Source organism: Lissotriton vulgaris, chromosome 5 (genome assembly GCF_964263255.1).
Source record: "Lissotriton vulgaris chromosome 5, aLisVul1.2, whole genome shotgun sequence".
Taxonomy (NCBI): Eukaryota; Metazoa; Chordata; class Amphibia; order Caudata; family Salamandridae; genus Lissotriton; species Lissotriton vulgaris.
In genome coordinates, this window is record NC_141693.1 from 1,973,060,855 (window position 1) to 1,973,349,212 (window position 288,358).

The window sequence follows — 288,358 nt, forward strand, 5'->3', positions numbered from 1 at the left end:
TCCGCTCATCCTGTATTAGAAAGAAATTAGAAATGATGTGCAGACAGGTCTGTCTACACACCAAGGCCAGCTACAAACGTGGCGGGAGTAAGAGCCCATTGTGTAGATCTGAGCATATCATGGCTACACAACCAATACGTACACAGGCATGCAATACGTCATGAGGGGGAGTTGTGACAGTGATGGAATCTGATTTATGATGGCACGCATATTCATGTATGTACCAAGTCCAGGTTGTTGATGGTGAAGTGTCAAAGTCACAGAAAGAGTCTGTGTACCTCATAAGTGATGCATGTATGGCCCCTGATAGGTTCTTAATGATAGGATGAGGTTGGGGGTTGTGAGTTCACAGATGTCTCGCAGTTGGTGGCTGGCCTTTCTGATACAGCGCAGTGAAGTGGAAAGATGCCAAGGCATGTATAAGACAACACACAACAGAGCAAAGACATCAAGGCATGTAGTAGAAAGAACACAACCAACAGCGCAGTGTGGTTGGAAGAAACCAACACGTAGTGGGCAGCAAACAAAATAGAAGATTACTTGGAATGCATCAAGGTATGCAGTGGACAGCACACTAAATACAACGCACAGAAAGACAGTCCCACCATCCCAGTGAATGGCGCTGTGTAGTAGCATGGAATATAGGAATGCTGCATGGAAGAAGGTGCCATATTTAAGGCATGGACTGGGTCTGTGGTGGGGACGCCCTGTTGCTGGGGCAGCCATGCGTGATACAAATCACCATAACATAACATAACATAACATAACAATGATGTACGTAGCTGGGGGACATAGAAAAATGAAACCCAGGTCAGCATTCCACGCTCAGAGGGTACGATTAGGATGAGATGGGCAGTTGGTTAACAAGGTGGCCTGGATTTTCTTGCACGTGATGCAGAATTCTTGGACCTGGACCGGGGCCGAGAGGTGGGTGTGGGAATACAGCTTCCGTAGAGAGGGCGAGAGGGGTTCACTTTTCCAATGGTCTATGATCGAACAGGCAGGTGAGGAGAAGCCATCCAGTACTTGGGCTACAGTATCCGTCAGGCTGCTATTTGAGAAATGGTTGCATTCGGAAGGCTTTTCAGTCAAAGCATTGTTTTTATTGAAGGATCTGGGAACCCTTTAAAGATGTGGGTTTCTCTACAACACAATGCAGACCCTCTTTCAATAGAAGAATTTCCTGCGGGATGTACAGCTTTTATGACGGGAGTACTCTTCTGACTTTCTCTGATCTTGTATTTTAAGCTTAATTTTTTTCAGTATAGTGTGTCTGGAAGCGTTTGTATTATCGCACAATACATCCCACCTAGCAACGCTACCATGTCCATCTTAGGTTTACTAGTCTGAGCAAATCTATTGCCAGTGTCCACCTTCCACTGACTGTTTCTCTGTGTGTTTATTCGGGTATGCTTTTATCAAGGAGGAATCAAGACAGGCAAGAAGCTGTCCTCAAAAGTCATTATGAAGGTTTGATATTGATATTTAGAATTATATAGCATGGCTAATCCCCTGTGAGGGTCTAGAGGCACTATTTCTAGGCACCGGGCAATTAAGTGATTTGCCCTGAATCACGGGATGTTGAGCCGACACAGAGACTCAAACCCGGATCCCCAGCTCCAAAGTTGGAGAGAAGGATGCTTAAGAGAGTAGATATTTTAAGCATGACCTTACATCTTAGCACTGATATGTCAATAAGTTCAGAATATCCAGTATAGAACCACAGAGGTAGGAGTCCAAAGAAACATGAGGTTGGTGGGCATGGGCACCTACAGGATAGAGGCATGCTCCTGACAGAGGACACGTGTATATCACATGTGATCAAGATAGTTAACAGAAGATGGCAGAGGACTTATTGACGAATCTCATTATTGATGTTCAAACTTTGCCTTGAAGCGGACGACAGCCAACCGCAGGTGTGGTAATTGAGATATATATGTTGCTTTTCTATCACCTATCTAGATTGCTGGATGTGTACTCAGTGCCTCTTCCCTCACACTGTGAACTTTCAGGTAGGTCTTGCTTCTGTGTAGTTGAGATTGTTTGAAAAGATAGATGCTTAGCTAGACAGACAGATAGAGAGACATTCAGGCAGAACAGTTCTGCAGGGCACAGTCGTTCTAACAGTTGTCTCAAGGTTCCTCAGTGCACACATATTCTGTTCTAACAATCTAAACTCCAAAACTCAACAGCAAGAATGTTAACCCCTTCGCTGCGGGGGTTATTCCCCCGCTGTGCTGGGGGGGAGGGGGGCGCGCACAGCGCCCGCATGCTCATGACGAGCTGAGCTCGTCATGAGCTACGGCGCTCCTGTGTTCATGACGAGCTCAGCTCGTCACAGGTGCATTGGCTCGGTGGAACGTTCAGCACAGCGAGGGAATTCTCCCCGCACCTGAGCGTCCACGGGCCATGACGAGCTGAGCTCGTCATGAGCACCGGAGCACCGTGGCTCATGACGAGCTCAGCTCGTCATGAGCATGCTAGAGGTTAAGCTCAGGTCTCAGCCTAAATTCAGATGCCATTTCACGTAACAATATGCTGTGATCATTACGTCCTAACCTGGATAGTGATCATGCGCCCTGAGCAATGCGTAGTATTGAACATTTACCTTTCATGTTTCGGGTTCTTTCAGTTCAATCAATAAATGTTACATTAAAGTTAACATCAGATCTTCCTCTGCATCAGGGCCCACTGACTCAGCACATTGTCCACATGCCCAATGGATACAACTATGTTCAAGGAAAACTTTGCGGATTTCACAGGTGAATTTCACAATTATAGGTTTAGGGGAAGACTGAGATGCAGTTCTAGGTTCAGAGGGAGATTACGATTGAATTATAGCTTTAGGGGGGGGGGGTTGAGACTGAATTCTAGGTTTAAGGGGAGATTGAAACTCAATTATAGATTTAGGGTGATCTTGAGAGTCAACTCTAGCCTTATGGGGAGATTGAGACTCAGTTCTAGGTTTAGAGAGACATTAAGACTGAATTCTAGTTATAGGGAGGGATTGAGACTCAATTCTAGGTTTAAGGTGAGATTGAAACTCAATTATAGGTTTAGTGTGATCTTGAGAGTCAATTCTAGCTTTAGTGTCATCTTGAGAGTCAATTCTAGCTTTATATGGGAAATTGAGACTCAATTCTAGGTTTAATGTGAGATTGAAACTCAATTATAGGTTTAGGGTGAAAATGAGAGTCAATTCTAACTTTAGGGGGAGATCTGACTCAATTCTAGGTTTAGGGGGAGACTGAGACTCAATTCTAGGTTTAACGGGAGATTGAAACTCAATTATAGGTTTTGGGTGAACGTGGGAGTCAATTCTAACTTTAGGGAGAGATTCGACTCAATTGTAGGTTTAGGGGGAGACTGAGACTCAATTTTAGGTCTAGGCGGGGAGTAGAACTCAATTCTAGGTTTAGAGGAAGATTGAGACTTTGCCCTGTTGCCGGCCAGCGTGCTGGATCAGCAGAGGCCTTCACTTATGCAACCCCAGCAGAGGAGCACCTGCCATCTTCAGAGATCCTTCAACTAAGGGGATGAGGGGGGTCAATGACTTCATGCAGCAAATCTAACTGAGGCTCCATCATTGGAAATCTTGCAGGTCCACTACCTCTAGGTGAAGTGGGGTGAGGAAGGGGTGAGGGGGGCAAGCGTGATATCAGAGAGGAGGCAGCAATGGCAACTCACTGCTTTGCCCTCACTCTGCCAAACTCTAATTCATCCACTTAATCTTTATATCCACGCATATTAAAATATCCTTATAATAACAGATTTGGTTTACTGGGCATACCAATTGCATAAAGCTAGGACAATATAAGCTTTAGTGGCTGCAAGAATGATGACATCATCTGAAGGCAAGTTAAGAAGTTCTCTCTTTCATGCCATGCTTTGTCCAGGGACCTCAAACAGTTCCTTTTAAGATTTTCTTAAAAACTAAATATGATGCCATACTTGCCAAGTCCTACATTTTGGGACCTCTTATCAAAAAGGGGAGGCATTTTAAGTGCCTGTGTATAAGACCCTTCCCAGTTAGATGTGCAGTATAGAACATTGTCAAAATATTAATATTCCTGAATATTTTTGCCAATTAATTAACTAATTTAACAACATTTGTTAAGCGCATAGCTACCCGAAGGCATCCCAGCCCAAGCAGCAAGACAGAGAGCAGCTAGGTAATTTATGAAGAGGCATTTTGGAATAGCCATGTTTTAAGGAGCTTTCGGAAAGGAAGGTGACGAGACTCTGATCGAAGAGGAATAGGAAGAGTGTTCCAGAGTCTGGCTAAGTTGTACGTCAAGGACTTCTTCTCCACATCTCACCCTTTTGACTTTGGGGATAACGGCCGAATTTAGATTAGCTGGACATAGACATTTCGTGGGGTGACCGAAGGTGATGAGGCAATCATTGATTGATAGGCCCTTCCCCCATAAGGTTTTATGGGCTATGCAAAGAGACTTGAACTTTATTCTATCTGAGACTGGAAGCCAATGTAAGGTCTTTAACGCTGGCTTAGCCAACTGAGTTTTAGGGGTACCGAGCAATAGTCGAGCTGCACAGTTCTGAACAACTTGGAGTTTCCTTATCGTTGAATTGGGAGCTCCTAAATAAAGGGAGTTCCCATAGTCTAGACGAGAGAGGACCAAGGTCTGGACCATGATTGTTGCTCCATTGGGAAGGAGGGGTAGGACTTTCCCCAGGAGTCTGAGAGTGCCATAGCAGGCTCCAGCCAGCATCACTGCTTGGTGATCGAATTTAAAGTATTTGTCCAGCCAAATACCTATGCTTTTGATTTTAGTACTGGGAGTGTGGGCAGGGCCAAGACAAGTTGGCCAAGCTAATTCAGGATCCATAGTCATGGAATTGCCCAGGGGCATTAGCTCTGTTTTTTCTCCATTAAGTTTGAGACAGGAGTGGTCCATCCAAGACACCACTTTCTCTAAGCAAGCTTCCAGGTCAGATGAGGTACTTTGGTGGTAGTTAAGTGCAACCACCAGCTTTGTGTCGTCAGTCCAGCCTACCTAAACAGACGAATCCTCTTCTACGTCCATAACCGCCAGCTCCGCTCCACCGACCTCTCCCTCGCCACCGTACCGTGCATCCGAAGAACAACCACTGGCGGCAGATCCTTCTCCCACCTCTCCGCCAAGACATGGAACACCCTCCCACTGAGCCTACGACAGACCCGAGACCTGCTGACCTTCAGGAAGCTACTCAAGACCTGGCTGTTCGACCAGTAGCGGCACGCCCCCTTTTTTCCTCAGCACCTGGAGACCCTCGCGGGCAAGTTGTGCGCTCTTCAAATTCTGTGATTGGTTGTAATTATGTACTCTGGCGTTTCTGTACGAACCCCCTTTGTGATCCTACATACATTAGCATGTATACCCTAACAGCTTAGTCTGCAAATAAAGGTGATCAGCACTGCCCAACATTACAGTGATCAAGTTAGAAAGTGCCTTTGATTGTGGTGGGTATCACATGACTTCTTACAGCATGGATTGGATAATATTGACCGTCGCGTGCTGTCTCCCAGAGAACCAACTCATGCTAGAGAGGAGCAAAGGCAGCAGCTCTGGGTACCATTTTTCATCTGTCAATCAATGGTAGAGGAGGACTTTTGTTTTGGATACAGGACTTCAATTAATCTGGTGATGTGCTATAGATGCTGCATTTTGTTGCTTGTAAGAAAACAGTATTTATCTGTGACAGTATATGGCGAGTGAGTAGAATCCCGGATTAGTGAAATAGTTTTAAAAAGAAGAAAATTGTTGAAATTTAAGTTAATAATTACACTTTTTTAGTACTAAAAACTATGGGCTGTATCTACAAGAAAGTGACTCAGCGTGGCACCGCAAGCCATTTGGCCTGCGTGGCATTGAGTCTGTTTCAAAGCACAGGGATGCCTCATATTTACCATGATATGATGGATCCCTAAGCTCTCCCCTGAGCTGGGGCACAATTGGCTGCCATGTGCCAATGCAGGCATCCTCTGTGTTTTAGGGGAGATTGTTTTCGTGCAGGAAGGGACACCAACAGCAACACCCATGGCACGCCCCTTTCATGCAAAGTGCTGCGTGAAAAGGGGCTGTATTCACAAGAACAAGAAAAGCTATGCAGGGTGTCTTTACGTCTCCTTGTAAATATGGGACAGCAAAATGCGCCGCTGGTGCATTACAAAAAGCGACGTACCTGCGGCGCAGGGGGCTTGTAAATAAGCCCCAATGTGAGACGGGTCAATGTATAAGGCTCCAGTATTATTGATCATGGCCTTTGATGATTAGGTATGATCGAACAATGACATTCAATAAATAGGGGGGTAAAATATTTAGATTTTGAGTCTAGCCAGTATTCTGAAACAACAGTCTAGATTTTATATCGATTTAGGCAGCTCAAATTTGCAAACGTAAGAAATACTGTGCCACATAGTGGGGAGTTTATGTCAACAGTTTGGAGTCTTCATTGACTGCAGCCTGCCAGGTTCAGAGTTAAATCGTGGTCTGGCGGGCGGGCGGCATGGCAGACCTGTGGTGGTACATTAGTAAGGCTCTTATGTGAGCATTAAACTGCACCACCGCAGGACCACCAGTACACGTTCTTGCACAGCATGGACCGTGCAGGCCATGCCGTGCAGGAATGGGGTGCATGCACAAGATGTGCCCCCCTGCATGCACCCCCATGCACAGGCCAAGAGGAGGCCCTGTAGGGCCCCCTTTCTTTCCTCACCACCAGCAGTTTCATGGAGTGAGAACCTCCATGAGGCCCCTGACAGTGAAGAAAGTTGTAATATGCTTGGTGGTGCCGCATGGCACCACCAAGCATATTGAGGTCTCAGCAGTGCGAGGGATGTGCGACCGCCGTACTTGTAATACGGCAGTCGGACTGCTGGTGCGGTGGTCCCCAACCACCACCGCACCTCCACTGCGAGTTTAACGGTCCCATGGACCGCCAAACTCATTTTCAAACCCTCATACTTACCAGTCTCAGACTATCACAGCTGGACGAAGAGTGCAAGCCCTTCCATCTAGTGAACACCAATTTACAATTCAGTTTATTGGATTTGTATAGTGGTTTCATCAATCACTGTACAAAACACCAACGCATTTGATACTGCTTTTTACCATCATGGAAATAAAGTAATGACAGGAAAATGACTTTGTGGAGAATTGTGGCTCAATGGTTAGAGCAGCAGATCTTGATGCAGAACTCTGGCCCGGGGCCAGGGTTCAATTCCCGCCTTGATGGGTCTTGGGCTCAAAATTACCTCAGACCTGATAATTCTCGCCTCGGTGCCTATTCTAATCATGGGTCCCACGCTGCAACTCTGGGCAATAGCTTGCTTAATCTCCACAACGGCCCCAACAGCGCTGGGATGTCTGGTTTCACCATGGGGGTGCCCAGGAGCGGACACTTCACAGGGAAAAACCAGGAAGGGTTCCTACAGCGGTATAAGTACAGCGCAGAGAAACCTCTGGGTAGTTGTGCACTATATAAGTACAAAGTTTACGTTTACGTTTTTTTACAGGAAAATGACTAGAGCGGAGCAGGCGACAGGAGGGTATTTTTGAGTAAATGACGAAAGATGTGCAGGCTATGTGTAGCCGGGATTAAGCAGGAACTGCCTTCAGTGGTAGAGGACGCTACCAGTGCTAGAGGCCGCTAGACAGCTGGATTATGCCCACGGGGGATGAGGGATAACAAATAAAAACTGGGATGCACAGTAGGTTACAACTGGAAATACAGAGCGAGAAGTCGAGAGAGTTGGGATGGTACCCTACAAAACAGCAAAACAGTAACTGAGACAAGAAGGTGCCTTTCTAGGACTCTCTGTATCCTCTCGTGCCCTCAAGCAAGCTGGCTGTGCATTATACTGTATTGTAACTGCATTTATATAGCGCTTACTACCCCTGATGAGGCTTTGAAGTGCTTTATGCCAAGCAGCACGCTGCTCTGGAACCCAAGATTAGTGGTTAATCTAGTGTTTATTGTTAGTTTTTGAGATGAAACTTGTGCTCTGAAGTAGACCAGTCCATGCATTTACCCCAGTATCTTTGCGGTGGTTGCCCTGGTAGGAGTAGTGTGGTCATTCGTGGGGGGATGTGTGTTCCTGCAGATGGGTTCATGTGATGCTTAGGTGAGCTGGTCTCAGCCTTTAATATCTAACTCCTTTTGAAACCTGGATTTATCCTGGCAGGGTTAACATTTCGAAAGTGTTCCAAGGACGCAGAAGCCCTGGTCCTCTAAAAGCAATAAGGCTGGAGGCTAACACAATTCCAGGCCGGCCACTGACCCTGGGCCCCCCGTCCTGTGATTCCCATCTGATAGCTGTGTCTTTTAAAGGTTAAGAGGCGGGCGCTTTAACCTGTCACCAGCCCTCTCCGCCACAATCTTCGAGGCAGACATTATGAAGCAAAGTGCGCCCATTCCAGCAAAGCGCCTGAAATTCATTCGCTCTCTGTGTTTTCCAGCTCTCCTCGCCTCCAAATTGATTGGCATTTTCTATTTGAGGCAAAAAGCGTCTTTAAAATTGAAAGAGTGGCTTTTGTTATTGTAATTCTTCAAAGGCCAGCCACGACGGCTCTTCAGATATAAAAAGGTTATTTCAAATCAGAGACTGGATAGCAGGACCCTCACAGTTTACTTAGGGCTAATAGCTTCACAGCTCTATGGAGGCCGCGGGGCGCTGCCCGCTTGCCGCGGAGCCCTGGCGGTGGATGCCCAGTTTCACCCTCTATCCGCAGCATCATTACTGCATTATTACCTATGGTTTAGAAAATATTCAACCCCTATTTAGAATGTCAACATTTATCAAACATTCTCTTCATGGAAGAAGCTACTTTCCGCATAAACTGCTTTGCAGCAAATTTATCCCCAATGAAAAGTCATCTCTCCATCCGCCTCCCTATTGACCAATCAGGGGAGAGAATCAAGTGTCTGAGGAGCCAGTCTCCTAGAGTCATCCTTTCTCCTAGAGCTGTGATCTCTCCTGTATTTACTGCCAATACTAATTGCTACCTACATATTTGCTTGTCTTATGGTTTCCAGAGTGTGAGTTTAACACCGAAACATCCTAGAGCAGTGGTTCTTAACCTGCAGTCCGGGGACCCCTTGGGATCCACTGGGATCCACAAAGACTAACTAATAGATTAATTATGAGTATATAAATAAAATAGCTAAATGTACAATTAAAAATTTGAAAACAATCTGCAAATGTGAAGGGATTTGATATTGAAGGCTAAAAATTAAGTTAGTATCCCTAGATTGATTCATGGGAGCAGTGGACGTGCATCAAACAGAATATAGTATGGACAATGAGTGGCGTCAAATGAATTAAAGAAAGATCCAACCTTTCTAATAAAATCAACATTTAGATTTTTTTATTTGCTTGTGAATTAAATAATATTTAATCTTTTGTGTATTTATTTGATGAATGTTTGCTTCTGTACTTTTTGTGTGTTGTTTTGTGGTTCAACTCATCGAATGTGCTTGGACAGGGTTCCCCGGCTTCCAGTAATGACTCAGTAGAGGTCCCCAGATTCCAATAATGATTCAGAAGGGGTTCCTAATTTCCAATAATGATTAAGTGGGGATCCACAGAAGTCAAAAGGTTAGGAACCACTTTGATTGGTTCTCGGATCTTATGCCTTGGTGTTCACATTTGGACTGGGATCTGTCTGTGGTAATGCTGGAATTGCTTCAGCTCGTGGGAACATGCTAGTGCTGCCCAGAGCCTTAAGGAATGTTGGGGCTGGAGCCAATCAGAGGGAGGTGGGGCTGAGCTTAAGCCTGGGAGGACGGAATACACCATATTATTAACAGAAAATGTAATCCCCAGATAGGGACAGATAAGTGAGCGGGAAGCGTTGGATGTATAGATTGTACCACCCCCGCCGAATCTTACTGAGACTCCAGCCAAAACTACCACACTCATCAATCTCTTGGTCTATCCCCGGGAGAGGCCCCGTCTCAGCACTCTATGTTCCTCACCCTACACTGCTGGAGATAGCTTGTGGAAGAACTTGTGTGCACCCATTTTTAGCTGCAGACCACAATCCAACATCAAGTGTTTCGTGAGCACTGTATGTCTCACAGGACCAGCAGCCATCCTGTGTGTGGACACGCACAGGGAGGTATAAAGAGCTGGGGTTGGCCACAGCCTGCCTGCCTTTGAGACCTCCTACACAACAGCTCTTGTTCCACTCAGGGGCTCGCACTTCATGGCTGACACTCAGGACTGATATATCCTCGCAACCTTCAGCAACACTAGGAACCACCACTGCCTGGTCGCACCTGAGTATGGGATCTGCAAAAAAGTCCAAGCATACGGTTAGCTTAGTTAGAGAGGGATCATGCATGCGCTGCTCTCCCTGATTTGCTTAGCGGTTCTTCAGCAGCACCTCTTGCACACAGGTTCCATGTAGACGGCATGAAAGCAATGTAGCTTGTAGGGTAAGAACACAGGGACTTTAATTCATCTATTCTGGCATGCCTAGACACTAAAACATGTGCACCTCTAATGAATGTTATGTTATATCGATTTGTATAATGCACTTATCACCGAGAGGGCATCCAGGCGCTTGGGCAGGTGTGTAGGTTAGTGGACCCCAAGGTGCTTATACAAAGAGTTAGGTCTTCTGCTTCTTGCGGAACTCAAGAAGAGAGAAAGAGGCTCAGATGTGATGAGGGTCGGTCGGTCCATGTCTTGTGTGCGATGTAGCAGAACCTCCAATTTTGATTTTGGCGATGCGGGAATGTGTGAGAGTGAGGCAGAGGATAGGTGTCTGGTGGGTTGGTGAAAATATGTGAGTCTGTTCAGGTATTCTGGTCCTGTGTTGTGTAGGGCTTTGTATGTGTGCGTGAGAAGTTTGAATTGGCTGCACTTGCGAATGGGGAGCCAGTGAAGCTTCTTGAGGTGCGGGGTGATGTGAGTGCAGTGTGGGAGGTTGAGTATGAGAATGAATGCAAATACACCCTCTCTTGATTACTCTAAGGAACCAAAGAGATTGTCACTACTAACTGACACCCTTAGTGATAAGGAGAAGGTTTGCACGGTGCAAATGTTGCCTGGTGTCAAACTTTTCACTGAGAAGAGTTAGAGAAGGTCAGGGGTCATGCAGTAGAATGATCACATTCTGAAGTCAGTTCTTATTGGTTAGCAGAGTTGTCATGGAGTAGTAATGGATGCTATCTCTTTTTTACAACAAGATGCCCAGAGTGGAGTGTCTTCATAGGGTAACCTTAGTAGAATACACAATCCCAGCCTTAAGAGCACAGATAAATCACCGCGCCAGGATACTTTGTAGTAACAGAGCGCGATACAAAATACTTAATAACATAACATAACATAAATGTTCAAGGCAGTAGTTTGAGGTTCATATTTATTATTTAAATGATTATCAGGATAGTTCTCTGTAATCTAATTGACCATCAAAGCTTTAGGAAGCAATGAGTCGTGGAAAGGAAATCTGGAATCCACTTAGTGAGGTCTGGCTGCAACAATATTGTAGCACAATTGCCTACCAAAGGACACGGTGAACCACAACATAACTTATACCTTATGATCCATGATAGCTGCCATCTCTCTAGAATAATCAAGTGTTCATGGCCTACTGGGCATTGTGATGGACTGCCACCCTGTGTATCCTCCGTGCACGTGAGGTCTCAATCCAGAAATCACCAGCACTCCTTGATGGCTGCCAGCATTTTCTGAGCTGAAAGGAACATAGCGGCTTTTAAAGTACCCACACTGCGCTGTGCCTCCAGCCGTGATTTCTGACAGATGTTGAAAGACCTATTGTGTACAGTACCAGTACGTAAAATGGGCTTTGGGTCACTCCATTGCTTATTATTGATTGATTGGCTTTTTCATTAACTTGCTTTTTATTTGATGTAGTGTGAGATCTATAGAGACGTGTCCTCATCAGACCGCACAAGTATACACACAATGGGGAAACATCCTTTACGACGCAACTTTTACCACGCAGTACCTTTAACAACGCAGGTTTTTCAACGCAAGTCATTACAACGACTTGCGCTGCGGGGTGCTCTAGGATAGGTAATAGTTTAATTTACTATCCAACACCTTCGTACTATCCACAGGGACTGGAGTTGGAATAGTAAATTGAACTATTCACTATCCAGCATCCCCCAACGCAAGTCGTTGAAAAACATGCGTTGTAAAGGCATGCGTGGTAAAAGCATGCGTTGTAACAACGTACATCCCACATAATGTGGACCGCCCACCTTCGACCCTTTCCCTTGACAGACTGACACTATAGACACTAAAAATCTACTTTTTATTTCTTCAGAAAGCCCCAAGTGTATAATTGCACAGAGGGTGAAACGTGTCAGCCAATCACTTTAAGAAATACCACATCACTCCAATGATGAAAGAAGTTACTCTGTGTAGCCAATCTTCATGATGGAGTTAATTAAACCAACCTGCACAGCAATCTTCAGCCTGATTGAATCCGTCTTTGATGAATAATTGACAAGCCAGCGACACCTTGGTGAGGACCTAAAATGTTTACCCACACTATGGGGCAGATTGACAAGCCCCTTGCGCCACCTGTACGTCACTTTTCCCATGTTAAAAATGGTGCATAAGTGGTGCAGGGTCTTGAAAATAGGTCCCAATGTTTATCCTGGACTCTTGATACAGCTAATCTTGTCCTGTTTCATTTAATTTGTGACTCTGCATCTTATAACTGCATTAGCTACGAAATGTGGTTATCGGATACGCTGTTTTAAGTTCTTACTAGGATAAGGACACACCTAGTTGGATATTCCCAGCACCTCTACAATGTTGTATATATTCCTAAGGATAATTTTGTGGAAGGTTTCACACTAGGACCCTCTTTGTTGTACCACACATCAAATGTCAATTTCTCTAGTGGAATTTTAAGAATAGAATGAGCTCAATTATTTTACATGCTGCCCTAGAAAAGTGTCAAAGCCCTTTGTCATTATCACTTGAAAGCTAAAAGCAAACACAGGCTGCTTATCATTCTAGACACATTATTGGTCTCTGGATTGGTTTAATACCAGACAAGTCAACCTGGAATTCGTGAAAGCCACTCCTTCATGCTCTGCTTGGACCTCGCTGTCAAACCCAGCTGGGTGCAGAAGCACACATCTCTAATTGTTGATGCTTTGCAACATCACAGTCTTGCAATAGTTAACACACAGAGTGGATGTCACACTCAATAGGGTGCTGCCACAGTTGGATAACTTGGGAGCCTCAAAAAGAACTACAGTATTCAGGTCCACGTTAGAAGACTCTGTGTGGATCTCTGAAAAACAGAACACCCACCCTGGAAGCTCTCTATTCAATACTCGTGTAGAAGTAATCACATTCAAACTTCTGCAAAAATCTAACAGGACTCATGCTTAAAAATACCTTCCAACCAGGCACAATTGTATAGGATCTCTAATTAAGAAAAGCTAAAGTAATCAAGTTGGTTAAATACTAGCTGGCCAAGTACAATTTTTCTAATTTATTTATTTAATTTATTTATTTTTATTGTTTTAAAAAGCGCGAACTTGACCCGTTAGGGCATCAGAGCGCTTTACATGTGATCACATTAGGCATGGAACCACATTAAGGGTAGAGGACAAGTATATACAGTTTACATTTAAATAGCTCCAGATAAGGACAAGATTTCCTGATGAGGTAGCGTGGTATTCTGAAGGGAGTCGCTAGTCAGTAGTTAGTCAAAGTCTATGTGTCTTCACCTCTGGTTAGAGTGGACCCTCAACCCACATGTAAGCACTCTTAACAACTTCTGGTTTTTATGGAAGTTCTGTCTGGAGATAGTCCTTTCCAAGGAAGCCTTGCACTCATAAGTACTGCTACATTTGGACCATCATCAACAGATCATCCGTACGAAGCAATGAATTCAGCACCAGACATTAAATAGAGGCTAGGGGCCCCCTTTTAAGTTTGGTGACCAGTCTGCAGCTCCCAATGCCAGTGGAGGCCATGGCCTCTATTCTCTTGGCAGAGGGCCGCCTTCCATAGAGCCCGCTTGCTTGGTGGTGGTTTCCATGCTTCATTGCACCTGCTGGTGCAGCGAAGGAACGCAAGGCAGAATGCCACGCAGGTGTAATCTTTTTTTGGCCTTCCTCAACATTCTTTTTTTTAACACAAACTCGAAATGCGGTGGGTTGCTTCCCCAAAAAATTACAATAGCCCATACGCGCAGGAACCCTTATCCCTGCTCCCCAGGGGCATTGGCACTTGTCCCTGCTCAAAACTGCCTTTTCTAACATGGTGGTTCCAGACAGAGAAATCCAGTAATGGACACCTCCACCTAGTGGGGTGGAAAAACCTTCACTGTGACAGCCCAGTGGACAATGGGCTGACGGGTCAGGGTTTTTGGGTGGTTGAAGCACCTGCTCGGGATGAAACCCCATAGTTCCGCCACCTCGACATTGGACATAGCAACCGCAAGGTTGACGGCCATGCACCTTTTTTGCCATTTGCTTGATATGATGTCCTAAATGCCAAATAGGTGGTAATACATGTGCATTACACGAGAGGCCAGTGGGTTTTACACCAGATTCTGATATTTGCCGCTTTGGTTTTATAGAGTGGAAAAATTGCACTTATTTCCTCCTTCCACTTCGTTCACAATGCACAAATGTCTCCATATAGCAAATGAACGAACTTTCACATGAAAAACAATGCTCAATTTATGCACTAATCAGAAGGTGAAATAGCGTGCAAACACTTCTTGCACTTAGGGGTCTATTAGGATGGCTGGCGGATCGCCACTGCCCATATGGCGGTGGCGATCCGCCCGCCAAACAATTCCCCATGGCATATTACGATGGCGGTGGGGACCCAGGCGGACGGAATGACTGTCCGCCAGTTTTCCGCCGGTAGGCATTCTGCCCAATTGCCTACTGGGCGGAAAAGACCTGGAATATTACGATGATGGCGGTCTCATGCCTTTCATTGGCGGAGACTCCGCCATAGAAATACATGCGGAGAATGCCTTTGGGGGCCCGTTGTGGGCCCCCAGGGGCTTTGGGGGTTGGGTGGCTGCACTTGGGGGATACCCATGGTACCCCCCCAACATTTGCAGGCACAAGGTGGCAGGCACCACGCGGTGCCTGTCACATTGTGCATGCAAATGCACAACATGCCCTTTTAACATTGTGGCAGGTGCTGAATACAGCACCGCCTGCCACAATGTTAAATATGCAGGATGCGACCGCCATGGTGGCGTTTGCATCCTAATAGGCACAGCTGGACCGTCGCACCACTGGTGGCCGGTCCTAGCACCGCTAGGGTGGCGGGCGGACTCGAGTCCACCCGCCATCCTAATAGACCCCCTAATGTTAGTTTTATGATGGGCCCAGAATGGGGTGTCAGCACTCTTTATATTGAGGAAAACATGTCATTTAGGCCCTCATTTACGGATTTTGGCATAGGGCAGGGCAGCAAGTCACCTACCTGCGTTGACCTACCCTAAGGTGAAAGTGCAGGAATGCACCGTAGTTATGCAATACGGTGCATTCCTCTCCTTTCTCCCAGCAGTGGTGCAGTTTCGGCTGCTTAGCGCCAAAGTAGGCATCCTTGCACTACGGTGTAAGTGTGCCTCCATTTCATGCAGGATTGAATTGGTGCCTTAAAGGGCACCTTCCTACACAGAAACAATCCTGAGAGCCGTTATCCTCTTTCTATGTGTGCTGCAGAATGCAGAGTGAAGAAAAGGAGGAGAAATAAAAATATTTCTCCTCGTTACGCCTTACCTTGGGCGGCGTAAGGATTGGGTGCTTCCCCAGGTGTGCATGATTTTGTGAATCTGGGGCACCGTCAAAATACATGGGTGTTGTGTGGAAACACCCAACGCAAAGCCCATGGGAGGCCTCCCAAGCACAGAGTAAGACGACACAGTGATCCATACAGGGTGGCTTTATAAATGTGATTGGCATGTACCACTGTACTTGACGCAAGACTCTAATAAATAACCCCCTTAGCATGTAAGTTGTCTACACTGAGTCCAGGTGGGAAGTTGTCCACTGTGAATCCACCCAGAGCCATTTACAGCTGACCGAACGTGTCATCCTCAGGAAATTCTCCAGGGCCTGCTACAATTTGGATCACTTAACCCCTTCACTGCGGCGGCTATTCCGCCGCAGTGCTAAGGGGGCGGGGCGGCCGCGCGGCGGGCGCATGCTGGTGACGGAAGCGCTCCATCACCAGCCGCGGTTGCGCTGTGCTCATGACGGAGCGGTTCCGTCACGGCCCCGCCATCTCAATAGAACGTTCAGCGCAGGCGCGGAGTCCGAGCCGCGCAGGCATTCCGAGCGGGCCGTGACGGAACCGCTCCGTCATCAGCACAGCGCGACCGCGGCTGATGACGGAGTGGTTCCGTCACCAGCAGGGGAGGGGTTAAGAAGAGGCTTGATGACAGCATTAAGAATGACATTAAAACAGAGCATTTACTTTCATATTAGAGCTGACCTTCAAAATCCTGTTCAGCTGCACAGAAGCTCGAGGGATTCATTTTATACGAAAAGCATATTACATTGTTTTGCAATTCTACCTAAAATTAGTGAAATTATCCAGAAACGGCTGCTTTGCTAAAAACAACTACTAGGAGAAACTGAATTATGAAACTTTAATATGCTACCAGTGAAATGAAAAATGAGAGGTTATGATATCTTCTTACTCTTTCAAATGTGTTTATTAATTCATGTTTTAAATCATAAGTCCCATTCTGCCAGCGCCATGCACAGCAATAAGCAAGTTTTAAAATATTAATGAATAAACAATATTTCTCTGCTGAAATATAGCATGCTTCTTTGAACAATGTACCACCAGTCATAAATCAAAAACAGGAGAAAATTGCATTTCACATTTAATACAACTTGAACTCTGCCTTTTTGTAAATGATATCTTTTTTTTGTTTAATTGGCGTCAGTTCGGATTTAGCAGATTGCTAATAAAATTCTGCATTTCCATATTTAATGATGCATGCGCTTTTATGCTGAATTTTGCTAGAAAAATATCTCATTTTATTAACCTAATAGATAGCACTAATAGGTGATCTTTTTTAATGAAACACGGTCCCTTTACATTTTTCTGAAGGCTAAATTGGATTCTAAAATAACAAGGCCAGAGGAAAGAAATGGCCACACATTCTTCTGCCTGCTTTCCAATTTCTGATATTGCATGTTAGGCTGCAATCGGTTATTCCTTAAACGGGTTCGAATAACATTACCATGTTCATCCGTTAGGCAATAGGACACAAGAGCGGGCGGAGCACGAGCCTCCCAGAGCTCCTTTCTCCTGTTTTGCATAACATATGCCTCACTCAGAGCTTTCAAGCAGCTTGATCGTGTCTGAACTAAGAGGTCCATTACGATGGCGGGCGGACAACGCAACGGCAAATTGGACCGCCCGCAAGAGGTGCGGTGGTCTCGCCATGGCAATCAGGAAGCGAACGCGACCCTGGTGGTCGCATCCCGCATTATTAACGTTGAGGTGGGCGGTGCTGTAAGCAGCATCCGCCGCTATGTCAATAATGCATGTTGTGCATTGGCATGCACAATGTGACAGGCACCGTGGGGTGCCTGTCACCTTGTGCATGCCAATGTTGGGGGGTACCATAGGTACCCCCCAAATGCAACCCCCCACACCCCTGGGCGCCTCCAACGGGTCCCTGATGCAAAATCCGCATACCTTTCCATGGCGGAGTCTCCGCCATTGAAAAAGCCACATGCTAATATGGATGGAGGTGCCTGCAAGGCACTGCCACCATGTGAAGGGCCTTTTCCACCCGGTCGGGAATCCAACCAGTGGAAAAGTGGCGGACAGTCTTTCCATTCTATGGCGGGGGTGATACGGGCCCATCTGGCAGGCAGATCTCCACCGCCGGGTCGGCGGGGACCACCGCTTGCCCGGAGGTGCCGATCCACCCTTCATGCTAATGACCCCTAAGGGCCGTATTTGGAGTTAGCAGATGGGATACTACATCATAGGTGCAGCGGATGTCCTGTTCGACAGTCCGCCATACCACAAGCGTCATAGGCTGTAATAGTCTTGCAATATGGCGGACAACGGAGTATCTCATCCTTGAATGACAGTGAACCCCAAGTCAAGAGCTGCTTTTAAGTGGGCATGGGTGCATGCTTTTCTGATCCACATCGTGCATTGCTTTAATTGAAATGCTAAATGCATGTGCATCTTTTGCAGTGGTGGGTGGTATGGAACAGTGGTGGGGAGACGGGGAGGTGGAAGGGTAGAGGTAGAAAATGAAAAATAAATAAATAAAGAAAACCAACCTACTGGTCGCGTCACCAGCCACGCCTCTCCGCCACTTCTCCACCTCGCAGGAAGCACCTGGGCTCCGTAAGCCAATCACAATGCTGCATTGCAGCGGTGTGATTGGTTCAAGCTCTGTGGATCGGCACTCAGATAGGGGAGCCTGTGTATATTCCCCACCAGTCTGTGTAATGGAGCCTGTTGGGTAACATGCATAGTGCGTATGAATGTTTGGCCGGCCCAAGACGGCCGGTCAACCATATTCATGTGCACTTTGAGTGTGCTGACCACTCCTCCTCCTGGCCCCTGCTCTGGCAAGCCCCGCCCCTCCCAACACATTGTGAGGGAAAAATAAAACGATAATAATGTTTTGTTATTATCATTTTTTTTCCTCTGCACTGCTCTTAAAGCAGTGGGGCGGCGCTCCTCCGCCTTAGCGGAGAAGCCGTCCCTGATCTTTTGTCTCAGAGTGGGTCACATTTCACCACTCCAAGGCTCAAAGAGATGGCAGAAAATACATTCGAGAAGACATAGCAGGATGCCACCGGTGAAGCAATGTGCTTCACTTTGTAAAGCTCACCACATAACCTAGGTGTGTGCCCAGCACTCTTTTTGTTTTATTTATTTTATGTGTTACTCTAAGCTTTAAGGTTGTTTGGCCCGAGGGAGTGGAATGTTATGTCCTGGCAGTGCCGCCACCAACCACTGTGGAGTACTGATCCAGGCCTGGGCCATGCTCTGTATGCCATGTGTGCTCTGTATGCCAATATAAGGACATGCTGCTCGCCTGGTACATGGCCTACCTAAATACCATCACTCTTCACCCCTTCTCATTGCCCTTCACTGGCTCCCCATTAAACAACGTGCTCTTTTCAAACTTGGCTGTCTTACTTTTCAAGCTCGGGCAGGCACTGCCCCTGCTTTTATCAACTCCACGATCATTAATTACTGCCCCTCTAGAACGTTACGCTCCTCTTCTAAATCTCTACTAGCTATCCCCCGATTTAAGAAAAAAAGATCGGGAGGCCAGAAATTTTCGGTTCTTGCACCCACCTTCTGGAACTCTCTGCCACCCCAGGTCAGGCTTTCTCCCTCCTACCTTGAGTTTCGCAAAGCTCTCAAGACTTTCCTGTTCCAACAAGCTTTCAGCCTATAGCCCCCTGTGTCCGCCCTAGCTCAAGATTCCTCTAGCGCCAAGAAACTGCACAGTGAACGCGCGCTTTATAAATCTTTTAAAATTCAAATTCAAAATTCAAATTCATGCCAAGGTGTGATGTATGGGGTGGCGCCGGCAGAAGTGCCCTCGGAGGAAGCTGAGCTGCTGTCGCTGTCGGCATTCAAGCCACCAAACTGTGGCAGGACTCGCAGGAGCGGCCCGTACAGGTAAGAGCGGTGGGGCAGGTTTGGGCGTGATTCAACAGAAAACCGCGAGGAAAAATTAAATAAATAAATAATTTTCCCTCGGTGAAGTCTGTCATAATAGCTAAAGGGGGGAAAGGCACCCCCCTCAGAGAGGCTCCAGGGTCGGTGTTAGCTGTTGTTTCAATGTGTGATTCATTCAGAAGGTTGTGGGCACCCAGACCACCATTTCAGTTTGCCGAATCGCCCATTGGCTTTCCACCAATTACCAGACCCCAGCCAATGGTCTCTCATTTGAGACAGAGCAGTGGCCATCCTTTTCCTTTCATTGTTGCTAGACCCTCAACTTTCCAGGCTACAAACACCCTCTGGGTGGCATTTCACTTATCTATCATTTGCACCTAGAACAAGCATGGACAAAGCCATAATGTATAAACTATTACTCTCAACTTTTGCCAATGCAAGTGGTTGTTGCCAATCGCATATGAGCGCATGGGTCAAGACTCATACACACTCATGATTGCAAATCTTGAAATAGGTTGTCTGTTAAAGGAAGTCCCTTCCAATAGCCACCAAGGCTCACACATGTGTTGCATTGTGTGTGCACACTTGTGACGAGATGTGTGTGTGCGGTCATGGGTCAAGATGGTGTAAGACCAAAATGGTCCTGGGCAGGACAAGCAGAAGAATAGAGAGGAAAGCCATTGAATCAGGAGTAGAAAACTGAGACAGCAACATAGGCATCCAAGCATGAGCAGGGGCTCAACCACAACCCACTCTAAGTATATGTTATGTATTGAAAATATTAGGTCTGCCCATAGACAGCTATAGCTGCCTGTATCCAGGATTTAAAAAATGGATCTATCTTTGTAGTGAAAGGACAAGGCAGGAGAAAGAGATGAGAGATTGAAGGAGAGTGGATACGTGTGAGATCCGCGTGCCCGGCACCAAGCGATGTCGAAGAGGGAAGATGCTGAAAGATGTCAGCACGCGGGAGACACGGCATTAGCAGCAGTGCTTCCTAGGTAATTAATCATTTAGTATATACAACATTATATAGTAATAACTCAATCTCTTGCTTCTTCTGATGAAACCTCTTGCAGATTGATGGTGACATGGCTGCGAGTGGCGGCGAGGCCTCCAATGTTTAAGTATGCATGTTTAAGTATGCATGCAAGACTGATTTGCATTGTTACAGCGGGGAAGAGGCACATCAATCACCCAAACACAGTGTAATCCACCCACACTTGTCTTCACTGGAAATCAAAATCCTGCCTCTCATTAGCACTGCTGGTTGAGCAAACCAATGATGGGTGTCCGGCCGTGACCAGCTTGGACCACTATGGCCTTCGTTAGCTTAAGATTCATGATCAAAGATATGTTCTTGCATCTGAATGAAGTCTGATGAGCGACTGCGCAGGACCCTGAAGAACATGTCGAGTCCAATTCACAAAGATTTTGTCTGTGAGCAGTTGTGTCTTACATTGACAAGGGGTGGCTTACTTATTATTTACTCTTGAATTTCCCCGACCAAAGGTCTTATTTAGAGTTTGGCAAATGCAGGACATCGGCCGAAAAGTGGTGGGTGTTGCATCCGCCAAACTTGCAACTCTCTCACTCTAGTTAGAGTTGGGAAAGCTCCTTGTTTCTGATGGTAAAGTCTTCACTTCCCATGTCAGTGGAAACCTCAGGCATGGCCGGTACAGGTAAGAGGGGGTGGGGTAGGGGGGAAGTCAACAGATGGCAGGATAGGGACAATAAAATTAAAAAATAAATAAAATCCCTTATCTTGCACTCACCCCATCGCTGAGCCGGTGATGCAGCAAGTGCAATGTAAGTGGTTTTATTTATTTACTTTATTTTCCCTATCCTGTTGTCTGTCGACTCGCCCCCGCACTGCTTCACCGCCCGCTGCACTTACCTGTACCGGCCGCACCAAGGAAACCTTTGACTGATAACCTGTACGCCAATGGTCAGTACGCATTGACCATCTGCTCTATTTCGGGCATACATAAATTTTTACTGTTCGGGATCAACAGAAAACGAAACGCCTGGCACGCCCAATCAGGAAACCACAGAAATGACTCCCACATGATGGGGGAAAACTCCAAGCGTGTCAAGGCCATTCATCTTTTGTTTTTCCGTAACATCCTGCCGCTATGCGAGTTGTGTTTGGAAAACAAAGAATGGTGTCTGCTCAGCAAAGACTCAGGGTCAAATTTATGACGGACTTCCTTCGCCCTTGAGCCACGCAATGGGGCACAAGAGAGACACAGTTCTTAACTTAGATTAGATAAATGTAGAGTAATGCAACGCAGCACAAATCACTGAGTTCATTTACCCTGCCCCAGGGAGGCGTTCCATGGGTGGAACGTGGGTGTTCACTCGCATCCACCCATGGATTTTAGAGCATTCACAGATTTGCTGTTACTGGTAGACCTAGGGATGCATCAAAATGCTAAGCCTTCCCAAGTGAGGTGTAACCAGGAGTAATATCTTAATTTGTCCTCGTTACTTCCTCTTTCTGGGTTATGCATTCTGCAGCACGCGCAGAAAGATAAAAATACCTCTCAGGGTTGTATTTGTGTAGGAAGTTGTCCCTTCCTGCACAAAAACAATCCTGCTTACAATGTAGGCACCCTTGCACCAGGGTGCAAGCATGCCTGTGTTGGCGCTAGGCAGAACATTGTGTGCCAGCACAGGGAAAAGACATCAATGTGCCATACCATGTTAGATACGGCGCATTCCTAGCCTTTCCTTATCACTAAGTACAGCACGGTGACTTGCTTCACTGCGCTGTGTGATTTCTTTGTAAATATGCTCCTCTGTGTCTTCAGAAGAGCTTGAGCTGGAGCTGCGGCGGCTCTACAGAAGGCACACAGATTCCTGATTGCCTTTCGGGGATCTCTAAGTGCTGTGAGTGATCTTCATCAGAGGAGTGGAGGACATCCCTCAGCAGAACTGGTATGCCTGCAGTCTGCCTGCCAAATTTTGACTAAACCCCCTTGATACAAGGGAAACACTTTGCAATTAAGTTACTCCATCATTACTAACACAGTCTAAAATAATCAGTACACAAATAATTGTGGAGGATATTAGAGAAGCACTAGGGATACATCCATAAAAGAGAGCAAGTCAGATATCCAATACATAACGTGGGGCAGATCTACATGGAAGTGCTGCAGCCCGGCAACGCAAGCCCTTAGGCTGCGACACACGGTGGAACTTCCAAAGCACAGGGATGCGACATATGTACAATAATATGTCGCATTCCTGTGCTTCCCCCTGCGCTGGCGCACAAACTGCAGCCATGCGCCGGCGCAGGCACCCTTGCACCATGGTGCACGGATGCCTGCATCATGGGGAGATTGTTTTTGTGCAGGAAGGGGCACCTTCCTGCACATAAACAATCACTGCAGGCATTTTACTCTTTCAATGCTTGCTGTAGAATGCAGCACGCTTTGAATGAGGAAATATCTAGGAGAAATTAAAACATTTCTCCTCATTGCACCTCGCTATGCCTCCCCTGGGGAGGCATAGCATTGACACGCATGTCCAGATATACGATTCCTCGTATATCTGAAATGTGTCTCGTTCCATGGGTGTTGCGTGGGAACACCCACAGCAACACCCATGGAATGCCCCTTCCACGCAAGTGCTGCCATATTTACAAGGAGAGGAAAAGTCACGCAGAGTGGCTTTTCCTCTCCTTGTAAATATGGAGGAGTGAAATGCGCCTCCAGTATGTCACAAAAAGTGACGTACTCGTGGCCCAGGGGGCTGGTAAATCTGCCCCCCAGTGTTTGAGGGACTGTGAGCATTATCTGATGGTGGTATTTAAACGCAATGCTCAAGCTCTGCAGGCTGCTGGGGGCAGGAAGTAGAGAGAGATGCCACATCTGATAAATGTGCATGCTGCACATATCTGGCTGCAGTCTGTGATTGAATCCCAGGAAAATGACTCATCTTCTTCAGGGGAAGGGAGAGCATGGGACTACACTGTTGGTCGGAGGGTCTTGGTCTCTGTGATGCATGGAGGGTATGGAATCCTGTGGTCTAGGCTTACACCCACCAATCCACTGCACATAACTCCCTGTCCCTCATAGACCATATCATACTTCCTGCATCGGATCTGCCCAGTACCTCTGGGTCGCATATTTTACCCAGGGAGATCTCAGATCAAGCTCTGGTGACTCTTGTTTAGTATGCAAACGAGTTGGCCCCTCCCGGTGTGGAGACTTACTATATGGTTCCTACAGTAGGGAGGGTTCCAGGATTTCTGAGCCCTATAGATGGGGAGGTATTTCGACCTTAACCGGGACACTGTGGATTCACCGGGTCCCCTGAGGCTTACCAGTAAGGCGGTTTTGAAAGGAGTGGCTCCGTTGCACTTGAAGGGGCAGGAGAGGGCTCGGAGGCAGAAGATCGCAGAGCTAGAAGCAACATTTCTAGGACTGGAATGTAGAGGCTATGAGAATATGGATGGTTCATATTTTCATCGCCTGGCTCGGCAGCGGAGGTTGCTCCACCAGCTGGCATTTGAGCAGACCCACCAGTGATGGATGGTTTCAACCTGTAGGGTGCACAAATGGAGGGACAAGTCAGGCAAACTCCTGTCCTGGCTGGCGATGAGGGAGATGGCCTCTAGGATCGTTCCCTCTCTCCAACCCACAGTGGGTGTAGCTGTAGAAATGTTGGAGGACATAGCAGTGGCATTTGCAACATCCTATGCACCTAGGGAGCATCCTCCAAGAGAGGCCACTCGTCCGTGGGTATTTGACATACCCATGCCCACAATCTCTGTGAGTGAGAGAGGGCAGCTGGATTGCCCCCGGGAACCTGAGAAATAGCTCCGGTCCTGTGTCATATGAATTTGATGAAAACTCCAGGCCCAGACAGCTTCCCCATGGAGCCTATAAGTGCCTTCAGGCCCAATTGATGCAGCACCTTCTGGACTCTACAAGGAGGCAGTTGATAAAGCCTTTGAAGGGGCGGCAGATAAAGGCAGAATAGACCACATAGCCAGCAATATGTAGGCAGGCTGGGCTTCCGAAACGTAGGTATCTATCTTAAAAGTATATGGAAGTAAGGGGCTCCTTATTCTCTGAAACACAAGAAGGATGTGGCCCTGGACCCACAAACAAACAGAGAACGGTTGGACTAAGAGAAAGGACCCAGAGAATCTCCTAACTTTAACCTGTTGCGTAATGAGGACTTAAAAAAAAAAAAAAAACAACGTAGGTATCTATGTGGCTCTGGAACAAGCCTTACATGGAGCCTGAATGTTCGCCTTATGTTGTCTCACTTGATGTTGGATGTTAAACGCTGGGTGAAACTGCCACTTAATATTTTGGTCTGTACCGCACTATTTGAAAATGCTTGACCTCCCCTGTCTCCTTTACGTCTTCCAGAATTATCCTTTGAGCTTACCACAGCCCTGGTGGCGTACATACTGCTAGTCAAAATCCAAGCCAGATCAACCACCCCAAATGTACCCAATCCACATGGAATGAGGGTCTGGGCATGCTGGATGTGTGTTTATACTACTGGGCAGCCCAGCTGTTACTGGGCGACTTGGTGGTGGAAGGGGGGACCTATAGTTTGGGTTTGAGGTGGCCGGGATGGGGCTACACAAGATCAAGCGGCTACTTTACGGTGCTCCCATTCCACTTTCCTTCTGTGAGCCCACCAGTGTGGTGCTTGAAACTTGGCGTACAGTGCTCCGATGGATGGGATGGGAATGAAAGATCACGCAGGCGACCCCCCCATCTTCCCACCTATTGGTGGGTAGATGGCTGCAACAGAACTCCTCCTTGGAGGGCCTTGAAGGGTGGACAAGATTGGGATCTCTAAAGTGGAAGATCTCCGGCACGGAGATATACTTAAACCATATCAGCCACTGCAGGTAGAGTTTGGTCTTTAAAGGGCTCAATTTTATAAGTACCTGCAGTGCAGTGGTTGTCAACCTGGTCCAAGTCGGACGCAATACACACACAAACAGTGATCACCGACTGCCTAACACTTTCATGGGCCCATAAAATGAAACAGGTCTCCCAATTCAAAGATTATCTGCAAGTGATTGGTAGGTTGGATCTGCTCGATAACTCACAGAGTATCAATCCGTCGACTATATTGCTGAAAAGAGACTGGAATTAGAACTGAAGAAGAAGGCAGTTGAGGCATACCTTCCGCTAAGCACATCTTCTAGCATAGAACCATACCTAGTAAACGTTCCACGCCAGCAGAGGTTCTATTTGATAAGATTTAGCCTTGATATGGCTTAGCTTTTGGTATCCTACCCTGCAAATGTGTTCAGTACTAGAGATTTGATACCATGTCCATGCAATTCAAAGTCGTCGCAATACCAACCAGGAGCGGCTCATGAGAGGGAAAAGAGGCGGGCAGGTAGTGGCTGGGAGGGTGGATGGGGGACAGAGGGAAACAACGTGAAAAAAGAAAACAAAAACACGTACTTGCCACCCTCCAGCATCGTGCTCTTCTGCTCCTCTCCACTGCAGGCACATACTGCCAGACTGCCCTGCGGCCACTCCCGAAGCTGCTCTCATGCATGAGATCAGCTTCATGATTGGCCTGAGCCCTGTGAATTTGTGCTCCCAGACAAATTGGCCGTCTGTCTCCAACTCAGCAACACAGCTCGGGTTGAGGAGAGCTTCAGTTCGCATGGCGGGTTTGGCCCTCCTCAGACGGCTGCCCAAACCGTATTGCACATTGATAACAGTGTCCACCACTCCCTCTCCAGTCACTTAGAAGAATAAAGAAACAATAATAATCTAGGTTTTAAACCTGTTTGATTGTCGTTTTATTTTTCAGGTTTTTGAGGGTCCCGGGAGGGAGGGGTCGGAGGGGGGGGGAAGGGGGGTGTAGTACATTGCTAGTTCTTGTGGGTTGTCCTTCTAGTCTTCTTGGGAATGTCATTACCTCTCCTATTCTATATTCCATGTTCTACCCTTCCTTCTCTCTGTGTATTCCACTCAGTGGCAGTTTACCCGCTGCTGCTGCTGTGGGTGGTCTGCTCTTACGTTGTCTCCTACCTTGAATAAAGAAACCTGCAGAAATCATCTCCTGTCTGTGGACATCATTTACTACAGTATTTTGGCGACGCTTCTTGAACCCCTGCAGTTTTTCATCACCTCGTTACATCAGAGACTTTAAGAGCAGACCGATTTGAGTTGAATCCACTCTACACTTTCATACCCTGCTTCAGAAGATCCGACAGCTTCATATTGGACATCGCAACGGAATCGGCAAGTTTTTACCTCCTTCTGCCTCCGTTCTCTTCATTTTGTCCTCCTGTCGTTTTCCTTCTGGCTGCCTCCTACTCCTGCGGTGTCTCTTCAATTCTGATGACGCATTAGAATCCTCCGCGGGAGTCAGCGATTCTCCCTGTGACGTCTGCTTGCGCTCCTCTCCCTATGCGTGACTCATTCTAACGCGCTGCGCCTCTCAGAAACTGGCGCGTTTGCGTGTCTACGTCATCACGCTGGGAGCCATTTTGTGTTTCCATGGTCACGGATTCGACTCCAGCAGAGCAACGACGATGCGCTTGTCTTGTGCGCATTCAATTTGACAAGTAAACCTTCAATTTCATTCCTGTTTGTAGCGCTTTTGCCTGGAATACGTTAACTATTTATTTATTAGTGAAACAGTACCGTTTATTTTTGTTTTGTGTCATTTTCGCAATTGGCAATATTTATAACATTCTCTGCCTCTCACCACAACTTAAAGTATGTCTGAGCAGCCATCCTTTCAGTCTGGCTCTGTTGTTTTACCGCCCAGTTTTCTTTCTTCGCCTGGCCAGCCCAGAATATCATGGGAAGACTGGTTTCCCATGTTTGAGAACTACCTTGATGCGTTGGATGCCCAAGAGTTTTCTGCCAAACGCAAGAAAGCACTCCTTTTGGGTTCCCTTGGCAAGGAGGGACAATGTGTCTTCAGGTTCTTGCCGCAAATTCTTTTAGCTGGTGCACAAGCCCCATTGGATGAGTATAAGGAGGCTGTGTCTCGTCTTGAGGTCAGGTATGCCAAAGAGGAAAACCTTGTCATGAACAGGTATAAATTTTACACCAAAAGTCAAAAAGCTGGTGAGAGCATAGATGACTTTGTTTCTAGACTGCGCGAAATGTCAGTGAAATGCAAATTTGGCAACATGACTGATGAGCTGATCAGGGATCAGCTTATCGTACAATGCAATAACAAAAAAATCCAGGAACGTCTTTGGGCAGCGAAGAATCCCAATCTGCAAACGGCAATTGATTTGGCTAAGGTTGTTGAACAGTCCCAGGGGTGTATGAAAGAATTGGAAAAAAGAGCTACTTTGAGTGACGTTGGTGAGGTGTCTTGTCATTCGTATACATTTCCAAATCAGGAAGAGGATGACCAAGACGAAGTTGTTCTTCTCAAGCAGAGGAAGTTCTTCAACAAGAAAACTGTTAATGTTAAGAGTAATAACACTGTTAAACCCCTTTCTTCTAGGCAATGTCTTAAATGTGGTAGTCTTGCACATGCTTCCGATTCAAAGTTTTGTTTTGCAGCTAAGCAGGAATGCATGAAATGTGGTAAATTGGGGCATTATGCTCGTGTTTGCAGAAGTAGAGCTCGTCCTTCTGTTTCGTGTGTTAGTGACATCTCAGTGGGTAAGGATGACACTGACAAGATTTTGGTGGTTGGTAATGACTGTGACCTTCAACGTGAAGATCACAAACGGAGAAATAGACCTAAGGCTCTTTTCATTATCAATGAAAAGAATGTTTACTTGATGGTGGACACTGGTTCGCGTTACACCATTATTCCCAACTCCCTTTTTGTTGATTTGTGGGGTATGGGTCCTCTTTTTCCTACAGATATTTCTCCTGGTGGGTATCAGGGTGAACCACTAAGCATTCTTGGGTATTTTGAGGCTAACATTGTGTTCTAAACGAGACAAATTTTTGGGAAGGTATATGTCTCAGAATCTGGTCCTGCTATCCTCGGGTGGATACACCAGGGTGACCTTTGCATTGTTGTGAATCCCCGAGCCGATCCTCAGGTCATGGTTGTGGAGGACTCTGAGTTATACTCTTTGCTCTCTAAATTCAAAAACGGTTTTGGTGAGAGTTTGGGTCGGCTCAAGGGCTATTCACATAAAATAATAATCAAACCTAACTCTGTCCCCGTTCAACACAAGGTAAGACGCATTCCTATCATCATTAGGGATGAGGTCAAGGGTCTCCTTGATGACATGTTGAGTTCTGGGGTCATTGAACCTGTTGAGGCCTCCCCTTGGGTTTCGCCCATTGTCGTCACCAAGAAGTCTGACGGCAAGCTCCGTTTCTGTGTCGACCTCAGGTCCCTCAACCACTGTGTTGTTGCTGACACCTTCCCGCTACCCAATATATCAGAATTAGTTGCCACTCTCAATGGGGCAAAGTTTTTCTCGAAATTGGACCTCAGGAGTGCATACCATCAAATTGACCTACATAAGGACTCCAAATCCCTAACAACTTTCATCACTCCGTGGGGTACCTTTCAGTTTACTCGTCTGCCGTTTGGCCTCAAGTCAGCAGCTAGCGTTTTTCAACGCATGGTGTCAGGTATCTTCGAAGGTGTGCCTAAGGTAGTCTACTTTCAGGATGACATCCTGATTTATGGTCTTACTGAATCCCAGCACAATTCCACTCTGAGTGTTGTTCTTGAGAAGTTATCTGATGCTGGTCTAACTTTACGCAAGGACAAATGTTTGTTTGGTGTGTGTGAAGTAGACTATCTGGGCTACACCATCACTTTCTCTGGTATAAAACCCAAAAGAAACTTGTGTGAGGCTATTCGTTCTGCACCCTCACCTTCTGACAAAGATCAGCTTCGTTCCTTTATGAGATTGATAGAGTATTACTCTAAGTTTGTACAGAATTTTTCTGATAAGACTGTCTCTATAAGATCTTTGCTTAAACGGGGTGTAGGTTTTACTTGGGGACCTGAGCAAGAAAAATGTTTTGTAAACATCAAAAATGAAATTTGTGATGCCAAAATGTTATCTCCCTTTGATGTACATAATAGGTCTATTGTCACTGTTGATGCTAGTGCACATGGTCTGGGGGCTATGCTATCTCAATTGTGTGGGGGATCAGAAGTCACCATCGCCTTTGCCTCCAGGACCCTTACTGATACGGAGAAGACCTATTCCGTTATCGAAAGGGAGGCATTGGCTGCCTCTTGGGCTGTTGAATATTTCCGTACTTATTTGTGGGGCATCTGCGATCTGACCACAAGCCTCTTATCAAAGTCCTGTCTCCTGGCGGGGCAGGAAAGGGTTCTGCTCGCCTTATGAAGCTGGCGGCTAGATTACAAGAGTTTCAGTATTTTGTGGAATACATCCCAGGTTGGAGGAATGTCCAAGCCGATTGTCTTTCTAGACTATCTATGGATTGGCGTTCTCCTCACAATTCAGTTGTTTCACTAGACTTGGATGATGTAGCTGTGGCCTCGGTGGAAGATGCTGTTTTTGTAAGTGAAGGTGTTTTCTCTTCCAGTGACTGGTCTAAAGAAATGTCTGTTGATGCCACTCTCCAAGAGGTCATCAAACTTATAAGGTTGGGGCCTAGACGAGAGAGTTCTGTCCCTGTTGCTGTTCGGCCTTACATTAAGGTCTTAGATGATCTTTCTATTGTTGGGAATATTCTCTTTAAAGGTGAGAAATTCGTACCCCCCTTTGGGTTAAGGACCAAATTGTTGGCTTTGGCACATGAGGGACACATGGGCCAGACCCTCACCCAAAGACGTCTGAAGGATCACTTCTGGTGGCCTGGTGTTGACTCCGAAGTTGTGGTTTGGGTTTAGAATTGTTCTCTCTGCAGGGAAGGGGAGAAGCGGTTGAAAACTGGTCCTAAGCTGGCTGAGGATGCACACATTCTTTCTCCAAATTTGCCCTGGCACACTATTGCCCTTGACTTCATTGGTCCTATGGGTGAGTTAGGGGAAAATGACAGATTTGCTATCGTTGTTGTGGATGTCTTCACCAAGTGGTTAGTTGTTCATTTTACCAATGATATCACTGCCTCTAACTCTATCAGGTTTTTGGGAAATCTCTTCAAGGATGAATGTTTGCCTTCTGTCTTAATTACAGATAATGGTCCACAACTCATCTCCAAGGACATGCAGACCTTCCTGAAGGAGTGTGGTGTTTCTCATCGCCGCACTTCTTTGTATAACCCCCAGGGAAATGCTGTTTGCGAAAGGGCCAACAAAGTTGTCAAGGGTATCATACAGATGGCGTCCAGTAGTGGTCATATTGTCAGGAAGATGGTAAATGAAATGCTTTGGGCATATCGTACCACCCCTTTGGCCGGTGCAGATTTGTCTCCATTTCCGTTGATGAGAGGACGTGATCCTGGTTTGAAATTATTTCCTTCCTGGATGAGAGATGTTGTTACTCTGCAGGCTCAGGGTAATTTTCCAGATGATCTTCGTACTGATGTTGCTGAACCTTCTAGGAATGTCATTTCTTCTTCTCCTTTTCTCGTGGGAGATTTGGTCAAGATCAAATTGGGAAGGTTACAAAAAGGTTTGTCCAAGTTCAAGGGTCCGTTTAAAGTCAAGAAGGTGCTCAACCATTGCGTCATCCTTAATAATGGCGAATGCTGGAACTTCAGGAGAGCTGCCCTTTATAAGAGACAAAGGAGCTCTTCCCCTTTGGTTTCCTTGCACCCTGATGCTTCTGATGCTTCTGTTTCTTCCACTCCTTGTTCCGATGACTCTGCTACTAGTGGTTACTTGTTGGCCAATGACACTGATGGTCACCTAGCTTCAAATGGTGTGTCCCTTGATTCTCTTGCACAAGATGGTGCCAATGTTTCTGGTGGGGGTGATGCTCCTGCTCCGTTGCAGGGTCCTGTCCCTGTTCAAAGTTCTTCTCTTTCTGCACGTCCTTTTAGGCCTCGGCGGCCTCCTACTTACTTGCAGGATTTTATTTGTTAAGTTTCATTTATTCATTTGTTTTTTTTTGTTTCTCAAACAACAGAAAGGAAGAAGATGTGTAGTACATTGCTAGTTCTTGTGGGTTGTCCTTCTAGTCTTCTTGGGAATGTCATTACCTCTCCTATTCTATATTCCATGTTCTACCCTTCCTTCTCTCTGTGTATTCCACTCAGTGGCAGTTTACCCGCTGCTGCTGCTGTGGGTGGTCTGCTCTTACGTTGTCTCCTACCTTGAATAAAGAAACCTGCAGAAATCATCTCCTGTCTGTGGACATCATTTACTACAGGGGGCTTGTATGTCCCTCCGCCATAGTACTGAACTGCATCTGTTTTTCTGCTGCGAGCAGTACGAAGAACAGTGAATACGTATCTTAAAACCTCTTTTGAGGAATCTTAACATTCGCAGACATTATGAGGCATTGGAGCCCCTGCAGTTGCTTCAAACTGATGAGGTTGGTCCAACTATTCACAGATACAGGCCTCTGAAGTAAAACAATGTAAAGTAATTGGGAAATTGACTGAGTCAATGCCTAAGCCCCACTTGCACTTTAGGTGGAGGATGCCAGATGGGCGGACCATTCTTTTACGTACTGTCCCAGGATGCCACCTTTATGTTTATCTATATTTATTGTATGATTTAAAAATTTTAGGCACCAAATCACTTTATACAATGAAATGTATGTTATTTTGCAATAATATTATTTTATGTATTTTTATGTATGTGTTTTTATGGCTTGTTTCAAGACGAATAAAGGTTGGTTGAATTGAATTGACCTAATTATAAAATCAATTCTAAGGTGTCACAAAGGAGAAAGACTTTGGTTCCAAGTGACATATAAAAAAGGTATTTCTTGTCTTGATAGACTCAATTTATCTCTGTAGACTTTGGTCTTTACAATAGCAGGTCCCAGCGCTAGGAATTAATGCATATGGTGCATGAACGATGGTGCACTGCGTTTTCTCAGTGCCTTAAAATTAGGTGCTAATTTGAAGATAGGTAGGTGGAAGCATACAAGCACTACTTCCAGCATTCATGTTGCTGGTAGCTTCCGGGTTAAAGGTGATAAAGTATTCTTCTCCAGATGCCTAAGATGACAAGAAATTGGATAACCGCCTGCTGATAGAGGTTATGACAGGCTATTCCCACAGCCACGCATGGCATTTTGGGAAGTGATGTGCTATCCTAAGGGTTGAACCAGAAGCTGTCCTGATCCCTCGAGATCCTTCCTTACTTGTTTCCTGGTCAGTTGAGGGACCCTTCCTTGTAAGACATGGATACCATTACCCGGGTGGTGGGTTTCTTCCCTTCTCACCTTTGCTGCCAACAACATGGTCTGTTGTCCAAAGAGAAAATAGGCATATATCAAGCACCCTCACAAGATATGTAATGATCCAAATAATTGTCACTAGTTTATAGAATACAGTTCATTGATAGGAAATCGACTTCCAAAATACGGATCCAGAGCCAAGTGTTAGACTTCAAATCTTTTATTTCATAATCATTAAAATTGTTTCCAGCTTGTCCTGCCGACATGTGTTTCGTCTCTTTGGAGACTTTCTCAAGGCCAAGAAGACGGAAATAATGCACTGATATTGAACACCACGAGTCTTGTTATCAAATGCAGATGGAGCCGAATTCTATGGTCACACCAGTAATATGTGTCCTAAAAAAGATATATCTCAGGGTCACAATCTTTATAGTCAGGTTCACTGGTGTATAATCTTGAAGAGCATGGAGTAACATCCAGAGCAATAGTTCAGAGTAAGAGAGGAAAGACTTAGTCAATTACAAACACATGCTTCGTGACGGTGGAATCAACTTCTCTTAAATTTGGATGATGACCATGAAAAGTCACTCATAAGTCGCAGCGTCACCCTGACACCTCCACTGCTGTCAGCCTGGTCTGTTGTCCAACAACACAAGATCTGCCAGTAGACCTGAATCAAATAGAGGGACGGAGACTCTGGAAGAAAACTTTATGCTGTTTCAAAGGCACAACCAGCCAACTGGCAGCAGAAATACTATTTAGAAACCCACTTATTAATGCATTTTATTGTATTGTATATTATTGCAGCATTTCTGTGCATTTTTCCACCTCTTGTCAAAGACTTAAAACATTTTCTGATGATGGTGCGAGTAGAATACCCCTTAGCTGGTCATGGATGAGAAAAAGTTATTAGTTGAAGTGTCATTTATTAGAGTTGAGCTTTGGTGTTGATTGTGAGGCTCGGAGGATGTGCTACGGACCTAGTGCGACAGCATGTATGCATATCTCATACATGTGTTATGAGGAAATAAGTGTGACTATAGAATCACGGGCTGAAAATTGCAAAAAACACAGTTGATGGACAGAATGCTAAACAATGTCTTACATTCACCCAGTACAAAGATCTGAGCCTAAATCCATCGTTTTTTGCACTCCACACCACCCTAGGTCAGACAATGGCTATATGCAAATCAGCCTTGACCCTGTGCCTCATGGGAACAGGCCAGCCCGAACTACCAAGCCATGTCTTTCCTAGACCGTAATCAAGCATCCAAGGACCGGTTTCTGGCTATCAGCCTTCTTCAGCCTGGATAGCTTGACTCCAGTGATGTGGAGAGCCTGGGACTCACGTCTGAGCATACCCAGCCCACCGGGGGGAAAATTGCAAAAAACACAGTTGATGGGCAGAATGCTGAACAATGTCTTACATTCACCCCAGTACAAAGATCTGGGCCTAAATCCATCGTTTTTTTGCACTCCACACCACCCTAGGTCAGACAATGGCTATATGCAAATCAGCCTTGACCCTGTGCCTCATGGGAACAGTCCAGCCCGAACTACCAAGCCATGTCTTTCCTAGACCGGAATCAAGCATCCAAGGACCGGTTTCTGGCTATCAGCCTTCTTCAGCCTGGATAGCTTGACTCCAGTGATGTGGAGAGCCTGGGACTCACGTCTGAGCATACCCAGCCCACTCGGGGTGAAAATTGCAAAAAACACAGTTGATGGACAGAATGCTAAACAATGTCTTACATTCACCCAGTACAAAGATCTGGGCCTAAATCCATCGTTTTTTTGCACTCCACACCACCCTAGGTCAGACAATGGCTATATGCAAATCAGCCTTGACCCTGTGCCTCATGGGAACAGTCCAGCCCAAACTAACAAGCCATGTCTTTCCTAGACCGGAATCAAGTATCCAAGGACCGGTTTCTGGCTATCAGCCTTCTTCAGCCTGGATAGCTTGACTCCAGTGATGTGGAGAGCCTGGGACTCACGTCTGAGCATACCCAGCCCACTCGGGGTGAAAATTGCAAAAAACACAGTTGATGGACAGAATGCTGAACATTGTCTTACATTCACCCCAGTACAAAGATCTGGGCCTAAATCCATCGTTTTTGTGCACTCCACACCACCCTAGGTCAGGCAATGGCTATATGCAAATCAGCCTTGACCCTGTGCCTCATGGGAACAGTCCAGCCCGAACTACCAAGCCATGTCTTTCCAAGACCGGAATCAAGCATCCAAGGACCGGTTTCTGGCTATCAGCCTTCTCCAGCCTGGATAGCTTGACTCCAGTGATGTGGAGAGCCTGGGACTCACGTCTGAGCATACCCAGCCCACTCGGGGTGAAAATTGCAAAAAACACAGTTGATGGACAGAATGCTGAACAATGTCTTACATTCACCCCAGTACAAAGATCTGAGCCTAAATCCATCGTTTTTTTGCACTCCACACCACCCTAGGTCAGACAATGGCTATATGCAAATCAGCCTTGACCCTGTGCCTCATGGGAACAGTCCAGCCCGAACTACCAAGCCATGTCTTTCCTAGACCGGAATCAAGCATCCAAGGACCGGTTTCTGGCTATCAGCCTTCTTCAGCCTGGATAACTTGACTCCAGTGATGTGGAGAGCCTGTGACTCACGTCTGAGCATACCCAGCCCACTCGGGGTGATAATTGCAAAAAAACACAATTGATGGACAGAATGCTGAACAATGTTTTACATTCACCCCAGTACAAAGATCTGGGCCTAAATCCATTGTTTTTTTGCACTCCACACCACCCTAGGTCAGACAATGGCTATATGCAAATCAGCCTTGACCCTGTGCCTCATGGGAACAGTCAAGCCCGAACTACCAAGCCAGGTCTTTCCTAGACCGGAATCAAGCATCCAAGGACCGGTTTCTGGCTATCAGCCTTCTTCAGCCTGGATAGCTTGACTCCAGTGATGTGGAGAGCCTGGGACTCACTTCTGAGCATACCCAGCCCACCGGGGGGAAAATTGCAAAAAACACAGTTGATGGACAGAATGCTGAACAATGTCTTACATTCACCCCAGTACAAAGATCTGGGCCTAAGTCCATCGTTTTTGTGCACTCCACACCACCCTAGGTCAGACAATGGCTATATGCAAATCAGCCTTGACCCTGTGCCTCATGGGAACAGTCCAGCCCGAACTACCAAGCCATGTCTTTCCTAGACCGGAATCAAGCATCCAAGGACCGGTTTCTGGCTATCAGCCTTCTCCAGCCTGGATAGCTTGACTCCAGTGATGTGGAGAGCCTGGGACTCACGTCTGAGCATACCCAGCCCACTCGGGGTGAAAATTGCAAAAAACACAGTTGATGTACAGAATGCTGAACAATGTCTTACATTCACCCCAGTACAAAGATCTGAGCCTGAATCCATCGTTTTTTTGCACTCCACACCACCCTAGGTCAGACAATGGCTATATGCAAATCAGCCTTGACCCTGTGCCTTATGGGAACAGTCCAGCCCGAACTACCAAGCCATGTCTTTCCTAGACTGGAATCAAGCATCCAAGGACCGGTTTCTGGCTATCAGCCTTCTTCAGCCTGGATAGCTTGACTCCAGTGATGTGGAGAGCCTGGGACACACGTCTGAGCATACCCAGCCCACTCGGGGTGAAAATTGCAAAAAACACAGTTGATGGACAGAATGCTGAACAATGTCTTACATTCACCCCAGTACAAAGATCTGGGCCTAAATCCATCGTTTTTTTGCACTCCACACCACCCTAGGTCAGACAATGGCTATATGCAAATCAGCCTTGACCCTGTGCCTCATGGGAACAGTCCAGCCCGAACTACCAAGCCATGTCTTTCCTAGACCGGAATCAAGCATTCAAGGACCGGTTTCTGGTTATCAGCCTTCTTCAGCCTGGATAGCTTGACTCCAGTGATGTGGAGAGCCTGGGACTCACGTCTGAACATACCCAGCCCACTCGGGGGGAAAATTGCAAAAAACACAGTTGATGGACAGAATGCTGAACAATGTTTTACATTCACCCCAGTACAAAGATCTGGGCCTAAATCCATCGTTTTTTTGCACTCCACACCACCCTAGGTCAGACAATGGCTATATGCAAATCAGCCTTGACCCTGTGCCTCATGGGAACAGTTCAGCCTGAACTACCAAGCCATGTCTTTCCTAGACCGGAATCAAGCATCCAAGGACCGGTTTCTGGCTATCAGCCTTCTTCAGCCTGGATAGCTTGACTCCAGTGATGTGGAGAGCCTGGGAGTCACGTCTGAGCATATCCAGCCCACTCGGGGTGAAAATTGCAAAAAACACAGTTGATGGACACAATGCTGAACAATGTCTTACATTGACCCCAGTACAAAGATCTGGGCCTAAATCCATCGTTTTTTTGCACTCCACACCACCCTAGGTCAGACAATGGCTATATGCAAATCAGCCTTGACCCTGTGCCTCATGGGAACAGTCCAGCCCGAACTACCAAGCCATGTCTTTCCTAGACCGGAATCAAGCATCCAAGGACCGGTTTCTGGCTATCAGCCTTCTTCAGCCTGGATAGCTTGACTCCAGTGATGTGGAGAGCCTGGGACTCACTTCTGAGCATACCCAGCCCACCGGGGGGAAAATTGCAAAAAACACAGTTGATGGAGAGAATGCTGAACAATGTCTTACATTTACCCCAGTACAAAGATCTGGGCCTAAATCCATCGTTTTTTTGCACTCCACACCACCCTAGGTCAGACAATGGCTATATGCAAATCAGCCTTGACCCTGTGCCTCATGGGAACAGTCCAGCCCGAACTACCAAGCCATGTCTTTCCTAGACCGGAATCAAGCATCCAAGGACCGGTTTCTGGCTATCAGCTTCTTCAGCCTGGATAGCTTGACTCTAGTGATGTGGAGAGCCTGGGACTCACTTCTGAGCCTACCCAGCCCAATCGGGGTGAAAATTGCCGAAAACACAGTTGATGGACAGAATGCTGAACAATGTCTTACATTCATGCCCAGTACAAAGATCTGGGCCTAAATCCATCGTTTTTTTGCACCCCACACCACCCTAGGTCAGACAATGGCTACATGCAAATCAGCCTTGACCCTGTGCCTCATGGGAACAGTCCAGCCCGAACTACCAAGCCATGTCTTTCCTAGACCGGAATCAAGCATCCAAGGACCGGTTTCTGGCTATCAGCCTTCTTCAGCCTGGATAGCTTGACTCCAGTGATGTGGAGAGCCTGGGACTCACTTCTGAGCATACCCAGCCCACCGGGGGGGAAAATTGCAAAAAACACAGTTGATGGACAGAATGCTGAACAATGTCTTACATTCACCCCAGTACAAAGATCTGGGCCTGAATCCATCGTTTTTTTGCACTCCACACCACCCTAGGTCAGACAATGGCTATATGCAAATCAGCCTTGACCCTGTGCCTCATGGGAACAGTCCAGCCCGAACTACCAAGCCATGTCTTTCCTAGACTGGAATCAAGCATCCAAGGACCGGTTTCTGGCTATCAGCCTTCTTCAGCCTGGATAGCTTGACTCCAGTGATGTGGAGAGCCTGGGACACACGTCTGAGCATACCCAGCCCACTCGGGGTGATAATTGCAAAAAACACAGTTGATGGACAGAATGCTGAACAATGTCTTACATTCACCCCAGTACAAAGATCTGGGCCTAAATCCATCGTTTTTTTGCACTCCACACCACCCTAGGTCAGACAATGGCTATATGCAAATCAGCCTTGACCCTGTGCCTCATGGGAACAGTCCAGCCCGAACTACCAAGCCAAGTCTTTCCTAGACCGGAATCAAGCATTCAAGGACCGGTTTCTGGCTATCAGCCTTCTTCAGCCTGGATAGCTTGACTCCAGTGATGTGGAGAGCCTGGGACTCACGTCTGAACATACCCAGCCCACTCGGGGTGAAAATTGCAAAAAACACAGTTGATGGACAGAATGCTGAACAATGTCTTACATTCACCCCAGTACAAAGATCTGGGCCTAAATCCATCGTTTTTTTGCACTCCACACCACCCTAGGTCAGACAATGGCTATATGCAAATCAGCCTTGACCCTGTGCCTCATGGGAACAGTTCAGCCTGAACTACCAAGCCATGTCTTTCCTAGACCGGAATCAAGCATCCAAGGACCGGTTTCTGGCTATCAGCCTTCTTCAGCCTGGATAGCTTGACTCCAGTGATGTGGAGAGCCTGGGACTCACGTCTGAGCATATCCAGCCCACTCGGGGTGAAAATTGCAAAAAACACAGTTGATGGACACAATGCTGAACAATGTCTTACATTGACCCCAGTACAAAGATCTGGGCCTAAATCCATCGTTTTTTTGCACTCCACACCACCCTAGGTCAGACAATGGCTATATGCAAATCAGCCTTGACCCTGTGCCTCATGGGAACAGTCCAGCCCGAACTACCAAGCCATGTCTTTCCTAGACCGGAATCAAGCATCCAAGGACCGGTTTCTGGCTATCAGCCTTCTTCAGCCTGGATAGCTTGACTCCAGTGATGTGGAGAGCCTGGGACTCACTTCTGAGCATACCCAGCCCACCGGGGGGAAAATTGCAAAAAACACAGTTGATGGAGAGAATGCTGAACAATGTCTTACATTCGCCCCAGTACAAAGATCTGGGCCTAATTCCATCGTTTTTTTGCACTCCACACCACCCTAGATCAGACAATGGCTATATGCAAATCAGCCTTAACCCTGTGCCTCATGGGAACAGTCCAGCCCGAACTACCATGCCATGTCTTTCCTAGACCGGAATCAAGCATCCAAGGACTGGAAGCTTGTTTCCTTCCCAGTGAAAGAATTGGCTTGGTAGTTTGGTCTGCCCTGTTTCCATGATGCACTGGGCCAGGGACAGACTAATTTGCATATAGCCAGGTTCTGAGCTGGGATGGTGCAGTGAGCTAAAAAACGGTGTTGGATCAAGCCCTGATCTCTTGACTGGGTGAGAGTATTCTGCTTAATTCAGAAACTCTGTCCATCACCACCCCCTTTTGCTTAATTGTTTAGTCCACCATAAGCGTGGAAGGGTATACTCAGACGTGAGTCCCTTGCTCATTGCACCATCAGGATTCAAGCAAGCCGGGCCGAAGACGGCTGTAATGCCAGAAACCGGTCCCCGGAAGCTTGTTTCCTTCCCAGTGAAAGAATTGGCTTGGTAGTTTGGTCTGCCCTGTTCCCATGATGCACTGGGCCAGGGACAGACTAATTTGCATATAGCCAGGTTCTGAGCTGGGATGGTGCAGTGAGCTAAAAAACGGTGTTGGATCAAGCCCTGATCTCTTGACTGGGTGAGAGTATTCTGCTTAATTCAGAAACTCTGTCCATCACCACCCCCTTTTGCTTAATTGTTTTGTCCACCACAAGCGTGGAAGGGTATACTCAGACGTGAGTCCCTTGCTCATTGCACCATCAGGATTCTAGCAAGCCGGGCTGAAGACGGCTGTAATGCCAGAAACCGGTCCCCGGAAGCTTGTTTCCTTCCCAGTGAAAGAATTGGCTTGGTAGTTTGGTCTGCCCTGTTCCCATGATGCACTGGGTCAGGGACAGACTAATTTGCATATAGCCAGGTTCTGAGCTGGGATGGTGCAGTGAGCTAAAAAACGGTGTTGGACCAAGCCCTGATCTCTTGACAGGGTGAGAGTATTCTGCTTAATTCAGAAACTCTGTCCATCACCACCCCCTTTTGCTTAAATGTTTTGTCCACCATAAGCGTGGAAGGGTATACTCAGACGTGAGTCCCTTGCTCATTGCACCATCAGGATTCAAGCAAGCCGGGCCGAAGACGGCTGTAATGCCAGAAACCGGTCCCCGGAAGCTTGTTTCCTTCCCAGTGAAAGAATTGGCTTGGTAGTTTGGTCTGCCCTGTTCCCATGATGCACTGGGCCAGGGACAGACTAATTTGCATATAGCCAGGTTCTGAGCTGGGATGGTGCAGTGAGCTAAAAAACGGTGTTGGATCAAGCCCTGATCTCTTGACTGGGTGAGAGTATTCTGCTTAATTCAGAAACTCTGTCCATCACCACCCCCTTTTGCTTAATTATAGATTCACGGGCAGCATGTACAAACCTTTCATGCATTGAAGAATGAGTGTCATTTAGGTCCTATATTTGGAAAATCCCAGGTCTTTATTCCTCTTTTGGATACTTGATGTTCCTTATTCTCATTGACAATATATTCCAATCTTGAATGTGTGTACTGAGGAGAAACTTCTATCTTGTTGGATTTATTGACAAAGGGGGATTATTGATTGTGGGGTCATCCTTGGTCTGAGGTTTCTATTTGGTGTATAATCTGAAAATGGGTTGTAAGAAGGATGGCCCCTTCCCATGGGTCACCTGGTGTGCAATGCAAAGGGCTTTAAGGATAGTCTTTTTTCTATTGGTAACCTGTGAAGAGAATTGAAAGCCGGGGTGATGTCTATATCTAAACTATATCTATGGTTACATCAGTTTTAATTAAGGACTTGTCTAGATGCTGCATTCTGGATTTGTTGTAGTTTGTCGGTTAATTTTCCAGAGTCCAATGTAGAGACTATTTACATAGTCTAGACTGGCTATCACTAGGACAGTGACACCTCTATATCTATCCTATGTGAGCAGCCTTGGAATGGGAAGCGATGTGAAAGCATAGTCACCATTTAGACCAAGTCACTTGTCACATTCTGGATTTGGGATTGCAGCGAGAGTTTTAAGTCCATGATCAGGCCAAGGTGTTTCATTTCATTCTACATCATCATAGTCTGTCCTAATTTCATTGGCCATGAGGATATAGGATTATAATTTTGATGGGACCCTCAGGTGAGGATGACAGATTTTGAGGAGCTACATTTGAAATGAATCTTTTACACGCAAAGATCCACAATCATCAGGCATTCTTCAAGTCCAGACAACATGACTTTTGAAGGTTGTTTCAGTTTTAGGATGATCTGAGTATTGTCCACATGCTTGTAGCAATTGGGGTTGAGAGAGTTAATGATCATAGGAAGAGGACAATAGACAGTGAAAAGTAAGGGTGTGATTGTTGATCGCTCTGGGATGCCTACACAACAGGTATAGGTCTAGTGAGACAATTGGGGAATCTAGTCTTATGGTAGGATGTTTACATTTCAGCAAAGTGCACTGGATATCATTATCATGAAGGCTTTCGGCTAATATTTTGGGGTATACTGTTGGAAATGCTGATGATTTGTCTAGAAGAATAGCAACACCAGTGAACACCATGTGTCTCTATGGAGTCCCAGATGGAGTTTTGTGCCAATTAAGAACTTCTTCCATGCTGAAAACTGTTTCGTCTATCCAATAGTAGTCTCTAATGTTTGATAAAGATGACACCTGCAGAAGGCTCCTGTTTCTATACGTTTACCCAGAAATGGACCTATTAATATTGATGGGTATTTTGCTGAGAAAAAACTGGTCAAGTCCCTGCTTCTTTTATATTGGTTCCATGAAGGGTATTTCTACCTTGAATGCAACTTCACAAGCTGACATTCAGGAGTAATGATCTATCTCACTGGTTTGGTTGTAGGTGATTATAGGATAATGGTTTTGAAGATGTTTGGAATGCAAGGATCTGCTGAGTAGTAGTTGTCATGTTTATTCCTTTCATTAGATCCTTACTTTCCTTTTCAGGTAGAAGGTTGAACTTATGTTTGATGCCTTCATTGCTTGCCTTTGAATAAATGCAAGATTCAAGGCTAGCAAATTCTTCAATTAAGTGATCTTTGACTTCTTGAGAGTATTTTAATTTGCTGAAGTACAAGCACTGTTTTGAAGAGGGCTTCCACTAGGCAAATGCCACCACTGATACATTATGGGGCATATTAGCAAGAACCTCTTTAAAATTATCGTCGTTTTAGCGGCAGGAAACTGCCGCTAAAACGGTAATAATGAGCTTGATAATATGTGTTATAGGATTCCAATAGAAGCCCAGGTTATATGTCCTGCACATCTATCCTGGGCTACTTTTGGAATTCTAGAACGCATATTAGTAAGCCCATTATCGCGTTTTAGCTGCAGTTTCCTGCCGCTAAAACTATGATCATTTTAACAAGCTTCTTGCTAATATGCCCCTATTTGTAGTAGGACCTCTTGACCTTTTTTATGGTGGGTCTGTAAATACGGTGCTACTTTTGCAACTACTTTTTGCCATTGAGATTGTATGTTTTCCTCCATAATCTTTTGCGGGATCTGGTTTCTGTTTCTTTATTTTTCCAGGTTTTACTTGGGAATTGAACCATCCAGCCTACATAAGTGAGGTCCAAATTGTGTTTTTTTTATTTTTTATTTTTTAGTCCTCATTTATACAATCTTTATGCAATTGGCAACAGGGTCACCTCTGAGTCGTGCACGGGGAATACCCAGAGAGGCGAAAGTTAGCCATGTCATAAATACCAGCAAGTTCCGACTAATTTAGGCGAACAAGGTGCCACCATAAAACGAACTTGCTTGATCGTGTTTGTTTAAATCATTGGACTTCCCTCCGTGCCCTACCACCTAACCTTGTCCCATAATTCCCAATAGTTCGTACGTTTACCATTCCCTCTCATTTCATCCAGCTTTCTGAATTTGTTCATTGCCCTAACCCAATCGTCTACTTGAGGAGGTGATGGAAGAATCCAGTTTTTACACACCTCTCTTCTAGCCAATAACATAGATATAAATAGCAAGTGGTTCTGTTTTTTACCTAAATTAATATTACATTTCGGAGTGTCTAAAATGCCAAAAATGATAGTTAAAGAGCTTACCTTGACGTTGAAATCTCGAGCTTTATCAACAATCTTACCGACTGCATGCCAGTAAACGTCAAGGTGAGTGCATGTAAAAATCATGTGTATATCGTTGGCCTTCATTTCTCTGCATTTAGAAAATTTTTTCATCATCTGTGTGTTCAGTTTGGACAATTTTCTGGGTGTCCAATACAACCTGTGCAAAGTAAAAGATAGTTTCTCCTGAGAGCTGCAGAAACAATAATGTACCATAAAAAGGTGCAAGATACGTGCCAAAAATGTTGCACGTCTTTATCCGGAAAGATTTTCTTCCAAATGTCTTCCGGTGTATCAAAATCGGCCTTGTTTCCCTCGATCAAGTGCCAGTACCAGAATGAAACTCCCTTTCGAATTGTTCTTTTTTGTAGGTTCTCCTCTAGCATACTGCCCAAGTCCGGTATTATCACTTGTCCTTTGGTCCGACAGGCCATTTGGTAATATTTGAATCTATTATTGGTTCTTTCCGCTAAGACGTCCCAGTGTTTAAGGATCCCGTTTTCCAGAAGGTCCCCCCACCTCTCTAGTCCTGCTGTTTTCAAAGGACATGCTAGGGCATGTTTCAGGCATTCTGGAGTACCCAGCGAGTTCCATATTGGGGCCAGAGGACTATAACACGAAAACCTCCACATTTTCCTTATCTCTGACCACATTTTATATGCTGATGTTAATACCTTCAGTCTGATCTTTTTAAAGTATTTGGGATGGCCAAATTTATAAAGACAATGATCTTGATCGGTTACGGCTTTCCAATAGGCGGGATAGAACTCTCGGGCAAGAAGTAAAATCCTAATGTTTTTAAAATGAAAGGTTTTATAATACATGGCTAAGTCTGGACTTGCGATCACTCCCCATACTTTTCTTTTGGCAAAGCTTTCCACAGGCTATTCTTACCCCTTTAGATTCCCAAATAAAGGATTTTATTTCACTCTGTGGGCCTCATTTATGAGGCTGTGCGTCACTTTTACGCCGCTGGTGCGTCACTTTTTGTGACGCACCAGTGGCGTAAAAAATGCGCCGTGTTGCGCTATATTTACAAAGTGACGCATCTAGGTAGATGCGTCACTTTGCAACCCCCTGCGCCACATTATACCTGCACCAAGTATAATGTATGCAAGGGGGGCGTATTGACGCAAGGAAGGGACGTAGAAGTGACGCAGTGAAATCTATGAGATTTCACTGCGTCACTTTTAGGACGCCGTTGCGTCAAAATCTTGCGCCTGCCTCACAGCAGGCGTAAGACTGACGCAGGCCCTTTCACATGGGGCTTGCCCCATGTGAAAGGACGCATTGCTGGAGTTGCGTCACTTTTGTGACACACTCCAGCAATGCGTCACTTTTGCACACAGATACGTCAGAAAGACTGACGTATCTGTAACTCCTTGCGACATGATGCGTCATATTATAAATATGACGCATCAGGAATGTCGCAAGGAGTGCGCACTGAGAAGTGACGCATTGCTGCTTTCACGCAGCGATGCGTCATTTCTCATAAATGAGGCCCTGTATCTTTTGTATCCCCACAGAATTAAACTCCAAGGGGATTGCATTGAATAGGAATGAGAACTTTGGTAGGATAGCCATTTTGATAATGTTTGATCTCCCCAAGAATGTGAGTTGTAAACAACTCCATGATTTTAACAGTTTCCTCATTTCTTTGGTTTTAAGATCAAGATTGTTTTGTGCCACCTCTTCAATGCTTCTTGGAACTAAAATCCCCAAATATTTGATTCTATTTTTAGACTCAGTCAGGGGTAGCGTTATATTCCAATGCATGATTTTGTTTTTTTGGTGGTTAATTTGATAGCCAGATAATCTACCAAAATCGGATAATAAGCAATTTATGCTAGCCAGCGAATTGTTCAAATTACTCGGGTAGATCATTAAATCATCAGCGTATAACGCCACTTTCAGAACCCAGCCCTTAAAACGAAAAGGAACTATTTCGTCAGTAAATCTTATCGTATTAGCTAAGGGTTCGATGTAAAGGTGTAGCGAAAGTGGACAACCCTGCCTTGTACCTATTCTGATCTGAAAGGTTTTTGAGACTCTTCCATTTATGAGTATTTTCCCTATTGGGGCTGAATATATGTTTGTAATTACCCTTGAAAAATTCCCCCCTAGGTCCAAATGGTGGATAACCTTCTGGAGGTATGACCAATTTACATGATCGAAGTTTTTTGCTGCGTCAAATGTAAAAACCGCAAGGAGGACTTTTTTCCTGAGCTGCAAAATATATGGCACAAATCAGTTGGTGAGTCAGATCACTTAGCTGTCTCCCCCTCATAAAACCCGTCTGGTCTTAATGGATTAAGTTATTGGAAATAGACCCAAGTCTTTGTGTCAAAATTTGGGTGAATATTTTATATTCATTATTGAGGAGTGAGATGGGCCTATATGACTCACATTTATAGGGATCTTTCCCGGGTTTTAATATCAAGCAAATAGTTGCTTCATTCCAAGTATTGGGTATCTGAGAAGCATCGAGATTGAACCATCAGGCCTACATAAGTGCGGTCCAAATTGTGTTGTTTTGAGAGGGATCTTCAAATCAAATGCTCAGGTTGACCACTGGTGGAACTATTTTACTTATGTTTCCAAGATTGAAAGAGAGGAAGCAGAGAGTTTTCCCCGTAATAAGTTTGGATGTAAGTACTTTGAATAAGTGGTATCAATCACTGTATCCAGGGAGCTTAGATTGGCAAAAAGAGCTTAAAATCGGTAATGGTGATGCCTGTGATGGGTATCTGGTTTCAAGGGATGAATATAGCATTTTTAAACCTAATAGGGCCTCCATTACAGGTCAGCAGGTCGGTTGTATAATAAAATATCGACCACAATAACTTCACTGTGCAAAATGATCTTGGTAACAACAGCAATGAAAAAATGTCAACTTAACCTACTTCTAATTCAAAGTAGAAGCAAATTGTGATCAAAATAATCATGGTCCAAAATACCGACAATTTAACATTAGGTCTACACATTCTATTGTTATTAATTAGTTACATTATATTTTCTAAATGTATTATATTCAAAAATATATGTATATAACAATAATATATAAACATTCATGTATTAACTTTAAAATGTTTGAAAAATTCATGTGAATTTATAAAGCCACTTATAATTAATGAAACAATACATTTTAATATTAAATTATACATTACAATAAATGTATTGAACACACAAAAATAAGAATAAATAAAACATATAGACATTGTAATTTACAGTAAAGAATACAACACTACATAAACACATATTTTTCTAAAAGAAAGGCAGAATTTAAATGTATTCAAGAAATATACATATTTTAAAACAAAAATACATCATTTGAAATGATAAACACATAAACAACATACTAAATAAGAAGGAACAGAGGTGGGAGCACACCGCTTCACCTCCCAGCAAGGTTCGCCGCTGGCATTATGGTAAATGCGCCTGCACACCAGGGAGAGGTACCGGACCTGATATAATGTTTGGCAGCCTACTCAGCAAACCCTAAAATACAAGACTGTATTCGCTACTGATGAGGGTTAATAAACCAGAAACATGTGTCTAGAGATCACCACTATCTGTGCCAACCTTGGCAAAACACTCAAAAATATCGAGCGAGCTACAAGAGACTTCATTTCCCAGAATGCCTGGGGCGAACCTTGCCTGAGAGGTCAGCGGTGTACTCCCATATCCTGTTGTCTATTTAAAGTACTCCCGTGAGTCATTGAGCTGACGAGCTCGTGGATGAAGCCCCTGCGTGCTAGTGAGAGGTACCGGAGCTGATATAATATTTGGCTGCCTACTCAGCAGACCCCAAAATACAAGACTGTATTCTCTACTGATTACGGTTAATAAACCAGAAGCACGTGTCTAGAGATCAGGACTATCTGTGCCAACCTTGGCAAAACACTCAAAAATATTGTCGACAGCTACAAGAGACTGCATTTCCCAGAATGCCAGGGGCGAACCTTGCCTGAGAGGTCAGCGGTGTGCTCCCACATCCTGTTGTCAACATACTAAATAATTCGGAAAACCAAAGCATAATAGAATTTCAATTTAAAACTAAAATATTTTTTAAAATATATAATTTTACATTAAAGAAGTTTCAAATGTCTTAAAAATTTTAAGCATAATATAATATGCGGTAACATAACACTAATCTATATTTATTAAAATAGTAAATAAAAACAATTCAAATATACTAAAGGTACAATATACTGTTATCACATATATGTCAACCCACGATCTGAGCTGTTAGCCCAGCCCATTCATTTTGTCCTTAAGCCTATGGTCATTCTATGTGTGTTGTTTGCCCTCATACATTTGAGAGGAAATATTTACCCCACAGATAGTCATCAGAATGGGATTCTCATAGTCAATATTGGGGAAGGAATAACCGGCTTACGTAAGTGATAGAACTCATGTTTGGCATATAATCCAAGAAAAACAGGTCTTAATCTACATATCCATTTGGCTTCTGTCTGCCATAATATTTGTTCCCTGCCTCCACCCCTTTCGTTAACATTTATTTGTTCAATTCCATGGAATCAAATCTGAGAATTAGTTGGATGATTCTGATGTATCTGTATGGCCTTTGGGTATTTTTCATCTCGATGTTTGATCGCCCTGATGTACTTTTACATTCGGATTTTGAGTTGTCTGGTACTTCTCCCAATATAGATCTTCCCACAAGCACATCCATGATGTAAATTGTAAACATTGTGTTAAAATTTAAAAAGGATCTTAATGTATATCCTGTTTGTGTGTTAAAACAGAATCTGGTGGTTCTATTTTGTCCCAAATGACATACCGAACAGTTCCCACAAGTGAAAAAACGTTCAGTTTGGCCGGCAACCAGTTGGCCCTTGTTCTTCCAACCTCATTGGAATTCACATAGCTGGAGACTCTGAGGGGGTCATTAGGATCCTCGTGGTAATAGGGACCGCCCGCCATAATGGCGGGGGTCCCGATGGTGGAGTTAGGATGCGCCCGCCACAGTGGCAGGTGCATCCCTCAGTTTTAACATTGTGGCGGGCGGTGCTCTCTGCACCGCCCGCCACAATGTCAAAAATGAATGTATGCATTTGCATACAAGAAGCAGCAGGCACCGCGCGAAAGAAAGGCATCTCCTTTGGCCCATCATAATATGACTGGCGATGTCTATTTGACAACGCCACCATATTATTCCTTTTCCGCCCCGGCCGCAAGGCGACATGGGCTGAAAAGCGGCGGACGGTCTTTCCGTCCGCCTCAGTCCCCCCCTCCATCCTAATATGGCAGGGGGAATTCTGGTGATGATGTCGGGTGGATTGCCTCCGCCAGGCCGGCGGTGGCTACCGCCGGCCTGGCGGGGCCAATCCGCCCGACATCATAATGGGCCCCTATGTCTCTTTCATTATGGTACTCCTCCAATAAACCAATCGTGGTTTGTGGGGTACAATGCCCTTTGGTAACACAGTAGAGCTCAAAATATGGCAATTTCTAGGTAGGATATCATAGATGGGATTACTATTCATGTTGTGTTGTGTGATAAAAACAAATTTGCAGACCTAAAGAAGTCTCTTGTGAAGAGACGAAATGCATTGGCTACATGAAAAAACTGATTTCAAGAAGATTTGAATAAAGAAATTATTTTTAAAACAAAAAACATGCAAATGAAGTTTGTGCATCCCATGTAGTAATAAGATGCATATTATAAGTTCATAAATGAAAAATATTTTCATCTACATTGGACTTGTGTGAAATGTTAAATATTATTTCAGTATTATTGTTGGGATCGGAATGCTGCTTGCATATCACTGACGCAAATATGGAAAACAACAAAACCATGATGAAACCTCTCTTGTTTTTCGTGGTGACATTTTGCCTGATTTGATATCAGGCAATCATATTGACACTTATCACAAATACATAATGATTTGTTTATTTTCTGTAGTAATTTGTCCGGCCTCAAAATAGCCGCATTTGGTGCCTAGCAGCATTTTACTCACAGTCCAATCTTTGCCAGCAGCATAATGCAAGTTGCAGTATTGAGCACCCAGCAACATTGTGCACACAGCAGCAATTGGCGCCCAGCAGCATTCTACTCTGAGTCCAATCTTTGCCAGCAGCATAATGCAATATGCAGCATTGAGCACCTAGCAGCATTGATCAACCAGCAGCATTTGGCATGGAGCAGCATTTGCTGTCCAGCAGCATTCAGCGCCCAGCAGCATTTGGCGAACAGCAGCATTCTACTCTGAGTTCAATCTTTGTCAGCAGCATAATGCACTATGCAGCATTGAGAACCCAGCAGCCTGAAACACTGAGCACCATTTGGCACCGAGCAGCATTTGGTGCCCAGCAGTATTTTACTCCGAGTCCAATCTCTGCAAGTAGCAAATGCACTATGCAGCATTCAGCACCCAGCAGCAATGAGCGCCCAGCAGCATTTGTCGCTCAGCAGCATTCTACACCAAGTCCAATCTTTGACAGCAGCATTATGCAACATGCAGCATTTGGCACCAGCAGCATTCTGCCCCAGTACCATTCTTCAACAGCAGCAGTATAATGCGCTATGTATCATCCTCACACATCAGCATTCTACAAAAAAAGCTGCACATTTTATGGAGTTGCAAGATGTGTATCTGATTTCGAAAACCAAAGTGAGAAACATATCACATCAAATTAGTACAGTATCATAGCAAAATAGTTACAATTCCAATTTGCGAAAAGAATTGTTAAAGTCATGAAATAAAAGTAAAAATATTGCAACATATTTTCAATACTATCTCTGTAAGATAAACTTTTAGATTCAGCGATAGATTTACAATATAGATATATTAATGTAAATGTAGTAATACAATGTAAGTGTGTAAGCCATGAACGAGTCTAACTAATTCGACGAATAATGCAATATAAAAAGAAGGAATAAAAAAAGGGGCGAAAGAGTAAAAACAAAATAAAAATGCATATATGTAGGTGGAATATTGCCACCATTATGTAAATAGACATTTGGAGAGAAATCTGTGAAGGAGTCAAAACAAGACTTCTTCAATCTGATCGTTTGTACAAGCAGTACAGGCTGTGTCCACCCTATGATTGAAACAGACAGTTCTACCTTTCACAAAAATATAGTATTGTGTACCTTTTGAAGAGGAAGTAGCTCGTTTAAGAGCAATTGAAATTACTGGATCATGAATTATTATATTTTCTACAACTGAAATCAGGAGTGAAACTCAATGCTCCCAAATAGATGATTGTGGCAGAAAAAGATACATTTAAATTAAGAATTTAATTACTATTATTGTATATTAATTTCCAAAAATGATAAACTGTTGAAAAAACGTACGTGTATAAATGTACCTGTTTCAGATCGACATGGCCAATATTTTTCTTCAGTTATAGAATGCATTTTATGCTGTTTAAACCTACTCAGCATTACTCCAAACATATACTTCCAAAAATTCAATTATGTACTTTCTACATTATATTCATGTTGCAGCTGATAAGAATGTGGTACCTTTTCCTTACCTCAAAAACACACTCTTGAAGAATATTCTCCCAAAGCTGCAAGACTTTAAGTAAGATGTATGAGCCAGCATGTTGCTTGGATATGATTTTACCTTAAATAAATGAAAAAACAAGAAGCGTTTGGCAAAACAGTACCAAATTGAATTAATTGAATGCAGTGGCCGGAAAAGGCTCGACAGAGGGCCTGATTCTGATGAGGTTAGGATGGCCTCCTAACGGCATTTGCTCCTTCCAAAATCAGATTGGGAATGTGACTTTCCGACTGACTCGGAAACGTTTCCGACCGACCTAGTATGATGCGAGTTAGGTGTTAGGAATATCCCAATCCCAACCCGACGGCATTTGGAATGACTGAGCTGTATGCAGCAGAATCGTATGTCTCTACGGGCCGCGTTTCCGAACGACTGAGTACGATGCTAGATTTGAACAGACTTTCTGTATTGTGCCGTCCGACTCAAATTGGCAGTCGGAATCAGAATTTGGGAGCCCACAGTGGATCCCCCTGCACCCAGTGCCTTCCCAATTGGGCCCTTGGGTACCTGCTTACCAGCCATGCAGTGTGGCAGGCATCAGGGGTGCCCACCACAGGGTGCCCGATTTTCCTCAGCCACCCCTTTCTTCAATGGGACCCTATGCATTCGGTTGGAACAAAGGCTTCCATCGAAGTCAATGGGAGTCCAACCAAATCGTATCTGGAAGCATCCAGATGCATCATACTCGGTCTGTTGGACTCTCCCAAACGGATTCGGTCAGAAACCATTCCCAAACCCATTCGGTCGGGAAGCTTTCCAAACCGCATCAGAATCGGGCCCAGAGTGGGTCTGAGGAAAGTCTTACTTTGCACAAGTTTCGGCTGTAATTATATATATCTAGTGAGGTACAATAAAACAAGTCTGCATTCTTGAAAACTCTGTGCTAAATTAACAAGTTTGGGCATCTGATAAGGACAGAGATGGCTCTCGACCTCGGGGAGGGCTAGTGTGGGACAGTGTGCATGTGTCTCGATGTCTGGTGTGGCAAGTGGGTGATCAGTATGTGGGGTTTGCATGTTGTGTCCTGATTGGCTCAGTGTTCCTACCAAATTAACAAAACAAAAGAAAGGAGTATCCCCAGGAACCAGATTCCTAGTGATCTAGCATGGAGATAGAGAAAAGTGGAAAGAAAGAAATATTTCTTTCTTTAGAAACCCCTCACTCACCGACCTGGTCAGTGGCATGCGTCATCATCGGGGTCCACCCGAGTGACCGAGTGCCACTCAGGTGTGCTTCGACGCCTGCAACTGCAGCGGAGCTGGATTTTTTTGTTGGTGTGTGAAGAAGTTGTGAGTTTTAAAAAGTGTACTACGTGTACTCCCTATAGACTTTATTCTGGAGTCAGTATGACACTAATAAAAACAAGTGGGATACATCTATTGGTATAATTTGACCAGGGAGTATCAAATTGTGTGTGAAAATATGGTCAACATGTTTCAACCGTGTATGACTTTTAGGTTTTCTTCAGGACCAAGAGGGGTGAGCCAGGAGGACTGCACTCTCTAGTGTGCACCCGTCCCTGACCCACCTGTGTGCTAGACCGCTTACTTACGGTTTAGCTTGCTTACAGCCTTCTGGTTAAGGGAAATCTGAAACAATGGAACAGAGCATGGTAATGGTGTAAGGGTATACATTTCTGGTATATTTTGCTCCAAGCAAAAGGGTTCCTGTCTCCGTGAGATAAAGTTTGTGCATGCAAGATCCATTTAAAAATACATGCTATATCACACCGTCAGTTGATGGTGCCCATATAGTGTGACCCAACTAGGTATCTGCTGAGTTCCATACATACCCACTATACATTCGTCTTTATTAAGTGGGTGTCAAGCGTGCCTCATAATAATATTACGGGCGCTGAGTGACTAAATCTAGTCAGTGTGTGTATATAGTCCCAGAATCTGAGATAACTTAGACATATATACACATTAATTAATTAATTAATTAATTGCAAGTTTATATAGCGCTAGGATCGACTCCCGGAGGAGTATCTCCGCGCTTCGACCGCTGCGAAACCCTTCCTGGCTTCCCTGAGAGATGGTCCCTTAATGGGTATCTCCAGGGTGAGACCAGGCATCCCCGGCGGTCTGGTGGGGCCGTTAGTGCAGATGAGGCAAGCTTATGCCCAGAGTTGCCGAGTGTGATCGCTGATCAGAGTGGGCACAGAGGCGAGAGAATTATCGAGTCCGCTGACCCTGGTCCAGAAACCTGCCGCGTTGGGAATCGAACCCTGGTCCCGGGCCGTCCTCTGCTCTCGGGTCTGCCGCCCCTAACCAGTGAGCCACACTACTGCACATTGTCAAACAAAATAGGACGAGATGGCCAAGGTATCTTTCATTAGTGAACTAAGTATAAAAACTATATTCGAGCGACATAGAGGGGAAACACTCGATAAACAGACTTACTAGTAATAACTGTTAGTAGAGCCCCATGGATGCCGTGAGGGGCCGCCTTTGGGCATAAAAAGGCAGGCATGAGTATTATAATCAGCAGGACGTCGTGGTTAGAGGCGCCCGGTTTAGCAAGTCAAGGCTGCATCAAAGACATAGCCTACCCATCCTCAACCCAGGAAACTCACTTGTCATCAGGCGTCAGCCCGCTGGAAACCTATCCTTACCGCACCGCGTCCCGAGGATAATGCGGGATGCACTTCCGTGTATTTTAAACTTGTGCCATGCGATTGGATAGTCGTAGGTCAATCGGAGCACACGTCACCCGATCACATGACCGCGGCTCTTAGTTAGGTGGTTCAGTGTGCACTGGGATTAAGGGACTGTACTGAGAGATGCTGCTTTTGTAACTTCAAGGGGATCTGTAAAAAGTGCTAATGATGTAACAATTAAACTTTATTGATCCCACGGCAGTTTCACAGAACATGTATTGGCTAGAGGCTGACCAGAATGTGGTGAATGTAAACTTTATCACATTGGTTAGTCCTGTGCATAGCTGTAAAAACGGACTGCTCTCTAAATAAAATATTTTAAAGTGTACCTGGGTGTTTTGTTATTCGAGTCAGGTCGATATTTATTGTGTGGCACTAAAAGAAGGGCATTAAAGGAAAGGTGTTCGAAGATGTTCCACTTCGAACTGTATATTTAGCATTTTTCACAGGCATTATTCATAAGTCATGGAGCCCATAACCCTCAGCCAGAATAGCTAAAATCTAACGGTAGTTATTCTCAATATTGTCGTGGTAAACTCCTGAGGGGATGGATCATCTCTGTTTTACAGTGGACTAGGGTATATTGTCATTCAGTCCAGATACATTCGTGGATAGTCTATATATCCAAAGTTGTTCTTTTTCGATCAAGCGTTGTGCCGTGTTGCCACCGGGTTGTACTAGCTCAATTATAGTCCACCTTATGTCATTAGTGGTGTGGTTCATTGCCAGGAAATGTTCGGTTAGTTTTGTGGTTACCTTTTTGCACCTGATTGTGCTTCTGTGTTCACAGATGCGTTGCTTGACCTTCCTCCCAGTCATGCCCACGTATTGCAAACCGCATGGGCATGTTACTAGGTATACCATGATCAGGCTATTACAATTTGTGTTGGTGCGCTGTGTCCAAATTTTTCCTCTTTTCAGTTGTAGGGTTTTTGTTGCAGTAGTCAAGTGGCACACACTGCAATTTCCACACGGGTAGTGACCAGTAACTTTGGGGAAACCCCATGCACTGAGCACTGTGGTTTGTTCACCTGTATTGCCCTGTTTGAGACGGGTATATACAAGTGTGTCTCTTATGCTTATGGCTCTTTTAAACGAGAAGAGTGGTTTTTCCCAGTGAAGATTACCCGTATTCAGTATGTTCCAATATTTATTGATGGATTTTGTCATTTTGTTAGACAGTGTATTGTATGTGGTGACGCAAGTTAAAGGTAGTTTATTATCCTCTTTAACTCTGTCTTCAAGGAGCGCCTCTCTGGGCTGATTCCAGGCTCTTTTTTGGCCTTTTTTCAGGATATGGTTGGGGTAGCCCCTGTCTGAGATTTTTCAGTCAGATCTTTTGCCTGGCTTTGGTAATCTTCTAATTTGCTGCAAATCCTTCTCAAACGGAGATATTGGCCATAAGGAAGGTTTTCCTTGAGGGCCCTCGAATGGAAGCTCTCGTATCTTAGGGCATTGTTTTTTTATGTAGGCTTATGGTGGATTCTGGCTTGTAGACCCCCGTCTTCTTTGGTTATTACCAAATCCAGGAAGATCATGGTTTTTCTGTCAACTGAGTGTGTGAATCTCAGATTGTTATCACAAGTGTTAATCCACGTGAGGAATTCACTCAGGATGTGCTCCGGTCCTTGCCAAATGGCAAGGACGACGTCAATGTATCTCTTCCAAAATACTATGTGTTGTCCAAAGGGGTTCACTGCGCCCAGAATGAATTTTTTCTCTAAATCAAAGACGTAAAGCCCTGCAACGCTCGGAGCGAAAGTGCTCCCCATGGAAGTTCCTCCAATCTGTAAAAAGAGGGCGCCCTCAAACTCAAAGAAGTTTCTTTTTAGCGCTAGGGTGGCACATTCCAGGACAAAGTGTTTCGGGACACGGTAAGGCCTTGTAGTTTCATCTAGCACTCTGCCCAAGACCTCCAGAGTTTCATCTTGGGGGAGGCTAGTGTAAAGGCTTTCAATGCCAAAGCTCACAAGAATAGTTGTGTCAGCTACTTGGAATTTCTTTAGAAGTTGTAAGAGGCTTTTGGTGTGCTGAAGGTAGGTTTCGGTTTTTGTACCATCTTCTTAAAGAAGCAGTCACAGTACCTAGATAGTGGCTCCAGGAGGGATCCAATGCCAGACACAATTGGTCTACCGGGTGGTGGTGTTTTGTTTTTGTGCATTTGGGCAGTACGTAAAAGTACGGGATCTTTTCTTCACTGGTGTTCAGAAAATCAGCCTCATGTTTCGTGATGTAACTACAGGATTCTGCCAGATATACTAGAGATTTTATTTCCTGCTTCAGATCCTGTGTGGGGTCAAACTATACCTCCTCCCTTGTCTGCTGGTTTTATAACAATCTCCCCACAGTTTCTGAGATTCTCTAGGGCTTATTTTACATTTCTATTCATGTTGCAGAAAGGTCTCTCTTCTTCCATTTTCTCAATGTCATTAAATACTGCCTGTTCGAAGGTTGATATTTCAACAGGAGTTGTGTGTGGGGGTGGTAAGAAAGTTGATGTATTTCACAATGCTGTGTCAGGTTGAATCTGTGTGTCTGGGGTCTCGTTGCCTTTCTCAAAGTATGCTTTTAGCTTTAGTTTTCTAAAGAAACCGGCCAGTTCACAGTGTAGGGCAAATTTGTCTACTCTGGCTGTAGGGACAAAACTTGGGGCCAGATGTAGGAGACTAAATACCGGTCGGTAATGGACGATTTCGGCCGTTACCGACCGGTATTTGGGTATTGAAATGTAGGGGGCCTTTATTTTACAGAATCGGTAAATTTACTGATTCGGTAAAGTTACCGATTCGGTAAAATACAGAATCGGTAGATTTACCAATTCTGTAAATCCAGATGTAGGTGGCACTGCAAACAGTGCCACAGGCCCCTAAGAATTAGTTATTTACATGTAATACTATTGCATGGTAAATAACAAATTCCTGTGCACATGCACATCTGTGCATGTACACCTGTGCAATGTTACACCCATGTGACACACATACATGCCCATAGGGCATAGGGCATGTATGTGTGTCACATGGCACACAAGCCAGAAACAGGGGTGCAACAGGGTGTCAAAGTGACACCCTGTCCCCCTTGGCAATTCAGTATTTTTACCGATTCGGTAATTACCGAATCGGTATTTGCCATTGATTCCTATGGGCTTCAAGGCCCATCGGAATCAATGGCAAATACCGATTCAGTAATTGACGAATCGGTAAATACAGAATCCTACCGATTCGGTATTTGTTACCGAATAATTACCTACATCAGATTTACCGATTCATGAATACCGAATCGGTAACATTCGGTATTTATGAATCAGTAAATCTGATTTACCTACATCTAGCCCCTAGTCCTTTGTTAATTGTACGCATCTCTGTCTCAGTTAGAACTCTAGAGGATAAATTAGTCACTAGGTCTTGGTGTTGCTTGTCCCTGGCTGTGGTGTCTGTGTCTTGCTTCTTGTGTGATTGCCCACATTGTCCTGTTCCTCCCAGTGTACGGTTTCCCTTGCGTCGTCCTCTTTCTCTCCGACCCATCCCTAAAAAAGACGGGCGAAAAGCCATGTGGGGGAACATTGGTTGCGGAAAAGGGGATTGACAGCCATAACCCTGGGAACTGAGTGTGGGCATTAAATGTGCCTGGGTAATTTCCCATCATGGGTGTGTTGAAGTGTTGCCATGGGGGTCGTCCTCTGCCTCATCCCCTCTGTCTATTCCTTCCACTCCCTGTGCTTGACCCGTTGCTAATCGAGGAGTCAATACTCGATGCTTCTGAATTCCTATCTCCCCTTTGTGGTGGTTGGAAATCAGGGTCAGAATACGGATATTTTTTAACATATGAGAATCTTTTGAGATCCTTCTGTAGTTTTTGGGCTTTCTGCTGTGTTAGATTGTCTTTATATTCAGTGAGTTCTTTGTTTATCTCGCCAAGTCTTTTTTGAAGCCAGTGATTGTAGCTCTTATGTGGCTCTTTGTCTGTTGGATCTCTATCAGGATCGCCTCTGACAATCTAACTGCTGTCTTTATAATCAGTACCATCCAATGCCGTGTGCAATGCCACGCGATCTGGGCCCAGTCTCTTCTAAATGTAGGGTCATTCAAAAAATTCTTGGTGCATTGGTTACTAAAAGCCCTTTAGGAGCGGTATTGTTTGTCAGATACTCCCTTAGATTAGTACTGTGTAGTATGGTTCTGATCCTATCCCTTTTCATCTCTGACAGCTTTTCCCAGTCAGTAGTTTGTGCAATTGTTTGAGCTATGCTGGTGTCTGCAAACATTGAGGTTTCGGCTAAAAAAGCCTCTACCTCTTCAGTAGTGAAAGATAAACCTTGGTTTCTACCTACATGTGGCATCTAGCTTTGTGGCATTTTGGGGGAATGCACACCTTTGACAAAATGTGTTTTATTGGGGCCAATTTGCTTGGACCTGTTAGTGAAGCAACTATCTATCTGTGGGATCGATCAGGGTTTTCCCTGGGTGTGCGCTTGTCTCTGGGCTAAGAGAGACCCCACCTGTGACCTGTCACTCTATAGGCATCAGTTGGGGTTATGAGCCATGTCTGACTACGTATCTCTGACTCAGGGTTGATGGGGAGGTCAAATTGGGTGTATCCGACAGCAATGATTCGAGTTTGTTAGAACTTCTGAAAATAATATGGCAGTCATCGTTTTTACTGACATGCTCAACATCGTGCATGCAGTTGTCACAGAGTACATCGACATTGTCTACACTGATGTTGACATTGTTATGCATGCCTACTTCATGGCATACATCGATATTGTTTCCACTGGTAACAACATTATTATGTGACTGGATTATGGCATACATTAACATTGTTTCTGCCGGAATTAACACTGTTGTGCCAGCATAGCTCATGGCATACATTGATATTCCATTTATAGGTATTGACGTTGTTAAGCGAGCACAGGCTATGGCATACGTTGACATTGCTGTTATTGGTGTTGCCGTTGTCGGACTTGCACATATCATTGTATTCACCCATTCCAACAAGCTTTCTACAGAAAAAAGACCACTGTGGCATTACAATGGGAACCAGACTTGAAAACATGCTGGCTTACATTGTAGTGGGATCAAATTGTCTTAGAATATATAAAGTCTCTAAGATTGCTTCTGTAACCCAGGCTTGCATACAACTTGGGGCCATATTATCAAGAACGGCAATAACATTATCACTGCTTTAGCGGCAGGAAACCGCCGCTAAAGCGGCGATAAGGGGCTTGATAATATGCCCTTGAAAATTCCCATAGAAGCCCAGGTTCACACCATAACCTGGGCTTCTATGGGAATTCACAAGGGCATATTATCAAGCCCCTTGTCGCCGCTTTAGCAGGAGTTTCCTGCCGCTAAAGCAGTGATAATGTTATCGCCGTTCTTGATAATATGGCCCAGAGTGTCTTGACCCTCACTATGCAGCTTTGTCCATGCAGCAGCATTTTGCACCATTGTATCTTGATTTATGTGCCTTGCCAGAGGAAGGCTGCTAAATAAGTTTAAAATGCTGTTCACTGCTACTAGTGCTTATGACATGATTGGGGCCCTTCTAGCTGACATACTATACCATTAGATACCATACCCTACCTTCCCCTGCCATACCAGCGTGATGGTTCAAAGAGTTAACTCTTGCGGTGACCATCTACTGTGATCTGTGGTGGCAGCGCGCTGGAGGTACGTTGGGGGAAACTGGTCTGAGGCTTAAGGCTCGGCATACTTTTGCACAGCAGTCTCCCAGTGAGCTCCCCTGAGACCCATCCCTTCACTTTTTAACTGTGTGCTTCCTGACGAATATTTTTAAAAAATTGTACTTTACCTGCCTCACTGCTACTCGCACTTTGCCTTCCTATGGACACCCCACAGTCTCCTGCGCATTCCGCCTGCACCCCGGTCCACCACTGGGCTAGCCCGATTGTTGTGGACGGTGCAGGCTCACGCAGGACGACAGTCTCTCTTCCACTTTAGTTGGGGGCGGAGCACCGCGATCAGGCCGTGCTACTACCCCTAAATAGCAATGTGTTTCCCGTCGCGCAGAGGGCGCGCTGCTGGCGCGCTTCAAAGGCGCACCAAAGGCAAGCCCGTCTGTGCCCGTCCGCAGCCAGCCGGGGCCTAAGGCCATACCCCCTGCCCAATCTGCCCTCGCCTACCCCTCAGCAGAGCTCAGAACCTGAAATGGCAACTGGCCCATTAGCACTGAACTCCGCAACAGGCTAGGCAACACTGGGATCTATTCCCTACCCCCTGATGTTCTGCCCGCACCCCCGGTCGATCCATCCTCTCCCACCCCTTGGCACTTTCCAGTGCTCTCCAGACCCCTATCCCCCCTCACTCACCCCAAACCAACTCCCACCAAACTTTCCATCTGGTATCTAAACACCCGCTTGTTAGCCAGGCACCAGGTAGAGATCTTCCACCTGCTCGACACCATCAGACCTGACATCCTGTTTCTTTCCGAAACATGCCTCTCGTCTGAGTCCAAGCCAGACATTCTGGCTGCTCTCCCTGATAATTACTATATCCTCCAGGCAAACCAGCCAGATGGGAAGATCGGGGGGGAGTTGCCACCATCATTGCCCACCCGCACATCTTCACTTCCTAATACCCCTTTGTCTGACATCTTAGCAGTCACACTGCACTCTAAACATTTTCCGCTGACATGTGTACTCTGTTACCGGCCACCTAACCCTTCATCGAACTTTATCCAATTTTTCAGCAACTTGGCTGCAGAGCTGGTGGTCAACCATGCCAAGCTCCTCATTATAGGAGATTTCAATTACTGGCCACATGACCCATTTGAGAATCCCTGCTCCAAACAATTCACGGACTTACTAACTGGGCTCAACTTCTCAGAACAGATCAAAGTGGCCACCCACATTAAAGGGCATATTTTGGACCAGGCCTGGAGTCTAAACCTGGACATTCTTGACCTCCAAGTCTCCCCCTGTGCCTGGTCCGGCCACTATTTTGTTTCCCTCTCTATCAGTCTGCCGATCGCCACTGTAACCCACGCACACAAAGCCCTACACGACCAAGGCCCGAGCTACCTCAACAGCCGAGTCAACTTCTACGCTCCCAAACGCCACCTCCGATCAGCCAACCACGCCCTCGCCGCCGTCCCCCGCATCCGAAGAGCGACTACAGGAGGAAGGTCCTTCTCCTACCTGGCCGCCAAGACCTGGAACTCCCTCCCGTCCGACCTGCGCCTGACCCAAGACCACCTCTCCTTCAGGAAGAAGCTGAAGACCTGGCTGTTCGAGCAGTAGCGGCACCCCCCCCCCCCCCCCCCCAGCGCCTTGAGACCCTACGGGTATGTAGCGCGCTTTATAAGTGTCACTGATTGATTGATTGATTAACACACACAGCTGCTCCCACTATGGTCAGAAATTGGAAACGTGTAGACATCCCCTACCTCTGGACGAGCCTCACCTCCACCCTCCCCGCCTTTCCTGACCTCACGGATCCTCAATGCTCATCCCATGCGCAGGCTGAAGCCCTCGCCTCTTGGCTGGCCCAGGCGAGAGACAATTTTGCCCCCTTGAAGGCCCTTAAAATGAAGAGACCCCACGACGCCCAACTTTGGTTCACAAAAGACCTTAGGGACAGGAAGCTTGCTTTACGCCAACTGGAGCGCAAGTGGAGGCTTCATTACTGCCCCCTCAAAAAAACTTCGTTCCTAATGGCCCCACAGGACTGCAAAGTAGCCATCGTTGCGGCTAAATCCACATACTTTTCTACGCAAATACTTAGCTCCAGCTGTAAATCAAAAACCATCTTTTCCATTGTGGATGAGCTGGTAAAACCTGATCGTGTCACCGCTAAATCCCCTCCATCGCAACCCCTTTGCGACTCCCTTAATAGCTATTTTATTGAAAAAATCATCACAATCAAAACTAGTATCCCCACTGCTGCTCCCACATCGCATTACACAGTGGCCTCCCCCAACCCCGTCCACTATCTCACGTTCCCCAAGCTCACCGAAGAAACCTTCTTTTCTCTTCTCAGGAAAATTAAGTCTGGCTCTCCCCAGGATAGCTGCCCCCTCACATTAGTCATGAGATTTACCTCAATATTCCCATGCACCCTCTCTCTCTTTTAAATAACTTCCTCTCTTCAGGGGTTGTCCCCCTCTCTTTCAAAACAGCTGTGGTCTCACCCATCCTTAAAAACCTGGAGCAGAGCCCGGCACTCTCTCCAACTTCCGCCCAATCTCCCTCCTCTCCTATTTGGGTAAAGTCCTGTAAGCCTTTGTGGTTAACTGTCTGAGCACCTTCATCGAATCTACCCACTTTCTTGACCCCCACCAAGCTGGCTTCAGGCCTCAGCACTCTACTGAATCAATCGCCCTGGCCGTTCATGAGGAGCTAAGAAAGGGGGCGGACCAGAACATCTCTCAGGCTTTGGTGCTCCTGGATCTGTCGGCGGCGCTCGACACCGTCGACCATACCATCCTACTCGAACGTGTCGAGCACGCCGGCATCCGGGGGCTACCACTGAGATGGATTACCTCCTTTCTCCAAGATCGTGTTCAGGCAGTTTCCCTCCCACCCTTCTCCTCAGTGGGAAAGCGTCTCACCTGTGGAGTCCCGCAGGGCTCCTCGCTCTCACCACTCCTCTTCAATCTTTACATTCGTCCCCTCATTTCGGAGCTTCAACAAAAATCTGTTACTATCTTCAACTATGCTGACGACCGTCAGCTTATCTTTAACATCGACGCCTCCCCATCCTCCATCCAAACGTCCACTCTGTCATGAATTCCATCAGCTCCTGGATGAACCTAAATCAGCTCAAAGTCAACCCTGACAAGACTGAGTTAGTTCTCACTGGTCCGCTTGGCAACCTCTGGAATTCTTCTTTTTTGCTACTCTCACTTGGCCCTTCCCCTTCCCCTGTTGACTCTGTCAAGAGCCTAGGCATCACCATTTGCAAGGACCTTTCCATGAGGGCGCAAATTAACTCAGTTGTTTCCGTCTGCTTCTACCATCTGCGCCGCATCCGCAAAATCAGCAGACTTCTCTCCCGAGAAGCTCTTGTGCAGGTCACCCTGGGACTAGTCATGTCTCGCATCGACTATGCGAGCTCCCTACATGTGGGCATACCAGCATATCAATCCCAACACCTCCAACTCATCCAGAATCAGGCAGCCAGGTTGATCCATGGCCAAGCAAGATCCAGCCACACCAATCCACTCCTTAAGAACCTTCATTGGCTTCCAGTTGCCCAGTGCAGCCTCTTCAAACTTGGCTGCCTGATCCACAAAGCCCTCTCCTCTCAGGGGCCCTCTTTCATTTCCTCCCTCTTACACCGATATGTGCCCCAACGTGCTCTTCGCTCCTCCAACTCCAATCTTCTTACCCCCTGCTCCTTCAGGCGTAGGAAACATGGAGGCCTGAGATTCTCCACCCAGGCTCCCCTCTGGAACTCCCTCCCCCCTGCACTCCGCCTTCTCCCTTCCTACACTCACTTCAGAAAATCACTTAAAACTTGGCTCTTCTCGTTGGCTCACAACTAGTTCGCCCCTACGTACCGCACAGCCCTCCCACTTCAGCGCCAAGAAACCGTAGGTGAACATGCGCTTTACAAGTCCCATTTATCATATCATATCATATCATATCACATCTGCAGATCGAGAGTTTCCTGCATTCCAACCGTATGAGGTTAGTAAACTGAGAACAAGATAGTTGGTATTTTATTTAAAGCACTTGGAAAACCCAGAAGTGTGGTATAAAGCGATATTTGAAAAAAAGTTATTGTTATTACTATACCATAGCATGCGCAGAAGGGCACTTCACAGAGAACATTACGGAAGTAAGGGCATCTCGATTCTGAGGATCTGTCCTCAGCAGTGCGCTATGATGAGGAAAGTAGGAAAATATAACCGGTACTCAACACTGTACAGTTGTTTTTACATATGAATATTCCACCTATTCACCTTAGGAACATGACACCATATAACGTAACTGCCCTTCTGGGTATAGCCTAGTATTATGCCAGTTTCTCCCTCCTACTCTGACATATACAGATGTTTACAGTCTGTGATCACGAGTGGCCTGGGTGGGACTTAGGCATTGATTGGACCAGCGTTCTGATTGTTTTCCCTAGAAAAGTGGCCTAGCATGTGGAATACAGACCCGACCTCCCTGAATTCTGCTCCACCAATGGAGTTCGCAGAGTTTTGGCCACTAGGCATTAACAGCTAGATTCATGAAAGGAAATTGCGCTCGCAAAGGGCCAGATTCTGAGAATCTGGCCCTTTGCGAGCGCAATTTTTGCATTTGGGATTCATCATCCCAAATGCAAAAATCGCTATTTGCGAAATCGCATATTTGCGAGGAATTGCATTTAAGGAATCTCTATTAGAGATTCCTTAAATGCAATTCATTAACCAATTTTAAATTGCGAATTCGCAATATTTGGCCGCTATTTACCACAAAGTCTGACTTCATGGTAAATAGCTTTGGACATGTGTGTGCGCAACACCTGTGTAAATGTGCATTTAAGGGGTGCTACAGGGTGTCCTTTGGACACCCCTGGCACCCTTGAAATTGCTATCTTATTTGCGATTAGCAAATTGCTAATCGCAAATAAGGAATACTCCCCATAGGAATGAATGGGGAGTATTCCTTATTTGCGATTAGCAATTTGCTAATCGCAAATAAGGAATGTGTAGGAATCGCAATTTATTTAGCGATTCCTACATGAATCCCGTTTTGCAAGTCCTTAATAGCGATTCCTTAATAATCGCTATTAAGGACTCGCAAAACGGCTCTTTGATGAATCTAGCTGTAAGATTGTAACGAAAAGTTACCGCCAAACTCCGCCAACCGGCATATGGCGGAATTTTTGCTCATGCGTGGCTCGCCATTGGCGAGTACGAGCGAAAATGTGCGTCCCCTAGCTCATTTTTCAGGCACTTGTCGGGCACACAGCAAAATTTTCTTAAAGTGGGCGGTCGCGACCATTCACGGTGTGAAAGTTGTCGCTTGAGTAGAAACTCTACTTGAGCTGCAGCAAAGAAGCATTGCCCTCTGCACGCTGCATGGTGCTGTTCGCGCTGATTTTGCAGCTGGGAACAAGCTCCTGGCACTAAAAATCTCCGCAAGCAGCGCAACGTGCCCATTTCCACCTGTTGCGGAACTCCACAGAGTTTTCATGTAATCTTGCGGAATTCCGCAAAGTGAAACTCTAATATGTACAAGAAATGGAACTGTGTGTTCGCAAAGTGCACACAAACGGTGGCTACATGGTGCCATGAACTCATCAAACTGTCACCAACATTGTTGTAAGTTTTGATTACCGGAAGCAAGAGGCAGAGTTTTGGTCACTGACTGTCACTAGAAATCTTGTATCTTTTGTGCGGAATCTTGGGAAGCACGAGCGGAGGGTTCGCAATGTGCGCCTGGAGATTCGCAAGTGTGAGCTGCGCCTCTTTAGCCTGTCAGAGCTGCCTGTTTTGGAACAGATAAAGAAACAGGTTCGAATCGCGGCGTCTGCTCAGCATCCTGTGATTCCGGACATGTGATGTCACTTATTCTTCCCGTGCCTTAAAAAGGAATCATCCCGTTTGCAATGAATTCTTGCGCTCACGTAAAGCGCTGTATTGCCTTTGGGCCGTGCTCGCGCTGTGTATCACTACAAAAGCGAATGCACGAGTGTGCACACCCAGCTGATACTTATTTACATTGACTGACCCCTCTGGGCCCAGGCAGTGGACTTGCTCCTCGGATTCTTCTGCAACAACCCCTTCAAGGGCTGCTTTATCGGTGAGACCCTCTTTTCATGGGTACCGGGTTCTGGTTCTGTTCCGTGCACGCTGCTGGCGCGGCAGACGTGCACGACAAGGCCTGAGAGCACGCGGATAGATACACTGTGAGGAGACAAAGGCTGCGGAAAGAGAAAAGGATGCCGCATTAGAAGCAGGGCAGGAGGAAGCGAACAATGGCACGGAGGTCTCCAGGGTAAGGTACACCTACCTCGGCGGCTCCATCCGGCCTTATCTGCACGCGCAGGTTCCTCGGTTACCGGATCCGTTTCCTCGGCAGCCATTGTCTTGGGGATGTGTTTCCCCTAATTAATCTTATTAAAAGGAGATAAACTGCACTGCGCGGAATGCAATAGTTCTTTCTTGTCAGACTGCACAAATGTCTAATCTGTTCAATCATTAGACTTTCATGAGAGCGGCGGAAGGTTCTGGAACATTGCTCCGTGCGGCTCTTTAAAATAGACCTGGTAGCGTGCAACGGGGGTCTGCGGGCTGCACAGATGGGGTCGGTGCTCACTGCTGCTTCAGTTCATATTTTGATCGAATAGTTTTTTAACACCTTCTGTTGATGTCTATTGAAAGAATGAGGCATCTATTTTGAAGACCTCCGCCCCATCCAATCAGTTCGACCTGTTGCAGCAAATGCACAAAGAGTTCACACAACGTAGTACAAGTAAAGTTGCTGTGCTTCGTTGCATGAATGGTAGGGATAAAACTGCGCCGTCTCTACTAAGCAGCGGTGCAGGTCTGTTCCCGCCCTGTGCGGACGCGCTTGTGGCTGCCATGCGCCAACGCAGGCACTGCTGCGCAATAATGCAAGGGTGTCCGTGCTGCCGTCAGCACAGATTTTGTGGCGGAAGGTGTTCCTTACAGTACACAGATGCTGCTTTAAGGCATTTCCCTCTTTGCATGTGTGCTACCAAAGAAGCATGCATGCAAAGAGGAAAGAACAAGAAGAAATGAAAACTGTTCTGCCTGTGTCGTGGAGGTCCAAGATTTTGACTCAAATTCCTGTCTACAATTCTATGTAGATCGAGATTTGCGTCAAAACCTATCGGGCGTTGCGTGGGAACGTCCAGGCACCATCCATGGAACACCCCTTGATAAAGAGTAAAATAAGATAGCGCATTGCACTGTTGCGCTACTTTGGATTACAAACCAACGCAAATCATGATTTGCGCATGTTTTTACATGTCAGCAGAAGACTGTGCGTCGACTTGCATTAACCCCTCCCCTGCTGATGACGCAACCGCTCCGTCATCAGCTACAGTTGAGCTGTGCTGATGACGGAGCGGTTCCATCATGGCCCGGCCGCCGCGCCTGCGCGGCGCTGATTTCGCGCCTGCGCGGCAGGTTTAATGAGCGGGGCGGGTCATGACGGAACCGCTCCGTCACCAGCACAGCTCAACTGTAGCTGGTGACGGAGCAGTTCTGTCACCAGCATGCGGCGGCCGCGCGGCCGCCCCGCCCCTTTAGCGCTGCGGCGGAATAGCCGCCGCAGCGAAAGGGTTAAAAAGTAACACAAACTGACACAAGGTTTTTCTAAATCTGGCCATAGTTTTTAGATGTTTTTAAGAACTGGAAGAGTTGCTTAATGATCCACGTTTGCGTAGATGGCAGTCTTGGGTGTAGTAGCAACAAGCCAATAGGTCTGTCTTTACTGTGCCAGGACGTGTAGACCCAGGCATCCACAAAGCATGTTTACGTGGAGAAGTGTGGCTCAATGATTAGAGCGATTCAGAAAAGGGGGTGGTGATGGGACTCACATCTGAGTATACCCTTCCACGCTTATGATGGACAAAATGATTCAGAAAAGGGGGTGGTGATGAACAGAGTGTCTGAATTAAGCAGACCACTCTTACCCAGTCCAAAGATCAGGGCTTGATCCATCACCGTTTTTTAGCTCACTGCACCATCCCAGCTCAGAACCTGGCTACATGCAAATTAGTCTGTTCCTGTCCCAGTGCATGATGGGAACAGGGCAAACCAAACTACCAAGCCAATTCTTATACTGGGAAGGAAACAAGTTACCGGGACCGGTTTCTGCCATTTCAGCCGTCGTTGAATCGTTTTTGGCCACTATAGGTGTGGCAGGGTATACTCAGACATGAGTCCCTTGCTCACTGCACCATCAGGATTCAAGCAAGCCGGGCCCACGACGGCTGAAATGCCAGAAACCGGTCCCCGGAAGCTTGTCTCCTTTCTGGTGAAGAATTGGCTTGGTAGTTTGGTCTGCCCTGTTCCCATGATGCACTGGGCCAGGGACAGACTAATTTGCATATAGCCAGGTTCTGAGCTGGGATGGTGCAGTGAGCTAAATAACGGTGATGGATCAAGCCCTGATCTTTGGACTGGGTAAGAGTGGTCTGCTTAATTCAGACACTCTGTTCATCACCACCCCCTTTTCTGAATCATTTTGTCCACCATAAGCGTGGAAGGGTATACTCAGATGTGAGTCCCTTGCTCATTGCACCATCAGGATTCAAGCAAGCCGGGCCGACGACGGCTGAAATGCCAGAAACCGGTCCCCGGTAGCTTGTTTCCTTCCCAGTATAAGAATTGGCTCGGTAGTTTGGTTTGCCCTGTTTCCATCATGCACTGGGACAGGAACAGACTAATTTGCATGTAGCCAGGTTCTGAGCTGGGATGGTGCAGTGAGCTAAAAAACGGTGATGGATCAAGCCCTGATCTTTGGACTGGGTAAGAGTGGTCTGCTTAATTCAGACACTCTGTTCATCACCACCCCCTTTTCTGAATTATTTTGTCCACCATAAGCGTGGAAGGGTATACTCAGATGTGAGTCCCTTGCTCATTGCACCATCAGGATTCAAGCAATCCGGGCCGACGACGGCTGAAATGCCAGAAACCGGTCCCCGGTAGCTTGTTTCCTTCCCAGTATAAGAATTGGCTTGGTAGTTTGGTTTGCCCTGTTCCCATCATGCACTAGGACAGGAACAGACTAATTTGCATGTAGCCAGGTTCTGAGCTGGGATGGTGCAGTGAGCTAAAAAACGGTGATGGATCAAGCCCTGATCTTTGGACTGGGTAAGAGTGGTCTGCTTAATTCAGACACTCTGTTCATCACCACCCCCTTTTCTGAATCATTTTGTCCACCATAAGCGTGGAAGGGTATACTCAGATGTGAGTCCCTTGCTCATTGCACCATCAGGATTCAAGCAAGCTGGGCCGACAACGGCTGAAATGCCAGAAACCGGTCCCCGGTAGCTTGTTTCCTTCCCAGTATAAGAATTGGCTTGGTAGTTTGGTTTGCCCTGTTCCCATCATGCACTGGGACAGGAACAGACTAATTTGCATGTAGCCAGGTTCTGAGCTGGGATGGTGCAGTGAGCTAAAAAACGGTGAGGGATCAAGCCCTGATCTTTGGACTGGGTAAGAGTGGTCTGCTTAATTCAGACACTCTGTTCCTCATCACCCCCTTTTCTGAATCATTTTGTCCACCATAAGCGTGGAAGGGTATACTCAGATGTGAGTCCCTTGCTCATTGCACCATCAGGATTCAAGCAAGCCGGGCCGACGACGGCTGAAATGCCAGAAACCGGTCCCCGGTAGCTTCTTTCCTTCCCAGTATAAGAATTGGCTTGGTAGTTTGGTTTGCCCTGTTCCCATCATGCACTGGGACAGGAACAGACTAATTTGCATGTAGCCAGGTTCTGAGCTGGGATGGTGCAGTGAGCTAAAAAAACGGTGATGGATCAAGCCCTGATCTTTGGACTGGGTAAGAGTGGTCTGCTTAATTCAGACACTCTGTTCATCACCACCCCCTTTTCTGAATCATTTTGTCCACCATAAGCGTGGAAGGGTATACTCAGATGTGAGTCCCTTGTTCATTGCACCATCAGGATTCAAGGAAGCCGGGCCGACGACGGCTGAAATGCCAGAAACCGGTCCCCGGTAGCTTGTTTCCTTCCCAGTATAAGAATAGGCTTGGTAGTTTGGTTTGCCCTGTTCCCATCATGCACTGGGACAGGAACAGACTAATTTGCATGTAGCCAGGTTCTGAGCTGAGATGGTGCAGTGAGCTACAAACGGTGATGGATCAAGCCCTGATCTTTGGACTGGGTAAGAGTGGTCTGCTTAATTCAGACACTCTGTTCATCACCACCCCCTTTTCTGAATCAATGATTAGAGCGGCAGACCCTGATGCAGAGGTCTAGCCCGGGACCAGGGTTCAATACCTGCCGCGGCGGCTCTTGGACTCAATTTCCTCGGACCTGATAATTCTCGCCTCGGTGCCTATTCCAATCATGGGTGCAACTCTGGGCAATAGCTTGCTTAATCTCCACAAAGGCCCCCACAACGCTAAGGATGCCTGGCCTCCACCTTGGGGGTGCCCAGGAGTGGACGCCTCACAGGGAAAGCCAGCATGGGTTCCACAGCGGTATTTGTACAAGCGCCTTGAGACCCTTGTGGGTGAGTAGTGCGCTATACAAGTATCAATTTACAATTTACATGCGTTGCATGCATAAATGTTGTTTATCAGTATAATGCCTGCCCTTTTGGCTTTGTCAATACTGGAGAAAAGTAGAAGCAAAGGATTGTATTCGGAATAACTGAGTGTAGTTTCAGCTCTAACATATGCCTTTCAATGGAAGCACACCCTGGATGGCAGAATCATATAGCCATTTGCATGAGGGGAAAGAGGGGAGAGGAGTTGGCCTAGAAGCTAGGATGGTCGACCTCTAATCTGGGGACTGGGTTTGAGTCTCTGCAATGAACCTGAACAACCTGTTATTCTGGGCAAATCACTTAATCTTCCCGTGCATAACAAAAAGAAATGTGCCCTCATGTAACGCAACTGGTGCTATGTAAAGCGTTCTGATACCCGATACCTCCGGGTCAAGTTCGCGCTATATAAAACTCTGTAAAGTTCTACTCTTCTGGGTGGAGCCAAAACCCACTCTATGTACACTTTCAAGAATTGGTAGCAACCTATCCCAAAGACAGTAGCACTGTCAAGCCAGACCTAAAATGGGCTCTCCCTCCACCCAACCAAGATTGTTTTTTGCCTAGCTTTGGTTATGAAAGAATACAAAACTGGACTTTGATGTAAATACTTAGGGCCTGATTACGATGTTGGGCGGACTCACATTTCCGTGATCTCGGGACCGACCGACCACCGGAAGACGGTTCCGACACCGCCATTACAATGCGACGGCACATGGTGTAGTCGCATACTCCTATTTCTCTATGGGAGCTTGTTCTGTGGCCGTCGGATTCCAGCCGGAATGACCAGCCGGTTTCAGTTCCGACTGCCTACATTGTTATTAAGCGGTTGGAATTGATTGCGGAGATGTCGGTCTGAAAGCCTCCAACCTGCAGTCTAAGACTTTGCGACCACCATCATAGTCCGCCCCGTAGACTCTTTAGTCGATAGCCAAAGGCAGAGAAAGAAAAGAAAATATTACTTCTGTGCAGCATATAATTCTTTTATAGTTTCTACAGTGAACTGAATCAACTCCAGTTGTCGTTGTGAGTTTGGGTTGGGGGTGGAGGTTTATTGCGGACCATAGTTGAGAGCTCTGGAACTGAGGCTGAAGGCAGTGAAAGTTTCTCACAGTGACTGTCAGTGGGTCGTAAAGGTGGTCAGCCTACATGCACATCCAATACTTGGCCTCTCTGCAGAGCATATGGAGAGATGGTCACATATGTGCCAATTGTAATTGTAAGAATGTACGTGAAGGATGTCCAACCCAGTCAAAATACGGATAGCACGAAGGAAGAGGAAAATGCAATGAATGCGTATCGGCGAGTGAGTGGGTTGGGTGTGTTGGGATGCTGAAGCGGAAGAGATGAAAGAAGTTAGGCGCAGAAGGAGCGAGTGAAAAGATGTGCTGAAGAGGAAAGAGATGAGGTCAGAAATATGCATGTGGAAGATTTCAGAAAACAGGACCTTATTGTCTAGTAGAGAGAGAGGGTGGAAAGGAAAGTGGTGCGAGGGGAAGTTGAGACATAAATGAGACACCCAGAAGACCTCTAAGCCCTCCACAGATCTGAGTAATGTTTAATTCACAGTCTCAAATATTCAGGTGTAACATTTTCACTTCTGATCATTCACAAAAAAATCATTGTTGTTACTAAATTATTTGATACTTCTAGCAAGCATTGACAATGCCAATAGGTCTGACTTGTTTAAAGAATATTTCTGTTGTGTTATATATCTGGATGCAACAATAGACATTCACAGAGAGACACAAACATTACTGCTCAGGTGACATGCTGTGTAAAGTGAATGTATGATGTTACAACGCATACATTTACAACGCATGCACTTACAAAGCAGTTTTTACATCGCAATATCCACTACAACGCATCCCATTACATCGCATGACACTACATCGCATATTAAAAACTACCTTTTCAACGCATTCCATTACATCGCATACTACCTTTACAACGTACCATTACAACACATACCATTACATTGCTTTCAAGGTTAGTATTCGATAGTATAGGGGTAAAAATTACTATTCTAACTCCAGGGGGTGCAACAGTAGGGTAAGTGTTGGATAGTGTAGGGGTTAAAATTACAATTCTAACTCCAGAGGGTGCAACAGTAGGGTAAGTGTTGGATAGTGTAGGGGTACTATACGTTGTAATGGTATGCGTTGTAATGGTATGCGTTGTAATGCCTGCGTTGTAGTGACATGCGATGTAGTGTCATGTGTTGCAATGGTATGAGTTGTAAGGCCTGCGTTGTAGTGACATGCAATGTAGTGTCATGTGTTGTAATGGTATGCGTTGCAATGCCTGTGTTGTAGTGACATGCGATGTGGTGTCATGTGTTGTAATGGTATGAGTTGTAATGCCTGCGTTGTAGTGACATGCATTGTAAAGTATGTTGTGATGTAATGACTGCGTTGTAAGTGTAGTGAGATGTAATGACTGCGTTTTAAAGGTTGTTTCCTGTGTAAAGCACTGGATTTCAACTAACATTTTTTTTCCTTCTTTTGTTAGAGTTTTATACAGCGCGAACTAGACCAGAGACATCGGGCATCAGAGTGCTTTACATGAGCACCAGTTTTGTTACAGATGGACACATACATTTAACTTTTTTTGCTAGGCATAGGGAGTTTAAGTGATTTGCCCAGAATCACAGGATGTTGAGCGTCGTTACAGAGACTCAAACCCGGTTTTACAGCTTCGAGGTCGACCGCTCTAGCCATAAGGCTGCATCCTCTCCCCTCTATTTAAAGCCACACCCTTAATGACATAGGCCACGCCTCTTGAAAACAATTACAATCTATGCTTCTTTAGCCATTCTACCTTCAGAAAACGTCATCCTTTTCGTCCTGCTTTTCAGCACTGTAGGGCCGCAAGGGAAACGTATTTTAGTCCCTCAGGTTTCTGAGCATCCACAGCTCAACAATAGGTGTACCACTTTCTTGGTTTTAATGACAGCAGGTTGACAGTGACCTGGTATCAGGTTCATTTAAGGGTGGGTGTAAAATCCGTTTAGAGGGCGAATTTGCGGATTTTGCACGATTTCGCGATCCGCGAATCTCGCGAAATCGCGGTAAAATCCGCGAATCAGCGGGGACGAATTTTCAGCCAAGCAAGGGTTACAGCAGCAGGTGCAAAAGTTGAACCTAATTTCTTTGTAACCTTTTACAAAAGGGTTACAAACAAATTAACTTCAACTTGGACACCTACTGCTAATTGCTTCCTGGCGCCTCGTTGCCTACTTGCAACTATTCTCTGACCCTGCTCTGACCCTTGAAGCAGGGTCAGAGAATAGTTACAAGTAGGCAACGAGGCACCTGTCCAAGGAATTAAACCTCATCAGGAAGCACTTACAGATATAAAAAACAGGAAGAAGGGAGAGGATGGCTTATACACCCATTTTGAGATGTCAGGAGGGGTTAAACTAAAAGAGACCTTTACAGCACAATTTTCATATGCATTTTGCTAAAAATAAAAAGCTGTATGTTCTGTAGGGGCAACTCAGGAATCTGGCCCTTCAGAGATCCGCCCTCTCTTTCTTTCTCTCGTTCTCTCTCTCCCTCTCTCTTTCCCTCCCTCTCTTTATCTATCTATCTATCTATCTATCTATCTATCTATCTATCTATCTATCTATCTATCTATCTATCTATCTATCTATCTATCTATCTATCTATCTATCTATCTCTCTCTCCCTCTCCCATAAACGACTGCATGGGTAACTTCGCTATGCAAGCGGCTCGCGAAGACGCAAAAAGCCCTGTGAACACGCAAAAAACCCTGCGAACACGCAAAAAACCCAGCGAACACGCAAAAAAACAAAAATCCGCACAAATTCGCGAATTTTGCGGATCGCGAATTCGCAAATCCGCAAATTCGCGGATCGCGAATTCGCAAAATTTGCCCATGCTTAGGTTCATTGGCCTGCTATTGTAATATCAGTGTGGTTCTAGGTTGCCACCAGCTTTGGAGACCTTCAGTTACATTAACAGCGGTTATGGCTGGCTGTTAGAGCAGGGCCTGTCCGTGGTGATGTCAATGTGGTTCTTGCCTGCAGCTGGTGCCTGGCTCTGACACTGTGGTTCTGGCATACTGCAAGAGCATGGGACTGTTTGTCGTAATACAAGTGGGGTTTGACTTGCTGCCAGTGTCGTGAGCTGTTAGTTTTTATAACAGAAGTGTTCTGGTCTGCTACCAGTATCTGGGGCTCTTGCATTTAATGACAGTTAAAGTGGTCCCTCAGTGTTAATGACAGCGAGGTTCTGGTTTGCTGCCAATGCCCGGACCCTTGGCTGTAGTGGCAGTGTGGCTCTCACCTTCTGCCAGTCTTTTGTGACTGCTCTGTTATTAGGCCCTCTGCACAGTAGGTGGTACTTGAGAGTCCTGCATGCCCCTGCCAGAAGGGAAGCCATATCAGTGGATAGTTTTTATAATGTGGAAGAGCTAAACTAACTTCACATCAACCCACCCATCATATCCCTAATATCCCTAATAAAACCCCATGCTGGACTGGCTTTAGCTAAGGTAGCACAGAACTGATTTTTCTGAACATTACTTAGCACATAGCAGTACATATTATAACATAACATGACATAGCATGTATAATAAATACATGACACAAAACAAGAAGACATAACACTATGCATGATCAAATGTATGGCCTGATTTAGATGTGGGTGGTAAAGAGACAACCACCCAAAAACCTGGGGAAAGAAAAGAAACAGTTAAAACTGAATGACAAAGAAATAAAAAACAAACAGGAGACAACAGATAGATAAAAAAAGACTTCTGTTTTTCCCCTTCAAGACTTAAAGCCAGAAGAGTAAGAAATGGATAGAATGGAAGGAAAACAGAGTCAGAACAAATATCCCAATGGGCGAAGAACGCTCTGGAGGAAGGAACCTCTTCCCTTGAAACCAAATGGAAAGACCAAGACTCGATGTATCCAGGGTCGCTTAAATGGAGGTAGAGCTCCTGATTGGAGGGACAACATACAGGCGAGTGGAGGAAGAGCTTTTGATTCTAGAGTTGGTGTACAGGATAACGTGGGCTCTACTAGTGGCTGCAACGCCTCCTAGAACCCAAATTGACTACAGACGAGACCGGCCTCAGCCATGCTCCAGTAGGGGCATGACGAACTCAGGTGCGTGCTCGATTAAGAGAATGGAAACGCAGGGCGTCTAGGGTTAAACCGAATCCATGAGTATATTTCTCACTGGCCAAGATAAAAGTAAAGAGAAACACTTGGGCTACAAGCTAATGTTTTTATAATTCCCGAACGGTCTCCTTTATTTCGACCACCCTTCATTCTCCTTGGAGAAAACCAGGGATGTAAAAAAGAAAATTGTCAAATGTTTTTATTTTTATTTGATGGCTTATGTACCTGGCAAATCCCTACAAAGAGGTTAATAGGGTGAAAGGAAGACAAACAGGAAGACAAGACAAGCAGTCCTGTATGTATGAGAAAATAAATATTACCAAAGAAAGAAAGAGATAAAAGAGACAAAAAACATTACCCTGTTTTCTTTTGAGCAACACTTACCTGTGTTTTTCAATTCTCCCGGGACTCTCCAGTCTGCAGTGAAATGTAAAGGAAAAAGCAAGAAATAGACTGGTGAAGACACTTCTGAAAGGGATTGAAGCACAGACTCTCATGGGTTACAGCCTCAATCGGATAACATACAAAGAGGACAGAAATGCTGTTTTATTTATCTTTAGCATACCAAATACCTATATCCCAGTAAACCATCTAAAATGGCTGAAGAAATTGACTGTTATGCCACCAGCAGAGAACCAAGTCTCCCACATGTGGTGTCAGAAGTGGGAGCTCTTCCTTCTGTTATAAGATGAGGCGATTATGAATCAGCTAATCAAAGGCCAACAAAAACTAGAGTGAGCCCTTGATAGATACATAAGGGCTGCTGACCAGGAAATAACTGTTTTTCAAGAAACTCTACAAAACCAAGGAAATCAGTTACAGAAGATTACAGAAAGTAAGCTCAGGCCTTGCCCAGAGTAAAGGTCTGCTACTCCCATCGGGCCTGCGATTATCCTACAGAAATTTACCTAAGGTGAGGATCTTACAGACTTTTTCATAAACTCTGAGAGGGTAACACAAGCTAGCCACTGGCCCAGAGAAAGATGACCTTCAATACATGACACCCTTATTAGTCAAAGACTCTCAGGCTGCTTTCCAGGCACCGCCCATCTGGAAACACTCTAAACAAGCAATTTTGGGAAGACTTGTTGTGGATGAGGAGATTTCTTGCCTCAGATTGTAACAAGAGGGGAACTCTACAGATACAGCCCTATTCTTCAAATTAAAATATGCCTGATGGCTGAGGTCACAGGAATCTTCAAAGGCTGATATTATGAAAAAAATGCATTTTTGGAGGCCCTAACACTATTGATTAAGGTCCATATGTACGAAAGGATATAGCATTCATTAGCAGATCGAATCGCAATGTCGGTCTGTTAAGAAATACTACATTGCTTTTCCAGATGTACAAAGTCAGATAGGGTATCGCAAAATGCAATTTCTACTAAGAGGCCGATTCCGATCTTGGTTGGAAAGCTCTCCGACCGAACCGGATCCGGCGTTATTTCCGACCGATTCGGACTCCTGCAGTCCGACCGAGCGAGTACGATGCGGCCGTATGCTTTTGGACTCGGTTCGGTCAGACTCCCTTAGATGTCAATATGAGCCGATCGTACGATGCCTACATGAGCTCCCATTGACTGAATGGGTATGTTGCGGACAAGTGCGCACCCTACTGTTGGTACGCGTTGGTGCCATCCGCACCGTACAAGCCTGTATTAGGGAGACCCATGGGTCTCCCCCTGTGTCCGAGTCGTAAGGCTATGGGTAACAGGGGGTCCGATGCAGACCCCCAAAGCCCAACTCCGGGAGCTATTGTGACCCGGAAGCTCCGACTCGATCCGGCTGTCCGAATCGAGCATCGTACTGGCTCGGTCGGAATTCACCTCCATTGCGCACCACAGTTAGCTTACGGCCGAGACGTACGGAGCGGTTCGGACCCAGAAACGATTCGGACGGAGATTTCGCGCTTGTTCGCATCGTACTTCGACGTCCGGACCCGTGTACGAACCGGACTGAAATTCAGCATCCGATCCGCTAATGCTGGACCCGATTCGGTGCCCTTCCAACCAAGATCGGAATCGGCCCCTATGTAGAAATCAAAGTTGGCAATTCCTTTAATAGAAATATATATATATATATATATATATATATATATATATATATATATATATATATATATATATATATATATATATATATATATATATATATATATTTATATATATATATATATATTCACTTAAAAAAATAGGTTTCAGGCCTTATATAGTTAGGAATTAGCATTTAAAAAACCATTGAAATTGCTCCTATATAGTTAGTTGTCCTAACTATATTTCGCGCACCTGCAATCCACTGCTGAGGATGTCACATATTACATCATTCATGACATGGTCAGTGATATCACTGATGACATCACTGATGACATTTAAAATGCTAATTCCTAACTATATAAGGCCTGAAACCTATGTTTTTTTAAAGTGAATTTGCAAGGTTTTTTAAATGCTAATTCCTAACTATATAAGGCCTGAAACCTATGGTTTTTTAAGTGAATTTGTAAGGTTTTTTAAATGCTAATTCCTAACTATATAAGGTTTGAAACCTATGGTTTTTTCAGGGAATTAGCAAGGTTTTTTAAATGCTAATTCCTAATTATATCAGGCGTGAAACCTATATTTTTTTTCAATAAATTTCAAAGGTTTTGTAAATGCGAATTCTATTAGCTGATAACGTTTATATATGTTATTATCCTTCTGGGACCACCTGAGCAGCCATCTTGTTTCTCAGGAGAAGTGAGGCACAAGAGAGCACAAAACAAGAGTGTAAATCGTGAAAAGGGGGCATGGTTGAGACCCCCTGACCCACTAGCACTTCTCAGGGGGTCCCAGAAGGACCACCAAGTGCAAAAAATGTTTATTTTTTTTTTTAAATCGCGGGGCACGCGCATGGTACACGTATCGTACGCGTACGGTGTGCGTACCCCACGATTTATTTGATTTTGATTTTATTTTTTTGCCCTTGCGGGTCCAAGATGGTGGCCAACACTTCCTGGTTTGGACAGTTTGGAATGTTGACAGTCAACTGCCAGCCAATCAGAAACTCGCTCGCGCATGTAAGGGTACGCGCACGTACGCATACGGTACGCGTACGGTGAGCGCAACAACTACTGGAGGGATTTTCACCAAATATAGAAAAGGCACATCTGCATACCAGGCCCTACCATTTTGCCAAGTTTGGTGTAATTCCATTCAGCCATTCGGGCTGTAGCGGTGCCTAAAGGTCCCTATGGAAATTAACATGGGGAAAACATGTTTTGGGACCCCCCTTTCGGCCCCCGCTTGACGAATCCCCCCGAAACTTGCAGGGAAGGAGCGGAGCGGAGCTGGGCAAAATTCTGGAAAATTACACACAGATTCCTCAATCAGCGCCAAAGTTATTCCCAATAGAATATTGAGCGCATATAGATATACATAATTTGCTCAAATCAATTTTGTCAACAACTACTGGAGGGATTTTCAGCAAATATAGAAAAGGCACTACTGCATACCTGTCCCTACCATTTTGCCAAGTTTGGTGTAATTCCGTTCAGCCGTTCGGGCTGTAGCCGTGTCTAAAGGTCCCATAGAAAATGCCATTTGAAAAATTTCAAATTCAATTTTCTCAAGAACTACTGGAGGGATTTACAACAATCATACAAAAGGCACTGCTGCATACCGGTCCCTACCATTTTGCCAAATCTGGTGTAATTCCGTTCAGCCGTTCGAGCTGTAGCCTTGTCAGAATGTTCCTATGGAAATTAACATGAGGAATACACGTTTTGGGACCCTCCTTTTTTCTCGCCCCCGCTTGACAAATCTCCCCGAAACTTTCAGGGAAGGAGCGGAGCGCAGCAAGGCAAATTTAAGGAAAATTACAGGCAGATCCCTCAATCGGCACCAAAGTTAGTCCCAATAGAATGTTCGGAATGTCCTATGGTAACTAGGTCCTACCTATATATACCTACTGGCGACTGCCAGTAGGTAATATATATATATATATATATATATTGAAGCTCGTTAGTCTCCTTCGCCACTCGGAAAGAAGACTTAAAGCACTCCGGGTATGCCACTAGATTTTATTCACGGCACACAACAAAAAGATGACAAACGTGTTTCGGACAGCAGTCCTTCCTCAGTGTCGCCGACATACAATTTTTCGCGACATTTATGTACAGGCCCCCATAAAGACTGAGAGCGCACAACTTAACAGAAGCATTTAGACGTGATGTCAAACAGATATTAAACGTGGTGGCCATATTTGAACACATTTCATGAAGAAAAAACGTTAATGTTAAATCATATTAAAACGTTTTTACATTTCTCTAAATATAATTGTACATCATGAACTTTGTGCAGACTATTTGCCACTGCCAGTAGGTAAAGACCATAATGCCGTGAATCGGCGTTGAACTGGCAAATAAACAGAGGAAATATTCCTCGTGCATTTAATGACCATCTCGCTGTACCTAAAGTACCGATGACAGAAAAAGATCTAGCCGTGTATCGGCATTGCTCCGGTAACATAAAAGTATATGTCATCCGGAGAAATGACCTGTCCATAAAGTACAATCAATTATACTATAATGTGTAACATTCGAAGAAATTCTAGTGACTAGAAAAATTATTAAATATATACACATCAAAGATCACATTTCGCATACTTCATTTGCGTAAGATGAATAACCAGTTCTCTCAATTCATATCGGTTTTCGAACTGTCTTGGCAAAGAATATATGTAACTGTTTTGTGTAAGATTAGACAGGTGAAAAAACTTGTTCAAAGTAAACGGAGGGCATGAGAGAATAAATACAGAATTACAGGTGATGTTGCTAAATCTGGATTCAACAAAGAGAATTTCATAATGTGCACTAGAATTAATATTGACTAAAGAAAGAAACACAGACAACGTCTCAACCATAGTCGTGGTGGGGTTAAAAGGATTCTTAATCATCTACCCAAGTGCACTGTTAATTCTTCCCCTATATTTAACCCCAATGGGTTCTTGGTTTGAAGATCTATTATAAATCTAGACTCCAGTCTCCGGAGACTTAACAGCCTATCTCCTCCTCTGGGGTGTAGGGGCACATGATCGATGCCAAAATAATGTAGCAATTCCCTATTGCTACCATGTATTTTGGCAAAGTGTTGGGCAACTGGGTAGGCTGCATCTTTATTTGAAATTGCCCTTTGGTGTTCCAGTATATGGAGTTTTACGTTATTGATGGTACTACCGATATACTGTAACTCGCAGGGACAAACCAAACAGTACACTACGAATGGGGTTGTACAGGTGATGAATTTATTATTTGTTCTTGGATTGCTGAGACCAGGTACCGTGTAGGTTAGAGTTCTTCTACTGTTCTCGCAGGCTCTACACTTCCCACAAGGGAAAAACCCCTTCATGTCTTTTAAGGTATTCACAGATCTCGGAGGAGGTGGCATGAGGTGACTCTGTACAAGGTTATCTTTAATTGACTTGGATTTTCTGAAAGTTATGAGTGGTTTATCTGGGACATCACTTCCTATGATAGGATCTGTTCGGAGGATGTGCCAGTTCCTTGTAAGGATCTGCCTAAGTTGACTGACTTCATCCGAGTATGTGGTGATCAGACGGAATTTTGTCTTGGAATCTGATTCACCAATAGTTGGAGGTGTCTGAGCTAGTAAATGTTTCCTAGGGATTCTCAGAACTCTCCTAAGTGTATTATCCAGGAGAGCTTGATCGTAGACTCTAACTAGGAATCTAGCTATACATTCGTCTGTGGCTCTGATATATATATATATATATGCCAGGAACTTCGTCTATTCACCATGAAGCTGGATAAGAACGAATCGGACCCAATTAGGTAAATTTGCTTAGTTATTTATTTTCAGTGCATCCTCTAGTCCGCCATGACGCGTTTCTGGCCCTCAAGCCCTTGATCACATGACATGGTCAGTTTCACCTCGTGACTTTAAGTGCAAACAGGGGTCATCTGACCCTGGGCCTCTAGACATAAACAGCATACTTCCGCCTTATCCACATTTTTATGTATTCGTCACCAGTATACTCAGCATCGTTAATTCATAAACTGTATATACTTCATCATATTTACACTTTCAACCTCCTTAAATGTGACTACCCAGAATAAATAAATACTGTGCAATTTCCGCAATAAATAAATAGATAGATAAATACATAAATATATACATGTACAAACATTAAATAACATCTGTTACAATATCATTTTATATATATACACACCACCATCAGAAGGTAAAAAATAATGTTAATATCATAAAATTCATTATTTTGCTCTGATAAAAGCATTTGTGCAAAATCTGCAATTTAATGTGCAAAAAATGCGCCATAAATAATATTTCGTACTGTGTTTAACATTTAATCTAGGAAGGAGGATTGGTCAAATAAAGGCCCCAGTGGGCTTTTTGAATTGTGGATAACTGCATCTATACTGCCCATAAATCGTGTCACATCCTGTGCACCTGTACAAGTGTGGTTACCCATAGTGAGAAACAATAAAAAATAAAATTAAAATGATTTCCAGACAGCAGCTTTCCGTTTGTTTTGAATGATATTATACATCACTTTCTCTTGCAACTGATACTTTCTGGACTAAATAGTACAATCAAGTGCACAAGCCTTCTTGCTGGTATCATCTACAGGCATGTGCACAAGTCTTCCGTCGCATTGAGGCCATTTGGGGTCTTGGTATCGAGCTCCAGAATGTACCTGGTCTCGAGTAATCTCAGTGGTGCTTCTCTATTACCTCCTCTACGGAGTGGCAGCACCATATCCACAGCATAATAGCAGAGGCAATTCAGATCCCCTTTGTGACATGAGTTGATGTGTCTTGCCACAGGGTAGGTTTCATCTTTGTTGTTAATTGCTCTCATGTGTTGGAGAATGCGCTTGTGGACCTGTAGCTTAGTGCTACCCATGTAGCGTAGCCCACAAACGCACTCCAACACATAGATGACAAAATCTGATTTGCATGTTATCCTTTTTGAGATAACATTCGGTGCCTCACTGAATGGGGACATATAGAATGTTTTATTTTTCCCCAAAGTGCATGCCTTGCACACTGCGCATTTTATAAAGCCTTTGCTCTGCACAAGCCAATTGTTTTTGTTCTCTACTTCTGGGCTGCTTTTGACCAACATGTCGCTCATCGACCTGGCCCGACTATAGGTAATGGCTGGGTGGTTGGACAATGTTTTACCCATCACGGGAACCCCCATGACAATCGGCCAGTTCTGACGAACAATTTTTTGTATTGAACTATGTTGGAGGCTGCACCCAGTAATCATTCTGGGTTGCCCGCCTCCACCATTTGTCACTTTGTTCCTTTCTACCCCCTTATTTTCAGAACCATGCAGAGTACTAGTTTTATTGGCTCTCATCATTGCTTTATCGACCAGGACCTCTGAATAGCCTTGTTCCAGAAATCTGTGTTTGCTGTTTAATTGTGAACTCAGGCATGCCTCGTCTGTACTGCATATCCTTCTGATCCTAAGCATCTCCCCATAGGGGATGCTTCGGATCAGATGCCCTGGGTGCTGGCTAGAAGCATGGAGAACCATGTTCCCCGCGGTTTCCTTGCGGTGCAGCTTGGTTTGAAGTTTGCCACCTTCCACATAGACTTCCACATCCAAGAAATTGACCCTGTTCTCACTGATCATACCAGTAAATTGTAGATTCAACTCATTGATGTTAATATCTGAGATAAATTGTTCAGCTTCTCTGTATGACCCTCTCCAGATTACAAAGAGGTCGTATATGAATCTATACCATGACACCACTTTATTTGACATGACCTCTGCAAACGCGACCCCCAAGACCTGCTCCTCCCACAGCCCCATGTGTAAACATGAGTAACTGGGGGAGAAGCAGGCCCCCATCGCGACTCCCCTCAATTGTTGGAACACCTGCTTTTGAAATAAAAAGTAGTTGTTAGTTAGACATATTTCAAACATTTCCTTGATCATATTATTGTGTTCCAACATGCACACAGGTCTCTTGTTTAGAAAATGTGTCACTGCTTTCATGCCATCAGCATGATTAATACTGGTATATAGTGCAGTCACGTCTAGTGTGATCAACAAATACTGACTGTCCCACACTATAGTACTGTTTTTTTGTAAGAAGTCCATGGTGTCCCTTATATAGGATGGCAATGCTTTTACAAAGTCTTGGAGAAAGTGATCAATATAACGGGACACATTCTCAAAGGTTCCTCCCCTAGCCGTGATAATAGGCCTCCCTGGTGGCTTGATCTGATCTTTATGGATTTTCGGGATCAAATAGAACACCGGGATTATTGGGTGATTAGTCTTAAGAAATTTGAGTTCATCTCCACTGAGTAGTCCCTGCCCTCTCCAAGCATGTAATTTGGTATTGAATTTTTCCCAAGCACTTCTTGTTGTTTGCCAGTCACTCCTACTGTAGCATTGCCTGTCATTGAGTTGTTTCAACGCTTCCTCCAAATAAAGATGCATTGGCCACAGGACGATATTACCTCCTTTATCTGATTGTCTAATCACCACATTATTGTTATTTTGAAGTTTCTTCATTAGGCTTCCAAATGCATCATTATGTTTAGTTTTATTGTACTTATTCTTGTTCATTGTTTGTCTGTGCAGTTTCTTAAGTTCTGCTGATACCAAATCACTGAAGACATCAATATTGTCATGTGTCCTCACCGGGTTTTATGTTGATTTAGGCCTGAATGGAGCATTACCCGGGGTGTTAGTCTTTATTACAATGTCTTCCACATGGGTACCATCCAGATCACCTTCTCTTAGTAAATCTGCCAGGTCACACTGCAGCTCATACTCATTAACCAGCATCAAGGTCGGTTCAGCCCCATCTGCTATGCTGGTACTAGGAGGTTTGCGCATTTTATGTTTGTTCAACAGGAACATCTTTCTTAGGTTTAGCTTCCTGGCAAATTTGAATAAATCCATCCTAGTCCGTGCATAATTAAACTTACTTGGTGGACAATAGGATAACCCAAGTGATAATGTTCTTATTTCTCCAGGACTCAGCTGCATGTCAGTTAGGTTAACAATAGTCATATTTTCACTTACTTGTGTCTTCATCTGCGATTCCACCTTTTGTAGGTTTTCTTCTTTGTTTGCGCTTGGTTTGTTGTTTTGTTTTGCTGCCCTGCATTGCCTCCGTCGTTTACGTTTGATGTTTCGACTTTAGTTGTTCCGGAGTTCGAAGCATGGGATCGCAGAGACTGTTTGCGGTCGTGTCGCAGGCAATCCACTTCCTGACCTAACGACCGTTTTGTAAACCCCAACTGACCTGTTGCCAAATGCTGTTCTGCCTCCGAGTCACTGCTGGGGACCGAACTGATATCAGTTGAGGATGCTGAGATTTGTCCAGGGTTGGTAGTCACACTCGATGTTTGTGGGACTTGACTTGTTGAAGGGGGATCATACTTCCTTGAGAACGTATAAATGCGCCCGTTCTGATAATCTAATTTGTCCCGTTGAAATTTAAAGGTTTTTCTCTTTTTAATCACATCTTCTTCTTTAGCCAACCTTGATAACATATCATCTCTCATTTTCTTCTCCAGTGCACCCTCATTTAGTGATTTGATTTGTTCATTCAGTTCTTTTATTTTTATTTGGAGTTTCGCGCCGTTACTCTCAGCATACTGAATGAGAATTCTTATTAACCGACTGGAATTGTCCAAGTTGCATTGCGCCCAGTCTTGAAGCATCTTAGGGTCCGGGTTCTCATAGCTGGGGGCCAGCATGATGCGCAAGCCGCACGGAACACGTCCTACCTCCAAATATCGGGAAAGGGACTTCTGTTCCCACCATTTCGATTGTTCTATGCGCATGGCTTTTTCCAATTGTTTACATAGATCTCTTATGCGACTGCCCCCCGCCTCAGTTAACGTTGTTTGACCCACCTGCTGAATGTCAGATATTGGAGCGTCATCAAACATACTCCCTGCTGCCTCTTCTCTGTTCTTGACCACGTCCGCGGCGTCCATTGTGATGCACTGAATTTCTTCTCCACGTTAGTTAAGCACCCACGCAGTCATGCGTTTTTCCTTCTCTTATGAATAATTGATGCTCCTCGGCGTGGCCATACTCCCGTACCGGCTTTGCCAAATACTCAGGTATATCCTCCGTGCCTCTCGGTGCAGACTCAATCACAGCCGTGAGAGTCCGTCGCCTCCGGTCACTGGTTCCGAGTCGATAGAGTTAGCCGGCGGTTTGGGCGGTTGCTCCTACTGCAGACGCTTCCGGGTTCACCGTTGGCCTGCTTCCTTCCGCTTAACCCGTCATACAGGAGGGGTCCGTTTTACACCAAGAAGCACACCGGTGTAGATACATGCCAGGAACTTCGTCTATTCACCATGAAGCTGGACAAGAACGAATCGGACCCAATTAGGTAAATTTGCTTAGTTATTTATTTTCAGTGCATCCTCTAGTCCGCCATGACGCGTTTCGGGCCCTCAAGCCCTTGATCACATGACATGGTCAGTTTCACCTCGTGACTTTAAAGTGCAAACAGGGGTCATCTGACCCTGGGCCTATAGACATAAACAGCATACTTCCGCCTTATACACATTTTTATGTATTCGTCACCAGTATACTCAGCATCATTAATTCATAAACTGTATATACTTCATCGTATTTACACTTTCAACCTTCTTAAATGTGACTACCCAGAATAAATAAATACTGTGCAATTTCCGCAATCAATAAAAAGAATGATAAATACACAAATATATACATGTACAAACATTAAAAAACATCTGTTACAATATCATTTTATATATATATACACACCACCATCAGAAGGTAAAAAATAATGTTAATATCATAAAATTCATTATTTTGCTCTGATAAAAGCATTTGTGCAAAATCTGCAATTTAATGTGCAAAAAATGCGCCATAAATATTATTTCCTACTGTGTTTAACATTTAATCTAGGAAGGAGGATTGGTCAAATATATATATATATATATACATATATATATTACCTACTGGCGGTCGCCAGTAGGTATATATAGGTAGGATTTTTTCTCTATGGGATTTTTGAAAATTCTATGTCTAATAACTTTGGCGTTTGTGGACGGAATTGGCTGAAATTTTCAGGAAAATGGAACATTTTGTTTCTGAGCAGCCCCTGACAATTTGGGGGGGTTTCATCAAGGGGGGGGGGCCATAAAAAAGGGGGGGTCCCAAAACGCGTTTTTCCAATGTTAATTTCCATAGGGCGGTTGGCCTCACTTTTAGCTCGAACGGCTGAATGGATTTGCACGAAACTTGGCAAAATTGTAGGGACTGTTAGCCCGATGTGCCTTTGCTAGGTCTCAATATATGTGCTCCAGTGGATTTTGAGTAATTTAGGTTCAAATAAAGATATATATCTGGGCGGAGCCTAACCACACATCTGATCTGATTGGCTGTCAGCACTTCATCCAAGAAGTGTTGGCAGCCATCTTGGGACCAATATACATGATAGCACCTCATTAAAAAGCATTGTAGTTAATAGAGGGTTTTAGGACTTTAGTTACATTATAAATCATTTGTTGATCAAAACACCTTAAGGACCTTCACTGGCTTAGGGTTGAGAACCGTGTCCGGTTCAAAGCATTGACCTACATGTTTAGGATCAAGGCAGGGACCGCCCCAAAGTACCTTCAGAATCTGGTTAGGCCCTATGTTCCTGAACGAAACCTCCGCTCCTCAAATGGAGCCAACTTTGTGGTTCCCAGATTTAAACTGGCCCGTATGGGGGGAAAGTCTTTCTCCCATCTGGGACCAGTTCTTTGGAACTCTTTGCCTTTAGCCCTGCGTAAGGAGGTAAACCTCGCCAGTTTTAAGAAAGGTGTAAAAACTTGGCTCTTTGATAAATAATTGCAGGCTTCAAACTGGTTGTTTTCTGCGCTGTCGGTGTTTCTTTCAGCTCTCACCTCCTTTGCGCCGGGAAACCCTTTGTGGGTATCTGTGCGCATTATAAGTGCAAAAAATAAATAAAAATAATAAATAAATTGATGGTACCATACTCGTTTTAGGAATTGTGGTGGGTTCTGAGGTGATTTTACCATGTGAAAAAACCTTCTGCTGTGATATCATGAATATTGTTTGAAAGAAAACTAATATCTCATGATTTTCCCACAGTGGTTTGGAAGGGGATCTATAAGCTAAACTGAAAGCATATTTTCTGTAAATTCACATTATCTTTCTCAGTCATGTGAAAATGAAGTCTGACATTCTCAGTAAAACATGTACATCCAACAAGGACAGAGACTGTCAGTTGATTCCTTTGTGTTCTACTGCAGCCTCCTAGAGTGTTCTAAAGAACAACTAGAGCGCTAACAGTCCTACTTATTACAAAGGTATGGCACACCTGAAGCCATCTTGATTGGAATAAAGTGGTAACTCTTAAAACATTTAATTTAAAAAGAAACAACATGAGGGGGTATATTTTGCCATAGAAAGTATGATTAGTGCTGCAGAATGAAAAATTAGGGCACATTTTGAGTGACTTCTCAAATCCTTTTCTATTTCATTAAAACATTCTGACATGCAGTCTCCCAAAATGGCCACCAGAGACAAAAGAGCCCAAATGTAGCCCAAATATCACCCAGATGTAGCCCAAGTATAGCCCAATGACAGAATGTCCCAGAGTGTTCTAAAGAACAACTAGAGCGCTAACAGTCCTACTTATTACAAAGGTATGGCACACCTGAAGCCATCTTGATTGGAATAAAGTGGTAACTCTTAAAACATTTAATTTAAAAAGAAACAACATGAGGTGGTATATTTTGGCACCTGAAGCCATCTTGATTGGAATAAAGTGGTAACTCTTAAAACATTTAATTTAAAAAGGAACAAAATAAGGGGGTATATTTTGCCATATGAATTATGATTAGTGCTGCAGAAAGAAAAATTAGGGCACATTTTGAGTGACTTCTCAAACCCTCTTCAATTTCATTAAAACATTCTGACATACAGTCTCCCAAGATGGCCACCAGAGACAAAAGAGCCTAAATGTAGCCCAAATATCACCCAGATGTACCCCAAGTATAGCCCAATGACAGAATGTCCCAGAGTGTTCTAAAGAACAACTAGAGCGCTAACAGTCTTACTTATGACAAAAGTATGGCACACCAGAAGCCATCTTGATTGGAATGAAGTGGTAAGTCTGAAAACACTCAATTTAAAAAGGAACAACATGAGGGGGTTAATTTTGCCATAGGAAGTATGATTAGTGCTTCAGAAAGAAAAATTAGGGATCATTTTGAGTGACTTCTCAAATCCTCTATTTCATTAAAAAAATTCTGACATGCAGACTGAAACATGCACTTTGAATACCAGCAGCAGACGTCCCTGGTGAGCAGTAGCTTTACTACAGTGATCTAATGTGCAACTAGAGTGCTAACATTCAGAATTTATGGCAAATGTGTGACACATCTGAATGCCTTCTTGATGGAACCAAAGTAAACAAGCATTGAAAATGCAATAGATCTCGCCCTCGTTTAAGTTAAAGCCATTCTGTTTGTAATGAGGTGGCTTTTTAGCTTTGCTTTTATTAGTGTTTTTTCAACTTTCATGTAAATAACATGCATCTGTATGCATATAAGTATATGTATGCATGCATTTATGTTTGTATTTATATAGATATACAGATGATATATGTTTATATATGTATGTATATATATATATTCACTGAAAAAACCATAGGCTATAGGCCATATATAGTTAGGAATTAGCATTTACAAAACCTTGAAAATTCACTGAAAAAACCATAGGTTATAGACCATATATAGTTAGGAATTAGCATTTACAAAACCTTGAAAATTCACTGAAAAAACCATAGGTTATAGACCATATATAGTTAGGAATTCGCATTTACAAAACCTTATTTTACTCACACAAAACCATTGGAATTCCATATATAGTTAGTTGCACTAACTATATATCGCGCACCCGCAATCCACTGCTGATGATGTCACATATTACATCATTCATGACATGGTCAGTGACATCACTGATGACATCACTGATGACATCTCAAATGACATCACTGATGACATCACTGATGACAACATCCAGTGACTGTATGTTTCTGTAAAGTTAAAATATGTCTTACATATTGAAGAATGAGTGGATGTATAAGTGTCTGGATGAAGGATTTAGTAGGTGCATGACTGACTGTATGAGTGAGTGATTAAATGTGTCTCACTGAGTGCATGGGTTAGTGACTAAACTGTCTTAATTTGTGCATCATTATGTCTGTTGTTCTGTAAACTGTTGCATGTGTTGATAAGTAGCTATATGAGTAACTATATGGGTTATTGATTGGTTGCCCAAGTATTTGTATGGGAGACTGAGTGTGTGTGTGGGTGGCTGGGAGGTGTATGACTCTGTGCATAGATGTGTGAGCAGTTAATTCACCAGATGTATGGTTTCAAAAGTGCATGTGGAAACAGCTGTATGGGCGGTTGACTGTGTGCATGAGTGTATTGGTGAGTGAATGGATATCTCAGTGCTACATGTCAAAGTAAGTACATATGTAAAATACAGTACATGTGAGAGTTGACATATATAAATAACTGTGCATAAGAGCCAGTGAATGTGTGAGTGGCTGTATGGATCATTGTGAACTTGTATCAGGGATTGTATAAGAGAGTAAATATGTGTTAGTATATTTTTGAATAAGTAAAGTTTGTATAACTGTATAGTTGAGGAAATGGAGGTGTGATTGATTCTTTGCATGACTGACTAGGTGTGTGAGTAACTCCATGGATGAGTGAAAGTCTGTGAGTGTCTGTTTACACTGATTGTATCTAAGGTTATATTAGAGTCTGAAGAGGTTCATCGTATTATCACATGAATTATATCATCAGTGATGTGATCAGTAATGTCAAATGAGATGTCATCAGTGATGTCATCAGTGATGTCATTTGAGATGTCATCAGTGATGTCACTGACCATGTCATGAATGATGTAATATGTGACATCATCAGCAGTGGATTGCGGGTGCGCGATATATAGTTAGTGCAACTAACTATATATGGAATTTCAATGGTTTTGTGTGAGTAAAATAAGGTTTTGTAAATGCGAATTCCTAACTATATATGGTCTATAACCTATGGTTTTTTCAGTGAATATATATATATATATATATATATATACATATATATATATATATATATATATATATATATATATATATATATATATATATATATATACATATATATATCAGTCATCAAGCCACTGAGGAGGTGAAACGCGTAATGGCCGACTGAAAATAAACTTGAAAGTACTTGCACTGAATTTCGGTCCGTGTCTGCTTGCTGCAAAGTGGATTCGAGGTGGCATTAAAGCAGCGGTTTGGATATATATATATATATATTCACTGAAAAAACCATAGGTTATAGACCATATATAGTTAGGGATTAGCATTTAAAAAACCTTATTTTATTTGCACAAAACCATTGAAATTCCATATATAGTTAGTTTCACTAACTATATATCGCGGACCCGCAATCCACTGCTAATGATGTCACATATTACATCATTCATGACATGGTCAGTGACATCACTGATGACATCACTGATGACATCTCAAATGACATCACTGATGACATCACTGATGACATCACTGATGACAACACCCAGTGACTGTATGTTTCTGTAAAGTTAAAATATGTCTTACATATTGAAGAATGAGTGGATGTATAAGTGTCTGGATGAAGGATTTAGTAGGTGCATGACTGACTGTATGAGAGAATGATTAAATGTGTCTCACTGAGTGTATGGGTTAGTGATTAAAGTGTCTTAATTTGGCAATCATTATTTATGTTGTTCTGTAAACTGCTGCATGTTTAAATCAGTAGCTATATCAGTAACTATATGGGTTATTGAATGGTTGCCCAAGTATTTGTATGGGAGACTGAGTATGTGTGTGGGTGGCTGGGAGGTGTATAACTGTGCATAGATGTGTGAGCAGTTGATTCCCTAGGTGTATGGGTTCAAAAGTGCATGTAGAAACAGCTGTATGGACAGTTGACTGTGTGCATGAGTATATTGGTGAGTGAATGGATATCTCAGTGCTACATGTCAAAGTAAGTACATATGTAAAACACACTCCATGTGAGAGTTGACATATATAAATAACTGAACATAAGAGCCAGTGAATGTGTGAGTGGCTGTATGAATCATTGTGAACTTGTATCAAGGATTTTATAAGAGAGTAAATATGTGTTACTATATGTTTGAATAAGTAAGGTGTGTATAACTGTATAGTTGAGGAAATGGAAATGTGATTGATTCTTTGCATGACTGACTAGGTGTGCGAGTAACTCCATGGATGTGTGACAGTCTGTGAGTGCCTGTTTACACTGAGTGTATCTAAGGTTATATTAGAGTCTGAAGATGTATTATCACATAAATGATATCATCAGTGATGTAATCAGTAATGTCAAATGAGATGTCAGTGATGTCATCAGTGATGTCATTTGAGATGTCATCAGTGATGTCATCAGTGATGTCATTTGAGATGTGATCAGTGATGTCATCAGTGATGTCACTGACCATGTCATGAATGATGTAATATGTGACATCATTAGCAGTGGATTGCGGGTCCGCGATATATAGTTAGTGCAACTAACTATATATGGAATTTCAATGGTTTTGTGCAAATAAAATAAGGTTTTTTAAATGCTAATCCCTAACTATATATGGTCTATAACCTATGGTTTTTTCAGTGAATTTTCAAGGTTTTGTAAATGCAAATTCCTAACTATATATGGTCTATAACCTATGTTTTTTTCTGTGAATTTCATTGGTTTTTTAAAAGCTAATATCTATAGCTGTAAAATATATTCTTTATTAAGTGACGTATCAAGTAGCCTGTGAGACGCCTCATGATGCATCGCATAACCGTGACGTATCTTCTCTGCAGCGCAAACCAAACCGAAAACGTAAGCGCGCCAGAACACGCTTAAAGATATATATATTTTTTTAACCTTAATTAGACAAAATCCACACGTGCACATATCACAAACGTTCAAAAAACACAATATGTCGGACTCCCGTTACGCTGCCGGTTAGCTGCCCGGTTAACGTACCAGGAAGCACCTTTACCGCGAAAAATCGCAATTTTTTTTTCTTATGCCCCGCAGGGAACTTTAATAGCCCCCTCATCAATCCTAGGTGTTCAGGAGGGGTCTGCCTTACCCCTTTCATTCATTTACACCTTTTTTTTTTCCACCTCTTGTCTCTCGATCCTACCGAGAGACAAGATGGCGGCCGCTCCGGACTGTTTACAATGTTGACAGCCAATCAGCTACTCCTCAGACTCCCGTTACACTGCCGGTTAGCTTCCTGGTTAGCTGCCCGGTTCGCGTACCAAGACGCGTCTCTACGGCGAAAAAATTAGTTTTTTTTTTTTTTGGCCCCGCGTGGCTTTATAATATCCCCCTCATCAATCCTATGGGGTCAGAAGGGGTCTACCTTGCCCTCTTTCCTTCATTTCCCCCTTTGTTTTGGTCTCCTCTTGTCTCTCGATCCTACCGAGAGACAAGATGGCGGCCGCTCCGGACTGTTTACAATGTTGACAGCCAATCAGCTACTCCTCAGACTCCCGTTACACTGCCGGTTAGCTTCCCGGTTAGCTGCCCGGTTAGCTGCCCGGTTCGCGTACCAAGACGCGTCTCTACGGCGAAAAAAATCGGATTTTTTTTTTTGGGGGCCTCGCGTGGCTCTATAATATCCCCCTCATCAATCCTAGGGGGTCAGAAGGGGTCTACCTTGCCCCCTTTCCTTCATTTCCCCCTTTGTTTTGGCCTCCTCTTGTCTCTCGATCCTACCGAGAGACAAGATGGCGGCCGCTCCGGACTGTTTAGAATGTTGACAGACACCGGAGAGCCAATCAGCTTCGCTTCGCAAAGTTCAGATACGCGAAAAGTACGCGAACCGGAGCGCAGCCCGGAGCGCTGTTACAGATATATATCTTGTTTTAAACGTTAATTTCTCAAAATCCACTGAAGCACATATATTGAGACCTAGCAAAGGCACATCGGGCTAACAGTCCCTACAATTTTGCCAAGTTTCGTGGAAATCCATTCAGCCGTTCGGGCTAAAAGTGAGGCCAACCGCCCTATGGAAATTAACATGGGAAAAACGCGTTTTGGGACCCCCCTTTTTTCTCGGCCCCCCCTTGACGAACCCCCCCAAATTTCCAGGAGCTGCTCAGAAACAAAATGTGCCATTTTCCTGAAAATTTCAGCCAATTCCGTCCACAAACGCCAAAGTTATTAGGCATAGAATTTTCAAAAGTTCCATAGAGAAAAAATCCTAACTATATATACCTACTGGCTATCGCCAGTAGGTAATATATATATATATATATATACATATATATACACATATATATATACATATATACATATATATATATATATATATATATATATATATATATATATATATATATGCATATACACATATATATATAACGTGAACAAGCCGTGAGGTGAAACGCGTTGTTTGCTTTCCTTTGCTGTCAATAAACTTCCACTTCACAGCAAACTCCTGGAGTGTCGTCTACGTACTTTTGTAAGAGGAGAACGTGGTGAGAAATATTTGGGTTTCCGGGACCCCAGAGGCGACCCACTCGCGAGCGGGTACTGGCATGTACCGGATCTCTGTGCCTGTAAATATATATATATAGATATATATATATATATATTGAAAGTGAAGTAGGACAATTGTTTATGCCGCCGTGAAAAGGAACCAGTGGGTTCGAAACGCGTAGGCTTGTACCTTTGCAGTGAATAAATCAAATCTTCATAACTAACGGAGTGCTGGAATATTTCATTTGTGAGGAATATATATATATATATATATATATTCCAACTTATTCGTCCACAGGTCAGAAAGAACGATGTCCAAGCCTCAGTTGTATGCAAAAATGGATTTAATTCACATCCCACTCGACGCGTTTCGGGAAAGCCTTCCCTTTGTCACGAGTACATTGGTCAGTTACATCCATACTTTTAAAGAAAATCACATGACTTAATTGCATGATAAACATAGCCAACAGACTACCAACACATCCTATGTCTGGAGCTATGCATTGCGCCTTGTGTTTCCATTATTTGGGCTAAAGTATGCTTATAACATGTTAATACAATTGAATGCTTCAATCCATCATTATTACCCATATTCTGTAACGGATGATTATTATTCAGGCAGCATGTGAAAAGCATTATATCTCGAGTCATAATTGTATCCTGTATTGCGCTCTTCATAATTACTGCATTGAGCATTATGCGGAACTTATAATTAAAACTGCTCTGTTTAAATAAAACATCCTACTTAAACAAACGTCATTCAAAAAAATTCGTAAAATGAGAAAATCAAATTGACGCGGCAGCTTAGCAGCCTCGAACCCGTGGTCAGGCATACGCTACTGGTTGCCGAGTGCTCGCGCTATAGGTTGAGCTACCGTTGCTCTCAGCTTTCTGCCACATATTATACGTTACAGTTGCATTTGGGTTCCCACATTAGGCTGTTTGTATTGAATGCTTTCACTATTTGCATGCGAGATTTCGCCCCAGTGGGCATACCTATTTTGTCACCCTTTCGTCAATATCATGCTTGGATCTTGACTCTTTCGTGAGATTCATCAATCAAGTGATTTACTAGTTCATTTTGGGCATCTTGAAGCATACTAGCACACATAATTAGGACCGGCGCCTTCTCACACTCTCCCACATTGTTTGGTACCTGTGACAAAAATAAATATAAAACAGTGTTACATAAATTTCAAACATGTCACATCTTTCATACTTTCATATTTAAAATTTCCAAGGAATTAAGAGCAGTTTTGACAGAATTTTGTACGCACAGACTCATCCCAGGTGCACACCTAAGCCTTCATCACAGTTATGTCCTTGTGGTTGCATCAGTTGGTATTTAATTATGAATCTCGACTCTAGGCGTCTAAGTTCCTGTAGTCGATTCCCGCCTCTTTCTCTTGTTGGCACTTGGTCTAGTGCCACATAAGAGAGAAGGCTATTGTTGCTGTTATGGTGGGACATAAAGTGCCTAGCCATTGGGTACTGCTTGTCCTGATTTTTAATGGCTCTTAAATGTTGCAAGATTCTTTCTTTGACGGGTTTAATCGTGCTGCCCACGTAGTATTTGTTGCACGGGCATTTAAGTGCGTACACCACATGATCTGTATGACAGTTCAAATGTTTGTTGATTTTGAACGGCTCACACATTCCAGACAACCTCACTTCCTTAGTATTGTGGCTGAATTTGCACGCCTTGCACTTCCCACATACATAAAATCCTACCACCGGGTTCGATCTCTTTTTGGTCGCAATGAGTGTTTGACAGACTTTGTCTTTGAGGCATGTAGGTTTTCTATACGTGATTTGGGGATGGTCTCTAATGCTACAAGAGATATCCTTGTCAGTCTTAAGGGTGCCCCAAAATTTGTTGAGTGCCCCTCTTACTTTTTGGGTTTGGGAGTGATAATCGGTAATGAATCTCACTCCGTCCTTTTCTTCATTGGTATTGGTTTCAGAGGGTTTGGTGTTCTCTCTCTCTTGCACCTTCGGAAGGTGCAAGAGAGAGAGAACACCAAACCCTCTGAAACCAATACCAATGAAGAAAAGGACGGAGTGAGATTCATTACCGATTATCACTCCCAAACCCAAAAAGTAAGAGGGGCACTCAACAAATTTTGGGGCACCCTTAAGACTGACAAGGATATCTCTTGTAGCATTAGAGACCATCCCCAAATCACGTATAGAAAACCTACATGCCTCAAAGACAAAGTCTGTCAAACACTCATTGCGACCAAAAAGAGATCGAACCCGGTGGTAGGATTTTATGTATGTGGGAAGTGCAAGGCGTGCAAATTCAGCCACAATACTAAGGAAGTGAGGTTGTCTGGAATGTGTGAGCCGTTCAAAATCAACAAACATTTGAACTGTCATACAGATCATGTGGTGTACGCACTTAAATGCCCGTGCAACAAATACTACGTGGGCAGCACGATTAAACCCGTCAAAGAAAGAATCTTGCAACATTTAAGAGCCATTAAAAATCAGGACAAGCAGTACCCAATGGCTAGGCACTTTATGTCCCACCATAACAGCAACAATAGCCTTCTCTCTTATGTGGCACTAGACCAAGTGCCAACAAGAGAAAGAGGCGGGAATCGACTACAGGAACTTAGACGCCTAGAGTCGAGATTCATAATTAAATACCAACTGATGCAACCACAAGGACATAACTGTGATGAAGGCTTAGGTGTGCACCTGGGATGAGTCTGTGCGTACAAAATTCTGTCAAAACTGCTCTTAATTCCTTGGAAATTTTAAATATGAAAGTATGAAAGATGTGACATGTTTGAAATTTATGTAACACTGTTTTATATTTATTTTTGTCACAGGTACCAAACAATGTGGGAGAGTGTGAGAAGGCGCCGGTCCTAATTATGTGTGCTAGTATGCTTCAAGATGCCCAAAATGAACTAGTAAATCACTTGATTGATGAATCTCACGAAAGAGTCAAGATCCAAGCATGATATTGACGAAAGGGTGACAAAATAGGTATGCCCACTGGGGCGAAATCTCGCATGCAAATAGTGAAAGCATTCAATACAAACAGCCTAATGTGGGAACCCAAATGCAACTGTAACGTATAATATGTGGCAGAAAGCTGAGAGCAACGGTAGCTCAACCTATAGCGCGAGCACTCGGCAACCAGTAGCGTATGCCTGACCACGGGTTCGAGGCTGCTAAGCTGCCGCGTCAATTTGATTTTCTCATTTTACGAATTTTTTTGAATGACGTTTGTTTAAGTAGGATGTTTTATTTAAACAGAGCAGTTTTAATTATAAGTTCCGCATAATGCTCAATGCAGTAATTATGAAGAGCGCAATACAGGATACAATTATGACTCGAGATATAATGCTTTTCACATGCTGCCTGAATAATAATCATCCGTTACAGAATATGGGTAATAATGATGGATTGAAGCATTCAATTGTATTAACATGTTATAAGCATACTTTAGCCCAAATAATGGAAACACAAGGCGCAATGCATAGCTCCAGACATAGGATGTGTTGGTAGTCTGTTGGCTATGTTTATCATGCAATTAAGTCATGTGATTTTCTTTAAAAGTATGGATGTAACTGACCAATGTACTCGTGACAAAGGGAAGGCTTTCCCGAAACGCGTCGAGTGGGATGTGAATTAAATCCATTTTTGCATACAACTGAGGCTTGGACATCGTTCTTTCTGACCTGTGGACGAATAAGTTGGAGTATTGTGGGATTGGCGATCCCGTCCGAAGCCCGCCGCTGCAAGGGGCCAGATCAGCTTAGCGCCAAAGAACTTCCTTGGAATTATATATATATATATATTCACAGAAAAAACCATAGGTTATAGTCGATATATAGTTAGGAATTTGCATTTACAAAACCTTGAAAATTCAATGAAAAAACCATTGGTTTTAGGCCATATATAGTTAGGGATTTGCATTTACAAAACCTTATTTTACTCGCATAAAACCATTGAAATTCCATATATAGTTAGATGCGCTAACTATATATCGCGCACCCGCAATCCACTGCTGATGATGTCACATATTACATCATTCATGACATGGTTAGTGACATCACTGATGACATCACTGATGACAACATCCAGTGACTGTATGTTTCTGTAAAGTTAAAATATCTTTTACATATTGAAGAATGAGTGGATATATAAGTGTCTGGATGAAGGATTTACTAGGTGCATGACTAACTGATTGAGTGAGTGATTAAATGTGTCTCACTGAGTGCATGGGTTAGTGACTAAACTGTTTTAATTTGTGCATCATTATATCTGTTGTTCTACAAACTGCTGCATATGTTGATCAGTAGCTATATGAGTAACTGTATGGGTTATTGATTGGTTGTCCAAGTATTTGTATGGGAAACTGAGTGTGTGTGTATGGGTGGCTGGGAGGTGTGTGACTCTGTACATAGATGTGTGAGTAGTTGATTCACTATATGTATGGATTCAAAAGTGCATGTGGAAACAGCTGTATGGGCGGTTGACTGTGCATGAGTGTATTAGTGAGTGAATGGATATCTCAGTGCTACATGTCAAAGTAAGTACATATGTAAAACACAGTACATGTGAGAGTTGACATCTATAAATAACTGTGCATAAGAGCCAGTGAATGTGTGAGTGGCTGTATGGATCATTGTGAACATGTATCAGAGATTGTATAAGACAGTAAAGTAAATATGTGTTAGTATATGTTTGAATAAGTAAGGTGTGTATAACTGTATAGTTGAGAAAATGGAGGTGTGATTGATTTTTGGCATAACTGACTAGGTGTGTGAGTAACTCCATGGATGAGTGACAGTCTGTGACTGTCTGTTTACACTGATTGTATCTAAGGTTATATTAGAGTCTGAAGAGGTTCATGGTATTATCACATGAATGATATCATCAGTGATGTGATCAGTCATGTCAAATGAGATGTTATCAGTGATTTTATCAGTGATGTCATTTGAGATGTCATCAGTGATGTCATCAGTGATGTCACTAACCATGTCATGAATGATGTAATATGTGACATCATCAGCAGTGGATTGCGGGTGCGCGATATATAGTTAGCGCATCTAACTATATATGGAATTTCAATGGTTTTATGCGAGTAAAATAAGGTTTTGTAAATGCAAATCCCTAACTATATATGGCCTAAAACCAATGGTTTTTTCATTGAATTTTCAAGGTTTTGTAAATGCAAATTCCTAACTATATATCGACTATAACCTATGGTTTTTTCTGTGAATTTCAATGGTTTTTTAATAGCAAATATCAAAAGCTGTCAAATGTCAAGTACGTGATAGGTAAAAACGTTTTCGTGTTTATGCACGCTGATGTGCTTTGAACGCTGCCCCCCCCCACTCCCCTCTTTTCTCTTAGTAGTACTCTCTCTTTGCAGATAGTGAACGGTAGTTAACGCAGACCTTTACCCCTGTTGTAATCCGTCGTACCTGCTTGTCTCTCCATTTGATTGATTATTATCCAAGCATTTACTGTTTTAGAATTGGTTCTCTTTGGATCATTCTCTATTTACAAACAAGCACAAAGTCGCAATACTCTGTTTAGTCTTTGCAGATAGTGAAAAATCGTGTAAAAAAATAAAAGTAATCGAGCAAAATCAGTAGACCACTAATTCGATCTCTTTTTGACCTCGGTAAAATACAAACATTAGGAACAACCCTTCATGAGAAATACGAAAATAGTGAAATGAACTGAGCTCCACACCATGAGGGCTGCAAGACAGCTCGACTCCGCCACCCACCCCGCCCAAAATAACGACAAACCCTATGCAAATATTATAAATATAGACAACACACCAGCAAAGAAACAGGGTAAAACATTTTATTAAATAACTATTTACATAACTATTTTATACTTTTTATTGCCCGATCCGGCTAGCTCAATCGATCGAGCATGAAACTCATGCACTGATAGCAAGCGTTGAGAGTTTGTAGAACGATGGCTTCAGATTTTCCACATACGGTGTAGTGGCGCGAACTGGGAGGGGGCGTTTGGATTCTACCCCTTCCCCAAATAAGATTTTCATACGTGAATGTTCGTTCATGCTTTTTGTCCCTGAGTTGCTTCCATGTCACTGCCTTACACAAATGGCATACGTCCTGGTTGTTGAGTGCCATACTTCACAGTTCTAAGCAGCTCTTGTAACACTGTTTAAACCTTATTTGCACCTGCTGCAGCTTCACTATTCAAAGTAAGTGGGGTCCATTTGTGGACCTGACTGCATTGGAAAACAATGTGATACGGTGCCTCCCTAAACCGCTTGACGGAGGCCCCCGAGGGGCGGTGAGATGGCGCGGACTGAGAGGGGGCGCTTGGCTCCTGCCCCCTCCCCAAGTCGTGTTGCCCTGGTGTGGCCTGAGATCGCCCCCGGCATAGGCGGCCGGCTCCCGGGGTCCGGCGGAATTTTTTCCCTTTTGATGACTCTTCCATTCTGGACCTTGTCCCACAATCCGTTTGACCTGAAGACACGCTGTCGTGGGGCGCCCCTTTACCGTTTTAGTTGCCATTCCGCCCGCTTTTGGTACTCTGTGCCTCTTCCGCCATTCAGCTGTTTACCGCCCGCTCTTGCGACTACAACGTCTCGCTCACCATGTAGTTGAGTTGCTCCCGCTCTTAAGATTTAACCGAACTTTTTGGACTGCTGAAAGCGGTTGTATTCCGACCGCTGGTTGGTGGAGACATTTTGACTATATTCTGGACCTGCATTGTCGCGTAATGCGTCATATGACGCGACGCGTTAGCGCACCCGGAAGTGCTCCGGTGCGCAAGGCGCAGCTTCCCGGAAACGATCCAGAGCGCGCCGCGCAGCGCGTAACGTAAGCATAACAGGTCATGTGACTTGTTAATAAAACTTTTCATTGGTTCATTTTACTTTTGTTTTCCTAATGATGTAAGACTAGGTCATGTGACCTAAAAATAACACTTTTCATTGGATTAAAAAATTTGAACTTAAAACATTTTTTTTCCCAAACGATGAAAGCCCCACCTTGTTTCTGGATGTTTCAGACTGAAGCTGGCGTCACCATGAGAGCACCACCATCTCGTAGCTCCGTCGTGGCCATTCCGCAAGCAATCATGGCAGCCGCTCCCCACCGGAAGCCTGCGGGAGTCGACGGCCCCCAAGACTTTTGTACAATCTTCAAGGCTGAGGGGACGCTTTCGAGAATGGAACCCAAGCCCTGGCAGACAAGCGTCCGAGTTCCAAGGTGTCCCAGGGCCATTTTACTGGACCAGGCCCAAATCCGAAGAGCCGGCCGCCATTTTAAGAGTCCTGTGGAAGCCGCCTATCGCTGCACCGCAAGAGTGGGAGCAACTCAACTACATGGTGAGCGAGACGCTGTAGCCGTAAGAGCGGGCGCTAAACAGCTGAATGGCGGAAAAGGGGCGCCCCACTACAGCAGACAAGCCTCCGCCATGTGCTTCAAAACTGCATATGTATCTCGTGATATCAAGGTTGGGCAACCAGTACACAACAAGCAGTTACGAGTCCCATTTACACCGGCACCATTTTGGGCGCGGCCGGGCAGGTCCAGGATCTAGTTAAACATAACAAATGAGGCTGACGTCTCTGAAGCAGTTGACGAACAGCAGGACATAGCAAATAAACATGAACTCTCTAAAGCTGTTAACTCACTGCAGGACAAAACAAGTAAACCTGAAACCTCTGGAATAATTGTCGCTCAAAAGAACAACACACAAAACTCTGTAGAGCCTGAAGAAAAAAAACAGAAGGGCACTGTAGTTTCAGACACACTTAACACTAATGACTAAACAAAGATATCGTCTGTTTATGAAGCAGTTATCATCTTCACAGAATTGACAAAGAAGTGTGCAGACACCAATGCTATTAAGAAACACAAGGAAATCCTAACGCATCAGCATTCTCGGAAGAGGTTGACACAGATAACATCTTAAGGAACAAAGAAAGACCTGTTCACTCTTGACACCCCAGGTGCTGTGTATGTTGCACTATAGTGCTGCATCGAGAAAACGGACAACCCTATTGATGTGGATTTTTCATTATTGATTATTGTAAAGAAATGGCGACTCCCCCCTTTAGCAGATTAGCTAAATGTTTGCGTAATTTAGGCATAAAAGTTATATTATTGTTGTTGTTGTTGTTATCGTTATAGTTCTGGTTAATTTCAAAAAATGGTTAAATATATTTACATTTTTTGTTGCGTTCGTTATATTTAAAAGTTAATAAAGTTTTAAAATCTAACTTTGTTGGAGTGCTATATATGTTTAAAAAATCGGGTGAATGGGGCCTTGAATCGGGTTATTGTCATGTGTGGGCTTTGCAAGTGTACTGCTACAGGATCGGACATTTCAAACTCAAATGCACGTTCTTTTTCTTACCTTTCCGAAGCATGGAGCGCAATAGCAGGCAGAGAAAGGGTGATGCACGTGTTGAACACTGCCTGGCCTGGCAAGTTGCTGGCAGTGCCCCCCCGCCCGCTCCTGAAAGAGGGCACACACACACCGCCGCCCCGAGTACTTCACAAATCTTTAAAAGACCATGCGCTTGTTCATGAGGCTTAAATGGTTTATCACCCCTTCTAGAACCCCTGCATCGACCCTCTGACGTTTCCTGGAAGAATTAGCACGTAACACAATACCAAGCCCTGTCAGCTGAAACCCCCGAGAAATCATGGGGCATATTATCAAGGGGGTTTATTTCCGCTTTTTTGGCTTTAAAAGCCAAAAAAAAGAGATAAAATTATCTCCCTATTACCAAGCTGTCGCTAACACCAGTTAGTGACAGCTAAAAGGAGATAGCGACCATCTTGGGCCCCGCTTTGCATATCAGTGATATTTATCACTAATGACATGCAAAGTGGGCGTGCCAAGATTTTAGCGACTGGAAACAGTCCCTAACCATCGCTATCTCCTATTACCAACTTTTGGAGATATTCGCGCTAAGCGCGAATATCTTCAAAACCTAACACCTGCCCTGAGCAGTTTTTAGCCATGTTATCCAATGGGAAGTGGATAACATGGCTAAGAGCATTTGCTGGATAATGCATGAATATCGCTGACTTTTCAACGATATTCATGCATTGCGGCCGTTTTTTATCGCATTTGCGATAAACCTTGCTAATAGCAAGGTTTATGTGCGATAAAATTCGCCGATGTGCGGCGATAATTTTTGTCTCTAAACAAGTTAGAGACAAAAATTATCGCTAGTTGTTGGTAATATGCCCCCGGATTTTTCCTTGCAGGAATCGGGAGGCGAAAGACTAGCACTGAAATCAGTAGTCTCACGCCTGAATCGGGAGGGTTGGCATGTCTGGATACTCTACAGCTGGGGCCATAAACTACATCCGCAGGGCTAGATGATAGCCTAGGTCCGGCCTGGACAATCGGACACAGAGGAAGAGGAGTGTCAGAGGGTGCGTTAGTGAATAGGGTGAAAGGGAGGTGTCGGGCGGGCACAGGGTGTGATTCTCAGGGAAGAGCAGCGCAGATAAGGGGAAGTATATGGCCCATGCACGAGAGAGAGAGCGGGGGTGACCAGTGCGTGGGGGAGATGCTTGCGAGGATGGGGAGCCGTGCTGAGAATCGACGGCGTGCAGAGAGTGGGCCTGGTCAAGGCATCTAAAATGGCTGCCGTGCATGACAAAATTGTGGCATTGTAAAAAAGGCAAGATGGCGCAGACAATGTTTATCAATAAGGATTCATTTATAACAAAATATTTTATCGCAGTGACAAATTGGCGGTCAACACTTCCTGATTTCCATCGAATCGAACATTAACAGACGTCACGCAGCAAAAAAAAAAAAAAAGCTCACGCACAGCCGCTGGAAGAGATGTATCAACATATATGAGCCTCCTCAGCCACCCTCAGGAAACATAGGGGATTAGGATACGTCTCCCGCACCCCCTTATACCTAGTAATTTAATTAAAACGAAGCACAAAATGGCGAATTCCCGTTTCGCTACCAGTTTGCGGCCCAGTTCGCGGTCCCTGAAGCGCTTCTACCGTGAAAAATCATTTTTTTTTTATTTTCCCCACGGGACCCTTTAATAACCCCAACAACATTCCTAGGGGGTCAAGAGGGGTATACCTTGCCCCCTTTCAATAAATTCCCCCTTCGTTTTTCACCTCTTCTTCTCTCTCGATCCTACCGAGAGATAAGATGGCGGCCGCTCCGGACTGTTTAGAATGTTGACAGACACCGGAGAGCCAATCAGCTTTCTGCGCGCAAAGTTCCGTTTCGCGAAAAGTAAGCGAACCGGACCGCAGCCCGGAGCGCTGTTACAGATATATATCTTGTTTTGAACGTTAATTTCTCAAAAACTACTGGAGCACATATCTTGAGACCTAGCAAAGGCACATCGGGCTAACAGTCCCTACAATTTTGCCAAGTTTCGTGCAAATCCATTCAGCCGTTCGAGCTAAAAGTGAGTCCAACCGCCCTATGGAAATTAACATGGGAAAAACGCGTTTTGGGACCCCCCTTTTTTCTCGGCCCCCCCTCGACGAAACCCCCCCAATTTTTCAAGGGCTGCTCAGAAACAAAATGTGCCATTTTCCTGAAACTTTCAGCCGATTCCGTCCACAAACGCCAAAGTTATTAGACATAGAATTTTCAAAAATCCCATAGGGAAAAAATCCTAACTATATATACCTACTGGCGAGACGCCAGTAGGTAATATATATATATAGATAGATATATATATATAGATATATATCTATATATATATATATCTATATATATATATATATCCAAAGCTGTTGCAGGAACCCTTTCAGGGAGCAGCCACACACGAAATGGATCCAAATCCTTGATTCCTCAGCTTGCTGGCAGGTTTAAAACACTTGTGTCCTCACAAAAATGCTGCCAAACGCGTTTCGAGAGCACAGGCTCTCTTCGTCAGTGGCAAAGTTCATTAACACTGAAGCTGCCCCATATGTAATGAGTCCCCGCCCCCTGGGCGTGTACAATCAGGGCGGCGTTTCTGGGATCTGTAGTCCTCTGTTCTAGGAAAGGGGCTTTTGCTAGATGTAATGTTCGATAAAACCACAGTGGGTGTGAAAGTACATCTGTGTTGTCTGCCTGCCCTGCTTCTCAGCTGAGGACGGAGTGTGATGGGGCACCCCTGCAGAGCCCCAGCACGTTTCGTGTCCATGGTTGTCTTTATGTGATGTCAACCTCGGTTCTGCCTGAAAGCAGCAGGCTGCATCCCCACGACCGGGACGGCCGTTACATCAAATCCAAAGCTGTTGCAGGAACCCTTTCAGGGAGCAGCCACACACGAAATGGATCCAAATCCTTGATTCCTCAGCTTGCTGGCAGGTTTTCAGCACTCGTGTCCTCACAAAAATGCTGCCAAACGCGTTTCGAGAGCACAGGCTCTCTTCGTCAGTGGCAAAGTTCATTAACACTGAAGCTGCCCCATATGTAATGAGTCTGAAAAGACTGCACTCCAGAAAACAGGAACTTCGTGAAGGCTTGTTTTTATTGAAGCATGATGATCTCCGCCACCTACCACCACCCACCAACGTTTCGAACAAGAAATGCTCTTTCTCACGGTGTACATATATCACATAGGACTCCAAATGCTGTATCGAGCACCATCAGAGAAACACACACTTTATACGCTGGTTGCTGGTGCAATGTGAAGTTCTTTATTTATTCATCAGTGCAATTTGTGACACGTTTTGACGATCCCAGTCGCCTTGCTCACATAAAACGCCATTGTGCTAAACAACAAGTATTTTAAGCCCACCCAGAAGGTCATGTGATGGGCCGTCACTCAACTAATGGTGAACATAGAAAAAATCCTATTTGTAGTTCACTATGGGGCACTGGCAATGCACATAGCGTAGCAGATTATGTTGAAAGTAGCAGAAATAAAATGAATGACAGTGCAAATACTATTCTCATGTAACCAAAGCTCATTATGATCTAAAATATATATAAAAATAAAAAGTATATAAATATAGCATTAATACTCGGCGTCATGAAAATGAATTACATTACAAATATAGAGGTTAACAAGATAAAAGAATTACATTTGATGCTCAATAAATTTGCTAACTAAACTTTGCCCTACCTACGATTGACGGCCCAAAAAAAGTGAATAAAGTGCAAGTGCTAGAAGATTTGAAATCCCAAGCTGGGCTAAAAAAACTTTTAAGGTGTGCTAATAGATGTTTCTAGAGAGAAAGCAGCCAATTATTTCATTCATAACATCTAGAATAAATGTTCAAACAGAAACAAAAAGCAAAATGCTATTTGAATATTGGTTATAATGCAGCTGGATTCTATGAATCCCCACCTGGAGAGACCCCCAAGCTAATAATCCCAAGAGATCCCTCTTGTTCGAAACGGTAATAGACAGATAAATAAAGCCAATATGTTACTCAATTTGTAAATACACAATAATGATTGAAGTAAAAAAACAGTCAAACCGGGACATTCTTGGTAATCTGGGCAAAATACGCCAATTAAAATGCATAAAACCATCCACCCATAAAAATTATTAATAAATGGAAAAATGCATAAAAACTGGACGTACACGCAGAGACTAAAACCATGAAACAATGACATCCATTGGGCCCGTATTAATAAAAAGGAGTATAGTAAAAGTAAAGGCAAAACAACAAGGCTAACATGTAAAAATGCTTGGTTGTCCATAAATAATAAATGAGAGGTAATAGTGCAAATCATCGGAAATATTGAGCCCCCTGGGACATTTAGTATCGAGCTCAATTATGTATTTTGTCTCTAACTGTCTCAAAGTTCTTTCCCTATTACCCCCTCGCTTATTTAGTGGGACACTGTCTATCACAAAATACTGGAGCACACTCAGGTTCTCATTGTGCTCCAGTTTGATGTGTCTCGCTACTGGGTAAGTCGGGTCAGAATTGACAGTTGCTCTCAAATTTTGCAAAATACGTACGTGAACCTGAAGTTTAGTACTCCCTACGTATCGGAGTCTGCATACGCATTTAAGGACATACACTGCGTATTCAGTGCGACAAGTGAAATGCCCCATCAGTTTAAAGGGTACATCGGAAAAGGCAGTGGTGTATGAAAAGGTATTAACCCCAAATTTACACGCACGACATGTGCTTCACTTAAAAAAGCCTTTTTTGGGTGAAAGCCAACTGCTTTTGATGGAAAGTTCCGGACTGGTTTTCACTAAATCGCTGCGCATGGAGTATCCTTTGCGGTAAGTAAAATTTGGTTTACTAGGAAGTATCTGCTGGAGAATCAAGTCAGTAAGAACTATGGGCCATTGTGTGTTAAACATTTTCTTGATGGTGTTAGATTGTCTACTATATGTGGAAATTAATCTGCACACTTCGGTCCAGATCTAATCTCACCCACTACATCAGCAACATTGACCACTGTAGAGCATCACTCAACCGTGGGCCTAGGTGCTGGTTTCAGCAGTTCCAGTCTATCCCTACGGTTGGCTTTCATGGGGGCAACCTCTAACTTAATAGGGTCATACCCTCCCTAAATTAGTCTTATTTTAGCCGCCTGTTGTGCTATATATATATATATATATATATATATATATATAACCTACTGGCGGTTGCCAGTAGGTAGTTATAGTTAGGACCTTGTTTCTATTGAAAATGCGTTTTTTGTTTTGGCAATAACTTTTGCACCGTTTGACGAATCTTTACGAAATTCTAAAAAAAAAAAGGTCTATACAGGTCAGCTTCTATCCTGAAGGTTTGGGGATGATTTGTCAAGTGGGGGCTGAGAACAAAGAGGGGTCCCAAAAAGTGTTTTCCCCATGTTAATTTCCATAGGAAATTTAAGCCACGGCTACAGGCTGTACTGCTGAATGGAATTACACAAACTTTGGCAAAAAGTTACTGCTTGGCTCCGAAAGCGACCTTTTTAAAAATGGTGTAAATCCGTTCAGTAGTTCGTGAGAAATTGAAAATAAACAAAATATCGATATCTAGGGGCGCTGTGGATCCGCGAACCCTCCCAAACACGAGTTTCATTTAATTGGCTGCCAAAAATCCAAACCAGGAAGTGTTGGCAACCATCTTGTGACTCAGTAGAACCTAGTCACAAGAAAACAGAAAAACATAGGTGAAAAAAATGAAAAGGGGGCTGGGTAGACACACCCTGACCCCCTAGGCCTGCTATGGGGAGGTCCCCAAGGGCCAAAAAAAGCATTTTTTTAAAAAACAAAACGGCTGATTTGCGCTGGGTGTGCGAATCCAGACAAAAAATTATTTAAAAAAACGAAGCGTAGACTCCCGCGCTTCGTATTCAAAAAGCCTCCAGTGGGCCGGGCCAGGTCCCGGGGGCATTTATAAATAATGTTGCGGGCCCCGCAACCCCGGGGACCACCATCTCCCCAGGGTTTATTAAAATAAATGTGGGGGGCGTGGAGCCCCCCCCGTAGCCCCGGGGACCACCACCTCCCCGGGGCTACCTAAAGAAATGTGTGGGGGGTCCCAACCCCCCACGCTGCTCGAGACCGCCACCTCTCTGGGGCTAAAAAACATAATTAGTGTGGGGGGCTCAAGCCCCCCCACTCTGCCCCAGGGACCACCACCTCCCGGGGCACTTAATATTTAGATTTGGAGGTCCTTAGCTGTCCCCCAGCTGCGGGGACCTCCAGCTTCCCTTGCATGTCAGCACCTCCCATTGTGGAAAAGCAATGCCTGCTCCCATAGGACACGGGGAGCCGGTGGGACTGTGGGGGCATTGGGGTCCCCCCACGGTCCCCAGCGGTGAGTCCTACCAAAAATAAAATATAAAAAGATGGCCGGGCAAAGGGGGATGGGGTCCCTAAGGCCAGAAGTGGCCTGGGAGGGGGGCCATGGGGCCCCTCATCCCAAATAAAATAAATAAATAAATAAAGGCCAGCCCCGGGGGATGGGGTCCTGGTGCCAATAGAAGCCTCAGGAGGGGGGCCAAGCAGCCCCCCTGCTTTAAAAAAATATATTTGTGGCCACACCCCGGGGGTTGGGGTACCTGGGGCTGGAATTGACCCCATTTGGTTTACATTAGGAAAAAAAAGGGGTCAGGCCCTGGGGGATGGGGTCCCCAGCAGGGCCCATAAAAAGGGAAGAGAAGAAGGGCCACACACCCCCCCCCCCCCTCTATGGCACTTAATGGAGGTATCTGGTGGGCAGGTTGGCCCCCAGGGACTCTCAGGACTCAAAGGGACTTAATACCCCAATTTACAATGCACCAGGGGGTGCCTTTGCACAGTGGTGCAGGGAGGGGGTGTGGCCTGATGTGACAAGTGTGGAAACGCGCCCTGTGGCACGTTTTAAGTTGGGGAATTAAGTCCACTTTAATCTTGAGGGTCCCTGGGGGCCAACTAGCCCACCAGGTACGTCCAGTAAGCGCCACAGAGTTGCGTTGCAGAGAGGTGTAAAAAGGAGTGTGGCCTCGGACCACCTCTCTGCAATGCTACTCTGTGGCGCTTACTGAAAGTACACGGTGGACTAGTTGGCCCCCAGGGACCCTCAGAATTCAAGGGGAATTATTTCCCCAACGTAAAACCCGCCAAGGGGCGCGTTTGCACAGTAGTGAAGGGAGGGTTCGGGCCTGATGTGACATGTGTGTACTTATGCAATCAATCCGCCAAACACTTATACGTTCACCATGCACTCTCCTTGCAGCACTCTAATCAATCAATTGCTACCCATGCAGTTATATAATGACCCATGCACTAGCTCATGCACTGCTCCAATACCCTGAGCAGTACCCATGCAGTCCAGCCATCGCCCTGTCACTATCCATGCACTCCTTCAATCACCCAGCATGCACCATGTACTTATCCAATCACTCCGCCAAAACCCAGCTACTTATAAATTCACCATGCACTGTCCTTACAGTACTGTAATCATCCAATCAGTACCCATGTACTCATGGAATGATCCAGGCAATGCTACAATCCCCTGTGCACTACCCATGCAGATCTCTAACCACCTACACACTACTGATTCACTCCTCCAATTACCCAGGTTGTACCCATGCACTCCAGCAATCCCTATCACTACCCATGCACTCCTCAAATCACCCACCCAGCATCATGTACTTATCCCATCCCTCCGCCAAAACCCAAGCACTTATAAATTCACCATGCACTGTACTTGCAGCACTCTAATCATCCAGTCACTACCCATGTACTCATGGAATGGCCAAGGCACCAACACATGCACTGCTACAATCCCCTAAGCGCTACTGATGCAGTCCAACCATCTCCTTGTCACTACCCATGCACTCCTCCAATCACCCAGCTAGCACCATGTACTTATCCAATCAGTCCGCCAAAACCAAAGCACTTATAAATTCACCATGCACTCTCCTTACAGTACTCTAATCATCGACTCAGTGCCCATGTACTCATGCAATGAACCAGGCACTAACTCATGGCAAATACAGAGAAGGTAATGCTAATCACAGGGGTACACCAACGCATAATGTTCCCTAGTGTATGTAGGTGTTTTTACGGTATTCTAAGTGTCTTTTAGCATAGCAGTGGCTCCGGTCCTGGTTAGTCAGTCAGTTACCACCAGTACCCTTCAGTAAAAAGTTGGGGGCACAACAGAACTTTCTGCTCCTCTGTTGGTTCTTTCTGCAAATCTCTTGCTCCTTCCTGCACTTTTCTTCTTCTTTCTGGACTTCTGTTGGCTCTTTCTGTATTTGTCGTGCTTCTTTCTGCGCTTTCCTTCCTCTTTCTTCACATGTCCTACCTTTGTAGGCATAGTTAGAAACTAGCATTTAATAAGCATTTGCAATGCAATAGGTCTCGCATTAGGAAAGTGTGAGCTATTGGTAGTGTAAATGACAATTTGTTTGAATATGTGTTGGTTTTCAAAATATATAAATTAATAGCATTGTTATTCACAAAGCCAATAGCTTACACTTTCCTTATGCGAGTCCTATTGGCTATGGCAATGCTTGTTGGTAGCAAGCAAGGACAGTGCTGTTGTGGTGCTGAGTGATGCTGTTGTGGTGCTGAATGATGATGTGGTTGGGCTGAGTGATGTGGTGGTATATTAGAGGGATGTGGTGGTGTCCCAGAGTGATGTGGTTGTGTCCCAGAGTGATGTGGTGGTGTTCCTGAGTGATGTGGTGGTGTTCCTGAGTGATGTGGTGGTGTCCCTGAGTGATGTGGTAGTGCCCCTGAGTGGTGCCCCTGAGTGATGTGGTGGTGCCCCTGAGTGATGTGGTAGTGTTCCTGAGTGACGTGGTGGTGTCCCTGAGTGATGTGGTGGTGTCCTAGAGTGATGTGGTGGTGTCCTAGAGTGATGTGGTGGTGTCCTAGAGTGATATGGTGGTGTCCCTGAGTGATGTGATGGTGTTGTGGGGCATTCAGCAGTGTGAGGCGTGCAGCAGTGTGAGGCGTGCAGCAGTGTGAGGCATGCAGCAGTGTGAGGCGTGCAGCAGTGTGAGGCGTGCAGCAGTGTGCAGCATGCAGCGGTGTGAGTAATGCAGCAGTGTGCAGCGTGCAGCAGTGTGAGGCGTGCAGCAGTGTGCAGCATGCAGCAGTGTGAGTAATGCAGCAGTGTGCAGCATGCAGCAGTGTGAGGTATGCAGCAGTGTGAGGCGTGCAGCAGTGTGAGGCGTGCAGCAGTGTGAGGCATGCAGCAGTGTGAGGCGTGCAGCAGTGTGTGGTGTGCAGCAGTGTGTGGGGTGCAGCAGTGTGAGGCATTTAGCAGTGTGAGGCATTTAGCAGTGTGTGGCATTTAGTAGTGTTTGGCGTGCAGCAGTGTGTGGCGTGCAGCAGTGTGTGGCGTGCAGCAGTGTGAGGCGTGAGGCATGCAGCAGTGTGAGACGTGCAGCAGTGTGAGGCGTTTAGCAGTGCGTGGCGTGCAGCAGTGTGTTGCGTGCAGCAGTGTGTTGTGCAGCAGTGTGCAGCATGCAGCAGTGTGAGGCATGCAGCAGTGTGAGGCGTGCAGCAGTGTGAGGCGTGCAGCAGTGTGAGGCATGCAGCAGTGTGAGGCATGCAGCAGTGTGAGGCATGCAGCAGTGTGAGGCGTGCGGCAGTGTGAGGCGTGCAGCAGTGTGCAGCATGCAGCAGTGTGAGTAATGCAGAAGTGTGCAGCGTGCAGAAGTGTGAGGCATGCAGCAGTGCGTGGCGTGCAGCAGTGTGTGGCGTGCAGCAGTGTGTGGCGTGCAGCAGTGTGCATCGTGCAGCAGTGTGAGGCGTGCAGCAGTGCGAGGCGTGCAGCAGTGCGAGGCGTAGAAAGTAGAGAAGGTGAGACTCCTGAATGTGAGTGTATGAGTATGAGGAAGAAGATCAAATAGGGAGTGAGTAAAGTTAGGTGAGGGTGGGGGGTAAAGGTGTGGGGGCGGGGTGTTGGGAAAGAGCCCTTGCAGTGTGAAGGAGAAAGGGGAGTGCGTCTGGCATAGGAGACTTTATTGTGAAGGATATCAGAGTGTGAGACAAAGGAAACAGCAAGGATAGAGGTGAACAGGGAAGTAGTAGATGAGAGAGAGAACAGAGCAGAGACTTAGGGAGAGAAACCAAATGAGAAGGAGGGAGATAGGCATAAAGTGAGGGACGAGAGAGAGGGGGAAAGAGTGTGGGTGGGTATGTGAGAGAGAGAGAGAGAGAAACATGAAAGTGTGTGATCTTGTGTAATGTAATTGGGCTCTCATGTAAAGTGCGCCAATATCTTTCAGTCGAGTTTGTGCTATATATTAAAAAAAAAAACTCCAGATAAAACGGGAGAGCGATGTAGACCGGGAAAGAGAGAAAAAAGGGTTGGGAGGAAGAGATAGAGATGTAGAAGCATTAAGTGAGAGACCAGGAAGAGAGAGAGAGAAAACAAGAAAAGAGGAAGAACAAGGAAGAGAAGAACGTGAGAGGTCGGGGACAAAGGGACAGCGGAAAACAAGCTCTCGGCATTGCTGTGGCGGGGGCGTGGGCGGGGGAGCGGCAGCCTTTGATGTCTGATGCGAGGCACAGACAAATGGTGGTGTGCAAGCGTCTTCCTTTCAAGTTTGATGGGGGGGCGGGGGAGCAAATGGCGAGAGCGCACCCGTTGCACATGCACTGGCCATAATCCGCATTCCAAAGCCCTCTTGGTAGGATTTTCTGGTGGCCCTCTGTATCTCTCGCCACAATGCGCAAGAGCATTGGCAGGCGAGACCTAAAAACCATTGAAATTCACAGAAAAAAACGATAGGTTTTAGGCACGTTATAGTTAGTTGGACATTTCACTCGTACAAAACCATAGAAATTCCCCCATTATAGATAGTTTAGCTAATTATAACTCGCGCCTCTGCAATGCATTGCTAAAGACATCACATATTGCATCATTCATAAAATGGTCAATGACATCACTGATGACATCTCAAATGATATCACTGATGCCATCATCCACGTGAAAATCTGATGCACCTCCTCACTCTCTAATATAACCTTTAATATACCCACTGTAAAATACAGACTACCATTTTCAAAACCATACACACACCAAAACCAGTTACTAAATATGCACTCAATGATTCCTAGGTCTACACACATCCACTCATTCACCCATAAAATCACTCATACATACAGTCACTCATCAATACAACATTATCATATGCATTCATACACCTATACAGAGTTCAAGTTCAAGTTCAAGTTTGAGCATTTATATAGCGCACTACTCACCCAGAGGGTCTCAAGGCGCTGGGGGAAGGGGTTCAGTATTTGTCGAATAGCCAGGTTTTGAGTTCTTTTCTGAAGGAGATGATAAGCGTGGCTCAAATCCACCCGAGTGACTTACCGCACTCACCTATAGTCACTATACAGGAAGTCAGCCGGACAGTGGAGAATAATAAACAAAAGTCTTTATTAGGCCAAACAACACTCATATGAGAGGGCCCTGTCCGACCTCACTCCTAGGAGTGCGAACGAGAGGACTGACTCTCTGCATCACAGCAATACATTATAATGCAATACAGTAACGAGGGGTACGCCCCTTGTGGAAAATCACCGAGCCTCAGACCAGTGTACAATGCTCTCATACAGCAGGCATCTGCACCTGCAAGGGATACATTATTATCTCTACTCAAGGCCATGGAGCTAGGTTTCGGCGTCTCTGGGCATGAGAACATTACTGATAAAGAGACTTGTTAGTTTCGGCCACAGTAAGCTGAGAAACGAAAAACTGCTGTCTTAGTACATTTCTGTATTCCTGCGGGAGGGGCATATGAGCGAGCAGGGCCCGCAGGCACTGAGGGTTCACGCAAAATGGTGGCACACAGGCTAAGCTAAGAAGCTAATATGATCACACATACATTTGAATATAGGAAATAAATGAGAATAGAAATTCAGCATAAGTGCATATACGAACTACATTAGTTAGTCATATGATGCTAACTCGCACATCATCATAGAGTAATTAGGGCATCGAAAAGTGAATTCTATCAGACCCTCCTTTTAGCATCATTGGCTAACTATAGCCTCATTTATTTGCAAAAGGTAGTGCCGACATCCATTCTAGGGGCAGGACTTTATATCCTCAGTCTAGAACATCTTCTGCAATAAACATCAACCAACTTGCATCAGCAGGAATTTCAGTAATCATAGAAGTGGTGTATTGACCAGGTAACTTCTTTTTAGGACGCATATTTGCAGCACACATTGAACAACAATATCTGAGACCACCGGGTACTGTGGTTCCACCACCTTATTTACGTGGCGTAAATCAATCACAAACCTATAAACATCAGGGGTATTATCAGTAGCCTCAGGTGACCGTCTTTTGAGGATAGGTAAAATAGGGCTGTTGCATATGTTCGAATCAGTCTCTTCCACTACACCAGACCGTATTAAATCTTGTATTATTTGTAACAGGGCCTTCTCCCCCTCCCTAGGGATCCTATACTGTGGAACTCGGGGCAGTTTCGCTCCCACCTTCACTCTTATTGTCACTGGAGCAATGTCCATTTTACCTACATCTGTATCATTGACAGCCCACAGGCTGTCGGGTATACCTTGGAATTCAGGAGGTAATGGATCGTCTTTCGAAAAACACTGGAATGGGCGAGCAACATTCGGGCCCAGAGTAAGGTATACGCCGTCTGGAGAACAGTAGATGGTGGCGTGCAACCTTTTTAATAAATCTAGACCCAACAAATTCTCCCCACAATTGGATGTCAATAGAAACGGTGAATCAACAGTAAAAGGGCCAATCGTCAACGTAAGAGGTTTAGAAATGGGGCTAATCACCGGAGTTCCTGCAAAACCCACGGAGATGTTATTCTTGCCAGACAGAGCCGCCCCTGGGACCCGAGAACGAGCCACTGAACTTTTCATTGCACCCGTATCCACTAGAAATTTCTGTTGGGACCCCAGTAAGTCAGCTTCAACATAAGGTCCCCTCTGATCAACTTCCATAAGTACCGGTCCCATGCTCTGTCCTACGCTGTCCTAGTTGTGGGAGAACCCTGTCAAATCGTCCACAGAGTAATCATCGTTGTAGTATTGACCACCGCCCCTCTGCGACTGTTGTCTATCTGCCCTGTTGTCAAAGTAATTGCCCCCTGGTCTCCCGCCTCCTTCTGGTCGCGCAGCCTGTCTCCCAAAATCACCACTACCTCGTCCTCTTCCTCGTCCAGGGCCGGCACCTAACTGGAGCAGTGGGCAATCCCGCCACCAATGCCCTTCCTGCTTACATTTCGCACACTGATTTGGCCCCAGCCGCTCCCTACTCTCACCTCTTCCAAAACTTCCCCCTCGACTCGGCGCTGCACCCCTTCCCCTTCCTCTAGCCACTTGCTGTAACAAAACCCTTGTCTTCAAATCCTTAGTCTTCTTTTCCTGCTTGTCCTTACTTTCATTTTCCCTGTGTTCATAATACTGAGCCATGCTAAGGATACCCGAAGGAGAGGACGTCGTCCACGTACTCTCCGACGCTTGCAACCTAGCGGATATTTCAGGCAATAAGTTGGTAACAAATCTATTAACAAAAAGTCGCAATCCGAAATCTTGTGACACATCCTGTCCACTGTAATCCATAAACGTCTCCTCAAATCTCGTAAAGAAATCCGAGACCGCTTCATCCTTTTTCTGCTTACAAGCCGTCAACTTGTCCCAATCTACCTTTTTCGGTGGGATGAGGGAGTGCATATACTTTATTATGCGCCCTGGTAAAGCTAATATTTCGGCCTTCGGCTTCTCTCCTGGCTTACGCTCCTTATCCCAATCCTGCAACTCCTGCCATGTACCTCCCAACTCCTCCGTATGATCTGCACCTTTCACTTGCCGCCACACATCAACCGGGACCAAAAGCCCGAAAAACAATTCAACATCGGCCAACGTCATCACAGTAGAAGACGCCGCTTCCGTAAGCTCTTTGTAATAGGCCGTCGGATTCTTTCTAGAATCCGGTAGCTGGGCCTTCAATGACAACACCTCACTTCTCTTCCATGGCGTATACACCCATTGCTCCTGAAAATGTGCATCAATTCTGTTCCTTGTAACAGCCTTCGTGACCGGGTCTAACAATTCGGGGACCTCGGGGTGAAAAATAGGGTGCACCTCGCGCATTGGGTGAAGACCTGGGAAGTGGGGTGTACCAGCAGAGGGTAATTCATTCCTGTATTGCAATAGCGCACGCAGACTACTCATCACTTCTTTCACCCCTGTGTTCATTCTATATGCTCCAGCCTGTATATCTCGTAAAACCGCCGGGGCCACACCTCCATATCCCTGCTCCCATAGCGGTATCAAGACATTGGACATGTGCCACAAAGCGTGCTGCTGCATCAAGGGCTCAAAATCTTTCATAGTGGACCAAATATCTTCAAACGAATAAATATTATTCCTGGCCCACTGACATGCCTGATTAGCCAACATACTCTTTTCATCTAACCCAACGGTAGACCGCGTAAGCAACTTCCGTACCTGCGAGAGTAATCCGCTCCCTGCGCCTCGACTCGGCGTTAGCATCTCCTGACTGGGGGTGGTACTAGCTGAAACAGTAGGGAGTGCTAAAGAAAATTGTGAGGGTGTAGGTGAAGTGGTCTGGAGTAGGGAAACGAGGGGTGTCGAGGGCGGGGATAGTTGGGGGGCACTTGCTGAAGGACCCGGAACGGCACTACTAGGGGCCGAAAGTGGCAAGGAGGGGTACAAGGGCTGTGGGGCATAAGGGGGAGGGGGTCGGGCATTCAAAATGTCCTCCATCTCATCTGGGTCGTCCTCTCGCACTACATAACTTTTATTTTCTTTCAACCTACAAAGTCTATCTGCGCGCTCCATACGTAGCGCATTCTCATTCCCCACCTGTTCCCTCGCTTTTTGCGCCATAGTCTGGGTGGATTTTTTATAAGCCTCTTTCTCATCTCTCAACTTGCACTTCCTTGCCTCTTTCTGCCACACTCGCAAAGAATCAAACATACTCTGACGGCTACGCCTAGCAAACAGTTTGTCTTGCAAATAATCCAACTTAGCTTCATCAAAAGAACCCGTCAAAGGCCATTGCAAATCCACATTATCAGCAGTGTACCGATGCCACAAAGTACCAAACAAAATCGGGACCAGTCCATGTTTGACATACATATCAAAACTCGGTGTCCCTTCAGGGGGTGCAGGTTGGCTCTCGGCCAGTCTAGTATCTGAGGGTCGACAACAGCATCCAAAACATCGTAACTTGCTAAAACACGGCATCTTTACTTTGATATAAAAGTAGCACTTCTCCACTGACTACGTTTACCTTGAATCACAACTCGAGTTCATTCACACACACACATATAGACGGTACATCAGAGAACCACGTACACATATACAATATCTCCAAACACGTGTTACCAAAAGGGACAAGGCCCGTCGACCAAGTCCTGGGGAACCTGGACTCTACCGCAGACCGAACAGTACGCTAACTATTCTGAGGACGGGGAACAGATCCGCCACCCGTGCGGCACTATGGATCGCTGCGCACTTTACCGCGGGAAACCCAGATCTCACCTCCACTGAACCACCACACTAGGAGTTCAGGGTAAGTACCGGAGTCTGCCCACAATGAGCCACGCCTTCACCACAGTACCATTCGGTCGGATCACTACAAACAATCACATCTAAATACGTCCCCAACCTCATCAAGTCTGTCAGAGCACCAACTCGTACTCTGAGTTCCCCGGAGCACACTAGCCCCAGGAGCACACCGGCTCCTCAAACCATTTGAGACACTCCAGTCTCCCGGAACACTCCCGTTCCTGCAATAATCACAGGTGGACCACTCACCTTCCGTAGGCGGCACCGACCTCTACCGTTCTCCACCTCCGGCTGCCAGGACCAACACGGTCAGCTTTAAGTTCCGCCTTCTGGACCCCGGCGTAAGATCCGAACCGGGACCTCTCCCGATCAGCAGGGTGGGGCAGCGCTGCGAGAACCAAGCTCGGCATCAGATGGGTACCCGGGCCCACCGTGCCGACCAGCGGGTCCCCGGTCTTCTGCTACCCACTTACGGGTGAGAAAGATCCTTATCGCGGGGTTCCTGTTCGGGCGCCATCTGATAAGCGTGGCTCAAATCCACCCGAGTGACTTACCGCACTCACCTATAGTCACTATACAGGAAGTCAGCCGGACAGTGGAGAAGAATAAACAAAAGTCTTTATTAGGCCAAACAACACTCATATGAGAGGGCCCTGTCCGACCTCACTCCTAGGAGTGCGAACGAGAGGACTGACTCTCTGCATCACAGCAATACATTATAATGCAATACAGTAACGAGGGGTACGCCCCTTGTGGAAAATCACCGAGCCTCAGACCAGTGTACAATGCTCTCATACAGCAGGCATCTGCACCTGCCAGGGATACATTATTATCTCTACTCAAGGCCATGGAGCTAGGTTTCGGCGTCTCTGGGCATGAGAACATTACTGATAAAGAGACTTGTTAGTTTCGGCCACAGTAAGCTGAGAAACGAAAAACTGCTGTCTTAGTACATTTCTGTATTCCTGCGGGAGGGGCATATGAGCGAGCAGGGCCCGCAGGCACTGAGGGTTCACGCAAAATGGTGGCACACAGGCTAAGCTAAGAAGCTAATATGATCACACATACATTTGAATATAGGAAATAAATGAGAATAGAAATTCAGCATAAGTGCATATACGAACTACATTAGTTAGTCATATGATGCTAACTCGCACATCATCATAGGGTAATTAGGGCATCGAAAAGTGAATTCTATCAGAGATGTGGTTCTGAGTAAGGCGGAGGTGGGTGGGGAGAGAGTTCCAGGTCTTGGCAGCCAGGAAGGAGAAGAATCTGCCACCCATGGTGGATTTCCGGATGCGCGGGATTGCGGCGAGGGCTTGATTGGACGATCGTAGTTGGCGGGTGGGTTTGTAGAAGGACAGTCGAGTGTGAGGCATTCGGGTCCTAGGTTGTAGAGGGCTTTGTGTGCGTGGGTGAGAAGGCGGAAAGTAATTCTTTTGTTGACGGGTAGCCAGTGGAGGTCTTTTAGATGTCCGGAGATGTGATCTTGGGGAGGGATGTCTAATATGAGTCTTGCTGACGCGTTTTGGATGCGCTGGAGTTTTTTTTGTAGTTTTGCTGAGATTCCGGCGTATAGTGTGTTACCATAATCCAGTCGACTCGTGACCAAAGCGTGGGTGACAGTCTTTCTTGTCTCGAGGGGGATCCAGCGGAAGATCTTTTTGAGAATGCGAAGTACGTTGAAGCAGGAGGACGAGACGGCGTTGACCTGTCTGGACATCGAGAGAGAGGAGTCTACGATGAAGCCAAGGTTACGTGCATGGTCTGTGGGTGTGGGTGCTGCGCCCAGAGCGGAAGGCCACCAAGAGTCGTCCCAGGCTGAGGGGGAAGATCCTAGGATGAGCACCTCCGTTTTGTCTGAGTTGAGTTTAAGGCAGCTATGTTTCATCCATTCGGCTACTTCTTTCATGCCTTCGTGAAGGTTGGTTTTGGCGGTGTTGGGGTCTTTGGTGAGGGAAAGGATTAACTGGGTGTCGTTGGCGTAAGAGATGATGTTAAGGTTGTGTTGACGCGTGATGGAGGTGAGAGGACTCATGTAGACGTTGAAGAGGGTGGGACTGAGTGATGATCCTTGTGGTACGCCGCAGATGACTTCGGTGGCCTTTGAGTAGAATGGTGGAAGTCTGACTCTTTGAGTTCTTCCAGTGAGGAATGAGATGATCCAGTCCAAGGCTTTTCCTTGTATGCCAATGTTGCTGAGGCGATGTATAAGGGTACTGTGGCAGACTGTGTCGAAAGCGGCGGATAGGTCGAGTAGGATGAGGGCCACTGTTTCTCCGTTGTCCAGGAGTGTTCGGATGTCGTCGGTCGCTCCAATGAGGGCGGTTTCGGTGCTGTGTTTGGCTCGAAACCCGGATTGGGATGGATCAAGGGAGTTGTTGGATTTGAGGAAGGCAGCGAGTTGGCTGTTGACGGCTTTCTTGATGACTTTGGCCTGGAAAGGGAGGAGGGAAATGGGTCGGTAGTTTTTAAGTTCAGAGGTGTCTGCTGTGGGTTTCTTCAGAAGGGCGCTGAGTTCGGCGTGTTTCCAGCTTTCTGGAAAGGAGGCAGAGTTGAACGAGCAGTTGATGACATCACGGAGATGGGGTGCAATGACGGAGTCAGCTTTGTTGAAGATGTGGTGGGGGCAGGGGTCGGTGGGCGAGCCAGAGTGGATTGAGTTCATCAGGTGAATGGTGTCTTCAGTGGTGATTGGGTTCCAGGCGCTGAGGTTGTTAGTTAGCGGAGTAGGATCTGAGGGGGGTGGGGAGGGTAGATCGCTGGGAGTATTCTCGTAGCTGTTGTGGATGTCGGCAATTTTGTTGTAGAAGAAGGAGGATAACGCATCGCAGAGGTCTTGGGAGGGAGTGATGTCGTTGGATGCTGCGGTGGGGTTGGTGAATTCTTTAACGATGTTGAAGAGTTCCTTGCTGTTATGAGAGTTGTTGTCGAGACGATCCTTGAGAGCTGATTTCTTGGCGGATCGAATCAATTGGTGGTGTTTGTGGGTGGCTGACTTGAGGGAGGTCATGTTGTCGGAGGTTGGGTTTTTTCTCCATATCTTTTCCAGGGTGCGGCATAGCTTCTTGGATTTTTTAAGTTCGTCATTGAACCAGGGTGCTTTTTCAGGGGAGCTAATTCGTCAGCACTGTGGGTAATCCATTGTTTGAGGTTGATGGCCGCTTGGTTTGGGTCCATTGAGATGGTGGGAGGGTTTTGGTTGAGTGATGTGAGGAGTTGGTCGGAGGTGATTTTGTTCCAGTTTCTCCGAGGGATAGGCTGTGAACGGTTAAGTGTCAGGGTGGTTTTGTAGCTGAAGTAAACACAGCTGTGATCCGTCCAGTGGAGAGCAGTAGTGCGATCGAAGGAGATGTGCTTGCTGGAGGTGAAGATGGGGTCGAGCGTGTGTCCGGCTACATGGGTGGGGTGTCCACAAGTTGTTTGAGTCCGAGATTGGCCAGGTTGTCCAGAAGGGTGGTGGTGCTGCTGTCGTGTTTGTTTTCAAGGTGGTAGTTGAGGTCTCCTAGTAGAATGTAGTTCTCGGAGGCGAGGGCGTGAGGGCTGATGAAGTCCGTGATGTCATCTCTGAATTGAGAGCGGGTACCTGGAGGCCTGTAGATGAGGGTGCCTCTAAGTGTGGTCCTGGGGTCGGTGTGGATCTGAAAGTGGAGATGTTCGGCGGTTGCAAGATTGTCGTCTGAGTTGGTTGTGATTTTGATGGTGTTTCTGTGGACAATGGCGATGCCTCCTCCTGTTTGATTGGTGCGGTCTTTTCGGATAATCTTGTATGTGTCCGGTATCAGTGGCGTCACTAGGGTTGGTGTCACCCGGTGCGGGTAACTCATGGTGTCACCCCCTCACAACTTACCGGATGGACCAACTCACCCTCTGCCTGCACCATATCCCCTCTGTCTGCACCATCTCTCCCTCTGTCCGCACAATCTCCCCTCCGCCTGCACCATTTTACCCCCTGCCTGCACCATCTCACCCTCAGCCTGCACCATCTCCTCTCTGCCTGCACCATCTCCTCTCTGCCTGCACCATCTCCCCTCTGGTTGCACCATCTCTCCCTGTGTCCACACCATCTCCCCTCCGCCTGCACCATCTCTCCCTCTGCCTGCACCATCTCTCCCTCTGCCTGCACCATCTCCTCTCTGCCTGCACCATCTCTCCCTCTGCCTGCACCATCTCTCCTCCGCCTGCACCATATCTCCTCCGCCTGCACCATATCTCCCTCCACCAGCACCATATCTCCCTCCGACAGCACCATCTCCCCTCGGCCTGCACCATCTCTCCCTCGGCCTGCACCATCTCTCCCTCTGCCTGCACCATCCCCCTCTCTGCCTGCACCATCCCTCCCCCTCCGCCTGCACCATCTCTCCCTCCACCAGCACCATCTCCCCTCCGCCAGCACCATCTCCCCTCCGCCAGCACCATCGCCCCTCTGCCTGCACCATCTCCCCTCTGCCTGCACCATCTCCCCTCTGCCTGCACCATCTCTCCCTCCGCCTGCACATCTCCCCTCCGCCTGCACCATCTCCCTCTCTGCCTGCACCATCCCTCCCCCTCCGCCTGCACCATCTCCCCTCCGCCTGCACCATCTCTCTCTCTGTCTGCACCATCTCTCCTTCTGCCTGCACCATCTCCCCTCTGCCTGCACCATCTCACTCTCTGCCTGCACCATCTCACCCTCTGCCTGCACCATCCCCGTCTCTGCCTGCACCATCCCTCCCCCTCCGCCTGCACCACCTCCCCTCCACCAGCACCATCTCCCCTCCGCCTGCACCATCTCTCCCTCCGCCATCACCATCTCCCCTCCGGCTGCAACATCTCAACCTCTGCCTGCAACATCTCACCCTCTGCCTGCACCATCTCCCCCTCTGCCTGCACCATCTCTCCTCTGCCTGCACCATCTCTCCTCTGCCTGCACCATCTCCCCTCCACCTGCACCATCTCACCTCCGCCTGCACCATCTCCCCTCCTCCTGCACCATCTCACCCTCCGTCTGCACCATCTCCCTCTCTGCCTGCACCATCCCTCCCCCTCCGCCTGCACCATCTCCCCTCCGCCTGCACCATCATCCCCCTCTCTGCCTGCACCATCCCTCCCCCTGCACCACCTCCCCTCCGCCAGCACCACCTCCCCTCCGCCAGCACCATCTCCCCTCCGCCTGCACCATCTCCCCTCCGCCTGCACCATCTCTCCCCCCGTCTGCACCATCTCTCCCTCCGCCATCACCATCTCCCCTCCGGCTGCAACATCTCAACCTCTGCCTGCAACATCTCACCCTCTGCCTGCAACATCTCACCCTCTGCCTGCACCATCTCTCCTCTGCCTGCACCATCTCTCCTCTGCCTGCACCATCTCCCCTCCACCTGCACCATCTCACCTCCGCCTGCACCATCTCCCCTCCGCCTGTACCACCTCACCCTCCGCCTGCACCATTTCCCTCTCTGCCTGCACCATCCCTCCCCATCCGCCTGCACCATCTCCCCTTCGCCTGCACCATCTCACCCTCTGCCAGCACCATCTCCCTCTCTGCCTGCCTTATCCCTCCCCCTCCGCCTGCACCCCGGGCACTGCGAAACACAGCCGATATTACAGAAAGGGATTTCTTTTAACTACGGTATTACTTGGAATTTGTCATCTGTTTTTGTCTGTGGGAATTTCAATCTTGGGAGCTTTCTGGGCAATTTCAGTCCATTGCCTGCCTGAATTCAGTGACTAGCAATACCGAACCCTCTCATTTCAAGTAACCTCTTCCCTTCCCAGAAAACTGTTCTTATACCCGAGAGCAGTGTTTTTCTTTGACTTATATATGCCCAATCAGTTTAGCACCTCGATCTCTGCACTGCGATGATTTTTTTTGTGCTTGCTTGTGGTGTTTTCCACGTGATGGTTTGAAAGTGAATTGCTTTCATTCACATCATTAAGCTCCTGCCGGCCGCAGACAGAGCTGTGTTACATACACAGCCTAACCAGATGGATGGTGTCACCCCCATGTCAGGGTGTCACCCGGTGCGGTCCGCACCCCCCGCACCCCCCTAGTGACGCCACTGTCCGGTATGGCTATGGCGATGTCGGGTGCTGATGATGTGTTCATCCATGTTTCTGAGAGGAAGGCGATATCAGGTGACGCAGTGTCGAGTAGGTCCCAAAGTTCTGATGCGTGTTTGTGGATCGAACGGGTGTTGAGCAGGATGCACTTAAGGCGGTTAGAGTCGGAACTGTGATTGGAGGACGTGGATTTGGCGAGAGTCCTGAAGCAGTTGAACTTGCAGGAGAAGCAAGCGAATGGGCCGTGAGTACGTCCAGGAATAGCTTCGCAGCATAGTGGTGTACGTCCGGGGTTGAGGGCAAGGAGAGTAGCGGCATCGTATGTGAATCTAGAGGGCTGGGAGCGGCGGGGACCAGGGGGTATGGCGCTGGGCGCGGTCCAGGCGCGGACGGGCGTAGACGGGCTTACCTTAGGCGCACCTGGGGCGCGTAAATGCTGCGCGATTGTCCAGCTGTCATTAATGGAGGGTGGAGGGGGGCGGAGCGTGGGCGGGCGGCTGGGAGGCGGGAGCGTGGGGGGAGGGACAGGCTGAAGGCACAACCAAATGGCAACAAGCAGAAAAACGAAAACAAAGGCTAACACGCCGATATTGGGGCACAAGAAATGAAAATAAAGGTAATGCAATTTAAATTACTTCCGTGGGCACAGTTAAGCACACAGGCACCATTAAAAATCAATAATCAACATATGGCGCTATTATTCTCCAGCAATGCGAGGCGCTATTAGGCAGACACACGGCACAATAAATAAATGTTGAGCAGTGCGAGGCGCTTAAAATGTGGAGATTCAAATTATCAGCAGTGTGGAGGAGAGCAGCGCTACGATACCCAGATCTGCAAGGAGGCAAGGGGGAGCAACCGCTACGTCCGGAGACAGGCAGACACTCACAAACCACCACTCATCCATGGAGTTACTCACACACCTAGTCAGTCATGCAAAGAATCAATCACACTCCCATTTCCTCACCTATACACACACCACCTCACTTATTCAAACATATACTAACACATACTTACTCTCTTATACAATCATTGATACAAGTACACACTCATCCATACAGCCACTCTCACAATCACTGACTCTCAAGTATAGTAATTGTTTTATACTCAAACTCTCACAAACCCTGCCTTTTACATATGTAGTTACTCGGACATGTACCACTGAGACATCCAATCTCTTACCAACACACCCATACACACACTCACCCACCCATACAGCTGTTTCCACATGTACTCTTGAACCCATACACCCAGTGAATCAACCACTGACACATCTATGCACAGAGTCACACACCTCCCATCCACCCACACACACACTCAGTCTCCCATAAAATACTCAGGAAACCAATCAATAACCCATATAGACACTCATGTAGCTATTGACCAACACATGCAGCAGCTTACACAAGAACAGCCATACTGATACACACATTCAGGCAGTTTAGTCAGTAACCCATGCATTCAGTAAGATACATTTAATCATTCACTTATACAGTCAGTCACACACCTACTAAATCCTTTATCCAGACACTTATACACCCACTCATTCTTCAATACACCTTGGCATGTATATAAAACATATTAAAACTTTTGAGAAACACACAGTCACTGTATGATGTCATCAGTGATGTCATCAGTGATGTCCTTTGAGATGTCATCAGTGATGTCATCAGTGATTTCAATGACCATGTCATGAAATATTTAATATGTGACGTCATCAGCAGTGCATTGCGGGGCGCGAGTTATAGTTAGCTTAACCAACTATAACGGGTGAATTTCTATGGTTTTGTACAAGTAAAATGTTCAACTAACTATAACGTCCCTGAAACCTGTGGATTTTTCAGTGAATTTCTAAGGTTTTTTTAAATGCTAATTTCTAACTATGCCTACAAAGTTAGGATATGTGAAGAAACAGGGAGAAAATTGCAGCAAGATGCAAGACAAATACAGAAAGAAGCAACAGAAGTCCAGAAAAATGAAGAAAAGTGCAGGAAGAAGCAAGAGATGTACAGAAAGAACCAACAGAGGAGCAGAAAGTCCTCCTGTGCCCCCAACATTTTAGTAACAGGTACTGGTGGTAACTGACTCTGACTAACCAGGACCGGAGCCAGTGCTATGCTAAAAGGCACTTATAATACAGTGAAAACACCTACATACACTAGGGAACGCTATGCATTGATGTACCCCTGTAATGAGCATAACCTCCTCTGTATTTGTCATGAGTTAGTGCCTGGGTCCTTGTATGAGTACATGGGTAGTGCCTGGATGATTAGAGTGCTGCAAGTACAGTGCATGGTGATTTTATAACTGTGTGGGCTTTGGCAGAGTGATTGGATAAGTACATGATGCTGGATGGGTGATTGGAGGAGTGCATGGGTAGTGACAGAGAGATTTCGGGAGTGCATGGGCACAACCTGGGTAATTGGAGGAGTGAATCAGTACTGTGTAGGTGGTTAGAGGTCTGCATAGGTAGTGCACAGGGGATTGTAGCCGTGCATGTGTTATTGCTTGAGTCAATCCATGAGTACATGGGTACTGACTGGAAGATTAGAGTTCTGCGAGGAGAGTGCATGGTGAATTTATAAGTGCTTGGGTTTTGGTGGAGTGATTGCATAAGTACACACATGTCAAACCAGGCCCACCCCCTCCCTTCACCACTGTGCAAGCCCCCTGGCGGGTTTTAATTTGGGGAATTAATTCCCCTTGAATCATGAAGGTCCCCAGGGGCCAACTAGCCCACCATGTACCTCCAGTAAGAGCCACAGAGCTGTGTTGCAGAGAGGTGGTCTGAGGCCAAGCCCCATTTTATACCTCTGCAACGCAACTCTGTGGTGCTTACTGGATGTACCTGGTGGGCTAGTTGGCCCCCTGGAACCCTCAGGATTCAAGGGGACTTAATTCCCCAACTTAAAACACACTTGTCACATCAGGCTACGCCCACTCCCTGCACCACTGTGCAAATGCACCCCCTGGTGTGTTATAAATTGGGGAATTAAGTCCCCTTGAGTCCTGAGGGTCCCTAGGAGCCAACTAGCCCACCAGCTACCTCCAGTAAGCACCACAGAGCTGCGGTGTAAAAGGGGGCGTGGCCTTGGACCACCTCTCTGCAAGGCAGCTCCCTGGTGCTTACTAGAGGTACCTGGTGGGCTAGTTGGCCTCCAGGGACCCTAAGGATTCAAGGGGACTTAATCACCCAGCTTAAAATGTCCATGGGGCACGTTTGCACAGTGGTGCAGGGAGGGGGCAGGGCTGATGTGACAAGTGTGCAAATGCGCCCTGTGGTGCATTTGCACATCACTTGTCACATCAGGTCCCACTCCCTCCACCACTGTGCAAACAGGCCCTCTGGTGTGTTGTAAGTTGGGGGATTAAGTCCTCTTAAATCCTGAGGTTCCCTGGGGTCAAACTAGCCCACCACGTACCTTCAGTAAGAGCCAAAGAGCTGCGTTGCAGAGAGGTGTAAAAAGGGGCATGGCCTCTGAACATCTCTCTGCAACGCAGCTCCCTGGCGCACTCTGGAGCTACCTGGTGGGCTAGTTGGCCCTCAGGGACCATCAGGATTGAAGGGGTCTTAATCCCCCAATTTACAATGTGCCAGGGGGTGCATTTGCACACTTGGTATGTCAGGCCCTGCCCCCTCCATGCACCACTGTGCAAATGGGCCCCCTGGCATGTTGTAAATTGGGGGATTAATTCCCCTTGAGTCCTGGGGGTCCCTGGGGGCCAGCTAGCCAACCAGGTACCTCAGGTAAGCGCCACAGAGCTGCATTGCAGAGAGGTGTAAAAAAGGGGTGTGGCCTCTTAACACCTCCCTGCAACGCAGCTCCCTGGGGCATATTGGAGGTACCTGGTGGGCTAGTTGGCCCCCATTGACCCTCCGGACTCAAGGGGAATTAATCCCCCAATTTACAACGCGCCAGGGGTCGCATTTCCACAGTGGTGCACAGAGGGGGCGGGCCTGACATACCAAGTGTGCAAATGCACCCCCTAGCACATTGTAAATTGGGGGATTAAGTCCCCTTCTATACTGATGGTCCGTGGGGTCCAACTAGCCCACCAGGTAGCTCCAGTAAGCACCACACAGCTGCATTGCAGAGAGGTGCAAAAAGGGGCGTGGCCAGGGACCACATCTCTGCAACGCAGCCCTGTGGTGCTTACTGGCGGTACCTGGTGGGCTAGTTGGCCCCCAGGGACCCTCAGGATTGAAGGGGAATTAATTCCTCAACTTAAAACGCGCCACAGGGCCTGTTTGCACACATATCACATCAGGCCCGCCCCCTCCCTTCACCACTGTACAAACGCGCCCGTGGTGCATTTTAAGTTGGATGATTAAGTTCCCTTCAATCCTGAGGGTCCCTGGGGTCCAACTAGCCTACCAGGTACCTCCAGTAAGCGCCACAGAGCTGCGTTGCAGAGAGGTGTAAAAAGGGGCGTGGCCTCTGACCACCTCTCTGCAACGCAGCCCTGTGGCGCTAACTGGAGGTACCTGGTGGGCTAGTTGGCCCCCAGGGACCCTCAGGAATGTACGGGAATTAATTCCCCTACTTAAAACGCACCACAGGGCGGGTTTGCATAGTGTTGGTGGGAGGGGGCGGACCCTCCGGCGCGATGCTGGCTTTTTTTTCAATTTTGTTTTTTTAGAAGGGAGGCTGTGTGGCCCCCCTTCCTTTTCTATTTTTTGGGCCCTGGGGACTCCATCCCAGAGGGCCTGACCCCTTACTTGTTAAAATTTGTTTTTTTAAAGAGAAGGGGGCTGCCCGGCCCACCTCTCGAGGCCATTTTTGGCCCCGGGGACCCCATCCCCCAGGGCATGGCCACTATATATTTTTGTAAAATATATTCTAAAGTAGGGGGACTGCATGGCCCCCCTCCTGAGGCATCTGTTAGCCCCGACGACGCCATCGCCCTGGGCTCTCCCTTGTTTTATTTATTTTTTTTACTGGAAAGGGGGGCTGCGTGGCCCTGCAGCCGGGCCATTTTTGGCTTCAGGGACCTCATCCCCCGGGACCTGGCCACTCCATTGTGGACTGTGGGGGAGCCCCAATTCCCCAATGCCCCCACGGTCCCTGCCGGCTAACCGCCTCCTGCGGGAGCCGGCATTGCTTTTCCACAAGGGGAGCTGCTAACATGCAGCTCCCCGTGTGGAAAATAAATCTGCTTTGCTTCATTGAAATGAGAGCAGGTTTCCCTGAAGCAAAGCAGAGTTTGCTCTCGCCCTATATTAGCAAACAGCAGTGTCCCGGGGGTGGGCACCCCTCGACACTGCAGGAGCTGGCCCTGGGGGTTGGTGGACCCCAGGGCTATCACGGGCTCCAGGAGGGGGCCGCATGGCTCCCCTCCCTTCATTTACAATGCCCCAGGGAGGTGGTGGTCCTCGGGCTTGAGGGTCCGAAACGGACCCCCACATTTGAATATTAGTGCCCGGGGAGATGGCCGTCCCCGGGACACCCTTATTTTGCTATTAATTGCTTCCACGTATTCGTTGGTAGGACCATTTCCCCTGTCCGTAGAGGGCAGGGTGGACCCTATGATGAAGCATGCCACAACGGGGAAACCCGGATGGGTGAGAGTTATCTGAAAGAAAATGTTTTCTTTCTTGAAAGTTCCTGAAAGAGGTGCCCTTTCCTTTTGTAAAACAAAAGGAACCCTTTTTGGTTATTTATGTATCTCCATATACATCAAGCAATCAATTCGCTTTACGGAGATAAAAAAAACTCCTCTGACACAATCCTAGCTGGCTCTTTGAAATGTCTTAAGTCCACAGACGGTCTACTACCCATACTCCTAATCAATGTACACTATAATCCCTATGATCAGGATCCCAAGGACAAGTTTATTTGGCTGATCAAACAGATCGAAACTCTGCTAACACAATTTGCATCCGTGGAAATTATCATCTTCTGGGACTTTAACACACATAATCTGGGGAAACGGGAGTCTGATTTCAACCCCTCGGGGAGAACAGGGAGATTTAATGACCTCTTTCAGACGAACAACTTGGCAACAGCTCACTTCTCAACCACACTGTCCAAGTCAGGAATAATCCACACACCTACCTATAACAATCGGACAACTATAGACTACATCTTACTGAGTGAGCAGCTAAAAAAATATATGCTAAGCTACGCAGTACTCCCATGGAGTGAAAGTGATCATGCTGCCTTGCTGTTGCACTTAACGACCACAGCAGAATTCCATCATATTCCCTGCCCCATCAGACAGTCTATGGGTGAAGAACAACACAGGCTCCTCGGGAGAATCAAATGGGGGCAGATGACCATCAATAAATTTGACTTATGGAAATCCACATGGTCTGGCTGGCAGATCGGGCTAAATAAGCGGGCAATCATAATCGAATGGGAAAAACTTGCATACGAACTGGGCACACTCTGAGGAAGCATCACTCACAGTACAATAAACAAATCAACACACACCTTAGGCCAAGTTCCAGTGATCACGCAATGTGAGAAGCAAATTAAAATAAAACAAAGGGCGTACAAAAAAATGGGAATGGCAGTCGATAAAAATCAGCTGCAATCAACAGCAAAGACCCACACGCTACTCGTTTGGAAATTAAAGCGGGAAGCCACAGAGGGGAAATGGTTAAACATCTTCTAGCTGTTTACGCCGTGCAAATCCAAAGAATTCTGGCAATATTTAATTAGCTTAATTCATGGGCCCTTCAGCAGAGAGAACTCAGTTGCAGAGGATACCTGAAGTGGATCACGTGAAGTTTCTGTACACCGTCGACCAGAAAGCCATTTCTCTACGTGGAATTACCCCACCGAGGAAAGCAGACAACATCAGAGTGGATCTCCTCGGGCCATCGGCGGATTCAACACTTTTAAGTGAGGCAGTAGCTCGTACCGTCCTAAAAAAGATTCAACAAAATGGAGCTCCCAGCCTCAATGGGCTGCCTGGGTCCCTTTTTAGGGAGTACATAGATTTTTGGTCCTCAAATCTTTCACTGCTTTATGCAGAATGAAGGTTCTGGAGACGTCCCGGATTCCTGGATAGCTCACTGTTGCAACCAATCTTCAAAAAGGGTCAAATACCGACCCTAAGAATTACCGGATGATTGCCCTGCTGGAAATCGAGGGTAAGGCATATGCAAGCACACCTTTGCAGGAACGAGCTGAGTGGGTTCAGACCGAAAGTCTGCTACCATTCAACTAGATGGGGTTCAGACCAGGGGGCTCAACTGTAGACAACATCACAGCCCTGTCATACTTAGCCCAACATCGGTAGCCCATCGCTCCCCTCCTCTCTTCGCCTGCTTCATTGACTACTCTGCAGCCTTCAATGGGGCAGCATCTTCTGTCAGAAACAGGCACGGTGGAACATCTGTCTAAAATTACTATGAGCTATTAGATCTCTGTACCCTCGAAGCTTGGTAAGGGTTAAACTCTCCAAGGAGTCTGCCACAGAGAAAATTGCCACAGATCGGGGCTAAAGCAAGGATGTGTCCTGCCCGATGCTTTTTAATTTGTATACTGCCGACCTGGGACTATCACTGCATGGAGCATCTCAAGCTTCTCCTAAAATTGGTCACACAAAGATGCATCTGATGCAGTATGCCGATGACCTCGTTCATTTGGACCACACCAAAATAGGCCTTCAAAAATCTCTCAGTGCTTTGTCGGAATGTAACACCAAGAACAAGCCGGTAGCAATTGTAAGTCCAAAATTGTGATTTTTGGCTACCTCCCCGAAGAAAAAATGTACTAGACGGCGGCTGGGCCCCCTGATTCTGGACTGTGTACAAAGTAATAACTATCTCGAGGCCTGGCTCAGTGAGACCGGCCGTCCACGGGTACACCTACAAAAACAGCAGCAGAAAGGGAAAATGGTCACACATGCTCTCTGCAAATTATATGCTACCTTAGGTAGGCCAACAACTATGGCAAATCAAAGGGTATTGTGGGCCGAATTACTACCGTATATAAATTAAGCACAACATGCATTTCCGGGAATGTTCGCACAGGACTTAGAAAAAATACACTGCACAGTATACAAAAAGATATTTTGCTTACCAGCCTGTACAGGAAACACATTGATCTGGTTCGAATTTGACCTCAACCAATAAACAAGCATTTACAATGCAACGGTTTCGCCTTTGTAAAAGTTAGAGCTATTGGCATTGTAAATGATAAATTTTTTATTTATGTGTTGGTTTTGAAAACAGATATATAAATGGCATTGTCATTTACAATGCCAATAGCTTAATCTCTCGCAAATGCGAGACCTATTGCATTTGCACCCACACGCACACACACACAGAGCCACCCACACACACACACAGCCACCCACACATAGAGCCACCTACAAAAAAAAGCTAGCCACACAGACAGAGTCCCAACACACACAGAGCTCTGTAATGAGTATACATTTGCAGGCAGCTGCACACTGTAAAGAATGTATGCTTATTTGTACATATATATTCAACCTAGCTCGTTCACATATTGCAAGCACTCTGCTATGTGACCTATACTGAGCAGACCTATGTCACCAAAATACACTGCAAGCACCCACCTATGTAGCCTATGATGTGCAGTTCAACGACCATACCCTACACATGAAGCTTTATACCAAAACACACTGCATGCCCAGGCCCGTCACCCACGATACACAGTGCAAAATCAGCTCCACTAGCTGAACAGGAGAGCAGCAATAAGAGAAACCACAGGAAAGCACATTCAGCAGGTATTATCCACGACCAATGCAATACAAAGGGGAATCAAATGCTTTCTTAAAAAGAACTCGGTGCTCACCCTCTACATGACGTCTACCTCGTGTGTTTCGTTAAGAAGAGATGCTAACAACAATATGATGTTTGGATAGACAAGTCCAAGGATGACTAGCCTCCACCAGGGCTTTATAATTTAGGCTCCATGTGATCGCCCGCTACAAACTATTAATAGGTATGCATCCTATGGAGAAGTGTCTTTGGAATTGCTTACTGTATACAGGTCTCAGCAAGAGCAAGACACAAGCATACCCTTCATGCTCAAAGTCTGCCTTGGGGCCAGCAATGATGAAAACTATGCATTTAATCCCATGGCACCTGGTCATCAGGAGGTTCGGGCTCTCTCTCTCAAGCAGCAGCACATTTTGTTAGTTCTTCTTATTGTCCGGGCATCTGGTGTATATGTTGCACTTTATAAAATCACTAACATAAGAGAAATGATCATGAGTTCTTGAGTTCTATGTAAATGTTAGGGCCTTGTCATATTCCTACAATATGGCCTGCAGGATGACTGGGCAAATGTAAATGCCCAAGTCTTACGTTAAAGAGTTGAAAAGAAAAAACTTTTGACGCCTACAGCTGTGTCATTTGGTAGACATGTGTGCATAACAATTGCAAGCGCACCCTTACAAATTACATAGGCTTTTGTTTTGTTACGCACCGAGTTGGATCAGTAACTACAAAAAAAAATGCAAGGGTTGAGAGCAGAAGCAAAACAGAGAACGGGGGATACGGGCGGAGAAGGAAAATGAAGGATGCGGACAGGGGGTAGCAACATGGGTGAAGGAAAGACGAGCAATGGAGGGGCAGAGAAGGACACGGCAAGTCAAAGCAGCACAAGTGAACACAAAACGACGAGACAAAGCAACATGGAGACAGGGAGGAAGCAACACAGGTGAAGGAAAGAATACAAGAGAGGCAGAGAAGCACATGGCGAGGCAGAGAAGCACATGGCGAGACAGTGCAACACAGAGCACGGGGTGGGGGCAGAGAAGCACATGAGATACAGACGAAAATGGAGACGGGGGAGCACAGAAAGGGCACACTAATGCGTCCATGCTCCAGACGAGGTGTAAATGTTAGGGCCTTGTCATATTCCTACAATATGGCCTGCAGGATGACTGTGCAAATGTAAATGCCCAAGTCTTATGTTAAAGAGTTGAAAAGAAAAAACTTTTGACGCCTACAGCTGTGTCATTTGGTAGACATGTGTGCATAACAATTGCAAGCGCACCCTTACAAATTACATAGGCTTTTTTTTTTGTTACACACCGAGTTGGATCAGTAACTACAAAAAAAAATGCAAGGGTTGAGAGCAGAAGCAAAACAGAGAACGGGGGATACGGGCGGAGAAGGAAAATGAAGGATGCGGACAGGGGGTAGCAACATGGGTGAAGGAAAGACGAGCAATGGAGGGGCAGAGAAGGACACGGCAAGTCAAAGCAGCACAAGTGAACACAAAACGACGAGACAAAGCAACATGGAGACAGGGAGGAAGCAACACAGGTGAAGGAAAGAATACAAGAGAGGCAGAGAAGCACATGGCGAGGCAGAGAAGCACATGGCGAGACAGTGCAACACAGAGCACGGGGTGGGGGCAGAGAAGCACATGAGATACAGACGAAAATGGAGACGGGGAGCACAGAAAGGGCACACTAATGCGTCCATGCTCCAGACGAGGGACAAACTCACAATGGGTAAACAAAGCCCTCACAAACCATCAAATAACAAGCTTGACCCCGACATCTTTCCTCTGAGGCCGAAACGTAAAGCGAGATCAAAGAAGCAACGGAGAGTGAAAGGGGAGCGGGGCGGGAACGAGCACACGGGGAGGGGGGCGGAACGGACACACGGACAGCGGGAGGGGGGCGGGAACGGGCACAGGACAGCGGGAGGGGGGGGCGGGAACGGCGCACGGACAGCGGGAGGGGGGGTGGGAACAGCGCACGGACAGCGGGAGGGGGGGCGGGAACGGGCACAGAACAAAATACATATGCTTACAAAGTGAAAACACATTTATAAACAAAATGCTCCTTACCTGATCGGATGCCGAGACAAAAAAAAAAACAAGTCAGGTCCCGGGCCGGCAGCCAATCACAGCGCGGCCCGGGGAATGACGTCACGGGGGTGTCCGGCCGGCAGATTCGGGGGCGTGTGTTTCGCGCTCTCCCCTTCCCATTGGCTGGAAGGTAAAATTCCAGCCAATGGGAAGAGGAGAGGGCAGTACTTAAAAAAAGACACAGAAACGCCCCCAAATCGCGTTTTCAGGGGAAAGCGTGATTGACAGCCACTCTCTTCCAATGGCTAGCCTCCATTTATGGAGCTAGCCAATGGAAGAAGGGGTGGATTCAAGTCCCCCATACTGTAAACAAAAGCTTTCGCCTGGGCAGGGCACTGCTTCGCAGTGCTTCGGCCAGGTCGAAACCTAAAAACAGAAGAGTTGGCCGCCTTGATAAAATACCTTTAATTGACAACCGTGGCACCTGAGAATTCTAGTAAGGCCCTCATAAAACCTATCTTTTTAAAACCGAGCAACCCCTGGTCTGCTAGTCTTACCACAGCCAAAGATCTTCTTTAATTAGCGATCGAGAACTGGGATCCCAACATAATTAACTACGCAACCATTAGAACAACAATAAAAAGGCAATTACGCTCCCGCTCGCGCCTTTTGGACATGGAATACTTGGCAGCCAGAGACTTTCATGAAACTCTATGTCTCCCTCAAACCCTGCACACTCATAAGCCCCACCTCATGCAGGCCGTGGGGAGACAAGCATTACATTGGATTTTAGCAGCAGGATTACATTCACTCTCCTTAACAGAACTATATCCATTTTGGAAAGCACGGTCGGTCAACAAGTGTTGTCTCTGTAATTATAAAAGGGAGTCCCTGGCACACATTTTGTTATGCTGCCCAGCCTTGCCGCAAGCCCACAGAATTTCCCCTCAGACCTACTCTTCTTCAACTGGGCACCCGCACAGCACAGGACGCCGTCAGCCAGCTCTATACCTGGGACAATGTGAAGAACATTACCAACTTTGACAAGTTTGTACACCACACTCGCAAGCTTTTGAAAGACAAGTCGGCACAAGCAGAGTCTGACGAATAGCCCGGGTGCTCCGCAATACCAAGGTCACCCTCCTGGAGGTCCGCTCTACCTCTGAACAGTTGATTTTATCATTGGGCCCTTCAAGCCCTAATACTGTCCATATGTTCTTTTTTAAAACATTAAGGGCCCCATTAGGATGACAGGCGGACTTTGTCCGCCCGCCATCCTGACGTAAAACGTGACCGCCCGCCATAAGAGTGGCGGTCCCGTGGGGGCCAATAGGATGCGCCCACCACACTGGCGGGCGTATCCCGCATTTTTAACATTGCGGCGGGTGGTGCTGAAAGCACTGCCCGCCGCAATGCTAAAAATGCTAAAAATGCACATTGCACATTTCAATGTACAACATGACTGGCACTGTGCGGTACCTGCCACGTTGTACAGTGAAGTGCAGCCCCACCCCCCGGAGTCCCAGGGGGCCCCAACGGCCCCCTACAAGACGTTCCCGCACACACCCTAATATGGATGGCGGTGTCTGTTAGACACCGCCACCATATGAAACCCTTTTCCGCCTGGTCAACTCGTGGCGGGGGGAAATGGGTGGCGGGCGGGGAAGGATGTCGGGCGGATCGCCACCGCCCACATGGCGGTGGCGATCTGCCTGACATCCCAATGGGGGCCTAAGTCTTTACCGCCTGTTCACAGATCACTCTGACGGGTCGGTCTTAAATAATATGAGCTTTTTTTTTTACTTAGATTTTTAATAATGACTTGCACTTCCCCTTAGCTATAAGTTTTTAACGTTGTATACTCTAATGGTTTTAAGTAACCACACAATAAATTAATTATTTCATTCATTGGTTGGCTTTATTGGCATTCTTATTTGCTTGCTTCTTATTTGTTAGCGTGTATGGGTTTTCCTTCCTCTTCTTGAGTTTGTCCCTCCCCTGGAGCATGGATGCATTACTTATGTCCTTGCCCCGTTTGTTTTCAAGAACTGCTATTTCTCTCCAAGAGAAAATGTGTTTTCCAGCTGTCTCCCTGGTGTACTTAACACCCACTCTGCCGCACTCTGTGTTCCTTTGTCTTGCTGTTTTGCTATCTCTATGCATTACCTCCATGTTGCTTTTTTTGCTTGTGCATTTCTCCCTGACAGCTCTATGTTGCTCTTTTTCGCTCATTTGCTCCTTCCAGCACTACACTTTGCTCTCTCTGTCTGTTGTTTGCTTTCTTCCACCACACCCTCCGTGCTGCTTTGTCACATCTGCACCCCCCTGTTGCTCCAGACCCCCCACTAGGGGCCCCATGTTGCTTCCCCCCACCCACGTCCTCGTTTCGCTTCCTCCCCGTATTTCTTCTGCCTTTGTTTGTACCTCACACCACCCACTGTGTTTCTGCCGCCCCCTCGTTGCTTCTGGTCCCCGTGTTTCTTCCCCCGCCTGCTTTAAAAAATGCTTTTAGGCGTGGTGCACACGCGCCCACAAAAAGTTTTTTTTTTATTTCTTTAGCCATGCGTCATACCATAAGGGATGCTGTGCAGCATGACTAAAATCCATTAGATCCCAAAGGCGAGACCTATTGGCTTTGCCAATACTTGTATTTTATAGCCATTTCCAGAGTGCCTTCAAATAAACTAGCCCGATCCTCCTTTCCAGAAGTGCAGCATCAGCACTTTGAACCAGCCCTGTGTCTTTAAAGAGGCAGTTTGGTTCTTAGCGGAAGCATAATAAACATGATCTGGGAGCAGCTGCGCTCATAGATGCGAATTAATGTTTGAAAGCTGTGTCTTTTAGGTTCTCGCTGTGAATGTTAAACTGATAAACAGTCATTGCTGAAGCTGAAAGAGAGGGGATGCCCAGGCAAGACCCATTAACTCGGATGCAGGTGCCAGGTGAGCGGGCCCAGGCTCTGCTCACTCCTGGGTGAGGCTGGCTCTGCTCTTTGTGTACACAACATCTAGAATGAATAACAAACAGTTCAGGTCTGCAGTGAAGGGGGCATCCTGATGGCATCTCGCCCTCCCCTCTCTCTTCTCACATGTTTTAAATAAGTACATTTACTCCTCCCAGCATTAATAACCTCTCTCTTATGTCTGCAGAGCTGAAGAGAAGACATCACAACCGAGGGTGCCAATCAGAGTTAGCAGCTGCTGCTTCTGGCCCTGGTACCCAGGGCGCTGCCTTTGTTAGCCCTGGTGTCGGAGACCTAGAGGGAGCATCTGGAACAGAGTCTGGAGGAGGACAAAGCACACATCCTTGGAAGCTTATCCGCACATTCTAAACAGCCCTAAAAATACAAATTATCATCAAAAACTATGCCATCATCCTCCCCTAAACATTACCCGCCCCTTAGAGATAAAATGACCCACTTAACCAAACTTCAACTAAAGGTAAAAGTTTATTTATTTTTTGGGCTTCCTGACCCTCCATTCTTTCTACTTCCCTTACTCCTTCTTTACTCCCCAAGGGGCATATCAGCAAGGGCTATATATATATATACCATTGCCCCATCTCTAATGAGATGCAAAGTGGGCGTTCCTCCCCAGAATAATGGGAGAAATGTCGCTAAGCAACATTTCTCCTATTATCAAGCCTCACGCTAACCTGCAGAGCGATAAGAAAGTAGCGCTAACCTTGGTTATCTCTACTTCCCTTACGCCTGCTTTTCATCTGACTTAGCCATGTATCCAATGGAAGGTGGATATCATGGTTAAGTATGCCCCGCCCTATTAGCAACGTAGCGCCAAACAATGTGCGATTATTGCTGGAATCCCAGCGATAATTGCACATTTCGCAGCTAACTCGATTGTTTTTATCGCTCTGGAGATTAGCGTTGCTGATAGCGCGCTATCTCAGCGATAAAAACATTCGATAGCCGGTGATAATTATCCTAACGCTAAGTGCGCTTAGCGATTATTATCGCCGGTTGTTGCTGATATGGCCCCAAATTCCTGACAGTCTGCCCTCATTAAGCCAAGAGCTGCCTTTGTGTCACTCTTTGCTACCTCTGCTACCCTACTGGCCTGGTCTGAACTCTCTCTCCACACAACACTAGGAAAACCTTCCCCTAAGGTCCTTTCCATGTTAATTCTTAATCTTATTGCTTGATCCACAAATCCTCCAGTACTTCTCTGGAAACTCCTCACAACAAATACTAGAGCCTGTAGTGATTGACGTGATCCATGTTTCTATGTTTGTGGGCATACACTGCCTGCATGGTATCTCCCCCTTCTCTGCTTTCTAGTTCTCCTTGCATCATGCCTCTTTGTGTGTGCTTTACATGTAAAATATATTCACTTGCCCAGATTTTTTCCAACGTGCTTAATAATTAATGCCCACCCAGTGGAGCAGAAATGCACCACTTGTGGTGTATCGTCCATTTTCTTCCCACCAGCTGCCTGTCCCCTTTACCAACCATCCTCAGCCCAGGACCGTGTCCTGGAGTGCCTCCTTTGCTTGCCATGCAATGCAGTCTGCTGAAAGTGTCTCCTAGTCTCTCGTTACCTTCTCCGTCTGCCTCTACTCTCCAGGTACAGGATCCAAGATTCAATCAGGCTCTCTTGAAATTATCAAACACAAAGTCACATGTGGTCTTACTCGCCTCCCTGTCCTCTACCCTACTCCTCTCATCTTTGCCAGCATTTCTAGACCAGTGCTTTCACCAGACCTCCACATACTCAGCTTCTGGTCTCGTCCCTTGAAGATTGGACACCATCTAGGCCTCCCATTCTCACCTGCTCATGACTGACTTTTCGCCACCAACTCTTGTACCCCTTCAGCGCTTATGTTTCCCGCAGTTGGCTGTAGGATGTGGCTCTACTCTGTATGATCTGGCTTGACAGCACAGCTGTCACCAGACAATAATGTGAGCATCGCTAGAGAGGGGCTTTGGGTCCGCCAATAGGTTGTTAGCCATGAGCACATGTTTCAAATTGGGCAGAAGTTGTGTGCTTCCACTAAAAAAGTGCTTGCCCTCCACACAGCTGCACTCATTTTGTCTGTTTATCCAGCTGGATGAGTTTGAACTTCCTGGGGCACACATGGTATTGTAAAGATATTAAAGTGCCTCAGATAAATAGATAGTTTATAGTGTTTGTCTTTCTCCAGCAGCAGTACAGATGGCAGGTGGGCAGTCATTAAGCTATATGGATTTTTAGGCTTGGCTTGACCTATTATCCTACACCAATATCTTTCTATCAGTCTTTGCTAACACAAAATACATATTCATCATCTCGCTATTTACTTATAGTGCTTCACATGACCATACAACAATCCCTCAAAGCCCTACCTATTGGCATTGCCAATGCTTGTTACTCTGCTTGCGATCTACCCTCTGAGTCCTTGCAGATCCCCAGGTCCCTCCTCTGTGGTATTGCTACCTTGGATGCCACGATCCCGCCCACCTAGTGACCCTAGTACGAGCCCAAGGCTCTCCACCTCACCTTCCTCCAGGATTTCACCTCAGAAGAATCCTCACTTATCTCTTCTGTGTAGACCTCTTCCACCGTGACACAGCTATTTGGTTGTATTGTGGTTTGTCCCGAGGACCATGCCCCAGGCTGATGGCCTTTCCTGTGTATTTCCACTGCTGTACCCCCTTCGTTAGGCACCTTGCTTCCTCCCCTTTATCACCACTCTTTGCAATGGCCCTTTGACCCTTCCGAAAAGTAGGCCTGATTCACAGAACTAACTTAAGACAAAATCCTAAACGTACTACTTTTGGTATTCACAGAAGTTAGGATTTTGCCTTACGTTTGTCTTAAGACAGACTTAAGACAGACTTAAGTTAGGATTTTGTCTTAAGTCTGTCTTAAGACAAACTTAAGACAAAATGGATGTGAGTGTCAAAATGTTAAAGTGTCCTTTTGCATGCGGCTTCTGAAAATGCCTGGAGCCAGCGCTTTAAGGGGGATAAAACCTGGGAGGTTTCTAAAGGGGTGTGGCCTGTGTAATTAAAGGCATGGCTTAAACATGTAGACTAAGTATCTGTGATTCCACAGTGTAGCGCCCGGCTGGTATTTTGCTGTTTCTCTGAGCTTTCTGTTATTGCATCCAGATCTCTAACACAACTGCCACACCTAGAACAACCAGGACTATTGGCTTTGCCTGTAGTGAGATGTATAAGATAAATGAGAAACAAGTGTGATTTTGTTGTAAATAGAATCGAAATTATTTAAATTCTGAAATGATGAGACTGTGAATTAAACATGACTGAGGTCTGCAGAAGGGTTAGTGGGCTTCAGGGTGTCAGTCAGTCCTGTCAGTGGTGTAACGAAACTTGAGGAGGGGCCTTCAAAACACATCGAGGGTGGGGCCCAGACTCCAGACCCATTCAGGAGCTCTCAGGCTAGAGGCTTGCTGCCAGTGCACAGTGCCAGTGGGGGCCCCTCGAGCTTGCCAACCCCCTACACCGCAGGGACTAGTGATATGCTTACCCTACACAGTACATTGCTCTTAAGTGTAGACACTGGTACTCCTTTGCAAAAACTGCCCTGTAACAAAAACGACCCCCAGGGGCCAAAACCGCCCCCCACCCGTGCGGCGCACCGGGGGATGGCCTGCTCACCTCTAAAGCAATGCACTTTCTTTTACTTACGCCTTGTCAATATTTTGACCACTGTTTATCTCCTGCACACACACATTTACGTAGAATAACAGGTGCAACTGGCATGCCTGACCATTGCCCTGTTCGCTCTTCGGAGAAGCCAAAGATTGGATGAGCATGTATTCCGAACACCCTTTTGACCCACTTGTAAGAAACTCGAACTTCCTTAGCGTAGCGGAGTAGCTATTAACCAATGACATCAGAAGGATGAGTGGACTGTGGGAGGATTTCATACTACGGAGCTATCTACCCGCCCTTAGACCCAAACACCCTGGGGCAAATATTCAAACCCCTTGCAACACTTTTACACAGCAGTTGCATCACTTTTGTGATGCAGGGGCACCGTAAACAATGTGCCATGTTACAACACATTTACAACGCAACGCATCTAGGGAGATGCTTCACGTTGTAAAGCAATGCGCTACATTATACCTGCGTCAGGTATAATGCATGCAGGGTGGGCGCTCGGACGCAAGAAAGCCTTGTAAAAATGATGCAGTGAAAGCTACAAGTTTTTACTAAGTCCCTTCTACGATGCCACTGCGCCAAAACCTTGCGTCTGCTTGATGTAGGTGTAAGGAGTGATGCAGCACATTAGGAATAGGTAATCCTGAGCATTGCTGGAGTTGCGCCGTGCTTGCGATACAACTCCAGCAATGCGTTACCGGTACGCCAACATATGCTTGACGCATCTGTCATTCCTTGCGCCACAGTGTGCGGTATTTAAATGCAACGCATCCATGGTGGCGCAAGGGTTTTTTTGCGTGACGCACTTGAACTGACGCATCTCTGCTAGTATGCAGAGATGTATCAGTTTTTGTAAATCTGCCCCCCTGAATCCACGCACAGGACGAGTAAGAGGCCGGGCAGGTGCACGTCTTCTGTTTCCAAACAGCCCTGGAAGATGGATGCGCGCGTCACTCCATACATTAAGAACACGCTTTCTTTTGCTTGTTAGTAAACTATTTTTTTTCCTGTTTGTGGCCCATCTTTCCTTTCATGACGGTGACGAACTGAGCCGGGGCCGCCGGAGTGTCTAAAAATAGCTGGCGAGTGCCGGGAACTGCTTCCTGTTAATGCTCAAAAAACATTATTCCAAAAGGGAGGGAGGCTGTTGATTCATTAAAATAAAATGAAGGCTGGCGCAGCACTGCTGACACTAGCATTTTTAACGACAGGGCACTCACTTTAGTAATTAATAATAAGTGAGTGGAGGATGGTTCCAAAGACCGACATTCGCTCGCTTGTCACCGGACTGACCCTCTCCCGCCTCCAGCATTGAATACTGCCACCATTGCCTTTACCCCAACCCAAGGGGGAGGAGCCATGATTTTAAAGGCCTCCCATGTATGTAATGGAGCCGGGCGACCCCTGCTAGAAACGACCCAGTGCGCTTCCCCTCCCAAGAACTTTAAAAATAAAAGGAATAAATGGTGTGTCACACTGGTGTTATATATAATTTGTGCACCACTAAAGGTTTTCAGGCATTTCTGAAAAGTCACTTGTGAATTAGCGCCTCTCTCCGCCACTTCGGAAACACCAGGCTGCACCATACAAGGATATGGCGTAGCCTGGCGTTTCCCCCTGCGATGGCGTTAAATTTCACAACTTAACGCCAGTGCAGGCACCCTTGCATCACAGTGCAAGGGTGTGTGCAAGCAGGGAGGTTTGTTCGCATGTGTAGGAAGGAGTTCTTTCCTGCACATAAACAAACCTAAAATGCAATTTGGTAACTTTCATGTCTGCTGCTTTGTGCAGCACAAATGGAAGTTACAAAATGCCATTTTGAAAAACGGTTTGTTCATGCACAGGAAGGGACACCTCCCTGTGCATGAACAAACTATGGCATTTTGCTTTTCATGTGTGCTGCACAAGGCAGCACACATGGAAAACACAAAAACGAGGAGAAATAAAGCATTTCTCCTTGCTTCGCCACCTTAAGACCAGGATTTTTCTGGTCTTAAGTTTGGCGCTGCCACCTATTACTGCCAAACTTGATAATAGATGCACCGTCGACTTCAATGGGTGTTGCGGTAGAACGCCCACCACAACACCCACTGCACACCCTCTTTCACACCCTTTACTAAGAACCTTTTTTGTGCCAAATTGTGCATTTCACAGCACATTTTTTCTAATATTTCGCATAAAAAGCAAAAGGTTTTACAGGGGGCTATGGAGAGGAACTCAGCAAATGTGGCAACACTTTCATCCTGGGCCACACCCCTGATGCTCCCTTGGGGTATTTAGGAAGGGGGAGGTCATGCCCCATCTAAGAAAACTTGGTAAAAAGGCACCACTACACAGCTCTTTCACTCCACTTTCCTAAACATTTACTACAAATCTAACCGCGTCATAAGAGGCCTGGTTCACTCCACTTTTCCTACACATTTACTGCAAATCTAACCCCGTCATAAGAGGCCCGGTTCACTCCACTTTTCCTAAACGTTTACTACTAATCTAACCCCGTCATAAGAGGCCTGGTTCACTACATTTTCCTACACATTTACTGCAAATCTAACCCCGTCATAAGAGGCCTGGTTCACTCCACTTTTCCTAAACATTTACTGCAAATCTAACCCCTCATCATTAGAGGCCTGGTGAAATGTGCGGCAGTTGTGAGTTTTGTGATAAATAGTGGCAGATCAAAGGTTTATCGGTGGAGAAATGCGGGTATTTACCGGAAAAGGCATGCCGGGTTTTATCAGATACCATTAATACCACTCCAATGTCCAGGCCTCAGGTAACTGGAGGGCCAAAGATTGTAGAAACAGTTTAAACAGCCTTGATATGTATTTGGACACAACCTATGTGTATTGTCTTCACCTTGCCCTTAAAACTAAATTTCCAGTAACGTGTTTTGACCGAGAGTCCACTCACAGAGAGCGAAGGTAAAATAAAAAATTACATCTCATAAGATCTGCCTTATAGATGGGAAACTTTATACACTCCGGGGGTTATTTATGAGCCCTTGTGTCACTTTTGCACCGCCGGTGTGTCACTTCTTGTGACGCACCAGAGGCGTAAAAAATGCACTATGTTGTGTCATATTTACAAAGTGACGCATCTAGGTAGATGCGTCACTTTTTGAACCCCTGTGCCACATTATACCTGCGCCAGGTATAATGTATGCAGGGTGGGTATTCTGACGCAAGTAAGCCTCGTAGAAGTGACGCAGTGAAATCTATGCGATTTCACTGCGCCTCTTCTCGGATGCAAATGCGTCAATATCTTACGCCTGCCTCACAGCTTGCGTAAGACTGATGCAGGCACATTTGAAATGGGACATGCCCATGTGAAATAACCCATTGCTGGAGTAGTGTCGCTTTTGCGACACACTTCAGCAATGCGTCATTTTTGCACCTACAGATACGTCAGAAATACTGACGTATGTGTAACTCCTTGCGACTTGATGCGACAGACTGTAAATATGATGCATCCAGTATGTCGCAAGGAGGGCGCAATGAAAAGGGACGCATCGCTGTTTTCACGCAGCGATGCGTCACTTTTCATAAATGAGGGCCTCAGAGACTAAAGTGAGCTCTCACGTTTCGGAGGCTGTAAAGATTCAAGGAAGTCAACATATCCCATAATGCAACTCCAGTCGCTCAGGCCTTTGACTACATTACTTGCGATAACGTCCCAAAAAGCTCACAATGTAGATGATTGAATAGCACCAGATGAAGCATGAACAAACAGACATATCAGCAAAGGTCCTCTGTCACCAAGGAAACGGCATCAGCAACAAAGCATTAATTATCATTGAAACAGTTGTGTTTAAAATACCATGTAGACATATTTTCTTCCCTCAAAGAGCAGTGTACCATTTTCTGAAAAACAGAATTTGTTTGCAAACATTTGGGTAAATAACGTCAATCCATCCAATAAAAAGGCTGCGGGTTTAAAGAAAGGATGCATTGCCACCCGAATGCCAACTATTACTCTTATTAGATCTAGGCATATTGACCCTCAAATACTAGCTTATAGGTTTCAACCAGTTACCTCTACTACTGCTCTGTGTGGACAGAGCCTGCCTCGCATGCCTATATATCACAACCCCATGGTAGAGATGCTCATCAAATGCTTAGGATAGGAACCAGGTTCATAGATGCCCACATTATGCCAAGATGCCCATCAGAAGCGATGGTTGCCGCCTTGAGCCGAAGATGGCCACCGCTGCCACTCTGAGGTGCATTAATGCTAAGGATGGGCATTTTAACCCACGGATAGCCAAGATGGTACATTGGATTTCCACATCATGACACTGGCAGCTACCATGTACCGTTGCCACCACAATGCCTAGAATGCCCACAATATTCCAAGACAAGATGCCTTTGGCCTTGGTCACTATATGCATCTAAAGATCACTTTATGCCAAAGACGGCAACCTTATGTTAGGGGCACAATCATCCCTAGAATGCCTTAAATAAGTCAAGAAGGGCCACCATAAGCCACAATGCCATAACGTCTAAAATGTCTACAGAGTCCAAGGTGGCCAATTTAATGGATAGATCTCTTTTTCCCTCCCATCGCTACCTTTTTCATATTCAGCCACCTCAATTTCTCAGTTTCTCTCACCTACATTGGTGCACTTAAACTTGCCTGAATATTTACTTCTTTGTCTTTCCCATCCCACTCATTGCCCTCTCATCACCTAACAGTACTGTTTCTGCCACACGTCAGTACTCTTCTCATCACTCTCCTCTTTGTCATTCTCGCTTCCCTTCCAATTTCCCTATCACTGTTTCTTTCTCCTCAGCCTTATTCTTCTTGTACCTTATCTCTCCACTTCTCCTTTCCTTTCTCAGTTGACCCATTTCACCTACTTGTCTGTTTTTTTGTTCCATTCTGTCTGTTTCACTCTTCTCTCTTTCAATCCCTTTCTCTTTTTCACTTCACCTTTGTCCTTGTAATATATCTATCTATCTATCTATCTATCTATCTATCTATCTATCTATCTATCTATCTATCTATCTATAGATATCCATTGTTTATTGTTCTTCGATTTAAGTCTTCCATTTCCTTCTTTCTTTGTTTTCCTTTCAATTATGTTTTCTTTTTCTCTTTCTTCTTCCTTTCTCTCTACCCTTTTTTCTCCCCTTATTTCGCTCACTCCATTTCTTCTAATTCTTTCTTCTCCCCTTCTTTTTTTTATTTCTGCTTTATTTCTTTTCACTTTATTTCCTGCTGCCTTTGTTTTCTTCGTTTGCACTTACCCCTGCTTATCAACCCCCCCATTTCTTTTTGCCACAATGTCCTTTTTTTACTTTTTCTTTTTCCATTCCTTCCTTTACCCTTCTTTCCTCCCTTTCCACTTCCTCTCCTCCTTTACTCCTACCTTCCTCCCTCTTCCTTAATTCCTTCTTCACTTTTTTCTACTTTTATTCTTGTTCTGCTTTTTTCCTTTCCTTTCTATTTGTTCCTCAGATTATTCCCTTCTGTCTTTCTTTATTTTTGCTTTGTTTTTCTTTTTTATTTTGTCTCTCTTTCTTTTTACTATTCCTTTCTGCGTCCTGTTCCTTCTCTTCTCCCCTTTTTATCTTTGTTTGCTTTCTTCTTTCACTTTTCAGTCTATTTTTCCTTCCTTTATTCCTTTGCCTCTTCCTTTTTTCTTTTCCAGTTATTCTTTCCTTAATTTCTTCCTTCGTTTTTTAACATGCCCATCCTTGACATAGTGTTCGCAACTTCCTTCTTTCTTTTCCTAATTATTTCCTTCCATTCTTTCTTCCTACCCTTTGCTTTTCTTTGTTGCTTTATTTTAGCTTTCTACCTTCCTTCCTTTCTATCTCCCCTTTGCTTCATCCTTTTTATATTTATGTCTTTATTTTGCCTTTTCTTTCGTCTCCATTCTCTTTTGTCCGTTTCTTTCATTCATTTGTTCTTTATCTTTATTCCTTTCAATGTTTTTGTATCCTTTTTCTCCTTCTGTATCTTTGCCTTTGTTGCTCTCACTCTTCCCTTTACCTCCCTTTTGCTATTTCTCATTCTAAATGTATTTCTTTTCAACATAGCTTCCATTTTCAACGTTCCTTCCCATTCCCTTTTTTGTATCTTTACTTTGTTTCACTCTTTGTTTCCATTTATTGCTTTTGCCTCTTTTTTCACAATTTTGATAATTTTTCTGTCTACATTACCGTACTTTCCTTTTTCATAATAATGTTTTTTTAAAACAAATTTTATTTGGTTATTTTGCAATATAACAGGCGGTAGCCTACAATGACCTGTGTGAGCATAAGGATAATAATTGCAGCGGTAACCATTGTTATGATAATGAACATTCCCTGCCAGAACATGCAGGTAAAACAATAACACAACCAGTATGCAGACAGTTGTCAATCTCCGTAATATACATCATGGCAGAGTAGTAATATGACCAAATGATATACCATAGGGTGATACACGTCAGGGATCAGAGGGTGCCACTAATGGATCCTCCTCAGGCAGGGGGGGCAGGTCAATTGCACGATATGTCACCCACCATGTCCAGATCTTGCGATGTTTCCTGGGGCATCCCTGGGCCTCAAAGACGGCAATCTCGGCCCCCATACATTTATCCAATTTGTTCCTCCTTTGCCTATAGTCGGGGGAGATGATGCCCTCCATCCCTGTGCAAAACCCCTTTTGGCAGTAGTATGGGCAAGGAATAACAGATATTGTTTATAGCAGTTCCCCCCAATGTCGTCTGTGGAGTGTAATGAAAACAGCCGGGGTCTAGTGGGAACACCCACCCCTGCACCTCATTAAGACATGACCGAACCCTGTTCCAGAAGGGCTGCAAGGCCGTGCAGCACCAAACCGTATGTAGGAAGGACCCATCTTCCCGGCCACACCTCAAGCACTCTGTGAACTGAATAACCTCCATGCGCCACAGTTGGATCCTAGTGTAATACACTCGATGTAAGTATTTGAACTGGATGAGCCGGTAGCGTGTGGAAACTGCCGCGCCCCTCGGGCTGGCAATCGCTTCAGCCCAATCATCCTCCGTTAATTCAGGAATGTCTGCCTGCCAGGCCACTCAGGTTTTGTCGAGGGTGGTAGAAGTGTGTGTCCTCAATGTTTGATATATTTGTCTGATTTTGTGTAGACCAAGGTCCCCCACAAGCAGACGGCCATCCAAGGTCTGGAACTCGAGGAGAGCCTTTATATTTCGGATCTGAGGGCGTGGCGGAGCTGTAAAAATGTATACAATTGTGATTTATGGAGGCCAAAGTCTGTCTGCACTTGTGAAAATGATTTTAGGGTAGTGCCCTGTAATACATCCCCAAGGGTCGAGATCCCCACTAGGTCCCAACCCCGAAACCCGCATAGAGTGGTTGCTGTTTGGAGGTGTGTGCCGTGCCACAGGGGAGTTTGTTTAGTTAGTTTCCCTTTCCACCCCATTTGTCTGGTCTTGGCCCTCCATAACTGTATTATTTATTATTATTTAAGAAGCTTATAAAGCGCGCGGCTACCTCCAGCGGGGGTGTCCCGGCGCTAAGATTACAGGTTTATCACAAGAGAGGGTTGCCTGGTTCAGATCCATCCGAAAAAGACCATGGGCTACAGAGAAGCTCTTAATCAGTGTTTGGTGAACAGCCAAGTTTTTAGTTTGCGTCGGAAGACTTGCTCAGACTCAATGAACCTAAGGTCCAGAGCTTGGCTGCTGTAACGGTGAATGTTCTACCACCACTACGGGTAAGCCTAAATCTGGGGACATTCAGTAAGCGAAGGCTGTTTGATCTCAGATGTCTTACTGAGGATGAAATCTGAACTGTATGACTACTCTGCCAGCTGGTGGTAAGTTGTCTAAGCATGTGAAGCTATACAATAAGTGAAGAAGGGGGACTTGTTCTATTGCCGCATGCTCAATAGCATAAGCCAGATCTGTAGGGGAATTATACCACCATTCGTTGATTACAAGGATGTGAGACGCAACATAGTAGGACTAAATATCAGCTGCTGCTATCCCCCCACAGTATGTGGACTGCGCATAAGTGCGGAGTGCCACACGAACTGCTCCACCATCCCAGAGAAAAAATTTTGTATAGCATTTACCTGCGCGAGGAAGGGGGTAAGGAAAATTTTGGAGGCGCTATAGGATCCGAGGCAAAGAAACCATCTTGAAGATGGCTGAGTGCCAGTCGAGGGAGAAGGAAAGAGTGCACCATATTATCATTTCATTTTTAACGCTAGTTAACAATGGGGTAATATTACGTGCCCAGGAAATCTTGGGGCATGGGGAAATGGAGATCCCTAAATATTTGAACCCATTTGTAGTCCTGGAGAGCTGTGCGGCCCATGAGTCGCGACCCTGATGTCCACACACGGGGAATAAGATGGACTTAGCAGGATTGGCGTGGAGGCCCGTGGTGCCACCAAATACCCTAAGAACTTCCAGTATACGGGGTCCAGAGTATCAATGGTCTGTCCTAAAAAAGAGAACATCGTCAGCATATAATGCTATGCGATCTGATTGTGATCGGGACCAGTCAAACCCCCTGAGCACTGGGTCGCTTCTAACCCAGGCTGCTAGAGGTTCGATTGCAATGGTGAACAGCAATGGACGGGTACCCCTCTGGATCGGGAGTGTGAGCGGTGCCCCGCAAACTGTACTGATGGCGTTAAATATGTATATAACAGGTGTATATATGTCAGGAAGCGAGGTCTAAAATTGATCGCCTCGAGCAGTTGAAAGAGATATACCCAGCTCGGCGAATCAAAAGCTTTGTCTATATCAGCTAATAATAGAGCATCGGGTCGGCCCAAGGTACGGGCAGCAGCGATGGCGTTATGGACTCGCCTGATATTGTGCCTAGTGGTTCTCTGAGGCATAAAGCCGGACTGATCAGGGTTGATCAGGTCCGTGACACACCCGAAGGCAATCTGCCAGGACTTTCCCTAGCAGTTTGGGATCAAAAATAATAAGGGAAATGGGGTGATAAGAAGAGGGGTTCTCTGGGGGTCGACCAGGTTTGAGAAAGAGCACAATCTCCTTGTGTCGCCAGTCCCTTGGCAAAGTTGCCAGGTCTGTGGCTTCCGCAATGGTTGTCAGTAAATGAGGCCCCAGAAGAGACATGTGTGATCAGAGAAACTCCATGGGGAACCGATTTGGACCCGGGGCATGACCAGGGTGTAGCGCATTAATGGCGCCAGTCACTTCCGCTAATGTGATTGGGGTCTCTAGTCGTTCCCAGACAGAGTCAGGGAGCTGGTGAAGCAGAATGTCCACTAGAAATTCCGCGATGAATTCAGCAGAGATCTGCTCCTTCGGGCGTATAGGGATGTGAAGTGCCTCGCAAACTCCCCTCGAATAGTGGGCGTAATGGCCGGGGTACCATCTGGTGGGAACAGTCTGTGGAACATTTTTCTGGATTTATCACCCCATTGATAAATCTGATGTTTTGATGCCTCCCAAATCTCCTTGGCTTCATACAATAGGTATTGACCGAGCTCCTGTTGTGCGAGTATCAGATTACGGCAAAGGATGGGGCTTGGGTTGGAGCTGAGATGGGAAGATAGGGTCGCCTGGCACGTTTCTAGGGTTTCAAGCTGTTCACAGCGCGTTTGTTTCTCTTTAGTACTATAACTAATTTCGGAGCCGTGGACGGTCGGTTTAAGGGCTTCACAGAGAATGCTACTAGATGGGGGCCGAGGGACCGTTGTTAACGAAATAAGTAGTGATCACCATATCGAGCATATCTTGATAAGCGGGATTACCGAGGTGCCAAGGGGACATTCTCCATCGAAATGGGGGTTAGCGGGAGCATGTGTGAAATTGCATAGTGACTGGGGAATGATCTGACAGTCCACGGAGTTGATGCAGTACCTGCAAAAATCTGTGGACAAACACCTGAGGGACAAAAAAAAGTAATCAATCCGGGACTGCGAACTGTGGACCATCGAAAGGTATGTGTAGTCACGCTCTGTGGGGTGGAATTCTCGCCATATGTCTGCCCAGCCCAGTGTCGAAGCCAGTGTGTGCAATTTTGTCGGGTCCATTGGTGGAGGGATGTTTAAGTTGCACTGTTGATCTAAAGGCCCCATGGTGTCTTTCCAGTCGCCCCCTAGCAGGGTTAAGCCCGTAGGAATGGTTCCCCATACCCCCAGATGTCTGTCAATGAAAGTAGCCCCCAATGGAGGGGGAGCATGGATACCGCCAACAGTAATCTGTTCGCCATACATCATGCCTGTGACGAAGAGGAATCGGCCCCCTGAATCCGCCTTGTGTGTGTAACTGAACCCTATGGTGAATAAGAACGGCCACCTCCCTGGAGCCCCTAGTGAATCCTGCATGGTAAATGTGGCAAAAGCCGAAACGGGCGAGGCACAGGGCTTTCTTCCCAGTAAATGGGTCTCTTGTAGAAGCAGGATATTTGCCCCATCCCTTTTTGCCTGTCGTAGGACTGCGCCTTGTTTGACTTTATTCAATAATCCCTGAACATGCCACGAGACCACTGTTAGGTCCCCGACAGGGTTTGCTTCACTAGGTATCATTAAGTCCTAGGCTGGAAATAGCTAAAGCAAGGAGATCTGCACAGAAGAACATAAGAAAAATAACCCCTGTATGCATGTAACGAAAACAAACTAACATTGCAAAACGACAAACCCTTAAGAAAGCCCTCCCACCCGACACTGCCAGAAACAAGGAGCATCTGTCGCGATGTGTATAGCAGCAGACCCCCAACGGGGGCCTCCATATCTCGCACCAAAGGTTCCCACCCTACCCTATAACCCTATGAGCACTGGGAGTGCAAGAAGTCCTTGGCTTAGCAACCCATGGTCGAGTCCACCCCAGCCCAAAGAGAACAACACTAATGTAAATTTAAACAGATACAGTGCCTTACAGAGTGCTACATGATCAGCAGAACAGTCCAGAATTTTCAGGACGGTCGCTCAGGGCTTGCTGACATTCTGTCCAATCCCGGCCCTCGCCGCTTCTGAGACTTATTACGTCGTGGCCGCTGGCTCCGCGAACCCCGTGAGGAGTCAGAGTCTATAGCCAATGGAGAGTTCGCTCAGAGCTGCAGGCGTTCATCTGTCCAAGTGAAGACCGCCTCCGGAGTGTCGAAGAAAAAGGACCTGGACTTATAGATTACGCGCACCCTGGCTGGATGTAAATGTAAATGTAAATTGATACTTGTATAGCGCACTACTCACCCGCAAGGGTCTCAAGGCGCTTGTACGAATACCGCTGTGGAACCCATCCTGGCTTTCCCTGTGAGGTGTCCACTCCTGGGCACCCCCAAGGTGGAGGCCTGGCATCCTTAGCGTTGTGGGGGCCGTTGTGGAGATTAAGCAAGCTATTGCCCAGAGTTGCAGAGTGTGACTCCATGATTGGAATAGGCACCGAGACGAGATTTATCAGGTCCGGGGAATTTTGAGCCCAAGACCCGCCGAGGCGGGGAATTGAACCCTGGTCCCGGGCTAGACCTCTGCATCAGGGTCTGCCGCTCTAACCATTGAGCCACACTTCTCCACACTTCTCTGGATAGAGCAGCATATATTGCACGTTCAGTTCACTGAGTCTGCGCTTCTCAGCCGTGAAGGATTGTTGTTGGACCAGACGCGTATAGTCCGGGAATATCATGATAGGGCGGGATTCATGTACAAAACTGTCCTTATGCGACGTGGCGAATCTCAGGAGGATTCACGATCGGCATATTACATGAGCTTTGCGATGACAGGTCTTGGGGCCGCGCCCGTGGGGTGTTTTCTGCATCAAGGCCCTGTGTGCCCACTCCACCACGAAGATCGAGGATAGGAGCTCATTAGGAAGGATAGCTGTGAGCCACTCAGTGAAGAAGTTTGTCAAGGAGACCCCTTCGCAGCCCTCCAGCAGGCCCACAAAGCGTAGATTGTTCCGTCGGGCGCGATCCTCCACATCCTCCACTCTAGAGGCCAGTTCTTGTGTCACGACCGTGAGCTTTTTCACCTTCTTCTGGAGGGAGGCCACAGAATCTTCTACCGTTGAGACCCTCGTTTCAGTCTCAGTGATTCGGTCCACAGCCTTGCGAAGGTCCTGGTGCAAAAATGTGACCTCGGACCCCACTGCGCCAATTTATTTGTCCATCGTATCGCGGGCACTGTTGATCACTCTCAGGAGGGTCAGGTTGTCCGGGGCAGAGCTACCCCCATCCCTGCTCATGGTACCCCCAGTAGCTGTAGTGAATTGGTCGATGGTGCCTTGTTTGGGGCCGGCCCCCGTCGGTCCTCCCTTGCCCATCTAGAGGGGCGGCCAGGGCGGTGCAGCCACCCAAGGGGAGGGAGCAGGCCGTCGGGACAATGGGCCCACACCACCGAGGCAGGTAGTCGCTCCGTCGAGCGGGGATGAGGATGTTGATGGATGTAGAAGGCTGGTCACAGGGGCATCCACAGTGGCTCAGCGCACCGGGCCAGACCACTTAGACCCTGGGAAGCCCACCAAGGGGGATGTCAGCAGGGACAGCGGACATCGGCCCCGGAGCATGGATCGACGCTCACTCAGGGCAGCACACAATGCTCCTCAACAGCACGGGATCAGCCTCGGGGTCTTCTCAGATCAGTCCTTCATTCTATGCGATATGACACCGGGGTCCCATGTCTGACCATCAGGGACCACGTCTCCGCATCTCGCGCAGTAAGGCAGGTCGGGCATGTCCCCAATTTATGCTGGGACTTCTGGTGTCTATATACATGGCCTCGAGGCAGGGCAGATCCCACAGTGATGGAGGTAGGGAGAGGGGTGGCGGTAGGAGCACTCACCGTCACAGGCCGCGACCTGGCCTCAGTCCATCAGCCGCAGCCCCATCGGCCTGATCCTCAGGGGCCCCAATCACGTCTGCATCAGAGATAGTGCCATAATCCGAGGGCTCCGACCAGACCACGGCCCCTTCGGCACGCCCAGACCAGCGGTGGCCCGGGCGACTCCACAAGACCAGTACCACCAGGCTCTCAGCGCCGCACAAAGAAGATGGCGGCTCTGGAGCATGGGGGAGGGGCAGCGACTCCTCCGCACCGGCAAAAACCTCCTCAGCAATGCTTCTCACGGGGGCACAAGGTGATTACCCCCCACCCTGATATCGCTTCCCCGGACCCGAGCAGGGCCCGCCACTGCAGCTCGGCTCCATAGACTCCGGACAGGCTGTGACGGTCAGAGCGGCAATCAGTGCACCGGGTGGGAGACCCGATGAATTGATCACCACGGCTCAGTCCACAGCCTCGCTGAAAGGGTCTCCACACGCCAGGGATGCAGAGGCAGTCGGCACAGTAAAATGTGTAATCTCGGGGCAGGATTCTGAACGGATATCAGGCGGATTACGGCATGGATGGACGGAGCTCAACTAAGCTGCGTCCGCCATGATGGCCTGCCAAGCCACACCCCCCTTTTTCACAATTGTGATAATTTTTCTGTATACATTACCGTACTCCTTTTCTTTTTCACTATTTTGATCATTTTTCTGTTTACATTACCGTACTCCTTTCCTTTGACTTCCTGCATTGGTTCATGGACCTGCAGAAAGAAGGTGGCGTAAACCACGACTCCAGATTTCAGTGTGAGCCAGTGTGCTTGAATATCAGGATCAGTGGCCACCCCCTTGTTGATGTTGAAGTGGGGGGCTTAAGGTTCCACTGCACTATATCTTTCCCACTCTACAGCCCTGGCATTGATGCTATATCCCAGCATTCGCCCTCCTTCATTTTCCCTACCTGCTGCAAAATCCCATTTGTGTATGGTGTTCCATTGCTTCGCGCGGCATAAGGCACACACACACGCTCCCACTGAGGAGCTGTAGTGTCCATCTATTGTATCATATGCTGGATCAGATAACATAACATGTATTTGTAAAGCACTTGTTCACCAAAGGGTTTCTTTGTACTGAATAACAGATATTTTTTGTTATCCAACACAATGGTACTCATTTTATCACCCTCAGAAGGATGAAAGGTCGAGTGGACCATCTGGGTTTTCAGCCTGTGACCATGAGGCCGAACACAGGCCTTTAAATTGTACGCATTAGTCCACTACGCCACCAGACCCAGCTGATGGTGATGGCTGAAGATGTACTGATGTGCCATTCTGACACTGGGCCACGCCCTTCATATAAAGCTACCAATGCACGTTATCCCACCCATTAAAATAAAATATGTTACAAACCCTATGCAGAGGACTCCTTTCAGAAACAGACTCATTGTAGTGTAGATTGCACTTCCGGTTTCTCTCTCTCTTTAAAAACAGAATAAGAAAATATTTATTAAGAGTTATGTCCAACTGTTCAATAGATGTTAGCTCAAGCAAAACCTTATTCAATGCATCTAGCAAAACACGTTGCCGTGCTGCGTGAAAGGGAAGGAATGTGCCATATTTAACATTATATGGTGCATTCCTGTCCTCTCCTTGCGCTGGCGCGAAATGTGCTGCCTTGTGCCAACGTACTCACTGTGGAGCAAGGGCGCCTGCTTTGTAGGCAGGATTCATTTTGTGCAGGATGGGCCCGCTTCCTGCACAAAAACAAACCTTAGAGGCTTTTTCCGCTTTCTAAGTGTGCTGCTGAATGCAGCACTTGCAGCTTAGGGTGCTGTAAAAGGCAGCACTCTTAGAAAAAAGAAACAACAATTAGGAATAAAAATATTTCACCTCGCTGTGCCTCTGTTTGGATAGGTGCACAATTCTCACACATTCTCAGGTCTACCAGTGTTTATAAATCTAGGAATGAGCCAGAATACATGGGTGAATGAGTGCAAACACCAATGTAATGCTCACACCATGCAGTGTAGTGCAAGGTAGCGGCTTGCACTGCCTTGTGTTGCACCAGATTTACCAAGCCATTCAGGAACACGCAGGGTGGTCTTGCATAGCTGAATCTGAATCTAGGTTTTGCGTCACCCTGTGTTGCCGTAAGTGGCCAAAACAAAGTTAAATTTGACCATCAGTGTGGAAAGTACCGCTGCAAGGTCGGATAAGCTAGCTTAACAATTGTGCTTCCATATTGGAAGAAAATTTGGAAACTGGCTGTGTCATGGTGCATTATATATTGGGGACGTGGAATTTGTGCTGTTGTCTACATTTTGCTGCAATGTAACGTTTTATTTTTCTCCTCCCTTGTCACACTTAGTGTACCAAGGATAAGGTAGGAAATTGCTTCAGAAGCACCAGGAAGACATCTCCTGTGACCTCAGTCCTGATGAAGCCCATTGACATTTATTAGCAGTAAATTTAAGTAGAAACATGTTCACTATCTGCAAAGATAGACATGCTCACAATATCTCCACTAGTTTTTAGTTTTGTTGAAATACAGGATAACAATAAAACAATTTTCTGTACACCCACCGCTACACAGTTTTACAACATGCCACATACATACATCAGAGCCGCTCCCCACACAGCTCATCTAAGAAGGAAGTGGGGTGGTGGAGTGAGCTAAAGAATGATGATGGATTAAACCCAGATCAGTTGACTGGGGGTGAGTGTTTGATTTGCTCAAGCGCTCCGTCCATCATCCCCTTTGGTTTTGCTTTGTGCGCCCTAAGTTGGCAGGGTATGCCCAGATGTGGGTCCCTTGCTCACTCTGCCACTGGATTCAAGATAGCCTGGCTGTAGAGGGTTATGAACCCAAAAGCGGTCCCAGGATGCTTGTTTCCGGTCCAGGGAAGACATGGCTTGGCAGTCCGGGCTGGACTGTTCCCATGAGGCACAGGGTCAGACTGATTTGCATATGGCCATGTCTGAACTGGGGTGGCAGAGTGAGTTAAGGAAGATGATGGATTAAACCCAGATCAGTTGACTGGGGGTGAGTGTTTAATTTGCTCAAGCGCTCCGTCTATCATCCCCTTCGGTATCATCTAAGAAGGAAGAGCAAAGAGCCTGAGGTAGTCCGTTTACGCCTGACATGAGGAGCAGCCCTATGAAGCAGCAAGACACCTTGTGTCTGTAAGAGTCTTTTGTACATACTGTAAAGGTCTAGTTTCTTGTTATTTGCTAAGGGTTTTCTTCTCACCCCTCCTCGTTGCAGTTTATAATTGAAAACATGTTTTTTGTTTTGGGGAGGTTAACCTACAGCGCTTCCTGCTGTGTTCTTCTCTCTACACCTTCTGCATGAATTATCAGCTTGCAAGTGGCCCAGAGTCACTGGTTATTTTGTAAAAAATATAACTGCCAGAGCTCTTGTCAGGAGGCAGCTTGCACCAGTCCATTTCTCCTCTTAGTGTCGACTAAAACAGAATCAACTATTAACCATGAAAGTGGGGAGAGGATGTGGCATGGTGGCCAGAGCTGCTAACGTCAGAGCTGGGGAACCAAGTACAAGTCTTGGCGTCGGTTTTAACATCCTGTGATCCTGGGCAAGTCACTTAATGTTCCTTTGCCTACCATATATGAATGTGTCTTTAACTAGTGCTCATGAAAAACGCTGGTGTGGATGATGAAGTGCCAGTGCTAAGCACCGGAAACCACTGGCTCAAGTTGAGCACTGCCCAGAGTATGAAAGCACAAGTACCAGCAAGCTCATCTGCACAGCCTACATCTTCCGAGTCTCCAACAGATGGTGGTCCGCGTACCCATTGACAGCTGGGAGAGGCCTTGTATCTGTGCACTGCTGGGGGCTGGACTGTCTCTTAGCCTGCATAGGAGCCACAGTCAGGGTTGACTGGTGAGGACAGTGACAGAAGCACCCTGCCACCACTCTACTGTTACCAGCACCTTTGTTCCACCCCTCACCATATACAATATCGCTCAGAAATAAATTCTGTACAATGCAACAATGCTCTGTAGAAGGCTCAAAGATGGGTGCGCATACGCCGCTCCTGCTATGTGGAGATTGGTGGCACCTTCAGTCCAGGGGAGACTTAGGGGCAGACTTACAAGGCCCTTGCCCCTCTTTTACGTCGACGTTGAGTCACTTTTGTGATGCAGCAGCGGCGCAAAGCCAGCGCCATGCTGCGGGGTATTTACAACGTGACTCACCTGGGAGATGCGTCATGTTGTAAAGCCCTGCTTCACAGGTAGGCATTCGACGCAGGGGGGAGGGCGTTACGGCTCAGGAACGCCTCCTTAAAGTGGCTGAGTGAAATCTACAAGATTTTACCTCGTCACTTTTAAGACCATGCTGCATCAAAACCCTGTGCCTGCTTGAAGCAGACGTAAGGATTGACGCAGCATTTTAAGGATAGGGCACTCCCGAGCCTTGCTGGAGCTGCGTCACGCTGGCGACGCAACTCCAGCAATTGTAATAGTAAATGCGGCGCATCCATGGTGGCGCAGCCGTGACGCACAATAACTGGCACAACCCTGCTGATATGTAGAGATGTGCCAGTTATTGTAAATCTGCCCTTAATTGGCTCCAGGTTGCCACTCTGCATGTGTGTGTCTGGAGCCTTTTCAGCTCTAAAGGCATACTGTAAGCTTCAGCCTGTTGAGGAAAAACATGCTTGCCTCGCTGGACAGGGGAGTAGCTACCAGTGAGTCACCAAGTGCAGTGGCGCAATGGTATAGGGGTGTAAGGAACCACTGTCACGTTTAATAAAAAAATGTGGACAAATCTAGCGGTGGGTGTAACACTACAATTCAGTGTAGCGCAATTACACAAAATTATCCGAGAATTCCGAGGGACTATGCCTAATTACTTGAAAAGAATGATTCTGCAGTAAGCGTTATTTCTAACCCTGGGCGGGTAACTACACTCCGCCAACAGAATTTATGTAGTTTTGCCTACTCCGTGTTCCATTGCGAACGTGGAGTTCAGGCAAAACTACGACTCCATGGCGGAGCGTAGTTAGCCGGTCCTCCACCATCCCCAAATAATTAAAATTTTAGTAAAAGGCACTTGCCCGTGGCTGCCTCCTCCTGGACATCGCTGCTCTCCTGCCTCCTTCTCGCCGTCCTGCTTCAATGATGACCCCTTCGTTGTACGTTGCTTTCCAACTCCTTTGAACTTCGTGTAGAGGCACTACGCCTGCTTCACCCAAGGCTAGTTACTTCTTAGGGCAAAAATGCCTCCTAGTGTACATAGTAAGGCCGAGAATGCATTTTGCGCCAAGAAATAATGCGAAATGCAAAAGAACACAAATAGCAGGCATGGGGAGCCGCTCGCACACACTAAGGGGCCGATTCCGATCCTGGAAAAAGCGCTCCGATTAGCCATACAGAGCGTTTTCCCCATACGAATCGTAACCTGCAACGTCCCCCGTACGTACGACGAAGTACGATTGGTACCAGGAGCAGGACTCCGTAAGAATCGTACAAAGACTGTACGACTCGATTCTCCGCACGAGTCTCCCTCAGAACCCGCTGTATGCGACATCTGTACTGATCGCGGCTGCTTTTTTGGACCCGGCAAGTACGATTCGTGTCGGGTTTGCACCGTACGACCCTTTTCCTACGAGAGCTGAAAACAGCTGTAAAAGCAGAGTTCGCCCCGAAACAGGTACGGAACGCCCCCCCCTGTTTACGGCGCATATCCCCCCATGATCGCAGGGGTACGGCGCGTACCCATCAATCAATCAATCAAAGACATTTATAGAGCGCACTACTACCCGTAGGGTCTCAAGGCGCTAAGGGGGGGGGGGGTGCCGTTACTGCTCGAACAGCCAGGTCTTGAGCTTCTTCCTGAAGGAGAGGTGGTCTTGGGTCAGGCGCAGGTCGGTCGGGAGGGAGTTCCAGGTCTTGGCGGCAAGGTAGGAGAAGGACCTTCCTCCTGTTGTCGCTCTACGGATGCGTGGGACGGCGGCGAGGGCGTGGCTGGCTGATCGGAGGTGGCGTTTGGGAGCGTAGAAGTTGATTCGGTTGTTGAGGTAGCTCGGGCCTTGATCGTGAAGGGCTTTGTGTGCGTGGGTGAGGAGACGGAAGGTGATTCTTTTGTTGACGGGGAGCCAATGCAGGTCTCTCAGGTGTCCGGAGATGTGGCTGTTACGTGGGATGTCGAGGATGAGTCTGGCTGAGGCGTTCTGGATCCGCTGAAGTCTCTTCTGGAGCTTGGCGGTGGTTCCGGCGTAGAGGGCGTTGCCGTAGTCCAGTCGGCTGGTGACGAGGGCCTGGGTGACGGTCTTCCTGGTCTCCGTGGGGATCCACCAGAAGATCTTCCGTAGCATGCGCAGGATGTTGAAGCACGCCGAGGAGACGGCGTTGACTTGCTTGGTCATGGAGAGGGAGGAGTCCAGGATGAAGCCCAGGTTGCGTGCGTGGTTAGTCGGTTTGGGTGCGGTGCCCAGGGCGGGGGGCCACCAGGAGTCGTCCCAGGTGGTGGGCGTGGAGCCCAGGATGAGGACCTCCGTCTTGTCTGAGTTCAGTTTCAGGCGGCTGGTCGTCATCCACTCGGCTACCTCCTTCATCCCTTCGTGCAGGTTGGCTCTGGCGGTGGCGGGGTCGTTGGTCAGGGAGAGGATCAGCTGGGTGTCGTCGGCGTAGGAGATTATGTTGAGGTTGTGTTGGCGTGCGATGGCCGCGAGGGGGCTCATGTAGACGTTGAAGAGGGTAGGGCTCAACGAGGATCCTTGAGGGACGCCGCAGATGACTTTGGTGGCTTCTGACTTGTACGGTGGTAGGCGGACTCTCTGTGTTCTTCCGTCGAGGAAGGAGACGATCCATTCCAGCGCCTTCTCCTGGATTCCGACGTTGCTGAGGCGTTGCACTAGGGTGCGGTGGCAGACAGTGTCGAAGGCCGCGGAGAGGTCTAGGAGGATGAGGGCCGCTGTTTCTCCGTTGTCCATCATGGCTCGAATGTCGTCGGTGGCGGCGATGAGGGCGGTCTCGGTGCTGTGGTTGGCTCGGAAGCCGGACTGCGAGGGGTCGAGGGATCCGTTCGTCTCGAGGAAGGCGGCCAGCTGTTTGTTGACGATCTTCTCGATGACTTTGGCTGGAAACGGGAGGAGCGAGATTGGGCGGTAATTCTTGAGTTCGGTGGGGTCTGCTGTAGGTTTCTTGAGAAGAGCGCTGAGTTTGGCGTGCTTCCAGCTCTCGGGGAAGGTGGCGGTGTCGAAGGAGGTGTTGATGATGTCCCGCAGGTGGGGTGCGATGACAGCGTCGGCCTTGTTGAAGACGTGGTGAGGGCAGGGGTCGGTCGGAGATCCGGAGTGGACGGAGTTCATCATGCGGACGGTGTCTTCGGTGCTGATCGGAGTCCAGGCTCAGAGGGCGGCGGTGGGCGGCGTAGCTATGGTCGTGGCGTGCGTCGGTTGGGTGCTGAAGCTGTTGTGTATGTCCGCGATCTTGTTGTGGAAGTAGGAGGCGAGGGAGTTGCAGAGATCTTGCGAGGGGGTGATGTCGTTGTTTCCGGCGTTGGGGTTGGAGAGCTCTTTGACGATGTTGAAGAGTTCCTTGCAGTTGTGTGCGTTGTTGTCCAGCCGGTCCTTGAATGCAGTTTTCTTGGCGGCTCGGATCAGTTGGTGGTGCTTCCGGGTGGCGAGTTTGAGGGTGGTCTTGTTGTCCGGTGTGGGTTCCTTTCTGCAGACTTTCTCGAGGGCTCGGCAGTTCTTCTTGGAGCTCTTGAGTTCGACGGTGAACCATGGGGCTTTCTTGCTGCCGGGTCTGCTGGGCGGGGTCCTCAGAGGAGCGAGTTCGTCCGCGCAGTTGCTGATCCACTTCGTGAGGTTGTCGGCGGCCTGGCTGGGGTTCGCTGAGTTGGCAGGAGGGTGCTGGCTCAGGGAAGCGGCGAGCTGGTCGGCTGTGATCTTGTTCCAGCTTCTGCGGGCAACCTGTTGCTGGTGGTGATGGATCGTCATTCTTTTGAAGGTGAAGTGGACGCAGCTGTGGTCCGTCCAGTGGAGTTCTGTGGTGTGGCTGAAGGCGATGTCTTTGCTGGATGAGAAGACGGCGTCGAGTGTGTGTCCGGCGAGGTGGGTGGGGGTGCTCACCAGTTGCTTCAGTCCAAGGTTGGCGAGGTTGTCGAGCAGGGTGCTGGTGTTGCGGTCGTTGTTGTTCTCCAGGTGGAAGTTGAGGTCCCCCAGGAGGATGTAGTCCGCGGAGGGGAGGGCATGCGGGCTGACGAAGTCGGCGATGTCCTCGCTGAATTGAGTGCGTGGTCCCGGGGGTCGGTAGATCAGGGTGCCTCTGAGGGTGGTCTTCGGGTCGGTGTGGATCTGGAAATGCAGGTGTTCGGCGGTGGATAGGGTGTTGTCGGTGCTAGTCGTGATACGGATGGTGTTCCTGTGGATGATGGCGATGCCTCCTCCCATCTGGTTGGCGGTGCGGTCCCTCCGGGTGATCTTGTAGCCCTCTGGGATGGCGATGGCGATGTCGGGCGCTGAAGAGGCGTTCATCCAGGTCTCCGTGATGAAGGCAACGTCCGGGGCTGTGGCGTCTAGGAGGTTCCAGAGTTCGATGGCGTGTCTGTGGACGGAGCGGGTGTTGAGCAGGATGCACTTGAGGTGGTTGCTGCTGGTGTTCGGCTTGGCAGGTGCTGGTGCCGGGCAGGTCCGGATGCAGGTGAATTTGCAGGCCTGGCAGCTGAAGGGGCCGTGGGAGCGTCGTGGGGTGGCTCGGTAGCATCCTGGGGATCGGCCGGAGTTGAGTGCGATGAGGGCGGCGGCGGTGTATGTCAGGCGGGTCGGCCGGGGTCCTCGTGGGCCAGGGGTCCTGGCACTGGGCGCGGTCCAGGCGCGGACGGGCGTAGACGGGCTTACCTTTGGCGCGCCTTCGGCGCACAATCGGCGCGCCCGCTGCGCGTGACCGCTGCGCGTTCGCACGGTCGCCATATATGGCGAAGTGCGCGGGGGGCGGAGCAGCTGGGAGGCGGGAGCGGGGAGGGTACAGAAGGCAAAAGGGGCGGGGTTAGCGGCGGTGGCGGGAAGCGGGGAGGGAGGGCGAACGGCGGCAAATAACAGGAGGGAAAATACAATTACAATGAAACAAGCAATACTAAACGACAAAAACGATCTAAAGACGGCAAAAAACAGCAGGGGCAGGGAAATGCAGTTACAATGAAACAAGCAATACTAAACGACAAAAACAAACTAAATACGGCAAAAAACAGCAGGGGCAGGTCAGCCGAGCACGGACCACGCCGCTCGGGGGCAGGGGGCGTGGTCACGCGGTGGCAGGCAGCAGCGAGGCAGTCAGGCAGGGGAGGCACACGCAGCAGCTGGTGGCCGTGCGGCGCGGGGGTGTCCTAGAGCTAGGTCACACTCACCTGCGCCGCACGGTCGCCATATATGGCCAAGTGCGCGGGGGGCGGAGCAGCTGGGAGGCGGGAGCGGGCAGGGTACAGAAGGCAAAAGGGGCGGGGTTAGCGGCGGTGGCGGGAAGCGGGGAGGGAGGGCGAACGGCGGCAAATAACAGGAGGGAAAATACAATTACAATGAAACAAGCAATACTAAACGACAAAAACGATCTAAAGACGGCAAAAAACAGCAGGGGCAGGGAAATGCAGTTACAATGAAACAAGCAATACTAAACGACAAAAACAAACTAAATATGGCAAAAAACAGCAGGGGCAGGTCAGCCGAGCACGGACCACGCCGCTCGGGGGCAGGGGGCGTGGTCACGCGGCGGCAGGCAGCAGCGAGGCAGTCAGGCAGGGGAGGCACACGCAGCAGCTGGTGGCCGTGCGGCGCGGGGGTGTCCTAGAGCTACCCCCCCTGCGATCATGGGGGGTATGCGCCATACCCTGCGATCTCGGGGTGTACGCACCGTACCCCATGTTCACTGGGTGTACGGTGCATACACCCTGCGAGCGCGGGGTATGGCGCGTATCCCCCCATGATCACAGGGGTACGCGCGTACCCCTGCGATCATGGGGGGTACGCACCGTAACCCACGATCATGGGGGTTACGCGCCGTACAGTGTGTATGTGATTGTGCGCTTTTCCGTCCGAATCGCCCTTACCTGAGGTGGACCGTACAAATCGCGTCCTGATTCCCTGGTCTGGATCGTACTCGTCGGGTCGTATGGCGTGTGCACGAGTCGTACGGTTCACGGTTTCAGCCTTGCAATACGTACGGATCGCGACGATTCGGACGGATTCACGGAATACGGATCGTACTACGCGACTCGGACGGATGGGTACGATTCGTACGGAAAGGGCTCCGGATATGAATCGTACGGACGTTTTTTTTCCAGGATCGGAATCGACCCCTAAATGTGCTCATGGGGTAGGATTCCCCCCAACTTACTCTTGGCATTGAGCTCTGTTGTCTTAGCGCAAAATGCTCCCTTGCATCTGAAATGGGCATAAGAATATATTATGAGCTTTGTAATAGCACTAAATATGCTCTTGGGGTAGGATTTCCCCCCAACGTACTCTCAGCGGTTAGTGCTATTTGCTTAGTGCAAGATGCTCATGGGCACGAGGATGCTTTAAGAAATACCACTAAACATAGTAGAACACGAATAGCAAGCATGAATGGCCGCTCGTGCTTACTAATTATGCTCTCACAGTAGGATTCCCACCGATTTACTCATAATTACGCAAGCAGGCGTAAAGGCGTAATTATCAGTTTTTACGCATTAAAGAGTAACACAGAATTACCAAAATTACTCTAATTACTCCAGTGTAATTAAAATTACACCCGTGGGTGGTCGAAACCAACATTTAGAGTATGCGCCCATCTAATCTTGTAGTAATGCTGTGACCTAGCACCAAGTTGCTAACAATCGTTTTCAGAGAAGCATTCAGGAAGTGACATTACATATCATTTGATTTCAAGACATTACAGAAGCGTACAGAAAATGACATCTTATAAATAACCCTGGGCGCAGAGGTCCACGGAGTTGGGAACAAACTCCGTGGAACTTTGCTCCGCCACCAGCCGCCACCCGCCTCCACCCCCCCTATTAACAATGAATTAGACTTTAATTAAAAGTAAAATAAAACCACTTATCTGTACTGCGACGTCCCCGGGCGGCCCTCTTCCTCGCCGTCTCTGGGTAATCCTTGCGAAAACTGTGCATGCGCGCAAAATGTATATTTTGTATTGCAGTCATTGTGCCACAGTATGAAAGGCATTGAACGGTATGCTATGCACTTATTTAAGCAAAAATGTTATACAAGCTGTATTAATGATATAATGACACAGTGGTTTGTTTTTTAATGCTGAAAATTCGAATAAATTAAGGCGAAACCTTGATGCTGCAGCATGCTAACAAACAGTGTTTAATACCATTCATGAACAAGAAACAAAGAGAAAAAGGGCTCGGACAGCACTCCTATAGTAAGTGTTAAGTCTTTAGTATGTACATATATGTGAGTGTCTAAATATCACCCCTTAGCATAACAAGAAAAATGTCTATTGACGTAATAGTATATATGATGACAAGAAGGATCCAAGAAACGAAGTAGTCTTTGAAGTCTTTATTGAATTCTTAAAAGGACTTTCCAACTTGCCGACACGTGTTTCGTCTCAAATGAGACTTTCTCAAGGCAGAGCTAATCTTGGAGTGTTCTTTTTTAGTCCAATGAGTATTGAGAAATCTGTAAACGTATAAGGATCACACACGGAAGGTTCACCGGAACAAAAAAAACAAATATAGTTCCTTCTGTTCGGATCAATAAAAGCCAAATAAGAAGGAAGGTGCAGAGAAAAAGGTGACCCTTTATTTGTCGACAGTATATATCTGTCAATAATCACTCTATGGTCAATACTCCATATAATAGCCAGAGCCCATGCCAAGTTAGACTGAGTCACCCAAAAGAGTATGTCTGTAGTATGGGTGGGCGATGGGGTCCGTTAGTTTCGATAACTTATTTCGTTAATGATATCACAGGAGTCACTAAAGAAAGTTATACGATGGTTCACCCTCAGTATAAAGTAAGCACCTATAAGATTTCCACCTATTCAGTCAGGGTCATCACACCAAATATGCCGAATGCAGCACACATAGAAAGAGGAAAAAACAAGGAGAAATAAGGATAATTCTCCTTGTTACGCCTCACTTCGAGAGTTGTATGGATTTAGCGCTTCCCCAAGTTTACATCGCCTTGTAAATCTCTGCAGCATCAAACTCAATGGGTGTAACATGGGAAAACGCAGCGCCCATGGAGCGCATCTCGTGCGCTGAGTAAGGTGATGCAGTGAATTGCGCTGCTTCGCGTTACTCTTGGTTTATGAGGCCGCTCGATGCCGCGTAGGGTGGCTTTGCGTGGCTTCATAAATCGAAATGAGAGCCCTGCGTCAAGCATGTACCAATTTAAGTGGTGCAAATGTGACTCAGGGCTTTCATAATTAAGCTCCTTATTTTTTAAAAAGACAAAGGCCTTCATTACAAGTTCAGGGCTAAATTCTGGTCCCTGTGCAAACACTTCTTTTCACAAGAATGGGGAAGTATGAATCGTATGATAATTCCATCACTCTTGCAGTTTTACCATCTTATGCCCTCAGTAGGAGCGGTCCAGTAGTTGTGATGTTTATCCAACTCCACCACGTCATAATTTATTGGGTGGGATAAATGCAGCACAGTAACTGCAACAAAATCCACATGTTCCAGACAATCCCGGGAATCTTTACCCAATAATATTGACAGGTTTGTCCTGCTGATAGTTATCACAGAACTTATAATTGCGCTATGATGCTGAAATATTAGCTACAGTGCACGTCAAAATTAACTAATCTGCTGGTAATGAGGACTATAGATTCTGGAAGCTCAAAAGTCCCAAAAATGATCAGGGAAAACAACCCATAAAAAGGCAGAATATGCAGACTTCGGTTCACTAACTACCAAGGGCCTCATTTATGAAAAGTGACGCATCGCTGCAAGAAAAAAGCGATGTGTCACTTTTCATTGCACCCTTGCGACCCCTATGATGCGTCATATTTACAGTATGACGCAACATGTTGCAAGGAGTTCCAGATACGTCAGTATTTCTGACGTATCTGTTGGCGCAAAATGACGCATTTCTGGAGTGGGTCACAAAAGCGACGCAACTCCAGTAATGGGTCATTACACATGGGCAAGTCCCATGTTAAATGTGCCTGCGTCATTCTTATGCCTGCCATGAGACAGGCATAAGATATTGACACATTTGCGTCTTAGAAGTGGCGCAGTGAAATCTCATAGATTTCACTGCTTCACTTCTACGACCCTTTCTTGTGTCAGAACCCCCCCCCCTGCATACATTATACCTGGCGCAGGTATAATGGGGCACAGGGGTTTACAAAGTGACTCATCTATCTAGATGCATCACTTTGTAAATTTGACGCAACATGGCACATTTTTTACACCACTGGTGCGTCACATAAATTGATGCACCGGCGGAGTAAAAGTGACGCAAGGCCTCATAAATAAGGGCCCGATTCTGCAGGTTATGCCTCCTTTGCAAGGTAACACCTCAGAGTAGGAGGTATTTACCACATGTGGTTGTAAATACCTAACTTCGGGGTAATAATGTTTACCATGTGTGGTGAATACCTCACCCTGTTCCGCCTAACTTGTAATGAGGCCATAGTCGGAGTTTTGAACTCATAGGCATTGAAAGAGGTGATACTGTCTGTGATGGCAACTCCAGTGTATTATAACAGCACCGGGCCGGCACGCGGGCACCCATTGGGCACCTGGCTCCTACCCTCCTGGCTTACAGGAAGGAACAGGTCGGCCCCCCATTAGGGGGTGGAGTGAACTAGTGTGGATAGTATATGAGGGCGGGAAGGGTAACCAAAGAGGATATGAGGGTGATTGAGGGTCAGTAATCCGGTAGGGGTGCAGTGATTGAGGGGGTGGTAGGTATAGCGATTGAGGGAGGACGGTGGCTATGTGTGGCAAGGATCTTGGCTAGTTAGGGTGATGGATAGGCACCTGTTTCAGGGGTTTCTAGGACAGACATCTGTCATTAGGAAAGAGGCAGGTATGGAAAGGAGGAGACTATTGTGGAAAAAAAGTTGGTTTGAAGAGTGACAGCAGAGCACATGGAAAGAAAAGGTGCAAACAAGGCTCACGTGGTAGTCACAGGTGGGCCAGTGGGGCAAGTGAACACCACTGCAGTCGGGGAAGCAGGAGGCAGACAGGGAAAAGGGAGAGGAGTGGTCTCTGAATTGTTACCATGGTGACCTTGTTAAGGAATTGACATGATTTAGGAGTGCAGGAACCTACTACTACAGACACTGCAACTCCTTGATGAAACATATTAGGTTTGCCCCTACCACCTTCAACCAACATAAACTCATTCACCCACATTCAGTATTTTCATTCATTCTTTCTCGTATTCTTGTGATTCACAGTGAATTTGGGCAGCTGTTATCCTTTTCAGGCATGTCCATCCTTTTATTAACTGCACAGAATTATTCCCCTTCTGCCCCTGTTCTTTCCAGCTTGGTGCTCGAGGAGTAAACCCTGGGCCGATATACAAAGCATTGATCTCGGATTAAGACAGTTTTACAGCGGTCTGTTCAGGATTAAGTCAATTTTACGCGAGATGCACAAAAGCAGTTCCCTGGCTTATGGTAGCCTCAAGATTGCCTTCCCAGGCGTAAGCCAGTCTCAAGCCTACCTGAATTTAGAAAAAAGAATTCGTCAATCTGGATTAATTATTCTCAGTCTTGAAATTCTTTTTAGGCTGTAAAGTTCCTTAGTGAGGTCCAGGTTCCATAGTTTAACCATGTGAAAGAGATATAGCCCTGACCTTCAGTTTGTGATCTGGCTGAAATGCACTTAAGTGTCCCTGCCAGGGCCACCTTCTTAGATGGGGAGAAAGAAATCTCACAGTCCTTAGATGAACGATGCCCAAAAATGTAAATCGATAAGAGGTACTACGACTATGACGGTGACCTCCAGCCTTTTCGCCGTTAACACGCCATCATTTATAATTTGGGGGCTGCTAGGATCCTATTTTCATTAATTTAAACAATGTTCATATTGGCAGGGTTATGAATTACACCACTTTAGCTCCTCACATATTTGGATGTTGCATGGATGAATAAGAGAACAGATATGATTGATTGCAGCCCTTCGTTACGGTGGCCTAATTAAGTACTAGTACCTGCCCAATTAGAGTAGACCGCTTTCAAGAGCGCGCGCTCTCGCGGGGAGTTTGTGTGCACCAGACGGTCCAGGCTTCACCGCCCCGTAAGGCGGATCATTATTGGAATTTCATCCTACTTGAAATGTTCTTTCTTTGATTTCCCTGGAGCATTGCTTCGCAAAAGGCTTCGGCAGGCTGAGATCACCACCTGAAATAGTAGGTGCCACCGATGCAGGTCTACAAATTTGTTGTGATTTAATGTCCCTTTCAGAAGCATCCTTTTAGATTTAAAGGACCATCTTATATTTTTTTGAAAAGTCCTTCTCCACTCCCCTCAATAAAATTTACCATGGAAAATTATTTTTGCATTTTCGAGTTGAGGGCTGCCGCTTGCTATTCCTCGTCGCCGAAGACTATACGGAGGATGTTTACAACACAATTTGCATCAACATTTTTCAAGATGGTGTCAGGTGCACCTCTGGAACAGGACTTTGCAATAAAGCGAGTGACAGTAAATTGGTGATCTCATATGCGTTGAACCCAATGATTCAAGTCCTACTGCAGATTTAGGGATATTTAACTCGCGCTTGCTTCGCCAGCGAAGGAGCTCATTATATTTGCAGAACAGGAGCAGGGCGGTCTCTGAGGGTTTTGTTTAAGAGAAGGAATATGAAAGATGTGTCCACATAGGCAGCCATTCTTAATGCCCATAATTTGTTTTTCCTGAGCGATCCCTTAGAAGAAGACGGTCGGGCCCTGTCGGGAGCGCGTCTACCTCTTGTGTTAATTTTTCCAGTAATTGCTGCCACCTTCCCATCTCTTCTAATTGCCGCCATGAGAGCTTTAACTCCCCTGGCTCCCTGGGCCAAAAGAAAGCAATAAAGGAAAGACTGTGTGACAAGAAGCCACCACAAATGAGAGAGGACCACTGTGACAGTCCAGCTAAATAAAGCCCACAATTGACTTATTGCTCGAAGCCCTGCCCCCGGCCGCCATCTTTTCTCAAGATCAGGTTTCCGCAGTCCCTGCTTCTTTGACAATGGCACAGGTAATGGCCTATGAACTTCAACGAATTTTATTTAGCTTTGCAATAAAACTTCACAAAACATTATCAAGGAAAAGAAATATCGAAAAAAAATACGAAATCAATTTAAAACATTTCTGCAAATGAGTTCACAAACAGACCTATATTAATATAAATAAACATATTACTCCCTGTTTTCTTAATCATTACTGCAACCAACGGCAACACAACAAAACCTTCCTGCTCTGTGAACTAGTGTGAATGCTACACAAACAGCACAGCTTTGTAGAAAATGGCCATAAAAATGCCTGATGAATAGACCGCTCTCTTTTTGCACAAAGTGTGCATATTCCAAAATGATTCAGGATACTTTTGTCATCCGCCTTCGGTCTTAAACAGAGGTAATCATTCTGGGCATATTTCAGAACTCTCTAGAACAGTGGTCCTTAAACTAGGGGAGGCCGTAGCCTGCCTCTTGGAGAGGGGTGGGGCGGGGGTGGGGGGGGGGAGGGGGGGTGTTGATATTTCCTGGAGCGCTCCAGGCAGCGACAAAGACACATTCTGACGCTTCCTCCGCCATTTCACAAGTATCTCTGAATAAAATAGCATTTTTCCGAACCGAAGTCATTAGCAAAATATTCTTTTAAAAGTGAATTGTGTGTCATGCTGGCAATGTTTTGCATTTCAGATATTTATTGTGCGAATCTGAAAGGCACTTCTGAATACCAAATGTTGATGCTCACTGCCACCCCTGAATATTGTGAACAGGTGCAGCACCAAGGCAGGAATTGTACAGCGCCTAGTGAGCGAGCGCCTCGAAAGCCTCTTCGAATAGGTTGGCACTTGTGTACTAGTCTGTAGCATAGCTACTTGGGCTGTTCCTGAGCTGCTCCAAAAATCAGCGGCCCTCTAGGTTAGGACAATATGTGGAAAATTAAAGAATCAACACAGACTGCGGTCTCTGAGTTAAGTCCTCAGTAATGACTTTGGGCCAGATGTAGGTGAGGAACATTTACCGATTCTAAAATACCGAATTTTACCGATTCGGTATTTTAGAATCGGTAAATGCTATGTAGGGAAAAATTTGGTAACACGGGTGGTCAGAGGGCCGCTGCTAGAGTAGATTTGCTGCCGCTCAAGTCGATTTTCTACTCGAGCCGAAGCAAAATCAACTCAAATGGCCCGCACTTCAGCGCAATGTATGGTCCTGTGTGCGCTGATTTTCCACTGCTGCTCGCAGTGCCAGCGCTAAATCGCTGCGCGAGCTGCTGATTTTCCACGGGTTGGTAGAACCCCATGGAATCTCACTGCGCTTTTAGGTAAATCCCCCGAATTCCACAGAGGGAACCTCTGTGAGCTCTGCCCACCCTTAATTTGCAGCAGGTGAGCTCAATGTGGCCCTCACCGGAGAAACCTCTCCCGCCTCCCCTTTTCTATTGGCAGGCGCAAACTGGCCTATAGGACAATTGGGCAAGTGAGTGATGGGCAGCTCTGGCAGGTCAGTGTGTGGGCTATTTTTCTGGCTGTTTGTGGGCCTGTTTTATGGTCTGCTGGGGCAGTTTTTACTCTTGATTTCCCTGATATTAAAACAAACATTTCCGTCATCAAGCGCAAATCCGGCAGTCTTCCACATCTTGGAAAGCGCTTATACAGCGCGTCTTTACAAGTTCAAAACTGCCCCAATTTGAAATTATGGGCCACTTTTTTAGCCATCTTTTTCACTAATGGGGGTCACTTTTATTTTGGCGCCCGGGCCTGTTTTGTACGGGTCTGACACTATCTATTGACCAGGACTTCCTCTGAGGACCTCGATCAATCTGGATTTGTAAGGTGCAGCGAATCTCCTGTGAGGGTATCCAGGCGCTGAGAGTGTTGCTGCCGGGGCTCAGTCGAAGAACCAGGTGTTGAATCCTTTTCTGAATTCCAACACAGAGTATCCAACTCCTATTCAGAGCTGCCAGACTATTGAGCTCCTGGGCCACCGGCTACGCAGACCCACCTCCTGTTTGGCTGTGCGTGAAGGGAGCCTGCTTTGGGCCTGGAGGGCAGTGCTGATGGAAGAGAGGTTAAGAGGTCTGATTTGATTTGGGTACTTAGCAGGGACTGGTGTGCTAGGGTTGCACTTTTCAATTCATTTAGAGCAGGGAAACCTTTTTCACCTCCTTGAGCCTGGCTGCCCCCTTTGCATTGCAGTTAATGTGATGGGCCATATTTCTCCTGGCCTCCAGAGATGTGACATCACTAAGCTGCTTCCTTCTAAATGTCAGCTCACAGACACAGGTGAGCACAAGCATAGACACTGATGCTTCAAATTGACAGGGGAGAGGAAGTGACATTGTAGGTCATTTGACCACCAATTACATCACAGTTTGGATACCTTGGCCCACCCTTGCTCCAGGCACAGTGGGTCAAGGCAGAAGAGCAGGTGTAAGCTACTAAAAGTAAACATGGCTCCTGCATTCATGTTTCCATTCTTGTCCTGCCACTGCCTTCAAGACCCTTGAGACCAGGGGCAGCTAAAGCAGTCCCCGAGGGAGCAAAGGACAAGCCAGGAGCAACACCTGTTGCTTCTGACTGCTCCTAATTCTGTGAGCCATTAGTTCAATCAAAGCACTTCTTAAACAGTCTGTGGTTTTTAAAACGAAGGTGTAGTGCCTCGAACCAAACCCTATATTGTTCAGGTTAGCTCACTGAGCTGAATGTTTTCTGGTAGAATCAAGCAGAGATCAGCAAGTTTGAAGGCCAACTCAGCCTCCTAGAAGATTAAGGGCCAGAGGTACTAAGCACTGGTCGTAAAATACCAGTCACAATTTGCAACTAGCACTTTTGCAATCAATCGGTATTGTGTGTACCGACCTAAGGACTAATACTGGGCTGCAATTTGACCTAACTCATGAATATTAATGAGGCAGTTGGCAAATTGCAACCTACTATGGTTGGCAGCCACGACAAAGATGGTGTCCTGCTGGGGTCAGCAGACCACCATGTCTATGAGAGCTTTCAAAAAAGCAACCATCTATTATTTAAAATGCAACCTGTTTTCCTTTAAGGACAGTGGGATGCATTTGAACCTTTTTTTAAGGCTAGGCAGTGGTCGACGTGTATCAACATTCACAAAGAGGATTCGGTCTCTCAGGAGCCTCTTTCCAGTTTTCAGTGGTTTACCACCATCTTCCAGTGGTCAATAAAATATTAATGTTTTTCAACCGGATTTTGGTCACAAAATAATAATACATCTCATTCTGAATCACTAGTTGGAAGAGACACCCTAACCACAATGCTTCCAAATGTAGCTGTAACCCAAATTGTGATTTGGTAACATGTTACTGAACCGAAATTTCGGCTCAGTACATACTAAAAGGCCTTTTTGCGTTCGCAAATGGTTCAACTTCGACATTTAGCCTTCGTACATCCTGCACCAAATCACGAAACGTATAAACAGGATTGTGGCATAACAATAGCCCTCTGCAGCCCCCCGCGATGCAGAGGTCCCCCCGAGCTCCAATGGCCCCCTACGGCACTGTGCCCAGGCGGCACACCTTTGTCCCGAGAGATGCTCCCCCCTGTCGTGTACTTTGCAGGGGGGGGGGGGGGGTTCCCTCAATTTTCGTTACGCCACTGGAACAGGAAAACGCAGATATCCCTCAATGTGATCACCCAGGGCTTTAAGTGGGCCGGGTCTCACTGGTGCTGAGCACCAGCAGTTTTTTAAAAGGGGGCTCGAAGCGGGTCTCCATCGGGCTCAGTTTTATGCCCTGTCACAGGCGGTCTGTTGTTTTCTGGACTGCAGTGACAGCAGGCACGTGGATGTGCGCGTCCTCACACCGCTCACTCTCTTTAGAGGAGGTTACGGCATGACGTCATGCCAGGTGAGAGTTGTAGGGAAATCGAAATCCTTTAAAGAGAGTCATTTTCTTCTTGGAATTCCCATCTCTTTTTGAAACCTTGGAGCAGCAACATTGTCGTGGTGTCACCAGGGCTTTAAGTGGAAGCTTTTTCAATATTATATACAACAAGCCATAGTTGCTGCTTATTTATCTTATGCAACTGACAACCATTGACAAAGCCAATAGTCCTATCTTGTTGTAGGTATGTTGTTACTTGTATCATATATCTGGATGCAATGACAGAAACAGCAAAATACAATTCGGGCGGCACTCTATGCTAAGCACAGATTTTTAGTGTACATGTTTTTAAGCCACGCCCTTAATTACACTGGCCACGCCCCTGTTAGAGCCCCCACCCCCACACATTTTTTTCATCCCACTTAAAGCCCTGTGATCGCCTGCATTTCTAAATGGTGTTCTCATTTTGTTGAGAATCCGGGAACCTTCTGGAAGGCCGAGCACATGCCGAAGCCATCAGATATCTTCAGAGAGGCCTCCCAGAGCTGGACGACTTCCGCTCTGAGAGGAGTCCACTGCGCTCTGACACCTTGAAGGGTCTTGGCACCGCCCCCTCCCCTTACCTCACGCCCTATCTTGAGGTACCGCTCACATAATTCACAGTATTGGATTTTCAGATGTCTCTTATAATTGGGATCAGCGGGCCCCATTTTCTGTTTGTCCTCTTTTTCCAATGCAAACGAGGGTGTTTTTATCTCCACTTAATTCCGAAAGCCCACACGGATGTCAGGCGCGGCGTCGCTGATGGAAATCTGTTAATGAATATACACAGGTGCCTGCCTGCGAGGTTCTAAATGGCGGTACAGGTTAGACTTGGGTTAATTAGTTCAATTTCTTCAGCACATTAACAGGTTGAGAAGTTCTTGAATTGAAAAAGCAATCTGAGGAGCTTTAATGGAAAGAGACTTTGCGCACGAAGAGACGGATTAGAGAAGTCTGCCTCGCCTCTGGGTGGAGGGGTGGGCGCCACGGCCCCCCGTTTACAGGGTGATGTTGGGCGTCAGATGCCCGCCGCGTCCACAGGGCGAGGTGAAGAAGCTGCCTTAGCGAGCTGCCGACTGATGGCACCACATGACAGCCAGGCCCTTTCTTCTGTGTATGGGGAGCGCTCCAAAAGCAACATATCATTTTGTCTGGAATGTAAAAACCATTAAACTGCTCCTTAGACTCAGCAGCACGAACCCTTCGGGTTTACTGTTGTGCAATAAATAGAATATGTAACCGAAATAGCCCTGCCGGACGGTGCCAGTCCTTAATTTGTACCGTGTGGTTGGTACCACCACTCTTCCCTTCATGACTCGAATGTTGTGATAGGAAGTATAAGGCACTTAAAGAAAGAGGCATGACGTGGAATCAAAGATTATACAAGCGTGGCATGAAGCAGATCCCTGCAACAGCTGTGGAGGGCTTCAAGAAAATATTTGGGCCTCTGAAATGACTTTTTTTTATCTTTTGCAAATTAAGCTCTAAATTGTCTCCCCATAAGTGTTCTCTTACACCATCAGGCATATATTGGGAAGACATCGGAGAACAGAGCTTTCTTTGAAGCAGTAGCGGCTGCTACTGGGAAGCAGTGATGCAGAAAAAGGCGGGGGGGATTCAAATGACCTTACCAGCGGCCCCCGCTCCTCAATCCTTCTTGCCACAACACAGGAAGCACACCGGCTCCCAGCCTTCCCTAGCCAATCACAACTCTGTTGACAGCAGCATCGTGATTGGTCTGAGCGATGTGGTTCGGCAGTCAGATGGGGACTGGGCGCCTGTGCATGTTCTCCACCAAAGGCTGTGCATTACAACCCGGTGGCGAACATGCTAAGTGCGCATGACTGTTTGACCAGCCTAAGACAGCCGGCCAAAATTTCATGCATACTTAGGGCCCCATTAGGATGGCGGGTGGATTGCCCCCGACAGGCCGGTGGTAGCCACTGCCGGCCTGGCAGGGGCGATCCACCCGCCATCCGTGCAGAAATGACCCCTCCCGCCAATTTATAATGGCTGGGGGGTCCGCGGTGGACGGAAAGACCGTCCGCTGCTCTTCCGCCTGGTCAACATGTCGACTGGGCGGAAAAGGGTTCTTTATGGTGGCGGTGTCTTTCAGACACCGCCAGCCATATTAGAATGTGGATTTAAAGATGCCTTTCCGGAAAGGCATGCAGAGTCTGCTTGGGGGGCCCTTTCCGGGCCCCCAGGGACACCAGGGGCCGGGGAGTGCACATAGGGGGTACCTATGGTACCCCCTGCAGTTCCATGCACAACATGACAGGCACCTGCATGGAAGTCCACAACATGCCTCCCTGGCATTGTGGCGGGCGGTGCTGAGTGAACCGCCTGCCACAATGTTAGGGATGCAGGATGCGCCCGCCACTGTGGCGGGCGCAACCTAATGGCACACACGGGACCCCCGCCCTTATGGCAGGTGGCCCCCTTTTACGACACCGCCCGCCATCCTAATGTGCCTCTTAGAGAGTGCCTACCTCACCTCCCCCTGCTCTGAGGGCCGCCCAGCCCCGCTCTACCACGCACCTACAGAGCCACTAGGGAAAAATAAAATGATAACATGGCGTAATTATAATTTTATTTTTCTTGTGGGTCGACGCTGCTCTATTTTAGCGGAGGAGCAGCCGCTGGTTGAATACCTCAAGATAGAATCTCAAATATTCAGAATAATGGACACTAAATCGAACCTTGGAGATTTCAATGCAGGAACAATCCCAGAAACTTTGTTAAGAGGGTGGAAAACGGCATGGCTAACTACACACACGTTGTGCAGTGCTTGTGAATATAAAAAATCATTTCATTTTCAATCGTTCATGTGACCTCCCCAATAAAGATTGTGCCAGCTCTCTGCTACCCATCTGCGACAAAATAATGTTCACTATCAAACAAGGGTTCCTCTAGTTCCACTGATGTTTTTCCCAGATCCGCAGGAAGGATGCCCAGCGCTGCGACGTTATTATGGTGAAAGTCAACACTATAAAAATGCTAAATAACACAATATAACAAAGTAAGTGAGCATGCGGGAGCTTTTATTTGTGTTAATCTGGTCTAAAAAAAACTGAGTTTGGCTACCATGTGTTCATGCCCTTAAATCCTCACAGTGGGAGGGTGGGACATGGGGATGAGTCACTCTAACAGGATTTTTATTATTTCTTTCTTTATTAGTTAAAATATATTTTTAGTAGGGTGTTTCGTTGTTTCTATCAAAGTATTTATGAAAAATAGCAAAACAAAACTGGTGAAATTTAAGCTGTTAGATGTTTTCTTCTGCAAACTTTGTGAAGTTTTTTCAAAACGTTGCAAGCTTCACTCCATTTGCAAACTTTCAGAGATTAAATTCAGGGAAAGAATTTTGAAAAACTTTATTCAAAGAATAAAATTTCTTGCAAAGCTTACTTTTATTGAAAATTCTCCTGACAGAAAGGTTTTTGCACAATATTACATACACAAAAACGTTTTTTCTTAGTATTTGCTGCGAAGTATGTAAGTTTGTTAAACTTTCTAAGCTGAATTAAATTTTCCCCACCTCTAAAATTAAGCACATATGTGATAGATTATTGGGCAGGATATTATTTTTTATCAACATTGAAATTAGATAACACAGCAAGGAAAAGCATCATACCTAAAACACAAAACGTGCTTTTACAGGATGTTTTGCAACCATGTAAATAGCGCAGCATATTTATTAATGTTTCGCACAAAGCTGGGTAGCAAACAAAGTTGCTGCAGTGCGTTAAATTAAATAGCGTGAGCAGAAAAGCTTCATGTTCACAAAGATATAGAGCATTTCTGATCTCTCCTTATGCTGCTGCACCGTGTGCTGCCTGGCACCAAGTCAGACACCTTTGCACTGCGATACAGGCACCATTGTTTTTGTGCAGAAAGACACACCTCCCTGCACAAACACAATCCTTGGCAGCGTTTTCCTCTTTCTATGTGTGAGGCGGAATGCATGAAATGCAAGCTGGGAAAAAGTTAAGTAAGGAGGAGAAAAAAACATATTTCTCCTTGTTATGCCATCCTCTAAGAGGTGTTCTGGGTTGACACTGACACAGTCCCAGGCTTACAAATCTTTGTAGATCAGGACATGCATCAAATTCCTGGGTGGATTCACAGGAATTCCCATGCTCCTCCCATGGAACGCTACCCGCTCCACATTTTGCGCGACACAGAGAAGTCGCTGTGTTGCATTACATTTCTTTAGAAAGCCACGCATGACGGCATTGCATTGTGCTTGTGTTGCCTTGCGCCATGCAATCACAACGCAAAAGCTTTGGAAGTTTGGGCCAGTGTGTTTTAATCTTGCCTGATTTAATGTCTTGCAGATTATCAGACTGAGGAAAATTAAGAGATGATGTGGGATTTGAACATATGACCTGAAAGCCTCATCCAGATTTCAGTAAGGAGCACTGAACTCACTGAGCTTTCTTGTTGGCAATACAAATGCAAAGAGGAATGGTGCAAGGTCATGTGTGTTTGTATAAGTGGGAGCCGAGATTCAAGGAGATAAAGGAAACAAGGTGGATTGTGCCAAGCATAACAAACGGTAAACATGATATGGTTGAGTATTTTTTATTTTTGAAAGCTTTATTAGAACAATGAGTAAAACAAGAAGTTTAACAGAAGGAGGGAGCTACAAAATATATAAATAAATAAAAAGTATAACAATCCTAATGTCAACAGCATGTAATTCAAAGTATTTTATAGTTTTGAAAGGGAAGAAAGGGGGAAGGGGAAGAGAGAAAGAGAAAGAAAGAAGGAAAAAGGGGGGAAGTAAGAAGAGAGGGAAGAAAGAAAAAAGGCAAGGCGGTGCACAAAGAGGTGAAGATAATAAAGGCAACTTGCAAAAAACTGCATAACATATCAAAGAACTTTGGGAAAATTCAAGGGAAGTATAAAACATCATCAGAAATGAAAACAGCAATTATAAGTATATAAATGCAAACATAACAGAGGATAAATCGTCTAAGGGGGCTTAAAATTCTCAGAGCTAGTAAGTAAAGGTGTCTTGTTCATGGCCGAACGATCTAAATAAGCAGTCAGAGGGAGCCAAAAAAGGTCAACATTACAAGGAGGTTTACAAGAGGAGGCAAAGGAAATATCAAGCCTATGAAAGTGACAAAGGGAATTCCACCAATGTTGCATGGAAACATTTGTAAGAGCCTTCCAATTGGAGGAAATATGTTGAAAGACAAGTGCAAGCATAAGGTCAAAGAGACCAGAAGAGTGTGACGGCAAATCAAGTGTGTCTGAAAGGCTTCCAAGGAAAAGGACAGAGGGTGAGTATGAAATGGAGAGAGAAAAGATTTGAGAAATACAGTGCCAAACCCGTTTCCAAAGAGCAGAAACACTAGGGTAGAAGAAGAACACGTGGAGAAGATCAGCAGAAGGAGATTGACAAATCCAACAGGTAGAATCAGAAGAAGGGAAAAAACGAGAAAGGGAGAGATGGGAGAGGTAATGCCTGTGATAGAGAAAAAAGAGAGACTGAGTAAGAGAGGCAGAGCGGGAGATGGACAACACACAACCTAGATCGGACTCCCAAGCAAGTTCAAGTTTGGATTTAGGACGGTCCGGATTAGAAGAAGAAAATAATTTGTAAATAAAGGACGCTTTGGGAAGAGTAGAAAGTAACATCAGAAGAGAAGAAGGGGGGACGGGCGATGATGAAGGAGAAAGAGAGTAATAACACTCCAGAATCACTTCCATAAGAAGAGTATATTTATGCAAAAATGAGCGCAGACAGGAGAACCGAAGCTGAAAGAGAGGAAACGGACAAGGAATGGAGCCATCAAAAAGATGATGGATCCAAATAATACCCAACCGTCTCCACGAATTCCAGCAAAGGGGTCTATTATTGATAAGAATAAGCGAGTTATACCAAATAGGTTGTTGTAAAAAGGATTCACGTGAAATAGGGGAAAGGGAGAGGAGAGGGCGTAAAAGAGAAGAGGTATGTTTAAACAACGGGAAGGAGTCATAATGGGATTTGGATGAAAAACGGAGTAGGTCGTCAAAAGAGAAAGGTAATAACAAAGTACGTTCAATAGAAAGCCAAAGAGGAGAGAAAGGGGATTCTTCCCGGGAAAGCCAACAGAAAGCCTGACGGAGGGAAAAGGATTTATGATATACAAGGAAATCAGGGAAATTAACACCAAAATTGGATTTGGAACGACGAAGTAAAAGGAGGGAGATCCTAGATCTTTACCTTTCCAAAGAAATTTCGAGATAAAAGAGTCGAGACGCTTAAAGTAAAGAGTGGGAATATGGACAGGGAGCATAGAAAGTGTATAAATAAGAATGGGAGTTATCATCATTTTGATAGAGTCCAAGAGGAGAACAATTGATCGATGCAAGAAAGGACAGCAGACATATTCAGTTTGACAGAAGATGCAATAGAATTGGAGAACCAAACCCCAAGATATTTGATCTTGGTAGTATTCCAAGCAAAACCAGTAGAGGCGAAGAAATGAGGGAGACAGAACTTCGTTAAGGGAAGGATTTCTGTTTTGTCAGAATTAATCTTGTAACTGGAGACAAGGGAAAACTTATCAAATTCAGCTAATAGTGGGGGAATGGAGGATTCCGGATTTGAAACAAACAAAAGAATATCGTCAGCATAAGCAGAGAGTTAGCACCATAGGGAAAGCCAGAAATGGAAGTATTCTGGCGGATGGAGGTTAAAAAGGGTTCAAGGGCCAAAACAAAAAGAAACGGAGAGAGAGGGCAGCCTTGCCGAACACCTCTTTGAAGGTTGAAAGAGGAGGAGAGATGGCCATTGACCAGAACAGAAGCTTTGGGGGAAGAATACAATAAGGAAACAAGAGAAATACATTTAGGACCAAAGCCATGACAAGAAAGAGAAGCAAATAAGAAAGACCAATCCACCCGGTCAAAAGCTTTTTCAGCATCAACTGAGATGGCGGCTAGAGGAAGCGACAGGGAGGGGGCTTTATTCAGGACATTGAGAAAAAGACGAGAATTATCTGATGTAAGCCTGCCCTTGATAAAGCCGCACTGTTCCTTTCCAACGAGATGCGGCATAAAAGAGTCTAATCGTAAAGCAAGAAGTTTAGCAAAGAGTTTATAGTCAACATTAACTAACGATATAGGGCGGTAATTCTTGCAAAATTTTGGGTCTCTACCTTCCTTCGGGATCAAGCAAATAGTGGCGTCTTGAAAAGTACCTGCAGCAGAACCTGAAGATACAAAAGAGTGGAATAGTGTCAATAGTCTGGGGAGGAGGAGATCGGAGAAGTGTAAGTAGAATTCCACTGGGAATCCCTCGGGACCGGGAGTTTTACCTTTAGTAAGAGAAGAAAGTGCTTTAGAAAGTTCCTGAAGGGTAAGATCAAGATCCAGAGAAGCAAAGTTAAGGTTAGAGACAGAAGGTTTAGGAAGATTTTTAAAATAAGAATGAAGCATAGAAGGAGAAGGCGGAGATTCAGGAGTATAGAGGTCTTTGTAAAAAAGTTGGAACTGCTCAAGAATTTTATCAGTGTCATGAAGAAGAGAATTATCAGATGAGAAAATAGACTCAATACAAGTACGTTCCTTACGGGACTTAAGATAATTAGCTAAGAGTTTGCCAGATTTATTCCGGTCTCCGTAATATCGAGCACAACTGCGCATAAGTACAGACGAGGCAATGTCTGTGGACAGCTTATTAAAGGAAATTTTGGCACGTAAAAGATCTGGAGACATACACTTAGCAGGGAGGTGTAGAATTGATGCTCTAGTTTTTTAATATGGGCAAGACAGGCTTTCCGCTTCTGAAGAAACTTCTTTTTTTTCCGGGAAACAAAATCAATAATAAAACCTTTAGCCGTTGCCTTGAAAGAATCCCAACGAGTATGAGGAGAGATATCAGGAGTGGCATTGGTAAGGAAAAAGTCATTGGTAAAAGTACGGAAGGAGGAGGAAAAGACAGGGTCAGAAAGAAGCGAGGAGTTGAAGCGCCAACGAGAGGATTTAGGACGAGGGGGAAGCAAGTCAATATCTGTAGTGATAGGAGCATGATCAGAAATTACAATAGGCTCAATAGAAGAAGAGAGAAGATTCTGAGTAAGAGAGTGAGAGAAAAAAAGGTAATCAAGTCTAGAAAAGAAGACATGAGGGTGCATATGAAAAGAGTAGTCAAGGGTATCAGGATGTGTGAGTCGCCAGGAGTCGGAAAGGTTAGCTTGGAAAATAGTGTCTAGAAATTGCTTATGAGACTTATGTGGGGCAAAGCGAACTGTGGATTTACGGTCTAAAAAGGGATCAACAACTTGGTTACAATCATACCTAAAAGGTAGAAGTCATCTTTGTATTGAGTACATTTGCTTGTAATAATCGGCCAAAACACACAATCAGGCTGGGTAGGGCCATAAACATTGAAGACAGTCAAGGGAATAATGTCAAGTAACAATTTAGCTAAAATCCAACGACCCTCCGAATCCTTCTCCTCAAGTAAAACTTTACACTTCATTTTTTTATGAACCAAAATGGCAACCCCGTTCTTCTTGTTGTCCGTTGGCGAAAACAAAACATTACCCACCCAACTTCTCTTCAATGTAAGGGATTCTACATCATTGAGGTGAGTTTCTTGTAAAAGAACAATATCAGGGGAGTAGGAAGATAAGTGGGAAAGTATCCTCTTTCTTTTAATGGCGTTAATAAAACCTTTAACATTCCAAGAAACAATTCTGACTTGTCAAACAGGGAAAATATGATAAATATAACATGACAAATAGGAACATTGTGAATACAACAAATAGACACAAAAAATAGACGACTAAAAGGTTGCGAAAAGAAGAAGCAAGGAAAAATAGAAAAGAAAAAGAATAAACGCCTCGAGAGAAGAAAAGGCAAAACCAAAGAAGGACGAAAAGGAAGTCAGGAAAGAAGCCTTCAGAGGTGAGGAAAGAGAATAGAAAGGTAAAAATAAAGCCAAGGCACAAGAGAAGAAAAGATGAAGAAAGGAAAGAGGAAGAAAAATAGGGAAACGATAGAGAGAAGAGACAGCACAAATCCAGAAGGATGACTGCAAAAAACATACCTGAGGGGAAAGTACAAAAGGAGAATGGGGAAATGGTGACGCTTAACAAGGTCAACCAGCCGCAGAGCAGGGACACGACCACACTGGACATCATAGGACCACAGGATGGGATTCACAAGAAGGATGGAACAAGAGATATAAGTCTGTGGGAAGGAAGGAAAATGTTAGAGCTACATTGAGGATAATGAAACACAATATGAGAGAAACAACAAATCACAAAAATAAAATGATAAACAGGAACAAGTAAAATACAATTTAAGAGCACAAGCGGAGCACATAAGTGCAAGGGAACACCAGAAAGAACAATAACAAACAAAGAAGCAAGGGGAACATGTCAAGAAACATCCAAAAAATGTCAAAAAGCACTCAAAATTAAAAAAGCAGACCAGCTGGATGGAGAGTGAGAAGTATCCATGCCACTGTTATTCTGGAGAAGAATGAAGTTTTTAAGTTCACCAGGATCTTGAAAGGTCCAAGTTTTATTTTGATGAGTGACTCTGAAGGTGCATGGGTGGAACAGACCATAACGAGCACCAAGGGAGCGCAGAGAAGGGCGAAGAGAAAGGAATTCCCTCCGTCTCAAAGCTGTGGCATTAGAAACATCCTGAGCAAGAAACACACGTTGACCCAACCAGGAAACCTGGCGCTTAGCTCTCGCTGCAGAGAGGATCGAAAGGAGATCAGTGAATTTTCAAAAGAGAATGATAACTCCACGTGGCTTCGTAGAGGAGGCTAAGCGAGGACCAAGTCTGTGGGCTCTCTGAATACTGATGGAAGTAGATGGCGGCATGTCCAAGAGCTTAGGAAGGAACGAGGTGAAGAAGGTCACCGGGTCATCTCCGCATCGCTCCTCCGAAACTCCCCAGCCCTCTCTTCTAACGCTAACGAAGCCGCCGCCAACCTCACCCTATGGTTATCCAACACCGCCGACACCTTAGCACCACTGAAAAAACGTCAAAGCAAACCTGGCAGCAAGAAGGCCTCATGGTTCAACGATGATCTCAAGAAGTCCAAGAAACTCTGCCGCTCCCTTGAAAAGGCCTGGAAAAAAGACCCAACCACCAGCACCAAGGACGCCTTCAAAAGCGCCACCCGCACTCACCACCAACTGATCCGAAAAGCCAAGAAAACAGCATTCAAGGACCGACTTGACAACAACGCCCACAACAGCAAGGAATTTCTCAACATCGTCAAGGAATTTTCCAATCCCTCGGCCAACTCCAACGACATCACCCCCTCTCAAGCCCTCTGCGACCCCCTAGCCTCATTTTTCCACAACAAGATTGCAGACATCCACAACAGCTTTGACAACCAACCCGGAAACCAACCCACCCTACCATTTGCTGATCATCTTCCCCCCGTGAACACCCTTAACGACTGGAACCCAATCTCCACTGAGGACACCATCCGCCTGATGAATTCCATCCACTCAGGATCCCCCACAGACCCATGTCCTCACCACATCTTCAACAAAGCAGACTCCATCATAGCACCGCACCTCCGAGACGTCATCAACTGCTCCTTCAACTCCGCCACCTTCCCGGAAGACTGGAAACACGCTGAACTCACCGCCCTTCTGAAAAAACCAACAGCGGACCCCACCGAACTCAAAAATTACCGCCCCATCTCGCTTCTTCCATTCCCGGCCAAAGTCATCGAGAAAGCGGTCAACAACCAGCTCGCCGCCTTCCTCGAAGCCAACAAATCCCTCGACCCCTCACAATCTGGCTTCCGAGCAAAACACAGCACTGAGACCGCCCTCATCGCAGCAACAGACGACATTCGAACTCTACTGGACAATGGAGACACAGTCGCCCTCATCCTCCTTGACCTCTCTGCAGCTTTCGACACAGTCTGCCACAGCACCCTTTTACAACGCCTCAACAACATCGGAATCCAAGGAAAAGCACTTGAATGGATCACCTCGTTCCTCACCGGAAGATCCCAGAGAGTCCGCCTTCCTCCATTCAAGTCCGAGGCCTCTGAAGTCATCTGCGGCGGACCACAAGGATCCTCACTCAGTCCCACCCTCTTCAACGTATACATGAGCCCCCTCGCGGCCATCGCACGCCAACACAACCTCAACATCATCTCTTACGCGGACGACACTCAACTGATCCTCTCTCTCACCAATGACCCCAGCACCGCCAAAACTAACCTACACGAAGGAATGAAAGAAGTTGCCGAATGGATGAAACAAAGCCGTCTGAAACTGAACTCAGACAAAACAGAAGTCCTCATCTTAGGTACATCCCCCTCTGCATGGGACGACTCCTGGTGGCCGGAAGCCCTCGGAAAAGCACCCATCCCAACAGACCACGCACGGAACCTAGGCGTCATCCTGGATTCTTCACTCTCAATGAACAGACAAGTCAGCGCCGTCTCCTCTTCCTGCTTCAACATTCTCCGCATGCTCAGAAAAACATTTCGCTGGATCCCCTCCGAAACAAGGAAAACAGTCACCCACGCTCTGGTCACGAGCCGACTGGACTACGGAAACACCCTCTACGCAGGTACTACCGCAAAACTCCAGAAGAAGCTCCAACGAATCCAAAACGCCTCAGCCAGGCTCATATTAGACATCCCACGCAACGAACACATCTATGGGCACCTTAAAGACCTCCACTGGCTACCCGTCAATAAGAGGATCACTTTCCGACTGCTTACCCACGCACACAAATCACTCTACGACATCGGACCAGACTGCCTCAACTCACGACTGTCCTTCTACACCCCCTTCCGCCAACTACGTTCTTCCAGCCAAGCCCTCGCCACTGTACCTCGCATCAACAAGACCACCATGGGAGGCAGATCCTTTTCATACCTGGCTGCTAAAACATGGAACTCACTCCCCGCTTACCTTCGTCTTACCCAGAACCACCTAGCATTCAGAAAGCAACTTAAAACGTGGATATTTGACAAGTAATCCTCCTCCCCTTCCTAAGCGCCTTGAAACCCTCTGGGTATGTAGTGCGCTATACAAATTCTATGACTTGACTTGACTTCAAGGGACTCCGGCAGGCCATAAATACGGAGGTTATTCCTTCTTTTTCTATTTTCCTAATCTTCCGTGTGTTGTTGGAGAGAGAGGACAGACTTTTCTAGGGAAGATATCCACTGCGAATTAGATTGAATGTCAGGACTTTGCTGTTCTACGGAAGTGATTCGGGAGTCCAAGACCACCCACTTCTCCTTCAAGAGCTACATATCTTTATTAGTCTCTTCAACGAAGGGACGCAAAGCACGTATTTCCTCCAAAATTAATTCTATAGAAATGGGAGACGCATTTTTTTTTCAGGGGAAGGAGGATCATGCTTTAGGCACTTGGAGGAAGACCCAGGAGGCGAGGATTTGTTAGAAGAAGCTTGAGCCACTGATGAGCGATGAGGGGCTAAGGCAGCCATTGTTGAGGTGGAGATGGAGGTGCACAGAGTCACAGCAGAAGAGTCCTGGTTGCGCTTGGAGGGAACAAAAATAAACTTTGGCGAACGTAGTTTGACCATATGAATGAAAAGCTTCAGAAAAGTGAATGAGAAGCTTACAGGAGAGACACTCAGAAAACAAAGACCTAAGCTGAGCAGTCCCAAAAATTTGGCGTCTGAGTGATAAAAAGGGATGCAAATAAGGGAATACACACCAAGTAATTGGTCATGAGAGGACGTCCATCGATTGTACACCATCTGAAGTGCTAAACTTATAAAAAAGCATTAAACAAAAGGAAACAATGACGCAGGGGGTGCTGCATACTTGAGAAAGACTCCCAGTGTGAGGAGCGAGAAGTGGGTGAATAGAAGAACCAGAAGGAGACATCCAGCAGCATGAAGACTCAAATGGCAGTAAAACAGTAACAAGAAAGCTTGAGCGAACACACCACCAGCTGGAATAGGGAAGGCAGCAAGTAGAATGCTTCAAGATAAGGCTTGAGTAGTAGACAACGTCATTTGCTGTGGCGTATAGAACAGACAGAGAGAAAACGCAGCATAATCCTGAAGAAGTACATATTAATCCAATAGGAGGCAGCACACCGCTGATTTTATGGCCCAAGAGGAGAAGTACACAGCATGCAGAGGCTCACCAGCATGTGAAGCAATTCAAAGGCAACATGGGGAGGCCATAGGAAACCTTGCGGAGGGAAGGGCACAAAATGGCAACGGTCAGCTCTGTTGGTAGAGATGAGATGTGGTAGGAAAGTTGTGCAGGTAAGACATCAGAAGGTGCAACAAGAGGACAAGTGAGGAAAGTCCCTGTCCTCACAAAAATCCATGTGTAGTCATGTATAGAACAAGATAGGAAGCGTTATTAGGTATCACAAGGATTTGCTGGAAAAACTCGATACATAGAGGCAGACTGCTGACAAAAACCTCAAAATGAAGAAAACGCTGCAGAGAAAGGCTCACCAGCACTTGGGGGAGTCCCAGACATTGACTACCACAGGGCAAGGCAGCAGGCAGCGCGGTCGGAGAGAGTGCTCGAAATGGCGGCGCTCCGTTTCCTGAGGAGAAACGGGTCGGGATTGTAAAATAGCGTTACGTGCTCACCGGCACTCGAAAAAGGTCCCAGGAGAAGCAGCAGGCATTCCGGTTACGGATTCCGTCGCCCTACATCGACGAGGGAGGCAGAAGCGCGATGAAAATCGAAGAAGGTCGCCCCGGTGTAGCGGAGGTCCCGCACTAGGCAGCCATCATGTAAAAATTGATACGTGTATAGCACACTACTCACCCGCAAGGGTCTCAAGGCTCTTGTACGAATACCGCTGTCGAACCCATCCTGGCTTTCCCTGTGAGGCGTCCACTCCTGGGCACCCCCAAGGTGGAGGCCAAGCATTCTTAGCGTTGTGGGGGCCGTTGTGGAGATTAAGCAAGCTATTGCCCAGAGTTGCAGAGTGGGACTCCATGATTGGAATAGACACTGAGGCGAGAATTATCAGGTCCGTGGAATTTTGAGCCCACGACCCGTCGAGGCGGGGAATTGAACCCTGGTCCCGGGCTAGACCTCTGCATCAGGGTCTGCCGCTCTAATCATTGAGCCACACTTCTCCACTTGTCGGGCACGAAGCCAAGCCCCCGATATGGTTGAGTATTAAGTAATACTTTCTTTGAATAAAAATAACTTTTTAGTAGCTGGCATGCATTAAGGTTTGGATTTGAATCTGGACTTTAGGTGTTTTTTCACACCTTCTCAGAATCAATCAATCTATCTATCTATCTATCTATCTATCTATCTATCTATCTATCTATCTATCTATCTATCTATCTATCTATCTATCTATCTATCTATCTATCGATCGATCTATCTATCTATCTATCTATCTATCTATCTATCTATCTATCTATCTATCTATCTATCTATCTATCTATCTATCTAATGTTGCCGTTTTGTGTAGTGTGCGCATTGGCCAGGGTCGTTAGAAAGAGAAAGATATATGTGCCCAATGATAAGGACTAAAAGCATACTTGTTCAGGAGCATTGCAGGTACAAGATCATATTTACAAAAGTTTATTACAAAACAATGGGATAACATGGCATAAGGGAGAATATGCATGTGACAGGAGGGAAGAAGGCGCAGTTATTTAAATAGCCAGGTTGATAACAAATTGCAGACAGGTAGAGGGTTACGCTTACAAATACTAGTTGAAATGTACTATTTATTATTAACATGGAAGATGTAAAATGCTAGCAAAAGTTTATACCCCCAAAAAAACAGTGGCTAGAGATTCTGCCTCTGGTCCTTGCTATTAGCGCCGGCTTGTGCCCGGTCGATGAAATGAAAAGTTATTGATGCACTCTGATAGCTTGAGTTGGATGTTTGTCCAGTAAATATTAGTGTCTGGATATGGTGCTTTAAGTCACACGCGTCTCTGGGAGCCTGTAGTCTCTCTCGGGCAGTACTTACAAATTAATTTGTGTGACTCTCATGGTTGGATAACCGGTGGTAATTTCCAGGGCCTAGGTATGATTAAATAATTTGGACCTTCCTGGTGTATGTAGCATCTGTGCAGGGAGGAACCAGGTAGGCGGAGGATAATCGTCAATTTCTATTTCTGAATAGCTCTAGAGTGAAAACTAATAGTTTGAGAATGTGGTACCATCGAGTCCGAGATTTACATCGCTAGCCAGCACCAAGTGGCTCCTTTGAGCTGAAGAGTCAGAAGAGATGGGATGGCAGAAAAACAAGGTGGTCTGTTAACTACTGGTTCTGTATCGCCAATAAATTCCATAGTTGGATCATTTTATTCACAATAATGATTCTCCCAGATGATGCTTTTGATATCTAGGAATATCAATTTGCAACTTAACTTTAGATCTGAGGCTCTTTCTGGGATGCTATATTCAGAATCTATTCTAGAGGAGGCGGGTACCAATGTCATTAATTGCCTCACTTGTGATGCCCAAAGCTTTGACGGAGATCTGTTGGGGAAACTGGAAGCCAAGGTAAGGCTGGAGAAAAGTCGTACCCAGGGCCTAGAAGTAATATCAACAGTTGTGGCCGCCACAATAAAGAGGTGGCGTGGCGGGTGGAGGGAGCGCGGGAGGCAGAGCACGTGCATTATAATAAAAATTAACTTAAAATATAAACTTACGTAGAGCTGCCTTATGCGTCTCACTACGTCTTGTCCTTCCTGGTCCCAGCAAGCACTGGAGCCACGTCACAGACTCCCTTCAATCCCTGCGATGCTCTCACGCGAGAGCAGTGCGGGGATTGGTCTGAGCAGGCAGGAAAGATGCCCTGCCTCCCTGACCAGGGAGTCTGTGGGGCTACTCCAGCCCGGCTGCTCAATGCAGCTGGGCTGCAGAAAACCTAAGTGCGCATGTGTGTTTTGGACGGCTTGAGACTGCTAGCTAAAACACATATGCGCACTTAGGGAGTGGAGTGCACGTCGCACTCCTCCGCTCAATGCCCCATCCCTCTCTTCGTAAGCTGGCTCACAAACAGAAAATAAAAAATACAAAGAGATTTTGGAGCCTAATGTGAAGGCTAGACCATTGATCATCCCTGTGGAATGCTATTGATACAATAACATGGAAGACTTATCTGACCGGCCTGTACTTTGATCCAATGGCCAAACAGACCTTAGTTTAAAGTTGTGGGTCCTAGGCCAGCATGTAGAATAAATAACAGACACCAGAAGTAAGTATGTAGAAGTGGCCCGGGCATGTGCGCCCGGCTCCTTTTATTTGCAGGGCCACCAGACTGGTGACACCTGTTTTGGCAGTGGCGGTTGGTGGAATATCACATCAGAGGGCCGCAAAATACATACAAAATACACATAATATACACAATACACATAATATACACATAAAAAGATCACTTACCTTACACTGCCACTTAATGTTTTGCAGCACGTCCTTGTTGTTCTGCAGCACGTCCTCGGAGCGCGAAGTCCACCGCCAACTCTCTCATCCAATCAAGACGCAGTTCTCATGCTGTTAAGCAGCATGAGTGAAGCGTCTTGATTGGCTGGAGTGGGCATGCTCTACACACCTAAAGGCACTGTAGGTCTGTGCCTGCCTTCCAACCCAGCTGTTGAAGACAGTCGGGTTGGAGAGGGTTGAATTGCATGTGTCTGTTTGACCGTAGAAAGGAAGCCAGCCAAACTTGCACAATCTAAACTTAAGTGGCCATTCCTCACTGCTGCCAATTATTGGCATTAGTGATGTACTGGCCTCGCCCTGCTGTTGCACTCTGTTTGTTGGCAGTGAGTGAATTTTTTTAATTATAAAATCCTTTTATTACCATTTTATTTTTAATGCTTTCTGCAGAGCAGTGAGTGTGTGTGGGGGGGGGGGGGGGGGCGACGACGCTCCTCTGCTTCCACGGAGGAACCGGCCTGTGTGTTGGATGGATGAGTGGTGGGTGTTAGTACAGCCCTTGAGGAGGTGCTGCTGCATAATGTGTCCTACAGGACACTACACTTAGAACAGTCATTTCGGATGCCTGGCCTACCCTTTTCCACATTCGCATCACCTTCAATCATAGCCACAAATGACTCAGCAGGAACAGACATAGTGGGTTGAGGGGCCTCTTCCAGCCGTATGGGCAGTGGAGTAGCAAGGTCAGGTGGTACCGGGTGCAGAAAGTTTCTTGTCACCCCCGGCTTGACAAAATGGCACAAATATGTTTAAAACACTTTTTTTTGCCATTTTGTCACCCCCCCCTCAGTGATGACACCCGGGGCGGCCCGCACCCATGCACCCCCCTCTACGCCACTGCTTATGGGGATCACTGAGGAAGCAATACTGGGAAAACAGTCTTCTTGCAGAGACTCCAGTAAACCAGGCCCCAATTAAGTACCTCTATCATTTTTCGAATGAAATCCCAACAGCTCGAAAGAACCCTTATTTCAGCTCTTTACGGGAATAATGGAGACAGAGACAATACCAGAATCCTGCAAGGGCTCCATCTCACACCCCATTCATAAAAAGGGTAGTGGAAGTGACCCTAAAAAACTTTAGAACAGCCCTGCTGGACAGAGATGCTTGTTGTCACTATAGGATCTTGAGTAAAAAAAACATTAAAGTATGCTCCATATCGCTGTTTCTTGCATCTATAGAGTTGAAAGAAAGCATATTTCAGCAATTAAAATCTATAAGATATATGTATTGCAACATTTATAATTGTATGTGTCATTAAGAGTGAGGTCATGAGCATTGCATTTGGTGTGCACGTTATTGTTTGCATATGTTTTGTGCAAGTTATGGATTGTGCTCCTAATCATGTCGAGAACATACTATTGTTTTTTTATTTTTTAGCTCATATAAAGAAGTGGACTTTAACTGAGGTTTTCTAGGTGAATAAATATGTGAGAAGGGGCCATTTTGTTCATCGTAGGGATTTGTAAGATTCTTCTTCTCCCTACTTTCCTTAAGCAGTGCGAGCTAAAGCAGCACAAGGCTTCCAGACTATCCTTAATTGTGGCAATTGTAATCAGGCCTCATGTATATGCACCTTGGCTATTTGTGTAGCACACACTGTAAACATATTTGCGTCGGGGAACTGAAAACAGGCTGAAACTGCAATCAATTTATCAAGCTCGAAAGTTCCCCCTTGGAATTCAAATGCACTGTTTAGAAACAGATTGCATAATCAGGTGCATTATCCCACTGAACTGACTTTCCGGCACACCATAAACCGAGGATGAGAGGCCATTTTCAATTCAATTCGTCCTATTGTGTCAGTTGAAGGCGACGATTTTACCACGACCCTAACTTGAATACGATGTCTATCTCCCTAAAAGATGGAAAATATTATTTTTATATTGAGAGAATTATAATGCATGGGACCCTACAATCCCTGTTGTCTCTAATTTCCTCATTAAAGGTGACATGTGACATCCCTAGTCGCCTGTAAAAAAGAAATTACAGAGCTGTTCACTGTAATAACTTATTACAGTTGAGTTCTGATGTCGGAATGACTGCTGCCACAGTCCGCAGCTTTGGTAGGCTTTGCTACTAGTGATATCTGATGTTACGTCAAAACCGACTGGACAGATGACATTGCTAGCAAGTACTCTAATCTAATGGCTGATCCCTTGCTTGGGTACGCATTCCTATTGGGGACATCTGAAATTGTGTTAAAACCAACAGATTATATGCCAGTGCTGCCAAGCCCTCTACTCACATATTTGAAACCATACTTGGGTATGCCTTCTGTAGGAAAAGTAGGATCTGCTTTCATGGTCACCCCCACTTTTTGTCTTTGTGTTTTACTGACATCTAACTGGGACCCTGCTAATCAGGATCCTAGACTCTGTGCTACTCCCTTAAATTGGACAGGGTGAGTTCTTAGGTACGCTCCAGATTGGCTACTGGTTTACCCTTGTAAGTCCATAGTATATGGTACTTAAGGTACCCAGGACATTATGGTATTATGCCACCCATGGGAGACCACTCAAATTGTGCATACATGCCTGCAATTGCAGACTGTGTGAGCTGGTGCTAGCATCACTTACAACAGATATAACTTTCCTTATACATGAGGTCACTGCCCTTAAAACCTATAAGTCACCGCTAAGGCAGGCCTTTCAATCCTGAAGGTAGGGTTTTCGGTTCTAAGTATGATGGTGCCCCTGCATGACCAGGACACACCTACAACCCTTCGGCCCCATTCTACTGGGTTGTAAGTGCATCAACAATTAAGATACATAGAGTGATTACGCGATGGCAATCTCTAAACTGACTGTAACGAACCCTGTCATGTTTGGTAACAAATATGTTGGAATCATATCCCCACACCGTGAATTGTGTGGGGTTATGATTTCATGCAGGGAGGCCCTCAGGGCTCCCGGCACAAGTCTACTAGACCTGGACAGAAAACTATGGCTGAGCTGTGACTAGAGACACAATTCTGCCCTCCTGCCTGCTGCTGAGCCAAGCTCGAGCAGGGAAATGCAGGACAATAGATTACCTGTCGCAGGGAGGTGTGACCACCTCCCAGACTAGACTTATTGTATTGGGACAGGGTGGGGGCGCTGCAGTTCTGAAGCAGTTGGCTCCCGCTCAGGCGCAAAACTAGACAAAGGACATGAGAGTATCCTCCCCACTGTCAAGCCCCTCCTCTGGAAGGGAACCCTGAATCATCCCAACCCTTTCCTTAGGGTACTTAGGGGCTTACCTGTGGGTGGGTCCCTAGATTCATCGTGGGATAAGATTCAGATCCAATACCATTACAACTTCAATCATCTGGGCACTTTGGATTTCGCTGGGCTTCGCATTAGTAACCGAGACTTCAACTGGGAGGCCTCCTGCTGCTCCTGGTCTCGTCATCTTGCAAGTCTGCTGCAACATCTGTGCCTGTGCTCCATACAGGTTCTTCACAAGGCCTGTGGACATCCAAGGCACCAGAAGGAATCTCACTTGGAGTGAAGGAGTCACTCCCCTGCATCTGCAGGCACTGCAACAAAGCTGACAGGTCTGCTGAACATGAGCTCCCACGGACTCCGAAAGGCCAGCAATACAGGTGGTAGTTCAGCAACTCCCTTGGGGCCTACACTGTCTTCTCACCGAGTTTGAGGCCATTATCCCTCGTCGGAACCGCTGGAACAGAACCCCTGTGCACCGCGTTGACTTGCCGTTGCCAAGACTTGTTGACTCTCTCCTCCAGAGATCTTTGGGCCCCTAGAAGCTCCAGCCTAAAGCATCTTCTGCAGCCAAGATATTTGCCTGCACCACATTCTTTGCACCATGGACCTTCATCCTTTGGTGAGCTGCTTGAGGTCCTCTTGTGACTCCTGTGCCTCTGGCCCTTGAGTCCTCTCAAGGGTCTTCTTTGGCTCTAGTGGGCTCCCCTACTTGCTCGGGCCACATACCTGCTCGTGGTGAGTTACTTGGACCTTGCTGGTCCTGACACTGCACACATCCGGGATGCGGTACCTCTTGGCTGAAACTTCTGGCAAAGCCAATAGTTCACCAAGGGTGAGACCTTTTGGCTTTGCCAATGCTTGTTATTATGTTGTAGTCCTTCAGTCAAGACTACAAAACCCATGGATGAACCCCTGTTCTCATAAAGCTTCCTATGGGGGTTTCTTAATATCACAGTCAAGGCCCACCAAGAAGATGATTACACTGCCCATTCATCTAATTGTATTAATGAACCTCTGATCAGGCATAGCTGCTCATTAGTGCTGATTGATTGATTGATTGATTGATTGATTGATTGCAGTTTGTTACTTGGTAGAGGTCCAACAGACAGGAGAGAATTCTGACAAGTCTCCTGCTGACAACAACAGCTGCTTAGTGCATCATTTCCTGTTCCGGTGAAGACCATCACACAGATTATGAGTCTGTCAAGCCCCCTTCTCCCCTAATTTATGTCAATCACTATTCCGGTACAGAACACCCAATATTCTAGTACTCAACCAAGCCCTTACCTGCCTCTGCCTATTGGTGTCATTTTATGTTCATTGAATCGTTGTCCAGCAAGATGACAAAGCTGCAAAGACCCCTACACGTGTCTGCCACTTGGTCCAGTAAATCAGCCTAACTGTGTGATTGTCTCCTCTGGAAAGATCCCTCCCAACAGAAGGTGCCACTGTCAAGCCGCCTTCTTAGCTGCTGATTGGTGCTGTTCAAACCACCTGTCATAAGCCACACTTCAAGCCCCTTACGCACGTCTATACCCTTGGACATGTTCATAAGTCTAGTGGTGTGATTAGCCATCCCAGGCACGGCCCACCCATAGATGATGATGTTGAGAAGGGCAAAAGAGCACTGACCCGCCGCCCCATGAGCCCCCACAAACTTTAACTTCAAATGTGTGTTTTGCTGCGTCTCTTAATTGCATTTTGTGATCGCGTAACTTACTGCTTGAGGGAAGAGTGGAGCTTGATTGACATTGACAGCAGGCAGGTCTCTTAAGGACTAGCAGTGAAGTGTACATGTTAAGCAGGACTGTTGTTTTACTGAGACCAACCTGACATGTGCACTTGAGTTTCTCTAACCTGTGCAATGTTAGGGAGTCAGGGGATTATAGGCACAGGCCCACTGTTCACTTTAGAGCGTTTGCTTTGCTTGCTCCTACCAATCCTGTTGCTGCGTTCATGTTGTTTACAGACATAAAAAACATGGCACCAGCGTCTGGATTGGGTTTGGGTGCCAGCTGGTAGGCTTCTAATCCATCATCCGCATTGGGGCGGTACTTTCACTATATGGCCAATCACTGTGTGGCTTTATTTTGAAGCCATACAGTCATTGGTCATGTTCTTCTGTGCTGTAACATGACGCTCGCCACCCAATGTGCTACTGCTTTCTACCATTCCTGCTCGTATAGACTGCACCATCATAGGGATCGGACAGAGCCTCTGTCTACAAAAAGGCTTGCCTTTGGCCTGAGTGCCATTAAAAGTTTCACTGTGGTGCGCTTCTCTCCTGTGTGCTGACTGGTTTGTTTTCTACCAGTGTTCGACAGGCCTTCACTTTGGTGTTTGCTTTGGTATGCCTCATGTGTAATGACTGGGTCGAGGACGTGGGACGTAGAGGTAATGTCCTAATTACTTACCAACAATCCTCATTACTCTTAGTCTTACTTGTCCTCGACCCAGTCATGTTTTCCACCCACGCTCCCTGTGTCAGGCCTTTGTTGTGCTTGGTATGTCAGGAAGTTGTGAATGTATACAGACTGGAATACTGGTATGAGTCTTAAAAGGCAAAGGCCTAAGTTAATTCTAAGAAAGCCTAGTCACAGCACGGTCTGCACAGCCTTCTCAAACGCAGTGGCAGACAGCGCAGGAACCTGGGGAGCTTAGACACGGATCACAATAAAGTGAGCACACAAAGGCGGTGTAAGGCTACAGTCAGCTGGTGCAATAGTCCATCAGTGCCCAAGGTCACACAGAGGAAGGAGGGAGTGTGTGTGCTCAGACGATGACCAAGCAGGTTGCAGAAAGTCCCATTAAAGACGTTCTCAGGCAAGGGTTTCGGACCTGAAAAGAGGCGATGGGGGAAACTTACCTGCGAGTGAGCTGGGCTTTGAGGTCTCTTCAGTTAATATTGATTAATTCATAATCTAGCTTTTATGCTACTATTTAAAGGCATATACATTCGTAACTAGACATCAATAAAGCAGCAGTGTCAAATAGCCCAAAAAGCACTTTTAAAATACAGTGGTATTGACTCTTTGGGGAGCAAATTGACTTCGCTCTCTGGCTGTCTCTTGCTTTCAAAACTCTGACCTGGGACTGCTCTGTTGGTGAGCCCACTGTCACGGTGTCCGAGGCTTAAAGAGTTTCCTGTTTTGTTTCTTGTCAAGTGGAATACACCTCATGTATAATGACTGGGTCGAGGACGAGGGAGGTAGAGGTAATGCCACCCGACTGTACTCAACATTTTATTATTTATGAGATGACTGCCTACCACTGAGTGGATTAAGATCGACCTCTACTTGTTCTAGGACCCAGGTTATTTTGTTTATTAGCCGTATAATTTACATTATGCTGCTCAAGCTCAGGTGAGTGTGAATCTCAGTCTGCCAATGCATAGGTGTGAATGTATACTTGTATGTATTTGTTTGATCACTAGTAAGTGTGCTCACCTCTGGGTGCCTATGTGTGACATTTTTTGGATAGAGGCATTTTATTATCTTTATTGATAAAGGTTTTGTAATGTTATCAGCAATACTGTCTGAGCCATTAGCACGTTCCATTGATGTAATCTGTCTGCTTTCCAATCATGAAACTTCTTTGAAAGTGAACAGTAACACAGCTCTGTGAGCCTGTAAGATTGTCACGCTGAGGTATCTATGGTCTGTGATGGTGAGATGTGTGTAACCTTTGACCTGTTCACACTATCCCTTCCACATAGAACCTCAGTCCAAACATAAGCCTGAAAACCTCCTTCGAAGGGACTGGACGGGATGATGGAGTGAAGAAAGATGCTTTTGAAAATCGACAGGTCGAGGGGACTTTGCATACCTTGATTTCCTTTACTGCCTGGAATGCACATTTCTGTAACTAATGTTTAATGAAAATAACATCACAAGATCCACAGTATGGCTCCATTTTCCTTGATTTTCTTGGGGAGTTTCAAAATCCAGAACTTCTGGGTTTCTAACAACTTATATGTAAATTGTGTCATAAATGCCCCATTTCCCCCCTGTTTGTTTTCAAACATTAATATTGAAATACCGCACCCACCCCAAACGTTCTTTGAGGTTTTCAGGCACGCTCGTTCTACTAGTTTGTTTTTCAGTTTTTGGAAGAAATTTACGCCCTACCACTTTGAAAATTCACCAGCCACCACTGCATCTCCTCCTGCCTACTGGTGCCATTTGCATCCTTGATCAAGGTCACCTGAGAGATGATGGGGCTAGCAAGCCCTGCTGTTGAATGATGTCCTGATATAAAGGAATGTTGGTGTCTTGGACTGTGCACGTGGGGTTGAGGCTTTGCTGCTGTGTTGGGGTTGCCTGTGGCTCACGATACATGGTGTGGAATAAACTATGGGTTGCCCATTGTTACCGAAGCACCCCCTCTTTCCGCCTCCACTCACGGAACAGCACCCCAGGTTGCACAAAGCCGAAAGCAGTTCCTGGACCGGACTGGTCCCTCCCTCCATCCTTCCCAGGCCTGACGCGAGCACCAATCCCCCCGCCGGCCCCGTGACTCCGCGGAGAGAGTTGGGCGCGCGGGCGCCTGGATTTACAAATTGAAAGTCATTAATAATTCTAACCAGGCGGAGATAAATCTCAGATCAGTTTCGATGAACCCGGACACCGTTTCATAAATCACGGGGAATACTCGGGAATTTTTTTAAATCCGACGTCAAAATGTCATGGTTACTAATGGCTTTTGTAGATCCCGCGCGTGATATATCATTTATCTGCGCTACATCTAAAATGTGGCACCGGGGGCCGAGATGTCTTTAATATCATGAATACATTCCATCCAATCACAGAGGCCTTAACAACTCGCCGCGGCGCCTCGTCCGGGGCGCGTGGCCGCTGATTTAAAGTCATTCTTGTTCCATTAGCCAAGTCCTCAAATATTGGTCCAAGACCCATTCATTCCTGCAATGACTGGCGGAGGGCGCGCGAGGGAGTGTACGGTCAGTGGCACGTCACTTCCTATTTCTCATCACTCCTGGCTGGGGATCAAGACACTCTGCGGCGGGCGGTCCCAGACCTGTACAGCTTAGACGTGATGCTACTACTATTGCTTAACAATGCTAAACACAACGCAGTTCATCTGGGCCTATTTACATTTTGAGTCGATATTTCGGGAAATATTTAGCAGAAACTGGACTTCTACTTGTAATTCTACATTTCTATGACCGCAGAAATATCCCAAAATGTCCTGGTTGCGGACAGTATTACGATTTCATCTCTCAGTATCACCATGGCGTTTCCTGGACAACATACTGACGGTGTAATAAGAGTGTGGGACTGAAACCAGTTGCCAGAGAACTTTTCTGCTCTGCCCCATTTTTTGCAACAAAAACTATTGTAACGTATGTATTTATTAGAGCCGATTTCTGACATCAGGACTTGTCTGTAATAAGAAAATTGCAATCTTGATCACCTGTAATAGTTCTCAACAGGAGAGTAGTGTGCTTGTATGCCACCTTTGCATACTACATTTGTGGATGCAATAGATCTGGTCTAGGCGCTATAATATAACAACTGTGCCTACGAGGGTTCCCAAAGAAGTATTTGAAAAGGGGTAGGTGAATTAACCAAAGAAAACCACTAAACTGGGAAATGCTCTGTATCTTTCGAATGCCAATTTGGGGGCATTACAAGCCACTTGTCATGATAAGTGCAATGCTATAAAAGTGCATAGGTATCTTGTGACATCTCATTCTTGGGGTCACAGGAGCATGCATTTAAAATAGTAAAACTGGACCAGGATTTATAATGGAAAACGTAATAGGAGAGGCCTTGTGGCCGGGATAAAGTTGAGTCGCTTCCATGCAGCTGCAGCCTGTACGGAGAACGTTCGGAAGCCTCTTTTCCATTTTTTAACTGAACCAATACCGTGTTGCACTATTTTCGACATTACTCACATCTGACTGGTCAGACCCCACGAGGTAACCTGATCCCACCAATCACTGCATGAGAGGCAAAGGCTCGTAATCCCTGCCTTGTGTCCTCTTGGGGATAGTAAAGTGAGCTCCATTCACCCTTGGTTACAGAACATAGGCGCTCCCAAGCAACACAATACATGTATTACTAACATTCATATTGGAAACGGTAATTTAAATACTAGTAACTCGGGTCATTCCGAGGGCACAAACGGGGAATCTGAAAAGTAATTTTAATATAAATAAATTGCCAAATTTTATAGATCACAACATTATAGACAAAGGTTCTAACAAAGCAATCCATAAAATAACAATTGAAGTACACAACGTTTAACAATATGTCTCTCCCAATTTTCTATGAAGTGTGATGTTGCCCTTATCGATCAAATGTTGTGGAAACAAAGCTGAAGGGTGACCTCTGCCCCACCTCAAACTTTAAATAAACTACCTTTGTGTTTTAATGTCTCTGAGACCAGGGCCTGGCTGGCCAATCAGGGCGCTGGCTTTGCAGTGACGACCCATTTACAAATGCTATCTTTAGACATCCCCTCGCGGTGCACGTTGGGTATTGGAGCACATTGTTTTTCCGTCGCCTCCCCTATATTTTTGTCACAATATGTTGAGATATTTTGTAGATAAGACTGATAGCACAGATATAGCTCACCGAAGCTGCATTTGTCTCTTGTCTTCCTCTCAGTGAAAAAAACAAATGACGCTCATTCTCCAGGAACACAGACGGAAATAGCTTCTTGGTTTGTCCTAAAGATTTATGGAACCCCCCTCCATTATTTATAGAATGGAGTGAGCCAGGGGCCATCATTCCAAGCTTGAGGCACATGCGTCACATCTCAAACATCCACTCAGAGCGGCAACCACATTTTTGGGAAAACATTTCAAGCACAACTGGTTTATGTAATACGTGGAAGTTTGTCATCTCCTTATAAACGGATGTAGTTTATTTTCTTATTACAGGTGCGCTCTGAGGTCACAAGATGTATCACGTTTTTATTTAAGTCCCTTTGAGTTTGAAGGCCACAGTTCAGGGCGGTGGTCGCTTGGAAACCGAGAGTACATTGAGGAAAAAGGTTATTTTAGACAGAAAGTAATTAGAATAGAAGTAATTTTGTACTAAATTTAGAGGTGCTCCCTATTCAGTGCTTTACTTATGTGTCCTTTAAGAATTGAACCTGGGGTAAGGGGCACGAGTAACATAACCAATGGGGTGATGGGGGGGGGGACATACATGCTGACCCATATCAGATCCTACTCTGCCCATTGTCAAGGACAGTCCATACTAATATGAGGTAGGAACACAGCACAGCACAATATAATCACTGAACACCCCCCCCCCTAAACCAAGTGTTTAGAGCACTAAGTCCCCTAAACCACCTCCCAGTGTCCTAATTACCCTTCTTGGAACAGGTGATTGGCAGTAAGCCATAAACACCCTGTCCAATCACAAGCACTCACCCAACCTGGTCTGCACCAACAAGCAAGCTTTCAGGACCCACAGCAGAAAGTGGCGGCCAACATCTGGAGTGTTCTGCAACACCGCACTGAATGAAATAGAATTGTCTCAGGTGGTTATCCCAGGAGAGACAGCTCTGCAGGTTCCCTGAGTCCTTCGAGAGACAGCGGTGCTGGCCATTGTAGACCTGTGGGAGACAGCTTTGCTGTGTACCTAACATAAAGCAGAGTCCGCTGTGCTGGTTACCCTAGAAATAGAAGAGACTAGGCCTGGGCAAAGCACTACACTACGCTCGCATAGTTTGCGAAGTTTGCGATACTTCGCACAACGCAAACTGCACATAGCACAGTGCAAACACGCGTAGCGTAGCGCAGCGCAGTGCAGCAGTCATTTTTTGCTTGCTCGCGGTCCTCAACGTCAAGTTGGCGAGCGCGAGCAAGCAAAATGACATCCCGGCGAGACTTTTTCCTCATTCGCGATCAGCAACATCAAGTTGCCGATCACGAGTGTGGAAAATAAACCTCCCGGCGAGATTCTCAATGCGGGGATGTCCGGTTTCTCATCGCGAGTGGTCGCGTATGTCCACGACCACTCGTGATGAGAAACTACCAGTCTGCGTTGAGAAAGCTGCCGCTTGAGTAAAAATCTACTCGAGCGGCAGAAAACTACAGCTCGCACTGTGCAAGATGCTGTTTTCAATGATTGCACAGTGACGGATGCTTGTCCGCACTGTGCAATCATTGAAAACGGCATCTTGCACAGTGCGAACATGTTACTACGCAGTTCGTGTAGTGCTACGCATAGCTCGCGTAGTGTGAAGTGCACTTTGTGTAGCTTTGCGAACCGCTACTTCGCAAACTACGTCCAGCCCTAGAAGAGACACCTCTGCTTGTTATGGAGAGTCAGCCCTGCCGATTACTCGCGACCATGGAGCAACCATTCTAGACAGATGTGCTGGTTACCCTAGCCCAGGCCTTTAATTGAGATAACATTATTGGGTGTTTTCTAAATGCGGCATGGACAGAGGAGGGACTGGGAGTCCTTTACAAGGGGCATGGCCTATGTAATTAAGGGCATGGCCTAAATCAAGTGAGTCTAGAATCTTGTGACTCTGAAAATTCTAAAAGTGAGTGTACCACCTTAGATGACGGAAGGTGCAAGGACACCAGAGCGCAGTCCAGGAACTAAACATGCTACGGATGAAGCTGAATAAATACCGAAAGGGATCAGAGGGGAGAAGTGCCTTGTCCCATTTGAAAAAGAATCAGACTTTAGGTTGGCACTTTGCTTTTGAGACTCAGCTGAGTCCTGCAACAGAGTGTGTTAGGAGAAAGCATAAAAATAAATACCTGTCGTCTATTTCCATTTTTGCTATCCTACCAGACCCGGCCAGCGTTGCTGATCTGACAGAGTTCTTTCTTTCACAAACACATGATTTCCCTTCTTACCTCATGCAGGACCCAGAACGGACATAGGACCCCCTGCCTCCTCTACCTGCTGAGGGAAGAAAATCCTCGTCTTCAAAAAGAACAGAAGAGAAAGCTTGCCATGCCTTCTCCATTCCTGTTGGTATTCCCTTTGGTGCAGGCCTGGCAGGTGCAACAGTGAGCCAGGCAGCCGAGCAGTGAGCCCAAATGAACACCCCCCTTTGTCCCAACAATAGTGATTGCAAGAAAGTAGGGTGCACACACTACGAACATTTGCTGCTCAAGGGTGTGCCACACGACCAACAATAAAGGAGAACACATATAGAGGTGCACCAATAGAAAGTAACAATGCAAAAAGTCCAATCAAAATGTAGACTGTTCCATATCTTCTTTATTTTGCTTTCACGCCAGTCATGTGAATCCAAACGTTACAGCCAAAAACAAAGCCAACATGTTTGTTCACCACCGTGAACTTCTACAGGGCATTAATGTATGCATTATTCATATTATGCATAGCCAATATACCATGAGACGATTGTTGTAAATGTGTGGCCCACCATATAGGGATTTCCATATATGTGTGGGGTCCCCGTTTCAAACTCCTGACCCTTTGTATTTCTGGCCTGGTCACCAGTCCCTGTCCCAATCAATACAATACAATACATTGATTGAATTGTCTCATGTCATATTGGCTATGCATGATGTGAATGCCCTGTAGAAGATCATGGTGGTGAATGAAACGTGTTGGCTTTGGTTTTGGCTGTAACACATGTATGGAAATCCCTGTATGGTGGATCACACATTTACGAGAATCGTCTCATTGCATATTGGCTATGCATATTGTGATGGCCCTGCGCTATGTTTTTCCCCTTGTGCACATCAGAGGCACCAGCAGTAGGCCAATATTAGTAGATATGGACCTGTGCTATGTTTCCCCCCTTGTGCACCTCAGAGGCACCAGCAGCAGGCCAATATTAGTAGATAAGATCCTGTGCTATGTTTTCCCCCTTGTGCACCTCAGAGGCACCAGCAGCAGGCCAATATTAGTGGATACAGCCTTGCGCTATGTTTTCTCCCTCCTGCACCTCAGAGGCACCAGCAGCAGGCCAATATCAGTGGATAAGGCCCTGTGCTATGTTTTCCCCTTCCTGCACCTCAGAGGCACCAGCAGCAGGCCAATATCAGTGGATAAGGCCCTGTGCTATGTTTTCTCCCTCCTGCACCTCAGAGGCACCAGCAGCAGGCCAATATCAGTGGATAAGGCCCTGTGCTATGTTTTCCCCCTCCTGCACCTCAGAGGCACCAGCAGCAGGCCAATATTAGTGGATACAGCCTTGCGCTATGTTTTCTCCCTCCTGCACCTCAGAGGCACCAGCAGCAGGCCAATATCAGTGGATAAGGCCCTGTGCTATGTTTTCCCCTTCCTGCACCTCAGAGGCACCAGCAGCAGGCCAATATCAGTGGATAAGGCCCTGTGCTATGTTTTCTCCCTCCTGCACCTCAGAGGCACCAGCAGCAGGCCAATATCAGTGGATAAGGCCCTGTGCTATGTTTTCCCCCTCCTGCACCTCAGAGGCACCAGCAGCAGGCCAATATTAGTGGATACAGCCTTGCGCTATGTTTTCTCCCTCCTGCACCTCAGAGGCACCAGCAGCAGGCCAATATCAGTGGATAAGGCCCTGTGCTATGTTTTCCCCTTCCTGCACCTCAGAGGCACCAGCAGCAGGCCAATATTAGTGGATACGGCTCTGCGCTATGTTTTCTCCCTCCTGCACCTCAGAGGCACCAGCAGCAGGCCAATAAAAGTGGATAAGGCCCTGTGCTATGTTTTCCCCCTCATGCACCTCAGAGGCACCAGCAGCAGGCCAATATTAGTAGATACGGCCCTGCGCTATGTTTTCTCCCTTGTGCACCTCAAAGGCACCAGCAGCAGGCCAATATTAGTGGATAAGGTCCTGTGCTATGTTTTCCCCCTCATTCACCTGAGGCACAAGCAGCAGGCCAATATTAGTGGATACGGCCCTGCGCTATGTTTTCTCCCTCCTGCACCTCAGAGGCACCAGCAGCAGGCCAATATTAGTAGATATTGCCCTGCGCTATGTTTTCCCCCTTGCGCACCTCAGCACAGAAAAGTTGGATGCTGCACTGCGTTGAGTGAAAAAGCGAGTACATCTGGGCCTTGATGTTTTCACCATGCATGCATCCATTCATTTCAGGAGTGCTCCTTGGAGCAGTCTTGCTGATGAGATAGCTCAGTGAGTTAAGCAATTGCTGTTAACAACAGGTGTAGATTGCAAACCATAGGTTCAGCATCTGATAGGATCAGGTTAGTTCATCATCCTTCCAAGATCAATAAAGTGGATTCCAATCAAGTATGTAATCATAGCGTCTGCAATTTTTATCTTTAAAGTGAATTGGCAAGCACTACATAAAAAGCAAGTGAATATGTGGAGAAGTGTGGCTCAATGGTTAGATCGGCAGACCCTGATGCAGAGGTCTAGCCCGGGACCAGGGATCAATTCCCGCCTCGGTGGGTCTTGGGCTCAATTTCCTCTGACCTGATAATTCTCGCCTCGGTGCCTATTCTAATCATGGGTCCCACTCTGTGACTCTGGGCAATAGCTTGCTTAATCTCCACAACGGCCCCAACAGTGCTAAAGATGCCTGGCTTCACCTTGGGGGTGCCCAGGAGTGGGCACTTCACAGGGAAAAGCCAGGAAGGGTTCCACAGCGGTATGCGTACAAGCGCCCTTCGGGGGTCGATTCGGTGCGCTATATAAATACTACTACATTTACATGTAAACACCCCTATGATCCTCCATTACTGATGCACAAGTTGCAGACAAATCCCTATTTTCTTAAACAGGAAATACAGGTTGTCTTTTCAAATCATTTCCTAAAGTCTCAGCCTCTTTTTTTTCAATGCCTCTTACGACTAGCAAAATAACAAATCGGAGGGCTCCGTTTCCCGCCCAACATTCCATTAGGCCCGCTACGTTGGATAATTGCATCAGATTACGCGGCATGTGGCGTGTCGCGCTGCTATGGGTATCTGTTGCACTTTGGGCTCGTGCCAGCATTACCAAAGTAATTTCACAGAAGATTTCAGCCCTGCTTCCAGAAGTAGAAAACGAATGCTTTGTTCAACACTCTGGCTAATCCCAGAGGCACGATAATAGTCATTTAATAATGCACATGCTTAGAAATTCAGGCGAGAAAGCAACGCAGAGTGCTTAGCAAAGCTCCCTTTCTGAGGCGCGCTGCCCGAGCATTAATATCCACCTGGAGCCTTTAGTGAAGTGGCGCCATCTTTCATAACTTTATCTACGCAAGTTTTGCGTGGCCCTCTTAGAGACTTTGGGGCAGATTTACAAGCCCCTTGCGACACATTACGCCGCTGTTGCGTCACTTCTGTGACGTAGCAGCGGCATTAATCATGCGCCATGTTGCACCGTATTTACAACGTGACGCATCTAGGGAGATGCGTTACGTTGTAAACCCCTGCGCCACATGAAACCTGCGTCAGGTTTCATGTGGGCGTTCCAGCGCAGGGTGGGCGTTCCCTCACAGGTACGCTTTGTAAAAGTGTTCACTGAGTCACTTTTACCGCCATGCTGCGACAAAACCCTGCACCTGCTTGAAACAGACCTAAGGATTGACGCAGCATGATGGCATAGGACACCCCGAGCCTTGCTGGAGCCGCTTCGCGCTTGCCACTCCAGGAATGCGCCGTAATTCCGCGGGGGGATGCGACACGCATCTGCCCATCCATGGGCTATGGTGCGCCGCATTGTAAATGCGGCGCATTAGTGGTGGCGCATGGGTGGACAGATGCATTGCAACTCTTCTACAGCATTCCTGCTGATTAGCAGAGATGCGCCAGAAGTTGTAAATCTGCCCCTCAGAATGGACTACTCGCTCAGTAACAAGGGTTACAGGTCAAGTCCTGAATTCTGAGCCACGAGGTAGTGCCTCCTGAGGTAATTTTGCACACAGCGTTTCCAAGGTTCATCTGGAGACACATAAGTCCATATTTATGATCGGGCATGCGACGCTCTACTGCACCATCCAACGTAGTGCAAGAGCGACGCAAATCCTAAGTCAGATTTTTGATGTCACACAAACCCACTTTGCGTGGCTGTGAGTGGCTTACAAAATATGGGGTGACACAATGCAGCGCAAATCATTGAGCTGCGTTACTCTGCCATGGGTAGGCATTCCACGGGCATTGTGTGGGTGTTCCCACGCAATTTCCATGCCTTTTGACGCATTTCCAGAGTTATAAGACTGTGTAAACCTGGGGATGCGACAAAAAGATACACCTCCCCAGGTGAGGCGTTACGAGGAGAAATATCTTTATTTCTCCTCAAATCACCCTCTTTCTATGTGTGCTGCAAAATGCAGCACACGTGGAAAAAGAAAAAGCATCTAAGGATTGTTTTTGTGCAGGAAGGGGCCCCTTCTTGCACAAACCAATTCTCCCTACAACACAGGCACTCTTGCACGCTGGTGCAAGGGTGCCTGCATTGGCAGTATGTGCCAAAATGGCGCCAGGACAAGGAAAAAGGACAGGAATGAGTGTAGTGGATAAATACGGCACATTCCTGCCCTTTCCCTGTGATGCAGGGCAGCACAACAAGGTGACTTGACAAAATGTATGCCCCATAGCCCTCAGTGGCATAGCGCATAGTAATGACCTCCCGCAGAATGTGATGAGGGGGCTCCTAAGTTTCCCATCCCTTAGAGATATTCATTGCCCTTAGGGTGAATGAGGGGCCACACTGAAGATTTGGGGTGCCTCTTAAGGATTGAGTGGGCCCCAACAATGCAGAGGGAGCAGGTTCCTGTGTTACGCCCCAGCAGAGCCCAGATCAAACCAGGTGTATTTTGTCCCAAGACAAGGCTGGAAATTGGGGAATTACCTGTATAAATATGCATGATAATATCAAATAGCCTGGCAATTCCTGATTCCACAGCCGCATACTTTTAATGACACAGTCATTTTGCATTGTAGAATTACTGATCCACTGTGTTTAATTTGAGCTGGTGGTTTCCGGTGCTCGACACTTCATTGTCAACACCGGGGCTTGTGACAGTGTACCACCAGGTGGTGCTATCTGGCTAATTAGAGATGACCACAACAAGAGTTAATTAATAATTCAATATATATTATAAACGACTATTACTTGCTGCCCAAGCCATTTTTATAGTTTTGGGGGCCTGGAATTGCCTGAACTGTCACACTTCTAAGAGTGTGAGGGTTAGTAGTTGTGTTGATTCTGTCATTGGCAGCTTGACAGGGACAGTGTGTGGTGCAAGCTACAGTGGCCTCCTGACGAGAGCCCTGGCACTTATGTTTTTTACAAATTAAGCACTGCGGATCCACCTGCTATTAGTAATTTGTGGTGCATCGAAATTAGAAATGTGTGCATATAAAGACTCTTTAAGCAGGTCGGCTTTATGACTCGGTTACTATTGCCTAAAGAATGCTTTTTTTTAGTAATGCTCACCAGTGGGATGATGATTTTATCCAAAAGTCCCTCTAAATTCCTAATTCATCTACATTTCCTGCACCTTCACAACCCTCCCAGATGTTATCTACTGTCCTCTGACCTGCAGGAGGTCTGTTCACTCCAGTCCAGCCAGGACCACACTGGGCTGGTCGGGTTTTCTCAGTTATCAAGGAAATAGTTGGAAAATACACAACATTCACTTTTAATATGTCCCTCTTTGGCCTGTCTCTGCTCATAAGGCTACGTTGCCTTATCTATGCATTAGTGGGGAAAAAGCAGCAGAGGTATTCAACACCATTTTTGTTGCTTGTTAAAACGACTGGAGCAAACATTTGTCTTGTTACTTTTACTCAAGCAACCATTACAAAGAGATTTTTTACCAAGGCTCAGTGAAAACCAAGACTTCTGCATTAAGTGCTCAGCCCCACTGCTGCCTTTCCAGGTTAAAGGTTAGATATAAACGATTGCCATACAACGTGTTGTACTAAGGGAAAACATCAATCTGAATTTAGGTTCATGAGATCTGGGCTTGCGGTGTGGTCTAGGGTGACAGATGTACTCTAACCTATTTATTTATTTTTTATTTTATTTATTTGACTTATAAAGCGCACTATCAACTTGCAGGCATCCTGGCGCTGGTGGATCAAAAAAGACTGGAGAGTGTCAGGCGGGGCAGGACGGAGTGAACAAGTTACAGTTATTTGGGAAACAGCCAGGTTTTGATTTTTTTCCTAAAGGGGAGAAGCTCACTGGTTTGCCTTATATCGCAGGGGAGCAGATTCCAAAGTTTGGCCGCGGCTACCTCAAAGGATCTGCCCCCTGATCTAACCTTTCTAAATCTAGTCACCCTCACCAGCCTAGCCGCTGAAGAACGGAGCAGCCTGGTTGGTGTATACCAAGCAAATTTCGATTGCAGGGAAAGGGGGCCTGTTCCATGGAGGGCCTTGAAAACGAGACAGAGGGCCTTAAATTGTACCCTCTGTCTCAGAGGGAGCCAATGCAGTTTTGTCAAAGCAGCCGGCCCATGTGCTCTCCTTGGAAGCCCCAAGACCAACCTAGCGGCCGCTGATTGCATTCTTTGGAGTCTATCCAACAAAAAGCCATGGGACTCCAGCAGTAAGGCATTACAATATTCCAACCTACTAAGGATCGTACACCTTGCCACTTGTTCACGTGCCTGGAATGGTAAAAGTGGGAGGATCTTCCGCAAAGACCGCAGAATAGAAAAACAACAGGCGGTCGTTTTTTTTTTACATGAGTCTCCATACTAAGCATCTGATCAAGCATAACCCCTAGGTTACAAACTGATTCCACTGGCCGCACTTTAGTCACTGTCTCAGCAGGCCAAAAATTCTCTGGAAACGGACGGGAGATCTTATTCCCGGCGCTAAAAAGCACCTCCGTCTTCCCCGCGTTAAACTGGAGAGAATTGTTTCTTATCCACTGTGACGTATCCCGCAGGCAGTTGTGGAATACCTCCACGGGTGTCGATTCCTCTCCCTCAAAGGAGAGGATCATCTGCGTATCATCAGCGTAGTTTATTATCTTGATTTTATAGGCTTTAATGAGCAATACCAGAGGTCTTAGGTATAAGTTAAAAAGAATGGGGCTGATAGCTGATCCCTGTGGCATCCCGTGTGGGACATGAGAGAACGCTGGTTGAAAAGGGGGCAAAGACACCGCCTGCTGTCTGTCCCGCAAAAATGACCGAAACCACATCAAAGCGCTACCTCTCACCCCAGCATCACTTAGACGGCCCAGTAGGATCTCGTGGTTAACCGTATCAAAGGCGGCAGACATGTCAAGCAGAATCAAAAACGCTGCCTGTCCCCTGTCTGCACGCCTTTGAAGCTCATCCACGGCGGTGACCAAGGCCGTTTCGGTCCCATGAGCCGGGCGGAAGCCAAATTGATCGTCCTCTAATAAGTGATGCTGTTCCAGGTGTTTGGAGAGGGTTACACTGACCAAACGTTCAACAATTTTGCCGGGAAGGGCAGCAGGGAAATGGGTCTGTAGTTCTTGGAACATTCTGGGTCCAAGGAAGGCTTTTTCAACAGGGGAGATATCACAGCCTGCTTCCACTGGGCTGGAACAATACCCGTGGCAAGAGATTGGTTACAGATCAGGCGGAGAGTAGGAAGTAATTCCTCTTCATACTCCTTCCAGATCTTGTATGGCACAGGGTCCAAAGGAGAACCGGAAGAGATCCCCCCTGCCAGCCCACTAAAGGCTTCTTCCGTAAGAAGTGGGAACTCTAATAAAGGTTCACCCGGAGACCAAGCAGGATCGTTAATCCTGTCTACCGGATACACATGTCCGGTGGCTGGTCTACCATCCCATGTCCGGTGGCTGGTCTACCATCCCAGAGCTGGAAGTGTCATGATTCCAAGCTCCAAGATACGATGCATGGGTCTTTAAATGTATGGAGGCTGTACATCAAAAATAATGCTTGCTAAGAAGACATGCTTGAGAGTTGTCTCGTGTGAGAGAAGCAGAAACGCCTTTAACCTGGAACTCTATTGTTCAGGTGCCAGACCCCATTCAGGAGGCTAGGGGACAGGTAGGAGTATAACCCACAACCGGTTGTGGCTTTTTGACAGTGCTGTCCGGGGGCCTGTCTTATTTTGGGTCTTCAAACAGGGCCAGGTATCAACCCTTTCCACCCTTGACTCTCTGTGGTAGCGAGGGCGAGCAGTCACCGGCTTCTCAGGGAGGGTAGTGTGGGGGTGGGGTGGTACTCTGGATCAGGAATCAATACCATCCCCCCCCCAGCACCGCAATAGGACCAATGCCCAGCGAAATGATTCTCTTTCTAGAAAAAACAAATAATTTATTACACAGAAAACGACAAATTCCAACACATGTTCAGTAAGGCACGAATATTGGATTTACGGGTGCAAGTCTTTGTGTATTTGGGGGCCTCCTCTGACTAATCCAATTACCCACCTACTTGTCCCTTTGTGGGCCCCCTTTTCTCTAGGTTCCCCCCTCAGACTCAGAGTTTGAAGTAAAGTCAATAGGTGAAGTTCGTTCCACCCGCCATGTTTATTCTTAGAAACATTTTCTGGGTTTTAATCAGACAGAATCATTGCCAGGGTGAATAGTGTCAGTTCCTTCCATGATCAGCTCCCCCTGCAGGGTTGGCACTTCCTTCCCTTGCTCACAGGCAGGATGTCTTGCACCCAGGGCAGTACAGTAACTCTTTCTTCAGATCAGACTCAAGGCGACGTTCCTTTGACCCTGGGGAGTTGGCTGAAAAACCCTTGGCTGCCTAGAAGTCTCTGAGGGGCAGATTTACGTTTCCTGGCGCATCCCTGCAAATCAGCAGGGATGCACCAGGAAACTTGCGACCCGCAAAACCCCCCGTGCGCCACCACTGATGCGCCGCATTTACAATTTGGCGTGCCATGGCACACAGATGGGCAGATGCGTGTCACATCTCCCGGTGGAAATACAACGCATTGCTGGAGCCGCGTCGCACTTGCGACGGAACTCCAGCAAGGCTCACGGTGCCCTATGCCTACCATGCTGCGTCAATCCTTACGACTGCTTCAAGCAGGGCAGGCTTTTGACGCAGCATGGCCGTAAAAGTGACAAACTGAAATCTTGTAGATTTCACTGCATCACTTTTACGAGGCGTACAAGCGAGGGAACGCCCACCCTGCGCCGGGACGCCCACATGAAACCTGACACAGGTTTCATGTGGCGCAGGGGTTTACAACGTGGTGCATCTACCTAGATACGTCACGTTGTAAATACGGCACAATATGGCACATGATTTACGCTGCTGCGTCACAGAAGTGATGCAACAGCGGCGTAAATGTGTCGCAAGGGGCTTGTAAATCTGCCCCACAGTATTCTAAAACATCCCCCTTTCTCTTTAGAAGGGACCTCAACAACGAAAAAAAATGGGTCTTGGGCTCCCATCTTCTTTATTGATTTCACAGATGGAGGATGTGTACCCCATGTGTGCTTCCTTGGAACCAGTTCGGGGCCGTTCCTCCTTTCATGTGTCCGGAACTGGCCCCCTTCCAGATTTGGCCTTGGTCTGAAATGATGCTCTGCCCAGCAGGACAGTCTCCAGATGGAGAGCCCACCACAGAAGTACTTAAGAGGTCTGAGCAGGCTGCACCCAACTATTTACAACCCCCTCCTCACCGAGATCAGAAAGAGAGACTAGAAACTGTGCCCCTTAAGAGGACACCTCTCCCTAACAACAGATACTGCAGGCCTCACTGTGCACCCCACCATCAGCCTAACATCCGATGCACTCTGGGTCTTTTACAAACCACTGCAACGAAAAGGGTCCTTAAACTCCACTTTCCCCACTATAGTGCCTGGTATTTCCCCTCCCATCTAAGAGATGTCGGCAATACACATAAACTGTCTGGGGAAGCAACCTCTCCTCCATCTTGTACTCTCGTCCAGACTGTGGGCTTTCAAAATGGAACCCACAGACCTGTATCACTCATGCATGACACACTGTCATTCCTGGAGCACATGCACCTGTGAAATACACAGGCTGTGGGCATTCAGGATTCTGGGTTCATTGTTTGCAGTAAGGCTTTAGGTGAATGGGCCTGTAAGCAGGCATTTCTGTCTCACAGGTAAAAAGGCCTCTCACAATAATTCACCAACTTGGTGTGCTGCCAACACTACGCTCCACACGTAAAACCCATGACAGGTATGGAATTCCTTTGCCATTATTAGGGTGCTCTTAGCGTGCCCCTCCCATATCAGAAAAAGGTCCAGAACCGATCATTATCAAAAACCAGGCTTAGGCTAACACACCACATGTGATTAGTGTGCGGCATGACCAAAAATAAAAAAAATAGAATCGCAGCTGTATGCAGTTCGGGTACGCATGGCAGGAGACACGACAGTGCCTCATTCAGGGGACATTGACATTCAGTGCAAGTCATTTTAATACAATATCTCCATTCATAGCCCCCAGTTCGACCTACATATGCCAAAGGGTTTGATGTGGAATGATGTATGTTGATATGCAGATGACACGTAGTAGACTATAAAGTCCTTTGTTGTCAACCCCATGTAGACAAGAGCACGCTGACATTCTGAGCAGAATGGCGTACATAAGATGGAGCAATCTATTCATGGCAACCTCAACCTAAGTTAGCTGGACATAATGAGCACATCCAATTGGTAACCTGTTAGAACTGGGGTTCTCTAGTTGGCAGAGGTAGGTACCACTGTCCAAATAGGGACCCTTGCTTCTAGTCAGGGTAAGGAGGAAACACTCTTTAGATAACCTCTGCTCGCCCCCTTGGTAGCTTGGCACAAGCAGTCAGGATTATCAAAGGCAATGTGTAAAGTATTTGTACCAAAACTCACAGTAACACAGTGAAAACACCGCACACTGACTCCACAGCAGTTTAGAAAAATAAAGATATTTAATCTAAACTACACAAGACCAAAACAACAAAAATCCAACATACACAGTTCAAGAATATGGTTGCAAAAATATTCTTAACGTTAGCGATAAAATGATCCACAGTTGTGTCACGTTTTAGCCACAGTACCTTTGTTTGCGATAAAAAGTTCCAAGCACAGAAGCTGTAGCGATAGAAAAAAAGCGATGCGTTACTCCTGAGACCCTGGGGAGGCGTTAGCGACAGCCCCGCTGCAGCAACGGACGTGGTGCGATGAATCCGGTCTGTATGGGGAGGAAGGCGATGACTTGTATGGATTCCGGTGCGTAGATTCCGTAGGAAGTTTTCTCTCACAAAGGCACGATGCGACGATCTCCGGGGTTTAGCGACGATCTTCTCCTCTCACGGCCCCTCAAAGCGATGGCTCTGCTACGATGTTCGCAGCGATGTGAAACAGCTCACAAACCTGCGGTGCGACGATCTCACCCAGTGATGACAGGCTCTGCGACGATACTCACAGCGATGATATTTTTCCCGCTAGTGAAGGGTGCGACATCTCTGGCAGCTGCAACAGGCGATGCCACGATCTCAACCTTCACAGCGACGGGAATTTCCTCGCACTGACGGTGATGCGCTCCGCAATCAAGTGATGCGATAAATTTTCTGTAGCAAAGTCTCTCAAATCTTGGCTTCCAGCTTCCCCACACATGTTCTACTTCCAGAGGCACCACAACTGGCCCAAGCACTCTAGGAAGGACAGAGCTCTCTCAGCAGAGCTCAGGGAAGCTGGGGGTAAAGTGCTTTTGTTCCTCGGACTTCAAAACAGGGAGCCAGCTCACAAAAGGCCCTTGGAGATTCCTTCAAGTAAGGGGGCAAAGCAACAACAACGTCCTTCCCCTCTTCTAGGCAGCAAAGCAACTGCAGGTCAGTCCAGCATCACACAGCAGCGCAGTCCTTCTTCTTCAGTTTCAGTTTTCTCCTTGGCAGAGGTTCCTTCTTGTTTCCAGGATGAACACATTTTCTGAAGTCTGGGGTCCTGTACTTATACCCCTAAAAGTCTTTGTTCCCTTTGTGCAGGAGGGCTCTAAGCCCGGTCTGAACCAGTTCTGGGTGTTCCTTGAGCACTTTGTTTTCCTGGCTTCTCCTTTCCTTTCAGAGTGAGGAGCAGGGTCGTCAGCCGCCCAGCAGGAGGTGGAGCCAGCATTGTGGAAGGCAGGCACAGCCTCATTCAGGCCCAGGTGCTATCCCTTCCCACCACTGCAAGATGCAGATGCAGTCTTTCAGCCTAGGGTTGACTCAGCCTCCTGGGGGCTCCCCAGTCCATGTCACTCTCAAACCAGACAATCAATTCACAAACAGACCAAGGCACACAGAAAGGTCAGACAAGAGACCAGCTACTTTCTTAAAGTGCTGTTCTCAAACAGATGCATGACGTTACCATGCATACTTGTACAACGCATACCATTTCAACGCATTTTTACAATGCAACATCCATTACAACGCATTCCATTACAACGCATGCCATTACAACAAATTTTTTAAAACTACCTTTACAACACATTCCATTACAACGCATACTACCTTTACAACGCATACCTTTACAACACATACCATTACAACGCATACCATTACATTGCATGCATGGTAAGTATTGTATAGTGTAGGGGTAAAAATTACTATTATAACTCCAGGGGGGTGCAACAGCAGGGTAAGTGTTGGATAGTGTAGAGGTAAAAATTACTATTCTAACTCCAGGGGGTGCAACAGTAGGGTAAGTGTTGGATAGTGTAGGGGTAAAAATTCCTATTCTAACTCCAGGGTGTTTAACAGTAGGGTAAGTATTGGATAGTGTAAGGGTACTATGCGTTGTAATGGTATGCATTGTAATGGTAAGCGTTGTAATGACTGCGTTGTAATGACATGCGTTGTAGTGGTATGCGTTGTAGTGTCATGCGTTGTAATGGTTGCGTTGTAATGGATGTTGCGTTGTAAAAGTTTCCTTGTAATGGTAGTGCGTTGTAAAAGTTGCATTGTAAAGGTTGTTTCCCTTCTCAAACATAGGATTTAAAAACAACCTTTCCTAAAAGATGTGTTATTAAATTCTGAGTTCAGGGATACCAGACTTTTATGTCCTACCTTGCTCCTATGGGAAGATAGGCTGGTAGCCAGTGTAGCCAGCATTCCCCATGATAGCCTGTGGGCAAGGTAGCCTTACAATAGTGAAAAACGAAAATGGCTGCCATTCACTACCAGAGCATGTCACCTGCACTAGTACATGCTCTACCTTTCACATACACTGCACCCTGCCCAAGGGGGTACTTTGGGCCTTCCATAGGGGTGACTAATGTGCACAGAAAGGGAAGGGTTAGGCCTGGTCAGTGGAGACACTGACCAGGAGGACATAGCAGTTCACAGACTGCACACAGGCACTGCGGTGGCAGGCCTGAAACACCATTTAAGGGCTACTCATGTGGGTGGCACAATCAGTGCTGCAGGCCCACTAGTAGCATTTGTATCACTAGCCCTGGCACACTCAGTGCACTTTACTAGTGACTTCTTGGTGAGACAAATATGCCAATCATGGATAACCAATTACAATCACAATTTACACAGGGAGCACTTGCACTTTGACACTGATCAGCAGTGGCAAAGTGCCCAAAGCATGTAAACCAGCAAAAATGAAATCCAGCACAGCGTCAACAATACAGGAGGTAGAGGCAAAAAGACAGGGGAAACCACGCCAAAGATGCCAGGTCTAACATAACCATTTACAGGTCTGGACTAAGCCAAGACCTTTTGTTCTTCAAAAGATACATAATATGCATATATATAGATTTATACTGGCTTTGGGTCAACCTCCTCCAGCCATTCCCTTTTTAAGCTCAGGGCTCTTCAGCAACTGGCTTGAGGCCTTGTCAGTCACATCTTGGGTAAGTCCACAGGAATATTTTTGTTTCACCATATTTATATGGGCTCATATGTTCAATCTTTCCACTGCCGCTGGGTTGCACGAGGTAGGTGCTTCCAGTTAAATATAAGGAAGCCTATTTACCATCAGAAATGTTATGTCAGGACATATTTTGTCACGTTCAGGTGATTATCATATACATGCATGGTATGCATTAAGACCACTTTAAGTTACTTAAAAAAAATTGTTCATCTCCTGGTCAAAATTTGTGCAAGCCTGACCCTAACATGGTTCCCTTCCCTTCCGTCTCTCCCCTCCAATGCCGCCACTCTTCTCCCCTCCCTCCCCATGCCTCCCCTCCCCATGCCTCTGTCCCTTTGTGACTACCAAAATTCATACATTTAAAATTGTGGTCTAAGGTTACCATTGTGAATCATGCCCAAAGTACTGACGCTGTTAAGACTAAGTGCAAATCAGCTTGAAGTGCATATTGTCACTGCACTCTAGCACTAAGCTGTGAGCCCGCTTGTGTGGACCTCCCCATTCCGCTGACTTACAAGGCCAAACTCAAGTTGAATTTGGGCAGGAGAGGTGTGGCGAGGCAAACGGAAGTGGGGCCTGTAGATCTTAAGAATGAGTGACTCCATCGTATTGCCTCTTGCCAACACATGGATTCACACTCATAGGAGAGATGGGGGAGCAGTTTGGCATTCAGCACTTGCAGCAATGGCCTCAATGACTTGCCCGCCACCGATTCCTTTTTGTAATGTGAATAAGGCTGACAATAAAGAGGCCTTCTTGGTTTTCATTTTTGCTTTTTATGAGGAAAAAGAGCATCTAGAACTAATGTTTATCACAAGGTATTTGAGCTCTCTGACATGAGAAAGCTTGCTGTTGTCTAAATGCTAAAGGACAAACATTGATGTTTTCCTTGTGAAGGGGACCACCTTTGTCTTTACGTTGGTTTTAAGATGATTTTTTAGCAGTACAAACACCCAAATATTGAGAAGTCGCTGCAGGCTGACTTTGGTCTGACCTAGGAGTAGAATACCGTCTGCGTAGTCCTGCTCGCTAAGGACTTCTCTGATTTTCGGAACGTGAGTGTTTGCAAAGTCTAATTCGGCCGGGACATTACAGATGAAGATATTAAACAATGTTGGAACAAGCATATAACCATGTTTCAATTGATTTATACCTTCCTGAATTTGTAGTTTCCATCACCAAATTTGATCCTAACCCGTAGGTGGCGCTGTGTTGTACAAAGACAAAGGAAATCCGGAGAGAAAGTGTTTCTCTTCAAAGGATTTCCCTTCCTGCTACAACGCTTACCTAAGTGACGTCACCCCTTAAGCAATGCAAAGACCGGGACATTTCTATGCTTAACCTGGACACTGTTTAAAAACACGGACATTTCATTAACTTGGAGAAAAGTGTTGGGACACCGGGACACTTCTCAAACAAGCATTTACAATGTAACGGTCTCGCCTTTGCCAAAGTTAGAGCTATTGGCATTGTAAATGACAACATTTTTATTTATGTGTTGGTTTTGAAAACAGATAAATAAATGGCATTGTCATTTACAATGTCAATAGCTTAATCTCTCGCAAATGCGATACCTATTGCATTTGCACTCACCCACACACCCACAGAGAGCCCCACACACACACACACAGAAAGCCCCCCACACACACAGACACAGAGCCCCACACACACACAGAGCCCCACACTCACAGGCCTACACACACAGCCCCACACACACAGCCCCACACACACAGCCCCACACACAAAGAGCCCCATACTGACAGAGCCCCACACACACAGAGACCCATACACAAAGAGCCCCACACACACAGAGCCCCACACACACAGCCCCACACACACAGAGCCCCCACACACACAGAGCCCCCCCACACACACAGACCCCCCCCACACACACACAGAGCCCCCCCCCACACACACAGAGCCCCCCTCACACACACACAACGAGGAACAGGGGGGGTCAAAAAAGCGAGCGGGACGAGAAACAGGGGGGAGGGGGGTCAGAAAAGCGAGCGGGACGAGGAACAGGGGGTGGGAGGGGAGGGGGGTCAGAAAAGCGAGCCGGACGAGGGACAGGGGTCAAAAAAGCGAGCAGGATGTGGGTCAGGGGGGTGGCGTTCAGCAAAGCGAGCGGGATGAGGGACAGGGGGGTTGGGGGTCAGAGAAGGGAGCGGGACGAGGGACAGGGGAAAGGGGGGTCAGAAAAGTGAGCGGGACGAGGGACAGGGGGTGGGGGGTCAGAAAAGCAAGCGGGATGAGGGACAGGGGGTGGGGGGTCAGAAAAGCGAGCAGGACGAGGGACAGGGGAGTGGCGGGTCAGAAAAGCATAATTTCCTGCGTGAGGCGGAAAGTAAGTAACATTTCCTTATCAGCATGGCTCAGGTAATGGGAATAAATTGAGACTCGGGAGCGTGGCTTCCACACAGACGGGACCGCAGCTGAACGTGGGGCGCCGGGGTCAGAACCGTCCATTATGCGTCCTGTGCGCCAGGCCTGCACCTCAGCTCGACGCTTGTTTTCTTAGTGTAGGCTGGACTGAGCACTGATTGTGAATCCGCGTTCTCCCATTTATCCAGCTGTTTTCCGATGAAGACATGCCACGTTGCAAATTGCAAGCGACAGTGATTGACAATCGTGCGCTGAACTCTGCCTCCAACCCCGACATTGTTTTTAGACTGTTCAAGGAAATGCAGAATATAAAACAAGAAACGAGCACTCGTGTTTCCCTTTCCTTCTGATTGACCTCGGAGAAACATGGTGGTGTGTAGCGCTCCTCTCTAAGGCAAAAGAGGAGCGCTCCACACCGCCATGTTTCTCCGAGGTCATTCAGAAATGGCTCAGAGAAACGCCCGTCATTTTCTGGATTGAGGGGCGTGTTTTACTTTCTCTCCGCTTCCCATTGGCTGGAATGTAAAATTCCAGCCAATGGGAAGAAAAAGAGAAAGAAACGAAAAAACACCCCCTGCAATCCCAAAAAGACAGGGCTTGAACGGAGTGATGCCCCTCTCCTCCAATGGCTGGCCTCCATTTAGGAAGCCAGCCAATGGAGAAGAGGGGCGGGTTCAAGCCCCACTCTCTGAAACATCAGTTTTCTCCCAGCGAGAGCTGCGCAAGCGCAGCCTTCGCTAGGTGAAACCTAAAAACGGGGACCAGACGTCTGGTCACCCTACCCCTGCAGCTTGTTGTGCCCCGCACCGCAGGGGCTGCGGAGGCTTGTGTTATGCCACTGTTCCAGATCCGGGAAAGACTCCCAGGGAATGAATATGTGAGCATTTTTTTGTTTCTGTAAATTGGCTTATCCAGAAGAAAGATGTCGGAGCTGAGCAGAGAGCATGACCTCTGGAGATAGCCACTGTTTTCGTGAGGCATCTCAGGGGTCCAGAAAGGAAATCTTTGTTTATTTTATTCTATTCTCTTCTATTCTATTCAACCCGTCATGCTCTGGGTCTCTTTAATTACCTTTAAATATTAGGTTACAATACTCTACATATGAGGAGCTTCTGACAACATCATAATGCATGAGGCCGAAGGATGAGTGTCTTGCAAATGTTACCAGAATCCTGAGATGGCAACAAAGGACCATAATAAATGTTACCCATTATATGTTTCTAGTACATGTTTGTTTTGGGGTGTTGAACCTGATAAGCTTTCCTCTTGAAGGGGTGGCTAACAATAAGCACCGATAAGAATTACAATGCTTAGGATTTGTTTACCTTTCACAAATAATTTGTTAGGAAATAATTGTGGGGCCCAGTAGACTGAGACTGCAGTATTTACTACATAATTGTTGAATTTACTGCATCTGCCACCTTATTTACCACACAATTTGCATAATTTGTAGCTTTCATAACAAATGCGGTTTCTAGCTTAAAGGTGATGAACATAATACTAGCAGAGAATGTGCCTCATAAATTTCCTTTTTTGAGATTTTGGGGTCTATTATGATATTGGGCGGATTGCCTCCACCAGGCTGGCGGTAGCCACCACCAGCCTGGCGGTGGCAATCCGCCCGATATCATAACCAGATTTCCCCCCGCCATATTAGGATGGCGGGGGGGACCACGGCGGACGGAAAGACCGTCCGCCGCTTTTCCGCCCCGGTCGCCTTGCGACCGGGACGGAAAAAGAATAATATGGTGGCGGTGTCTAATAGACACCGCCAGCCATATTATGATGTCTGGTTTACAGTGCCTGTCCGCGGCGGCGATGCCACCACGGAAAGGCATGCGGTCTTCACTCTGAAGTACAGGTGGGGGGTGCACATGGGGGGTACCTGTGGTATCCCCCTTCATTGTCATTTACAAAGCGGCAGGCAGACAATGTGAAAGTGCATTTTTAGCATTGTGGCGGGCGGTGAAGAGAGCACCGCCCGCCACAATGCTGAAAATACAGGATGTGCCCGCCACTGTGGCGGGCACATCCTAATAGCACTACAGGGACCCCTGCCCTTATGGCGGGCGGTTCCGATTTACGATGGGATGACGGGCGGGCAAAGTCCGCTTGTCATCCTAATGAGGCCCATAGTTTCAAAAACTTTGCCACATAATCTGGCCCCCATGTTACACCATCCTTGCTGCTCTATCAATTATGAAGGCTTCAGAGTAGTTTGGGGGCTATTTTCAATATTTAATGGTCACACATGAGATATGGGTTAATACCACTGCTTTTTGTGCAATAAAATGACCCAAATGTGTATTATATGTGTATGTGTTATTTGTATATATTATATTATATTATACTATATTATATTATATCTGCTATGTGAGGTCCTCCACCATTATTCCACATCCACGGGGAGGGGCTGTGATATTAGCACAGATGAGGGAAACGTCTGACGTTGGCTTGTAAAGCCCTTTAGAAGGATCATTAAGGATGTTTCATTATCTCCATATTGCCAAGGTCAGGATGCCCATATTTCCTCTTTAGTGCTGCAAGGGGAATATTCTCCGGCTCTTCTATAATAGACCAGAGCACGTCCACACAGGGAGTGATGCTAAATCGATAAAAACTCATCCGTACACCTCCCACCTTCCCAGGGTTCCACACACCGCTGCAGGTTTGTAATTTACTTACCCATCTACACTTTCCTCCCCACCATTTCTTTTTACACCCACTCTAAAACTTTTTGTGTGAACATACATTCTGTACAGGAGGTCACATATAAAAGGCTTCAGTCTAAGAGGTTATTGATTTTAGACAGAGCTCCACGTGCAGCCGCTCTCTTCCCGCCAAGGCTCCAAGGCGCGCAGCTCAGAGTTCAAATAGGTTTTTATGAGTTGGCGGGAGAATGATTTTTGGGGGGAGGGGCGCTCACACCCGCTCTCCCAGCCGCCATATTTAAAAGGGAAAGCACTTTATTTAATTAATAGATGTCATCAAGTACTATTGTATTGTATTGTAATTGCATTTATATAGCGCTTACTACCTCTGATGAGGCGTCAAAGTGCTTTTTCGGTGAGCTACTCTGGAATCCATAAAGGATTAGTTGGTAACTGGTACAGTGAAATATGAAAGTAATTTAAGTGGTGGATATGTTAGTCAGTTATTTGGAGGCAGAAGGATAGTGGAGGGAAAGCAGAGGGAAAAGGTTTGCATTTATTTAACGTTTGCTACCCCTGATGGGATTATGAAGCGCTTTTTCGGGGAGTAGCGCGCCACTGCGGAACCCATTAAGGATTAGTGGTGAATTAGTATGGATGTCTGTCTGTGTTGCCACAATTAAAAATCAATGCATTTTAGCATTTTCCATTTTTAGTGAGATAAACATGCATGTGGTGATGTGGGGTAATTGCAGGCATAATTCAGATTTGGGGGCTGATATAGAGGAGGGCATTAATAAAGGTCATGCTGGCCATGGTGGTATGGTGGGCAAACAAAACGAATGCTTGGAATGCTACCTGATCCATTGCCAGGGGGTTAGATTTATTGCAAGCATTCTTCCCATCACCTTTTGTGTATGTGGTGTAGGGCCCTGAATGGCCATGGATACGGCAAGATGTGGGGCCCGTGCCCAATGTGCCACTGAGCCAAGCAGCACTGGACTGACCAGCCACAATCTGCGCGAGACCGGTCTTGGGCTACTTGTTTTTCATTACGAGGGGGGGGGGGCGTGGCCTGGCAGTTCCGGCTGGACAATTCCTATTGGATCAGGGTGATTACAAAAGAAATCACATCAGAAGTTATTAATAACTTATTACAGTCAAGTTCTGACGTCACAATGCCTGCTGCAAGAGACTGCAGCCGAGGTCAAATCCTGCTCAGGTCACGGAGCAGCTGTTCAAAGCAACCAAAATGAAACCTGCTTTTCTTTCTTCTGTTCTGTTTTAAGAGTTGTACATTGACAATATGAAAGGGAAGATTTGTGGCAACATGTTTTACACTCCTATGTTTAGTTATAAAAAAGTTAGAATTTTTCTGTATGTTTCTACTTTGTGTGATTCTATGATTCCAGTATTATTCTTCATGTTTGCAAACATGCACTCTCTTATAAGAAAGAGCTGCACACCAAGGTTTTAGTGCTTTGTAGGAAAGGTGTTGGTGTGACCATGGATTATGAGGAATCAATCCCCCCTGCCATACATTATAAGGATTTTGGAAGTCACCTCGGAGTTCTCTAACTTTATACAGGAACTCAGCATTCGGCTTCGTTCCTCTATATGGTCCTGGAAATCCATGGTGACTTGCATTTTCCTTATAATGTACGGGTGAGCATAACATTCTACACAAGAAATGTTTCATTGTCAAAGTCCCCCACTCTGCTTGAGGTGAAGTACTCAGGACCGTACTGACACAGTGGGGGCATACGCAGAGTTGCAGGAGAGAAACAGAGATAGGGGTGATGGGAAGTGAGTGGAAGGAAGGAGAGAGACGAAATAGAGATATCAGAGAGAAGGAAGAAGAAGAAAGAGTAGAGGGAGAGGCAAAGAATAGGTGGAAAGAGAGGGGAGAAGGGAGCGGGCGGTTTGAAAAAATGTTGCCAAGGTTTCTTCTTGTTCCCAGTTCCAATAACAATTTCACACTCTGTTTCCACTAAAAGGTGGGTTAGAGGCTGTTCACCTGTTGGTAAATATGTAGGTTCATTTAAAAGAGTAAAAATGTTCCCCAAACCAAAACAGTCTAGTGGGAGCCCAGTTTTTGCAAGTACCCAGTGCCTGGTGATAAAGACAGCTTGGAGCGTGAGCCTTGGATTCAACTGGAGCTTTTTCGGTGTGTGAGCTCAACATATTCGTACCTTGATGGTATACTAATCCCCACAATACAAAGATTTGAAGTTTAGAATAGTAAATCTGTACTTATTTATAAACAGTTAACTGACAACTATCTTATAGTCGATATTTGTGCTACAATGTTTTTACAGCACAATGGGGCATATTATCAAGAACAGGAGATAAAATTATCGCCGCTTTATCGGCAGAAAACTGCAGATAAAGCGGCGATAATGGGCTTGATAATATGCTCTATGGAATTCCAATCGAAGACCATGTTAGATGTCTTTACATCTAACATGGGCTTCGATTGGAATTCCATAGAGCATATTATTAAGCCCATTATCGCTGCTTTATCAGCAGACAACTGCCGAAAAAGTGGCGATAATTTTATCTCCTGTTCTTGATAATATGCCCCAATATTTTTCGACAATATGCTGGCATTCAGCCATTTCAGCAGGGTAGTAATTCACCACCAGCGATATTTTGTTAGGAGTGAGTTACAGATTAACAACATTATTTTAACCAATGTGCATCTTGGCAAGACCTGCAGCAAAATAAATAACAAACTCATTAATTAGGCTACTTCGGTTTATTGATTTCGATTTTAATAAATATAGGTTTTTCCTTCCATTTCATCCAGTACCAGCCTGCAACATTCTTAGCATGAATGAATTGTAACACTTACCTTCTCTATGAGGAACCTGCCTTGGGCGGGACCCAAGAGAACAATAAAAGCAACACACTTTTTATTGCAGAAAACTACTTGGAAATAAAACTCAGGGTGATCTAAAGGGAAAAGAGGACACAAACACATATAAAGGGCTGTATGATGGAACAACCCATGCCTTAACCACGCAATCTTAACTACGACCACGTCTTTACCACGCATGCCTTTACCATGCATGCCTTTACCACACAATTTCGTGGTAAAGACATGATTGGTAATGGGACGTGTGTGCTAAAGATCAGACCCCTACCCGGAAAACTGACCCTTTTCACTTGCCCAGTGCCATAAAAATGTTGTTAAGGAATATGCGTGCTTAAGGCAACCCTGGCTCGGCTTGTGGGGAAACGGCACGAGTGCCTCAGCCCGCGTTTTTAAGGCCGTTTCCCCATATAAAGTGATGTGAAATAACTGACACCAGATTCTTGGCCTCCCAGCCCTCAGTACAGTGAGTTATTTCTCATGCAGTGGATCCCAGTTCTAGCTACCCATATTGTTGAGTTATGCTCCCTACAGTCTTTAGGCACAACTCAAAGTGGTTTGTATCACCAACACACCAGGTCAACAAAAAAGGGACAAAACAGCAAACAATACAGTTTGTGACTTACAATCGAATGGAGCTCAACAACAGACCAATTCCAGTAATAAAGACTTTTAAAGCGGCCTAATGTATGTCCATTCTTATTGTCATATTATCTATGACATGCACAGTATGTAGAACCCGTATTGAAGTGTTTCTCACTAAACTGTTAAGCTGTAAGAACCCTGCAAAATGACAAAATGTCAATAAAAAGAGTTTTAAAAAAAATAAAGTGATGGGAAATGCAATGGATGGTTCTGCTGCCCTAGCAGGCGCAGTAGTTGTAAGGAGAGTATTAGCAAGTCACCAAAGACACCATACAGGACAGTCAGACCAAAGGACACAGGGATGCTTTCTGAAGAGGCTCTGAACCATCTGCAGTGGAAGGGAATGACATCTGGTTCTGCAAGCGAACCTTAGGTATCTGAACCCAACACCAGGTAACATTTGACATTTGATGCAGGCAGTAATATCACCTGAAACTGTTTGGTGTCAGCAACCCTGATAATACTGGGCTTTAACAAAAACACAAAAAAGTGTCAATCTGCACACCACCCTCCCCCAGGATTACTCCCTTGAAGTCAGCTCAGAGAGTACTCCTGGATGCATGTGATGTCTTTGCATTATTGCAAATGGCACCTTTTTTAAATTGAAAAATACTTTGCTCCATGAAGAAATCTCTCTTCCTAAGTCTATAGTAATTTGGTGGGGGTTCCCTTTCCTTTCCCTCCCTGGAAAGGGATTAACTTCTCCCCGTGGCAGGAGTAAATCTCTCAAGCTCTCCTACTGTTTCCACAGTGGGAAGAGGTCGTGGACAATTTTGTAGGCGCTGCCAACATTTCCAAAGCATCCCACCTTCTCCCTGCCCTCGAAAGAGGACTTTCTCAAGTATTACCTAAAACTAGGGTAATATGGTGCATAAATAAATGCCTTTATGAGCCCAAGCGCACCTTTTGCAAATTGCACAATTAGTTTGCACTGTATGGCTAGGTCTAACTGGGGTGGAATGGTGAGCAAAAGAACGACAGATTTAACCCAGATTTCTTGACTTGGAGTGAATGTATGATTCAGTCAGCATTCCGTCCATCATTTGTTTGCGTAGCATTTTTCGCCCTATGTGGGATGAGTATGCCCAGACGTGGGTGCCTTGTGCCACTGGATTCAAGCTAGCTTGGCTGACGAATGGTGACTTACCCTGCAACTGGTCCGAGGATGCTTGTTTCTGGTCCAGGGAAGACCTGGCTTGGCAGTTCGGTCTGGACTGTTCCCATGAGGCACAGGGTCAAGACTGATTTGCATATGGCTGGGTCCAAACTGGGGTGGCATGGTGAGAAAAAACACAATGGATTTAACCCAGATCTCTTGACTGGGGGTGAATGTATGATTCATTCAGCATTCCGTCCATCATTTGTTTGCGTTGCACTGTAAATGGAGGCATTTACACATGTAGAACTAGAAAATGCTATTGTGAACCTGCCCCATGGTGTAGTTGTATTCGAAGTCCGAGTAGCACCAGGGACATTTGCTACTGGCACTTTTCTCATCCCAAAATGCCATTTGTTTATTGCTTTATTAATTAATAAAGCGCTGAGACAGACACTCTTCGGTTCTGTTGCACTAGGTTGTAATTTTGTGTGTGTGTTTTGTCATCTGTAGGGTTCTTAAACCCTCGAGTATTCATCTCTGCAGTCCGTACAGCAAATGATTTCCCCTGTCTTTGTATTCAGCATCCGTGCAGGGCATTAAACCTCCCTTAGGCCTGAAGGCAGCGATCGAGCAATGTGCTTTGGCGCGTGGCATCCTGGGACCAGGTGACAGCCCGTTGACGAATGGTCAGCCCATTAAGGCGGCCAGCCAATGGCGGAGGCGCCTGTTGCCATGCGAGCTGCAAAGGGGTCTCCACTGAAATGAAATTTAAATGGAACCACTTGAATGCAGAGCTAAAAAGCAAAGGATTGAGCGCGGTTTTATTGTGGTTTAAAAGTCAAATGTGCGTTCTGATGGGGCTTCGAGGATGTCTAAGAACCGCAATAAGTCCCCCCAGGGATGCGCTGAAGGATTTCATCACATTGTCCCCGACCTTGAGCTTCGCGAAGTACTAGTAGTAAAATGCCTTTAACCCAGCAAATCCACCCGGAAAAAAATGATTATTGAAAATCACTCGGCAGTAACACCAGAAAAAAAATAATTGGCATACAAAGGGGAAGGAAGAGGACATTTACATCTGCCAAAGTTATTCAATTTAAATCTCCTTTTTTTTTATTGTTTCTTGAGTTACAGTCTTGATGTTCCAATTGCTAAGGAAGCTCATACTTGTATTAGAAACATAAATACTCGGTATTTGGCATTTATCTTCTTTACTAAAATATTTAAGCACCAAAAAATTAAAGTTTGGTTCCAAGTCAGAATATAACCAACATCTTAAAAACCACCACTGGCAACGGATAAACTATCAATGAAAATGGTACCCATTTATTTAAAGCACCCAGATCTCTGAGCTGTTGGTCTCACGTGATGTCTGATAAAGGGCTTTGCAACTTGAAGAATCAATCAATCAATCAATCAATCAATCAATCAATCAATCAATCAATCTTTCTTTATTCATTTGTAACAACCATGAAAGATAAAATCAATACAACAAAATAGATCAAATGAAAAGATAAAATTCACATACTAATTGGTTAGAAATTGGTATGTTTCATCTGAAACATAAGTCTAGTATGTGAGATTGTGTGATTTTGAGTTGTGAATAATAAGTGGTAGAATGTGTGCAAAAATGAAAAGTCAACTAATTTTAAACTTAAGCGCAGCATGCAAGTCAACGGCATTATATGAAGTAAACACAATTGTCTCACTGTGGACTATATTAGTTGTCCACCATTCATCATTGGTAAGAAACTGTAACCACATGAAAGAAGCAACCAAGCTATAAGGTGAAGAGTAAAATGAGATACCTAGCTTATTCTGGCACCTTCCTACTCTGACCTCTATTCTGTGTCCACCTTCGGTATCCGGATGTTGGTGTAGATAAGGGTCAAGAGCTATACATGATCTCCATTGCATGGTGATGTGTTTCAACATGCAATAGGAACAATCTTACACACAACTTCTGGGAAGTACACTTAATCTGATGGAAACACTGGCATTCTCACTGTTGAGCTTGGGAGAAGAATTATTACCTTCAGGTGTTTAAACTTTGTCCCTTCCCCTATCGCTAGGATCTCTATTGGTGAATATACACTTTTCCAATCTACCCATGTTCAAAATTCTCCCATCTTGGGGCACAGCATTTTTTAATAGATTCACAATCTTCATTGGCCCATTGAATACGGATCATTTCACGTTCTCTGTGGGAGCTTTGACCTTAACAAGTTCACCTACTTCAAAGTCTATGGTTTTGATTCCATGTATTCTGTCGTACATCTCTTTGTGATCAGCCTGAGATCTATTTTTCCTATCCCTCTTGCGTGTGTACTTTGAGTTGTTCACCCACCCCTTGTGCCATTTCATCTACCCAGTTACGAATCTGGAGTTTGGCTTTCTTGCTTTCATTAGTTCACAATCATCAACTATAGACAGAAATCATCAAGATTGGCTCAAGATGTTCATCTTGTCTCTCTTGCCCCACCCAACATTTCATCGTTTTATTTCCGCTACCCTCTGCAAAAGTGGGTCAGATTTCAATTCCTCTTTCCACTGAGTTTGTTCTATGGCCCCTTGTGTTATGACACATACTTTTCTCTTTGTGTTCCAAATCCTCTTCCTCATGTTTCATATCATCCCTTTTCTTCCTTAGTGTCATCAGCTAAACAAGAGAGGCAGTCTGCTGCATAATTCCTCATCATTGGGAGATATTCTACACAAAATGTGAATTCTTGTAAGTTTACCACCCACATTCTGATTATGCTGGAAATTGAGTCTAACCCCTTTTGTGTAAAAACTTCTGTGCGGAGCTTATGGTCTGTCCTTAGGGTAAACCTTGTTCCCCACATAAGTGTTGAGTGCCCAGTGTACTGCCAAAGCCTCTTTTTCGATCACTGAATAGTTCATTTCTGCCTGTTTATATGATCTGGAGGTGAAAGCAATAGTCTCTTCTCCTTTCTTATTTTCATGCATCATTACAGCTTTTAAGCCTTTTGAACTTACATCAGTAGTTATAATGGTCCTCCTTCCTGGTAAAAATGCTTTTAAATTAGGGGCTGTGGCTAATGCAGTTTTAGTGTCTTCAAATTATGTTTTACATTTCTCATTCCAGTCGAAATGTAACCCGTTCTTTAACCATGACCAAATGCTCTAAGTTCTACTAGCAAAATTGTTGACAAACTTACTACAAAACTCCAACATTACCAGAAATGGCATGACTTCATCTTTACTTTTTGGTGAGGTCAGCTATGGAAGGGCAGTTATCCTATGTCCTAAGTAGTTTATCTTGGAATAACCTATTTTGCATTTTTCTCCATTGGCTGTGAGTTCCTGTTTCTTAAATCTCTGCAGCACTTGTCTGATTCTTTGACCATATTGTTCTTGGGATTCTCCAAAGATCAAGACATTGTTTTGATAACACAATACATCCCTTGTAGCATACCTGTCATTATTCTTTGAAAAACTGTTATCACAGATACAAGTCCAAAAACTGCATGCGCTTGAACTTGTATGCCCCTATGGGCATGATAAATGCTGTTAGCTCCTGAGATTCTGGATTTAGCCAGATCTGATAATACGCAGAAGTCAGGTCTAATGTTGTAAAATCCCTAGCCCCAGCTACATATGTCATTATTTCCGTAATGTTAGGCAGTGGGTACTTCTCTACAACTACCTCCTTGTTTAGAGCGTCCAAGTCTATGCATAGCCATATTGTTCCATCTGTCTTCTTAGCAACTACTATAGGGGCAAGCCATTATATGGCTTCTGCTGTCTCTATCACCCTTTGACAGTGGTAGACTTCTCACACTGGCTGATACTAGCTGGGCATTCTCCTTTAATTTTATTCTAAGAACTTAATGTTTTAAATACCTTAGGTGACTTGTGAAAGCTGCGGGGGACTCTTTATCCAAATCAAATGATTTATTTATTGTTTTAGAGACATTTTGAATCAATATTTGTGGCTCCTTATTAGGATTGATATACCCCTAGATCCTTCTGTCTAGCAGTATATGGCCATCCTAATATGTTGTCCCCTTGCATGAGACATACACCTTGCTAACAGTGTATCTGTCTTTGTATATAATGCTTCTCCAGAAATACACATTCATTCGTATGGGTTCACCATCATATCCTCCCGGTTTGCGTCAATCTAAAAAAGTTTCTTTTTACCTTCAAACATTTTTTCAAACCTCTGATGAGAAATGATTGTCAATTGGGAGCAAGAATGAAACATAATTTCTACTTCTTGCTCTTCTATCTGTATGGTATCTTTGTGTAAATGTAAATGTATAGGCATTTATATAGCGCACTACTTACCCATAGGGTCCCAAGGCGCTTCGACCGCTGCGAAACCCTTCCTGGCTTCCCTGAGAGATGGTCCCTTAATGGGTATCTCCAGGGTGAGACCAGGCATCCCCGGCGGTCTGGTGGGGCCGTTAGTGAAGATGAGGCAAGCTAATGCCCAGAGTTGCCGAGTGTGATCGCTGATCAGAGTGGGCACAGAGGCGAGAGAATTATCGAGTCCGCTGACCCTGGTCCAGAAACCTGCCGCGCCGGGAATCGAACCCTGGTCCCGGGCCGTCCTCTGCTCTCGGGTCTGCCGCCTCTAACCAGTGAGCCACACTACTTTGTGGTTGGTAGACCCAACCTCCGTCAACTAAAATATCATTTATTTGCAAATGTGTGACACACCACTTCTGGGAGAATTTCTCAGAGTGAAATTACTTCTACAGTGAATCTTATAATGCCCCTTTCTCCCACATTTTATTAAAAATTGATTTCAATGCAGGACACTTTTTTATGTTGGCAATATGTCCAGCTTTACCACATCTATAGCAACTGCCCCTGAATGCCACCAAGTTTCTTCTTGTTTTATTTGATCACCACTACATCAATTATATATTCTTTTACTGCATTTACCTTTGCTTTTTCATCTGTATCTTATTTAATTTGTTTTACATACTGCATCATATGTTCAAGTTGTTTAGCCACAATTAAAACTTCACACAATGGAGGATCATCTTTTAACCAGAGCTCCTCATGTATTCTCTCTATATTGCACATTAATAGGAACAGATCTCTTATCCATTCCTCACAAGTAGCCCCAAACTTGCAGCTTGCAGCTAATTTTCTCAATTCTGATACAAACTCTTCAACAGTTTGTCTTTCTTTTTGACCCCATTTTCCAAAATGGTAATGTTCCATTATGGTACAAATGTTTGGTATGAAATTATCATCTAGTTTCTTAAGGTTTATCTAACACTTATTGAGACCCCTAGATTGATTAAGTCTGCGATCTGGAGGATGTTCCAATATTTCCTGCCCTTCTGCTCCTAAATAGTACTGTAAAAATGCTACTTTCTCTTCTAAGCCTAAATTGGGGCCACATACCACCTCATAGTTTTGAAATACTTCTTTCCATTTATTCTTGGGGCTGGCATGAAAAATGGCAGGGGTATTACATTCTGCATTTCCACTCTAGCGTAAAGTCGTGAAAAAAGCTCTCTATTTTTCTGCACAACTAAGAGAAGTTTAAGTGTGACAATTGACTTTTCCCAAACAAAGGGCCTGACTATGATAGCAGTCAGGCCGCCACAGGCAGGTCTTCGGTGCCGGTCCGACAGCCCTCCCATTCGACCACTGCATTACAGTGCTGACGATCAGACCCACATCTGTCAGATGACAGACCACCGCTTCCACAAGAATCAGAGAACCTGATAGGGTGGTGGTCGAAACAAAGTCCGATAATGGTGACGGTGCCGAGGCAGGCACCGCCACTGGGATTTGAATATCCCTTTCTGACAGCCTTTTCATGGCAGGAACCCCACCATGGAAAGGTTGTTGAAAAGGGATAATGGGGGCCCCTAACAGAGCCCCTTTCCATTGCAGGCCACTGTGAAGTAGCCCTGAGGGCACATGTACTGCCCCCATTCACCTCCCTGCACCACATGTCATGCACTAAATGGCACATGGCATTTGGTGCATGGACATGCTGAAGGTGCTGCACAGCGGCGGTATGTGCTATGGGCCTTTGCCATGGTTTCAGCATGCCACCGCCGCAGTTCCGACAGCTTTGCGACCACCAGCTCGGCGGTTGCATTGAAATGCGGTGGTCAAACCGATGCATACTTCTCGGACAGTCTCCTGACCCCCGCACTAGCCGTCAGCGTCCGACCAAGCGCTAGCATAATCAGGCCCAGAATTCTTGAGGCTTGACTAAAGTTACTATGTACCTGAATAGAAACCAATATGTTAATGTGTAATATTTAACAGAGATTTAACAAGTAACTACTCTTTGCTTGATAAAATACACCCGCAGCAAATTTCGGTGACTAAAAAAAAAAAAATACGTTGAGGTATATTTTTCCTTTCCTTTAGATGGCGCTTGTTTCCAGTCCAGGAAGGACCTGGCTTAGCAGTTCGGCTGGACTGTTCCCTTGAGGCACAGGGACAAGACTGATTTGCATATGGCCAGGTCCAGGTCTAAACAGGGGTGGCATGGTGAGCAAAAGAATGATGGATTTAACCCAGATCTCTTGACTGGGGGTGAATGTTTTGAGTTGTTCTGCATTCTGTCCATCAATTGTGTGTCTTTTGCTTCCTCGCCCTAAGTGCGCCGGGTATGCCCAGACGTGCGTCCCGGGCTCAAGGTGCCACTGGATTCAAGCTATCCAGGCTGAAGAGGGGTCAAACCCCGAAACCGGTCCTAGGATGTTTGTTTCCAGTCCAGGGAGGACCTGGCTTAGCAGTTCGGGCTGGACTGTTTCCATGAGGCACAGGGTCACGACTGATTTGCATATGGCCAGGTCTAAATTGGGGTGGCATGGTGAGCAAAAGAATGATGGATTTAACCCAGATCTCTTGACTGGGGGTGAATGTTTTGATTTTTTCTGCATTCGTCCATCAATTGTGTGTCTTTTGCTTCACAGAATAGAGACAGAATTCACAGGAAGTTCCCATCAACACTTTCTGGAGTTTCTTTGCTATATACCCCAATGATCAGGCAACACAGCTGGGTCTCTGCAGGCATGCTGAGGTAAGTTTTCCACAGGAAAAGAATTCCACAATTGTTTAAGTACAATCTCTTAGCTCCTTTGAGGGAAGAGATACTGCAGGCACACTGAAATCATATTCTCTCTCACGCTGCCAGTTAGTTGAAAGGCAGAGCCAAGCCGCTCTTCTGATTATTCCCCAGGAAGGCTTATGAAACACTCCTGTACTGCGAAACTGCTTCCATCCTCTCCATCAGTCGATCGGAACACAGAGCCCACATTGTGTACAACTTCTCCTGGCATGGTTTAAGGGTAGTTTGGTTATATTATACAGAACGTTTCCAGTGCGATCTGAAGAGCACTCCACCAGTTGTCCTGAGCACTGGGCCACACAGCGCTCTAACAATGTTGGTGCGGCTTGTGAACGGAGCAACTGCCTCACACAACAGAGCACTCTGAAGAAGTGAGAAAGCTAACTACCACACCACGTGTTGGCCAAGGCACAGGGCCACAATGCATGCTCAATTTTCTATGGAACATATGGGGCAAGCGTGGAGAAGTCAGCAGAGATATTTCTTTAGAATCCCTCATTTGAGTGAAATGGCACAACCATACTGTGGGGAGGTTGTCCTCCTAGCGCCATATGCTAATGGGCATACAGAGCATGAGACACACTCAAAGAGTACAGCACAGGCAGAAGATTGCTTATAGCATCACATTCCCAAAACATTAACCCGTTTACCGCGGCAGACATTCCGCCGCGGTGTGGGCGTTCCACAGAGTGGGCGGGCTGCGTCGGCCAACGGTCATTCGCAGCACCCACGAGGTAGTGCTTACGTCGGCGAGCACGGAAGGGGTTAAATAACACCAGCTCTGAATTCCAAGTGTACTTACAGCTACACTGCTATTGACAGATTGGCGGTTCCCCGCTTCAGTGGCAATGTCAGGACGAGGAGTCAATGCCCCTGTTTCCTCTTCACTTTGACTCTTCCCTGAAACCCTTTTCTTCATGTGTTGAGGTGTACAATAATCAGCATGCTGTGCATCTCATCTTCTGTCACCTGTGTTGTATTTAAGTTCAGGTTCTCAAGGAGATGTAGAGAGAGTCGATAAAGTACAATAACCAAGTCTTTATTCAGTACAGTGGTACACCCCAACCACAGCTGTGATAGTTCGCTCCCCTCAAAGCTGGCACCCACTCAAGTACAACATAGAACTTTCAGGGACCAACATTCCAATCCACAGCATCATTCTCATAGTACAGTTGACAGGGAAGAAATACCATTGAAGGAGAAGTGGGAGGTGGGGGAGGAAGGAAGGAACATATCTGTTGGAAGATACCACAGAACACCATCTCCTGGTGTGGATTGAGAAAGGGATGGTCATAGTTGGGGATTAATTTGAAGATGGGATTCAAATAGACATTGACAACCTAGTAGAAACTTATAACATCTCTAGGAGGCAGATTCTTACCTAATGATTCTATAGAGAACATCTATGTCATGTAGACCTGATGTGGGTCAAACTTCACATACTAAATTTAAATGCATACAATTCAATATTCTTAAAAGAGACTACCTATAACCTGCAAAATTGGACAGATCTTTCCTGGGGCCTCTTTACATTGTCCTTGATACTGCACTGAAGGGTCTGTCATTGTTCACATGATGATGATATAGGCCTCAGACTCACTGTCACCCTATTGGGCTAGGGTTGCTGCTGTTCTAAATCATGTCACATGCGGCAAAGAACTTCTTACTCTGAAGCCTGCATATTGGGTTTTTTCCTAGACCACAAGGTGGATAACACTGTGGGGAAGTTTGTGGGTCTTGCATTACACCTGGCAAAACATCACAATTACTTGGAAAAGTACCCATTCGCTCTTGGTTACTGAATAGCTAATGTATCCACAAATTGGTTGGAGGCAGAAAGTAAGCCCTTGTACAGGGAGGAATGGGCATGATCATGAAAACTTCCAGATGCTTATAGATGGGATTCAATGTTTGAAACCCCGAAAGTGCAATCTAATGATGATAAGCGCCCTCAGTAGATTCCCCTCTTGTTTTAATACATACATTGACATGTTTTAGTTCTCTTGATTATACACCTTTTGGAATGGTTCAATTGTAACTTCTACCAGTGGACGTTTGATGTGGGTGAGAAGGTAATAGTGGTTGAGTAATGAACAACAATACTGTGGATGACATACTGATGGCAAGTTGGTAGTTCATCTGTGGTAGTTTGGAAAGGGGGAGCAAGGGGGGGAAGTTAGTATTGTTATTGTTTATTTCTCTCTTTTGGTTTGTTCAGTATGTTTCATGCCAAGGGGAATGGGGAAAAAAAACCAAAAAAGGCTAAACTGTTTGTATATTGTTGTTGTAGAGACATGGTGCCAATTAATGTAATCTCAGCCTTTTATCCATTGTGCAAACAAGTCTGGTGCCAAGCTCTATGAGCCCAGTGCCAAGCTAATACTTTTTTTTCATTTAAAAAAAGCATGCACTGGGAAAAGTGCAAACATTGGCGGTGCAGTAAGATTTACTATCCAACTCCAATCTAACAAACCTAATGAAAGTAAAGAAATTGCAGTGGGGGCAAATTTACTACTCTATCCCCAATTTAACAAGTGTTGGGAAAAGTGCATATATTGGGGTAAGGGACAGAGGGTACAGATTTACTATTCTAACTCTATTCTAACAGCACTTTGGAAAGAGCATATTTTACATTTGGAGGTGAAGGAGTCACATTTACTATTCTAACTACAATCTAACAAACTGTGGAAAATGTTCTTACATTGGGGGACTCAGGTTTAGTCTAACTCAAGTCTAACTAGCAATGTGGAAAGTTATGTTATGTTATGTTACGTTACTTTTTGTTATGTTAGAGCATTTAATGCAGCACAATACAACCTGTAAGGTATCCTGGCCGATAATACTTACGGAACCCTTAATTCCCTGTGTATACAGCCAGCAGATCTACATTTTGAGTGATAGCTACTACTTACTATATTAACTCAAATCTAATAAGCATTGTCGAAAATGTACAAAATGGTGGTGATACGATTTTCCATTCTAACTGCAGCCTAACAAACATTGAGGAAAATGTTTACACTCGGGGCAGACTTATTATTCTAACTTCAGTCTAACCAACAATGTAGAAAGAGCATATATTGCGGTGGTGAGATTTAATACACACAAATAAAAATCCCAAACATTTAAAACTAAATGAAAAGCAATCTATAAAAATGTGAATTACAACTAAAAGTGAAAAAATGTAAACATAAACGAAGGTATCAGATTTGTTTTTAAACTATTACAACTATTAAATATTTTATTTAAAATTAGGATATTTCTTACATACAAAACAAAGAAACTTCCTGATATAATGAAATATAATTTTACAAACAAAAACAAAATAGTTTACAATTTTTAACATTTTACAGGTTTACATTTTTTAATTAATAATCATTTCTTTTTAACAAACATTCCACTAATTTACCACACAACCTGTAATAACAATTTAATACACATTTGTTATGAAAAAATAATCATAATATCACACACCTAACACTTTACGGATAAATCAATATACATTATTATTAATACGTTTTTATTTAAAGACTGCCAACGCAATCGTACAGTACCAAAAATGTAAGTAAATATTTGCAAAATTATGAAGCATGTAAACAAAAATATCAATGTTAAACATTACAAATTTCAACAATTTAGCTAGGAATAATAATTAATATATATTTTCAAACAACACTACATGCTCAAACTTCAAAATAACACTCTCCATTCAAACCCCAATATTCACAAAGCCCGTGGAAATTAAAAGAATATTGAAAAAACATATAAACAGCTTCATATTTTATAATGTATGTTAAAAAATGGATACACTCCAATTTTAAATAATATGCATCAACTTATTTATATTTGAATTAAATCGCTACCTACCCAACCTCCAACAAACCCTACAACACAAAATTGAAATGTATTAAATAATTTAAAAAAAATATGAAACATGTCAACTAATAAATAAACCTACAACATCAGCCCCACAATACAACCAACACATTAAAAAATTATACATTACTGTATTTCTTTAAAGGAAATTGCAAAATAAAAATCAGAAAATTACTGAAATAAAGCATAACAGAGTACAGTAAAACATCATAATAATATTACAGTAAAATGTACTCTAATATTATTGTAAAACACCAGAAAAACAATATAATTCAATATTTTTGTTGATGATATTTGTACTCTTAACATTCAGACCACAATGTGATAGGGAGACACGATTTTTGAGTTTATTTTTAAGTGGAATAACTCTCACTCTGCCCACTGTTGACCATAGTGAGAAGTTGGCTCTGACACAGTGCAAGGAGCAGGCATTGCTGAACAATTCAAAGGGCTAAGAATGGTGAGCATTGAGAGAAATTGGCTCTGGTGGGCATCATATTGTGTTGGTGCTGGTGGTGAAGTTGAAGAACTTGCAATGGTGAGTGGCGAGTGAGACTAATATTGGTAAAAGGTGTGAGTACCTGGCAGGAAGGACAGAGGCCGCGCAGCGGGCGCCGAAGGCGCGCCAAAGGCAAGCCCTTCTGCGCCCGTCTGCCTGCGGCCGGACGGGGCCTAGGGAGAGACCCCCTGCCCGTTGCGAGAGCGTAGAAGTAGGTAGACTCTACTATACCAGAGACCAACTACTCAACTTATGTCCTAGAGTTACCGGAAGATGCTGGCATAAAATGCAGGCAGAAACACTTCCACTCTGCTGTTCCGACTGTGCATTTGACCCCCGTACACCAAGGGACATGGGAAACGAGGCAGAGAAAGTTAGGATGACGCTGCTAAATTGCCGCTCTCTGAAGAAGCACAAATTAGAAATCCACGATCTTTTAGTGGACCATAGGCTAGATGTGCTTTTTCTAAAGGAGACGTGGCTGGACGAGGCTTCATCTCCAGAAATCCTGGAAGCTATTCCTTCAGGATACTGCTTGTTAAGAGTTGACAGGGGACCCCAGAGGGGGGGATAGCGGTGATCCATAAAAGTGAGTTGCTGTGCACTTTAGATCAAGTAAAGCTGCTGAACAGTGAGGCAGGATTTTTTTACGATAAAAATCTTCCCTAAAAACACCATCAGCGGCTTTCTGATTTATCGTCCTCTGGGCACGACGGCGCAGTTTGGTGACAGCTTGGCAGAGATGGTCACCCAGCCGGCGCTGCGCTATAAGAGGCTCCTTATTCTGAGGATGTTGACTGTAAGGAGGCGCAGGCGGTAGTCGAGGCACTGAAATCCCTCATGATGGAACTTCAGACACTCACGCCTACACACCAACTGGGCCACCTGCGGGATCTGATTTTTGCCAACTGGGAAGTAATGACGGTCTCTCCCCCGATTAGAATTCCTTGGTCGGACCACTGCCTAATTCCTTTTGAGGTGATACGAGGCTTAGATGAACTTGAGGAGCAAAAACTCCTGCCACATAAACGTAGGAATTGGAAAAAATTCACCCAGGAAGCTTATAGGAAGGCCCTGTTGAAGGAACCGCCCCCTCGGAGCGATACTTTGAAGGAGGCGCGGAGGGTACATGAGGAGTGGATGGCGAAGGCCTTAGACACTGTTGCACCTTGGACAAACAAGACTCCCGTAAGGTGGACTAAAACTGCTCTATGGTTTAGCAAAGAGCTAATAGAAGCTAAAGCTGTCTGTTAAAATTTAGAACGCAGCTGGCGTAAAAACTACGATTCAGGGTGCAAACAGCAATACAGAATTGAACTGAAAAATATCACAAACTTATTAGAGAGGCAAAGGGTGTGTTCCTTAAAGAAAGAATTGAAACTGCGGACAATCCGTCTAAAGAATTATTGGCTATATGTAAAGAGCTCACAGCCCCTGAAAGATTAACTGCGCAAGATGCTTTTTCTGACGAATTATGTAAATCCATTGCGGACCACTTTGTCAACAAAGTGGAAAAAATATATGCCTCCTTCACGGCCAGAACGGATGTGTCCTCTAGCCAGTGTGATAAGGGAAAGAGCCATGCCACATCCCCGCATTTAAACTGTTTTCAAGTCCCGGATATGCAGGCAATGCTGAGCATTGCAGAGAGTATTCATTCAGGCTCCCCCAATGCTGCTGGCCCGCCCAAGAGCTTCAGGAGTGTCCTAGAAGGGGTAATAGATCACATTAGTCACATGGCCTCTCTGTCTTTTCAGGAATGCCATGTGCTAGACTCGTGGAAAAGGGCTCAGGTGATTCCCCTGAAAAAGAAACCCAACCTTCACATTTCCCAGTTACAGAACCTACGCCCCATCTCTCTTCTCCCGTTCTGTATGAAGGTGGTGGAGAAAATAGTTAATCTACAGCTGATGGAACACCTAGAAGAAGGTCACCTTTTGCACGCAACTCAGTCTGGGTTTAGAGCCAGATATTCCACGGAAATAGCCATCCTATTCTCCACGGAGCAACTTAGGCAAATAGCGGATAAGGGGCGGACGGCAGAGTTGGTATTATTAGACCTAAGTGCGGCGTTTGACACCGTATCGCACACTACGTTGCTAGCCCATCTTATGGAAATGGGAGTGGAAGGATCGGCCCATGAGTGGATAAGATCCTTCTTAGAGGACGGAAGCTTTCAAGTGCACTGTCCCCCATTCAAATCTTCCCCTCGAGGGCTAAAGCATGGGATTCCACAGGGCTCGAGCTTGAGCCCGACATTATTCAATCTATATATGGAACCCCTGGCCCGAATCGTTGAATCATTTGGAGTAGACATCGTCACGTATACCGATGATACTCAATTAATGATCACTCTTGCTCAGGGCCAGAGTGAGGCTGCAGTGACATTCTCCACCTGCCTTTCGGCTGTTGCCAGCTGGATGAATAATAACTGTTTGCGCCTCAACGGGGATAAGACAGAGTTGTTGGTAATTGGGAGGATTCCACCAATATGGTCATCAGCGTGGTGGCCGTCCGAATTAGGGTCGACACCCTCCCCTTCAGAGACGGTGAAGAATTTTGGTGTTCGGACAACATATTGGAAGGGTGACTGGCAGATGCTATGGAATCCTCAAAACCTTACGGAAAGTACTGGATCTCCTGCCGATCAGCTTCAGGAAATCTTTGATACATGCTTTAGTTACCCCCCACCTGGATTACGGTAACTCCCTGTTTATCGGCCTAAGTAATAAAGGGCTACAGCAACTGCAATGTGTCCAAAACGCTGCTGCCTGCCTGGTGCTGAACTTGCCTAGAAGAGCATCAGGGAAGCAAGCCCTGGTGACGCTCCATTGGCTTCCCATTAAGGAGCGTATTAGGCTCAAAGTATTATGCATTACACATCGCATTGCCCAAGGGAAAGGGCCGGCATATCTGCAAAAGCTTCTATCCATTCATTGCCCAAAACGCAATTTGAGATCACTAGGGAGCATGTTGTTCAGAGTGCCTCGCATCGACAAGGCAAGAATCGGAGGTTTCTCTTTCAGGTACTTGGCCGGGAACTACTGGAACGAACTCCCTATTGAACTCCGAATGGAACCATCGGAAACAAGATTCCACCTCAAACTGAAAACTCATCTCTTTCCACGTATCTAAAAAAAGCCAATAGTTGATTTTGGTCATGTCTCAGTGACTTTTTGCTGGTGGCTTGCTCACTGGGGGAACTGTATTCATAACGCGGGGACACACCGTTTTGAGTGTAACCAGGCGCTCTACAAATAGCTTTATTATTATTATTATTATTTTTCATTGGAGGGCATGAGAAGCATGTGTGATGCAAAGTGAGGAATGCACTGTAGTGGGCAATGTAAAACCCTGCACCAATACTCAGTATGCGTAAAACACTATGAAGGTCATTACGATCAGCCGGTATTGGTAGGCAGTCTTTTTAGACGGCACTGGTGGAGATTACAAGGAGATGACCATGGTGAGCAGTGTGGCGAGAGGAAGGTGTTGGCAATAGAATAATCTGGCTCTGGTATGCAGTAGTAGAAGGTAGAAGTAGTAGGTATTTGATGAATGAGCACTGGTCTGGAGTGTGAGGGACCACCTTTAGTGGACTACAAAATGCACTGTCGCTGTTAGTCACTGTATGTAATTTTGTTGGATGGCATAATGAGCTGGCACCAGTGGAGATTGAGATAAGATGGCATGAGTTAGCAGTGTGAGGAGGTTGGACTGGTGGATACTGCCAGCGTGAAGAACTAGCACGTGTGAGCAGTATGAGGATTAGGCATGGTACGCAGTGTGAGGATTGGGTTTGGTTGGCAGTGTGATGCGGTGGGCACTATCAGGATCATATAACTCCAGGCCGGGTGAGGGGTCTGCATTTGCTGACATTTGAGGGCCTCTCTTTGGTGAGCTCTATGAGAGCTACCACTTGTGGGCATTGCAAAGAGCTGTCGCTAGTAAGCAGTTTGAGAATAGGTTATTGGTAGTTATCATCAATAGACAGTGTGAGAAGCTCACAGGGAGAAGCTAGCACAATTTTCTAGTGTGAGGTGTTCACAATATCCTACAGTGTGAAAACCTCAGATCTGAGCACTCTATCAATATAGCACTTTTCACAAGCACAATATTCTAGCCTAATCTTCATGAAATGATAGATTGAGCAGCACGGGACAATTGTGAAAGAGCAAAGAATTTCCTCCTTGTGCAGGAACACTAGCAAGGGGTGAGATGAGAAAATAAAGAATTCAGAAACCATGGCAAGTCTCTGGCACAATTTAGGTGGAACTTGAGGTTAGTTGTGTGCTCTTCTTTCTATCAGCCATTTGACTGATAACATTTAGGCTGTTCTTTTCCTCTATTTTGTGTGTATGTGGTGTGTCCTGTCTCATGGCACCTACTGTATCTCACTCTGAAGTGGACTGTCGTAACTCGGGGGCTGCAGTTCCACGGCAGAGCAGTTGGATATGCGAGGCTTTGGAGTCACTTTGCCTCCCTTCTTATGGATGGTTGGCTGTTGCCTGTTGACTTCCTGCTTAAGTAAACTGCTTAACATACCTGCTATGATTGTCAGATGTCTCCTCTGAGGTTTCTCAGTTCTGTAGGATGCTGTTTGGACTTGCTTCTTCTGCGACTGTTTTCCGACGTATGATTGGTGATGTGTTGAAGGGATTAAAAGGAGGCTTGACTTTTCAATATAATGTTCTAGTTTATGGCGAGGATGAAAAGGAACATGTGTAAAGACTGAATGCTGCACTTAAGGCCTTAAAGATGAAGGGGTTGAGATTAAGGGAGGTAAAATGTGAGTTTGGAGTGTCCAAAGTGAAATATCTTGGAGCGAGTGTTGGCATTTCTCCACGTACTGGGTGGCTCAGAGCAATTGAACTAAGAAGGAGCTGTACCAGATGATTGTGAACAAATACAAGCTTTTCTTGGGATGTGTGGATTTTATGCCAGGTTTATCTGAAATGCTTCCACCATTTCGGAACTACTTCTTTCTTTGTTGAAGAAAAATTCTAGGTTTGACAGGGGACAAGCGCAAAATGAAACATTTCTTATGATAAAGAAACAACTTACTAATGCTCTGTTACTTTCACCATACATCCCTGGAACAATACTTTATATTGCAGTTGATGCTAGTCTTGGAGCAGTTCTTCCCCAGGAAAAAGGGCGTTTGGAACAAGGTATTTCTTTTGCTTCATGTATTTTCAGGACACAAGAACATATTTATTCTGTGATTAAATGGGAGATGTTGGATTAAACTTTTTTTTTGTTGTTGGATTTTTATATAGCGCGAACTAGACCCGAAGCTATCAGAGTGCTTTACATGAGCACCAGTTGCATTACAGGCGGACACATTCATTTTTGTTAGGCACTGGGGGCCTCATTTATGAGGCCGCGCGTCACTTTTACGCCGCCAGTGTGTCACCTTTTGTGACGCATCGGCGGCGTAAAATATGCCTCCTATTGCGCACTATTTACAAAGTGACGCATCTAAGCAGATGCGTCACTTTGTAAACCTCTGCGCTACATTATACCTGCGTCAGGTATAATGTATGCAGAGGGGGCGTTCCTCGTAATAGTGACGCAGTGAAATCTATGAAATTTCACTGTGTCACTTTTAGGACGCTGTTGCGTCAAAATCTTGCGCCTGCCTCACAGCAGGCGTAAGACTGACGCAAGCCCTTTCACATGGTGCTTTCCCCATGTGAAAGGACGCATTGCTGGAGTTGCGTCACTTTTGTGACACACTCCAGCAATGCGTCACTTTTGCGATTACAGATACGTCTGAAATATTGACGTATCTGTAATTCCTTGCGCAATGATGCATCATATTGTAAATATGACGCATCATTGGGGTCGCAAGGAGGTCGCAATGAAAAGTGACTCATCGCTGTTTTCTCGCAGCGATGCGTCACTTTTCATAAATGAGGCCCTGGGAGATTAAGTGATTTGCCTAGAATCACAGGATGTTGAGCTTCGCCGCCAAGACTCAAACCTAGTTCCCCAGCTTCGAGGCCGACTGCTCTAGCCGTTAGACCACATCCTCTATGCGTACTTGGGCAGTTGAGAAATGTGTGGAGAATAACATTTGTTTTGCATACCGATTACAAGCTTTGATGCCTATTATCAATGGTTATAATGTTCGTTTTACTAAGGCAATGGCAAGACTCTTAAGATTAAGTGTTAAACTTCTTGAGCACCATTTTGAAGTGGAATACATTTCTTGTGGTGACATTGAGGAGGTGTTGAATGATCAGCAAGTTGTACATTATTTGGTTGTTAATATTGCTTGGGGTTCTGTGATATGTGTTGATGAGAATGAGTTGAGGAATGTTTACAAATCAAGACGTTTAATAAAGAAAGTTATGCAGTACATGAGTAAAGGTTTGCATAGAAAAATCAGCATTTCTATAGATGTGTAACTTTATATCTAAGACAGCAGGATTGTTGGAAGAATAAATTGATTCCACTGAGCTCTGTCCGGTGTAAATTGTTACAGTTGAGTCATGAAGGCCATTTAGGCATGACTCTTAACAAGAGTAGGCTGAGATACATACATTGGTGGCCTGGCATGGACAGGAATATTAAAAGATGTATTGAGAAGTGCCCTGTGTGCTTACGGAATGATAAGAGTCTTAAATATATCACCTTGCCCATGGTGGAAGTTGGTGCTCCCGAAAAGGCGTTGAGCAAATTAAGTTTGGATTTTTTGGGTCCATTTTATTCTCATTTGAGCATTCAGCATTATGCTATTGTTCTAATTGAATATTTGTCGAAATAGATTGTGGTAAAAATGTGTGTATGAGGTGAGTATCATATTTCTGTCTGATATGTTTGTGAGAGAAGGGTTCCCTTCTGAAATTATTTCTGATTATGGGGTGCAATTTGTTTTCTTCTGAGATTAATGATTTTTTTACACGCTGCAGGCGTCAAGCACAGGAGGTGTAGTTTGTATCATCCTCAAAGCAATTGCCATGTTGAGAGAGCTAATTGAGTGGTGAGCGAATGTGTGAGAAGTACAGTTAATGAAGGAATTGATGTGTTAGGAGGTTTTATTTTTTGTATTTTTCTTTTAGTTCCTTTCTAGGCTCGGTTAGTACAGTGCTTTTGGGTATTGCTCAGGGTGAGGTGTGTTGTGTCCTGCCTCATGGCACTTACTGTGTCTCCCTCTGGCATGGGATGTTGAACCTCGGGCTGGGGATTCCACGGGAGAGCCTTTGGAAACACAAGGCTTTGGAGGTGGTGTACTTTCCTCCTTATGGATGGTTAGAAGTCTTACTTCTTAAACAAACCACTTCACATACTGCTACTAGTGTCAGATGTCTCCCTGTCTTAGCTACAACAGTTTTCTGATTTTGCATTCTAAATGCAATTTACATGCTCACCTTTTTCTGTTTAGGGAGAATTATCACCATGGGCAGTCATTCGTTTTTGAAAGATTTTATATGCTGTAAGCATATTTTAGCAAAGCGTTTCATTTTTTCTATTAAGTATCGATTTTCAGTAACGATTTGCATAAAATGTGATGTGTGCACCAAGCTTCGAGTGATCCAAAAGCCCGACTAGTTCAAAACTAAGAAAATGAGTGTAGTGCTTAGGAATATTCCGCTTCACTTCTGACCCCAGACCATCAGCGATTAACTTCTTGCCCCAATCGACCATACTTTCACCACATCATGTAACACATTTGAGCCCTGCGCAAACAACCACTAGTCCTTGGTCAATGGTGCCAAGGAGTTGTCACCTTCATATATAGAAAACAATCCGGATCAAATAACACAGAGGACAGCTAGTCTATGACAACATCTGCATGTGGTTAACTCACCCTTCTCTTGCACAAGACAACACTAACTCACCCATAGTACACAATGAAGCTATAATAGCTGAAATGAAAGCCATGACTTTGCAAAGGAAGGAAAAGTCCTGGAAGTCAACAGGAGGTTCTTGGGGTACAAATTATGACCTTTGGTTGGCCCTAGGCATCACCAGCTCTGTTCTTGCAAACCCTGGTCTCAGGCATCATGAAGGCAGTTGCAGGAACAGAACACAGCATGCAATGGCAAAGCCAATATGTTTTGCCTATGAGGGAGCTATTGACAATGTGTTTTAGCCATTATGTACATCAGTATGGCTTGCATTCAGCATGGCTAAAAGTTAGTGGTGTGGTGTAGGGTAGATTGGAGTGGAGTGCGGTAGATTGGGGAACAGCAGAGTGCAGTGGATTGGGGTAGATTGGAGAGGGGTAGAGTGGAGTTGAGTGGGGTAGGGATTGGGGTAGAGTGAAGGTGGGTGGGGGTGGATATGAGTGGAGAGGGGTAAATTGGAGTGAGGTAGATTACGGTGAAGTGGGGTAGATTTATTTGGGATAGATTGGATGGATTATGGTAGGGTAGCCTGGATTGAAGTGGGATAGATTGGAGTGGAGTGAGATAGATTGGGTAGAGTGGAATGGAGCATGGCAGATTGGGTAGAGTGGAGTGGGGTACATTGGATGGATTAGGGTGAGATAATTATGAGTGAGGTAGTTTGGAGTGGGGTACGTTGGAGTAGAGTGTGGTACATTGGAGTGCAGAAAATTGGAGTGGAGTTTGATAGGGTGGTGTGGGGTAGATTGGGATACCGTGAGCTAGATTGGAGTGGGGTAGATTGGGATTGGATGGGGTAGGTTGGAGTAGAGTAGATTGGAGAGGAGTAGATTGGGGGCAGATTGGGTAGGGTAGATCGGAGTATGGTAGTTTGGGATAGAGTGGGATAGGGTAGATCGGAGTGGGATGGAATTGTGTGGATTGGGGTGGAGTGGGTTAGATTGGACTGGGGTAGATTTGTGTGGCATGAGGTAGATTAGAGTGAAGTTGAGTGAGGTAGATTAGGTAGAGTGGAATGGAGTGGGATAGGTTGGGGTAGAGTGGAGTGGGGTGGAGTGGGGTAGATTGGAGTGGGTAGATTGGAGTGGGGTATATTGTGGTAGAGTAAAGTGAGGTACATTGGAGTGGAGACAGCATTGTAATGTAATGTAATGATGTCTTGTAAAGGGCATGAATCACCCCACATGGGGTATCTCCGCACTGTAGACGGCTGGGGAACCCGTCCTGGCTTTCCCTGTGAGATGGTCCCTACTGGGTATCTCCAAGGTGAAACCAGGCATCCCCGGTGTATGTGGGGGGCCGTTGTGGAGATGAGGCAAGCTAATGCCCAGAGTTGCCGAGTGTGATCCCTGGTTAGAGTAGGCACCGAGGCGAGAATTATCGAGTCCGCTGACCCTGGTCCACAACCCTGCCGCGTCGGGAATTGAACCCTGGTCCCAGGCCGTCCTCTGCTTCCGGGTCTGCCACCTCTAACCAGTGAGCCACACCACTCTGGAGTGGTATGAGATAGACTGGGGAAGAGTGGAGTGAGGTAGATTGGAGTGAAGAATAGTGGGTAGATTAGGGTAGAGTGAGTAGATTGGGCAGATTTGAGTATGGTAGTTTGGAATGGAGTGGTATATATTGGAGTGGGGGAGATTGAAGAAGGATGATTTGAGTGAGTAGTTTGGTGAGGGATAGATTGGAGTGGAGCGGGGTAAATTGGAGTGAGTGGATTGAAGTGGGGCAGAGTGGGGTGGGGTAGATTGCAGTGAGGGGGGGTGAAGTGAGGTAGAATGGGGTAGAATGGGGTTGATTGGAGTGGAATGCAGTCGATTGAAAGGACGTGTGGTAGATTCGAGTGGAGTTGGTAGGACTGGAATAGGGTAGATTGGAGTAGTGTACATTGGGGTAGAGTGGTGTGGGGTAGTTTGGAGTGGGGATGGATTGTTGTGGAGTGGGTTATTTTGGAGTGGAGTGGGGTAGATTTTAGTGGGGTGTGGGAGATTAGAGTGGGGTAGATTGGAGCGAAATGGAGTGGGGTAGATTTTGGTAGAGTGGAGTGTGGCAGCGTGGATTAAGATAGATAGGCGGCGGTGAAGGCCTACCATCAGGACATTCTGGGAGCTAAGAGGGACTATTTGGCTAGGAGGATCGAGGCATCCGCGAACTCCTGCAAGGAGATCTTCACCATTGTGAAGGAGTTCACGACCCCTAGTTCCCAATCGCCCCCTTTGGTTTCTTCGGACACGTGGGCAGGGGATCTTGCCGGCTTCTTTACTAATAAGATCAAGGCGATTCAGGCCTCCTTTGTGGAAGGACCGGAGGATGGAAGCGGCGTCACCGGGGCTGGGTGCGGACTTCCGCACATACCGGCGGCGGTGCTGTCTGATTTTCCTGCTGTTTCCAGCGATGTGTCCAGGCAGCTGCTGGCCAATCTGAAATCTGGCTCGCCACTCGACCCCTGTCCCGCCACATTTTTGGCTGGGATGGCGGAGGTGGTGAACCCGCTGGTTAATCCCATCCTCAACGCCTCTTTGAGGGAGGGGAGGGTCCCTAGCTCTTGGAAAAGAGCGATGGTGATCCCCCTCCTAAAGAAACCGGGTCTTGACGCCGAGGCTCTGGCCAATTATAGGCCAATTTCACTTCTTCCGGCCCTCATGAAGATCACGGAAAAACACGTCCACGGTGTCCTGTCGCGCTTTTTGGAAGCTAACAATCTGCTCCACCCATCCCAATCCGGTTTCCGTCCTAACTTTAGTACGGAAACGGCATTGTTAGAGGTCACTGAGATCATCAGGGAGACTCTGGATGTCGGCGGGAGGGCCATGCTGGTCATGTTAGATCTATCGGCGGCCTTCGACACCGTCCCCCATAAGGCGCTCTTAGCGAGGCTTTATGACATCGGCCTTAGGGGGACGGCGCTCAGGTGGTTTACATCCTTCCTTGAAGGCCGCCGCCAGACGGTCTGGGTTTCCCAGAGCTCTGCCGAGATGCCGCCATTGGGAGTTGGGGTTCCACAGGGTTCTGTGTTGAGCCCCACGTTATTTAACATCTTTATGTCCCCTTTGGCGGCCTTGGTGGAAGCATATGGGGCCCAGATCGTCTCCTACGCCGACGACACGCAACTCCTCTTCACTTGCGGGAAAGACCAGGAGTTCGATGGAGGAAGAATTCGGGACTGTCTTACATTGGTCTTTGACTGGTTCCAACGGAACAGTCTAAGGGCCAATTCTAGCAAGTCCGAGGTTCTGTTTTTTGGTTGCGTTGTCGATCCGGAGTGGCAGCATTGGTGGCCGTCCGACATGAGCCCTCCTGCACAGTCTACGTTGGTGGCTAAAAATCTGGGTGTCAAGCTGGACAACCAGCTGTCGCTGCGAACACATATTCTGGGTCTGGCGGGCACCTGTTATGGAATTTTGAAAATGCTCCGTAAATTCCTGCCCCTGCTGTCTGAGGAGCACAGGCGTATTACTGTGCAGGCTCTCGTCGGCTCTAGGCTAGACTATGCTAATGCCCTCTTCCTTGGCCTCCCTGATTACCTAGTTCAGCGCCTACAGGTGGTACAGAACTCTGCCGCCCGGGCTATCTTTGGCTTGCGTAGACGAGCCCGAGCTTCCGGGCTGCTACAGGCATTACACTGGCTGCCTATCCGGAAGCGGATCCAGTTTAAGTCCCTGACTCTGATGCATAAAGCCCTGTTTGGATCAGGGGCCGGATACCTGCGGCGGAGACTGGCCTTCTATCGACCAGTCCGCTCCTTGCGCTCGGAATCCCTTTACAAAGCCGTGGTCCCTCGGGTGAGGAAGGCCCGTATGGGAGGACGCTCTTTCAGCTGCAAAGCTCCACAGCTGTGGAACTCGCTTCCTCTTTCGCTGCGCAGCACTGCCAATTTGTTCCAGTTCAGGAAAAGCCTGAAGACTTGGCTTTTTAATCTTTAGGCTGTTCTTATTGTTTCAGTTTCAGTTCTTTTTCTTTTTCTTATTTTTCTACTGTGTTGTGTTATTTTTATTCTGAGCTGCAGGTGGAAAGCGCCGGGACACTCTTTTTGAGTAGCCGTGCGCTATACAAGAGCGCTATAACATAACATAACATAACATAACATAGATTAGAGTAGAGTGGAATGAGGTAGTTTGGGTGGATTGTAGTACGGTAGTTTGGAGTGAGGTAGATTATGGTAGGCTAGAGTGGGGTAGATTGTGGTAGATTGGAGTGTGTAGATTGGAGAGGGGTAGATTGTGGTGGAGTTTTGTAGATTGCAGTGGAGTGGGATAGATTGGGTTGGATAGATTGCAGCGGAGGTTGGAGTGGAGTGGGTTAAACTGCTATGGAGTGAGGCAAATTTGACTGGGGTAGATTTGGGTGGAGATGAGTGGGGTAGATTGGAGTGGGGTAGATTGCAGCAGAGTGGGGTAGATTGGAGTGGGGTGCAGTAGATTGGGGTGGTGTGGGGGCAGAGTGGGATAGATTGGAGTGGAGTGTGGTAGACTGGGGTGGAGTGGGATAAATTGGAGTGGGGTGGGCTAATTGGTTTAGAATGAGTGGAGTGGGGTAGATAGGAGTGGAGTAGATTATAGTGCAGTGAAGTGGGGTAGATTTTAGTGGAGGAGGGTAGAGTGGAGTGGAAAAAATGGTAGTGGGGTAAAAATTTAATATACATGTCTCTGTACTGATAGTAATCTGCGCTTTGTGTGGCGATGATACTCAGTATAGGTATAATTTTTGAAGGGTCGCTGTGAAAGCAGACCTCGTCACAGAAGTTAAAATAAAAAGATTTTTTATAAAAATGGTAGTGGGGTAGGTTGGATCATACCAGACTAGATTGGAGTAGATTAGGTTAGAGTGGGGAAGATTGAAGTGAGGTAAATTAGAGTGGATTGGAGCGGAGTTGGCTGGGAAAATTGGGGTAGAGTAGATTGGAGTGGAGTGGGGTAGATTGGGATGGAGTAGAGTGGTTTAGATTAGAGTAGATTATATTGGGGTAGATTATAGCAAATGTAGCGAAATGGGGTGGAGCGGGGTAGACTGGGGTACATAGGAATCAAGTGGAGTGGGATAGATTCGAGTGGAGTAGGATATATTGGTTTGGGGTCGATTGGAATGGGGTAAGTGGTGTGGGGTGGAGAGACAGAGAATGGAGTGGTGTGGTGTGTTGTGTTGTGGAGTGAATTGCATAGATTGTAGTGGCATAAAGTCGTGCGGCGTGTCGTAGAATGTCTTAGGGTGTAGGGGCATAGAGTGGAGTGGCATGTTGTAGAGTGTATTGAAGTGTCGTAAATAGAATGGAGTGGCGTAGTGTGGAGAATGCATGGTGTGTTCACGCAATACCATTACAGACAACACATTTTCAATTGAATTGACCACTACATTTGCACCGAAAAACGGTTTTACTGCACACAAACGACAATGTGTGCGAATGTCATTACCTATTGTATTGATGTGTCTTGATCGTATTCAAATAGTTGCTTCCACCAACTTCAGAATTACAAAAAAAAGATGCTTTATTTTGACTAAATCTGAAACATCAGGAGTTAAAGCCAATGATAAGCACCGAGCAGAATGCACTCCTGGGTCGGCTTTCTGAATGTCGCCAAGATGTCTCTCGCAGCTGTCTGGTGTTCTTCGCCCTACAAAGGCCTTTGAGACCCCGCCTACTTCTGCAGATTCCGCTCCTTGCCCCTATGCTAGTCCTACAGTTGCAAATATGAGGCCACTCAGGAGCTAATGCTGGCACTCAGGGCTGACCTTGTTCTGACCAAAGGGGGGGTGATACCACTTCTGCCTTTGGCATTTTAGTGAATCAACGTCCATGGGAAAAACAAAAGTTGTATTACATTCCTGGACAGTCAACTAGACACATCAACGAAGAGGCCTCTTCATCCATAAAGACATCCTTCAGAGTAGACCTAGCAGAGGTTATTGTCTCTTAGTCAGTCTTTGCCACCTCTATGGCTAATCTCCTTCCTAAAAGACAATCAAATAAACAGAAGTCACTGTGCATCAGATTGCTTTTGAAAAACAAGAAATACACTCAGTAACAGAAATACACAAGAAAAACATTCTTATTTGGCACCCTTTTTGACGCTTATAGAGAAAGAAAAATTGAAGAAAATAAATAGAGTTCCCTCCAGAATGTCTCCTGCCTGAGAAAAAAGTGAAAGATCTCCAGACGGATAATGTCTGGTAGGTGGCTGGCTTTATCGCTCTAGAAGGATGGCAGCGCCGAGCATCCTTCCCGAACCAGGGCCTGCTAGGATAATTGTCTACCTGCCCGACCCCATTCCTGTACCGCGCGGGTTCTGTCTTTTCATTAAGCGCCTTCCACTTCCTTCCGGCGCTCCGGAAGCGCCCTCATCCCGCGAGAAGCCCACATGGTGCAAAAGCCATTTGCCCCAATGCAGATTGTTTATAGATGATGAGCTATCAGCGGTGCAATGCTCAGCCATCCAGGAAATGAAAGCGCTTTACATTACTGCAAAGGAACACTGCTGGGCCTGCGAAGACGCCGACTGAGATGATGGGAGAATTAGGAGCCGCGAGACCATCAGCCGAGGCCATCAGCATCCGGCGACACCGAGTGGATTTAAGCGGAGAGCTCAGGGGCTGAGCAGCAAAGCAGCCGGGGGGACGTGTACCACCGGCTCCGAAAACCTGCACTTCCGGGACGCCTGTGCATGTGCACAAGCGCAAGGGTCCCTTTAACTTTTGACCTTGAATTCAGCCCCCTGGCAGAGTTTTAAATCGCATTCATTGCTCCTCGTTTGAGGTCAAAAGTGGCAGCGTTTAAACTCTGTGTTTTGCTGGTGTATTGCTTCATGCTGACGAGGACATTGAAAAAGCAATGCAGTTAATACACGTGGTTTCTTTAAAAAAATATTGAGCAGGTATTAGAAACTGTACAAAATGCAGTGAGTGTGTTTTACTACATGGGAGAAACCACTAGCGTTTATATTATGCATGATTTTAAAGATTCTAGTTGCGATTTGTACCACAAGAGGCCTATTACGCAAACTGTGATGAAGGAAAAAAAAAGTGTTAAAAAGGAGGACCAAGTGTCGTGAGAAGAATGCAGCGACTCAAGGTAGTGACGAGGAGACCATGGGGCACTGGCCATCCAAATGTAGGGAAATGTTGGCTAGGTTTGGCTTTTTGTCAGCTCGATGTCTTTTGATGGTTGCATTTTTTTCCATGTACCACTGGAGTAGTTCAGGCACTAATTATGTGTACCTGGGGGCAGATTTATAAGCCCAGTGCACCACTTTTGCCCCGCCGCTGTGTCACTTCTGTGACGCAGCAGCGGCATAAAGCTAGCGCCATGATGCAGGGGATTTACAACGTGACGCATCTAGGGAAATGCGTCACGTTGTAAAGCCCTGCGCCACATGAAACCTGTGTCAGGTTTCATGTGGGCGTTCACAATATTCCCATCACCCCCTTTTTATCTTCATGTTGGCCGATTGAAGGGGCCTGTGGACGCTGCAATGGGACCGGATTAACTCCCCATGAATATTGATGAAGCAGAGAATTAATTGCCTGCAGGATTGGACCTAATTCACCACCCAGACTCACTTTGTGAATAAGGCAGAAACTCCCTACTCTTGGGTGTGAGATTGAATTATACAACCCCTCTCAGCCACTCACACCGATTAGGGCCTTGCTACTCCCCTGGCTGCCCACACTATTAGTCCTGATGAAGACTCGCTGGCCAAGGTTCAACTTTCCATAAGGCCTCAAAGACGAGTCGAAACGTCGACGCCATAGTATCATTGTCCTGGATGTTGTTAGACTCTCTTGTGCGCAATTTAAAGTTGGAAGCATTGTCTCCATAAGAAACTATCTTTGAAAATATCACACGCCAGGCCATTTGCAAACTGTTCACTGTGTAAATTTATTGCTTGTGTATTTGAATTTAAAATTTTCTTTAGTCTATGCTCCTTTTATACTTTTCTATCTTAACACACTATATTCTGTTTCTTGCACATAATCTAGTTTGGGCAACCAAATTTCTCCTGCTGTACACGGAGATAGCCATGATTGCAATGAATTAAAATTGCCCTTTATTCATAATTAGTGCTGTTGCTGTTTCTGATTTGATAATATTATCATTGAATGTACTAGGGTTGATCTATTGAACATGCCCCATGACTAAGTGAAGGTAATCATTAGTTGATTAGAAATAATTGTCTGAGACCATCGTAACATAACTCCAGCACTGCGCCAATGTTACGACGGCAGGTGCGACACACATCTGCATTTCTTGCGCCATGATGCGCCGCATTGTAAATGCGGCGCATCCGTGGTGGCGCAAGGATTGTGATGCGTGTTGCAAGTTTCCTGGCGCATCCCTGCTGATTTTCAGGGATGCGCCAGGAATTGTAAATCTGCCCCCTGGTGTTCAGGTTTAAGTCCAATAGATGGTTTAAGCCACAGGACACTAATGGTAAAGGGTTCTGAGTGACACAACTGGAGTCCAACAATCTCTGATTGCCCTGGGACTCCTGTTGAGTGAGATTTGCACAAGTTTGAACCAGGTGAAATTTCCCCCAAAAGGTTTGTGTTTGAGATTTTTCTTCAGGACAATTCTCTGGTAAAATAAGGTTTGCCAGAGGTTTTATAATGCAGAGTCTACTTTTTTTATTAATGTCCATCTTAATTTTTTTATTTAAATGGTTAATCCCCTGAAGTTTCCAAAGTTGGCAGTATTTTAATTCAGTGCCATGAACTTAGCACATGCAAGGTATGCTAACTTTACCCTCCTCTAAATCTAAGCAATTTCCGAGCCTTGGATTTCACTCAAGCGGGTACAAATACCCTGTTTTATCTTAGAATACAAATCTTCCTCTAAAGAAGATAATTAATCATGCACACTTTATTGTATGATATTGTTTTTCTATCCCCACATCAATGGGATGACTTATCAGAAGTTCTGATAAGGGTTTCCAGGTATTCCTTCTTAACCCTGTCAGATTCCTTTATTCCTAGTAAAGTCCTTTCCTGGATTTTGCAAGTATTCCATTGAAAGGTTGTCTCTTTGCTAAAAATTCTGAATGAATAATTCTTCCAGCAAGTATATGGTCCTTTCGGCATCTTTCCTGATCCATAAACATCTCCCCTCATTTTTGTTATTTCTATTGTTTCATCGGAATAGAGTGGAGAGAAATTGAGACATTGATGTTTATCGATGATCCAATTTACGAAGTATGTATATTCTTTGTGGGTTGTGCTTGCCCAGTATATCTTGCGTTGAGTTGTGTCAGTAATGTTGGCTCTAGTAAGGATGAACACAGTTCTCAATTCCTTGTTTAACATAGAGTCTCTTGTGGCAGCTGCAATGACTGGTGGGGATCAAAGATCTCTCCCAAAGGCATCTCTTTGAGTTCATCAATTTGACCTAGCCATCTTTGACAAGCAAGTACTGATTTGTCTCTCTTAAAATGCTCCCTGTTTGTGAAATACATAAGCCATTTCTGATGGACAAGGATGTTTCATTCTGGAGACCTCTTGTCTACAGTCATCTAGTGTCCTTGAAAAGCACAAGGAGCAAGTAAATGTATGTGACAGTTAACAGTGAACACCTTAATATACCTGTTGTTGAACGCTACACATTCCAGAAGTAAATTTGTCTTGAAACAACAGGAAACTATGCCATTTTATTTTAGGTAGTGTCTGTTGTATATGGTCTGATATGGTGGCTTGAGCTAGTGGACTGTGCTGTTCTTGGTGAATCATGTTTTCTGAACTCTCATGAAACCGATGTGTGCAGATCTCCACCATTCATATGACTTTACAATGCATGGCTTTACCACCCATCCTTTACCAAACATAGGAAACACATTTTTTGACTTGCCTATAAATTTGGTGTCATTTGACCAATCTTCATTAAATTTTCCCCAAAAAGTGTCAAAGTAGTTCTGTGTGCCATGGAAAGTTTGGGGGAGATCTATGCAGTGGGGACCAAGAAATAGGGGCACAAAATAAGGGTGCATTTGTAATGTTAATTCCCATAGGAACGTGTTGTCGAGCCTTGTAGCCAGAACCGCTGGACGGAATTATACCAAATTTGACAGAAAGGGAGATGTTGTTACGCAGATCATGCTTTTTGTTATTTGTTGCAAATCATTTCAGTAGTTTCTGTGAAATTAAATCTGAACAATATAGTGATATCTCTGGGTGTGGATATTTTGCTGCGGTTTTGCGGTCATCGCGGTTAAATAACAAAGAATTCACAGGGAATCGTGAATGTGTGAGGCAGCAGGATTGTGATTGGCTGGACGCAACTTGAACAGAAAGTTGCAGCAACCATTTTTTTGATCAGGAACGGTTCCCATGGCTGAAAACGTCTCTCAAAGCTAACATAAGGGGTCAGGGTGAATGTACTCTGACCTCATGTTTGAGAAATGGTGGTATTAGTGACACAAGCTATGTGTCAAAAATTTTGAAAACAGGCACGATATTCACGACGAGACCACGCTCCTGTGAACCGTCGCGAGGACATCATTACTATTGTGATATCTTCACAAATATTGGTGAAAATATAAAACAAAAAGTATCTGTATCTATATACACACCCTCGCTGGCCACTGTCACAGACTCATGCATGCACTCTCAAACTCACTCAGACACTTATACAACCATTCACATTCCCACTTATACATCCAGTCACAAGCCCAGTCAGCTACTCATGCACCCACTCACATATCCATTCACGTACTCTTGCACCCACTTACAGACTCACTTGGAGAGGGACCACCCATGTGCAGACCCACTCAGAGACTCACGCACCTCTTAGATACCCACTAATAGACGTATGCACACAGTCTCCTATCCACTTGGAGACTCTCACACCCTCTCAGAGACCCACCTGGGCACTCATGCACCCACTATTAGACTCACTCAGAGAGTCTTGCACCCATGTACAGACCCAATCAGAGACTCATGCACCCACTTGCAGTTCCACTCACACACATGTATGTACTCACACACCCCCTGACAGAACCACTGAGACACTAATACACTCACTCATAGATCTATTCAGACACTTATACCCCTACTTACACACCCATACAGTCACACACTCAGTCACAAACCATTTTAGAGACCTATGCACTGAGTCATTCACTCATACACTCAGAGACTCACACACCCACTCACAGACTCACTCAGACATGAACACACCCACTCACTCACGCACTTAAAAACTCATGCATCCACTCACAGACCCACCCAGACACTCAACCTCCCAGTCACAGACCCACTCAGACATTCATGCATGCCCACATTCACTCACCCACTCAGAGACTTATGCTCTCACCCACAGAACCAGACAGTCATACACCCACTCACAGATCCAGTAAGACACTCATACACAGACACACTCAGATACTCACACACCCATACAGTCACTCACACACACACTCACAGACCCACTTAGAGACTTATGCACCCAGTCACTGATACACACAGAGACACACACCCATTCACAGTCCCACTCTAAGTGGGTCTGTGAGTAGGTGCATGGGTCTCTGAGTGAGTCTGCAAGGTAGTGCTTGAGTCTCTCAGTGGGTCAATGACTGGAAGCATGAGTGTCTGATTGGTTCTGTGAATGGGTGCATGGGTCTCTGACACTCACGCTCCCAGTCATTGACCCACTAGAGACTCATGCACTCACTTACAGACCCACTCAGACAGTCATGCACCCACTCACCCACTCAGACACCCACTTAGACAATCATGTATCGACTCACAGATCCAGCCAGACTTTCAAAAGCACAAAGGCACTCATGCGGGTACTCATGCAACCAATCACAGATCCCCTGAGACAGTGATCCACCCAGTCATAGATGCATCAAGACAGTCACGCAGTTCATTACAGAACCATTGCTTGACTGATGCACTATTTCACAGATCCACTTAAATACTTATAAAGTGAATAAGAGACTTAGTGATACAGTGATGTATGCAGTCACAGGTTCCACAAGCTATACACTGTGATAGATAATTAATGTACTTTCTAAATAATCAGATGACAAATAAAATAATAAGAGGTGCTCCAGGCAGATGTAATGCTCAATATTTAATTATAGAAAAAAATACAAGGACGTTAGTTAAGAAATAGAATTAAAAAACCTTAGAAATTATCTGAAAACCCAAAGGATATAAGGATGTGACAGTTAGGATTTAGCATTTGAAAAACCTTAGAAATTCACTGAAAAAAACAAATGTTACAGGTATGTTATAGTTAGGCTTACATTTCACTCATACAAACCCAGAGAAATTCAGCAGGTATAGTTAGCTGAGGTAATTATAACTCATGCCCGCAATGAACTGCTTAAAACCTCACATATTACATCACTCATGACATTGGAAGGGCGAGATTCTGATCGATACCTTATCACTATTGATCTAAAACCCCGATCTGGTCGACTGAACCTTTATTGCCTGTCATTGAGGGAAGAAAGTGCATCTCTTACCAAGTTAGTTCACCCAATAAAGGACTCTGCTCCAAAAGATCACAAACAACTTCTAGCTTTCAAAGGTTTATTATAAGGTTAAGATAAGTTGTAGGTACAGGCATCTCAAGATGAGATTCACAAAATACACGGGCCCAACTACATACATGTGCTCTCTGAAAGCCCTCAGACGAGCAACGGAAACTACAAGCACGAGTTCTAAGAATAATAAAGCTATCAGCATTGACACATACTGCGATCTCTCCGTCATTTAAGTTGGAGGGAAAACACAAGTTAGGCTGTCCCTACCCTGCTCTAGATGGTATCCCTACTTAACCAGGTCTCAACCTAACAAAAGGTGTCAGCAGTGAATGACCCCCAAGGGAAGTCACCCACTCTCAGTCTCTTGGTGAAAACCTATAGTTCTCCAGTCATGACCCCTCTCTGCCTACCCATCCGCTCTCTAAAGGGTCCTCAGGCTTCTGCTCTAACTCCACCCAGGGGTGCTGTCCCTAATACAAAGAACACAACAACATTTGGGACGCCCCTCGTGAGACGCCCCTCACGTGGTGTAGCTTCTGGCTTTTTCCATGATGAGGCCTTGTGGTTAGAGTCGACCTTGCTTCTCAGACTCTTCTCCGGCCCGCTGATACCCCTCAAAACATTCCGGAACCCTCCTCCATGTCTGGGCCGTCTCCCGAACAAACCTCTATTTATTTCATTTATAATTGGATACCCCCTTTTCTCTTGCAGACAGACATCTGCAGCCAAAATCCCAATTCTCATAGACTTCCAACAAAGTTTGCAACATTTCCCGGCCCAGACCAGTATGTGTAAATCAACGTTTAAAACATTCCAGCCCTACAACATTTCTCATAATGATTATAGCATTCAACTTCTTCTTTAATTATTAGCATGTTAGTACTCTTATTCTATTTATTCGGTAAACACATCTATAAATCATGGCCTATTAACGTTATTACTAAAACATTAGTGCAATCCATGTTGTGAAATTGAACCACCTTCCCCCTCCCTTCTAGCTCTGGCCCTGAGGCCTACCTCGTTCTACGTTTAACCGTATGCCATCTTACATTTTAGCAGCTACACAACATGGATTCAGGAATAATCACGTCTACTAAAGTCATATAGTTCACACAGTTTTTCATTAGTTCCATTTTCTACTTAAATCTCTATATTAACTACACATTTCAGAATATAGATGTAGATACTATCAGCACTCATGGCATTTCTCTTCATGACTTGTGCTTACTACGTGTAAGTGTGGTGTACTCATACATTTAGGTCAGTTTGCGCTCTCTCAGTTCCCCCCTTTGATGACCTCTCGGGGTCATCATTAACATTTAAACTGCAGTGATTGCTAGCATAACTCGTTTCTGCGTTTCCAGAGCCCTCAGACTCCTGTACTGACTATCTTGTATGGCAGCTAATCTCTGCAGCTGTTCTCTCTGGGCCCTCTCTGACCTTCTTGCTCTGTACCATTTTAATACCCTCACCAATTCCCACAACACGATCCCACAGATCAATATTATGATGATAGGTTTTAGGATAGACCACACAAAGCTTTTGCCTAAGGTGGTGAGCCAACTTCCAGCTTCACTCATTCCATGGCCCACCTTTTCCCAGACATTTTCTCTACTCAGGTCTTCGATCTCCTTGTGAATATTAGTTATGTTCCTAATAACCTTCTCAAGGGGCTTTGAATTGTCTGGAATGTAAGTGCAACATTCTTGGACCTTCAAAGCCTTACAGACTCCGCCCTCTTTTGCTAATAGGACGTCTAATGCAAGACGGTTCTGGAGAACCATAGCCCTTATCGATTGCATCTCTCCTTCTACCAGCATTAAGGACTGAGCAGTGCTGGCAGACAACCTGTCTACGACTGTTGCCAGTCGTCTAATTTTAACATCATTAAGGATTAGTCCCAAAAGAGGGAACACAGCTCCAAAGACATCTCCGACCATTTCTGCATCTCCTACATCTCTCCTTCCCCTCGATTATGTCTTGCCCTCGATGATCTCTAAGTCTTGGGCATGATATATTTTAGGGAAGATAATGGCCAAGTAACATGATCCATACCAGTTGTCAGGTAGTCTCACGTAGGCATTTCTTCCACATACAAAATACACATTTGGAATCACTTGCATTCCCTTAAGGAAGTCCTTGGTATAGTACTCTAGATTGAAAGCATGTTCACAGCTAACTTCTCCCACGTATACATTTTCATAATACGTTTTGGCTCTATGAAGACATAACTTTCCTCTCTGCGTTCTATCTAACGCTATTGGACCACTACTACCCTTTCTCTTGTGTGCCTTCTCTTCCTCGGTCCAATCTGTTTTCCATTGTCCTGATTTTTTCAAAATCTTTTGTCTCCTATTTCGATCATCCACCTGCCCTATGAACTTCTTCTCGACTTCTGACACTTTGCATGTCAGGTTATTTCTACGGGCATGTGAAGTATCTAAGGTAATCCAAGGAATGAAAAACTTTGCCAACCTGTCTTCACTCTTCCAGTAGTCCCATTTGTTCATTTGTTTATAATTTGGGACTGCTGGTAACACTGCATCGTAATTGGAGAAATAGTATTCAAAACTATCTCTCCCATAAAATATACTAAGCAACAAGCTACATGTAATGCCATATGTCAGCGGGAGGTGATGATATCGAATGCCTTCATCTACAGACGCCGGCAACTGCATGCAAACATAGCAGTCCTTAACCTCCATGGCATCCACGTATTCATATAAAAGTTTAGCATAAGCATTTGACCTAAAGTCACCTTGGGACTCATCTATATGTAACCTGCGGGCTTCTGCAGCTAATAACGCTTTTTCTTGTGTGTTTTCCCCTTTCTCACCAGCAACGGTGGGTGTAAGCGCCTCTACAGATTTCACATCGGTTACCTTTGCCTCTTCCTCACGCCCCTCTACATAAGAGACAGTTACCACTAAAGCTATTAATACTATCACTCCTACTATTAGTGTACCTATTATACATTTCGCTCTGCGGTTCTGGGTGCCGGCCTCCATTTCGTCAGACAGTGTGGCTCTCTCGTAACTCAGCACAAAGTTCTTTTCTTTTCGTTCCTTTACAGTCTCTTTTACTCCTCTTGTCTTTAGAACCACACAACTGGAAGCTGACAACCTTCTTCGCAAAAGTTCTTTATAGTTCAATACAGACAACCCTAGCCCTTCTCCATCAACTCAAGGGAAAGTCCCTACGATTCTCTGCTTCCTGGGCGCTAGGTAATCTTCTTTTCTTCTCGCTTATTTACAAAGTCTTTTAAGCATCTACTATCAGGCGATTGCCTGCAGCTTCGACAGCAAAGTTCAATATTTCCATACGAAGATTGTGCTCTTCTTGGTCTGTTATCTTTGTACCAAAATCAGGGAATTGCAATTCTGTGAGAAACATGTGCTTTAACTTGCTGAGGCGGGGAGGTCTGGGGAGCATAAAAGTTAGTGACCCTTCTTGTTCGACACCGGGTACTAACAGTCGTATTTCCACTGTGACGATGGGCTCAGAACTGGACACCACCACCGCTCGGATCCTCCCTGTCTCCGGTTTCAAAGACATTTGTCGCCAGATATGTCCACTCAGGGGTGGAATATCTTCTGCTAGGCACACGCACTCTTCTTGACCTCCTTAAGTCCGGTGCTTCAGCGCCCCGAGCACCTTCTTCCGGGTCTGAGTCCTCTGATATCGGAGGAAGGGTTCTCTCTGGAGTTGACCTCAGACTAGAGCTTCTTCTTTGTGGCCAATCAGCTTCTCCACGTACCCTTCGACTCCTTCTCCTTCTTGCCGGTTCACGCTCTCTGTCAGACCTGTCAGTGTCTGACTCGTACTCCCAGCTACTTTCTCCTTCCGTAGCGTCGTCTGTTTCGCTGTTGTACTGACCGTCCTCAGCTTGGTCAGACTCGTTCCCTGCTTCCGCTGGCACCTCTACAGCTTGGCTGGCCCCCTCTATGGCTTCTCGGTCCGCAGCTGGACGTCTATCCGAGAGAGGAGCTGTTTCTTCCAGAGGTGCTGGAACCCTCCGCGTATGCGACGCGTGGATCCAGTTGGGCAGGCCTCCCACCTTCACAGCCGTGCTCGTGATCAGGATGATCTGGAAGGGCCCACGCCAACGAACATCCAGGCAGCTTCTTCTCACGTGTTTTTTCACCAGGACCCAGTCCCCAGGAAACAGGTCATGACACGGGCCCTGGCACGATGGAACCTCGGCAGCCTGCACCTGAAGGGACACAGAATGAATGGCGTCAGACAGCCCCTTACAATAGTCCAGGATCATATCATCTGTGATGTTAATCAGCGCAGCAGTTGGGACAGAAGGCAACCTCATTGCTCTCCCCATCAACACCTCATGGGGAGACAGCCCCGTTCTCCTATCTGGAGTACTACGGAGGCTCATAAGAACCAATGGCAAAGCGTCAGGCCAACTCAAGGATGTTGATGAACACACTTTCGCAATTCTGGCCTTAATGGTGCCATTTATTTGTTCCACAATTCCTGAGGCCTCTGGTCGATAACTGCAATGCAATTTCTGATCTATGTTCAAAGCCGCACAAATCATTTTCACAAGTGAGCTGTTGAAATGCGTTCCCCTATCTGATTCCAAAGAGGCCGGCACCCCGAAGCGCGGAATAAGCTCCCTAAGCAGTAACTTGGCTACTGTGAGGGTGTCGCACCTACGTGTAGGGTATGCCTCAACCCACCTGGAGAATACGCAAACAACCACCAAGACATAGCGGAGGCGGTTGCACCTTGGCATTTCGATAAAATCTATCTGCATTCGATTGAATGGACCTCCTGACCTCCCAATGTGGCTCAGTGCAACTGGTGTCTTTTTCCCTACATTCAACTGCTGACAAGTCACACAACGCTGGCACACTGCTTCGGCTGCTACTCTGAACTTAGGGTTGTACCAGGTCTGTCTAAACACTCTCAGCATAGCATCTCTTCCTAAGTGGACGGGACCATGTATTTGTCTGGCCATTGGGCTCACCATCTCATTGGGCAACACTGCTCTGCCATCTGGTGAAACCCAGAAATGGGCCTCACCCACCACACATCCTGCCTTTTCCCACATTTCTTTTTCAAAATCAGGAGCATTTTCTTGCATGTTTTTCAGTTCGTCCCAAGTATCAACAGTTTCTAATATCATGGCAAATTCAGTTCTAACATTTATTCCACCCACTTCCACCTCTGTGAAAGAGTACCCCTGTTCCGCGCAATACCGCGCGACTTCGTCGGCATATCTATTGCCTTGTGACACGAAGTCCATATTTCTGGTATGTGCGGTGCACTTCACAACTGCGATACCTGCTGGACATTGCAACGCCTCTAACAACAGGCGCACAAACTCTCCATTGCGAATGGGAGAGCCTGAAGAGGTCATGAAACCTCTTTGAGACCACAACTGCCCGTAATCATGAACTACCCCGTAACCATATTGGCTGTCGGTGTATATGGTGACTCGGATTTGGTTGCTTGCCAGGCAGGCACGCGTCAGGGCAATGATCTCGGCTACCTGTGCGGAGTGTACTCCTTCCAGGCATCCAGCTTCCACAACTCCAGTAATTGTACAAACAGCGTAAGCTGCTCTCAACTGCCCAACTTCGTCTCTTACACATGAGCCATCAACAAAGAAAATTTCGTCTGGGTCAGTCAGTGGCTCATCTACGATGTCGGGTCTCGGTTTGGTGCATAGTTCAGTCACATCGAGGCAGTCATGGTCTGTACATTCATCATCATCCTCAATATCGTTTGGGAGTGGCATCAAGGTGGCAGGATTTAAAACAGAGCATCTCCTGAGGGTCACGTTCTCTGCAGCAAGAATAACTTGCTCATAGCGCGTGAGCCTGCTGTTGGTCAGATGCTGGGTTTTGGTCCTGGTCATTAACAATTCAACAGAGTGGGGCACATGCACCTCTAACGGGTGCCCCATGACAATGTTCTCGCATCTTTCAATGCTGACACCTGTTGCGGCAACGGATTTGAGACATCCGGGCAACGCTGCGGCTACTGGATCTAAAGTAGCCGAGAAGTAAGCGACTGGTCTACGGGCATTCCCATGAATTTGGACCAACACAGACAGCGCGCAACCCTCTCTCTCACAACAATAAAGCAAGAATGGTTTATCGTAATCTGGCATTCCCAAAGCCGGAGCACGACATAGGTCCTCTCTCAGCTGTAGGAACGCCATCAAACAGTCCTTGTCCCATGGTACCGGATCACTCACCTCCTTGTGCGTCAGTTTTTGCAAGGGCTTTGCTTTCAGTGAAAAGTTTGCAATCCACTGTCGGCAATATCCCACCATCCCTAGGAACATCCTGACTTCTCTCTGTGTTTTAGGCGCATTCATTTTCATGATGGCCTCTATCCTGTCTGGTGACACTTTTCGTTTACCTTTCTCAATTCTGTGTCCCAAGTACTGCACCTCTGTCAGGCAGTACTGCAATTTTCCCGGGGACACCTTGTGGCCATTCTCAGCTAGGTGATTTAACAATGCAATAGAGTCTTCCCTGCAAGCTTCTTCTGTTTCTGACGCCACAAGGAGGTCGTCTATGTACTGGACCAGAACTGACCTCTGGGGCAGCACTAGACTTTCAAGATTTTTCTTTAGAAGCTGGTTAAAGATCGATGGGCTCTCTGTATACCCCTGAGGAATACGACACCATGTTAGGACGCGACCTTCCAGCTTAAATGCGAAAAGAAAATGGCTCTCTTCGTCCAAAGGGATCGAAAAGAAAGCCTGGCAAAGATCAATTACAGTGAACCATTCTGCTTGGAACGGTATCTGAAACAGTATCACTGATGGATTCGGTACCACTGGACAACACGAAACGACTATGTTATTAATCTTTCTGAGGTCCTGCACTATCCGGAATTTCCCATTTGGTTTCTGCAAACCCATAATCGGGGAGTTACATGGACTACCCACGATTTCCTTCAGTATTCCCTGCTTAATCATGGACTCGATCACGGGTTTTATGCCTGCAATCGTTTCTGGAGTCAATTTATATTGAGGTGTTCTTGGAAACTCAGCATGCGGTTTCACTACAATTTTCACTGGGTCCACCCCTTTCACCAACCCAATCTCTTCCCCAGTGAAATCCCACACTTCTGGAGCTACTGTCTCTCTCAGATCCCAGGGGAGCTCATCTACTGTCAGAGTGGGATACAATTCCACACACATCCTGGAATTTGCAACTTTAAAGTCAGCATCATCGTCATTAGTCAATACCTCCACTCCCAGTGGTGTGCAGTATATGGTGCAATTTAGTTTGCACAAGAGGTCTCTTCCTAGCAGACATACAGGACTAGAATCGCAAACCACAAACTGGTGCTCATCACTGTACTTCCCTATTTTCACCTGCACGGGTTCAGTCAGAGGACTGGTCATTCTCCTGTTAGCGACTCCCACCACTTGTATGGTCTCTCCAGACATGGGCAGGCCTGGAACTGCGGCTGATCTGATCGTGGATCGAGTGGCTCCTGTGTCCACCAAAAATGTCGTGGGGAACCCTGCCACTTCGGCCTCAACATAGGGTCCCCTTTGGTCTACTTCTAAAACTACCCCGAGGGTGCAGTCTTCCCTTTCCACTCTCTGTCCAGTTAGTGGGTCCACATAATAGCATTCCTCTCCCCCGACAAACAGTGGCATCTGTCTATAGGTCTTACCCATAGTCCCTACTCTGGGTGGCTGCGGGAACTGAGCTCGGGGAGGTGGGCCCCCCCTTTGAGCACCTTTCCCTGGTATTGCGTTACCCCTCTTGTAGGCGCACTCGGGGTCTCTTCCTCCTCTACCTCTTGGTCTCCTATCTCAACATTATAGGGACACTCGCATTTCCAATGCCCCACCTCGTTACACTGGTGGCACCTAGTTGTTTTCTTTAAGGCAGCTATATCTATCCTGGGTCTAAAGGTGGAGTTCTCCTCATTGCCCTTGTTCTGACTGTACTGTTTCTTTCCTCCAGTACCTGTTCCTGGTTGCTGTTGCTGCTGTCCCCCCTTCCCTGCTGCCTGCATCTGTACCACCATCAGTTTCTCCTTTAGTTTCTTTGCCTTGGAGTCTATCTCATCACAGCAGTACCTGGCATACCTCAGTATTTCGTCTAGGGGTTTGTTTTGCCAACAAATCAAGTGTTGCTGTATCATTAAACTAATATCCGGTCTCAGGCCCAAGACGAACTTGGACACAAATTGCCCTATGTCCTTTGGATCCATTACATCCAGACCGCTATACTGTTTAAACGCCTTCAGCAACCTCTCATAGTATTCGTGAACCGTCTCTTTGGGTTCCTGTCTTGTTCGGTCAATTTTGACCCAATCTATGTCTTGCATTGGCACTTTATCTTTCAGCCAGGTCATTACTCTCTCGAAATTTGCCATCACACTCTCGGACGGCCCATTGGTCTTAGCATCTCTCTCGGGCTCTGTGGTGGGCCACTCAGCGCTAACCTTGCATGCTGTCCACAAATCTCCTGGCACTACAATGTCAAACAGCGTGTTCAAATCTATCCATAGGACCTTTGAGATTTTTACGAATCTCTCAACTTGCTTGTACCACTCCACTGGGTTTTCCCGCAGTTTGGGGAAGGAGGTGGTAAAAGCAGCTAAATCTCCCCTACTCCAAGGGACGTGGACATAGGTCCCATTTGCGACTTCCCTCAAAGGGTATGCCTCTACTCCCTGCTGTCTTCCTGGTGTCATACCAAGTGTGCTTCTCCTGACGGTCCCTTTCTTGGACCACCTCTCTTCCCACTTATCCAGTGCCCTCCATGTCCTTATTCCAGTGATCAGCTCCCGTATGTGCGTTTTCAATCCGATCGTTCTCCTCTCATCTAGGTCTCGATCTGAGTAATGTAGCCTGTGGTTACCCTGTAATGCTTTGGTCCTTGACAGGTCCACCATATATTTGCCTGCTAGTTCTACTAATTTCTCATGGATTGCTCTCGCCTTCCGAGTTATGTCCTTTGCCATGAACAGAATTTCATCCTGCTCATACATTTCCATTCTTTCTAAGGGCAGGGTACCATCTACCATGTCATCCAGATCTGACCTTAAGCTGGAGACATCGAGTCTTTTGGCTTTTATCTCTGCTCGCAATAACTCCTTCGAGGGAGGTTCACAGGTTTCTCTCCCATCCCAACTCCGGGCCCTACGTTTGGGTTCGGGAGAGTTGGGGAGTGTTCTCTCTTGCTCCCATCTCTCCAGGTCCCATGCTCGGCCATCCGATCTTGGAAGGTGATGGAACACGGGCCTGTTACCCCCTATCTTACTTTGTCCATTCTCTCCTCTCTTTTCACAGTAGGACTCTCTGCTATTCTCCCTTCGGTCTCCATTCACTCTCGGCCTAGTATCACTCAGTATCTGATACGATCCTTCCTGGTTCCCCATATTCCCTGGACTGCGCTCATGTCCGTCATCACGGGGACTGTGGTGCGACCTCTCGCAACTCTCATTCTGTTCTCTGTTGCCGGGCACACAGTGGATACACTTAAAGCTATCTCTGTACTCCCGTGTCCTCCTGTCTTCTTCACTACGTATTGGGCGAGACACCCCCCTGCTCTCTGGGCCCCCATTTTCCAGGTCTGATCTACCTCCATTCCGGGCCCAATGGGTGACTCCCCTACTGTCCTTCTCCCTCCCGTCCCACTCCGGACTGCTCTCTTCAGCCCCGCAGTGAGTCCAGGCTCTGCTGTCCTGACTTTCCCTTGCAGCTTCCGCAGCTATGATGCTCTTGTGAGCCTCAACTGCCTCATCCCACTTCTTCATGTACTCGTTTAACTCCTGAAAGGATTTCCGTCCTGATCCCCTCATATCCTCTGGCCATCTATGGCCCCCGGATCTCCTGCTGTGTGTACTGGGGTGCTCCACTCTCTTGGTATCGGCAACTGACTTGAGGAGTTGATCGTATCATTCCTCCTTGCCATCTCTGCTCTTTCTCTGTCCCTCCGTACCCGTTCCTCCCCTCTAGCCCTCTCTGGGTCATATATCGATACTATAGGACCTATGGTAACAGGTACCTGTAGTGCGTCGGGTAATGCGTAGGATGTGGCACACTCCGTCTCTGGCGCCCTTTGCACCACAAACCTCCCGACTACCTGCTGCACCTGGCTAGGCTGGGACAGTTCTTTCTTTGCAGCGGGATCCCAATCGGGACCGGGAAGCGGCCCATGCTCTCCTGCATTGCCCCCCCCTTTCTCACTATTCTCGACATCTCCCCCTGCTCTGTTATACGGGGGTGGCCTGTCTGTCAATAATCTGTTTATCAGGCTGTCCTCTGTCTCACTCTCGTCGTCTTCTTCTAGGGGGCTTTTGTTCCCGGGCATCTCTAACACCGGATACAATTTATTTACTTCCAAGTTATGCACCCTCCATCTTTTAGCATCCGCATCCCACTTGGCATCCTGTACTGCCCTTACCGAACGTTTCACCCTTTCTTGTCGTCTGTTCATGTTCTTTTCGTGCGCTGCCCTAATCCATGCATTAAGGGCTTCAAACTGGGTCGGTCTAGGCAAGGGTCTCGTTGCGGTCATAATTGCTTTTAATCTGTGTAACACCTCTAATCTGAACGTCCCGTACTTCGGGAACGTCAGTTCCTCATTTCCGTCTGTAATCTTACTCCACTCTGAGATCCACAGAATCGTATGCAGCCCAACATGTGTCCCCATATAACGAGCCGGCGTACCCTCCGGCGGGGCTTCTTCCCCTTCATACGATCCCCGCCGCTCTTTCCTAAACAGCGCTCTTAACCATTTAAAACACTTCATAATTACGCGCACGATTTCCAGCTTGAATACTCTGTTTACTTCCTGATGACAATCCACCAATCCTAGCGCGGCTTTGCTAGCTGGCCTATCGCAGCGCGGTCTTTCACCGGCCGGCCAATCCCAGCGCGGCACTTTCTGACGTCACTAGTCTCCGCTTCGCAGCAGCACCCCTCCTTTCTCAGCTCTCCTCGCGGTCATGCATGCGTCCCATTCATACTCTGAAAAATGACTACTTCCGACCAAGCGGTCACTTCCCTCGACTGTACGTCCACAGTCTATCTGTAATTGTCAACACAACTGACGAGATGTCTATCGTCTCTCTGATAGGTTCTTTACACACACAGTAACTTCCGTCCAGCGTCCGTTACTCACGCACTCACTCTTACGTTCCCCCTATCTCGGTCCTTCGGGTGATCAATGGTACCTCATGACCCCCCTTCACACTAGTTGACAATTACTCTGGGTGTCCAGCACACCCGAACCACTTAAGCTCTCCTTGAACTTAAGATTTCCACCGGTTGTGCGCGCTCACAACCTGTTCCACAGTCTCTCTACAGTCATTCAACTCCGCCAGACATTACAACATAGATACAACACAAAACACCGCAATCTAGCACGCATGACCCTTTATACTCACTCTCGACCGATACTGCTGCTTTTCTGTCTCACGTCATCCGGACCTTCTTCGGCGGGCGGTTCTTCCGATCATCGATCCCTAGGGGCCTTGGGGTAATCTAACCTGGCCTAGATCACCTTCCTCAAGAAGGCAACCATCCTCTATAGCTACCAACTGGAAGGGCGAGATTTTGATCGATACCTTATCACTATTGATCTAAAACCCCGATCTGGTCGACTGAACCTTTATTGCCTGTCATTGAGGGAAGAAAGTGCATCTCTTACCAAGTTAGTTCACCCAATAAAGGACTCTGCTCCAAAAGATCACAAACAACTTCTAGCTTTCAAAGGTTTATTATAAGGTTAAGATAAGTTGTAGGTACAGGCATCTCAAGATGAGATTCACAAAATACACGGGCCCAACTACATACATGTGCTCTCTGAAAGCCCTCAGACGAGCAACGGAAACTACAAGCACGAGTTCTAAGAATAATAAAGCTATCAGCATTGACACATACTGCGATCTCTCCGTCATTTAAGTTGGAGGGAAAACACAAGTTAGGCTGTCCCTACCCTGCTCTAGATGGTATCCCTACTTAACCAGGTCTCAACCTAACAAAAGGTGTCAGCAGTGAATGACCCCCAAGGGAAGTCACCCACTCTCAGTCTCTTGGTGAAAACCTATAGTTCTCCAGTCATGACCCCTCTCTGCCTACCCATCCGCTCTCTAAAGGGTCCTCAGGCTTCTGCTCTAACTCCACCCAGGGGTGCTGTCCCTAATACAAAGAACACAACAACATTTGGGACGCCCCTCGTGAGACGCCCCTCACGTGGTGTAGCTTCTGGCTTTTTCCATGATGAGGCCTTGTGGTTAGAGTCGACCTTGCTTCTCAGACTCTTCTCCGGCCCGCTGATACCCCTCAAAACATTCCGGAACCCTCCTCCATGTCTGGGCCGTCTCCCGAACAAACCTCTATTTATTTCATTTATAATTGGATACCCCCTTTTCTCTTGCAGACAGACATCTGCAGCCAAAATCCCAATTCTCATAGACTTCCAACAAAGTTTGCAACATTTCCCGGCCCAGACCAGTATGTGTAAATCAACGTTTAAAACATTCCAGCCCTACAACATTTCTCATAATGATTATAGCATTCAACTTCTTCTTTAATTATTAGCATGTTAGTACTCTTATTCTATTTATTCGGTAAACACATCTATAAATCATGGCCTATTAACGTTATTACTAAAACATTAGTGCAATCCATGTTGTGAAATTGAACCACCTTCCCCCTCCCTTCTAGCTCTGGCCCTGAGGCCTACCTCGTTCTACGTTTAACCGTATGCCATCTTACATTTTAGCAGCTACACAACATGGATTCAGGAATAATCACGTCTACTAAAGTCATATAGTTCACACAGTTTTTCATTAGTTCCATTTTCTACTTAAATCTCTATATTAACTACACATTTCAGAATATAGATGTAGATACTATCAGCACTCATGGCATTTCTCTTCATGACTTGTGCTTACTACGTGTAAGTGTGGTGTACTCATACATTTAGGTCAGTTTGCGCTCTCTCAACATGGTCAGTGGCATCACTGATGACATCTCAAATTACATCACTGATAATATTACTGATGACATCATCCACATAATCTCTGATGTACCCACTCACACCCCAATATAACCTTTCACATACCTGCTCCAACTTCCACACTACCATTGTCAAAACCATTGACACACCCATACCAGTACTTACATACCCACTCACTAATTCATAGGTCTACATACATACATCCACTCAGTCATTCCTAGCCGAGGATCCACTCCGGGCTTGCAATCTTGCCGCAGACCTGAGCAGTGCCAGACAGCAGAGAGGAGCGGAGCGGAGCCTGCCTGCAGAGCCAGCCACTGCACAGAGAGACGCCGAGAAACGCAACACGGTGAGCCCTGCAACCTCACTCCTGCTCTGTCTCCCCCCCCCCCCCCCCCCACCTGGGAAGATCGGTGGAGGCGCGGGAAGCCGCGGGAGAGTCCCGAAAAACGGGAGCAAAAAACGGAGCCGCGAAAATCTGCCCCTCTGCCGCGAGGGTGACGGAGACGGAGAAGCAGCTCGGGAAAACCGCGGGGGGAGAGCCATGAGCTGCGCGAAGTGACGGGCGATTACAAACCTTTACGCCGAATCACCGCAATGTCCCGAGCAGCTCCGTGGCAAGGTGGCAAGGTGGGAAGCACCGAGGGGGAGTCGCGGCAACGAGAGAAGTATTGAGGCGCTGCCAGAACCGCCCAGGCCGTAATAGGCTGAACTAGGCTGAACCAGGGCAAGAGAGGGAGTAGTAAAATTGTCGGAACTGCAATCAGCAATCAGCATCACTGCCAAAAATCCCCAATCCATTGCTAACTGGGAGGAGGCGCAAAGTTGAAATACCCTTCAACACCCAGGAAGACATCAGGGGAAAGCCAGCAAAGGACGCAAAGGACGAATCACTCGAGACCCGAGACCTGCCAATTTTCCCAACCTGACCCACCAACCCCATCGCACAGGGTGCCAAGCTGATAATGAGGTCTGGCAAGGTGAGGCAAGTCACAACCTCCACTAGTAAAATCAGAAAAGGTAAAACAAGGAACCCTAAGGTCCCAAACGAGCCGTTGGGAAATAACACACAAACCTTGACCATTCCGGCCACCCCGACCACCTCGACTGGACGGGAGAACGCATCCCGCGCGGCCATCACCGCCAACTTAGGAAGGCCAGATATCCTGTTAGTAGATTTAGTTCAAGATCCAAGCGAGGTAGGAAAAGAGACTACCTGGAAGAAATCTGCGCCCCAAGGGAAAAAATTACTTCAACCTAAAATTTATTCAAAATGTTCCTTTATTAAAGACGCAGGTGCGCTTCTCCACCTCAACACCTGTAACAAATTGAATCTCCCCTCCCCGTTGCACCCTCAGCTACCAGAAGGGGCATCCGGGTACCTTTCTGCCTCATCGGCGAAACTTGATACAGACACCGGCATATACACCTTATCAACTGAACTAGGGGAGAGAAGAAATAACTACTTTAAAACACCGACCAAATTAAACATAGAGTCCTTAAAAGGCACAACGGAAACATTGACATTCAACACACCCCCATAACTAAACTTGAAAAAACAACAGAGGGTGCCCCAGAAGAGGCCCCGCCAGGCGACGAAACTACGCGCTCATCAGCTCCACTAGCTTTACCCGTTCTACCAGGTCTCCAGTCTAACCAAGCACATGAAATGGAATTACCAGCAGATCCATCTGGGCTGCCTTTAGAGCCTAAAATCTTAGTACTTCATCGCCAGCATAAACCCCCCCCCCCCCCGAGCTATGGGATTTCCTGTTTCTTCTCCTGCAGTGCCAGAAGTGTTCTCTACAACCACTGAAATCCTATCTCTCCAACTCTACCGGATGCAACCAAGAACCCAACAAATTCAATAAACATAATTACGAACAGGACCGTAAAGCCCACAAGAAAGACACTGCCTTTACACAGTCGAAAGAGAATTACTTACCCATTCGAAACAGCTCAAATTACAAACTCTCAAAGTCCACTACAGAGGAACCTCACCCCGAAGTACCCCTACTTACGCACTTCCCTACAACGACAAACATAGAGGGCGACCAGAACGACATAATTGCAGGAAGCACACATCTTCCTTCCCTCACAAAGGAAGAATGGGAAAATCTTGTTACCACCTATACATCTGAGGAAAAGAAGGAAGTGGCCCCACAAGGATTGGGAAGTCCCTCAAAAAAGGCCGACGCAAACACTCCGCCGAGCGACTCAGGAATATGGGCCTCACTTCTAAACACCATGCAACTCTCCACTAAAGCTTTGGAATATCACTCAGACAAAATGGATATCCAGCTTAATATTCTCAACTGCCTTGCGCTACACGTTACCAGCATTGACAGCAAGCTTTCAGATATGAATAACTTTATTGAAAGGGCCCAACGGGATGCAACTATCCTTCCACCAAGCTGCACCTGCCATCTAATCGTGGAAAAAATTGCCACGTTACCCACAGTGATGAGTGACCTCCTCACCGATCTGAAAACCATCGGCTCTAGTACGAAGCCCGAGCTTGATAGCGCGAACATCAGCACTAGAGGACTAGCAGCCAACAGCCAAACCGTCTCCGAAACAAGGATACATAAAGGGGCGCAAGACTCCGTCACTCAAGATCTCAACCCACCCAGCACCTGTAACTCTCTTGACCTCAGCAAAGGTCAAGGGGAAAGACCAAAGGAAGAGGCATCACACCCGATGGCCCAAACCCCTTACGAGGCTGGCCAATATCCGGAAACCGGAACGAAAACTTCCCACCCAGTAACCAACTCGTTCCCTTTAAAACCCCCAAGGAATGTCGAGGGAAATTATCCGGAATCAGCTGCAGCAACCATCAGCCACCCAACTACGCATAAAGCTACAACCTTGGAAGGCAAAGCTGAGCAGAACAAAGGACAATCCTCCAAGCAGCGAAGGAAGCAAAGGAGGAAAGGGAGGTACAAGAACTCACCTGTTAAATCATACTTTCAGATTGTACCAAACACCCAGAATGCCCTTCCGCAGGAGATAGAAGAATCTAACACGCCACAAAATCAACAGCCAGATCAAGGCCCAATCACCACCCAGACATCAGGAAGCCAAGCACGAGTTGGAGTCAATGTCCCCAAGGACCTCAATCAAAACCTAATAAATCCTCAGGATAAAGCGACTTGCAGCAAAACGTCTAGCACAATCGGAAGTGGCGACACAAAAAGGAATAGAACCCCACCAGTATGTGATACTGCTCAACATCAACACACAACTGCGCAACTAAATCCAGTAGAAATAACTGAAGCAAACCGAACCACCATCATCGACATAGATGGTCACCCTCATAACGGGGAGCGAACTCACGGAATCGAAAACGAAACAGAAAAAATCCAAACAAATGTTCAGACTGAAGAACTAGGCTACAAGTCCTTAGGCATCAGCAAGCTAGCTAACCAAGCTCAACAAGCAACCTCACAAATAATTCTGTTCGTCCCAGAGTACAAGTCCAAAGGCAGAAGGGACATCCTAAATCGTGGTAACATCCTCCAAATTCTAAAAGCAATCAGAAGCTTGGCCGGGATTAAAACCCACGACCTGCTGTCCGTAGAATTTGAAACCTTCAAGCATCTCTCGGACCAAGAGGTTACCAAGACCGAATGGGCAAGCTCGGAGCTAGTTGAAAGAATTCTCAGCGAAGACGCACAACTAGAAGCATGGGGGATTCGAGTGTATCAGCATCGACCAGTCGGATACCCGACCCCGCTACTCCAATACAAACTTGACTCCAATAAGAGACCATTAAGTAGTTCGACGGAACGAAATCAGTGCAACAAATTTCTCAAGGGGGCCCGCAGCACCTCGGTCACAGGCCCAGATGGTCCAAGCCTCACAGCTAGGAGGGGTAGGAGGCTAGAGGAAACCCATCCCTCAACCGACTGGTCTTGGATATCCAAAACAATAAATCTCAGAACTGATAATCCATGACCGAACCCTGAACAGGGAAACAAGGAAAGAAACCTAAAACTCTGCTCTTGGAACATCAATGGACTCGGGACGAAAATCAACGACCCTTCACTACTGTTATACTTTCAAAATTTTGATTTAGTTCTCCTACAGGAAACTTGGCTGGAGGACCCCTCACATCTCCAAGGCTACAAGACCTACCACCTCCCTGCAGCTCGACAATCGATCTATGGCCATTGCAAAGGAGGACTAACCGTCTACGCCTCGATTGCAGCCATAACCGCAGGGAAAGAATACACGACCAAAAACATTACATCCCTTGAAACAATGGCAATCCAATTCGAAATGCGGGGCCAAAGTAACCAACAACACATATTTCTGGTAAACACTTACATCCACCCCCAGGGCAAGAGGACTGGTGCAAAGCAGTTGATACTTGAACTTACCCGGTTAATAACGGAGGACGAAAGCTCGAACTATATCCTAACAGGAGACTTCAACATGTTCCTAGGGGAGGTAACAGGAGACTGCAACCTAGACGACGATAAACACCGAGCATGGGGGATCATCTCCCAGGATAACTACAAGTGGGGCAAACCAACAAAAATCTCGAAAGATCTGCACAGAGAACTGGAAAGCCTCTCAATGGTAGCACTAAACGGCCGCATGCCAGGGGACAGACCTCAAGCCCCAACTTTCCACAGAAACGCGGTCAACACCGCAATCGACTATACCTTCGTCGCCCTCCCACTTCTGGGCTTAGTAAAAGATTACAGGATTGGGGTGTCCGATTACAGTGACCATCAGCCCCAAGAACTCACTCTAGGTATCCAGGGCACTGCCACAACACACGCAATTTCAGAACCCTGTCAGACCACGAGATACCAACATAGGAGAATCCGCTGTAAAATACGCGACCCAGAAAAGCTAGCAGCTGCTGCAAAAACAACGTGGGAAGAAATCAAACTCACCGAAGGAAGCACCGTCCACGCCTGGGAAATTTTTACCAAAGCTATGGGCCAACCCGCCCCACCTGCTGTCACCCAATCAGTACAAAAAGTGCCTCAGCCAGAACAAAGCATCTGGGCAGGAACAAACCAGTGCACCCACTTGTCATCAAGTGAGCATGCCGAATTAAGACACCTAAGGGGCGACATAAACAGAGCAATTCGCTCTATTCGCCAAAACAGCGCTACTGTCGGCACCATAGATGCACTAAGAAAACTTCGATCAAGGAAAAAGAAAATCATCTGGCGCGCAAAAAAGGAATTCAAAGAATCACTCTGGGCTAAACTACTCCATGATGCCAAAATGAATAACAGTGCCAGATTCTGGCAAACGGTTAAGAGCATCGAAAATCCATCGGCACCCAGGATCAACTCCTACATAACGGAGGACGTCTGGACAACCTATCTGCAACACTACTTTAATGTAGGCCCCCAAAGCAACTTGCAAAAACCAGCTGAGCTCTATGCTGATCTATCTCGGCCCACCCCTTATAGGAATAATCTACCACCTAGTTCCTCCCTAAAAACGATCGAGGACAGAATACAGCACAGCCACCGAGATGGTGCCCCCGGGCCAAACGGCTTGCCCCCATTGTTATACAAACAAGATCAAAAGTACTGGTCTGGCTCATTACAAAAGCTCTTTGGCAACATTACTACAACAGGAACAATCCCAGAATCCTGGAAAGGCTCAATCCTCTCGCCTATCTATAAAAAAGGATGTAAAAGTGAACCAAAAAACTACAGGCTCATCGCCCTCATTGACATCGAGGCCAAGTACTATGCGGGACTTATTCTAGCCGACCTCCGGGAATGGGCAAGGGAAAAGGCCTTAATTCCAATTAACCAAACAGGCTTCCAGGAAAACCTGGGGACCACCACAAACATCCTGGCTCTTTCCCTTTTAGCCGATTCGACAAAAGCAGCAAGAAAACCATTATTTGTCTGTTTCATTGATTACAAAGCTGCCTTTGACAGCATAGATCGAGGAAAGCTATGGTCAAAGCTAGTACGATGGGGGATCCCTCCCCCCCTTCTGAATCAACTCATCCTACTTCATTCCGATACATGGGTCCAAATAAAACTGGGGAGTGGTACAATCGTATCCAGGCGGATCCCAACCTCCAGAGGCTTAAAGCAGGGGTGCGTTTTGGCTCCTACTCTATTTAACCTCTTCGTGGCTGATCTTTCAACTGACCTAGATAACTGTAACCATCATGCACCAAACCTGGGAGGCCTCCCTCTCTCAAATTTACTGTACGCCGACGACCTGATTTTACTCAGCCAAACCCCAGTCGGCTTACAACACCTGCTCCATACTACGAACAACCACGCCTCAAAAAACGGGCTAGATATCAACCTAGAAAAGTCAAAAATAATGGTGCTAAACCAGCGCAACCCAAAAAAGCGACTGAAATGGCAGCTGGGTGAGAGAGAACTTGAAGTCGTCCACGACTACAAATATCTAGGAATTATCTTTGATAAGAATGGGACATATGACCAACAAAAAGAGGTGATTCAGAGACGAGGAACCATCTTAGCAATCACCCTGAAAAATCTTAAAAGCAAAATAGCAGGACCAAACCTGCTCCCGCTGCTTGAAGTGCTTCGCGCAAAGCTGCTGCCCACGCTCACATACGGCAGCGAGGCCTTGCGAGGGTCGGATGAAGAAACCCTCAATAAAACGGTTGCTAAAGCTTTAAGAATAATCTTCAAGCTTCCTAAATACACCTCCCAAGCCCAACTACGCCTCGAATTTGGAATAGTAAACCAGAGAATAAGCAGGAAGGCCGCGTATGTAAAGAGCTGGTATAAAATAAAGAGTGCAGAGGCGGGCTCGCTGAACTCATTCCTATGGAAGGAAATCTCAAGGAAACATGCCTCAATGGCCAAAGACTACCTCCAATCAGGGATCAGCTTGTTAGCTCTGGAGAATATATGGGAGTCAGGACTCCCATTCAAGACCGTAAAAGACCTGGTGAATAAGTCAACAAAGCTCGTCTCCACCGCAAATGATAAAGAATGTCTAAATAAGAGGGCCCATAGCTGGTTCGTGATACAAAGCTATCCAAAATGCTCACCACAACCGTACTTCAAGACCAGCTTTTCCGGGCCTTTAAAAGAAGGCTTCTTGGCCTTGAGGATGGGCATCCTTCCTGTCAAACCACATTTGCCCCCCTGGAAACGTATATTCACATCTACACAATGCAGACTATGTGGCGAAACCAAAGAAGATATGCTGCATCTCCTATGCATATGTAAGCTCCTAGACCGGGAGAGGAGAGAACTGCTAAAACCGCATATAAATGAAATGCATATCCGGACGTGCAGACAGGCAGTGAAGGCGTGCTTCAGCGGGGCCAACGTTAAATTAACCTGCAGCTTCGTCCGCTACATGAAAACTGCCCAAACAAAGCTCCTCGCCGCAGCCTGAGCACAGTTGCGCGCACCCAAGCTCTATTATTCCGGCAACTCTCTTTGACTCCCACTACGTTCCGATCCTGAGGCAGTCGTCCACAACCAAACAATAGACTACTAGAACTATGGATACTGGCGTCACCCCCAGACGGGGACTTACCCTTACTTCTTTTTTAAATTTTATACCTTCATTACAAACAAACTGTATGTAATTTTAACCAGAAAATTGGTCGATTTTAATGCATATCCATCACGCTGTTTTCTTTTTCTTTTTTTTTTTTCTTTTTTTAAGACAATATGAAATAACGTCACATGTATCCTTTTATACACTTTTTATTAATGTGTGGACTGCTAAGATTTTAATTAATCAAGCAATAAACTTACTTACTTACTTACATCCACTCAGTCATCCATACAGCTACTCACAACCCAACTCACTCACTAATACAGCTACTGATATATCCACTCATACAGCCACTCACACACTGTCTGTCACCCATAGAGCTACTCACATACCTACTCACTCACCCATAGAGTTAATCACACAGCCACATACTCAGCTATACAGTTATACTTACCCACCCACTCACTTATTCATATAGATACTAACACATACTCACTCATCTATAGTCACTGACACAAGCACGCAGCCACTCTCACATGCAGTCACTCATATACTCCAACACTCCTAACTCCTGACCTAATTGTCTTGACCTTCCGTTCCCCGAGTTGGTCAACAGAGTGCTCCAACAGAGTGGAGCTAGGGGAATTGCAAAAGATGAAATGCATATTCTCCCACTAGGTTTTTTCTATCCCCCGGTAAAGGGGGTCCTGGGAGTACCAGGGAAGGGCAGAGATTTTTTAATCCAACATCATCCATATAGCGTCCCAACATGGAATACATTCAAGATCTTCTCAGATCTGGATAATCTCGATTGACTCACTCACCTCATCTTGGACGAACTTCCCAAAACCTCTCTTGCACAAGTGCCACTTCCAAATACCAATGCATTTGACTCACAGCCACTTTTGGCTTCCCAAGTAAATCCGTCACTGGAAACAGGAAGAAACCCAGGAGAGATATATGACCGCCTGGGCACCCTTAAATCTAACGATCAAACAGACACCAATACCCAATCAATTCTCTTACAAGTAGTAAAACACAAACCAACAATAACCATACTTTACTGGAACATTGCCAGGCAAATAATGATATCTGGCTTGGTTTTACCCAAAATTTCAACGTCCTATGTTTCCAGGAGACTTGGATTACAATAGAAACTCACATTAGAAGGGTATAACACGTATTTCTCCCCTGCACAACCCTCACCTACAGGTAGACCTAAGGGTGGGCTATCCATCATTCCTTATAGTACATTTTTACAACAAAATGCCGGTGGGAGAACTATTGGCTACAATACGACAGATCCATCTTTTAATACAGCGCTCAACAATAGAGGTTATAACAATATGGGGCGGTGATTTTAATCAATACTGATGTAAACATAGTGACCAAAACATCTGCGGCATTCTAGACTAAAACAATATCCCGATAAACCACTTTTCCCATTCAGTAATAGGGAATGCCCTTAATAATACTCTGTTTGAATTAGATCTGGGCTTGGCAAATAAGATGAAAAATCCCTTAACCCCTATTGCCCCCTCTTTTAATGGAAGAGGAAGTTCAAGTACCATAGATTTCATTTTTATCTCTTGTAGACCTGAAAAACGTACCATTAACTCAGTGACGCACGACATTGCAATAATCGATCACTATCCAATCAGTATCACCTTGACTCTACTTCAGAAACAATGTACTCAAAGTATAGAGAGCATCCTCGACCAAAATAGGCTGACTCTAGATAGAATTAATGGGTATGCACTTAAATGGGAGAAAGTAGATCCTCTAGTTACAACTTCTACAGTAGTAAAAACAGCTTATTCGGCTATAGAAAAGTGCCTGGACTTGGCCACATCTGATGAGGAAGTTTTGAATAACTTTATGGTGATTATAAAATTAATGAAAGAGGCACTCTTTATTAAATCGAACAAGTCAAGGCCAAATAAGAAAGGGTGGTTCAATAAAAGATGCAGAATGAGCTATTCAAGTCTGAAAAATGCACTACAAAAACCAGAAAGGGATGCTAAAGAAATTACAATCCTTAGAAAGGAATACAATTCGGCCATAAAAGACAGAAAAGCAGAACTCAAACGGGATCTCTGGGATCAACTCCATAAAAGCAGTACCCCAAAAAATAGTGCTGCTTTTTGGACCATCGTTAAATCTCCCTTCCTCGCTGAAGAGAAAGACTCCCCTAAAATCGACATGGCCATTGATGAGAGAGCCAGGGTCAAATACTTCAGTAACATATTTGCGAAGGGCGAGGTCCCAGGGCATGCTCAGGCAGAAATTCTTTCTGAGCAACAGACTAGTGTATACCCCATACTTCTAGACATTACACATGACGAAGTAGACCTGGCATTAAAAGCCTGTAAAAATGGGAAGGCCCCAGGCCCGGATGGGTCCCAATTGACTTTTTAAAATCAAACTTGGACCTCTGGACTCCAATACTAACCAGGGTCCTGCAGGCTTCTTGCTCTGCAGGGCTCTTGGAATCATGGTCAAAATCAATTTTAGTACCTATCTTCAAAAAAGGGATCCCCAACTAACATCCTTCTATCAGCCAATCTCACTGCTCGATTCCTTAGGCAAAGTTGCGGGTCGAGTTATTCTCGAACGTCTCCAGCAGTGGGCGGACGACAGCGGGACCATATCCGACCTACAGTTTGGGTTTCGAGAGGGGTTAGGGACCACCGAACAGGCACTCAATTTGACCTTCCTGATAGGCAAGTATGTTAGTGCGAAAGGTGGGGCACTCCATATGGTATATGTTGACTTGTCGGCTGCCTTCGACTGTGTCAGCCACGCAAAACTCTGGTCAGTTCTAGCAGAAATGGGGGTGAGGAAATGGAAAATCTTCATTCTCAGGGGTCTTACTAATATCAATAAAGAACTTGGCACAGAAGCTGAAATATGAAAAGACATCTTTATTAAACTTAATTAAGTGAGGCCACGTCACACAGAAGCCATAGCAACTGAATGAGGTAGTCTGAGGAATACAGAGAACAGAGGCCTTTTATATGCTTAGGGTTACAAAACTCAGCATAAAAGAAAGGGGCAGTCCTAGCTTTTGCAAGCATGCATAAAGCCCAACACTCCTTCTTACACAAGCCGGACAAACCCATAATAAAAGACCACAACCCATATCGTAAACAAGCCATAAAAGGAGGAACAGAAACAGATGAGAAGTAGGATAAGGGGTGTGTATGTGCATACCAAACTTTACAATCTCCTGTGCTCTGATCCTTAATCTTGATCAGCTACTGGACAAGGAACTGGTCTAATAAGGTCAGCTTCAGGCAACAGGGTCAGTTCACTCAGGTCATCCAAAAGTCAGCTAAAGTCTCCGGCCTATGTGAGGGCAACCACAAAATGGCTGCCATGCACAAAATGGAACCCAAGGGTTCGGAACGAAATCTTCAAATACACAGTGAATCCATCAGTGTAACATGACGAAAACACTCATACTTGCTGAGCTCACTCTTTACGGTTCGCTGTTACCAAATTCGTAACAGAACCACAACCTTTATGACCCAGGTTCAGAATTTACAGAACCTCAGGGGAAGAGCTGAGACTTGTAACCTTCTTGCGTGAATTATACTCAAACGCCACAGCTAGAGTGCACTATGGGGTGAATGGCGAGCTAACTGCATCTTTTACCGTGGAACGGGGGGTGAGACACGGCTGTGTCTTGGCACCCTTTCTTTTTACACTCTATACCAATGGCTTAGAGCGGGCCATGGTCAAAGGGTGTCAGGACCTTCCATATATTAATGCCCCCCCTGTCCCGGCCCTGCTGTACGCCGACAATGCAGTGATATTGACCCGCACTGCTGTTGAATTGCAACGAGCCCTTGACAGATATGCTTCTTTTATGGCCAATTTGGATTTAAACATCAATATCAAAAAGATCTTTGTAATGTCCTCAGGAACTAGGAAGAAAAGAATAAAAGGAATCTTCCTGAAAAATGAAAAGCTTGAGCAGACAGAAAAATACCCATACTTAGGGATCACTATCGACCATAAAACTAGTTGGAAACCGGCCATAGAGTCTAGAAAGCATCTCTTTGTGAGAGCTACTTCTGCTCTGGTAAACTTCGCCAGAAGGTTGGGCACAAGGCCACCAGCTGAACTAACAACAATATACAAGGCCAAATGCTTAACCGTGGCGACATATGGGGCTGGTGTGGGGGGCTATGAAAACACAGCTGCTTTACAAACAGTCGAGAATAGATTTCTGAGGTATCTTCTGGCCCTTCCTCGGAGCAGTGCAATGTTTTCCTGCCATCTGGAATTAGGCCTTTCCTATCTGGATGACATTACTCCTCCTGTGGCATCGTATATGGGCTGCAGATAGAACCACCTTTTCCCAAGGGTTTATTATGGACTGCATCTCCCTGGAAAATGCTAATAACATAGGTTGGTTGCTCTGCATTAAAGCTTTCCTGCATGACATAGGCTTGAAGAAATATTTTAAAACCCGCACTCTAATCCGTGAGCTACCCAGAAAAGCATTCCAGACGCAGTGTTTAGCACACCTAGAAGACCTGAGACTGGCCAAATAAGCCACCAAACCATCAACTGCGCATAGTCTGGCTATACAGACCACCTTGTCTATCCAACCTTACCTAACTATCAGCACCACCAGTTACGAGAGATTTTTGTTGATCCGGATCAGAGAAAAAAAATTTCACCGACTGGTCACCTTCCCAAAAAGAAATGACTGGTCAACAGTTTTACCACTCTGTCCATGGGACGCCCTTTCCATTCAGACTACCATACACACAATTTTATTTTGCAAATTTTATAGTGAATCCAGAAAGGCCTGGATCACTCCGGTACTAAAACACACAGGAATCAGGAGATGCCGACCTGCAATGCTATTTCTACAGTTTTTGGAGGAGGAATGGTTAATAAAGATTGTAATACATTTTTTAAAATGCAGTGTAAGACATAGACTAAATTTGAAATAGAGCTCCACCCTCTTGTCTAGAATACCCATTAATTGTATTGAAAATATCAATTGTCTAGGACTGTAATTAATTGTATTGTAAATACCTAATCTATGCCTTTTAAATTCATATGTTCCTATTATTCACAAAGAAGATTTTTAATATAAGTTTTTATCTTACAATCATTTTTAAATTATGAAAATTTTCTCTTTTTGCAATGCTAAACGACATTTTTATCAAACTGTACTTTGGAGGTACCTAGTGGGCTAGTTGGACCATAGGGGCCCTCAGGATTCAAGGGGTCTTAATCTCCCAACTTAAAATGGCCACAGGGCGTGTTTACACAGTGGTGAAGGGAGGGGACGGGGCCTGAGGGGACGTGTGCAAACACATCGTGTGGGGCTTTTCAGTTGGGGAAATAATTCCCCTTCAATCCTGAGGGCTCCTGCGGTCAACTAGCCCACCAGGTACCTCCAGTAAGCGCCACTGTGCTGCGTTGCAGAGAGGTGGTCTAGGCCGTGCCCCTTTTTACACCTCTCTGCAACCTAGCTCTGTGGCCCTAAGTGGAGATACCTAGTGGGTTAGTTGGACCCAAGGGACACTCAGGATTCAAGGGGACTTAATCTACCAACTTAAAATGGCCACACAGCGTTTACACAGTGGTGAAGGGAGGGGATGGGGCCTGATGTGACATGTGCAAACACCCCCTGTGTCACGTTTTAAGTTGTTGAAATTACTCCCCATCAATCCTGAGTACTCCTGGGGGCCAATTAGCCCACCAGGTGCTTCCAGTAAGCGCCACTGCGCTGCGTTGCAGAGAGGTGGTCTACACAGTGTCCCTTTTTACACCTCTCTGTAACGTAGCTCTGTGGTGCTTACTGAAGGTACCTAGTGGGCTAGTTGGACACCAGGGACCCCCCATGATTCAAGGGGCGTTATAGTTAGTTGGACATTTCACTCGTACAAAACCATAGAAATTCCCCCTTTATAGTTACATCAGCTAACTATAACTCGCGCGCCTGCAATGCACTGCTGATGACGTCACATATTACATCACTCATGACATGGTCAGTGACATCACTCATGACATCACTGATGACATCTCAAATGATATCACTGATGACATCATCCTTGTGATAGAGTGGCAGACCTCCTCTCACCCTAATATAACCATTGATACTCACACTCAAAAATAGAAGCGAACATTTTCAAAACAATGGACACACTAATACCAGTTACTACACACCTATTCAGTAATTCCAAGATCTACACACACATCCACTCATTCAGCAATAGTCCTATACAGTCACTCATACATATAGTCACTCATCATATGTACTCATACACCTATACATCCTGTTACACACCGACACTCATCCATAGAGTTACTCACACACAGAGTCACACATGCAAACAAAGTATCAAACAAATCTCTCACTCTCACATATACTCACTTATATAAAACAATACTCACATATACTAGTTTAAAACATATGTAGTTACTAATAAAGACACTATTGAGACAGTCATTGACTCACTAACATACCCATACACACACTCATCCACCCATACAGTCCTGCACACATGCTGTCTCAAACACATACAAACAGTGAGTCACTCATTTATGCATCTATGCGCTACGTAATACCCCCACCGAACCATACAGACACTCGTACTGATACTAAAAAAAAACAACTAATAACCTATATAGACACTCATGTAGCTACTCACCAACCCATGCAGCCACTTATACACAAAGTGAGAGACTGATACAGATATTTACATATTTAAACATTACTCACTAACCCATGTATTCACTAAGATACACTTAATCAGTCAGTTATACAATCAATTTTACAAAAATACAATCATCCATTTTACACTTATATACCCATTTATTCTTCCATCGACCTTGAGATACACATATATACAACATATTTAATTTTCAGAAAAACACACATTCACTGGATGATGTCATCAGTGATGCAATTTGAGATGTCATGAGTGATGTGACTGACCATGTCATGAGTGATGTAGTATGTGACATCATCAGTAGTGCATTACGGGCGCGCAAGTTATAGTTAGCTGAAGTAACTATAACGGGGGAATTTCTATGGTTTTGTACGAGTTAAATGTCCAACTAACTATAACGCCCCTGAAACCTATGTTTTTTTCAGTGAATATATATATAGATATATAAATATGTTTATGTATATATTCCCGCTCCAAACTGCCCACAAGGCAAGCAGCACTCAGACAGGTGCGAGAAAAAATCCTAGGACATCTAGGTTTTTTGAGTGAACAATTAGGTCAGACCAGTTATCAAGAAGGAACAATTGAAAAAGGTTGCCAAAATTAGATAAAAAGTATGTTTTTATTCAGTATGTTTAAAAGTCATATCAGAAATGACCAAGGGGCCAAACAATATGATGGATATTAAAAAAAAATTCTGTCAAAATTATATACAATTACAATAACAAATTAGCATAAAAATCATACTCCACAAAGTAAAAAAATATATTGACAAAAACATAGGAATAATCACAAAATTAATGAAACAGACATTAAAACTCTAAGCAGCACTCAGACACCAGCATCAAAGGTTAAACCTTTATAAGGTATGGGCAAATTCGCGCTAGCTGCATCCATACGGGCCTTGGTCACCATTCACCTGACGCGTTTCGAAGTACAATCTTCTTCCTCAGAGGCGGTGGCAAAAAGGAAGTGCATGCGTGGCCCAGTCACAGTTCTCTTTTTAATATTCTGTGCCCAAAAGCATTCTGGGAACTGTGGTGCCGCTGTTCAAACCCTGATATTCATCTTGACTCAGACAACCTTTGGTGGACTTTGCAGCATTTTGGCTACTCCACATTACTCTTGTAATGCAGACCGATCAAAATCCACATATGCAGCATGGCAGAATTTTTCCCCGTGTGTGGCTCACCAACTGTGCGTTGCCAGGCGTGAGCGAGAATTAGCATCCCTTAGCGTGATTTTCAGGCGCTAGGAGGTTATCCAGTGAGATTTTCCTGATAGGCAGTCGCGGATGTTTGTGGCAAAAAACCTGGGGGCATATTACCAAGCAATAGCGATAATTATCGCTATTGCTTGGTTAGCGGAAAAAAATATCGCCGAGCACCGAGGTTTTTTACCTCTGAGATACCTTGATATTATCAAGGTTTATCTCAAAAGCAGTAAAAATCCTGCGAAATGCATGAATATCGCTGAAAAATCAGCGTTATTCATGAATTATCGTGACAATGCTCTTAGCCATGTTATCCACCTTCCATTGGATAACATGGCTAAGAACTGCTTTTAGCAGGCGTTAGCTTTTGGAGATATTCGCGCTTGGCGCGAATATTTCCAAAAGTTGTTAATAGGAGTTAGAGATGTTAGCGACTGTTTTCAGTCGCTAACATCTTGGCACGCCCACTTTGCATGTCATTAGCGATAATTTTCGCTGACATGCAAAGTGGGCCCCTAAATGCCCGCTATCGCCTACAAGCTGTCGCTAACTGGTGTTAGCGACAGCTTGGTGATAGGGCGATAAAATTATCGCCGCATTAGCGGGAAAAAGTCCCGGTAATGCAGCGATAATGCCCTTGGTAATATGCCCCCTGGTGTTCAATTAGAAAATCTATTCCAGTGGCAGCAAAAAAGCAGCGCCCTCTGCACGCCGCCTCGTGCCATTCACACTGATCATGCAGCACGGAGCAAGCTCAGTGTGAGCAGCGTGACTTGCTGGTTTGCGCCTGTTCGTGGACCTCCACGGAATCTCGCTGAGTTTTCATGTAACTGCGTGGACTTCCACAGAGTGAAACTCCATGAGTTCTATAACCTTTAATTTATTACTCAAAGTCGACATAACATTGCCAGAAATACTTACATAGCATGATTCATTATTCAGCTACGTATACACTTCTTCTAGGTACTTGCCCTTTGGCCAAACGACGAAATTAGCGCCCTAATCTGAGTATCTGATCACACAATTTGTTGCACTTCGGAGTTTATTAATCAACTTGTAATATTCCCTCTGTCCAACATTTGCATTCTTTTATTTGCTGTCCATTTTTACATGTAAGTTCTTTAACTTCTGAGTCACTAATTCAAGCAATATGCCAAATGGATCCTTTGGCAATGTTGGCATAAATTTAGAATTAAGTTTGAAATTTGTCAGGGCTTCTCCATACACATCTAGGCCTAGGTTAGTGATCACTTCCTCCACAGGCAATATATCTGGTATATACGTGGAGTCAGTCTGGGATGTCAAACGAGCCACCACGAGATGCCGAAAAATACAGACATCGACAGGTTGGTTATAACCTGAGGGAATAGGAGGGCTGTTTAGCCTCCATGACCACGTCCTGGAATACGGACTTTGAGCCTAATATATATGACTTCTGTGAGACCCGGACTGCAAGAAGTGGTAGTAGTAAATTTCTTTATTCTGCATTTCATAATAGAAATCCATAAAAGCATTTTTATACACGTTGTACCATAAAATCAGAATACAGCAAATTTACAATTAAAACATTTTTCCAGTGCAAATTTGAGAGGTGTTGCTTAAAAAAAGATCAAATCTTTTTCATTTGATTCAGTTCATTTTGGTTAAAGCAATTTTTCTCACAGATTATTTCTATGTTTAAAAACACATTTTAAAAAGTTAACCATGTAGTAGCAGGTAATTTCGGAGTCCAAAAATTGAAGTGTCTATTTTATGCATTTCTGCCATGCAGATTACCACTCTGCTGAATTAGCGCACTTTAGGACTCTACTGAGTGGAAGTACATCCACTGAACACCATTGGTTGCCTACAAATATCTGAATCTACTACAATGGGTTCTAAACAGATACGCCAGCAATAAATTAAAGAGCTTTACATTAGGATTTAAAGCTCAATCTAAAGTCTTTAAGACCAGCCTTGTCGGTCCTGAGTGGGCCTCACGTCAGAAGGAAACACTGCATATTCACTAGGAGGGAATACATTATTTGTTGTTGTCTTGAAGAAGGTGGGTCTACGTTGCCAATCCACGGAAATGCGTCAACGCCCATCTCTGTTAAATTTGAGGAACAATGTGTTATACTTTAAAAAAAGCTCAGATAACATAACTATTCTATTGATTCCTTCAAATTAACAAACCTTTAATGACAAATGTGTATGTCTTAGGTTTTGTCTCTTTTGTTACAGTGTATTCGTGATATTTTGTGCAACAACATTTTTTTTATTATTGAATTTTTGGTCT